The 241,891-nt window shown below is 40.7% G+C and overlaps 3 protein-coding genes and 1 long non-coding RNA gene across 10 annotated transcripts; 3 read left to right on the forward strand and 1 right to left on the reverse strand.

Moving 5' to 3' along the window:
• Positions 1 to 12,795: 12,795 nt before the first annotated feature.
• On the forward strand, positions 12,796 to 132,334 carry sptbn1 (spectrin, beta, non-erythrocytic 1). 2 transcript variants are annotated; one of them, NM_001375351.1, is made up of 36 exons: positions 12,796 to 13,236; positions 43,973 to 44,157; positions 83,804 to 83,955; positions 89,979 to 90,152; positions 90,283 to 90,374; positions 91,193 to 91,273; positions 93,789 to 93,904; positions 94,430 to 94,542; positions 94,665 to 94,852; positions 95,654 to 95,771; positions 97,350 to 97,508; positions 98,029 to 98,331; positions 98,454 to 98,607; positions 99,851 to 100,721; positions 100,814 to 100,951; positions 101,054 to 101,810; positions 102,464 to 102,666; positions 103,020 to 103,110; positions 106,445 to 106,591; positions 106,832 to 107,095; positions 110,216 to 110,440; positions 110,839 to 110,928; positions 113,099 to 113,377; positions 113,712 to 113,842; positions 115,514 to 115,718; positions 116,014 to 116,388; positions 117,215 to 117,459; positions 118,632 to 118,770; positions 119,115 to 119,199; positions 120,080 to 120,276; positions 121,628 to 121,737; positions 121,823 to 121,889; positions 128,571 to 128,809; positions 129,226 to 129,399; positions 129,804 to 129,846; positions 130,941 to 131,868. In NM_001375351.1, exons 2-36 carry the CDS (start codon positions 44,016 to 44,018, stop codon positions 131,148 to 131,150), a joined length of 7,077 nt encoding a protein of 2,358 aa, NP_001362280.1. In that variant the 5' UTR covers positions 12,796 to 13,236; positions 43,973 to 44,015; the 3' UTR covers positions 131,151 to 131,868. The 2 variants fall into 2 exon arrangements, with proteins under 2 accessions (NP_001362280.1, XP_031757369.1); XM_031901509.1 differs by lacking the exons at positions 12,796 to 13,236; positions 43,973 to 44,157 and adding an exon at positions 62,333 to 62,852 and having other exon boundaries at positions 130,941 to 132,334.
• Positions 132,335 to 143,490: 11,156 nt separating this feature from the next.
• On the forward strand, positions 143,491 to 150,220 carry LOC101730842 (spectrin beta chain, non-erythrocytic 1-like). The gene is made up of 4 exons (XM_012963866.3): positions 143,491 to 143,560; positions 148,326 to 148,499; positions 149,354 to 149,396; positions 149,840 to 150,220. The coding sequence occupies exons 2-4, from the start codon at positions 148,366 to 148,368 to the stop codon at positions 149,924 to 149,926; spliced, it is 264 nt and encodes an 87-aa protein (XP_012819320.1). The 5' UTR covers positions 143,491 to 143,560; positions 148,326 to 148,365; the 3' UTR covers positions 149,927 to 150,220.
• A 2,293-nt stretch (positions 150,221 to 152,513) lies between these two features.
• LOC105947452 lies at positions 152,514 to 156,783 on the reverse strand. 4 transcript variants are annotated; one of them, XR_004222857.1, is made up of 6 exons: positions 156,659 to 156,748; positions 155,329 to 155,464; positions 154,702 to 154,862; positions 153,205 to 153,281; positions 153,004 to 153,058; positions 152,514 to 152,908 (listed from the first exon to the last, which is right to left on the reverse strand). It is a non-coding gene; the product is annotated as an uncharacterized LOC105947452 (long non-coding RNA). The 4 variants fall into 4 exon arrangements; XR_004222856.1 differs by lacking the exon at positions 153,205 to 153,281 and having other exon boundaries at positions 156,636 to 156,783; XR_004222855.1 differs by lacking the exon at positions 153,205 to 153,281.
• Positions 156,784 to 156,818: 35 nt separating this feature from the next.
• eml6 (echinoderm microtubule associated protein like 6) lies at positions 156,819 to 241,001 on the forward strand. 3 transcript variants are annotated; one of them, XM_031903078.1, is made up of 46 exons: positions 156,819 to 156,907; positions 157,668 to 158,722; positions 179,257 to 179,416; positions 180,749 to 180,847; positions 181,521 to 181,589; positions 182,178 to 182,363; positions 185,316 to 185,451; positions 186,148 to 186,349; positions 188,555 to 188,692; positions 189,605 to 189,861; positions 192,271 to 192,483; positions 194,057 to 194,224; positions 194,606 to 194,712; positions 196,834 to 196,952; positions 197,674 to 197,860; positions 199,118 to 199,223; positions 200,583 to 200,676; positions 201,178 to 201,278; positions 202,033 to 202,235; positions 203,213 to 203,324; positions 204,242 to 204,369; positions 205,450 to 205,591; positions 205,722 to 205,874; positions 207,189 to 207,320; positions 207,883 to 207,971; positions 208,682 to 208,858; positions 208,997 to 209,198; positions 210,373 to 210,499; positions 212,135 to 212,242; positions 218,171 to 218,185; positions 222,814 to 222,822; positions 225,992 to 226,070; positions 226,297 to 226,426; positions 228,153 to 228,251; positions 228,808 to 228,828; positions 229,164 to 229,337; positions 229,701 to 229,909; positions 230,060 to 230,217; positions 230,436 to 230,550; positions 231,384 to 231,572; positions 233,070 to 233,242; positions 233,711 to 233,873; positions 234,944 to 235,047; positions 236,149 to 236,302; positions 236,804 to 236,904; positions 239,722 to 241,001. In XM_031903078.1, the coding sequence occupies exons 2-46, from the start codon at positions 158,526 to 158,528 to the stop codon at positions 239,744 to 239,746; spliced, it is 6,030 nt and encodes a 2,009-aa protein (XP_031758938.1). In that variant the 5' UTR covers positions 156,819 to 156,907; positions 157,668 to 158,525; the 3' UTR covers positions 239,747 to 241,001. The 3 variants fall into 3 exon arrangements, with proteins under 3 accessions (XP_031758938.1, XP_031758939.1, XP_017949629.1); XM_031903079.1 differs by lacking the exons at positions 212,135 to 212,242; positions 218,171 to 218,185; positions 222,814 to 222,822; XM_018094140.2 differs by lacking the exons at positions 212,135 to 212,242; positions 218,171 to 218,185; positions 222,814 to 222,822; positions 228,808 to 228,828.
• Positions 241,002 to 241,891: the final 890 nt, after the last annotated feature.

Here is a 241,891-nt window from a genome sequence, read left to right on the forward strand (position 1 = left end):
AGTAATGCTAAGGCCCATACAAGGATTGTCAGTCAAGGATATAGGAGCTTTTTAGTTATAGAAAACAATGTTTAATTTTAAAAACATTGCGTTTTAATATGAACTGCACCAAACTGAGTATATTAAAGGTTTCAGAGTTAGTTAGTATAAACCATATCATCTGCAAACAGAAAAATCTTGTGTTAAATTCTTTAATTTCATTCTGAATCACTTCAGTCTGAAATCCTATAATTTCAGTCCAGGGTCGGACTGGGCCACCGGGACACTGGGAAAAAAACCCGGCGTGTCCTGGCGACCCAGACCCCACCCTTGCTGGAGCTCCCCCAGCCAACAGTTCCTCCCCTGATGTGTAAAATGTATGCGCACTCAGGGGAGGAAGTTGGGTGGGGGACCCTGCGGGGGGGCTAGGGAGCCTCAGCGGGGGCCTCTGCAGGGGGTAAGGAAGGCTCAGCGGGGGGGTTGGGGGACGCGGCCGGCAGTGGCACCTTCAGGGCCCCTGGGGCGGCAGCCCCGGTGGGCCCTGCACCCCCCAGTCCGACCCTGTTTCAGTCTTAATTGTTGCATTTACATGTACGATCAATATCCGAACCTCCATCGTTGGATTTCTGTAGTAGAGGGAATACTGGTGTTAGGGTTTTCTCTTAGATTGCAAGGCAATAATGCCTATGTACCTTATGAATACATTGTTGCTGAATGCAGACAGTGATGTATTCATGGGGTTAATGCAAAGAGCATGAAATATGCGCTGTGGGACACTTGGTTAAACTCTGGGTAAACTTGCCAGGCTCGCTTAAACTTTGTATACCTTTCCTTTCTTCTTTCCTACCCTTCTTTCTAAACTGTTGTTGTCAAAATGTTAAAACCTTAAATAAAAACTATAAAAAAAGAGCATTTTATGCATGTAGCATTTTATCTGTCATTGCAGTGCTTGTAAATAGCCAGTTAACTGCCTATCTGAAATGTTCCCACCAAAAGGTACTATCATGGGGTAAATGCTAGTAGTGCCGCTAGTTGTACCCCATAGGAAAACTTAAAGTATTTTTATAGACTTAAGGGGTAAATTAATAAAAGAAGCAATGTTTTTGAGCAGTCTAGTAACCCATAGCAACCCATTAGCATGTAGCATTTATTGGTCAGTCGATTAAAAAAAACCTAGGTGCTATGGGACAGATGTGAATGATGTATAATCTCTGTGATCACTCTGTAATATGTTGATACTATATAAATAAAAGATTATAATAATGAGCAATTATTAATTGAGCTGTTATTAATTCTGAAATAAAATCAATATTTGAGAGATATTTCATTTAAAATGTATTTAAAATGTATTGTTTAGTCCACCCAAGGTTGCACTATTTTTTCATGTTATTTCCGTGACTCGGGGGAACTAAGAAAAACAGGCAATAGAACTTCTATATAAAGAATAAAAGTATAAATGTTTACATTTTCCCATGTAAGTATTATTGGAGGCAGCCCATACGGACGGCTGCAGTCCCACAATCACATTATAAATTCAATGACGTGATTTCAGATGCATTTCAAAGCAGACGGACAAATTGTAGCTATAGATTAGTGTGCCAGTCTGCATTATCAGTTCCCCAAAGTCATCGACTTACAGCTGACAAACTCCAGGCAGGGGCCAAGATAAGGGCTCAATATGTGCTTGGTTGTGGGGTGGAGTGGGGGGGAATGAGCACGGATAAGATTACTCGCATTGGATCCCAAGAGGAGGAAAAGAATTTACTAAAGTATGTGTATATTTTTAACTCAAGAAGGAAGACTTCCAGGCAAGGAACATTTGTTAGGAAGAGTGTGGAAGCAGAAATGGGGGGAAGGGAGAAATGCGAACTCAAATGACCAAAAATCTCCTCCTTTTTTATGCAGTTGCAATCCTTATGACCAATGAAAGAGCCCCGGGGACAAAGTGATCATTAACTTCCATGACCTTGTAGGAAAACACATGGTTTATTTATACGCGCTCATTTCAGGAGCTTTGCTTCTCACCCCTAAACACTAACTTGCCATCCATATTCTTTCTGACTTGGTGCATGAAAGTTCCATTGTTCTACCTGAAATTTCCTTTTTCAGTTCCAAGAGCTCAGATTATTGCCTGCTAGATTTTGCAGCATCACAGTGGCACTATCTTAGATATTAAAGTTCTGGCAACCTTCCTTAAATTCACATTAATTACCATTATTTCCTAATGTAAGGAAGTTTTATATCCCTGAGGAAAGCAGGGGCCCCAGGGGGCACAACAGCACAGGTGAATTTTGCAGTGATTTCAGAACAACCCTACATGATACATTTTTAATAGGTGCCTGCATTTAAAAGGGCATGTGTGCAGCCAGGCTCAGACTGGGGGGTGCAGGCGTCTGTCTCAGGGGCCCCTGCACCCCCCCAATGATGGCTCCCGCTGCCTTCAAATCCCCCCCCCCATTAACCTTAAGGGAAGGGAGACCCAGGGCCGCCATCAGAAATCGCGGGGCCCCTCACAACAAAATTTTCTGGGCCCTACCCTCCCACGCCCCCAATGGCCCCTCCCATCAATACAAGGGACACACAGGCATTGGTAGCGAGGGCCCCCTAAAACATTGGTAGCCAGGGCCCCCCTAAAACATTTGTGGCCAAGAGTTACGTTTTGCATTGGTGCCAGGGCAGGGACCCACTAAAACATTGCTAGCCAGCGCAGGGCCCCCTAAAACATTGGTGGTCCTCCCCCAGTGTCCCCATACAATGGCCCGCTCTCCACAGCTTCCTTACGGCTTCTTCCCGCTCCCCCCACCCAGCATCCTCCTGCTTCTTCCTGAGCCCCCCAAGCATTCTTCAGCTCCCCCCAGCATCCTCCTGCTTCTTCCAGGGCACCCCAAGCATTCTTCAGCTCCCCCCAGCATCCTGCTGCTTCCTTCAGGGCCCCCCCCATAAGCATCCCCCACCTTCCCCAGGGCCCCCCCAAGCATCCTCCACCTTGCCCCAGGCCCCCCCCAAGCATCCCACAGGGCCCCCCCAAGCATCCTCCAGTCCTCTCCCCCTGCCGCCGCCGCCAGAATTTTTCTGCATACTCCGGCTCCTCTTCCCCTGCGTCAACTCTGTCAGTTGTCCCGGGCCCAGGCGTTTAAAGGGGGCCCGGCTGTGTCACTGTTATCGCTGGTGTCCGCTGTTATGTCCCGAACTCCCCGCTGCATGTGCGCTTTTATAGGGTTGCGCCCCGTGCGTGTGATGTCAGTACGCACAGGGTGCAACCTTATAAAAGCGCACATGCAGCGGGGAGTTTGGGACATAACAGCGGACACCAGCGATAACGGTAACAGAGTCCGGCCGGGCCCCCTTTAAACGCCCGGGACAACTGTACCCCCTGTGCCCCCCTGATGGCGGCCCTGGGGAGACCAGCAGATCAGTGGAGCGCCCTGCAGGGATTGGGTCTGGGCCGCCGGAGCCCACTGGGTGCCCCGGCAGCCCAGTCTGACTCTGTGTAGCTACGGCTACATTTTAGATCTTTACATATTTCACATGGCAGTGCTGGGTAATTTTTCTTCCAGCCTTTGGTCAGGGACCCCTTAGCTCATAACAAGGTTACAGATATAGAAAAAACTTAGGTTCATAGGTCATTTATCCATAGCTGAAAGAGTATCTAGGGCAGATCTCACCCCAAATTTCATTCAGAGACCTTCACATGTTCCAAAAAATTGGTTTAAAGGGTATGTTCTTTCCTTGAACTTTAAGATGCATCTGTTAATCGCTGCATAACTTGCTGGCTCTATATAAATGAAGATGACGATGAAATTGCACCAAAGCTTATCCACATACTTCCCATCAGTGCACTTATACTGTAAACAGACCTGGCTATACAGTCGTTTATTTTTTTAACAATAACTACTAAGGGGTGGTAAAAACATACCTCTTAGTGCTCATGCTCAGGGAATAGCTGTGATGTGCACCTCATACTGGATAAATATCAGGTAGTAAGGATAGGGTCTGTTGGAACCTGCCACTCCCAAACTCAAGGTAGGGGATGGGGTACTATTTGTCCCCCCCCTCCCCCAATATATTGATTGGGGTAGCCACTGGTCTCTACAACAGCATAAGGCAGTTTGCAAAAGTGCAAAAAAGCATTTAGCTAGATAGATACTAGTGGCGCATGAGTCAGGGCCAGGTGGGTTTGGGCCTAGTGATGGAGTCACTCTTACTTATATACTTGCACTTTACCCCCCCCCCCCTTAATAACATTAAAGATAGCGCAGGTATATAACTGGTGCAAAACACCTGGTCAACTTGGGTTGGTTTAGGGTGAGTAAAGGTTGGTTGGGGGCTGAACAATTTTGAACCTGAGCATCACTAACAGATACATATATGGATACATTGAAAGTATTAAAAACTGACCTTTATCTTTGAGACTGTAACATTTTCATAATGCAGAGGTACACTTTCTGCCTTGTCATTCCAAAGCAAAAATGCTGCAAGTGGCCTTACAATGTTAATTTAGCAAAAAGCAATATGAGAGATTGTTATCTAGAACCTTGGAAAGCTCCACACCCTTTGGCCAGAAATGAACATTCCCAAGGTTATAATCATGTTGGAGTAGCCCCATCCTGATACACAGCTCTCGCTGGAAACTCCATTTCCATGTACCAATCTTGTGTTTGCAGGTTATTTTGGCACCAAAATGAGTTTAAAGGGCCAGTTCTCTCTTCTAGCTTCACTAAATGTATAAACTTTGCAGCAATAATGAATTTGGGTACAAATACCATAACTATAGGATGTGGAAGCACAGACACACTTCATTCCCTTGTTCAAGTGTTAAAGAGATGCAACACAGATCTTATTCCTCACAAACAAAATAATGCATGTTCTTTGTGGCAATGACACTTACTACGACCATTACAAACAGCAGAAGGTGTTTCAGCATAAGAATTGGTATCCTTATTTATATATAAACAATGGCTAATTTTTATACCAAAGGGAGACAACAAGAATACTATCTATTTATATTTCCTATAACACAAAGTAAATGATAAAGTAGTAAAGGAGGCTGTGTATCCGTTTAAGGTCTACTGTATTCTGCTAAATAGTTACAAATGTGAGCAGCTGGGAAAGATCTGTAGAAAGTCCCAAGTGTGGAGAGATCTAGGGCTGGAAACTTTTACGGAAAGTTTAAGGTTGTTTAAATTCATAACATGGTTTTACAGCTCAAGCTTCTACGTCACATAATTAACTAGAAGCTTTTACACTTATTTCTAAGAGGAGGGGAGAATATTAACTAAGATTGCTGGCTTCAAAAATTGTAATCTGACCCACAGAAATAAAATGTCATCAATGAATCTTGCCAATAGCCATGGGCATTGATTGAAATGTGTTTTAATAATACAATAAATTAAATATTGTAATATGTGTATTTTTTTTAATGTATAAAAGGATTCCATGTCAAGTATAACCAAAACAGAGCCTATGTTTAAAATAACATGTCCAAGTAACAAGGGCAGCTCTCCCACCAAATCCCTAAAACGGAAATGCAAAGATTAGATTGTAACTGCCCCCTATTGTTTTTGCTGCTGCTTTTCCTTCAGATTTAGAAGGATTGGTTCAGATGTCGAGGCCCTTGTTCAACATGAGAGTAAACAGGGCTTGCGCTGAATTATATTTTTTGCTTACTGTTGTAATTAAGAAATATCTATGGTTTGTGTTATTTCTGGCACTAAACAAAAAAATGAAACAACTTTTATTTTCTAATGTCTTTTAGCACATTATGCTGCTTCCAAGTCACTGTTTGCAGAGAAGCAGCTAGTAGTTTCAATAATTTTTATTGGGATTTTTTAAACATTATAGCCAAATAAAGGCATTAAAATATTTTCAAACATTAATATTTACATTATGCTGAAAAATAGTCTGCAGTACAAATAATAACAGCCGTTGAAAACTTATACATTCAGTATTGGTCAACATATGATAAAATATGATATAATATAATTTAATATTGTTGGTTAAGAAATTTGTTATGTACACGTATATTTATACCCGTATACTAATCACGCGTTGAAAACGCGTCAATTCAAACGTGCAAAATGCGTATAAACTGACACTACTGAGATCCTAGGGGTCGCATCCATCTAAGGATTGATTGAACATAGTCAAGCTGTATCATTAAGAAATTTTGCTTCACCAAAAATATGGAGCAATATTTTTACTATAATAAATTGATATATCCCAATAAGGAAGTATACATATAGTAAAAACTATAACTACAACTACACCTAATACTACAACTAATGAAGTTGTACTCAGTTTCTAAGAGTTAAGAACAGTACGCTTCCCTCATAAGAAGCAGCTAGTAAAACAAATTACTTGTCTACAAATCACCCCTCTGTATAATGTTCTACAACTTGAGCTGGCCATACATGCAGCGATAATATAGTACGAAACCTCGTTTTGTACGATATTCGGTGCGTGTATGGCAAGTCGGCGAGTCGATTGATATCACAGGAGGCTGCTGATATCGGTCGACACGCCGATCGGCCAGGTCAATTCATTTTGATCGGGAGCCATAGAAGGTGCCTGAGCAAATCTGCCGTCAGGGCTGAATCGGCAGAAGGAGGTAGAAATCCTATTGTTTCTACCTCCTTATCTGCCGTTTCAGCCCTGAAGGTTAGTGGCAGATTGGTCGCACGAAAGATAGCAAATCGCCACGTGTGTGGCCACCTTAAGGTGAAGACACACAGAGCTACTAGTAGCAGATACTTGTTGTGGCTACAAAAACAGACAATGCTGATCATTTACTGATAACTGTCTCTACATGTGTTTTAGCAGAGGCAATTCTCAGTATTGTCTATGGCAGGGTTTATTCTGGAGTTTAGTTGCCACGAAAAAGTAGCTGCTACTAGTAGCTCTGTGTGTCTTCACCCTTATACTGTGTGACTATTGTTGCAACTAAAAAAAAAATGTTTTTTTATTTCTGAAGCTGAAGCCGATTGTAGCTGCCAATATCGGCCCCTTAGACCGATTCGGCAGCTTATCGGCCCGTGTAGGGGCAGCAACGAGGGGCGTGCCCGACATTGGCCAGATATCGATCGCCAAGCGAGTGGATCTTAACGTGTATGGCCAAAAATCCCTCACAACAAAGAGGGTTGCTTATGCAGAGCTCAATATCTCATTAAAGGAACAGTAACACCAAAAAATGAAAGTGTATAAAAGTAACTAAAATATAATGTGCTGCTGCCCTGCACTGGTAAAAGTTTTGTGTTTACTTCAGAAAGTCTACTATAATTTATATAAATAAGCTGCTATGTAGCCATGGGGGCAGCCATTCAAAGGAGAAAAGGCACAGGCACATAGCAGATAACAGATAAAACACTATTGTATTCTATAGAGCTTATCTGTTATCTGCTATGTAACATGTGCCTTTTCTTCTTTTTTCCAGCTTGAATGGCTGCCCCCGTGGCTACACAGCAGCTTATTATATAAATTATAGTAGTGTTACTGTTGCAAACACACCAGTTTTACCAGTGCAGGGCAAAAGTGCATTATATTTTTATTACTTTAAAGCTCTTTCATTTTTTGGTGTTACTGTTCCTTTAAATTAACTCAGCTAATTAATAGTAAGATAGGATGAATGAGAGCAAAATAGTGCTTTGCTACTGTGCCATAATAAAAACAACTCAAAAATGCATATTTTTGTTATGAAGCAGTAGCAACACAAATACTCCTATCTTACTACTAATTAGCTAAATTAGTTTAACTAGAGATATTGAGCTCTGTATAAACAACCCCCTTCTTTCAGTTAATTTTAAAACAATAGACAGCTTACATTCTGTTTATTTTCCTTGTGTTCAAAAAGGTGTTTATAGGTAACTACTCTCCATCTCATAAGGTACAACCACATAGAGGTCACAGTTTATTTACTCTGACCAGTAATGACTATGTTCCATCTGCTGCACAGGTACACTTTTGGTGTGGTGGGAGAAGTTACTTTACCCCCAACAAAGCCTGAAGCTGAGAACAAGGCAGTGGGCTCCCCATCTGCAGGATTTGTTTATGCTTGGTTTACCTGGTGAAATGTCTGTGGAAACTGCTATCCAATGATCAAAATCCCTATTCATGACACTTTGTTAGAGACTGCTTTGAGCTGCTTGTGAAGCAAGTTATGCAGTGCACCTGCAGGTACCTGGCATGGGACCTATGGGAAAAGTAATTGACAGTTAGTACAAAAGTGGCATATATTTCAGCTACAGGGAGAAACCCCATTCAACAGGCTTGCCTGTGGCCATACCAGCTCCTTTTAACCTTTGCCAAGTCAAACTGTTCTAAGAATGTGTTTGTAACACTGAAATACTGTATGCTACCCTGCATTGAGCTAGTTCTGTTATATAATAAGTACATTTATACATTTTCACCTGCAGCATGGCTATGATATAAAGATGCATATCAAACAATCCCATAGATTCAAAGCAGAATATTGGTAGATGAATAAAGAAAGATTTAATCCCAGAACAGAAACACAATCTCTTCTCCTTCAAACTGGAGATACCAAATCCATCATTTCTGGACTTGCCCATTTGAGAACAATTATCAATACCTCTTGTCCAGAATTTAAAAGTTACATAAATCAAAAAAATCCAGTTTGGATTCAGTGAATTCAAGCGCCTTTTGAGGTCCAACATTCGGTCAAGCCCCCTTTTGACTCTAAAGAATGCAACAGATTAAAGGAAAACTATACCCCTGAATGAATACTTAATCAACAGAGAGTTTATATCATATTAAGTAACCTATTAAAGTATCCCACCAAACTGGAACATTTATATCAGTAAATATTCCCCTTCTGCCTCTTTTCCCATGATCCACCATTTTGTGACAATCTGTGCGCTCCCTCAGAGATTGCCTGACAGGAAATAATGCAACTCAAAGGGGCCAATTCATTAAAACGTGAGTTCGAATCTCGAATGGGAAAAATTTGGATTGGATACGATAATTTCTGAAGATCGCAAATATCACGAAAATGCTTATGAAAAAATTGTATTAGTCACAATAATATCGTATTGGCCATCCGAAAGTCACAAAATTATTGTAAACAGCGGCAGAACCTTTCCGAATTTTTCACGCAAGCATACCAAAAAGTTGCGCAAGCGTAGGAAAAAATCAGCGAATGAACGCTCAGAGCGTTCGTGTCTTAATAAATCTCCCCCTAACTGTAACAGGAAGTAGTGTGGGAGTAAAAGGTAGAACATTGCCCATCAATTGGCTGATATGACCTAGCATGTATGTGTGTCTTGGTTTGTTTGTGTGCACTGTGAATTATATGATCCCAGGGGAAGCCCTTAATTTTTAAGATGGCAATTTTCTATTTTTCGGATTACCCAAAGGTTCATCAAGGGATGCACCAAATCCAGGATTCAGGTTAGCATTCAGACAAAATTCTGCCTTTTTCAGATATGTGAATATACAAATGCTTCTATTTAACCCTTCCGTAGCTTAATTTGGTTCGGAATTCTGCCCAATCTTTTACGGAAGAAAAAGATTGGATTTTTTATGAAAAAATAGTAGATGTAGTGCATCCCTAGTACATACTTATACGTATATTTTTATGAAAATGTAGATTTATTTAGATAAAGCAGGGTTTTACAATTGGCAATCTGTTGCCTGCAGTAAAATATCAGGGGTCAGAAAACTATTGTTTGCCACAAATCCCTATATAGCCATAGTGTATGTTAGGCTTCCAAGAGTAAGTAGGAGAGCAAATGAGCATGTACCCCAAATCTCACCCTTACTAGCCTTTAGTCTGCCCCCCACCCACTGCATCGAAGCAATGAAAGGAAACCTTTGAAAAGCTTTTGTACTTTTCCTAAATGGGGCAGAGTTATCATAAAAGAGAATATGAAATGTCGGTGAATGATAGTTGGCTGATAAAGTCAATTACGCCAGCAGCAAAGTCACCTGGATAAATGTTGACTGAAAGAAGTTGAGCAAAGATAACTGCTCTCTTTCTGAGTCTGTGGCTGAGATGCCAATGCAGAATTGCCCCCGGGTCAATGGCCGGTCTAAAGCTGGCCATACACACATTGATAATATCATACGAAACCTCATTTTGTGCGATATTCGATGCGTGTATGGCGGATTAACGAGACAGCCGATATCGCAAAGGCTGCGATATCGGTTGTCTCATCAGCCTGGAATGGCGCCCAAACAAAATCTGCGTTCAGAGCTGAATCGGCAGGTGGAGGTAGAATTCCTATTGTTTCTACCTCAACATCTGACTCAGAATTGCTACGTGTATGGCCACCTTTAAGCACAAAGTGGGCTCGCTGGGGGTCATTTATCAACACTGGGCAAATTTCCCATGAGTAGTAACCTATGGCAACCAGTCAAACTGTTCCATTCATTGTTTTGCCTGCAGCTGGCTTTAAAAAGCCAATCACCGATTGGTTGCTATGGGTTTCTGCTCATGGGCAAATTTGCCCAGTGTTAATAAATGAGTCAAAAAAAAGTCCCTTACACCTTAATCATAGTTATAGGCACAACAGACGCATTTTCGCATAAACTATTGAAGCAAGCACTTTATGTACAATAATTGGTAATGGGCAAAATTGTTTTGCACCTGGTGAGGTGCCCATTTATATTAAATGAGGACCAATAGCAAGTTTAAAGGACTGATGTTTAAAATGTTTTAATTCTGGTAACAGATTATTCGACAGCTAACATGAATCTAACACTCTTCAATGCCAAACATTGTATATAAATATATATATATATATCTCAATCTATATATTTTTAGATATCCAGTGTAAATAACAAGGCATGCAATAACTGTTGTAATACACAGCAGAACTGTACTGTATGCGCTTATGACATTAGCAATGTTCAGACAAAAGCCAATGAAAATCAATGCAGTCATTAGCACACTTCTAACCTATTTATCCAATGACTGTCAGTGGGAAAGAGCAGTATGTCTGATTTCCCCTTTTAAAGGATATCCATGACTCTGCACATGTAGTTACTTCATTCGCATAATAACCCGACCATACTTTGTTCTAATCACCCACTTAATGGAGATTTGTTCAGTTGGCTAGCGGAAGGAGTTAAGCTGTATATCTAGCTATGCTGTATGTCATGGCAATAACTTCAATTACAGCTCTGTCCCATGTTGTGGCCTAAATAGAATCTTATTGGGCTAAAGAATACAATCTTTTTCACCTTCTAACCTCCTAATGGGGGTCAAACCCCATAGTTCATATGTTTAAGAGCCACATGTCAGTTTTTTCCCACCAGAAATTTGTGTCTTCTAGTTATATTTGCACTCTCTGCACAATGTATGCAGGCTGGCAAAAGGTTGGCTTCATCAGGTGGCATTTAGTTCAGAAATGCCCCTGGTTTGCATCTATATATTGACACTATGCATTAGTCAAGCTCCTTACTTGGCCATTCCCCTCCCCACTAGTGGCCATTGGGCCTGCAGCCTCTATAGGTGGCCTCACCCCCCATACACAAAAGCAGTTCTTATATGTTAGACATACAATTGCATGGAAATTATATTAAAATAAAGTTTTAGTGGTATTTAAGTGATGTTAAATCTAAAATAAACCGTGGACAGTAATATTCTGACAGTATGCAACTGGTCCTCAGTTTCTGTGTGTCCAACTTACCCTAGCAGCTAGGCGTGTTTTTGAATATAAACAGAATGGAATATAAACAGAAAGAAAAGTAATTTAATAAATAAGCAAAGCATCATCTATGAAAAGCAAAGCAGGGGTATTCACTATATACAGAGTGGGGTATGCTCTATATAGAGTGGGGTATGAACTATATAGAGTGGGGTATGAACTTTATAGAGAGTGGGGTATGTGGTACCTACAGAGGGGGTTATGCACTACAGATTGTGGTATGCACTATATAGAGAGTGGGTTATGGACTACATACAAATTGTGGTGTGCACTATATACAGATTGGGTTATGCACTACATACAGGGCGGGGTGTGCGCTATATACAGAGTGGGGTATGTGCTATATACAGAGTGGGGTACGTACTACATACAGGGTGGGGTATGCCCTATATAGAGTGGGGTATGTGCCAAATACAGAATGGGTTATGCACAACATACAGGGTTGGGTATGCGCTATATACAGAGTGGGGTATGTGCTATACACAGAGTGGGGTATGTATGCACTATATAGAGTGGGGTGTGAACTATACATATCTGGCATGTTGCACAGTGTTAGCTGCTGTACCGCCAAGCATGGGCACATAGGGCTGCCACCTGTACCCTCTAGCTCCATGTATAAGTAAGAGCAACGGTGTGTAGGGACCAATAGGTCATCAACTGTAAAAAATATAGATTATATCAGATAGTTGCCCCGGGCATTTACAATGGAGACTAGGAGAGCAGCTGGCCTGCATGGACTTATATAATGTTGGACCTATAAAAGGTTTAGTGGTGGGTCTAGGAGCTACTACTGCATGGATCATCATCATTTATTTGTATATCGCCAGAAAATTACTCAGCGCTTCACAATAAATTTAAACAAACAGGGATCTTAAAAAGTTTACCAAACAAGGGAATACAGAGTAACAATAGGATGAGAGGGCCTTGCTCACAAGAGCTTACAATCTACAGGGTAATGATCCTTTGGCTCTTTGGTCCCCACAGCAAAGCGACTGAGAGCCAAAGAGCCTGTTCCTGTGTGTAGGTGACAAGAAGACTAGTAAATGGCAGTTGTTTCTCTGCTACATGAGGAGGGCACCAGCTCGGTGGGCACGGATTTCTCTGTATTGTTGGACAAGGGAGGGGGGGGGGGGGGGGTTGGGGCACAGCCCTGCGCCAAAAATAGCCACTATGAGACAGAGGCAGCTGCAGCCCTGAACATTCCTCCATGGAAAGCTTGTTTCCAAGCGGGGCATCCTGTAGGATGGGACAGGGAAAAGTCAGAGCATGCTATTCCAGCTGGAGGTGCCCTGGATGTGATGCTGGGGGGGGGGAGGGAAGGACATCAGCTCTTTGCTGAGAGACAAGGGCGGCGCCTGTGCCTTTCCCCTGGCCTCGGTGCCTTTATGCTCTGTTTCCTGTAGGGGTCGCTGTGGCGGTGCGGGCGCTGGCTCTCCCTCTCTACCCGCCCCTCTCCGGGGGAGAATCAGTGCAGCTGTTGCTGTGTGTGAGGTGAGGCTGCGGATTCCTCCAGTCACTCCCTTCATTTCCATCCTGTGCCCAGCGCTGAGGCGGCAGAAGCTCCTGCAGGCTCCCACACATCAGTGCGTTTCAGGTAAGGAGCCGGCGTCTCCCGCTATTCCTTCCCTCCTCCTTAGTGCAGAGGATTTGGGGGCGATGGGAAGACGAGCCATGGCAAGGAGCGGTTGCCAGGAGACCAGCGAGGAGACCGCTGCAGCGAAGAGGAGGTGCGCAGATGTGCCCTTACCCGGGAGGGGTTCCTGGGGCTGCCGCTACATGAATAGGTCCCTTCCAGCTGCTGCGGTACTACAGCTCCTAGCAGCCAGCCAGCGGGAGCTTCTGGGAATTGTAGTCACAGTGTTGGTTGTACATTAGGCTGGGGCTGAGAATTCAGCTGAGCCAAGCCGCCCTGGATGGATGTGTGTCTTTCTCATGGGGTCCCTAAGGCTCCCCCCCTTCCCTGACTGTATAGTGGCCCCCATGCCTGTATGTGACTCCATCATTCCTCTCTGTGACTTTCCCAGTAGGAGCTGCAGACTGATCCCAGATGCTCCTGCCTGCACCATTGCAGCAGAACCCACCCCCATTGCTTTATCACTGCAACTGGGATTGCCCTTTATTTGGGCTTGAAAGATTGTCCTTTTAACATTGGGCACAATTGCCATTCACAGGGTGCTGGGCTAGCTAGGGATCGGCACATATTTAGCCCACAGGCTGCATGGCTGGCTAATAATCAGCACATAGTCAGCCCATAAGCTGCATGGCTGGCTAGTGATCCCACGTATTCAGCCAATAGGCTGCATGGCCGTCTAGTTACCAGCACATATTTAACCCATAAGCTGCTTGGATGGCTAGTGATCACACACATTCAGGCTGCATGTCTGGCTAGTGATCAGCATATATTCAGTCAACAGGCTGCATAACCATCAAGGAATCCGCAAAAATGCAAAAAATCCACAGGCTGCATGGTTGGCTAGTGATCAGCACATATTCAGCCCATAGGCTACATGGTTGGCTAGTGATCAGCACATATTCAGCCCATAGGCTACATGGTTGGCTAGTGATCAGCACATATTCAGCCCATAGGCTACATGGTTGGCTAGTGATCAGCACATATTCAGCCCATAGGCTACATGGTTGGCTAGTGATCAGCACATATTCAGCCCATAGGCTACATGGTTGGTTAGTGATCAGCACATATTCAGCCCATAGGCTACATGGTTGGCTAGTGATCAGCACATATTCAGCCCATAGGCTACATGGTTGGCTAGTGATCAGCACATATTCAGCCCATAGGCTACATGGTTGGCTAGTGATCAGCACATATTCAGCCCATAGGCTACATGGTTGGCTAGTGATCAGCACATATTCAGCCTATAGGCTACATGGTTGGCTAGTGATCAGCACATATTCAGCCCATAGGCTACATGGTTGACTAGTGATCAGCACTTATTTAGCCACTGTCATGCCATGTGGGCCAAACCTGCAACCCCCCAGATGTAGTTGAACTCCCTGCTGTCAGAGAGCTGTAAGTTGTTTGCTATAAGGTTGGGGGGAATGTTTGGAATGGTATAAAGCAGTAGTCATTACTCATCCATTCATTCTATGCATCATTGGCACAATATAACGTAATATAGATGCCAGTGAGGGGGGCAGTTGTGCCCATATCGCTTTCCTACCTGTTGGAGCTCTAGGAACAGGCGTGGTCCTAGGAGTGAAGGTGATTTCTTGCCTTGTGTGTGTTAATCTTGCAGAAATGTATGGTGTTACATGCCCAATGGGGTGGGATTTGGGGATATATAGTTCAGCAGCTACAGACTGGGGATCAGCAATGCCCAGTGCATGTACATATACAGTGGTACCCAGCATGCTCCTTCTCGTGCCCTCTGCTTTCTATTCTGTATATGTATATATCAAGATGCTTGTCATTTGTCTTAGTCCATCTGGCCACTGGCGTCACAGGGCTGGGTCATTGCCATGGTTCCCACCCCACCGCCCCATCTCCTCTCCCCACTTTTAACTCAGCAGTTCTGTTTCTCCACGGGTGGCAGTCATTGCCTGGGTTGCTATGCGATACCATTGGATTTGTGTCCTCAAAGGACCATCAGGTGTTTTTTTTTGTGTTTAACCCCTTTAATAAGTGACATCAGCTCGAGGCAAGTACCAATAGCATCTAACGGCTGGCCAGTCCGACGGGTACTTTCCATGGTGTTTGTATAGGGAGGAACCATCTGGGTGTGGGGGGGCTGACAGATTCAATGCAGCAAAAGAGGCGGCATGCACTGCTGAGAGATGATGCAGCACCATGTAGCAAACAGTCTTTTTGGATGGGCATACGCTGCTCTGCCCCTCACAACCCCACCCTTGCACGGGGATGATATCCCTTCCAACACCCTCTAGTGATCAGAGGTGGTCCTCCCTGTTTTACTGTATTGGGACAGCCTGCACTTGTTCTGGATGTAGAATATTGCTTGTCATGGTGTCCTGCTTTGAAGGCGGTGGGGGTGGTTAAATAACAGTTCTGCAGATTTAGTGCGGTCACATCCAGAAGCATTCGGTCTACAACTCTCGTCAGTTAACCCTTCTGTTCCCCGGTGAGCCTTGAAGGTGGCTGGTCCATTCTCAGACAACTCAAAGAGGGGTTGCGAGAATTTGTGGTAGTGGCCATCTTGCCATCAGCTGGTTCCCGCAGGTGTGTATATGTATATATTATATATACACATATACAAACACACCTGTATACTGATATTTGGACCAAGTGAATGCTGTTATGTTGCTCTGTAGTGCTGGGTATAATGCTAGGTGCATTGCAGTGGCAGTGGAATTAACCATGGATCCTACTTTCATCCAATATGTGCTTGAGTTTCCAGTTTGTTTTTATGAATCCCGTGGCCAAAAGAGCCACTTACAGCAGACATTTAGACATTTGGAACTACAGTTGTCTTTGAGCCCTTTGGGATTTTAGGATACAGCCAATTTGGTACCTGGATTTTAATGAAAAGAAAAATATGTTTTTATGGAGCCTGTAGTAAGTAAGTAAGTGAAACAGTTCATGTCCAATCCCTGACCTACCTTCCAAAAGATCAATCCTAATGTTCCCTGGTACTAAATCATTATTCTAGGGTGATGGCATCATAAAAATCTGTGTTTACCATTGCCCAGGTGAACTAAGTTGAAGAGGGTGGGATGTTGGGCCTCGGTTATCCCACGCCCTGCTGGCGGAGGAGCTCAGTAGTAAATACTCTTTAGGTCGATCTTGATCTTTGTAAAGGAAAGGCAAGTAGGGCCTAAGGGGGTGACCTGACCGAAGGTTGCACTAAAAATGTCTGGAAATCTCAGCACTAGATATTGTATGATATAATACAGCTTCAGGGAAAACTATTGAATTCAGCTATGTTTAAAAGGCTCTTCTGGTTTTGGAATGTATACAGAGCTATGTCTCTCTGGGCTTGTAACATTTTTATGGATATTATTCTAGGTCTTTGTTCAGATAGGGAAAATTGTGTTCCAGCTTGTTAAATATCTTCAGACTGTTTAAGATTAAGGTTATAGATCCATTTTCTTCCTGCTTTGCTTAAATATGAGTTTAGTCATGTCTGCATGCAGAATTGTACAGAATAATCATGTGTTTGAAATTAATTCTGTATTTCATATGTTCATGGAAGATCATTTTTTTGTTAAGTTTACCAATGTATAACCTGTACAAAGTTCAGCAAGCGACAACTAGATTGGAGCTTGGATTGAGGAGCATTGCTGATTTAGAAAGCAACGGGGATGCACCGAATTGGCCAAACCCCAAATCCTGCATGAAAGATTCGGCTGAATCCCGAACCAGAACCACATCCTAATTTGCATATGCAGATTCGGCAAAAGAGGCTTTAAAGAAGACCTCGCACCCAACAAGCAGTGAAAGATTTTCAACTTCCATGTTTTTTGTGATGAAAAGGATTTGGTGCATCCCTAGGAAACAATAATTGTGGAATGAGTCAGTGACCTATGTACGGGGCAAACAATGGCTTCTGACCTCTATCAGGGTTTGCCAAACTAGCGATTGGGAAGGCTTTAAAATCCTGCTGTATTAGCGCTGTGGCACATGGGACGACTAATCTCCACGAAATGCCATCCCACTGGATGCCTTGAGAGGAAACTTCGGCGCCGCGTATACCATCCCACCGGCGATTTCAGGGAGATTAGTCTCCCCTAATCTCCCCTAATCTCCCCATGTGCCATAGCCCTTAGGGTGAAGACACACGGAGCTACTGGTAGCAGCTACTTGTTACGCTTACCAAAATAGACAATGCTGATCATTTACTGATAATTGTCTCTACGTGTGTTTTAGCAGAGGCAGTACTCAGTATTGTCTATAGCAGAGTATTTTCTAGTGTAGTGTTGACAAGTAGCTGCTACTAAGTAGCTCCTTGTGTCTTCACCCTTAATGTGATCCTTTCTTGATGGGTCTGCATGGACTCAACATGTGATGTAATAATTGGGCAGTGGTCAAGAGATCCCGATGAGCCAGTACCTCAAGAATATACCACTCCTGCTTGCAATATTTACTTTTATTCCAAGTTTGGTCTTTTGTTCTTTTGTTTGGAGTTTTATCCATTTTGTCCTCATTTTGCTTTTTATGTGGCACAAAACTGACTGGTCCATTTGTACAAAACAATTAGGCCTGCTCTTATAGTTCTTTTATGTTTTTGTATCACTGTATGACTGATTGTTGTACGGTTACTGGGACCTACAGTTATACAGTCTAGCGAACTGTGCATCCAGAACGGCCCAGCCCTTTAGCATCATAACTAGGTGACGGTGAATCTCAGCTTTCTCATTTCGTGAGACTTGATGTCGTAGTGGATCCCAAATATGCTGCTGGACCCTCCCCTTCCTGCACATTTGCTTGGCGAGGGGGATTATTTCATAGATAACATACTGGAAGCCAACATCTGTGGAGATGCCTTGCATACTTTGCCTGACATGAGTGCAGTAGGACTTGCATCCCATGTGTTGATTCAGGCTGTTTGAAATACTTCCAATACTTCGGATAAGCATTTCAAGAGCCGTGTGTTTGCCCGATGGGCAGCTGCCTACAGCCCAGTCCGTGGCTTCAGACAAAAAATTCCCTTGTTAAATCTATTAAATGTTAATATATTTGGTGAAGACTGTTTTGTATTATGGAGGATTATCTTATTTGGGAGTTTTTTTACTCTGGCTGATAACAAGGTACCACTCCCATCAGATCAAAATATTTTTCTTTAGAAGGTTTTACCATGCACCATGATCTATGCTCCTGTGTTGTATGGTCTATGCAAGGGAAAAAAGGAGAGCTAAACGGGCTATATTTTGACTGTAACAATTATAATTTTATATATATATATATATGTTTTTTTTTTTTTAATTTATTTTAAAAAAATCCAATGTTTTGAGTACTGACAGTCAGTACTCGAAACGTTGTATATATAATATATATATATGTCATTGTACATAGCTATCTTTGGATGACTTCATCAGAAAAATTCTAGATAAATGTCATAGCTGGTATAGCTTGTGTGTTACAGGGACAGCAGAGAGGGAATAGCCTACAGCAGGGAGCAGTCCACTACAACAGTAGTGTGTGGGTGTGTATGTGTGTAACGCGTCTGGCAAAGTTAAGACAGCTAAGGGAATGGGCAGTATTTTTGTTTTGCTTTAAAACGTTTTGACCAAACCTTATGTGCATTGACCCATGTGGACCTGTCATTAAGTGATGGGGCTGATCAAATTGTTTTTTAATACACCATTGCTGATCAATCAAAACAGAAGGCCTTCTAGATCAACTGACCACAAATCCACAAATGGATGGACTATACTTTGTGTGTGGTCTATCCGACTGGCACCCTTCTGTCTGTTCATCCACATGTTAATGTGCTGGGCTCTTGGCTTTCCTTCCTTGTGCCCCGCCAATCTTGCTGTTACTCTGGTAACATAAGTACCTTTTAACAATCTGTCTTGATAGTTTCATGATCTCTCTCATCATTCTTACAGACATTAGCTTGTATATATATAGACATAATTTTAAGGCTACTCCTGTTATTACTTTTTACTACTATTTATATCTAATTGACTAAGTATTTGTAATTATTACTAGCACCTTAAATATATTGGTACAGGTATAGGACCCGTTATCCAGAATGCTCGGGACCAAGGGTATTCCGGATAAGGGGTCTTTCCGTAATTTGGATCTTCATACCTTAAGTCTACTAAAAAATCAATAAAACATTAATTAAATCCAGTAGGATTGTTTTGCATCCAATAAGGATTAATTATATCTTAGCTGGGATCAAATACAAGGTCCTGTTTTATTATTACAGAGAAAAAGGAAATCAATTTTAAAAATCCTAATTATTTGATTATAATGGAGTCTATGGGAGACAGGCTTTCCGTAATTCGGAGCTTTCTGGATAATGGGTCTCTGGATAAGGGGTCCGATACCTGTATAATTCTATTGGTCCATATCCTTTTTCGTAAGTGACCACCATTACCTTTATAAATACAAATTGTAAATTGGGGGCAACCCACCAAATGATAAGCAGGTCATAAAAGCCTGGGGAAATAAGGGAAGAACCAAGCCTTTTCAAATCTAAAGTGCCAGCAATAAAACAATATATACTCTATTATATAACATGTTGTTGCTAAATTAGGCTTCCACTGGCAGGATACTAGCAATTGCAGTTTAATGACATACTGAGAGCTGAGGGTGAGTTAACAGAGCCTCACTTGAAAAGAATGGCAGCGCAAGCATATTGTATTGCACGTGCTGTATTTAGCATGCTGGGGGCAAGCAGTTATCAGATGTGCAGTTGAAAAGCAACGTGTAGTTCTGCCAAGGGACAGGGGCTTCTTTGTAAGTGTGGCATGAACAGTACAAAGATGAAAGATTAATGACGATGATATGTGGACAGGAAGAGGGGCAAGTAGCCCAGATATTGCCATGGAATTCATTCTGACCTTCCTTAGCCTACCCTGTGTGTGAGGAGGAAGTAGCATCTGAGAGCAGGACATCTATGAAATGGACCAAATATATTGCTGCATTGAAATAAAACAGAATAAACAAGAATGTAATGACTGGAGAGCAACAGGTTATATTGATATGAGACTTCGGCTGGCATAAGATGGTTAGTGGTTGAAAGGGCTTGGCAACAGGTAATAAACTATGAAAAAGCACATTTGGAAATCATGGCATAAATTGCAGTAACCCATAGCATAGATATTTGCTTTTAAATTGGTGACCTGTAAATGCTTCCTGCTTATTGGTTACTAGTGGTTACTGTACCTTGGCAGTCAGTGTATTTTATTACCCAACCCTAAACGACTTGCCAGAAGGCGGGTGATCCTGCTCATATATATTAACCTGGATTTTGTTCTTTTTAATTTCGACAAATCCCCTATAAGGTTTATTTGAGATTCTTCAATACTTTTTACCCAAGTTTACACAAATGCTGGCAATTTTCTTTTGTATGGCCTTGTATTGCTGGCCCTGGTGAGGGAGCCAAACTAAAAAAGGGGGGCTTGTCTATTAACTCATAAATATCTGAAAAGGTTGTTTTTATTTTGTACCCTGACTTTTGCCAACTGTCAAGCCGTGCTGACATTGTAAGCTTGCAGTCCTAGAAATGTTTGTGGGAACATAGATGAGTTAGCTTGATCCAAAGCTAGCCCTTGAGGCCCCTCCATCTGTTGTTGAAGTACAGCTCTATTCTACACAAAGAGTCTGGAATAAAACATTTTGTGGAGCTGGATGTAAACAGCCAAAATGTATATTTAAATGACAGCATATTTTGTTAGTCATCCTTTATTTGTGGCTATATTTCCATAGTGAGTGAACATAAATGCCTCCATACCTGGGGTTACTGTTTATCATCAGTTTTTTTTTATTATTTGTACCGTGGCAAACAAAAATGATCTACTGACAATTGCTAGAAGAAATAGCAAGGTACAGACATTAAAGCTAATAGCATGAAAATCAGATTATATAATTAGATTATGTGAGACTGAGAAGGATTGGTGCTGTTGAATATTGTCTTCAAAATGAAGGTGAATGATGGGAAAACTAACTGGTAATCCAGAAACCAGACACATAACCTGGGCAGCCATGTCTGTTGTATAATAAATGGGCCACAATGAGGCTGTAATAAGAAAAAGGCCATTGAATAAAAATATCCAAGTCAATATAACATCTAATGGTATGGGATCCATTATCCGAACCTTTTAACAGAAAGCTCTTTTTCTACATTTTACTTATTCTTTGGGATAATAACAAAAGAAACTTTATTCTTGTTCCCAACAAAATTATAATTAATCCTTATTGGAGGCAAAACAGTCCTATTGGGTTTATTTAAAAAATACATTTTTAACAGACTTAAGGTGATCCAAATTCCCTTTTCTGGAAAACCCCAGGTCCCAAGCGGTCTGGATAACCGGTCACACACCTTTATAGCTTATGACAAGGCTTTGCTCATACTCAGCTCCTGATAAGGCTGTCGATCACTAAGGGTTGGGTAGCCAGTGCCACCTTCTATGAGCAAAGCCTTGTCATGAGATGTAATTTTATATTTTAGCGTTTAAATAATGGTTCTGTAATGGAAGATAAACTCCACCTATATATAGGTATAGTTTCTTTGTATATTAGTGCATATAATACATTTTTTTATTATTTTTTTATGGGAAGCTTCCATTGAAACCTTATAATTAAATACAGCTATTGTACTTAATAACTAAGAGTTTTGAACATTATTCATGATTCATACTCTTTAAAAACTGGAATTAGAGGGAATTAGAATAATGAGATATTTGTTTGTGTGCCATACACGTGAGTGGCTTGTGATTCACCCCCTAGCAGCCAGTTATTCTTATTCTCTATGTGGCATGTTGTCATTGACGTTCTGCCGGCTCATAGGTCAGTATGCTGCTTGCCTGCACCCTGATTCTAGTAAGTTTTTGAAAGCTGATCCTTACAAGAGGTATGAGAGTTTACCTGGGTGGGTGACATTTGGTAACTTGCTGTAGACAGGGTGGCGTGATGGCATAGGGCAAAAAGACAACAGAGACCTTGGTGCAGTAGGCATGGAACATTGTTACTATACAAAGAATAGCATACAATGTTTTTCCATGCAAGAATATTTCCTTAATGCTTTAATATATCCATTGGCTTTGGAAAGTTTGAATTTAGGGAACTTTTGTAATCCCACTGGGTCCCTGGGTGTGGATATAAACAAGAAGCTCTCATTTCCTCTGTTGGACTTCCTCCTGAAGCAGATGAAAGAAGACTTTGCTTACACACACGAAGATCTAATAAAGGTCCCAGAATGGTTTAATAGCACTTTTCTGCTTCGGTTAATGGTACTTTATATCATGAATTAAGCTGCATATTGCAGCAGCAACAATGTGTCTTTGATGGACCTGGATATTCTGAGTGGTGTAATTGGTTGAGGATAGAGTGCTCTACAGTGGCTTAATGGAAGTCATCATCCTCATCATCATTTATTTATATAGCCCCAGCAAGTTAGTTTCAGTTAGATCTACAGATGTTACAAGGGAATAGGGTGAACGCAACTAGTTTTATGGCTACCTTTTATTGTTCCGTTTGATATGGCCGACAGCTCAAACGAGCAGCGGTTCTACTTCACGTCCTCATATACTGACACACCATGCACAAGCCCATGTGATACACTGGCAAACGACATTTCCAAACCTGTCAACGAACAAATTGATACCTATAGTACAGACATATGAAACAGAATTATCAACCCAGCATACACCAAAAAAGATTTTGTTCTGTTTTAATTGTGTTTATGGTCAGCTTTGTGGCAAAGTGTAATGATCTTCTGATGTGTACGGGGTTGCTAAACAGATATTTTGAAAATGCTCAGTAAAACATACTATTTTTTTGCTGAGAGTATTTGAATTCTCCTCCATTGAATAATGATGCTGTGGCCTTGATCATTTTATTATCATGTTAATAATAAGAAATTTTGGCTTTAACAATCAGTAACTTGATTGTTTTATTTAATCATTTAATTGGTATTGTTTACTAAGCAAGAGAAGTCAGACAAGCAAATATTTCATTGATTTTATTGTTCACTAAATAAGTCCCCAGCTATGACTTGTATCATTGGAAAGACCATGTGTCGCCCTTGAGTATGAACTTATGCACATATTTTCCTATCTGTTATACATTACTGTATCCATCTCTATCTCATGCTGTATATTACTGTACCACAGTGCTTTTCCTTCTGTCTGTACCATGTGAGGGAGTTTACTCTATGAATAAGTGACCGTTTAGTTTATGCTATAAATTCACTTTTTGTTGCACACCATGTGGATACTGTATAATATATACATATTAGCTCTGCTCGATGAACTCTCTGCATGCAAGCAAATAGGGCTTTGGCTCTCGTTAACGTTCTACAATACGTTCCTTTAACAAGGGAGATGCACTGGAATGCAGTATGATGTTCACCAGTCTGGTTTGCACTTGAACTGAGCTGTTCCTGCCAAATATTAACTTGGTCAGAATACCCTCTAAAATGTCTTTCAAGACCATTTGTTTTTTCTGTTACTAAAAGATTCTTCTCTTCTGTAACTTCTTTTTATGCCTTTTTATTTTAGATTAGATTTTCTGTTTAGCCAGTCTAACTGCTAGAAGATAAGACAAGATGTTTTGTTAGTGCTCTGGCACACGGGGAGATTAGTCGCCTGCGACAAATCTCCCTCGTCACGGGCGACTAATCTCCCCGAACTACCATCCCACCGGCGAACATGTAAGTCGCTGGTGGGATGGTACACGCTGCGCAGGCGATTTCGGCAAATCGCCGAAGTTGCCTCGCGAGGCATTTTCGGCGATTTGCCGAAATCGCGCCACGTGTGCCATCCCACCGGCGACTTACATGTTCGCCGGTGGGATGGCAACTGATGGCAACTCGGGGAGATTAGTCGCCCGCGAACAGGGAGATTTGTCGTGGGCGACTAATCTCCGCATGTGCCAGAGCCCTTAAGAGTGAAGATACACAGAGCTACTAGTAGCAGCTACTTGTCACGACTACATAAATAGAAATTGCTGATCATTTAGTGATAATTGTCTCTCCTTGTGTTTTAGCAGAGGCAATTGTTTATGGCAGGGTATTTTCTAGCCGTGACAAGTACCTGCTACTAAGTAGCCCCATGTGTCTTTACTCTAAGGGGCTGATTTACTAACCCACGAATCCGACCCGAATTGGAAAAGTTCCGACTTGAAAACGAACATTTTGCGATTACTTTGCGATTTTTTCGGATTCTGTACGAATTTTTCGTTACCAATACGATTTTTGCGTAAAAACGCGAGTTTTTCGTATCCATTACGAAAGTTGCGTAAAAAGTTGCGCATTTTTCGTAGCGTTAAAACTTACGCGAAAAGTTGCGCATTTTTCGCGTAAGTTTTAACGCTACGCAAAATGCGCAACTTTTTACGCAACTTTCGTAATGGATAGGAAAACTCGCGTTTTTACGCAAAAATCGTATTGGTAACGAAAAATTCGTAAAGAATCCGAAAAAACATACGAAAAAATCGCAAAGTACCGATCATTACGAAAAAAACGCAATCGGACTCCATTCGACCCGTTCGTGGGTAAGTAAATCAGCCCCTAATAGTTTAAAATTTAGTGGTGAGCACAAGTTTCCCTTGTTCAGTGCAGACTGTTGATCCATATACACAGCCTTAGCCTTTTCTCATCCGTTGGAATTTTTGCGCCATTAGTATCTGAGAATGTCTGAGGGTGAATAGGCTACAGCCAGATAACCATATCATACTGTATCTTTGTGTTTCATTCCATTTACACAGTTTACTATCTATTTTGCAAAGACACACAGAGCTACTTAGTAGCAGCTACTTGTCATGGCTACAAAACACCAGAAGATACCCTGCTATAGACAATACTGAGAAATGCCTCTGCTAAAACACATGTAGATTATTTTTTTAAATGATCATGTACATAGGGTTCACATTTAAAATTGTAGAGCCCAAAATGTAAATAAACTTTTTTTTTTGCGTGAGGGCTAGCTGGTGGAAGGAGAATTTGAGTGTGTTTTAGTTGTGGGAGACTGGCATATAAACAGTCCCCTTCCTGTCTGCCCATATGCTGCACAGGCCGCTCGTAATTGCTACTAATTTGCTAGCGTAACCACCAAAAAATGCAGCCCTTTTTGTATTTCCCATTTTTCTGTATGAAGTGAAAACAAGCAGCGTTTGAGAGGATGATGAGGGAATAGAGAAACAATATGAGGCGCTGGGCTAGCAGGGAGAGGTGTGGTTGGGTCCCATAGGAATCCTGCGGCAGTGTAATGTGCTGCATGTTTTGCAGGCGAGTGAGCCAGTACAATAACACACAGTACAATAACACACAGTACAATAACACACAGTACAGTAACACACGCTGGGCTCTACATATGCACGCTTGGCATTCCTTTTCTATTAATCCTCATCTTTGCTTTCCAGCATGCATTATTACATTCTAATATTTATATTGTGCTTAGGGCCTATAGAGAAAGGGACATAATCACCAGTCATTTGGATTGCCCCCCTTCCCGTGCATGCTAGGTACCATGGAAACTGATGCAACCTTGATATTAGAGGCAATTTGGTGAAAGGGGAAAGAATCCTGCTTCTGGCATCCTCATATCTTCCCCTCGTAGTCTTTTGTTACCATGAAGATTGTTGGTGTAGGAGGAAAATGAATGTTCCTGGGCCTGGCAGTAGGGAAATAGTGGGAATAAGGGCAGGACACTGCAGCACAGTCATTATTGTGTATCTTGCCTAAGGCCTTGCTAAATAGCATCTTTACTGCAGTTCAATAATGGTGAAAAACTGACATACAAATGTTGCATATATGTCATATGACATCAAAATCATTCTGGGGTTGAATTTGGTAAGAATCTGATTATTGCATGAAAGTCTGAATAAGGCCTAAAAGGCATTGTGGCACTGAGGTTATGTTAGCCTTTTGTTGGCTCTCAGGCCTTCCCTTGCTTATATGCATTACAGGTATTGGGTCCATTATCCAGAAAGCTCTGAATTACAGGAAGGCCATCTCCCAAATTCAGTTTTAATTGAATAATTCAGATTTTTAAACAAAATTCAATTTTTCTATGTAATAATAATAAAGTACCTTGTACTTAATACCATCTATGATATAATTAATCTTTATTGGAGACAAAACAGTCTTATTGGGTGTATATAATGTTTAAAGTATTTTATAGTAGACTTAAAGTATGGTGATCCAAATTACAGAATGACACCTAGCATTATGGATAACAGGTCCCGTACCTGGACAGCAAATGCAACTTGACCAAATATCTAACTAACTGGCCTTTAGGTTTGATGCTTACACACTGTTGCTTTGCCCCAATTCCACCATTCAGTTATCTTGTTACCAGAGAAGAAGGCTGTAAGACTTAAGTGAATTGTGAAAATGCTTAATTGAGCAGTTGCTTAGAGAGTTCTAATGCTACTTAGCTTGGGTTATGTAGTGTGCTGTCCCATTGCTGTAGGCCTAGCCATCTGCTATTAGAAAGATTAATCCCAGCAACACTGAGATCAACTCCTGCCCTGTTGGTCAGAAACAAGCCAAGAATAACCTGAAATCCTGACTGGTTCACAGGTATAAATATAGCAAGAATAGACGTTTGCTCCTGTCTTCCACTTAAGTTAATGCAGTTATCTAGTACTGGCTTGTCTGCAAGCTTCTAACTGGTTTTGTGTTGGGTGTCAATTCATTTAATATACTCTCAAGTAATGCCCTTGTGCCCTCTGCAAACATCTAAAGGTGATGGTTTATATAATATGAAGTGGCCTACTAAAGAATCTTACCATACTTAAATATATAAATATATAAATATTGCGCTTTTACATCTTTCCATTCATGAAAGGTTGTGGGCAGTTGATGGTCGGGTGGATGTACATAGCCCCATGCTCGATTATGGCAACGCTGAATGTAAAATAGCTCTCCAGGACTGCTATCAGGAAGGAGGGGTACTAAGGAATAGTCCATTGAGGGGCTTCTGAAAAAAGGTTGGGGCCCAAGGTGCAAAAGCTTGGGTTGTGGAGTGGATGCATAAATCCTTTGACTCTGACTCCTCAGTTTATGGTACCATCGACTCTTGACTCCAGGTACCCAAAATTGCTTCCAACTCCAAGAATCTGCCTTCACAGACCTGACAGAGAATGGAGTCTGTGCATAAATCCTTCACCTCTGACTCCCATCTCCTCAGTTAATGGGACCTCCAACTTTGACTTCAGGTACCCAAACTTGCTTCCAACTCCAGAGGACAGGACTATGGAATGGATATTGTTTTGGCATAATGAGGTGAAGCTGGGGCTGATCAGGGGCAAGGCCATGTTTGCATTTTGTTCTCATGGGAGCACAGTTATACTTGTTGGCAGGGCTGTCGCCTAGGATCGCTGGAAATTCCTTATTTATCATTATCGATATATTATTATTAACACATATTTATAAAGCTGATTGCAGCTCAGCACTTATTTAGTGTTAGGCTAAGCTCTCATTCACTCGGTTTATAAGTGATTATTACCTCTGTGACTTTAATTGAAGGCTAAAGGAAATGTTTACATCTGCTGTCTTAATGTGCTTAGATTTTGTGCAACTCTTACTGGTTTCCAGTTAAACACATCCCAGAAAAAGCAAATCTAGATAGAACATTCTCTGATCAATTAATTATCAATGTAACCTATTGCCTGCTGCAGATCCCAAAAATCTATGGTGCCAGCTGTCACGGGGCCTGCCGTATTTTGCGTTTCCACCACTGTTTGATCTGTTCCATGCTGTGTACTTACTGGAAATGCAAGATCAAATGGAAGTGGCAAGATCAAAGGTCCAGGCAAGCAATAGGTTAAAATGGTATATTCATGGGTGGGTGATTGGAGATATAGTTTTTATATGGTGCCATTCTGTGTATTCAGCTCTATGACATCTAATGACATTTAGTGATATATGGGTCGGCCTGAAACACATGTGTAATGGGGCTGACATCCACGTTTGCTTTTCAGGTCACTTGTGGATTTAGACTTTTACTTCTGCCCACTCTGTCCACTGCCCTGCTTCTGCCTCTAGCAGCCTGTATTTATATGAGCCAGGTCAGTTTGGGCCGCCAACATGCACATCACTAATGGCAATGTCAGTTGGTCTCTTATATCTCTGTACCCAGTATTCATCAATGTCCTTGGGCACAGAACTGTACAGTGCATATAAACTTGTTAAATGTGCTATATATATACTCTAGTTCAACGTGAATTCAATGAATAGGGTTTGTGCTGAACACACTTTTTGTCTGTTGTTTTAATAAAGTGATATCTATGGTTATTTCTTGCAGTAAACAATAAAATGAAGCTGCTTTTATTTTCTAACTTCTTGTAGCATTTCCTGTTGCTGCCCAGTCATTGTTATCAAGGGAGCAGCTAGTAAAATAAATTACCAGTTTGCAGATAAGCTGCTTATCTGAAAGCCCAACAAAGGCTGCAGCTTCAGGAAGGAAGGGATTTGTTTATACAGAGAACAGAATCACAGTTTAGCAGACCACTTGTTTATTAGTATCTTGTGTTTGTGCTCACAACCCCAGGCTGCTCCAAGCTGTATGTAACCAAGAAAGTCCAGCACTCCACTTGCATATTAATGTCTTGTGCCTTCGCTCATAACCCCAGGCTGCTCCTAGCTGTATGTAACCACCAAAGTAGTTCGGCACACCCCTTTTTTGGTCCAATGCAAAATGTTTGTTTGTATTGGATAATGGAAAATGCAGGCGCCAATCCAGAGGTTATTTACATCTGCAAACAAACCATGTGTGTAGTAAAGTTTGTGCAATGAAGATTTCAGGCTTACACAGGCAGAACTTTGCTAAAAAAGTCCTGCTTGGTTAAGCTGAACTCAGGACAGGAAGTAAGATGAAAAAAAAAAACACGTTTCTATAGCTGAGTGCACATCTAGAGCAGAGTTTCTATGGAAACCAGCAGTGCCATCTAAAATTTTGTTCCAAATTGACCAGTATTCCTTGTTTTTCTCTTTCATTGTGCATCCAGACACAAGTGCCGGCAGGTGGCAGGAGGACAGCTTTAGTGGGTGGCAGCCAGTATGTCAAACATTTTTAGTGGTGTTTCTACAGCTGTTGTCCGCTCCTTGCTGTAAATACGGCAAATCAAGGCCCATTAGGTGCTCAGTTTAGAGACTGAAGGCTCCACATTCTTCCAACTCAAGCTGTTAACCTTCCAGTGACCTTCAAGGGCCACCCTACCAAGTCACATTCCCTTGTAGATAGGAATGTTCCCAACACTAGGTGATCCACCACAGCTGTTAACAGACTCATTAGGAACTTCTCATTAAGTGCCAATGAGCAGTTACATCGGCATGGGAGCTGCCATATTGATGGTCTCAGCTGAGGCATGCTCATTGGATAACAGGAAAAAATGCACAAAATAACAAGATATCTACAAAATGTTTTTGCCTGTCCTGTTCCGATTTGTGCAGGTGACAAAATGATTAAATTCCCTGTGCGCCATTGCTCCTTAGAGTACTAATGCCATCATGCACAATTTGCTTCTAATTGAAATGGTCATTAGTTAATTGATGCTATCAAAACATAATGTAGCAAAAATGCTGTTTTGGATAAATTCTGATTAGTTCATTTAGCTGTTTTGCAAATTGGCACACGTTTAGCGGTGTCCTGTTTAGTGCAATTTCCTATTTTTCTCTCCATTAGGCTTTGCTGTGCTTCCTGCATTCGCATACCTACCTACCAAGCTCACATCCTGTGCTCCTACTTTGTTGGGAATTATTAGTTTACCTTAAATCTTAGGCACTGATGCCACATTAGAAAGCTTTGCTTGCGAATGGAAGTCTTCTTTTCTACTTTAATCAACGCAGCAAACGCAAGAAATTCATGCAATGCATGTTCACTGTCTTTCAGCTTGTTAGGCTTTGTGTGTAGGGGCTAGAAAAGGAGCCCAGTATATTTGGCATACATATATAAAATATTGCCCTTTTTCATCAAATTGATAGTAATTTATCTACTCTTTTTGCATTTCTCTTTTGGAATTCTCCCAAATCCTTCCTATTTAGTTATCTTCACTCAAAAAACCAACTTATGTGTATGGTCCAAATCCATAGGAGATAGTCCAAGTGATACCATACCCAATCATAAAGGTTCTTGGAATAATACAGAGCAGGAACAGAGATACAAACCCTATATCTGTTTATCTATCTATCTATCAATCTAGCATCTCACACTGTTGGGGCAGATGTATTTAAAAAAAAAAAAAATCTACTTGATTTAAGTTGCGGGCTCAGTTTATACCAGTTTTTGCTAAATGTTCCCCTTTCTGTAACAACTCCAGAGTTTTATAGTTTATATGATTTTTTTTATTGAAAAAAAAAATCAAAATTTTTTTGTTTTACAGCACTTGCTAGAATGTAAATCGCCCGTGGGATGGCATACACGGCGGGCGATTTGCCGATGTCGCCGAAGTTTCCTCTCAAGGCAACTTCGGCGACTTCAGCAAATCGCCCGCCGCGTACGCCATCCCACCGGCGATTTACATTCTAGCCGATGGGATGGCATTTCGGGGAGATTAGTCGCCCACGACAGGGAAGATTTGTCACACGGCGACTAATCTCCCCGTGTGTCACAGCCCTTACTGTTCCCCTTTCACCCCATTGGAATCATGGTTGTAAGTTGCCTTATATAAACAAATATATGAGCTCTACATTCTACAGGGAGGAGGAGATATAACATTTTACATCCTGACAGCCACCCCTCCTCCTCCAAGCCCCGAGCAAGATCCCAACTTGCAATCTCTGTAACCCAGAAATGTAAAATCTGTAGTTTGGGCACTTCTATAGCTCTCTACTTTTTAGTGCAACAAAATAACAAAATTCTTGTTAAAACAATAGAATACATTTCTGAAGTCTTGCAGCACATTGGGCCAACTACCACATACACTTTGCTGGACAAAGCAATATATATATATATAGAGTTTGGATGGGCTAGTTGCATTGATCCCATCACTCAGCCTGTGGGTTATCTCAGTGCCACTATATACAATGTACAGTTATGACTATGTCAGAATCTTCTGAACTGCCCATCAGTCTTGCTTTGTGCACCCAAAGTAGGTTTTTCTTATTACTTTCACTTATATACTCTTCTGCATTTAATATGCAAGTACTTTAGGTTTTATTTCCCCTTTTAAAAAGCCATCCTGTGAAAAAGAAGCAGCAGGTCATCAAGTTGGACATACCTTCCTGTGTATATATAAAATGTATAAGTCAAGTAACATGACAGCTAGAAGTGGAATTTGTAATGCAGGAAAGGATTGTAAAGGAGGGGAAGAATTATAAATTATTATATAAAATATGTAAAATGGGGGCTCTTCTGTATAAACTTTTGCTCTTTTAGAGGCAAAATATTTTTGTTTGTTTCCTGTACTTAGTAGCTTAGTTACTTTTCATGGCTACTAAACACCAGAAAATACCCTGCCATAGACCATACTGTTGCCTCTGCTAAAACACACATGGACAGATATCTGTAAATGATCAGCATTGTCTATTTTAGTAGCCGTGACAAGTAGCTGCTACTAGTAGCTTTGTGTGTCTTCACCGTTACTAAGCCATTCTGCCTATATCTGTGTATTTGTTAGAAAATCTGCTTAGCTCTTATATAGCAGGGTGGTTCCCCAGACATAGTGTGAATGTGTATGAGTCTAGAATGATTGTATATGTGTGTGTTTGTGTGTGACATTCTGCAACTTTCAGTGACTTGGCTTGTCTGAGTGCATTCATGACATCTATTGCCAATGGTAAAATGAACTTCAGATTCTGCTGCCCAGTTATAACATATATAATAAATAATGTACCTCCTATTGTCAAATCTAAGGATATTATAAGTCACCGAGGAGTTCCATGACCATATAAAGGTTTTATACAGATCATAGAACTCCAAGATGACTTCTAATATCTTCATATTTTACAACAGGAGGTACATTTATTATTATACATATGTTTGGAAGACAGATATTACATTACTGATGACATCACTCAACACTGTTATAAAGGTATAATTTACAGGATATTCATGTATTGTGTATTATATACTTACATATACATTTCATGAACATACACGGGCTGAGAAGAAGCTAACTCCACCCAGACTGTGCTGGCAGCTTATTGACCTGTGTATCTGGCCCAACCCATACTTTTGGTTAGATATCTATTGGGCAGATTAGAAAGTTTGTTGGTGAAGACCTCATCAGTCCCTTGATGCAGTGCTCTCTTGACAGGTCTGTGTTGGCCCGGAGTATGAACCAGTCGTTGGCTTTGGAGCCATTGGATCAGCCCGATTTGGCCTAGTGTACATATAATTACATTGTACGGTGCATCTTATTCTAATACAGAACTATTTGGACTACAGGGATTTTGATTGCCCTGGGAAGGATTTCACACACTTCTTTCTGTCTTTTCTGTATTCTTGGAGTGCTGAGATATAGTAATACATGAATAATATGGTGGGAAAATGGTTTTAATGTCAGCTAATTGCTTCCATGTGTTCCCTAGCATCTTCTATAAGCTATGTTGCCCCTGCCCCCACAGCCTTTATACTCAGGATGGGTGGGATACATTGCATTTTCTGTTTATTTTTTTGTGTCCTATGATATTTCTCTAGTATCACGCTTTATTTGACTTCTTTATACATATAATTCACTGTTGGGTTTCTTGGGTTTGGCCTGTTCTTTTCACAGAAGTTCTTGCTGTCCTAGGCCACAAGCAATGGTATACTGTAATTATAGTCTGTATGCAGCCAGTTTTGGTTATCACTTGCCCTTTAAAGGAACAGTAACACCAAAAAATCAAAGTGTATAAAAGGAACTACAGTATAATGTACTGTTGCCCTGCACTGGTGCAACTGGTGTATTTGCTTTAGAAACATTACTATAGTTTAGTAAATGAAGCTGCTGTGTAGCCATGGAGGCAGCCATTTAAAAGAGAAAAGGCACAGGTTACATAGCAGATAACAGATAAGTTCTGTACAATACAATGGTGTTTTGTCTGTTATCTGCTATGTGCCTGTGCCTTTTCTCCTTTTTCCAGCTTGAATGGCTGCCCCCATGGCTACACAGTGGCTTATTATATAAACTATAGAAGTGTTTCTGAAGCAAATGTGCAAATTTTACCAGTGCAGGGCAACAATGCATTGTATTATGATTACTTAAAAACATTTTTATTTTTTGGTGTTACTGTTCCTTTAACTGTCTGGGCACCTTCCAACAAAACAGAATAGCTGTGCTTCAGATTTATTGCTTTTTCTTTGCTTTTACATTATTCTGCACTGGGTTGACAACCTCTGTCTTGTAAAGCTAACACCGCTAAAGTCAGTGGGTGTGAACAGTACCCTAACTGTCACTCAGAAAAGACCAGGAAAATCCCAGCGATTCTTGGGGCATTATACAGAGTCCTGCCAGATTGTTGTGAGCACTACTATTCTCATGGGTTTCTTGTATCATCTTGCTATTCTGGATGTTGGGCACCTTTGCAAGCTACATATGGCACAAACTTCATATGGGTATTGGGGCACTTCTCCACAGCACCCAACTGTGCAGCCTTCCATTGACTAGTTAGCTAGGAACAGGTATATTCCTTTTAAATAAATAAAAAACTACTTTAGTGCATCTCTGTTAGCTTAATAGTGGATATGTCCTGTGTTCCATAAGCCTTACAAAGATGAGGCAGCTTTATACAGCAGACTATATCTGAACTACATAAAATAATCTTTAAAGTATTACATGTTTTCTGAGGCCTGAAGACTGCTTTCATTTTCTGCACTGCTGGAAATTTTGTAAACCAATAGGAACCCTGCAAGTGCTGTTATTGCCAGGGAAGACTTAGAGAAAAATGGAGATTTACAGTATACATCATTGCAGTATACAGTGGTGTGAAAAACTATTTGCCCCCTTCCTGATTTCTTATTCTTTTGCATGTTTGTCACACAAAATGTTTCTGATCATCAAACACATTTAACTATTAGTCAAAGATAACACAAGTAAACACAAAATGCAGTTTTTAATTGAGGGTTTTTATTATTTAGGGAGAAAAAAAATCCAAACCTACATGGCCCTGTGTGAAAAAGTAATTGCCCCCTGAACCTAATAACTGGTTGGGCCACCCTTAGCAGCAATAACTGCAATAAAGCGTTTGCGATAACTTGCAACGAGTCTTTTACAGCGCTCTGGAGGAATTTTGGCCCACTCATCTTTGCAGAATTGTTGTAATTCAGCTTTATTTGAGGGTTTTCTAGCATGAACCGCCTTTTTAAGGTCATGCCACAACATCTCAATAGGATTCAGGTCAGGACTTTGACTAGGCCACTCCAAAGTCGTCTTTTTGTTTTTCTTCAGCCATTCAGAGGTGGATTTGCTGGTGTGTTTTGGGTCATTGTCCTGCTGCAGCACCCAAGATCGCTTCAGCTTGAGTTGACGAACAGATGGCCGGACATTCTCCTTCAGGATTTTTTGGTAGACAGTAGAATTCATGGTTCCATCTATCACAGCAAGCCTTCCAGGTCCTGAAGCAGTAAAACAACCCCAGACCATCATACTACCACCACCATATTTTACTGTTGGTATGATGTTCTTTTTCTGAAATGCTGTGTTACTTTTACGCCAGATGTAACAGGACACGCACCTTCCAAAAAGTTCAACTTTTGTCTCGTCGGTCCACAAGGTATTTTCTCAAAAGTCTTGGCAATCATTGAGATGTTTTTTAGCAAAATTGAGACGAGCCATAATGTTCTTTTTGCTTAAAAGTGGTTTGCGCCTTGGAAATCTGCCATGCAGGCCGTTTTTGCCCAGTCTCTTTCTTATGGTGGAGTCGTGAACACTGACCTTAATTGAGGCAAGTGAGGCCTGCAGTTCTTTAGATGTTGTCCTGGGGTCTTTTGTGGCCTCTCGGATGAGTTGTCTCTGCGCTCTTGGGGTAATTTTGGTCGGCCGGCCACTCCTAGGAAGGTTCACCACTGTTCCATGTTTTTGCCATTTGTGGATAATGGCTCTCACTGTGGTTCGCTGGAGTCCCAAAGCTTTAGAAATGGCTTTATAACCTTTACCAGACTGATAGATCTCAATTACTTTTGTTCTCATTTGTTCCTGAATTTCTTTGGATCTTGGCATGATGTCTAGCTTTTGAGGTGCTTTTGGTCTACTTCTCTGTGTCAGGTAGCTCCTATTTAAGTGATTTCTTGATTGAAACAGGTGTGGCAGTAATCAGGCCTGGGGGTGACTACAGAAATTGATATTGAAATTGAAAATTGAAATTGATAAACCACAGTTAAGTTATTTTTTAACAAGGGGGGCAATCACTTTTTCACACAGGGCCATGTAGATTTGGAGTTTTTTTTCTCCCTTAATAACGTAAACCTTCATTTAAAAACTGCATTTTGTGTTCAATTATGTTATCTTTGACTAACAGTTAACGGTTTTTGATGAGCAGAAACATTTAAGTGTGACAAACATGCAAAAGAATAAGAAATCAGGAAGGGGGCAAATAGTTTTTCACACCACTGTATGTGCAACTTATATATCCTAATACAACTATCTCAAATGGGTTTGCACAAAGCACTTTACTGGTGTAATTTAATGGCATAGTTCTTCAACGGGCATTTCCAGCCCAAGGCCTTCAACCCGTGTGAGGTACAAGACACCAGTTACAAGGCTGAGGAATATGGCATGTCTTTCCACCCTGAAAAACCTCAACACTCAAACATTTAACTGAAGAAGTCAATTGATAGAATTCTTCCATAAAAGAAATGTTGGTGTGCGCTATTGGATAGAATGATTCTTGGCTCTTCAAGTTATTTAGGCAAGAAAACACTGGAGAAAACATAGAAATCTTGATCTGTGTGAGAAACACTGTATTTAGTTGAGACCAACATAGATAAAATGTCTCAACCTTTGATAAATCTACCCCTTAGATATTCTGGAATCAAGGTTGTGTATTCCTTGACTTTTGTTCAGCAGTTCTCCAGTTTTATTTGCTTCCTTTGCTGAAGGAAATGTAATTCATGCTGCTTATGTCGTCACCAATATGTCCTTCAAATTGCACCTTACCTTTCAGCTCGGGTACAGTCCAGGTTTTTTTGATTAAAAGGGAAGTGATTTGATAGGATGAATCAGGTTTTTGAGAGAGCTAAGTATGGCTTAAGCCGGCCATACCATAATATTGGTGCATGTATGGTGGCTCTCTGTTTCCAATATCTATGTACTGTCTGTGGTTCCTTGTTTGCTCTCTGTATGTTTGGCCTGCGGGCCAATTGTTTGGAGAGGTACTAATTGCCCCCTCTGTGGCTTTCGTTCAGTAGACAGGGTGGGCTAACCATTAAAATTCAGCCAAGGCCAGGGACGGTAATAAACCAATAAATTTGTCATAACTAGGCAATCTGCCCCACCCCCCTCTATTCCACTCAATACTGCCTTCAGCCTGCCCCATTCTTTCCTTCCTAGCTTCCACATACTTACCAAATCCCATGCTGATTCAATGCTGATGGCACAGCTCTCTGCATGTCATATCTCTGGCCTGTGACATCATGGCACCACAACTCTCCCCATCCTTGACATGACCCCCACCCTGGCTGTTATCTTCCATGTTAAAAGATGGCAATCTTATAAGCAGGTCGGAAGTGTGGCCATAGGATACTAGGTGTTATGTTAAGTTCAGTGACACATGAGGAGATTATTCTCCCCACAATTAATCTCCTCTAGAGGTGGCGACTAAGCTCCTCGAATGCTTACCTACTGGTGACAATGTAAAGTGCAGATATGAAAACATATGCGTTGCTTCACTTTCAAAGTCACCCAAAGTTGCCTCACGAGACAACAGAGACAGAAAATAAAATAGATCTTATCAAAAACAGTCTGTTTGATTGCAAGGGCCCAACAAGTGATTGACCGTTTGTGAATCCTTTTGTCTATACCCGAGAATCAGGGTGCCATCAGGGCGGACAGGCAGGACTCCTCAGTCAAGGGCCCAGTCAAAACGGGGCTTGCGTGGGTTTTGATAAATTCAGAGCAGAATTAATGTTTGGACATTTGAGCATATGGGGCCCCATTACTCTTTGTGTTGTACTCCTCCACCCTTTTCCTGTTTCTGTGATTGCTTGTGCAGTGCCAGTTCTGACTGCCCAGTGTATCAGTCATGTACGGTGGTTTCCAATACAAACACCCAGCTTTGTTTTCCTTTACTAAGTGGGTGTGAGCGAGGCCTCTAATAAGAGGTGACATCCTCAGAGAAAGTATGGCTTCTGGGAGCGGTCGGCATATTGAAATCACCATTGGCATGGACCAAACTTATGCATGGATTCTGCTGAATGTAACTAATTAGTGTGTCTGTGCCTCATTTAATCCAGTTATTTAACGTAACGCTGGCTGGTATTTTATGGTATTTATTTGCAGCCAATACACATTTAGTTCCGTTTTACTGAGAGATGCTGACAAAACAAACACACACTTTCCTGTGGCCATAATTCTCTTTTCATGGAAACTATAAATAAATAAACCAAAGACCAAGAAAACCGCATATACACTTCAAAATAGTTCCTTTTCTGAGAACATGGGAAAGTGCCGGAAGGACTCCCATAAAGGCACAGGGGCTTGGGAGAAGGTCGCTATTGGCGCTGAGAGCCAATGCGGAGAGTTCTGTTCCCTAGGGAATCACTTGGGAACACTTTCATTTTTCCTGCAGGAGAATTTAAAGGGCCAGTACACCCTGGTGTAGCTTCCCTTGCCACACTGCCCTGGTGCGCTAGTAAAAATGCCAGTCCAACTTGCCATGCACAGTGAAACTATGAATCAGCCCAATACTTTGTGCCCAACACAACATTAAATCTTTATTGTTATTACGGCCATTGTTCAGTGTGTGCAGTCATACTATCTAGGCACCAGGATTTGTGTTTTTCATCCTTAGAAACCAGCATTCTGGGATTTGTGTTTTTGGCTGCTAATACTCCAAAACCCTGTTATTACTGTGTTCCAAACCGCTAATATAAAGCCAGTATCATTGGCATCGAACCCTTGCACTTGGCTCTTCCTTCAGCCTTTTTCTGTTACACGGTTAATATAAAAGATGAATTCCATCTGGTCCCTGCCACATATTCACGCTCCAGGCTGCTTCTTATAAGTTTGAAAATTGCAATACGCCGGCAAAGAAATAATATGGCTATTTAGCCAGACTGTGTTGGAGAATATACCAGGAAGGAAATAATGTGGCTATATAGCCAGGATGTGTTGGAGAATATACCAGGAAGGAAATAATGTGGCTATATAGCCAGAACGTGTTGGAGAATATACCAGGAAGGAAATAATGTGGCTATATAGCCAGAATGTGTTGGAGAAGATGCCAGGAGGGAAATATTGTGGCTATATAGCCAGAACATCTTGGAGAAGATACCAGGAAGGAAATAATGTGGCTATATAGCCAGAACATCTTGGAGAAGATACCAGGAAGGAAATAATGTGGCTATATAGCCAGAATGTGTTGGAGAAGATACCAGGAAGGAAATAATGTGGCTATATAGCCAGAATGTGTTTGAGAATATACCAGGAAGGAAATAATGTGGCTATATAGCCAGAACGTGTTGGAGAATATACCAGGAAGGAAATAATGTGGCTATATAGCCAGAACGTGTTGGAGAATATACCAGGAAGGAAATAATGTGGCTATATAGCCAGAACGTGTTGAAGAATATACCAGGAAGGAAATAATGTGGCTATATAGCCAGAATGTGTTGGAGAAGATGCCAGGAAGGAAATAATGTGGCTATATAGCCAGAATGTGTTGGAGAAGATGCCAGGAAGGAAATAATGTGGCTATATAGCCAGAATGTGTTGGAGAAGATACCAGGAAGGAAATAATGTGGCTATATAGCCAGAACGTGTTGGAGAATATACCAGGAAGGAAATAATGTGGCTATATAGCCAGAACGTGTTGGAGAATATACCAGGAAGGAAATAATGTGGCTATATAGCCAGAACGTGTTGAAGAATATACCAGGAAGGAAATAATGTGGCTATATAGCCAGAATGCCAGGAGGGAAATAATGTGGCTATATAGCCAGAATGTGTTGGAGAAGATGCCAGGAGGGAAATAATGTGGCTATATAGCCAGAATGTGTTGGAGAAGATGCCAGGAGGGAAATAATGTGGCTATATAGCCAGAATGTGTTGGAGAAGATGCCAGGAGGGAAATAATGTGGCTATATAGCCAGAATGTGTTGGAGAAGATGCCAGGAGGGAAATAATGTGGCTATATACATGCAGGCTGTAGGGGATGCAGCTTCTGACTCGTGAGACTGTAAAAACTCCTTTTAATAGGGACAATCGCTTATGAATGTCATGTCTGTAAGAATTAATCTTGTTGTAAATGGAAGTGTAATGGAGTGTTGGGCTGGGTTGTTTATATCTGCTGCCTTTCCAGTAATCCCACTAGCAGTGCACTGGGGGGGTGATTTATTTCTGCATGGCTGCCGGATGCGAGGAAAGCCTGAGTTGCCCAATAGAGCTGTCACTATGATGCTTGCAGCTGACTTCTTCGCTTAATACTTGCTTTTATCGGCCAGCTCACTTACTGGAGTCATCAGAGACAGGAGAGCGGCTCCATTAGAGCTATTGATGGAGGCTTCAGTTAATGTAGCGTGTGGCCAGCCCTTGTTCTGCTTGCAGGATATGTATATAAAGTGCTCCGTGTCTGCCCCCATAAATTCACTTCCTAAGGATTCAGCAGCAGCTAAAGGAACCACAACTGGAAACAATTATGTGCATTTGGAAAGCTTTGTCCGGTCAAATGAAGCGTGGGGCACTTGTATGTACAGGTATGGGATCCCTTATCCAGAAGGTATGGCGATCCAAATTACAGAAAGACCCCCTATCCGGGAAACCCCAGGTTCTGAGCATTGTGAATAACAGGTCCCATACCTGTACTATTGCACTATGAGCATTTTGCCACTCATGCAATTTCCAGCTTGGCAAAATGGCAGAGGGACCACAATTAAAAATTCACAGATGCTGGCACAAGGCAATTATAAGCAGGGAGAACTCTGCACGTTTATTTAATGCAACACAGTAATGTTTTGGGGTGAACCCACTTTGTCAGACAAGGGACCATAATTGCCCTAAATGCTAGCAATATTCACCTGACCAGGTGAGTGCACACTGAGTGCCTCATTCAGATGAATGGAGGGGCAATTGTAAATGGGCAGTGGACCTGTGTGCCATTCCCCCAAGCAATTAGTAGCTCTGTGGGCGAGAGCAAAACACCTAACACCCCCCCCCCCCATTCGGCTGAACCACTAAATTAAAACATTTTCAACTTCTGTGTTTATATGACAAAAAGTCCTGTGATTTTAAAAATTTGGATTCGGTTCCACCAGGCACGTTGATTCAGCCAAATCCTGCTGAAAATGGCCAAATATTGATCGAATTCCAAACCGAATGCTGGATTTAGTGCATCCATATTATTTATGAGGGAAATATTACCAATTTGTAAGAATCCTTCTTTAATAAACATTACCTATTCACATGATTGTGAGCAGAGCAAATCAAAGCGTTCCATGGATTCAGTTGTGTTTTTCTATCAAACGTTTGCATGTTTTTCTCCAAGGAAAGACTCTGTGGATTCCATTGTAATCTTCTGGGCATTGTGTAATCATGCGATGAGATCATATGAGCCCAATTACATCTGCTCTAACTCATGTTCCTACACCCTCCGCTGCTTCTCGTGCTGTCCTGGGTGTTGCACAGAAAGATGAATTTGGGATCATGTGCTTTGCTTAATTGGGGATACAAGTGGCTAATTTCTTTGCTTTTCTTCCAGACTGTAGCTTAGTCATTTCCAATCAGCTTCCTTCTTTTCTAATTGTGTCTGTGAGAGACGGCATATATATTTCTACCTCTCAGATATTGCACACTCCCTGTATTCTACTGGCAATTGTGATTGTTAAAAAAAAAAATGTGTAGTATGTTGCTAATGCTATTCACCAGATGGTGGCAGTAGAGAGCCAGGAATGACAACAGTTCATGGTTTGTTCTTACCCACATTAGAACTACATAAAGTTGCAAATAAGCAGCTTAGAATGTAGAACCTTCCATGGAGAGTTACAGCTGTGAGACATGTAACATATTTAACATATAAAATTAAAAATACTTCCTTAAACAGACTGTTTGTACAGAGATTGTTATGAATGGGTTACCACAGCTTTAACACATGGCATTTGAGTTTACCATGGTTCCATGATATGCCATAGGCATTGGCCTTGCATCAGCACCATTGTTTTACTGGCATGATGACCATAAGCTCCTTATAACCTACCATTGACTTGCTGTTTTATTCATAACCCCATTAAAGCTTTCTTAGGCTTTCTCGTAATCTCTAATGAGAAATGCTTTATATCTGTGCTACTATAGAATTCTCCTTGTACAGCTCTTCTTGGAAATTTGAGGGTATATGGACACTATAACGGTTATATGCACTAAGGGATTTTTTTTTAGTTTCTTCCAATACGAATACCATCACTCACCATCCAAATGTTATCCAGCCTAATTGCCCTGCCAGGCAGCTTCTCATCAGCAGAGAAATGTCAAAAACTGCCTGTGCCCTTTGCCATTGAATTCTATTCAAAGTGTCTAACACTGCTGGTACAGACAGTTATTGGCCCCCAAAGAAATTCCTGCAGTCTCGGGTGCTTACTATTAAATTCAGTAGGAGGCGGCATGGCAGTTTCTGGTGTTTCTCCCCTGGCTAAAATACATTAGTCAAGAAACAGCCAGTGTGCCATGGGGCACTAATACAAGAAGTGTTGCCCTAGCTTGCATGGATTTCTGGTCGTCATATGGAATTATTTCATGACAATATTGAAATCTCTTCCCTAAAGATCTCTTTTCATAGCAAAATAATCGACTGTTCTCAGATTTCCTATCGTCTCCATTTTCTCTCTGTATTATTTTCTTGTTTGCCATTGTCTGCTTTCCCCTATCCTGGCTCTTCACTGTCTGTGTCCGTCACTCATCTATATTGTATTGTAATGTCCCTGTCTGGTCTTAATGTGTCCTTGTAGTGCTGATGTGAAAAGCTAAAATAGCATCAGTCAATTAGCTGCTCTCGTTTCTGGGAAAAGCCATTGATTTTTTTGCTTAAGTGCCCCTTTAGTTTGCGCATCACAGGATGCGGTATTATTGCAGGCTGGAAATTAAAATCTAAATACCTTAATGGAACAGGGGCCCTAACCCACAAAATGTTGCCATTGTTGCTGCACCCAGTCCATACCTGCGTCTTTCCGCTCTGTACTGCATGCGTGCCTTATGGCAGTGGCACAGGGGTAGATTAGTCACCTGTGACAAACCTTTGTTGTCATGGACGACTAACCTCTCCGCAGTGCCATCCCACCAGCTAGCGTATAAAACGCCTGTGGGATGGCATTCGCGTTGCTTCGATGTCCCGAAGTTTCCTCTGACAACAACTTCGAGCAACTTCGGGACATTGCTGCATCGCGTATGCCATCCCACCAGCGATTTATATTCTAGCTGGTCTGATGGCACTGCGGGAAGATTAGTTGCCCACGGCAACGAAGATTTGTTGCGGGGTGACTAATCTCCCGTCTGCCACTGCCATTAGTTTCCAAGACAGGAAAGCTTTGGGTGCAGGGGAAGACCGTACCCTGTCTGGGCCAGACCCATCCTGAGCTCACAATGGTCCCCCAAATTTCAACCTAACCCTCCTGACCTAAGTGTAACCCTGCGAGTTGCAAGTCAATCCATACTCTGAAAGCTCCAAATGGAAGAATACCAATTCCTTCGTCTTTTATTTAATAAAGCAATTCCTCATTTTTCCTCTTTTATATAGTAAATTTCACGGCTGCCATTGTGTCACAGATTGACCAACTGAGTGATGGCTTAATTGCTGTCATACATGCACTAGGGCAGTGATCCCCAACCAGTGGTTTGTGAGCAACGTGTTGCTCACCAACCCCTTGGATGTTGCTCCCTGTGGCCTCAGAGCAAGTGATCATTTTTTAATTCCTGGCTTGAAGGCAAGTTTTGGTTGCATGAAAACCAAGTATAATGCCAAACAGAGCCTTCTTTAGGCTGCCAGTGAACATAGGGTCTACCAAATAGCCAATTATAGCTATATGTTGGCACTCTCTTTTTCCATGCTTGTGTTGCTCCCCGATACGTTTTCCATTTGAATGTGGCTCACGGGTATAAAAGGTTGGGGATCCCTGCACTAGATTAATGTGATATTTTGCCTCTTGTAACTGATACTTTCTGGCAGTGTGTAATTCTTGACCAACAAGTGGAGTCATTGATGGCAGTAGTCTCTGGTAGGCTTGAGGAGCACTGTAGAACTGGCATTCTAAAGAGCATTGTCCATAGAGAAGCAGTTGCTGGATTCTCAGTGGGGGTGGGGGGGGGGGGTGACATTTTAAGACTGTAACATCTTGAGTTGGTTTTACACCATCAGCTTTATTGTGCTCCTCAAGGTTTCCAGAGACTGTTTCAATCGGTGACTACACCTGTTTCCTTGTTCAAATGGCATTTTCCCCCAGAGAATGCAGCAAATGCTTTTCTGTGGATGATTTAATATATAAAAGCCTTTGCTGCAGTCTCAGACTGAATTTTGTTGTAAGAAGGTATCATCTAGAGCTGATTATACTCCATCATCTTTATATGTCTGTTAACTATGTTGTTTTACTGAACTAACCAAGTTCTTATCATCTCTCTCCTGCAGATCTGGGTGAGCTGAAGCTGATGAGAGGTTAGGGAAGATCAGAATGACAGCGGTCGCGACAGACTTCGACAACATTGAGATACAACAGCAATACAGCGATGTCAACAATCGCTGGGATGATGAGTGGGACAATGAGAACAGTTCTGCCCGCCTGTTTGAGAGGTCCCGCATCAAGGCCTTAGCAGGTACGTGGGCTACTCCTGCTTTCTACTTCTCATAATGTGATCAATAAAATGAGTTTCTTTGGTCATTTTTCTACTTTGGAGATTCTACTTTACTTTGGGGAGATTCCCCAGAGCAGCCTAAATTAAATAGGGGTTAAAGATTCTCCATAGTCAGATGCTCTGGTGCCTCGGTGCACCTAAGTTGAATGCTTAAACTTAGTGGATTCACTCTACAACCCCTTTAAAGGAGAAATAAAGCCTTGAAATCAATCTAGCAAGAAATGATTTTAGATACTGAACCCCAAAGGATCAGCACTCCTGGGGTCTAGGATGGAAACACTGATCTTATAGCTGTTTGATAGTGGCATTAAGGCTGCTAGAAGAACTTACTTCTTCCCAGTGACCTGTAATTCTAGTGGGAGAAGCTACAGCAGGTTACATAGGTGCTATGCACTACGCTGCTTTGCAGTATGACTGTGAGTAGGTGTAACTCGTTCGCTACTTGCAGTATGACTATGTTGCACGCAGCAGTTAGAATAGATTAAGGCAAGATAATAATAATAATGAAGCATTTTGGAGTGCTTTACTTTTCACCCGGTTTAGCATTTTTGTGGAAGGTATGTTGTAATCCGTTTTAGGCTCAGACTTTCAATCTACTATAAAGTCTACAGTGTTTATGTACAAATCATATAATAAGTGTTATGCTGTAGGGTTTTTTTCAGCACACATGCAGCCTGCATCTAACCACATAGTACATAGCACATAACCACACTGGCCATACCTTGATAAACTCATAATGCTATACGGATATTGACCTTTGGACCATTTATCTCAAGGCTGAAAGAAGTGGGTTTTTTTTTTCAGGAGAAACTTGAGATTTCGTAATGTAAAAGCAGGGGGAGCTGTATCTCAAAAGCAGGACATGTTATTACCCTGGGCTACATGCTGTACACTGGCAACAAAGCCTGAGTAAATATCACCAGCTGCAAGAATATTCCATTTGAAGCGGCTTCAAGTGTCGTTTATCTATAAAATGACATTCCGAGACATTTGCAGATGGTTTTCACTTTCTAGTTTTTTGTGGTTTTTAATATATTTGGATTTCTGTTTAGTAGCTCTCCAGTGTGAAATTTTAGCAGCTATGTGATTGCTATGGTCCAGTTTACCCTAGCAACCAGGACATGTTTTGAAAGAGAGACTGGAAGATAAATAGGAGAGGGCCTTAACAGAATCCGTAGTAATAAAAAGTAACAATAAAATTGTAGCCTCGAAGAAACTATAAAAAAAATAAAAATTGAAGGCCAATTGATAGGTTGCTAATAACAGGAGATTCTGTAACATGCCAGAAGGTAATGTTGTTTAATGAGCTGCGGAATTGTGCCATGTAACATAGGGCTGTGACACAGCAAAACCCTGGCCAGAGCTAAAAGTTTACTCTTAGTACCTTATAGAATGACCTATTCCTAGCAAGTTTGTTTTCATTATCTAATTTTTAGTTATAGTTTTTGAATTATTTACTACCTTCTTCTGCCTCTTTCCAGCTTTCAAATGGGGGTCACTGACCCCAGAAACCAAAAACTATTGCTCTCTGAGGCTACAATTTTATTGTTTTTGTTACTTTTTATTAGGGATGCAACAAATACCAAACTGAATCCAAATCCTAATTAGCATATACTAATTAGGCTTTGGAAGGGTTGAAAACGTTTCAGGATTCAGTTAGGCCAGGACCATGGATTCATCCGAGTCCGAATACTGCAGAAAAACGCAGAATCTTGGCTGAATACTGAACCGAATCCTGGATTCAGTGCATCTCTACTTTTTATTACTTATCTTTCTAATCAGGCCCTCTACTATTCACATTCCTATCTCTTGTTCAAGCTATTGCCTGGTTGCTAGGGTAAATAAAACCCTAGCAACAGGTAGCTGCAAAAATACCACTGAAGCATACTTACTGAAGAAAAAGCTAAATAAATGAAAAACCATAAAAAGACTAATTGCAAATTTCTCAGAATGTCGATGTCTAAATCACAATCCCTTTAGGCAGAAGGCAATTGTTTATTACCTTTAACAAAGGGAGGCACATTTTGTGAGATACTGTGTATTTTAGATGACGTACAATGCTCTTTGCTCTGCTACCTCTCCAGTTAAAATACAGCTGACCATACATGGGCCGATACAAGGTTCTGACTCCAGACTAAGCCAGAAGCTTATTTGCCTGTGTATGGGGCCTTCCTGACCTATACCTGGCTTGTTAGAAAATCCTTTTGGATACAGATTACTTGGCACGTTGATGCAGTCCTTTCTGGTGGCTTTTTATCAGCCTGCAGAATGCCTATTGGCCAACATCATAATTTAGTCTGTTATTGCCTAGCCAAGGCTGCTAAATAGTTCAACAGGAGAAAATATTATAAGGGACTAGTCCAAAAAAGAGATCAAAATCCCATATATTTCTTTTTCTAGGTAAAGGCTAATGGACTAGTGTCACCCTGGGTGTGTTCCCAAAGTAAATGGAGATGTACAACTAGGAGATTTTCATGTCACAGGCTACATTAACATAATAAATTGAGAGCCATTTGAACCTCTGAAGGCCTAATCTTCTATATTGAAGTGATGAGCTGAAGGCCCTAGTAGGAGCGGGGAGATAAAAGGAGAGAAGCCATAAGAAAAGTATTAGTCATATGTTAGTGAGCTTACACTGCGATGATATCATGTGGCCCAGGCCTCCGAGCAACATGGAAAGTGATGGGGGAGTCTGTAAATGATTTCCCAGGTCCCATGGTACCGCTCTTGCATTCCTGACCTTGCGCCGCATAATCGCTCAGTGCCGAGGGACACAACTCCAACACCACCACCAAATTTCATGCCTTCACCTTGATAAGTGTGGGCTTTCTTTTGCTTTTTACATTTAGCGAGGTTGCCTGTAGATTGAAACCATGTGCAGTGTATAACTCGCAGGTCTGATAACAATAGTGCGCTAGCGAGTGAAATATTATCCTTCACCTTGCTCAGATATGTCAGAAGCATAAAGAAATTTTCCCACTGGGCTGTTTATTTTAATTTCACAGAGTTAGAGAACATTGCGCAGTGAGCCTCATAAAAAGGTGATCTGGCAGAATGGGATCTCCCCCAGTTTTACCCTGCTGACACCCCTTGGAGGCTTAATTGTAATTGGACGTGAATCAGTCAGCCAATCACTTCCCTGATGTAGCAGATACGGCTGAAGTCACTATAAAGGGAAGTTCCAATGAGCAGCGTCTCTGGTGACTTGGTGTGTCTGGTAGCAGAGCTAGGGTCCTAGGTTTGATTCCAGACAACACCCCTTAGGGCCGTGACAGACAGGGAGATTAGTCGTCCGCAACAAATCTCCCTTGTCATGGACGACCAATCTCTCCGAAATGCCATCCCACCGGCTAGAATGTAAATCGCCAGTGGGATGGCATACGCAGTGCAGCGATTTGCCGAAATCGCGGAAGTTGCCTTGAGAGGCGATTTCCATTCTACCCGGTGGGATGGCATTGCGGGGAGATTAGTCGTCCGCAGCAATGAAGATTTGTCGCGTAAAATTGACAATGCTGATCATTTACTGATAATTGTCTCTTCATGTGTTTTAGCAGAGGCAATTCTTAGTATTGTCTATAGCAAGGTATTTTCTGGAGTTTAGTAGCCCTGAAAAAGTAGCTGCTACTAGTAGCTCAGTGTGTCTTCACTCTTAGGGCTCTGGCACACAGGGAGATTAGTTGCCCGCGGCAAAACTCCCTGTTCGCGGGCGACTAATCTCCCCGAGTTGCCTACCCCTGCCATCCCACCGGCGAACATGTAAGTCGCCGGCGGGATGGCAGACGCGGCGGGGCGATTTCAGGAAATCGCCGAAAAAGACTCGCAAGTCTTTTTCGGCGATTTGGTTAGAGGGTAAAGCAGAACGTCCTGCCTTCATCTACTTGCCATTGAATGCCATTTTAACGGTTAGTGGCTAATGTTCTTTAGGGATATAGTCATTTGCTTCCAGAGATAATGTAAAGTAATATATTACAGCATTGGCATCTTGGCACAGGGTGGATTTCTGTGCAAAAGTTGCTCAGGGAACATGGGGAGAATTAGAGCAAATTGTCCATTTTCTGCCGGCGGAGAATACGCCATGTGTGATATTTCATATAATCTCTATTGTTCACTGTTAGATCAATAGGGCTTAGAGAATCAATTAGTGTTTCAGTAGGAAGTATGTTCCCTTTATTTTCCCTTGTGCCTCCCTGTGCGCTTCTCCCGTAGCTCCTGGGCTAGGGATTGAGAGTCTCAGAAGGAAGCGCCATGTTTGCTGGGGAACATGGAAACTGAGGGGCAGAAGGGTGGGGCAGGTGTGAGGTCCAAAGAAAATAATGTGATACTTTCCCCTTCTGTTCTTTGTTTTTAAACTGATGGCCACTCCCAGCGAGTGCATTAGGTTAATAGCCAGGCTATTGGACTGCTGGCAGTTTGTCCAGTAAGGAATGAGCCGGAGAATTTAGTATTGCAAATTCTGTGTTTTTAACTTATGACCTTGACTGCCGAGATTTATGCTTTTTAAAGATAACATTTTCTAAAAGGGAAGTAACTGGCTGGTTTATTAACCCTTGATTACCCTGTTGTAATGAGCTTTTTATAACACGTCATTTAGGGCAAATACACATTGAGCTACTTAGTAGCAGCTACTTGTCATGGCTACTAAACTCCAGAAAATCCCCTGCCATAGATAATACTGATAATTGCCTCTGCTAAAATACTCATAGAGACAGTTATCAGTACATGATCAGCATTATCTATTTTAGTAGCCATTACAAGTAGCTGCTACTAGTAGCCCTGCGTGTCTTCACCTTTAGGGCTCTGGCACACGGGGAGATTAGTCGGCCGCGACAAATCTCCCTGTTCGCGGGTGACTAATCTCCCCGAGTTGCCATCAGTTGCCACCCGACCGGTGAAAATGTAAGTCGCCGGTGGGATGGCACACGCGGCGGCGCGATTTCGGCAAAATGCCGAAAATGCCTCGCAAGGCAACTTCGGCTAATCTCCTCGTGTGCCAGAGCCCTTAGGGTTTTGGCACACGGGGAGACTAGTTGCCCGCGACAAGGGAGATTTGTTGTGGGGCGACTAATCTCCCCGTATGCCAGAGCCCTTAGGGCAGTGGCACATGGGGAGATTAGTTGCCCCACAACAAATCTTTGTTGCCGCGGACGACTAATCTCCCTGCAATGCACTTCCACCGGCAAGAATGTAAATCGCCAGTGGGATGGCATATGCGTCGTTGCAATTTCCGGAAGTCGCCCGAAGTTTCCTTGAGAGGAAACTTCAGGAAACCAAAGCAACGTTTGTGCCATCCCAGTGGCGATTTACATTCTTGCCGGTGGGATGGCATTTTAAGGAAATTAGTTGCTGGGCGGGAAGATTTATCGTGGGCGATGAATCTCCCTATGTGCCAGGAGGAGTTTATTATTCAGTTGTACTGGGGGCTCAGTAGATAGTACTGTTTGCTTTGCAGCACTGGGGCCCTGTACACTATCTACAGGGAGTTTGTATTCTCTGCTCTTATCTACATGGGCTTTGTCCGGGTACTCGTGCTCCCTCCCACCCTGCAAAGACATAAAGGCAGGTTGATTGGCTAATGATGACATTGACCTTGGGTGTGAGAATGCAGTAAGGAACTTAGATTAAAACTCCACCAGGGCAGGGCCAGATTGCAATTGAAGAACAATCCCTGTAAAGTAATAAACTGATCCAAATTGGAAGCCAGCGTGACATTTTCAGTGATTTAAAACCACCTCCTCCTCCCGCTATTGCTGAACACTCTTCAACTCTTGTTTATATTTTGGAACATAATGGGAGTTGTAGTCGAGCCTTAAGTGCAGTTGTCCAAATATGTTAAACAGAATTGAATTGCTTACAAAAAAATCAAAATTGACTCCAAAAAAAGGAAAAGATTAACTGAGACGTCCTAAAATTATGTAGAATAGGACGGGACAAAAGTTTTTCATTGGGCACCGTTGCCCTGAGCAAAAGCTGTATTTAGGGCTAAATGTCAGATAGGGTAGAATTCCTATTGTTTCTACCTCCATATCTGACGATTCAGCCCTGAACATCAGTGAGGGGACAAACGAGCTTTCCTGCGACCAATGTCAATTGTTATGTGTATAGCCACCTTTACACCAGTGGTTATAAAGGTATGGAGTAGGGAGAAAAAATGGGGTCCCTGTACCATGTGGAGTAGGTCTCCTAACCCCCTTTAATAAAGTCCAAGTCCTGCTGCAATAGACAATAGTAATAATTGTAACCAGATAAGTAGTAAATAGACAATAGTAAAATAAGAACTAAAGCCAATTCTAAACCACTTTGTTGGGAATATGGGTATATTTTTTCTCCTTGTGTGCTTAATACATACAGTTTAGTCATCTTTACTACCGTATTCCGCCTGTATATACAGTAGCGCCCTATCAAATAGAAACCTCTTGGGTATCCCAAATAATTTCATATTTTAGACTTTTCTCTGTTTTATTAACATATCCATTTAAGTTTTATACATAATAGGAGGATGCTTTTTTTGTTTGTGAGATCTCATATTTGGACTGAACAAATCCCCCTGAGTGGGTTGCTTCTGAAGTGCTCTTATGTCTATTTATGTTGCGGAGGAACCTGCTTCTTCCTCTCTGTGCTCATCTTATTATTGAGCTGTTTCCTCCATTCGTCATTCCCAGAGCTGCCAACATTCCCCAGAGATAAACAGGATGCCTTTGTGACCGCTCCCGAGCTACATTCTGGGCCCCAATGCTTTGTCTCAAGAGACATCCCCCCCCTCATTTGTCTCCTGTGATGATTTTGCAAGGATGTGTCTGGAATTCTCCTGGATTATTTTTAGCCATATTGGGTCGCTGCTTAATTTCCTTTAGCTTTTCATCGTCAAAAAAGGAATCCTTAATAGCAATTAATAATAGGTGAATGTTACCCTAATGGCAAATGAGTACCCATGTCAGTGCGCTGGTCTTTTGATTTGGATCAGGATGCCGTTCATGTGGATCAGTGTTTTTTCTGTGCAAAATAATTTTTTTTGTCTTCATCATTATCATTCAATAGAACTCATGTGTATTATAGTGACAAGAATTATTTCCCTTGTTCAAATAAATTGTATTTCTTTTCTGTCTATTTATCAAATACTGTATCCTAACCTGCAAACCAATGCCGTACCATACATTTATACAGGTATAGGACCCATTATCCAGAATGCTCGGGACCAAGGGTATTCCGGATAAGGGGTCTTTCTGTAATTTGGATCTCAATACCTTAAGTCTACTTAAAAATCAATAAACCATTAATTAAACCCAATAGGATTGTTTTGCATCCAATAAGGATTATTTATATCTTAGTTGGGATCAAGTACAGGTACTGTTTTATTTCTACATAGAAAAAGGAAATCACTTTTAACATTCTGAATTATTTGCTTATAATGGAGTCTACGGGAGACAGGCTTTCCGTAATTCGGTGCTTTCTGGATAATGGGTTTCCGGATAAGGGGTCCGATACCTGTATTGTAAATTACCATGATTGCACTTGCCCAACTAGCCCCCATAGGTAATAAAAGGCACTAAGCTTGCCCAGGAGCAGTAACCTATAGCAACCAGATGTTCACTTTTAAACAGGTGACCAGTAAATGCTACCTACTGATTGGTTTCTATGAGTTACTGAATGTAGGCAAACTTTTTGTGCCTTTTATTACATAGCCCCCAAAATGTTTTAACAGCATGCAAGTGCTGTTCCCTATGGAAAACATACGGGTGGCGCTTTTTAAAGAGCTTTATGTGCTTACGTGCATGGGCTGTAATAACAATGATGTTGACTTTTTTTATTTTGGATAAGGATTTGTTTTGTAATTTTGAGCAGCATTGAATTTTATCGATTATTGCAATATTGCATAAAGAGTACATTCTTGCAAAATCTACAGAATAGAAAAAAAGCAAGATAGGTATACAAATACACATTATTATTATTATTTATAATTATTTGTAAAGTGCCAACATATTCTGCGGGGCTGTACAATAGACAGGTGTATACATTGAACAATTTTAGTGTAGCCCTGTCTGTAAAATATAAGGATATTAGAAGTCACCAAGGAGTTACTGTATATGACCATATAAAGGCATGAGGCTGAAGGGCAAGTGATTTTTTTACTGGACATGAAACTCCGAGGTTACTTCTAATATCCTCATATTTTACAAGGGGTGGGGTACATTCATTTTTATAACTCATAAGTTTTAGTGACTTATGTGACACAAATCACTTAGCACCAACCATAACTGGTGACATCACTAAGCACTATTAATAATGATATCATTTACAGAATATTAATGACTCTTGTGTATTTTATATATATATAGATGACATCAATTACAAGAAGTAACTATTAGAGCAGGGATCTTCAACCTTTTAAACCCGTGAGCCACATTCAAATGGAAAAAGTTTTGGAGAGCAACACAAGCATGAAACAAAATCCTGGAGGTGCCAATAAGTGCTAGAATTGGCTATTTGATAGCCCCTATGTTGAATGAAAACCTACAGAAGGCTCTGTCTGGCAATTACACTGGGTTTTTATGCAATCAAAGCTTGCCTCCTCCTTGGGGATCACTGTATTAGAGGTAAAGAGGCCCTGCTCAATAGAACATACTCTAAATTAAACTTAAATTTAGATTTATGGTGGGTTATTTCAAGATAGTTTTTAATCATAGAGGAAAGGCCCTGACAATTTTCAGAGCAGTCTGGATAAAGGGGGTTTCTGGATAACCTGAAAATAAATATGGGTATAATATATAATAATACATGTATAAAATGATATAATAATTAATAAAATGAAAGGGACCTAACATAATGGTTACAAGAAAAATTAAGATCTTGCCCTTAGAATCCAGTGCAACAGTGGGCAATAATGATATAATAAAGTACAATGCTGGTTTGGTTTCCCAACCTGTGATCTAGGACATGGGAATAACATTTGACTTAAGAAGGGTAGCTGTACAAAACTTGTATTGAGTTCAAAATCCTTACTTGTTCATGATGTCTGTTAATTTGAAGTCATAATAGCCTCTAGCTACATTGTGTAATCACAAAGAGGTCAATGTTGGAAACTACTGCTTGGTATTTAAACACCCATTAACCACAAGACCTCGTCTAGTGTGTAAGTATGTGAGTGCCCACCCAGGGTCCTGTTCTTTGGCATTGTCTTCATGTATTAACGCTTAAATGGCTGGCGAAGCCTTGCAGTGAAACAGTGACAGTGGAGGCTGATTGGTTGGCTCAGCTGGTTTCTTACAGTAAGAGAGAGCATAGATTTTAAGAAAATAATCTTAGCAAGGGATACAGGGCCGGAGGGATGCTTTTGAATAATGAACGAGTGTGTGGTGCTCATGAGAGCATGAGCGAATGGGGTCAGAAGAGAAGGACATCTAAAGGTTTCATTTGATACAGGAGGGAAACCTAAAACCTGCATAACTACATTAGCAGATGTCTGTCTCACTGTACATTTAATCAGTTTAGCATCCTCGGGGTTATTGCATCTGGAGCTGGGACACAGCCATTGTGTTTGTCTCTGGCCCACGTATACAAATGGGGAATTCATTGTTCTGGCCCAGATTGCTGATCACGCATAGAAAAGGGTTTTCTAAAACTGTATATCATTTTACAAATATGTATAAGCAAAGGTTAAAAGAAATGGACATTGGACTATGTTTGTAGGACTGTGGTGCCAGGTGTTTTGATCAAGCCATGGATACAGGGTTACGGGTTTCTGTCTCTCAATGGGCACCCATCTGATCTGAGTATTTAGCCCTGTGCTTCGGAAATTTTAAGGGAACTATGCCCCTTTTAAACTCAAGATATTGGAAGGTATGTAGATGTGTTTTTTTTTTTTGGCAACTTATGGACTAATGGCAGTCCCAAAGGATTCTCTCAGTAGGTAGGCCAAAAGTTGCTTTAGAACCAGTTATGGGCGTTGTTTTATTTCTAGTTTCTGCTGCAGTGATACATTTCATTAAATAAAAGGGAAGACCCAACGTAAACCGCATGAAACACAATTTTGGGTTCCTATAGGTTAAGAATCCCTGATATAGAGGTTGTAGGTTGTTTTTGTTGATGACACAAAGAGGGTTTTTATCAGGCTAAACTGGAGACTCTACAAAGACTTGGTGAAGACCAAGGTTTCTGACTCTGTTTGGCGGCCTGTTGGGATTGTGCACCCACTTCCATGCTTCATAAATTGTTCAGGATCATGGAAGCTCCTAATAGCTAAAGACTGCATCGAACTTTATATACAGGCTGTGGCTAACAACTGCAGGGGCTGCCTATGCAATTTAGATGTTGGACAATAGGAACAACTGCTTTGGTGTGCAAACATCTGCTTCTTTGCCAGTCTTGTCAAGGATCTGTATTATATAGTATGTTGTTGGTTGGATACTGGCCTTTGCTTAACATTGTATTGATATGCATACACCTGACCGTGGCTATAATATTACTTTATTCTACAGCTGGCCTTTCTTTGCAGTTGAAATGCTATACAGTTGTTTTAACCTGATATCGCCCCATGGGTAACATGACTCCCAGCATGCCTTATAAAGTAGTAATCATTCCTGCAAGCACCTAATCTCTCCCATGTTGTTGGGAAAGAACAGTGGGGCTTAAAGACACCAATATTAAAAGAAACTGTCCTTAAACTTTTACCTTTTCAGTTATAGCAGCCTGGGCAAACATCATCTGCAGGCATTAGCCAGGAACAGCTATTACAGAGACATAGCCCTTTGCCCTTAGGCATTGTCTTGGTGAGTCTGATCTCTTCTATTCATGTATATTCGGCCATATAACAAGAAATGTTTGTAATTTAGTAAAAACTTTTTTTTTTTTTTTTTGTTAAAACTGTAATCTTTTTTGTTCATGTTATTATTGCGAGGGCGTGTAACCATGAGCCTGTGGGAAGAAGACAGGAGGTTTTTGCATTCCTGAGGTCATCAATTTTAAATTAGTTGAGGCCACATCGTTTGCTGCTTGAAACAAGTGATGTATTCAGTGCTCGCTAATAGCAAGAAGATGTAGCTTCAGGGATCTTTGCACATGAAACCCTTGTGACTCAGTCTGACATACCAGTATTAATAAAATAAGTAGTAAATGTCATTTGGTCAGTGTCAAAAGTTTTTCTTTTCTCTTGGCATGCCAGGAAAAAGGGAAACTGGACTTTGAGAAGGAACAGGGAACAATAGCGTTGCATTTTACACAGAATTGTCACTTCTGTATATTCAACATAATATCATTATAGTTATATGGTCTAAAATATGTATTTTAAAGCACCAACATATTCCACAGAGTTGAACTATGGAAAGGGTTATCATGCAAATTACATATAAATACTGACACTAGGGCTTGGTATATAGGCTATACACAATATGGGCAAACACATCCAGACACCTGCCTGGCCGGCATCTCACTCCTAAACCAAGGGAATTAATATGAAGTCAGCATTCCTTTGCTGCTAGAACGATCTCTGCTCTTCCAGGAAGGCTTTCCACTTAATATTGGTGGTGAGTTTCTGGGTTGGGTCAGGGCTCTGTACTGGGCAGTCTAGTACTTCCACTTTGATTTTTTTCTGAAACAGGAAAGCGCCTTTCCTAACAAACCAAGAATCATGGAAATGCCAAGGATGTCATTGCACACTGTGGCCTAAATGTTTGCTTTCAGTTGAACCAGGGGGCTAAAGTATAGAAAAATCGCCAGGCCGTTATTCCTCCTACTCTAACTTGTAGGCATTATGCATTTAGACAGGTAATGTTGTCTTGGCATCTGCCAAAGTGCACTTTTAAGTCTAAAGGTGGCCATACACGCACCGATAATATCGTTTCGTACGATATTCGGTGCGTGTATGGTATGTCGGCGAGTCGACCGATATCGCAGAAAGCTGCTGATATCGGCCGACTCGCCGATCGGACCAGTTTGAAAATTTTGATCGGGTGCCATAGAAGGCGCCTGACCAAAATCTCCCTTCAGCGCTGAATCGGCAGAAGGAGGTAGAAATCCTATTGTTTCTACCTCCTTACCTGCCGATTCAGCCCTGAATGGTGTGTGGCGGATCTGACGATGTTTCGTGCAACCGATGGTCGCACGAAACATCGTCAGATCGCCACGTGTATGGCCAGCTTAACTTCCAGATGGTGAAATGCCATTTATCATTTCAGGGAACCCATTTCCACTGGCCCATAGTCCTTTAGCTATGCCTTTTTTTTCACCACCCAGCCTAAACTTGGCATTGCATAGGGTGATATTAGGTTTGTTTACTTCTGATTACCCTGAAAAAACCCTTCACTGCCTACAAATAGTACTTGTGCTGAAATGGTTTGGCATCAGCAGTGAGTGTTCCAATGAACACAGTGCGTCTAGATACTCGTGGCTATATAGTGTATACATATAGGGACCACATAATCATCATGCATACTATAGAGCTTCAGGCAAACCAGACAGCCTTTACTACTCATATCCTAGTCAGTCTATTCTGAAGGAGCAGAAATCAGTGTTTACTTCTCATATACGGAATGACTGACCTGATTATAATCTAACCAAGCTGCATAAATCTCACATTTGCAAATTGAGGGCAAAAACCCCTTTGCAACTCTGTATGACAGTGATCCCCAACCAGTGGCTCACCACCCCCTAGGATGTTGCTCCCAGTGGCCTCAAAGTAGATGCCCATTTTTAAATCTCTGGCTTGGAGGCAAGTGCTAAAACCATATAGACACAGCTTTACTCCAGGCAGAGCCTCCTGCAGGCTAGCAGTCCATACGGGGCTACCAAATAGCCAATCAATCAGTCTTTATTTGGCACCCCCAAAGAACCTTTTCCATGCTTGTGTGGCTCCCCAACACTTTTTACATCTGAGTGTGGCTCACAAGTAAAAAAAAAGGTTGGGGATCCCTGCTGTATGATACTGTTAATGCATCGCTTGACCTTAACTTAAGTGTGCCAAAGCTGGAACATCTCAAACTAAAAGACTTGAGAAAGAATGTCAGCTGAAATGAAAGACCCTGGAGGACTGGTATTTCAAATTAAATTGCATTCACATTAAATATAACCTTGTGTATATAAAAACCCTGCTAAGTGAATGGGCACACTGTTTGTGAACTCTTCCCCTCTGTCATACACCGGTTACACATCATAGAGCACTGATGCTGTTTTACTGCCACAGCTGCTCTTTGTGCTCCCAGGGAAGATAAGGAGATGTACGTGCTTAATGCCAACTATTTCATTATGAACCCACTGTGACTTATTGCATTGTTACATGTGTCACATCAAACAGGCCTGTAAACTCCTTGTTTGATACTTTCCTATGGAAATTATCTGATCATATGGCATTTTTACAAAAGTCTTGCTTAAGTTCAAGAAAGCATTGTATTTTTTTTTTATCATTTAGTAAATTGAGGGACTGTGAGGACCAAACCTGCCAAAGCCAAAGGCATTGTTAGGGCACACAGTGCAGTTAGGAGTGTCTTGCTATGTTACAACCCTTAGCAGAGACAAGACTTGCTGATAATTGGTGGATACCAAGCAGGCACTATGAAAATTTCCATTACACGTTGGCCCCCACCAGCCCAATAAATATTGACTGTCTATGGCATGTTACAGCAGCCCCTCAGAATCCGCGGATTGCCAGTCCAGACCTGCCTCCCAGCAAGCTTTCTTGTCACTGTTTCCCTGACCATAAAGTTGACAACTTTATGGTCATTGTGGTTTGCTTGTTTCTAGCATTAATTTGCTTGCCCACCTTAGTTCTTGCCACCTTAGAACTAGTTAAAAAGCTAATTAGGAAGAACCTTTCCTGTATATTTTTTTTAAATAGAAATAATGGAGATCCCTTGTTTCTTGAGTTTTGTCCACACAGTCCTGGATCTGCTAGACTCCTCCTTTATTTAATGGTATTGTTTTTTTCTCTTCGAGCTTATAAGGTCATTTAGAGACTGAAGATAAATTGTAATGTATACTATACCTTAATTAGAAGCATTTCCTTGCATACTAATTTATTAATGCCCTTGTGAAGTTGTATCCAGTCATTTAGACCTGTGTTTCCATGTGGTCCTTGCTGTGATAAAGCCACTTCCACTTTGTGCATAATGAAACCTGTCTCATTTTGGGATGCTTTGTAGTTGCATGGAGGTGGTGCCAAGACACCTGAGAAGCAATGGTTTACAACGTGGCATGTTTCCAAATTAGTTTAAAATAGGATGCCAAATCTCCCCAAATTGCCCCATGTTATTGCCTCAAACTTATTACACACAAAAACCACCATATACAAAAAAACTACTAAAAAACACCAGCATACAAGAAAGCTGCAGACACTTTTTGGCAAGTGAAAGTGTTTTATTTAGGTTAAGGTGGCCATACACAGGCAGATTTCAGCTGCCGATTCCAGTTCTTCCAGCTCTTTCGGCAGCTTATCTGCCCATGGATGCTCAAAGCCCACTGAGCATGTGCAGTGTCACTGACACTTCTAACAGAATTGATAATGGTCAACCCATGCGATAACTTTGAGGGCCTTGTTCATTACCGTTATAGAGATGCTGAACCTTTAGGTTGGTACGGTACGAAAAATTTGACATTTGTAACTATTTATTTTTATGGTTTAGTTCTCCTTTAACTGCGCTTAGAACTGATCCAGACCTCTGTCTGTTCTGTCAGTTCAGTGCAAAAAATAAGCTAATGTTGATCTATGTTACTCTGCATTTGATAGATTTTTTTTTTTTTTTTTTTTTACAGTTTACAGGCTTAAATAAAACAACTTGCAGAGCATTTAGTAATTTACTGGGAGCTGCCGTTCAGATGAACATGTACACCAGCTGTGCTGTTATGCGCCCTGTCTTATAGCAGCACATAGAGTTATTTTAGGGATTTCAGCACTACTTTAAACGTTCTTGGTTAGCTGGTGTGTCGGTTCATAACTGTTTTTTCACAGATGGTATTTCCTTTCCTGAAGCCCCCAGTGCATACGCTGCTGCAGGTGTGGAAGCGGGTGTGAAAAACAAATACAGAACATCAGTCAGTTTCACATATGTCTCTGTATTCCTCTGGCAGTGTAAAGCAACACAGTTACAATTCATCCAAAAATCTCCTTAGCCCATTTAGTGCTGGATATGCAGGGGAAGTCCATACCCAAAGGGCTGAGAAATATTTCAACTGTTTTCCATATGTTCAGACTTTATTTCCACAGCATACATACTCATGGGGGGTATTTGGGACATGTTGCAGAATAGTTTATACAATTTTAGGACTGGGGAATCTGCTAGGAAAGTACAGTCTCTCATGGCAGTGACCACATGGGTTAGAAGGCATCAGCCAATAGAATTTCCTACCATTCAGTCTGGCCTTGTACTGAGACTGCTTTCTGCTGGGGCCACACTCTAGGATACATTTATGATAGCAGGGTGTAGAGCAGTGATCCCCAACCAGTGGCTCGGGGGCAACATGTTGCTCCCCAACCCCTTGGATGTTGCCCCCAGTGGCCTCACAGCAGGTGCTCATTTTTAAATTTCTGGCTTGGAGGCAAGTGTTTGTTGCATAAAACCCAGTGTAAAGCCAAACAGAGCCCTCTATAGGCTGCCAGACCACATAGGGGCTACTAGATAGCCAATTATTGCTCTTATTGCCACCCCCAGGAAGCTTTTTCATCCTTGTGTTGCTCCACTTTTTCCATTTGAATATTGCTCAGGGGTATAAGGTTTGGGGATCCCTGGTGTAGAGAAAGGCTTACAGTTGGGTGCAGAAATCCATCAATTGCTTTTCATAAAGCACTTAGTCTATATACACTGTTTGATGCCACTTGCAACCACTTTATTGTATTGGGTGCATGTTTCAGGGTGCAGGGCAGCAAGGGAGCCATTTTAGTATGTTTTAGAATGGCCAGTTCTAAGCAACTTTTCAATTGGTCTTCATTATTTATATATTATAGTTTTTAAATTATTTGCCTTTTGAGTCTTTCCAACTTTCAAATGGGTGTCACTGACCCCAGCAACCAAAATACTATTGCTCTGTAAGGCTACAGTTTTACTGTTGGTATTACTTTTTATTATTATTTTTTATTATTATTATTATTATTCAGGTCCTCTCCTGTTTACATACCACTCTTTCATTCAAACCACTGCTAGGTTGCTAAGGTAATTTGAACCAAATAACTGCTGAAATTCCAAACTGGGGAGCTGCTGAAAGTTTACCGGTGTGGAATATTTTTGGGAAATGAACATTGCACTATCCCTCAGAATACCTAAGGAGTAGCAGTTATGACTTTTTTTGGTACAGGTATGGGATCCATAATCCGGAAACTAATTATCCCAAAAGCTCTAAATTACTGGAAGATCACCCATAGACATTTTAATAAACCAGTACCTTGTACTTGGTGGTTACTTAGCTGCATGAATCAATATTGGTGGCAAAACAATCCTTTTGGGTTTATTTCATGTTGAACTGTTTTTGAGCAGATTTAAGGTATGGGGATCCAAATTACAGAACGATCTCTTATAGGGAAACCCCCAGACTTGATCATTGTGGATAAAAGGTCCCATACCTGTACAACAATACCTTTGACTTACTTATTTAGCTCTCATTTTAGGGAGGGAGCTGCCACCATAGAAACCTTGTTCTGTTTGCAAAGGGTGGGGCGGTTGGTCCTTGTGGGTGAGTGTTTAGAATAAAGCTGATTAGACACAGAAAGGCAGCTGTATTATTGTGCATTACACCCAGGCTTTCCCACTTGTTGTGTACAAGCTTGTAATGTTGTCCTTTGTGTGATGGGTGATCTAAGGCATTTCTGTGGCTTGGAATAGTATTTGGACAAACCTTTGCATAAATAATGTGGTCAGTTGGTAAATACAATCCACAAAATATTGTAATGGAATATATTTTCATGTCGGTGCTTGTATACAAAGATGTGTTGGTTGTTGGTGATTCTCACACCACCACTTATATAACTCTCATCATGAATGACGATCCTTCTGTCACTGCCACAAGTGCTTTGGGCAAAGCTTTTCCAATATGCCTCTTGGGCAGAGCTGTGCAAACGGAGACCCATGGATAAGTTTGTTTGACAATGTTTTAATATTATCAGGCGGATGATATGTTCTGAGACAAAATGCAATTGGTCTTAATTTGTTATTATGTATGTTTTTTGAATTATTTAGCTTTTTGTTCAGCAACTCTCTAATTTCAGCAGTTATGTGGTTGCTAGAGTCCCATTTACTCTAGCAGCCAGGCAGTGGTGTGAATGAGAAATTGGAAGATGGAACTAATTAAAAAGTTACTAAAAATTGCCCAATTCACCAACATACTAAAAGGTAAAACTACATAATATTCATTCAGGCATGACTGCCATATACTGGGGGTGGCTTTGAGAGTTTGTCCCCTGCCCAATGAGCCTGCCATCACCCGGACAGCAACAATATCCAAATTGCCTTAAACATGAAATAAACCCAATAGGATTTTTTTGCCACCAATATGGATTAATGCACCTTAAGTACAAGTACAAGCTAAAGTTTTATTATAAGTAAAAGGAAATCTTTTTTTTTTTTTTTTAATTATTTCATTAAAGTGGACTCTATGGGAGATGGCCTTCCTGTGGTTCAGAGCTTTCTGAATATCGGGTTTCTGTATAAAGGATCCCATATTTTTGATTACAGATGGCTGCCCCCGGTACCCTGCATCTCCTTAAAGCAAAACATTGGTTTACTGGGTGATACTTTGCTCTACACCTGTAAACCAAAAAAAAAAAAATCAATCGATTTAAGTGAAGGTACGAAGAGAAAAACGGCGCTCTCCTTTCCATTTGATGGTAATCTGAGACTTTTCTGTTACATGAGGCCCTTAAACAAAAGCTTGTAATTCCAGCAGAGCTTTGTTCAGGAGCATACCATGTGTGGCTGCCTGGGCAGTGCCACTCCAAGCTGCCCGACTCTCCTGTGCTTCAGGCTGCTTTTTGCTAAGAGTTCTAGCAGCCGAATGCCTTCCCACAATTCTGACCTCACGCTTGGCATTTTTGTAATTTGCTACTCCTTGGTTCTGCCTCCTACCCTCTCCTGTGCATTGTGGTACGGCCTCCGCTTCCTTTACAATGTCTTATGCTAATAGCGTGACATCAGCACTAAATACAGCCAGTGGCTACTGATTCAGTTACACAGCAGCAGCGAGGGTGCAGGAGGTGTGTTTGTTCCTGGAGTAATTGTGTACTCACACACACTCTCACACACATACACAGCAGGCTGAAATGATGTGCCGCTTTCTCTCCCCATTGTGCTCTGTGTAGTTCAGCTTGGAGACCCCCCCCCTACACACCCCCATCTGGAAATGATTCCAAGCCCAGCCAGAAGGGTTTATGGTTGAATCCAGTGCTTACGGCTTGCTATAATCGTGTCTGTGGCTTGGGAAGTGCGGCTGTGTTTACCCTGACAGGGTTGGCTTTGCGCTGCCACCGGTAACACCAGCCACTTTGGTGCCCCCAGAACTGGAACTGCCTGGATGAATTTTGGAATTTGCATGAATTCTACAGAGTCGGAGGTTAGCATCATCATTCATTTATTTGTCCATGGAATTACAAAGAGCCTCTAGCATACCAGGGCCATTGTCCCCAGGATACACTGCCCAAGTGCCCTACAATTACAACCAACTGGAGGGAAGGTTTAAACAGTTACAAGGTAAGTTGGACATTTGTTGTCCTGGCAGGCGCCGTTGCTATGATATGCACTCGGAAATCCGATCCTGACTTAGCTGCTGCCTTGTGAATTATGTAAGGAGGGACCTCTAGGTATAAGCAGAATTTTCCTCCTGAATTCACAGCATAATTTTAGTACATGGAGAGAAGGGAAGCATTTGGGGGGATTTCAGCTATTAGCATGGAGTAGCTTGAGGTCTGTCAGTTGCTTGCTCACGCCCCATGTTGAGGAATGGGTGACCCAAGCTATTTAGAACAATAGGTAGGGAAGGAGTGGTCTTTTGTGTGCAAAGAGAGGCTAACAGACAGCATGCCAGATTGCTGGCCCCACAGGGAGGCCATTGTCACTAAAGCCATTCTGCTCTGCACATGCCGTGACAGTTGCTATGTTAGTGGCTTGCCCACGTCAAGCATCTGCAGAAATGTAATATATTACAATATATATGGACAAAACATGCAAAAGCACCTACCAGGGGCCTCACGTTCTATTGTGTTTGAATACTTTAAAGACTCCCACTGCTCCACCATTGGAACTCTGTTAGATGATATATACATGCACGCAGGGTCCTTCACTTGGGTTGTGTGTGGCTGCATGGCTGCCAGCTCTGCCCAGGGGTATAATTCTGGCCATTAGCTGTATGTGCCCAGTATGTAGCCCTCCAGCTAGAACTGCACAAGCTTTCTTAGATGTCCATATTGTTTAGTGCATGTTGAGAGGAAGGGGGACACTAGGTTGTAGGCTTGTAGTCTGACATATGGAGGGTGGCAGGTTAGACATTATTACCTTATACGCTTCATTACTTCTCATTAATTCCCTTACTTAACGAGTGTTATTAGGTAATCAGGTGTCGAACAATAGATGAGTAAGGCAATGTAAAGTCACTTTTGTCTTACAAATGTGTTCCACTTAAGGGGATGTTAGATGGCTTGCACACAAGCTGAGAGGCTGTCCATAGATAAGGAAAGATGGGCAATACACCACAATGAGACTCACAACCAGGGCTAAGTGTGTGTGTGTGTGGGGTACAATAGGATCTATAACTCTCACCAGCACATCCTGGCCCTTAAACTAATATTTTTCACTTGAGGGATCAGCACCCTCCAAAGTAACTCCAAATTTGCGCTGGCACAACAGGGCTGTTTCAGCAGGATATACCTGCAATAGCCGCGTTGTGCCAGTATTTTTGCAAATTGGGGGGTACAATAGTGCAAAGCATCTAACACCTGGTTCCTGTTCTATTTCTCGCTTAAAAGATAAAGGGACAAAGTTCAACTCTTGGTGATTAGTGCCACAATGCTGGGTGGATCATCACATAATATATTTTATGGCAGGGATCATTGCTGTCTCAGGTTTGCAAAACCCACCTGAGGGGATGGTGAAGCTTGTAGTTTGTAAGTTCTAAATTGCATAAAGCGTGCTATTCAACACTCAAAGCTGTTGCAACATTTACATGTGTGTAGAAATATAGCAAATTACTGTGGCGCTTGAGTGAGTTGGTAGAGAACTGGAGGGAGCAGTTTCCCTTTACACCCATCCCTTGCGCATCAGTAGGCTGCTGCCTCTCATAGCAATACTCTGCAGGAAGTTTAGAGGCCAAGTACCACAGAGCTCAAGATAAAGTTGCTTGCATGTGAGAGGCCACATCTTCTGGTTTTTTAGAGAGGGAAAGTGACTGCACTAACTAAATTTAAATGTGTGCTGTTTTCTTTTTCTTTTGCGCTTATTCCTGCTGAATTGTTGAGGAGCTATTTAAAAACTCCCCCCCCCCCACACACACACACACAAATGTATGTATGTTTGTATATCTTTATTTATACATACATACAAATGCCTAATTTTCACTTGTACAAACTCCTAAAATTCTTGTCTTGACTTACTATGGATATTTAAAGGCTTGTGCTTTGGACATGTAAATAGGGGCAGCAAACTCCCTAAGTGTCCTTAAGGTTAAGAACGCGGAACTAAAAGTTAAGGCAACCAGATGACCACAATTTTACAAGTTTTTAAAAGTGTTTAAAAATAGTCTGCAATAAAACACTGAGTACTTAGCAGCCCACATTTTCACCAAGATAAAAAAACTGTGTCTCCTTTTCTGTTCTCTGGTTCTGACTCAGTGAAACAATGTAGCTAGTGTATAAGGAGTCAGAAGTAAAGGGGATATACCGTAGATACTTCTTCAGTAGAAATTAGAAGTAACACCAAAAAAAGTATTAATTATTGAATATTGGAAAGTTGCCGAGAATGACATATCATTATGCAAGCAGCTGAGCAAACCTTGCCTTCTAATAACATATGGAAGCTTTTGGGTGTACATTTGGGTTACTGTACCTTTAGCCTGACCCGACATAGTTGTTCTTAGAACTGCTCATTATTGCTTCATTTTATTCACAAGAGGAGGAAGCTTGGCCCCTTTCCTGTTTGAGGCCAGTGAATCAGTTTTCAGCAAGCCACAGGCCCTATTATGAGGATGAATATTCAGCCTGACACGCTGCAGACTAAAATGCAGCCTGAGCAGGTGGGACGGTGCTTGTGCATTCTCTGTCAGCATCCGCCTTAAAGCCACAGAAGCAAGCCAAGCATTTAATGGCAAATTTGTGCAAAGCCGCTAGCTATTCTGAGCACAGGGGCTGCAACATAAATCTCAAATGTCCCAGCGCTCATTCCAGCCACTGACTTGCCAGAAAGGCTAATGAAAAGCAGGAGAATCTATAAGAGGGCGTGGGGAGGAGTTGTTCAGCCGAACTCTCTAACAAAAGGCTGCTTATTCTCATTGCAAAACACTTTGGGGGGGGGGGGGGGGGGGGGGGGTGCAGGAAAACAGTGACTGTGATCTTGTCCAGGGAGGGGTCTCACTACAGGAAACATTCTGCCTGATCAGACTGAAGGGCCCTTGTTATCTGACATCAGAATAAAAGAATGTCATGTTAATCTGCTTTATAATGTGAGCCGTGCATGGGGGAATTTCAAGGCCAGTCATGGTCTGGGGAATGATGCATCTTTTCCACCTTTCTTTTTATTCTTGGGGTTTTTATTTCAGCTTTATGGAATGTTCCCCTGTAATGGGATGAGTTATAACAGCCTTATGTTTTGTTTGCTACATTTTCTGCAAGAAATCCATATTATGTAAACGTATATGTGTAGCAGGGTTTGGAACGTGTCTGGGACCATCCATGCAACAAATTTCCACATTGTGACCTTATGTCATTTATCTGTCTAATGTGAGGACCAGTAATGGACATTGGAAAGTCAGTCTTCTTATAGGATATACTGCAGGGTCTGTTTATTTTAAAGGAACAGTAACACCAAAAAATGAAAGTGTATAAAAATAATCAATATATTATATACTATTGCTCTGCACTGGTAAAAGTTGTGTGTTTGCTTCGTAAACACTACTACAGTTTATATAAATACCCTGCTGTGTAGCCATGGGGGCAGCCATTTAAATTGAAAAAAGGAGAAAAGGCACAGGTTACTAAGCAGATAACAGATAAGTAGCAGATTCCCATTGTATTCTACACAGTTTATCTGTTATCTTCTTATGTAACCTGTGCCTTTTCTCCTTTTTTCAATTTAAATGGCTGCCCCCATGGCTACACAACAGCTATTTCTATTAACTATAGTAGTCTTTCTAAAGCAAACACACAACTTTTACCAGTGCAGGGCAACAGTACATTATATTTTAATTATTTTAAAACATTTTTATTTTTTAGTGTTACTGTTCCTTTAAGCTTGAAAAAGCTCTAACACAGCCTTAATTCAATTTGGGGAGGTGTTAATTTGTTAGCCCCCCCTCCCAATGAATGTAATTAGCCCCCAGATGTTGTCCTTTTTGCTTGAAAACACACTGGCCCAGGGCACTTTTCTTTTAAATGCTGCCCAGCTATCTTCAGATGTTAAAATACAGCTATACTTTACAGCGTAGAGCCACTAATAAGATACATGTCTGACTGCTCTTGCCCTTAGTGTGTGTATGTATGTATGTATGTATGTATGTATGTATGTATATATATATATATATATATATATATATATATATATATGTATATATATATATATATATATATATAATATATATATATATGTCTAACCTTAGAGAACAACCACATTCACAGGTTTCCCACTGAACACAGACTTTGTTCCCTTTGTAACTGGATTCCTGCAATTCAGTCCATGACTTCCCCTGTTGATAAGGCCAAGCTATAGTTTCCAATATTTCTGGATAAGTAAACACCTGCCTTTAGCTTTGTGTGATCTTCCCTAGATCTTCAAATCTTATTTTTAGCAGCTGGGCCAGTAAGGTACCTTCCAGTTAGCAAACCTAGGCCCAGCCCTAGGGGTTCCTGCTCAGTGGGAACTATAATTGCAGTAGTCATGCCAAATGTGTATCTGGTTGACAAATGACCTCTCTTAGAAATATCAGAATTTCACAACCACTTTAAGGCACAAGGCCTGAGCCAGTTGCTCCTATAAAGGTCATGGACTTATAATATGCTCATAATTAAAGTAGGGAGTCCTTAAATTTCTGTAATATGCATCTTATAATGAGTCATAATTGGATCACTAAGCTTAATTTATAAGGATATATTTTATAGGTTATTCATGACTCTCATAGTCCAGGGCAAAAGAGGCTTTTTGGGGCAGTTTACCATTTCCTTACCATACCATATTCCCAAACAGAATTTGTGAATGTGTAACTAAAACATATTGAACCTTTGGACTCGGTTAGTGTAAAACTCCCAGCTGGAGTGGTGCAGGCCAGATATGGCTGTCTTAACATACACATAAAATGTAATCTGTGCACAAGTGCCCTTGTGAACAACTGATCTTTCACAATCCCTTACATCACAGTTTGGGTTCCAGGCACCGGAGCAGAAACTTTGCTTGGTTTAATTGCCTCTGTGTCCCTTTAAACATATTTTGGGCAGCATTTGGTTGTAGCAGCAGCATTCCTTTCAACTTAATTAAATTAGGGACTTTCAAATTCTGTCGGAATTTCCATTTTACTAAGTAACAGTATCCACCACCACTAACTTGCCTTACAGCGCCATGTATGTGGTATGCATGTCTTCAGGCAGAATTAAGTATCAGGTTGGTGGCCAGGCTCTGATGTCTGTCTGAGGACATCAGCTGATAGTGTTTAGTGTAGAAGCATTTCATGCAGACAGCATACTATGTGGATCTCTCGTGGTTTAACCTGCTATGCTTTTTCCTATCTTATTACCTTATTTCCTATCTTATAGGACTAGTACAATTATAAGAGTGGTGGCCTATAGGGACATATATACTAAATACTGCCGACTGTGATATTCATAAATAACACCAGGGCAGTGCTGGGGTAGTTGGCATACCTGACTAGGGAATATTGTTTTATTCCTGCTATGAGCTGTAAGGAATCTGACCAGGAAATATTATGGGTGCGTTACACTGAATACTTATGGGAGTCCTGCTTAGATAGTTGTTTTGTTATGTGCAAATATTTGTCCATCATATGATCTTGCATTTCCCGTCTTATGACAATTACACTGAAAACCTTGAGCATGAGTTCGGGAGGAGCACAGCCTCTTTGAAAAGCTTCTGGACTATAAGGGGGATGTAAACCCAAAACATAACATTTTACTTACAACTTAAGCTTTTTGAAAAGTAAACATAATTTCAAGCAAATTTGCAATATACATCAATTAACAAATATGCAGCCTTTTCATGATTGGCCCCCTGTTCCCCTGCTGATCTAACTGTCCTCAGCCTGCCTTTAGCCTGCATCCTCTTAATCCCACAATTCCCTGCACACGTAATGTCAATAAGGAAAGGAACATCATAGTGCAATGCATTGTGGGGTATGTAGTTCCTGCATGCTATCTGTAAGCTGTGGAGCAGTTGTTACACTTTGTAACATTAATGTTTTAGTCCCTTCTCTCTTGCAAGGATTTCAAATGATACAGAAAGAGAAGAACTGTTTTGCAGCTGGATTTCAGCATATAAAAATGGTATTTATTCTTACTTTTTGAAGTAACAGATTACAGTGATAGGTATATTAGGGGATTCTGTGTTGTGTGCTGCTCTTGAACAAATTTTGGTTCAGAAGCTGGATTTCCCCTTTAATGAAAGAAATTGTAATTCATTAGGCAAAAATTTAATTTTGAATTTACTTCCCCTTTAACCAAGAGCTTGCATCCAAGCTTCAATTGCCATTTAAATGTGATATCTTTTTAAAGGGCACCCTAAAATTATTTTTTTTTTTAAACAGCCCCCTACAGTGCTAAGCTGCCCACCCTGGGAGGGAGCTCCCGTTTCGCATGGGACGGCGACTTTTTTTATGAAAAAAAAATTAAAGATTGTGTCCCCAAACCGGTGTGGGACTCTGTTAGTCCGCACCCCTGGTGGGGTAAACCATTTTAGGGTGATAGGTGTCTTTTAAGCTCCCTTGTAGGCAGTGGGGTGGCAAAAACACGTACAGGGGGCTGTATGTGGTAGATGGTAACCGTAGCTGTACAGCAGTAGGACATCTTACCCAAACCCAGAGGAAATGATAGTTTGCCCCAGGTCTGTTTATTTTTGGGTCTGAGGGTCAAGGCTACAAAGAGACAGCTGTAGCAACCCGTTAGAAAATGTACTTGTACTATAATTCACCTTTATCTGACTGGCCCTTCACATCTGGCTGATGTTATGCAGCCCAGTATGCAATCTCCCCAATACAAATAGCAGAGTATATGAGAAGTGTGCTACCATGGACTTTACAGAATATCTGTGCTGTCATGCTGAGCATTTACTTCTGAACTCTGGGACAGCTGCAAGCAGTCAGGGTAGGAACAGATATGCTTTATGATTTCTCTGGGGACCCGGAGATCAGTCTAATACAGGCCATTTCCATGTTAAATAACCACATTGCTTTATGTTCTAAAAATGCAAGGTCAGTAGGTTTACAGAAGACAGATTAACACACCATATAAAGAAGGGCGTGCCTCTGATTTAGCAGTTAGGCTAGAGGTTTGCAATGAGATTTTATCAGTAATGTAAAACTGCTGTTAAATTTCTCTCATTGCTGTGTAGCATAATCCGTACATGATGCTGAGTATTTGTTCTTACTTGAGTTTGCTGCTCATCAATAGGTCAGTGCTGCTTCTCCATCAATAAAAGGTTAGAATAAACCTGAACAATGTAAATATGAGAATCCAATTGGTCTGAAGGACTCAAATTGGCAGCTTAAATCTGCCCATGTATGGCCACCTTAAGACCTTTCAGTCTTGCCAAGAACTCTATTGTTCACAACCTTCCTTATATTCTCACGTTGTTTTCTTTGTATTACCTTACAAGAAGTTGGGGTGTCAGTGTCCTACAGACGTAGGTGATCATCTCTGCAAACAGATTTTTACTGTTACGTTTTAAGTGGCCATATAAGAATAAATCTTGTTCTTTCAGAAGCAAATTTCTTTTGTACCCTTAAAGGAACAGTAACACCAAAAAATGAAAGAGCTTTAAAGTAATAAAAATATAATGCACTGTTGCCCTGCACTGGTAAAACTGGTGTGTTTGCTACAGTAACACTACTATAATTGATATAATAAGCTGCTGTGTAGCCACGGGGGCAGCCATTCAACCTGGAAAAAAGGAGAAAAGGCACAGGTTACATAGCAGATAACAGATAAGTTCTGCAGAATACAATAGTGTTTTATCTGTTATCTGCTATGTGCCTGTGCCTTTTCTCCTTTGAATGGCTGCCTCCATGGCTACATAGCAGCTTATTTATATAAATTATAGTAGACTTTCTGAAGTAAACACACAACTTTTACCAGTGCAGGGCAGCAGCACATTATATTTTAGTTACTTTTATACACTTTCATTTTTTGGTGTTACTGTTCCTTTAACATGCCTTTCTACAAAGAGGAAAGTTGCTCCTTGCACGTCACTGAAACAACCCACAGGAAGTCACCTTGAGAGATCATTTGACTTTATACATTTTCACACACTGCAGTCCTAGTGACTCTTTCCAGTGACTTTTTCCTCACCTTGTTGCAGACTAGCAAATTATTGGCTGTTTCGTGCCCAAGTCCATCATTATGAAAATCCATAGCAATGCAGATCCCACACTTCAGTTGCTGGTGCTGTTCTTCTTGTGCATAACTTGATTCTTTGTTATAACTATATCTATAATATGGTACTGCAGCTATGTTAATATTAGCCGTTCTCACAGATGTGCCAAATTCATTACTCATAACATAATTATGGAAACAGAGTGAAATGTAATAAAATGCATTATTTTGGATTCTACTTGCTTAAAGTCTTTAATGGAATATACATTGGCTTTGTGAGAATAAAACCTAACTGAATATATTTATGGCAGCTGCTTTTTATTGATCATTCTCTTTTCCAAGTATCAAGCCAATGCACAATGGCTCTGGATGTTTTACCCCAATTGTGTAGTTTATCTGGCTGGTTTGATGCATTGTAAAAGTTGTCCTGCTTTAAATGCAAAGTCTAGATCTCATTACTCCTCCATGTATTTTAGATGATATTTCCAGAAAGTAATATCTCGGATATTGATGTGAATCCCTTGGTTTCCAAAGAAACATTGGCATTCTCTTACACTAGGCAACTTGCTCAGTCACTGTCGTGCCCAGTGTTCTCACAGCAGTTGCACAGAGTGGATCATCTGGGAATAGAGCAGGAAGGTCACACTGACATTGATCTAGTAGAATGGCATCACTGCCTTTGGCACAGGGATAACTAAGTTATGACCTATAAGTAAAGGATTATAACAATAATGGCATGCATATGTGGCACAATTTTGGGGAGTATCTATTCACATTATACTGATCCTCTATCATCGTTGCATTCTCAAGCTTTGACTATATATAGAGTTGTGGCTCCTAATTATCTGTATTTGTAGGAGGTGCTGTGTTGCTTGGGACACTTGGGCCTTAAGGACAAATAAAATCCTATCCAAATATTGTTTCGATTTAGTTTTATCAATTACAGAGTAATATAGGCCTGCCAGTGTCCTGAAGAATCTTATAGTGGGAATTCCCAGTAGCCCTTAAATATTACCAGCATAAACCACATTGTTTGGCACTGTCTCCATCTATTTCTTGTGAGAGTAGGCCCTGGATATCTGGTTCCCTGGTGGCTCTAGGAGGCTCAGTGACGCTGATAAGCTAGAAAATATTTTATTTTGTTTAGGAGCATAGCTCTCTTTTAGTAAGACGTGTTAGACTGTTATGTATCCTTGTTCCCTATTGTAATAAACATGGGTTATTATTTAAACGGATGCTAAATCCCTGCTTTGCACTAACTTAATAGCAATGGTAGCAGTTAGCTTGGGGCTGTACTTGCACGCGTGCCTGTCAGGTACTCAAACAGCTCCATCTGGGAACATTCCCAGCAGGTCTAATTCTGTGGCTGGCTGATAGCACTTAATTGTCATTTTTTGTGTTTTTAAATAGAGATAATTCCAGAACGTTATGCTGTTTGCCACAATTGGTGCTCTTTACAGAAGCTGACTTGGTGGTTAGATCTTATCCTGTGATAGTTCTTTTATCTCTAGGGCCGTGGCCTAGCTGACCACTGATACATTGGGCAAAATACCAAACTGTACAGGTCTGTTCATTGGTTGTCTTGCATTTTCACTGTGATTATGCCTCTGCCTTTGTTATTATGGTATAGGTGTTGGCAGGGGTTCTAAATCATTAGGCAATGATTTGCATTACTCTGCACGAGGCGTATTTCATCAGGGCCTCCGACATGTAGATGTATGTCCTGTCCATGAGGAATGCTGGCTTTTAATTAGATGTAGCCAGCTGGGAGCAAGCACTTCAGTTCTCTCTTCTTCAATGCAATATTTAATTTGTCACAGAGCTGTTAAAATTCTTGGCACAAGAGCACATGCAAAGCTGCTGTTGGCTCCTGTACAGATTTGTATTAGGATCTTACCACAAGTTAGTTAAACAGAGCCTTTATGCGGTGTATTGAGGTGACTGAGCATGCCTTTATTCAATCAGCAGTTTGTGGGAAACATGATGTCATTAGACTGCACGCCAGAGCATGGCTGTCTCATCAACTGCACTTAACCTCTTGGACTCTGTTTGGCTCTGCATTAGGCATTTGGGCCTATCCAAACCAAAGAGATCCCTAGAAGAAGCAGCCATTTTAATGCACTTACCACTAATTTCAGGTGTCATGGTGCACAGACTGAAACTCTATTCCGACTATATAACAAATCACCCGGTGTGATGCATTTCGTGTATGAGCAGGAAATGTCTCCACCTTTCTGTCTAAAGTTGTGTTTGGGTTATGATGATTGACCCATCTGGCTACAATTGAATTGTTTCTCCTTCTTCTCTTGGGATGCCTTGCCTTGATGCATTTGCTTGTACAATGCTAGGCAGCTGCACACATCAAAATGGAACAGGAAAGGCAAGAAATGTTTAAAATTTATCCTAATGCTTTGGGGAATATGCATTGTATTTGTTCATGGAACAGCTGCTTTTTGTTTTAGTTTCATGCTTGACTAGCTGTTCCTAGTATTTCACTTATTGTGTGCTCAGAGCAATAGATATACTTTGATTTGTGATTCCTCTGTATGGACCTGGGAGAAGAACAATTCTGCCCCATGGCTTTCCTTGAAACAAATCATCCTGTGGGGCCTCCTTAGTGGCCTGGATATATTACAGCTGTTTGCAATGGGTGGGACAATATTTTCTGCAGTCACATATCCAATCCAGACACAGAAACCACTTCTTCTACTTAGAACTCTATACTTGCTTGGACCAACTTGCTGCTTCACATTTTTTGTTTTTCACAGAAGTCCCCGTTAGAATTAGAGGGAGTATCGGAGGGGCCATTCCGTTAACTCAGTTCCCAGATTGAGTGATTCAGTAGTTGGAGATATTAACCCGGTGTTTGGTTCCCCTGACAGTCCCTCACATTAAAAATATTAGAATGTAAACTCCACCAACAGGAGTATTTTTTATAGATTATTAAACATGGCAGAGGCTGTGGCTAACTACTACTATTTAAAAGAAAAAGAAAAGTAAAATCTGGGAAATGTAAAATCATGTTTTTTCTGTGAAAATTGTGTAAAAACCTTCAGAATAAGGAAAGCAACATTCACATGGGATAAGCACAGGTTAAAAAAAACAAAACATAAAACCGTAAAATGTGGGTACATTGATTGTATTTTGCCTTGTAAAGTTCCATGACCTGCTTCGCCATGGTTTGCAGGTTACGTACCAAAGCAGGTGCCTTAAGGTGGCCATACACGGGGAGACAATAGCTGTCGATTCGGGTCCTTCAGACTGATTTGGCAGCTTAGCTGCCCATGTATAGACACTCCTGACGGGCCTACCTGACTGATATCTGGCCTCAAATTGGCCACATCTCGATTGGGCAGGTTTGATTTTACATTTGATCGGGGACCACATGGGCTCCTTGATGCAGTCCTTGGTCCAATGGCACTTATACCCACCGTTGCACTTTGATTATTTGGTCCTTGGGCCAAAAAAGGATTTAATTCTATTGGATACCTTACCCATTCGAGAAGGCTGGATAAATTAATTATGCAACCACACTCCCCAGCCCCCAACACTTTGCTGAGCTTCACTGAATTAATTAGGGGTTTGCTCATTTGCTGCTGGTGCATAGGCTTCATCACTTGTCTTCTTTCCTAGTCACATTATGCAAAGCTTAGCAGAAATATAAATCGGCAATACTTATTCACTCTTAAGAGCCTGATTTGGCTAAAATCAGTTGGCCTGATCAGTACAGTAAGCAGGGAAGTTGCCTCCCAAAGATAATGAACAGGAGACTGTGCTCCCCTCTATGAAAGAAATTTGTTGAACTGATCCCCTCTGATATGTTGAGGGAGCAGCAGTTGGTTTTGATGATAATAATAAAATGTCTTAGCTTTGCTTCATAAGTAACCTGTTAAAAATGCTAATATTAGCCCAGATCTTATTGCAATTGGCTGAGAGAGGGCTGGGGGCCATGGTACACATAATGGAAGTGCCAATAATTCTGTACTGCGGAGAGAGCGCTTTACCATTAGTAAGATTTATGGTCCTCTGGTGCCGTAAATAAGCAGGGACATTGGCAATACTTCTGTTGTGTGGCTTTGTTGCACTGGCAACACTTTCATGCACACTGCCAAACAAAAGCTTTGCTTGTTGGAAACTTTTTGCTTTTCCCCAGGTTGTACAACATTGCCGTCCAACAGGGCTTTTCTCTGCTATTTGGATTGCATGTCACACATCTAGGGCACATCAAATAAACTTTTACTGGTTTTTTTACGAAATCATTTCTGAATGTATCTTAGTAAAACTTATTTTGTTATATGCTATGGGAATTCTTGCCGTTTTAGCCACATTTACGCAAAACCCCTAACAAGCTTAGTTAGAACTGATAACTTTAAAACGTCTTATTAAATACAGTATGAAAGGTTGAATGGCAATAAGGGCTCTGGCACACGGGGAGATTAGTCGTCCGCGACAAATCTCCCTGTTCGCGGACGACTAATCTCCCCGAATTGCCATCCCACCGGCGAAAATGTAAGTCGCCGGTGGGATGGCACGCGCTGCGCAGGCTATTTCGGCAAATCGCCGAAGTTGCCTCGCAAGGCATGCCGAAATCGCGCCGCCGCGTGTGCCATCCCACCGGCGACTTACATTTTCGCCGGTGGGATGGCAACTGATAGCAAATCGGGGAGATTAGTCGTCCGCGAACAGGGAGATTTGTCGCGGGCGACTAATCTCCCCGCGTACCAGAGCCCTAAATACAACCCCAACCTGTAATAAACTTCATTTGCCAGATATAAAAATATCTGTTGATTGTTGGCTGCTGTTATAAAGGATTGTATTGTCTGCTACATAGAGGCACGGTTCCCCACCATGAATGGAGAGCTAATGAACACAACTTAAGTATACAAAGAACAAGTGCTTTTTTCCTGTAGTCTAAGTTATCTTATAGTGTTTTGTGACTTAAGCTAGGAAGCAAGAAATACTTGATGGAAATGGCATTGCAATAATTATAATAATAAACTGAAGGGCTATGTGCTCAGACCACCCTATAAGAAAACACGTGGGCTTGTCTTAGGATTAACTTTGGTCTCATGTCTCCTCATCCAAATGTAACTGCAAATTATTTTTGTGAATTGTTTATATGTACATGTTAACTGTTCTGTCTTTTGTACCCCTCTATTCTGTAAAGCGCTGCGTAAATTGATGACACTATATAAATAATAATAATGTCTTGCAGCTTCTGGCTCTATGTAATAATGGGTGCTGGGCTGGTATCTGAGTTTGCTTTACTGTTTAGTCTGTTGTTCTGTTTGCTGCCTACTGAATGCAGGTACAAGAACTATTTCTAGCCTGGGTTTTCCCTCCTTCCTTATTGCACAGCTACATTCTTGTAGCTAAACCTGCCATTGGAGCAAGCTGGGTGTAGAGTTGGCTTGAGGATAGGCAATATTAAGAAATATTGGCCACCTGCTTTTGGTCTATTAGTGCCATTGGGGGGAAGCCTTAAGCTGGCCATACACGTGGCGATCTCACGATGTTTCGTACGACCGTCGGTCGCACGAAACATCGTCAGATCCGCCACACACCATTCAGGGCTGAATCGGCAGGTAAGGAGGTAGAAACAATAGGATTTCTACCTCCTTCTGCCGATTCAGCTCTGAAGGGAGAATTTTGGTCAGGCGCCTTCTATGGCGCCCGATCAAAATTTTCTAACTTGGCCGATCGGCGAGCCGACCGATTTCAGCAGCTTCCTGCGATATCGGTCGGCTCGCTGACATGCCATACACGCACCGATTATCGTACGAAACGAGGTTTCGTACGATAATATCGGTGCGTGTATGGCCACCTTTAGCCTTAAAAAACAAATCACTTGTTACTATAAAATGTAATTAGTTATCGAAATGTGTACTTTATAGCACATATGAGGTCCTAACACTTGCCGTTATGCTGAGGCCCAATGCAAACAACCTTGACTTTAGAGTTAAGACAAGTCAACTCTGATTCACTGGGGGTACCCCTGTGTTATGCACCCCTCACCTTCTGTGAATAGAACATATTAAAGTCTGACATATACAGGAGGTAAAATGGGTTCTAGTCATTAGATCTTACAGTCTAAAAGGAGAAAGGGGTATGAGACACAGTGTGGCCATCATTATACCACTGCTTGCAATTTGGTTTTCAATGCAATTGTTGTCAGCATTTGTAAGCAACTCAGCATGCGTCAGCTCATTGGCAGTGATTTATATGGAGGGGGACTCCCATGTGATACGCTAACGATAAAACATACGGTTTTAATTGGCCTCAGTGGTTTAGATGCTGCTGTCCAGCTGGAATGGTTTCACTATCTGAGGTTTATTTGCTGATCTCCTACAATTTGTTATCAGACCAGAAGCATGTAGTAGATATGTAGGCATAATTAAGTGCATATTGTGTTCATTTCAGAGAGGTTCTCAGGTCTCTCAATGAGGCATCATCTTTTCATATTTTTTTTTCTCAAAACAAGGAAATTGTTTAATGAAAAATCTGACCATGTGTGGGATTCCACTTTAGCTTTGTATAATAAAGTACAAGGTCTTCTTTTGTGCACACAAGTCCTTCTGTGAGTGGGAGTAGCCATATGGATTTTACAAACACTTTCCATCAGTAACTATGGTGGAGATGTCTTCCTGAAGTGTTAAGATGGCCACACCTGTACTGCTTTGCTACAGTTTTTGGTCATGTATGACAGACAGTCCCAACTTATATATTTATTTTATGGATATGGATTGGTTCTTCAGTAGGGCAGGTTTAAAATTTCAACTGACTATATGCCAAAACAGCCAGTATCTCAGCAGATGAGAGCCAGTGGGTTAGATACCCAACAGGTGGTTGCCACTGTATGGTCACCTAAGAGTTCATTTGCAATCCGTAGAGAATAGCATTACCAATAGAAGCAATATAGTAGCCTATACTCAAGTATAATAGTATACACAGAAAAGACCTGTTTTGTGAGCATAATCAATCATGTAGTAATATAATCCTTGTGCATTTAACTCCAGGCATTCCTGAAGAAAGCCATTGCATTTGGCAGTAGTTGGAAAGTACATAGCAATATACTTATGAACAGAAGTTTAAATCCTTCCATCCCCTTTACCAGTTTAGTTGCATTTCTCTGCATTTCTCTGTAGCTCATTAATATCCTTCTTATGGTTTGGAGCCCAAAACTGAGCTGTATACTCAATGTGAGGCCTTACCAGGGACATAGAAAGGGGCAAAATTATGTTTTTGGTTCTTGAGTCAATGCCTTTTTTTATGGAAGACAGCAGTTTATTTGCTTTAGTAGCCACAGAATGATACTGCCTAGAGTTACACAGCTTGTTATCCACAAACCCCCCCAGATCCTTCTTAACACACCCATAGTCTGTTTCTTATTTATGCATTTATCTTTATTGAACCTAATTAGCAAAAATAAAGACTTACAATGCCAACCTCAAGTTAATTAATAAACAAGTTATGACAGACCCCTGAGATACTCCACTAACAACACTGGTCAAGTTAGAGATCCCTGTGTCCACTCAATGGAAAAAGAAAATATTATAAATCTGTTGCTGTTATTTTATGCATTGCACACAATTCAGGGGTAAGAACCGCCGCAGTGGTCAGAACACCCCATGTGCCATAGGCCATAGGATTACTAAAGATGTAGTTAAAGGAATACTGCCATGGGAAACCATGTTTTTTTCAAAACACATCGGTTAATAGAGCTTCTCCAGCAGAATCCTGCATTGTAATCTGTTTTTCAAAAATGCAAACAGATTTTTTTATATTTAATTTAGAAATGTCCCATGGGGCTAGCCATATTCTTCATTTCTCAGGGTGCCACAGTCATGTGACTTGTGCTCTGATAAACTTCAGTCACACTTTACTGCTGTGCTGCAAGTTGGAGTGATATCAACCCCCCCCCCAGCAACCGATCAGCAGAACAATGGGAAGGGAGCAAGATAGCAGCTCCCAGTAGGTATCAGAATAGCACTCAATAGTAAGAAATCCAAGTCCGGCTTGGGACTCCTCCAGTTATATGGGAGTAGGAGAAACAATAGGTTAGCTGAAAGCAGTTCTAATGTGTAGCGCTGGCTCCTTCTGAAAGCTCAGACTCAGGCACAATGCACTGAGATGGCGCCTGTAAACAGCATAATTTAGAAATAAAAAGTATACCTTAACAATTATGACAGTATTCTTTTAAAAACCTGCCAGAGAAGCACACATGGCAGATTGCTGAGTTTATTAGTTCTGCTAATAATATTATGCTCTTTCATTCCTATTTGAAAATTCCAGGAGGTTGTATTCTGCCCTTTGGCTTGTTTGTTAGCATAAACTCTTCATTTTCGGTCTGGGTTTGGCTGCCAAACAGGACTCCTAGGAGGAAACTTGTGTAACAGCTGCAACGGGTCACGTAATGTTCATTTCCTCCGTCCGTTTCTCTCAGATTGGATATCTGATGCTGCTGTACTGATGCTCTGGCAGGGCCATATTAAATGTCATCCGTGGACCCCGATGTCATGCTGCTTTCTTTTTGCCTAATTGTCATGAAAAATGGCTGCAAAAATAGAACTTATTTTGTTTATCCAGATATATCTTACAGAAAAGTTTGTCTTTACTCGGCAAGAAAATACATAAAGGAAATAAAGGATTTAGTGCAGTAATGCTGCCTTATATTACAGTTATGGGATCTGTTATCCGGAAAGCCGTTATCCAGAAAGTTCCAAGACTCCATTCTAATGAAATAATTAGAAAATATAAAACATATTATTTCTCTTTTTCTCTGTAATGATATTAGTCCATTGTACTTGCCTACTAAGATATAATTAATGCTTCCTTATTAGAGGCAAAACAATCCTATTGGGTTTATTTATTGTTTTAGTGATTTTTTTAGTAATCTGGAGATCCAAATGAAAGAAAAAAAAAAACAAAAAAAACAAAAACCCAGAAGTCCAGAGCATTGTGGATAACATGTCCCAAGAGTATAGGTACCTGTGCTTGCGTGACCAGCCCTTTTATTCTGAAAAGGCAACAGAAAAAAACAGACTCGTGGGAGACGTGTCCTGTGCTATATTATTTCAAGACTCCGAACCAGAGAACAGAAAGGGATAAAAAATAAATACTGGTTTCAATTGCGATTACATTTTCCAGTAACTTTAAACCCAGTTGAAATTAGAAAGCTGCTTAGAATTTACATTTTATTTTATTATTCAGAAATCAGTTTTTGGGTGGGTATATTTTTTTAGGGGATTTCCAATAATTCTGTGGTTCCATCATGAGCTGGGAGTGAAATGATAATATGCAAGAATTCACATTAAGCAACACGTTGAGCTCTTTGCACAGGAAGCAGCGTATGAGTCGAGTCACGGCAAGATCTTAGCAATAACTTATTTGTGTTGCTCTAAAGCCAACTGTAAGGTTTGTGCTACTGACTAATCTCTTACTAGGAACACATTCACATGCTCTTCTGGGGAGATTATTCCATTCATTTGTTTCAGTTTTCACTTTCATTTCTCATTGTACCAAGTCCGTCCCTATGGGTGTATATGAGAGCACAGTGCCCATAGGGGCTGTATTTTTACTGATGGTATCTCATAAAGATCTGCCAGCGTGGTTGTGCCGTCAGATTGGTGCAACTGCCAGCGTGTCTGTGCCGTCAGATTGGTGCAACTGTGCCCTGGAAAATCTAAACCTAATTACAGTTCACCATCATATTATCTTTTAGTATGTTATCGAATGGCCGAGCTTAGCAACTTCTGAGTTGGTCTTCAGTTATTGAATTAGTCTCTAACTCTTTCAGCTTTTTAAATGGGGGTCACTGAACCCAGCCGCCAAGCTATTGCTCCATGAAGCTCTAATGTTTTTGTTAATTGTTACGTAGTGTTCCTTATCTTTCTCTTTAGGCCCTCCTCTATTCATATTCCTGTCCCTTTAAAACAGCTGTCTGGTTTCTAGGTTATATTGGGCCCTAGTAACCAGATAGATGCTGACATTCCAACCTGGAGAGCTGCTAAACAAAAAGCTAAATAAAAAAAAAAACATGAATAATAAAAAAATCAAGACAAATTGCAATTTGTTTCAGAATAGTGCTCTCTATATCATAATAAAAATGAATTTAAAGGTTAACAACCCCTTTCAATGATCCAGCGAAACTCCTTTGAGCAGTGCTATTAAGGTGGTGTATGTTATTTCAGGCAAAGATTTGTGTCTCAAATGAAATTCACTTCTACTAAAAATCATTAGTGCAGCCCCCATAACTATTCTATTGTCCTTGTGCCTTCCTTAAGGGAGCCTTCCTTCCTTATGTTGCTACGAGATTATAATTTAGTGGTGTTATCAGTGGGGCCGGGGGGTCATTTCCGACTTCCTGATGCTTGCTATTGGCAAGATGCTCTGCCGTTTGTACCTGTGCCTTATATTTGTTTATTATTTGTCTTTCAAAGCAAATTCCTAAGGGTGAAGACACACAGAGCTACTTAGTAGCAGCTACTTGTCACGGCTACTAACCACCAGAAAACATCCTGCTATAGACAATGCTGAGAATTGCCTCTGCGAAAACACATGTAGAGACAATCATCAGTAAATGGTCAGCATTGTCTGTTTTAGTAGCCGTGACAAGTAGCTGCTACTAATAGCTATTTGTGTACCCTCTACTATTAGCAGTCCTAGCGTTTGATTGAGTTGAAAAGAGTGGAGGAGGTGGTTATGGTAATGTAGGGATGCAAATCATAACATGCCCTTTGTATGTTTTTTTTTTTGTTATTTTCCATCCTAAAACAGAGAGATGCTGTGGGTCCAGCTGCTCTCTCTGCCCTACCCTACAACCCACCCTGAGTGTAACGGGACCAGCACGCTCTCTCTCTTGGCACTACAGCCCTTGCAGGTTTCTTCTTCTACCTAATCCAATAGTTCTCTCATGACAGTGCCAGCCACCTACAGTAGTTAGGCACTCCGAGCGTCTGGGACTACTCATTGAGTGATGACTCGCCATCTCTTTTTGGGACTACTCATTGAGTGATGACTCGCCATCTCTTTTTGGGACTACTCATTGAGTGATGACTCGCCATCTCTTTCTGGGACTACTCATTGAGTGATGAGCTTTTGGTGGGGTTTGGAGGGACCCTCTTTGGAATGTGGTCTTTATCCCTCCTGCCAGTGATCCTCAGGCGCCTCAGGCTATTGGCCTATATGTCCATGGCTATCTGAGGCTCCTGATAAAGCAGCTCTGCATTCATACGTATTATCGCGGACAGGTCTGATTATCTTTAACAGGATTTTACACTTCCAGTTGTTAAGCAGGTTCCAATTTCTTTAGTTTCAGATGTCACAATGGAGGATCTTGGCAGCTTTTGGAAACTGTAGAACAGGACCAGCCCCCCTTTTTTACCCATTCTGTTTATTAATTCATTAATGATTAATCTGCTATAAGTATTGTTTTTAGATCTGATTTCATGCCAGAGACAGACGTACTCATTATTTTCACAGTTACACAATAGACATTCCTCCCATGGCTGGGGAAATAGGGGTTAGGCACCGTTAACGGAAACAATCCATTAGAAAAAGCCAAGATATGAAAACAAGCTGATTTCTCTTTTTCGTTTCCATTTAAGTCCAAAACTGAAATCTTAAGACCTTTTACCTAATGTTGGAATTACAAACAGTTCTGCGGATCTGCCACGTTTCCTGCCCACAAAGCAAGCGCACGGATGCCTCCGTATGTCAAGGCGAGGGGCAGTATAGGAAGTGCAGGAATTTCTTTTGTTTCGCTCTGTTTTCTTCAGAGTTCAAGCACAATAGACACGGCCAAGTGTGTTTTTAAAATGTTTGTACAACTCATTGCTTAAGATGTGACAAACGAGCTGTGGGTTAGATTAGTCCCGAGTCATCTCTAAGGACTCATTACATTCCATTTTACACACTGAGTATTACTTCTGCTTGCCTTGTGGCATTGACATACGTAAACTTGATAGTTTTTGGTCCAATAAAGAAAATATTTTTTTCCTTTTTTGTGTTTTTAAATGGCATGGTACCTTTTCTGCTTATTTTATTCTCCTTTCCTTGGTTGGGTCCCCTCTGGGTACATGGTACTGCTCCCACCACCACATTACAAAAACATACAGGCAGGTTCATTGGTTTTTGATGAAATTAAATACATTTTGTTTCAATGTGATATGGACCTTAGACTGTAAGAACCACTGGGGTAGGGACTGATATTGATGTTTAATCTCTGTAAAGTACATGTTGGTGACACTATATAAAGAATAATGGGTGAAAAATCATAGGATAGGGTATCACAATAAATTCTTGGGACAAAATAATACTTTTTCCTTGGGAACAAGGTTAATGTGTGAGCTGCAGTATAAACAGTAAGTACAGGCTGTGGGAGAAAATGAATATATGTATAACTTGCATTGTTATGCACATGGGGTGTATTCTCTAATGACATTTTTAGATGGCAAAAAAGTGCTAGAATGTAGCTCTGCAGTGAGTCATTTACTTTAGTGGAGTCTGTCTGGTGGCTTTTTAGCTAGAACATGCACACTCAAGGGAATAACAGGTGCTATGGCCACATTCAGGCACTTTTCTGCCAGTGGGTGGGGAATATACCCCATGTGCCTAAAGCTCACTAAGCGAGTAAGTGGATGCCTCGTATTAATCACTGAATGTGCATTGCATCTGCATTGAGGTATCGAGGTATTGCTAGTATTGACTGGATTTGCGCAGTGACAGTTCTACTTGTTGAAGTGCTCCAGTTACATACAGTTTGGGTAATGACAACAAATGTACAGTTAGTTGCTGTGGGTTTCTAACCTTTCCCTCCAGCAGGCAGTGCCATGCTTATTGGCATATGACATCTACTGCACTTTTTCTGTCTGTTAACAATGGAATTTTTTGCCTCCCTCTTTGCAGATGAACGTGAAGCTGTGCAGAAGAAGACTTTCACAAAATGGGTTAATTCCCACTTGGCCAGGGTGTCGTGCCGCATTACTGATCTCTACGCAGACCTTCGAGATGGGAGGATGCTTATCAAACTACTGGAGGTTCTCTCCGGAGAAAGACTCGTAAGCAAATGTTGCAAGGGGCAATCACCGGGAGGAATGTACTTGTCACATGCAAGTCAGCTGAGTCCTGATAGGAAGAATATGTAGTGGGCCATTTATCTGCCCAGTTCTAGTCACATTTGCATTTCCTGGCTTTACTTTTTCTTTTTATGTGCAGTTAGCGTTGCTAGGCATACTGGCTTTATCATAGCTTAATGCTAAATTAATAGCTTAACTTTAAAAAAAAAAATAATAATTTATTTCCCCATGGCTGGGTTCAGATCAGTAGTTTTCTGCCTGTTTTGGTCCAAACTCCCCTTGGCTGAACATTTTGTCATGGCCCCAATTATTGCTGTATCTACCATAGTTTGAAGATAACCTGTGACAGCAAATTAGTGTTCACCCAAGATCCTAATTGAAGTTTAAAGACATAAATCCTTTTTGCTTTCCAAGCATAGTGCCTCTGTACAGTCGTCTTCACCCAGCTGCATCAACCAAACCCACCCCTCAGACAGCCCTCATCCCCAATACCTGAAAATGCAGAGCTGCTCGGAGGAGTTAGTGATTACTGGGATCACTGATCACTACATGTCCCAGGCTTTATGCAGCAGTTACTTACCAGGAGAATGAAAATAGATAAAAATCAAATTCATGCTTCTGTTCAGAGATCAACATGATGGAGCCAGGGTTTACTTGTCCTTTACAATGGCCTTCCAGGGGCATTTTTTGAATCACCCTAAATGGTCTTTAGGATGGGCACTGATCTGGAGAAAATGGCAAGTCAATAGTATTGTTCAGAACTACCAAATCCTCAAGGTGGCCATACACCGGCACCCCTGACAGGCCTACCTAACCAAGATCTGGCCTAAAATTGGCCAGATCTTGATCAATTAGGTTTGATGGCGCCTATGCCTGCCGTTGTTAAGCAGTCATTTGGCAATAGGGCCAAGTGATCAAAGTAGCCCAATATCGCCCATCTTTAGGTGGGCATATCAGGAAAAGATCTGCTCTCTTGACAAACTTGCCAAAAGAGCAAATCTTCCCATATATGCCCAACTTTAGTTGCTGACCCTCCCCTGACCACCCAGACCTTCACTGTCCAGCATGGCTCATAGCATAGCACCCAATTACTATACAGGTATGGGATCCCTTATCCGGAAACCCATTTTCCAGAAAGCTCCGAGTTACGGAAAGCCTCTCTCCCATAAGGGTTGATTCACTAAAGTGCGATAAAACGAGCGCTATTTATAGCATGCGTTAAAAATTTTATCGCATTTATTTATTTTTTGCGTCTTAACGCACGATTCACTAAAAGTATATTTGCGTTAATTTAGACGCAATGCAGTTTGCGTTATTTAAGTCGCAAAGACTATTTTTGTGCGGTATTTGACGCAATGCACGCTAATTAACGCAGCTCATGAACTGTACTTTTCTATAATTACCGCCTTCTCCAAGTAGGTGTTAATTTTCGCACAGACTAATGTGATATTTCTGCGCGCTAATTAACGCAATGCGGTAAAATTAATGCATTTGGTTGTGTGCTATTTCACGCACGCGATATGCAACTTAACGCACGCGATAATACTTAAGTGAATCGTCAATTTTAACGCAAAAAAGCATGCGATAAGCGTTATCGCACTTTAGTGAATAAACCCTATAGACTCCATTTTATTCAAATAATTCAGAATTATAAAACTAGTTTCCTTTTTATCTGTAATAATAAAACAGTACCTGTACTTGATCCCAACTAAGATATAATTACCCCTTATTGGGGGCAGAACAGCCCTATTGGGTTTATTTAATGGTTAAATGATTCCATTTTCTCTGTAATAATAAAACAGTACCTGTACTTGATCCCAACTAAGATATAATTACCCCTTATTGGGGGCAGAACAGCCCTATTGGGTTTATTTAATGGTTAAATGATTCCCTTTTCTCTGTAATAATAAAACAGTACCTGTACTTGATCCCAACTAAGATATAATTACCCCTTATTGGGGGCAGAACAGCCCTATTGGGTTTATTTAATAGTTAAATGATTTCCTTTTCTCTGTAATAATAAAACAGTACCTGTACTTGATCCCAACTAAGATATAATTACCCCTTTTTGGGGGCAGAACAGCCCTATTGGGTTTATTTAATGGTTAAATGATTCCCTTTTCTCTGTAATAATAAAACAGTACCTGTACTTGATCCCAACTAAGATATAATAACCCCTTATTGGGGGCAGAACAGCCCTATTGGGTTTAAATAATGTTTTATTTATTTTTTTTAGTAGACTTAAGGTATGGAGATCCAAATTATGGAAAGACCCCTTATTCGGAATACCCTTGGTCCCAAGCATTCTTGATAACGGATCCTATACCTGTACTCAGAATTCAAATAATGGGACAATAGCTTAAAGGACCAGTTATGGCAAAATGATACATTTGAATTGACAATTTCTATCAAACGACATTGCATGAATGTTACTGCACGCTCTGGCAGCTTCTAACTGGAAAAGGAATTCACACTTATCTGTAGGTGTTGGCTTGTAACTATCAGCGTTTGCATAGGCTGCAAACCTGGCTGTGAAGGCTAGTGTCACAGTGTCACACCTAGCGTTTCCTCTGAGGGCTGAGGCAATGCGAATACAGCCTGAATCCTGAATAAAAGCAATGTCAGTGCACACATGGGGCAGGTTTTGGCCCGAGTTTTCTACTAGTAGTGTGTAAGCCCACATCATTGGTGATGTTGCCCATTGAAACTAATCAGATTTTTGCCTTTGTTTCCTAACTTGTAGGTGATTGTTCAAATCTAATTGCTATTGACAACATCACTGGTGATGCACAGCATGAAGTGCAAATTAAATGTTAAATACCAGAGTCAATATGATGAACAAATGCAAGTTGCCCAATAATGCTTAGGGTTTAGCTTGGCTATTGCATTAATATTTGTACATCTCCTAAACTGTATGGTAACGTGAGAAGGAGCAGTTAGTGTTTGCAGCAGCCTCTGGGTTACAGCCAGCCTTTGCTTTGTTGCTCTTATCTCCAAGTGTGATATATCACTTAAGGTGGCCATACACGTGGCGATCCGACGATGTTTCGTGCGACCATCGGTCGCACGAAACATCGTAAGATCCGCCACACACCATTCAGGACTGAATCGGCAGGTAAGGAGGTAGAAACAATAGGATTTCTACCTCCTTCTGCCGATTCAGCTCTGAAGTGAGAATTTTGGTCAGGCGCCTTCTATGGCGCCCGATCAAAATTTTCAAACTTGTCCGATCGGCGAGTCGTCCGATATCGGCAGCTTCCTGCGATATCGGTCGACTCGCCGACATGCCATACACGCACCGATTATCGTACGAAACGAGGTTTCGTACGATAATATCGGTGCGTGTATGGCCACCTTTACACAGCAGTGCAGCAAAAAAAGTGTGTGTGTGTGTAAAAGGAACATTGCCCATAATTTCCTGTCACAGTGCAATAAGGACACCCATGTGTTGGAATTGTGGACCAGGTCTGGACTGGGAGTCAATATAGGCCCTAGCATCACAAGTACACAGAGGCCCAAACAGCCCCCAACCAATAAATAGTGACTGTCTATGGCACCTTACAGCAGCCCCTATGGCATTTGCCAGAATCCACAGATTTCCAGCCCAGGCCTGTAATGGGGGATGGGCTGATGTTGGTTTCTGCCAGTAAGAAACCTATTGTGCTTGCTGCATACATCATATGATACAGGCAAGGGAAACACAGGTGATTATAGAGTACATGGTTGGACAACTGCATAGGTCTACTCTTTTTATTTGTGTCAGTCTCCATATTAGTTGTTGGATTGCTTCTAATTAATGTTCTGGGAAGTGCCAATATGTTCCTATTTGGAGCAAACAGAATTTTGCTTACTGCTTTACAGGGCCATTAAAATTTTAACTTTTTAAAATTCAGACACCATCACTGTGAAGCAAATATTGCATTCCACACAGATATCTGCTTAATACTGTTAGTGTCTGGCTCTCAGCGAGAAGACCATAGTGTCCCACCCGTGGTTATGGTTCTTCTGACCACCGCTGATCTCCACAAGAACCACAGCAGTCATAAAAGCCCTTGTGTCTTTGCTGATGTTATTCAGCTTGCAGGTTCTTTTTGCCCATTATCTTTCCTATCTCCTCCCAAAGACTCGCTCTGGTGTGACAACATGGATGTGCCAAGGGGCCAAGGTGTGTGTGTCTGTGGCACTGGAGATATGACCAGGCAGTAGTGCTTTACAGTGTGAGTTAAAGACTAATGACACACAAATTTTCTCAATCTGGTTGTTTTGGCTTACCAAAAAAAGGTGCCCTTATCACTGCCATTGAGTTAAATGGCAGCCATCTGTCAGTAAAGAAAAGTCCTGTTGTGTCAATAGCCATCAGCTCTCCCTGGGCACTAAGGACAACAAAGCAAGCAGTGTGTAGGATAAAAGGTCCCTTCTAAGTGACATTGGTGGACACCGTTCATTTAAAGAAGATTATCCCAATCTTTGAGCCTTTTAGGGCAATTTCTGCTCGGCTAATTTAAGCAGTTCCTGTGCCTTCTGGAGCAGGATTTCCTTTTCCCAGCATTGTGCTATTGGAATAATGCATCTGCCTCCATTTGTTAATTGAGATTGAGCTTTGCTATGATGACAAAAAATAATTTATAATATCAAGAGATAGTTTAGTGGCCATTAAATTAAAATTAACCTTTAGTAGTGGCATTCTAAGACAATTAACACACTGGTGTTCACGTTATATTTGTATTGTGGTTTCTGAATTATTTACATGATTTTGTAATGCTGTCAGGCTTGGAATGTAATAAAATTTCAGGTTGCTAAGAGCTTAATTGATCTAACAAACAGTGAGTAAAAGTCCAGAGGTGAGATGTAGAGGCTCTGAATGCAAATATAAGCCAAAAACATTTGCTTTGGTTGCCAGGGTTAGTGTTGTAGGCCAGAAAAAGACAGAATAGGAAGGTGAATAATTATATATTGACAATTATATATAATTTAGACAAGTGAATACTGTTCAGAATGGCTCCATCTGTAATATACTAAATGTTTGTTACACTTCCCCTGTGCGCTGGCACAGAAATTGCAAATAATAAGTCCTCTTATGTCGCTCTGCTAGAGACGATTTTAGGTGCAGTTTTTGCATTATGTAGGCCAGGGCCATAAAAATAACCTAAATTAGAAACCCTCCTTGCCCTGCACTACTGCCTTCTCATTAATCCATCATAAAAGGTTGATTTTAGGGGAAGTTTTATCTTCCTCTCTGGATACTGCCGTTAAAACATTTAATTTCAAAACATGTCATTTTGTAACCAGACTGTTGGGCCCTATAGTTTAGTGGATATCCGTCTGTTTCCTGTTGTATAATATGGATAGTACAAGCTTGGGGTGTAATCTTATTTTCTATTGGGTTGTTTAGCAGACAAGGCCTCTCCAGCTTGTAGGCCTCAGTCGGTTTCTGAATTCCAACTCTAAAGCTAGCTATACAATGAAATATCCAGTCACTTGGTGAGGTCACCAAACAAGCAGATCTCTGCCCAATATAGTGACCCAGACGGTGGCCACGGTCTGGTTGATCCATCAGATCCTAATAGGACCCTTCATACCCATCAGGAGAGTGCCAGATCAACTGTCTGAAGCTTCCTTTTTTAAATTACATAGTCGATATATAACTTATACCCAACTAGATATTGGCCAAGCTGGTTGTTTTGGCCCCATAAATAGGCAAAAAAGTCTTCACCTGGTGGTATTTACAAACCAGCACAATAGATATGAGCAATTCCAAACCAGATAATAGTTGTGCTGGCGGTAGTTTTGTCCATACACACAGGCAAAGGTTAGCCTATGTATAACTAGCTAAAGCTCTAATGGATGGAGATATCCCATCATACCAGAACAAGCATGTCTCACCATGGCAACACTGGGTCCTGCAGCTTCTCTTAACATTCAATGAGCTGGCTATATAACTATAAATGAGCTAATGTGTCCGTTTTTACTTCCAATTAACATACTTTTTTGTTCTGTGTGTGCAGCCCAAACCCACCAAGGGGAGAATGCGCATCCACTGCCTGGAAAACGTTGATAAAGCTCTCCAGTTCCTAAAGGAACAGCGGGTGCATCTGGAGAACATGGGCTCCCATGACATCGTGGATGGAAATCACAGGCTGACCCTTGGTCTTATTTGGACCATTATTCTCCGATTCCAGGTAAAAGCAATATTATAATTCATACAATATATACGCAATCGTTATGTTTGATCCCCAGTTGCACTTTTGTTGATGCTACTGTACAAAAGTAAGTGCAGATTTCAAGGGAAAATTGTTTGTTTTTTCCTAGATCCAAGATATTAGTGTTGAAACTGAGGACAACAAGGAGAAGAAATCTGCTAAGGACGCGCTGCTTCTGTGGTGCCAGATGAAGACAGCTGGGTGAGGAAGGATTAAAAGATTACCTCAAAAGATCTTCTTACAGAGTTTAGAGTTTTCACAAAAACAATTGTGCTTGCACCAAACATGTCCCTCCTTAATGGGATTAGTGCAAAGCACAGAACTGACTGTATTGTCCATGTAAGGAAGAGGCACAGTGCTTTTCCATGTGTCCAGCCACTATGTTGTGTCCATTCCAGGTTCAGCTACCCTGCATGGGACAGTGAAGTGCACATAATGGCCCAGGAACCATCAACAGAAATGTATAACTTAAACTCAACCCATTGGGGCAATGGCATGCTGTAAGATTTTTCACCTGTGTTAAATCTGCACTACCGCCGGCAACAAATCTCTCGATAATGCCTTGTCATTGCATAACACTAGGATCACCGCAAATGAAATATATTTCCCACAGCTATCTGCCTTATTACATTAAAAGGGGAGGGAAGGTATTTCCCTGTGATTTAGCCAGATTAATAGATAGCAAGATAGCAAGTAATATGTTTGTGGCAATTCAAATGTTTTGCAATGGCAAGGCATTTCAGAAGATATGTTGCCCGTGGTAATGCAGATTTAACACAGGTGAAAAATTGTATCATAATGGAGTATGCATTATATAGACGTGAGCAGATTAGTCTGACAGGAGTAGGATATGAAATTTTGGGAATTTTTGCCACAACGGTGGGAAAAGTCAGAAATGTAATATATACTTGGAATATCATATAAATACAAATGCATATTAAATGAAATAAGCTAGAGAATGCAGACTGGAAGTTTCCCTTTGTGTAACTTTTTTTTTTTTTTTCTAATTTCTTTACCAGCTATCCTAATGTGAACATCCATAACTTTACAACCAGTTGGAGGGACGGCATGGCATTCAATGCACTTATTCACAAACACAGGTATGTACAGAAATTAGAGCCATGCCAGCGCACGCTGCCACTCTGCCCACATTGCCGCAGGGTGTATGTGCAAGAAATACTGTGGTTGCCTCATTAGTACAATGTCGGTTTCTGGTGCAATCTTCCTGTAACAAGGTTTCCCTTTAGCCGCTGAAGCTGTGGAGCAGTGAGTGGGGGCTGTTTTTAAAATATTCTTTCTGTTCTTCTCTCAGCACATTGCAGGTTTGCAGGTTTGCCCCTTTGCCATGACTGTAGCATAATATAATGGGGAAGTGCAAACCAATTATGTTTGCTATTAAAGCGCTTGCTAATAATAAACTGAATGGAGAGACACAGGGCCTGTTTTTATACAGTCACCATTCAAGTCTAATGTTATAGGCTTTTTACAATGTATCTTTCAAACTCATATTCAGCTCTCCAGTCAACTTTTATTGCAAGCTGTTGGTGTAGCATGTAAATCAAGGGTCCCCTACTTTTTTTTTTTTTTTTTTTACCCTTGAGCCACATTTAAATTGAAAAAAGTTGGGGAGCAATATAAGCATAAAACACCTTGGGGGTGCCAAATATGGACTATGATTGGTTATTTGGTAGACCCATGTAGAATGGCAGCCTACAGGAGGTTCTGTTTGGCAACATGTTTTTTGTTATGCAACCAAGGCCACTGGGAGCAACACCCAAGGGATTGGTGGGCAACATGTTGCTCTCGAGCCACTGGTTGGGAACCACTGATTTAAGTAGTGTGACTCCTTGGGATTCAGGGGGCTTGATATACGCATGTCCCAGGACTGGTGGAACTTTATGTGGCTAGGGCTGCAGGGAATTAATAAAATATGGTCATATATTTCCCAAGCTGACCTTGACCTTTAATATAAGTTTTGGAACTGTCCTTCTGCACTGAAAGAGCTGTTGTTTTTATTAGGACCTGTCTGTAAATGATCCATTACCCCCTAGACAATAACATGCTTTTAAAACGTGGAAACCTTTTATAAGAGACCCATAGCATAGCAAGTAGCTATCTATGATTCAGATTATAGTTAATTGTGTTTCTGCTGGTAACCTCTTTTGGAGCCTTTACAGATAGAATTTATCACCTTCTTTAGATTTTTAACTGTTAAGTAGCTTGCATTGTGTAACTTGCCTGTATAATTGAATGTATGCCCTAGTGGTTGTGACACCTATAGAGCCTTTTATATAAGTCTGGCCTGAGAGTGCTAAGCTGGCCAGGCTAGTTGAACTTCATATGACCAGACCGCATACTCAGCTTTAAGCACTCTTGAAAGATCACTGAATGAGAAAAGCAGGAGGTGGAAAAGTGCAGCTCGCAAATAAAATAATTGATGGAGAGTTTGTTGTGGCAAAGAAGTGACACTTAAGCATTGGGCCAGATCCAGAAAAAGACTCATGAATTCCCTTTGAATTCAGAATTAGAATATATATATATAATATATATGAGCTCTTCACAGTTTGTCAGCCTTAGCAGCCTGTATAAACAGGCATCTATCATGTGGCAGGAAATATTTTGAGTCCCACTATTAAATATGCTGTTAATTTTGCTTTCAAACGTCATTCTGCCACCAGGGTCTTAATTTAAACCACTTGTTTTTCTAGTGAGGGAACAAGTCTCTGATTAGGAGTGGATTGCTTGGAGCAGAATTTCTATAATGATGTTCATTTGAATGAGAATAAAAAAAATGTGTTTTACAGAAGCTCCAGTCTTAAGCTTGTTAGAACGGAAGAATTAAATCTTGATTGGCTGAATAAGACTGAATGGTAAAACTTACAAGAAGTGTTTAAATCCATTGACCAAAATCTAGCACAGCTCTTCAATGCGGAGATTTAGGGTGTTTTGTCATCCAAGCAGCTACCAGCCTGGCCATCGGTTGATAGAATGTCCCCTATTCACTTCTATGGCAACAAAACACTCAGCTGTGAGTTATCCATAGGTCGAGGCAATTCCCATAGACATGAATGTAGGTGATTTAAGAGTGTAGTGTTGCCTTACTGCTAAGTTAAAAATTGTTCAGCCAGATAGCACCCTAAATCACCATGTGTGCCATTGCCATTAGACCAAGGTCACCAACTTTCCACAAGGGTAAGAGGTTTTGGCTGACTTAGGCCAGGCCATGTCGAAAGACCATGTGCTTGGGGGAAAGACATGGAACACATCTTGTACTCTGCATATTTTTTTTTTGTAACTTAGAATTTATTGGAAGTTTTTATACATCAAGAGCGGGTTACAGGCAATGTATATAGTAATATTATATATAATATATACAGTAATGTTCCAGGATCTGGGCACCCTCTCCAGCAAACGTTTGGAATTGTTGGGTATATTTTATTTAACCTGCTAGGGGTTAAGTACCAGAACATCATTGTTTTAAAGACATTTTCTTTTTGTTTTACACATGTAACCATCTTTTTGGCATTTTGCCGTACTCTGCATATTTTTGCCCCATATATATTGATGCTGTTGCTATGGCATTATAACACTGATAGAATTTTTATCACCATCTAGGCCTGATCTAATTGATTTTGATAAGCTGAAGAAATCAAACGCACACTACAATCTTCAAAATGCTTTTAACCTGGCAGAGCAGCACCTTGGCCTTACAAAGCTCCTGGACCCTGAGGGTAAGACAACAACTGTGATAACAGGACTAATATTACCAATATCTGCTTTTGTTTGGCTCCATACCTTTGTGTCAAATTACTACTAAGTGATAACGTTATCTGCCATATCGGAATTTCTCGTTCCCTGCCCTTTCACCCAGTGCTAAAGTGACACATACTATAAACGCAGTATGGGTTGTTTGTGCAGCACAATAGAAGGTGTGCCATTTTATTTTATTGTAATTTTGAACAAGGTCAAAAATTCTAAAGTTGGACATGCACGGGCCAAGAAAAGCTGCTGCCTTCAGCAACCGCAGCTTATTGCATTGGGAATGGGGTCCTCCCAGTAGCCTGCCTAACATGTCTGAAAGAAGTTTGGCAGTTATCAGCCCAATTGGGCCCAGCATGTGTGTGACCACATCAGTCAAAAATGTTTAAAGCTAGTGCAACACGCAGCGGATTCTCTGCGTTTATCCACGTGGGTCAAGTGCAGCTACGTTTTTCCATGGTGATTGATGAACTTCTTGGTATATCTTTGTGCCCTAGATATCAGTGTGGACCATCCTGATGAAAAGTCCATCATTACCTATGTTGTAACATACTACCACTACTTCTCTAAAATGAAGGCTCTTGCTGTGGAAGGCAAACGTATTGGAAAAGTAAGTCAATGAAATGCATATAAAATATAGCACATACTCAGCTCTTGGTATTATATCGGTATATATGCCGGTAATCTAAATCTTCTCTGAACAAACCGCTGAACTTGTTTTGTCTTTTGCAGGTGCTTGACAACGCAATCGAAACCGAGAAAATGATTGAGAAATACGAATCTCTGGCCTCCGATCTTCTGGAGTGGATCGAGCAGACCATCATCATCCTGAACAATCGGAAGTTTGCCAATTCTTTAATTGGTGTACAGCAGCAATTACAGGCATTCAATACTTACCGCACTGTGGAGAAACCCCCCAAGTAAGACACATTTGCCTTCGCTTTTTTTAGTACTGTAATAACACAGATTTGTTAAAAATAAGAAATACCAAAAACACTATTAAATATTTTTATATTTACTATAATGGTAGTTCCAAGTAAAATTACAGCTATATGGAGTAAGCATACATTTCCAAAAATTGAAAATTGCAGACACTGATTGCACCTCATAAACCTGCAATATTCATACCTTAAATGGTCCCGATTAATTGTCAGTGATCCTTTGCTTTTATAGTGGTCATGCAATAAAGCTGACCATACACAAAAACTAAAGGTGTCTGTACACGTGCTGATAAAATCTGCCGACAGTCTGAGTTGGCAGTTTATCGGTCCATGTATGGGCCACCCTTGGATGGACCTGCCTGACTGATATCTGGCTACAAATTGGCCAGATTTAAAAACCACCTCTGGACAAGGAGCACAACAGTGGGTTGATGTGGTCCTTGTCCCAACGGACTGTATTTTGTCAATGTTATTCAATCATTTGGCCCTTGGGACAAATTACCTAATCAACCCGATATCGCCCACCTCAATGTGGGCATATTAATGAAAGATCCGCTCCTTTGGCAACCTTGCCAAACAAGGACATCTTCACGTGCATGGCCACCTTTAGCCATTCCAGACCTATTCAGGCAACAATCTGCTTGTGACAAAAACCAAATGTAATACTTTAATTGCTTACAGAGGGAAGCCAGTAAATGGCATGACATATTACTTCTAACATAATGAAATCAGCAATAGAATTTCCATGCTTATGGTTTTTATTTTTTTATTTTTTTTCAGATTTACAGAGAAAGGAAATTTAGAGGTCTTGCTTTTCACTATCCAGAGTAAAATGAGGGCGAATAACCAGAAAGTGTACATGCCAAGGGAGGGCAAACTCATCTCAGATATTAACAAGGTGACTACCAGCTTTCCCTGTGTTGTCTTACCAGTGCCTCTCCTTTCCCATTGTTTCAGATTTCCAGTAAGGGGTGAGTTATGTAGTTCTTGCTGGGAAAATCAGAAAATAACCTTTACACAAAGCTTTTTATTGATTGCAATCGCTCAGAGGCGGAATTGTTGCCATGTCTGAGATTCCTGTGTGAGGCTGTTGGTGCCACCCTGTGTTTCTGCTGTGATTATTGGACAACGTGAATAGAGTTTGCTGAGTATATATACAAATTCATACAGCAGAGCCAAATTCCTCACATTCTTGCTGGCCTTAATGCTAAGATTACAGAAACAGTGGGCATAGCTTAATTAGTTATTTTAAAAATTGCTTAGATTTTACATTAGATACTTTTCATGAATAAATAAAGCTGACATTGCCCATTACAATGATGTAAAATCACATGTTTTAGTACAGAAATGCCCAAACAGCAGGTTTTCTATCACCCTCATCTCATGGGTGAGACTAATCTAATCTACCACAATGTGAACATCCATGTTGCAGGGATAGTGTATCTATTCCTTAACAAATGTATTCTTACTTGGCCTCTGTTTTCCCTCTCCAGAGCCAAATGCCTCGGCCATGTGACTTTACAGTTAATGTATTTCACATAGACTTTTCCTTGTTCTGTTCTCCTTACAGAGTAGTAGAGTGGTTACTCTATACCTCTGCACATTCTTTAGTTTAATCTGAATCCATTCTTCTGCCCAGTTACCCCTCTTTGCCAAGTTCACAGGCTTAGCTAACCTACCGTAACACAATCTCATGTCTCCAATGGTAATAAATACACCCCTTAGTGCATAGATCCGTAATTACTCCAAACCAGTATACCTTATGTATCACAGTCTCCTGAGATTTATTGCTCATATCTCTGGGTTAAAATCTGTGCACAGATTACTGGGGTAACATTTGTGTAGCATTATTTGCTAGTCGCACAGATTAGTAGGCCTCTTTTTCACTTGTTTGACAATCATTGTACAGCAATTCTGTCAGTGATCAGTACAGTACAGTAATGTCAAGTCAGATCAGAATACATTTTTGTGTCTAGTGATCTGTGCAGTACAGTGATTCTCAAACCAGAGAAGAGCTTTATTTGCTAGTGATCTGTACGGTGATTCTTAAGGTAAGATTTGCTTGTTTGGTTCACCAAATGAGCAAATCTTTCCCCCAGTATGCCAACCTTGGGTGGGCAATATCATACTAATGCTTATCCCCTTCATTGTTATTCACTTGTTAGGTCCTAGGAGACACGAGAAGTTGTAGTGAGGACCACATTAATGAACTGATGCAGTCCCACAGCTTTCCGGATTGATATCTGGATGGTTTTTTGTGGCCACCTTCAGATTAGAATAGAGCTTTTTGGCTTGGTTACACCAGCAAAAACTTCTATTTCTCTCACTACACATTGGGGTGGAAACAAGCATCATAGGGTTGAACAGGACTAAAAGAAAATATCCATAGTAGCTTAGGTTTATATACTGGCTGTCAGTGTGCATACAACTACTCCTGGCCTCTTTTGTGATCAGCTTTATGATCTTTCAATGTCAGGCCTGGGAAAGACTGGAAAAAGCTGAACACGAGAGAGAACTGGCACTGCGCAATGAGCTCATCCGACAGGAGAAACTGGAACAACTCGCACGTCGATTTGATCGCAAGGCAGCTATGAGGGAAACCTGGCTAAGCGAAAACCAGCGTTTGGTGTCTCAGGTAGGAATGCTTTAACCCTCATATGCAGTTAAAGGTGCTAAGTTTGCCCAGGAACAGTAATCTATAGCAACCAATAAGATGTCTGCTTTAAAAGAGATGACTGGTAAATGCTACCTGCTCATTGGATACTATGGGTTACTGCTCTTGGGCTAGAGGGTAGTGCCTTTTGTTACGTAACCACTTTTGTGTTCTGTTATCAGCGGTTGGTCTATTTCTCTTTCATGGATAATCTCTCTATAAAATGCTTTCAAGGTAAAACTGTACCAGAACCCAAAACTTCCTGACCATCATATAAAGTAACTACTGAATTGAATAAAACCGATTTAAATTTAAGGAAAGTGCAGGGGCCCTATAATATTTGCTAAACTAATTCTCTAACCATATGTCCATTTCTTGTTCTCTGATACTAGCTAGTTGTAATAGTTGTAAAATAGCTTTTCATTGCTCTTTAGAGTCTGTGGAAAATATATTTAGCCCCACAATGTTTGTAATCATTTTACATTCATTTTTTGTTTTGCAGGATAATTTTGGTTTTGACCTCCCCGCTGTGGAAGCAGCCACAAAAAAGCACGAGGCCATTGAAACCGACATTGCTGCCTATGAAGAGCGCGTTTTGGCTGTGGTGGCGGTCGCTAGGGAACTGGAAGCCGAAAACTACCATGATATCAAACGTATCACCGCCAGAAAGGATAATGTCATTCGCCTGTGGGAGTATCTGCTTGAGCTTCTCAAGGCACGACGACTGCGCCTTGAAATGAACCTCGGCTTACAAAAGGTTTTCCAAGAAATGCTTTACATAATGGACTGGATGGATGAAATGAAGGTAGGTGTGACTGATGGTCTGTTCCCCAGGCCCACTCCTATCTATCGCCTACTGTAGAACACAAGACTCCTGTTTTTATACTTTGGCAATAATCTACTTTTTTCCTTGCATGCATTTTTCAGGTGCTGTTATTGTCTCAAGATTACGGGAAGCATCTGCTGGGGGTTGAGGACCTGTTGCAGAAACATGCCTTGGTGGAGGCTGACATTGCCATTCAAGCTGATAGGGTCAGAGCTGTCAATGCTTCTGCCCAGAGATTTGCCACTGGAGGAGAAGGTACTGTATGATTGAAAAAGTATGGATTTGCATTTAAGCCATTCAGTTACTGTCTGCTTCTCAGAGGATTAACTGGGATATAAATCTTGTGGATGCAGTCCATTACATTACAGATGGCCTGTTATGAAAATAGAGATGTTATATGATTTGAATCAAGCCATCATATTTTTTTATTTAGATCAGTTCCATAAACTTTTGTTTGAGGAATAAGATGATAGGCTTACAGAGCACTTCTAGAATAGAAAATGGAATATGCTTACGTCGTTGGGTTTGCTCCTTACCATGAATGGTCTCCTGGATACACAGCAACATGGATTTCATCAAATGTTTGTGTTTATAATACCAGAGTACTTAACTAATCCCACTAAAGGCTGTTTGGCTCCTGTAGTATATCCTTAAACTATTTATGTTTATTCTATTATTTCCTCTTTCTACCAATGCAATCATTGGGAGCAAAGGCTTTTCTTTTCTCTTTATTAAAATATATATTGTATAGAAAACATAATTGTTCCTGTTTATCTCTCCCAACCACAGAAGAAAGCCTGTTGTACATTAATCAATCAATTAGGGAAATGTGTATGTACTCAGGCAGTGATGTCAGGGTTAAGGGCTGTGACAGACAGGGAGATTAGTCGCCCACGGCTGTCACGGCCCTAAGTGTGAAGACAAGCTACATGGCTACTTAATACCAGAAAATACTAGACAATACTGAGAATTGCCTCTGCTAAAACACATGTAGAGACAATTATCGGTAAATGATCAGCATTATCTATTTTTGTAACTCTGACAAGTTGCTGTTACTAGTAGCTCTATTTTCTTAACCCTAAGGCTGCAGCCCACAAAGCAATTTATGGCTGTTTTTGTGGCTGCCATACTCTTTGCTGTGATGAGTACAAATATAGGGACTCTCAGAAAACCCCTAACTGCACCCACAAAGGGTTGGATTAATCTCTGCATCACCTAAATAGTCATATTCTTGTTTTAATCATAAAAAGCCACACTTCAGGTCTTCAGGTCTTGTTTGTGCAAACTATTAGATCACTTATAGGATCACTTTAGTTCTACTTACGTTAAAAAGGTGAACAGACAGCCAGTATACAGTGGAGTGGAAGCCTATACAGGTTCATCTAAGAATCTCTATTCATACTGATGACTGCTTATTGAAATGCATGTTAAAAAAAAAAGTCCATACATTGGCATTGTGGTTAAATTAACATTTTATATATTTTCTTTTGGCTTGTAGGTTATAAACCATGTGACCCTCAAGTTATTCGGGATCGCGTGGCCCATATGGAGTTTTGTTATCAAGAGTTGTGTCAGCTGGCTGCAGAGAGGCGGGCTCGTCTTGAGGAGTCCAGGCGCCTCTGGAAGTTTTTCTGGGAAATGGCTGAAGAAGAGGGCTGGATTCGTGAGAAGGAACAGATTCTGTCCTCTGATGACTATGGAAAGGATTTGACAAGTGTTGTACGTCTGTATTGCAAGCACAAAGCATTTGAGGATGAGATGAGTGGTCGAAGTGGACACCTACTTCAGACAATTAAAGAGGGAGAGGAGATGATTGCCGAAGACCATTTCGGTTCTGAGAAAATACGAGAGAGAATTAAGGATATTCAAGAGCAGTGGGCAAACCTGGAGCACTTGTCTGCAATAAGAAAGAAACGTCTGGAAGATACCACCAGTTCCTATCAGTTCCAGGCGGATGCTGATGACGTTGATGCATGGATGTTAGACATCCTGAGGATTGTATCTAGTAGTGATGTTGGACACGATGAGTATTCTACCCAGTCCTTAGTTAAAAAGCACAAGGATGTTGCTGAAGAAATTGCAAATTACCGATCAACCATTGATGCTCTCCATGAGCAGGCTGCTGCCCTCCCCGAGGAGCGATTCAATTCTACAGATGTGCAGAACAGATTGTCTGGAATAGAAGAGAGATATAAGGAATTGGCTGAGCTGGCTAGGCTTCGAAAACAAGCTCTGCAAGATGCCCTGACACTCTACAAAATGTTCAGTGAAGCTGATGCCTGTGAGCTCTGGATTGTCGAGAAGGAGCAATGGCTAAACAACATGCAAATCCCTGAAAAACTAGAAGACCTTGAAGTTATTCAGCACAGGTATCCTTCCTTTTCATTACTCTTTGACTTTGCCGGGAAAAATAAACATCCAACAAATATTTACATGTTTTCCATTTTGGTTTTAACTTCAGATTTGAAAGCCTGGAGCCAGAAATGAACAACCAAGCTTCTCGAGTGGCTGTGGTCAACCAAATTGCTCGCCAGCTTATCCACAGTGGTCACCCAAGTGAAAAGGAAATCAAAGCACAGCAGGATAAACTGAACACCAGGTGAGCGTGTCAAAGGCTATAAACTATTTCTGTATTTTAGAATATATTTTACTTCTTTCTCACTTACATGTTCCTCACATCATAAACTTTTACTTTTGCTAGGTGGAGTCAGTTTAGAGAGCTGGTTGACAAAACAAAGGATGCACTCAGTTCAGCACTCAGCATCCAGAACTATCATCTCGAGTGCAATGAGACAAAGTCCTGGATTAGAGAAAAGACCAAAGTAATTGAGTCCACACAAGAGCTCGGCAATGACCTGGCCGGAGTTATGGCTCTGCAGAGGAAACTAACTGGTATGGAACGTGATCTGGCCGCCATTGAAGCTAAACTGACTGATCTACAGAAAGAGGCAGAAAAACTGGAAGCTGAGCATCCTGACCAAGCTCAGGCTATCATGGACAGACTTGCTGAAATTAACAATGTGTGGGAAGAAATGAAAACAACATTAAAGAATCGGGAAGAGTCTCTTGGTGAGGCCAGCAAGCTGCAGCAGTTCTTGCGTGACTTAGATGACTTTCAGTCTTGGCTGTCCAGGACCCAAACCGCTATCGCATCCGAGGACATGCCAAACACGCTAGCAGAGGCTGAAAAGCTTCTCACTCAGCATGAAAACATCAAGAATGAAATCAACAACTATGAGGAAGACTACCAGAAGATGAGGGACATGGGCGAAATGGTGACACAGGGGCAAACGGATGCACAATACATGTTCTTGCGGCAGCGCCTTCAGGCTCTTGACACTGGATGGAATGAGCTTCACAAGATGTGGGAGAACAGACAGAGCCTCCTATCTCAGTCTCACGCTTATCAGCTTTTCCTAAGAGATACAAAGCAAGCTGAAGCTTTTCTCAATAACCAGGTAAGCAGGCTATATGTCTCCTTAGGGTAGATCAAAATAATCATTGTATTTAAGAAAATATTGAGCTTTGTGTACTTTCAAAGTGGTGGACACATTTCACATGTTGAGCAGTGGTATTCGGAATTATTCATATTAAGCCCCCTGGTTTGAGGCCGAACATCCCCTCCCCCCCATAGCCCATAACCAGATTACAGACATAATAGAACATTATATTAAGTTATATTAGCCTTTCAACCGCACTCCAAAGAATATCTACAACATATAAAAAAATGTTTACCCATAATCTTATTTTAATTGACCTTCAAAATGAACTTCTATAGGTATTGAGGACAGAAAAAGCATTCGTTGCAAATACGTCCCCTAGAAGACTTCAGACTGCCTTTCCCTGCTGCACCCTAGGGTTATTAGTCTCACAGTTTGGAAACCACTGAATTATATCATAAAGCTCACTGCAAATTAAAATTAAAGTTTCCATGAACAATTCTTGCTGTCTTGTCACAGGGATACCCCTCAGTCCCCAATCTGTTTTGTTAAGCACCAAGCAGTGCAACAGATTGATAAGATGTAAATTTACATGCAGGTGCTTGCTTTCAGCCCTAAGCACTAAGATCTCTTGTTGCATTTCTGATCCATTTTATTTACTGCCGTTGCAGGAATATGTCTTGGCACATACAGAACTGCCCAATAACTTGGAAGCTGCAGAGGCGGCTATAAAGACGCAGGAAGACTTCATGACTACTATGGATGCTAGCGAGGAGAAGATCAATGCAGTGGTGGACACTGGAAGAAGGCTGGTCAATGATGAAAACATTAATTCTGATAAGATTGAAGAAAAGGTGGATTCAATAGATAGCAGGTACACTTTGCACAAGGGGTTACCTCTTAAGTTTCCTATAACCAGAGAAATGTATAAGCATGTAAGAAGTCATGGCAAGGTTTAGCCAGGTTTTCAAGCTTGATTTAAAAAAAAAAAAAAAAAAAATGTCTAGAGTATTTAATGCATACAGACCCCCATTTATACACACTCCCCACTTGCTGCTGAATGGAGTCATTCCCTCCCTAACTTGTTTGGTGTCAATAATGAAACTTTAAGTCCCACTCACAGTTTTATTTTGCCACAGTGTTTTTTAGAATAGGGTTAAACACTGCTTGTGCCAATATGTGCAAAACCCCTGAAATTATACAAAGCTGTTCGTAAATTGTTCATAGACACAAGAAAAATCGTGCAGGAGCAAATGATCTATTAATGCGCCTGAAAGACAACAGGGAGATGCAGAAGTTCCTTCAGGACTGTCAAGAGGTAAGTGCCATACTTTCTGGTGGGTGATAATGCCAAACCAGCTGTTAGATAAATATAATTCTAGTCTGATTTGCTATAGATAGGAATCAGATTGTACATATACCACAACTAGATGAGGGCAGTGCGTCATGATAAGAGATCCAACATGTGATTTAGCCCGCAGCATTGCCTAGAGCACAAGGCTCTCTATTTGCACATATTTTAGTCTGTCTTTTTTAATTTTATAGTACAATATTATATTCCCTCTCCATCCTCTCCCGCTCACTTGCATACTGATCAAGTGCTGTGTGTGCATTTTTTTTTGCAATGTGTGCAATATATAACTCAAGGTAAACAGTTAAGCATGGCTTGCAGGGTGCCGCCACCCCTATAGCAAGAGGCTCAGAGCAACAGCATTAACCTGCTTTTGTATTGTAGAATTGCTACAGAAAAAATAATAAAAGTATATTGCACAGTGCTCTATAATAGCAAAATAAGTGCTATTTGTTTCTGACTTAAGTTCCCCTTAAAGCAGGCAGTCATGAAAGTCTACCTCCAAGTCAGTCCAGATACCTACCACTATTTTCTTGCCGTTTACAGCACACATTGTTTTCCGGGCTTGACAAAGCTGTATTCCGTTGAAGTCAGAAGAATACTAGCAATGCATTGTGGGCCATTACTACTTAGGCTTATGACACATGGAGAGATTTGTTGCCAACGGTTAAATCTGTGCTGCCGTGGGTGACCAGTCTCCCCAAAATGGTTTCCCACTGGCATTAAAGTGAATCACCTGTGGGAGAACATACATGCGCTTTGTTTTCCAAAACTCACCTGAACTTTCCTCGGAAGGGAGAGATTTGTCACCCACGATTTGTCGCTCCCTGTGTGCCATTAGCCTTACAGATGGAGCAGGCTTTATTGAAGAGCCTGTCACACATGGACAGATTTGATATTTTAACCTTATAGAACATGTTGCTCCCCAACCCCTTGGATGTTGCTCTCAGTGGCCTCAAAGTAGGTGCTTATTTTGCAATGCCTGGCTTGGGGGCAAGTTTTGGTTGCATATAAAACAGATGTACTGCCAAACAGAACCTCCTGTAGGCTGCCAGCCCATATAGGGGCTACTAAATAGCCAATCATAGCTCTTATTTGGCACCTCAGGAACATGTTCTATGCTTGTGTTGCTCCCCAACTCTTTTTATATTTGAATGTGGCTCGTGGGTCAATAAGGTTGGGGATCCCTGTTATAGAACAATAGCCTTTACTTAAAAAAGGGGCAAAAAACCCTAGTGATTAGATACCAGTTTAAGGTGGAATGAGACCGAAGAGGAAGGTAGATAATTAAATTACAAAAAAATTAAGACCATTTTAAAAGTTGCTAAGAGTAGAACATTCTGTTGTGTCAAGTCAAAGGTGAACACCCTGTTATGGAAATTTCAGATACCGAAAGTCATTTGAAGTAAATAGGTAAAGTTTATTTGACACGTTTTTGGGTTCTGAACCAAAGCCAATAGTCAGAAGTACAGAACAAAGGGAGCACAGGGTTTTTATAGACTTTGTGACATAGTTGCATGCGTCATGAGAAACGTGTGAGCATAGGCTTTACCAGTGTATGCGCAAAGAAATAGAGCTGGGCGGTATGACCAAAAATTTATATCACGGTATTTTTCAAAATTATATCGGTGTCATGGTATTTGACGGTATTTTTTTTTTCCATGCATAAATTAGAGAATAATTACTGCAGTATTGAAAATCAGAGTCAGGCAAGCGAAGGATCGGCAACAGATAGTCGTAAGGTAAATCAGGCAGGTTTAGTTTCCCAGGCAAGGCCGCAGACAACATAGCACAGGAGGAGGCGTTTGATAGCTTTAAATACCCCCCACGCATGCGCAGAACCGGCGCTGTCAGCGTGTCGCGGACGTGCACGCTTTGATATGTACGTGCGCTTTGACGCACGCGCACCTGGATGCGCGTGCGCACGCAAGGAGGTGCGCAAGACCGGGCCGCACGGGTCAGTACCCTGACACCCCGGTATTGCGGTATCTGAAAAATGAATATAGTTTAAAAAAAAAAAAACACCGGTATTCGGTATTAAACGGTATATCGCCCAGCCCTACAAAGAAATATCTGCTCGCAAGGATCTGCTCTTTGCCAGATAGGCGGTTCTGTCTTTGAGGCTATAGTAGACATAACTAAAGGCCCCCATACACGGGCCGATAGAAGCTGCCGATATCGGTCCCTTGGACCGACTCGACAGCTTATCTGACCGTGTAGGGGCAGAAATGAGCGGGCTGGCCGACCGATATTGGCCAGATGTCGATCGGCCAGGTTAGAAAATGCAGTCGGATCGGGGACTGCATTGGCTCGTTGATGCGGTCCCCGAACCGACTGCCCCATGGCCGCAAATGTAATCCGATCGTTTGGCCCCAGGGCCAAATGATCGGATTATTTTTTTTTAAGGCACTTGCTACCCGATATCGCCCACCCGTAGGTGGGGATATCGGGTGAAGATCCGCTCGCTTGGCGACATCGCCAAGCGAGCGGATCTGCCCGTGTATGGCCAGCTTTAGGCTAGCTTAAGAGCAGAAGCCATCCGGGTCAGGGGGGCCTGTGGGTGAATCTGCACACACACAATTTATTCTTTATCAACCCTCAAGCATTTGAGATTTCCCCTGCTCATCTGTGCATTTGTAATGCAATATAAAATACAGGTATGGGATCTGTTCATTGACATCCCTGTACCCAGAACGTGCCAAAGCCTGACATGCTGGGGAAGCAGCACTCTGCTCTCAAATCTCTAAAAGGAAAGAGCAACTGGAGAGAATTATAACTTAAGAACTTCCTGGTCAGCACCATGTCTAGGAAAACCTTTATTCAGCTTGCCTGAGGTCCCCAGGGTTATGAAAGTGTTAAACTTGGGGTGCAGCTTGGCTTCCAAGTAATTTCCCTCTGTTTCTCTGTATTTGTACTACTGATGGGCTGACCGCACCTCGCCTGGTGGTTTTCTCTTGGTCACCACTTTCATCAGTCCCTTGCACTTTCCAGATGTTGGAAAACGGAGCATGATTGAGCGCAAACAGTGGAAGTGGCAAGTTGCATCTCCTTGTCAGTATGCCGTTGTGAGAAATGCTCTTTTTTATTGGTCGAAATAAATTCTCTGATGTGGGTTTTACGGTATTCTACATCTTCTGCAAAGAAAACTTTCTCGGAGGCTTTCCATATGATTTGCATTATGCGCAGACACTCTACTAATGGCTTCCAGATGTCTCTGCCTGCGAATTTATACCAGTTGCATTATCATCGATAAGCTGTGTATTTTGTGGCTAATTTTAGTTTATTGGTTCATATTTCCTAGCTGTCCCTGTGGATTAATGAGAAGATGCTCACGGCTCGTGACATGTCCTACGATGAGGCCAGGAACCTGCACAGTAAGTGGCTGAAACACCAGGCTTTCATGGCTGAATTGGCATCAAATAAGGAGTGGCTGGACAAAATAGAAAAGGTAAGCAATATGTAATAGCAGTCACATCAGTTTTAGGTACATTTATTTCTCAGCAGTGTCACATGAGACAGTTGTGAGTCGATTGGCATTCATGCAGTTTGTCTGGCTGGTGCAGTCACACGTTGGGCAATTATCTCTTGGAAACATGGCTTTATTGAGACAGATTGCTGAAAAAAATAGTTTTGTATGATTTGCATTATTTACCCTTTCTAAAAAAATAACCGTATTCTTCTTCCTTAGGAGGGAAATCAGCTCATTGCAGAGAAACCAGAAACAGAAGCTATTGTAAAAGAGAAGATGAGCGCTCTGCATGCAATGTGGGAAGAGCTTGAATCCACCACCCAGACCAAAGCGCAGCGGCTTTTTGATGCCAACAAAGCTGAGCTTTTTACCCAGAGCTGTGCCGACCTGGATAAGTGGCTGCACGGCCTGGAGAGTCAGATTCAGTCGGATGATTATGGAAAAGATCTGACCAGCGTGAACATTCTCTTGAAGAAACAACAGGTAGAGAACGGATTGTGTATATGCTTTCTAATCAATTAATATAATGAACATTTGTTTTTAGGCTCACGCTTTTGTCCTCAGGCAGTGTCAGTCCTCTAAAAATGCTATTTGCTGGCAGAGAGCGAGGAGGGCACCCAGTGCTGCAGTGAGATGTGCCAGTGACCTCTCTCATGCCCAACATAATTACCTCTGCTAATATGAAGCTGCCTCGTTTCTGCATGATGTTCTGGGACAGGAACCCTACAGAGCAGGACACAGCAGCTCCATTATTCTCTTTTAGGTTTTTATATTTAATGATCCAAGTATTTTTCCATCTATTATTCTCATTCAAAGAATTAGCTGTGCGACGGCACTGACGGGAATATCTGAAGCACTTCTCTGTGTCAGTCATACTGTTTTATGAGAGTCGTTATTTTCTGTTTTAGGAGAACTGATAGGAATAAGGAGAAAATAAAGAGGAAATGTAGAAAGAACGGCACAGAAAAGGGAGGAAGGCGTCCGTTGTTACTTGCAACTGATTTATCTAGATCTCAGTGCTTTTTTGGGGATTTTTTAAGGAAACCTCAAGTGTGGAACTTGGCCCTTATGATGCAAAAGAATTGTTTTGGCGTTAATAACTTTAATTATGATGACTATTGTAGCAGAACATTTAACTTTAGAGGGGTCATGGAGACCCACCATATGCAGTATCAGGACCCTATTATGGGGCGGATCCATAGGTTAAGGATCATTGATCTAGATAAATTCTTTATCGGTGGCCTGTTGGCACCTTGCACCCGCTGCATTATGTTGTGGTGGCATAAACTAGGGACACCCTTTTTATCATCCTGTACATTGCAGCATTGGCCGAGATCTGTTAATGGCTGTGACTTTATCATGGCAATCCATCATTTTTTTTTTATAATTGTGACCTTAAAAAAAAAACAAATACAGCAATTACATTTCCATATAACTGTAAAGGACAAGGAAGCCTGTTTCACTGGGAAGTACCAATATGTTGGACCCCCCCATGTTGTGCCACCATTTTACCAGTCCCAGTGGTCGGCACACTTACATTTGAAACACAAAACAGAGTAAAAGTTCAGCTGCAGGAGTCTGTCTGCCCGATGGACTTCTGGGAAGGGTAAGATTTTAGTGCCGCACTTTTTTTTCCCTGGGGAGTACATTTTTATTTCCTAAAAGGAGCACCAACCCATGGAATAAATTTGCAGTAGTTTTCACTGGGGCTGTCTTACAGATCTGAACCCCTGGCGTTCCTTGTCCTTTAAAACACTATACATTTTTAATGAATATTGGAAACTTGCTTAGCATTGAATTTACACAAGAAACCATTTTTGGTGGAGCTACCCCTTTAAACACATATTCACACACACATTTCTGAGCCTCCTTACCAGAACTCTGCTTCACTATGCAACTAAATTTAACATTTTCATATGGATGGGCCCCAAAACTCCCGCACAGAAGATGTGGCAAAAACTAGTGAATGTGATGCTCCCAGTGATTAAACTCCCCTACTTAGCCAGGGGCTGTCTTGATAAGTCTGACAAAATCTGGCAGTTCTAGATTTATATAGAAGGCCTGATCCTTTCTGATGAATACAATGTGATATCCATGTAAAATATGTAATATATGTAACGTGCCTTAACTGTGATCTATCCATCAGCATCAACATAGAACTCCCAGGTTTAACTTTCCTCCCCCTCTTCTTTTCTTCCCCCTTCTACTTAAATTTTTTTTATTTTAAATGTTTTTAAAAATAAATAATTAGCTCATTGTGCTGTGTTGTCCCTGTGCCGATGCCTGTGACTGATAGTAAACATTTTTTCCCAGTATTACTTGGTTACTTTTGGGTGTGAATGTATGCCGATATATCTAATCACTATATAATCATTATATAGGCAATTGCAAATTGGATATATATTTTGTATTTGTTTCAGTATGATACAAAAGGAATAGTCGTATGTCTCCAGCCATATTAGAGACTGTCCGGTCCCACTGGAATTTTCCTTTTTCTTATTATTTTTGTTTCAAAGTGTTTATTCTGGGGGTGTAAAATGACCTGAAATATCAGCGCAGTAAGAGAGCCAGGAATGGCAGAAACACAGAACAAAGGGAAGCTGGTAAACAACACGTTACTCCCACACATCTCCGACTCCCCCTTTAACATCTAAAAAGCTGCTGTTTGCACATTTATTGTCTGACGGCCCCAGATCGGCCTGCGGAATTTGATCTCTGAAATGTCAGTGTGAAGGGCACATGAAAAGATACTGAGAGGTTACTGTACTCGGAATTCTGAAAATAATCCTTTCATAGACATTATTCTCTCTGTCTCTCTGAGCAGCGTTATATTTAGTTCAGTCTCCAGTGAGCCAGATTTGTGCAGCAGAGAATTGGCTAAAAGGCCTAATAGAGCCCAGTGTGCTCAGGGGACAAAGGATCTGTGTGGCTTTGAAAGCTTATGTACAATGGTTACACTTTTACTCACACCGGGCACATCAGCCTGCAGTCAGAGACTCCTCTAAACAGGTGGGAAACACAGAATGGCTTTGTCTGGGGCACTCAATACAGTGGCATCTGCCCCAGTCCCCACTCCCAGAGACAGAAATCAGATAACATAGATTGTAATGATAATATTACAAGACTGTTAGAATGAAATCATGCCTTTATGTATTGCCTTTACAGGCAAGCTTCAGGCTCATTCAGTGCAGTCTTGTATTAAATCTTTGTTATCCTTAGGGTAAAGCAACACCACCTTCAGCACTGTGGCTCACATGGCAAATGGCAAATAGTGCTTTTCATTCGTTCTTACTTTCTACCGAGAAGAGTGATTGTTGGGCTTTTTAAGTTTAAAAAAGATTATAAGAAAACATCAGTAAATCAATTATTCAGCCTTAGTTCCAACAACATCTAGGTCCTAACAGACCTTCAAGCTGGGCTTTTTAGTCTGGGGTTTCTTTCATATTACCTGGTATTTCTTTGTGCAGCTCTAGAGTATATCTATTATTTGTTGCTCGTTATACAGTACTCAGTGAAATGTAATTAATAATCCATGAGATGGAATGGTATTATCAATATGCGCCACTCATATGTATCTCACTTGCCCACGTGTCTCCCACTCAGATGCTGGAGAACCAGATGGATGTGCGCAAGAAGGAGGTAGAGGAGCTGCGGAGCCAAGCACAGGCGCTGAGCCAGGAGGGGAAGAGTACGGATGAAGTGGATGGCCAACGGCAGGTTGTGGAAGTGAGGTTTATAGAACTGCTCGCACCCTTGAATGAAAGGAAAAAGTACCTGCTGGCTTCCAAGGAGATTCACCAGTTTAACCGGGATGTGGAAGACGAAATTGTGAGTGCGCTAAATGGCATGACGCGAGTTCTTTCTTAGCTCTCAATCCGATAAAAACAATATGGCGTGTACTGTGTAATAAGCTTTGCATAGGGTGGTGGTTTGATACTTAATTATACTTATTAATTATTATGTAAATCATTGAGTTTAGGAAACCTTGATTAAAATGACCTAATTAGACCATTTCCATCCCACTTACAATATGTGAGTGTATATTTGCCCATTGTGTGTATATATATATATATATATATATATATATATATATATATATATATATATATATATATATATATATATATATATATAAGGCAGGGTAACATTCTAGAACCATTGCAGAGCTATATTTTTGCCCATATCCCTAGCGTGTATAATAACCCTTCTTTCCATACCCTGTGCAGCTTTGGGTTGAAGAGAGGATGCCACTTGCCACATCCACAGACCACGGGCACAATCTCCAGACCGTACAGCTGCTGATGAAGAAAAACCAGGTCAGTGCTCACTGTTTGGTTGGACACATAATCCATTCTCTCCTCTGGTGATGTTAATGAGTTTTACTCTCCATTTATAGGGAATGATTTTGACACGTCAGCCCTTGTTAGCAGGGCCCTCTCATCCAGTTTTTACTCTGTAACCCTTGTTTGTTCAATTTTTGTAAGACCCCCTGTTCTTTACAATGAATATAAAGCGCTGAGTAACTTGCTGGCTCTATATAAATAAATGATGATGACACATTTTAAAATGTTTAACAAGAATAGTCTGAATTTGCTTCATATGAACAGGCAAAGCAGACTAGTTATTTTAAAGGGGTAGTTCTCCTTTATGTTATGTTACAGAGTGGCCTGCTCTGGGCAACTTTTCCACTAATCTTCATTCTTCTTTATATTTTGGCACCTTTTCTGCCTCTTTTCAACTTTCAGAATCACTGACCCCTAGCAGCTAAAAAACCTAATGCCCTGTGAGGCTACAGTTTTATTGTTACTGCTACATATTGTTTATCCTTCTATTCAGACCTTCTCCTATTCATTTTCTAGTCTTTTGTTCAGACCACTTCAAAACTGCAAAAACACTAAAAATGAAGTCCAATGGCAGATTGTCTCAAAATGTCACTGTGTGCATGATACTAAAAGTAAAGCTGAAAGAGAAGTACTAGGGATGCTCTGAAGCTACTATTTTGGCCCTCCAGTGTGGCATTGGGGTGATAGCACATAGGAAGTTTTCTTCTTGGCGCTAATTCTCTCCAGCATGTGCAACAAAACGTCTGGAAATAACTTTATATTGAAATCAGTGTGAACCTTTGCAGGTAAAACATTTGCACACATTTGGTTTGATTTTTAAAAAATAAATTCTGACCTTGCAGCCATTGTATTTTCTGAACTGGCTGGTGCCTGATGAAGGAATGTATTTGGCGTAAGTTCCTTCCTTACTGCAGGGGGAGTCACACCCAAATGTAAACAGCGCTGCCGAGTTCATTGTGGATGGGAAGGGATTGTTTTTTCCCTCAGTGCGGGCGGGGCGGGGGAAGAAGGTTTCCTCTCACTGAGATATCCTCGTGGCTCCCTGGCTTTGTTTTCCTTCAAAAGGATTTTCTCTTTGCTGTTTGAAGTGTTTATTTTTAAATGTTAAAAAAACATTATTTAAATTTCTGAATGAAAAATGATTCAGTAATAATTCAGCGGAGACGACCCCCCCCGGGCGAGGTAAATAATGATAGTTCAAAGTATAGTGAAAGGTTGTCGTGCCCTATAAAACAGGCAGGGCAGTATGATGGGATCAAAGGGCAGATTCTGCTTGTGGCTGAACTGTACAATCACAAAAGGAAACACAAACTCTTGTGTTTGAGCGCCAATACACGCCGCGTGTGCCTGCACCCAGGCCGACGCGATGGTTCCGGGTGCAGGCAGAGAAGCTAATGTCGGAGTTGGGGCTTGTTTTTGGCCTGTGCGTTTCTGCAGGCTGAGATCAGTACCCGTGTGGCATTAGCCTTTGGGCAGTGGCACATTTTGTCGCTTGTGTGATTTCTCACTCACTTGCAGAAAACTCTGGAAAATACTGATTGGGAAACTATAATAGTAATGATGCTGACCCAGTTGGTGAAATTGCTGTATTGCATTGTGTGCCCTTAAGGTTGCCCAAAGACCCTTACACATGATGTTGCCGAAAAGTTTTCCTTCCTTAGTGGTGGGACTTTCATTCCCACCTGATGAAATTGTTTAGTAAGATTATATAGTGGATTCACACACTGGGACTGTCAGTTTTAAATAAACTAAAATTGCTAAATAAAAGAGCTTCAGTCCCCACAGCTCCATGCCTATAAACAGAAATGAACCAGGCAGACCTGGACTGGCAATCTGTGAATTCTGGCAAATGCCAGAGGGGCTGCTGTAAGATGCCATAGACAGTCACTATTTATTGGGCTGGTGGGGGCTGTGTGGGTCTCTGTGTACTTGATATACTAGGGCCTATTTTGAATCCCAGTACAGACCTGGAGCAGGACACAATGATTGCACCCTAGATGCTATGGCAAGCTGAGTATGTGATTTTATCAATGTAATACTATTTATTGTATATTGGCTATATATTACAGGATAACAAACCTCTGTTTGGGTTAGAGAAATATTGTAACAATTTTTGTTCTGGGGGGTTCCTTCTTATATACAGACTCTTCAGAAGGAGATCCAGGGCCACCAGCATCGTAATGACGACATATTTGAGAGGAGCAAGATGATCCTGGACGATAGCAGCCTTAACGCAGAGGCAATCACACAAAGGTTGGCAGACCTGCAGGCACTGTGGAGTCTCTTGATCGAAGAGACAGAAAAGCGGCACAGGAGGCTGGAGGAGTCGCACAGGGCACAGCAGTACTACTTCGATGGGGCAGAGGCAGAAGCGTGGATGAGTGAGCAAGAGCTGTATATGATGTCGGAGGAGAAGGCCAAGGTAACAGGCCTTCCTCTATTTTCATCTTTCTTCTGTATTAATAACATTGACATCTAGCATCATTATTATTATCAGCCAGACTGGTAACATATCTGATAGGTGGCAACCCTAAAAACTGCCCCTTATATGTATATTGAAGCTGTATGGTAACTCCTCCTTATGGGTACAAATATACCAAGAGGAAAGATTTTTTTTTTTTTTTTTTCACCCAATGGTGTCCTGAAGCTTCGTCTCTATTTTGAACTGGGGCCTGTGAATTAATAAAAATGTGATCTGGAATAAAGAGAGCAATACAATCGCATATTTACTGTATTATGCTGATTTTTCTTTCCAGGATGAGCAGAGCGCTGTGTCTATGTTGAAAAAGCACCAGATTTTGGAGCAAGCGGTGGAGGATTATGCCGAGACTGTGCACCAGCTTTCCAAAACCAGCAGGGCATTGGTGGCAGAAGGTCACCCAGAGAGGTATGTGATAGCGGGTGTGGGGTGCATATATATATATATATATATATATATATATATATATATATATATATATATATATATATATATATATATATATATACAGGTATAGGACCTATTATCCAGAATGCTCGGGACCAAGGGTATTCCGGATAAGGGGTCTTTCTGTAATTTGGATCTCCATACCTTAAGTCTACTAAAAAATCAATAAAATATTAATTAAACCCAACAGGATTGTTTTGCATCCAATAATCCAATAAGGGGTAATTATATCTTAATTGGGATCAATTACAAGGTACTGTTTTTTTTACTACAGAGAAAAAGGAAATCAGTTTTAAAATTCTGAATTATTTGATTAAAATGGAGTCTATGGGAGACGGGCTTTCCGTAATTCGGAGCTTTCTGGATAATGGGTTTCCGGATAAGGGGTCCGATACCTGTATATATATATATATATATATATATATATATATATATATATATATATATATATATATATATATATATATATATATATATATATATATATATATATATATATCTCTGGCACAGGGCCTTTTTTTTAACTATTGCTCTGTGTTTTAATAGAAACATGGGGCTTATTTACAAACACAAGCAGAGAATCATTTGCAGAATTGCATGCCCATACCATATTATATTTACACCTACATACACTCCCTTTAACTTCTGCATAGAGCCATTCCCTTAGGACTTGTGACTATACCTTGCTGGTCCCTAGTATGTTAGTATCATCATGAGTAAGGAAAACCAGAGATGTTACGTGTGCATGATTTATATAGAGGCAATAATCACAACTGCGTTGGAGAATCATGGCCACATTAAAGCACATCCTTTTTTGCAGATGCCTTTGATTAGGGTTTTATACTGGGTTTTAAAAGAAAATTGCACTTGTGTTGGTAAATAAGCCCTTTAGTATATTATGTTGAATACAGACTGATTGTCCAATTGAACTAATCCAGACATACTGTGTTCAGTCTCGCAGGGCAGAACATATATTCCTCAGCCAAAAATGGCAATCCAGTTGCTTCCTTGATCAAGTACTACTGGTTTTGTAACAAATCTTAATTACATATATGCCCTTATTTTCTTTTTGAAGACTGTACAGTTTCATGCATTATAATGCATGCTAAAGCTTGCTGCTCTCCCTCTGTTGTTAAAGGGGTTGTTCACCTTTTAAATTAACTTTTAGTATGATCTACATTTTGCGGCCATTTGCAATTGGTCATCATTTTTTATTTGCAGTTTTTGTAATTATTCAGCTTTTTGTTCAGCAGCTCTCCAGTTTGGAATTTTAGCAGCTATCTGGTTGCTAGGTCCAATTTAACCTAGCAACCAGGCCGTGGTTTAAAAGAGATACAGAAATATGAATAGAGGAGGGCCTAAATTAAAAGATAAGTAATAAAAAGTAACAATAACAAGTTAAAGCTTGACAGCGCAGTATTTTTTTAACTGCTGGGGTCAGCAGAGAAAAGCAAATAAGAATAGGCCTTTCTATAATAGACTAAAAGTAAACCTGAAGGTGAACTTCCACTTTAAAATACTCAGCATTACCTTTTTATTGTTTTTTTTAGCTTTTTTCCAGTGAATACAAGTGAATGTTACGCTCAATATATTCTGTTATTTTATATTTCTCCCTAACCGCCCCGACTTCAGCGAGCGCATCAGCATGCGTCAGTCTCAGGTTGATAAACTTTATGCCGGCCTAAAAGATCTGTCGGAAGAGAGGAGAGGCAAACTGGATGAGAGGCAACGGCTGTTCCAGCTCAATCGGGAAGTTGATGACTTGGAGCAGTGGATCGCTGAGAGAGAGGTGGTAGCGGGATCTCACGAGCTTGGCCAAGACTATGAACATGTAACGGTAAGCACACTTGCCGTATTCTGCTCAGGTTAATATGAGAGCCGTTCTTTGTAGCTTGTTGTGCCGCTCATAGCCCCGCAGGTTGTGTTCCGCTTGGTACAGTTACATAGTTATATATTGAATGTATGGGGTTTCGCTTCACTAAATGTTTCATAACTAATCAATCTTTTATGTATGGCATTGAGGAAGTTAGTAGAAAAATGTTATATCCGATTGGTTATACACCTAGAGAATGGATATTTTTTCTGTCTTCTGTCCATAGTAAACTGATGCAGATTCTCTTATTACTTTACAGATGTTACAAGAGCGATTTAGAGAGTTTGCCCGGGACACCGGCCATATTGGACAGGAAAGAGTAGACTCCGTCAACCACATGGCAGATGATCTCATTAACTCTGGACATTCTGATGCAGCCACAATTGCAGAATGGAAAGATGGCCTCAACGAGGCATGGGCTGACCTTCTGGAGCTCATTGACACAAGAACACAGATACTGGCAGCCTCTTTTGAACTGCACAAATTCTACCACGATGCTAAGGAGATCTTTGGCCGCATACAAGATAAACACAAGAAGCTCCCAGAGGAGCTGGGCAGAGATCAGAACACAGTAGAGACGCTACAGAGGATGCATACAACGTTTGAACATGATATTCAGGCACTGGGGACACAGGTGAGCTATAAAATAAGTGCTCTGCTAGGGGCTGAAATTCCTGATATCAGAAACAAATAAATAGGGCAGATTTTATAATCAGTGTGGACAATTTTGCACATGCTTGTTTCCTGGAGTAATTATCCATTAAAGGGTCTCACACCAGCCACCTTAAAAGTTCACTGTAGAAGTGCTAAAAATGTAGTCTAACTCTTAGTGCCACCTTGTCAAGTAAACAGTGGGTTTGAGGGGTGTTAACCTTTTAATTCAATTTTAGTATGTCATAGAATGGCCCCTTCTTAGCAACTTTTCAATTGGTCTTCATTGTTACTTTTTATAACTTATCTTTCAATTCAGACCCTCTCCTATTCATATTCCAGGGTACTTTGGACCCTAGCAACCATATAGCTGCTAAAGGAGAGTTGAGTTGCTGAATATAAAGCTAAATAATTCTAAAGACACAATTCCAGAATAGCACAGTCCAATGTAGAAAGACTTATAGAGCAACACAAGCACCATAAAAGTTCATGGAGGAGCCAAATAAGGGCTACGATTGGCTTTTAGGCAGCCTCTATGCACACTATCAGCTTACAGGGGGCTTTATTTGGTAGTAAATCTTGTTTTTATTCAACCAGAACTTGCCCCCAAGTCAGGAATTCCAATATAACTACCATCAGGTTTGGGGGCACTGAGAGCAACACCCAAGGGATTGGTGAGCAATATGTTGCCCCCGAGTCACTGGTTGGGGATCACTGGTCTACAACATACTGAAAGTTAATTTAAAGGTAAATTACCCCTTAAGGTAATCGGTCCAAGTTTAGCTAAAAGGTTCTTTTTAAACCCACAGGTTAGGCAACTTCAGGAAGATGCTGCCCGACTGCAGGCTGCTTATGCCGGAGACAAAGCCGATGATATCCAGAAGCGAGAGAGTGAGGTGCTGGAGGCATGGAAAGCATTACTGGATGCATGCGATGGGCGAAGGCTGCGACTGGTCGACACAGGGGACAAGTTCCGCTTCTTCAGCATGGTGCGTGATCTCATGTTGTGGATGGAAGATGTGATCCGTCAGATCGAGGCCCAAGAGAAGCCAAGGTATGGTCAGCTTGCCCAATTATCTCCAGTGGGTTAATTATACAGAAACCCATTCTAACTAATCCTTACTATAAACTGCTGCTTGCATTCCAGTAATGTGATTTCATATAATTTCACTATACATATATACACATTATGGAATCTGTTCATTAATATAATCTGTCCTTCCATATACATTAATAAAGGCTGCAGTGAAAACCTTAAGGATTGTTTGTAGGATTGCTAGCTAAACTCCCTGTAGAGCCAGCATAGTCATGCTATCTATTAAAGACATTTTGTTTTGCATTCCAGAATTAACAAAAACATGTGTGAGTTTAGAATTTGAATTGCCCACAGAGCATATTTCCAGTGCACAGACACAGTATAGAAAAACGCAAAGTCTTGGTTGGCTTAGGCAGGTTACTGTTTTTAAAATTCAGTGTTTAATAAATTTATCTTTTTCTTTTTCCCTCATTAAAGGGTGTTTAACCAATTACCTGAGCCTGCCACAAACAGTATGGCAGAAACAAAACAAATGTGGGTACAAATCAAGGCATGAGGCCAGAGGACCCTGGCTGTGAGAGCTTAGTATATAGGGTGGGAACCATAATGATACATGAGGTGTGGAATAGAACAGTGCAGGGGAGGTTTAAAGGGGTGGTTCACCTTCAGATTAACTTTTAGTATGTCATAGAATGGCCAGTTCTAAGCAAATTTTTAGATGGTCTTCGTCATTTATTAGATATAAATTTTCAGATGGTCTTCATCATTTATTAGATATAAATATATCTGTTTCTCATTCAATCCACTTCCTGGTTGCTAAGGGAAGTTGAACCCTAGTAACCAAACCTAGCAACCAAATAACTACTGAAATTTCAAACTGGAGAGTTGCTGAACAAAAAGCAAAATTATCCAAAAAGCGCAAATAATAAAAATTTAAGACTAATTGCAGATTGTCTCAGAATAATACTCTCTAAATCAGACTAAAAGTTAACCCAAAGGTGAACAACCCCTGTAAGAAAATAGTTTGAATGCAGGTAAAGAGGAGCAAAGTCTTAGGGAATGCCACCAAATACTGTAGCATTAATATAATGGGAATGGGCTTCTCCATATGCCTGAGGGAATATCCTACATAGGAATATACCAATGTACACTCCATATTGATAAACTCGTTGTGAATATTCTTTGTGCAGGGATGTTTCCTCAGTAGAATTACTGATGAACAATCACCAGGGCATCAAGGCAGAGATCGATGCCCGCAATGACAGCTTTACTACATGTATTGAGCTTGGGAAGTCTCTCTTGGCAAGAAAGCACTATGCATCTGAAGAGGTAAGAGAAATGTAATGTAGCACTCAGCTGCAATGCAGATCTATGCATACTGTCCCAAAGCCAAAAGCCCTTAGTCAGAAGCCAGGCGTGGCTCATCCCTTCATATGTTTCTTATATTGTGAGAAGCTGATCCAGGAATACAATAACCCCATAAAGCATTGATACTACTGAAGCCATAATAAATAACTCTAATGTTACCTGACTTTCTCTGTCTGTCTCTCATCTATACATTCTTGTATTTCTGAGTATTTCATTGCTATAAGTATAGATTTTAATTAAAATGGAGCCATTTACAGTTGAGTTCCTTATGGGTGTCTGGGTAACCTTTTCTCACCCTATTCCAGATTAAGGAGAAACTGCTGCAGCTGACTGAGAAGAGAAAAGAAATGATTGACAAGTGGGAAGATCGATGGGAATGGCTGCGACTAAGTAAGTGGATGTGTGAGGCTATTGCTGAGACCATGTTAGCCATATAAGCACTGTCTGCCAAACATTTGTTTGTTCCACATCAGCCCTAGGGTAATGAGAATTCAGAAATGGAATCTGCAACAATCTCACTATTTGGAATAGAAATAAGTATAGTAATGAACATGAGTTCCTTGCTTTAATGGGGTAGTACTGACTACCCTGTACCCCACATTGAGGGCAGTGTGATTTACCAATATGCTACAGACACTTTCTTTACCTAAACAGTAGCTTTGGGTTATTTTAAGGAATGTGCTATTGCTAGAGGCATTTTGGGGGTCAGAGTCCTTCGCTCAAAAGCAGCTGTATGGAAACTCACTATGGATACTAAATGTGGCATATGGAAATCACTGATTCTGCTAATGACCATCAAACACTAAACCTACTTATGCGCTCAGTTGTGTGAGTTGAGTGAGTAAAACTTACTTTGCGTGAAAATAGTGTTGCCACCTATCCGGGTTTCACCCAGGCAGCCTGGTTTAGATAGGGCTGCCTGTCAGGATTTCCAAATTAGGACTGGACTGAAAATCTGGAGTTTAATGGTGCGGCGACCAACCAATCACTGATTGACACACCATAGACCCACCCCCCAAACTTCACCTGCCCCACCCGTTTTCCACCCACCCCAATATCATCAGTCCTGCCCCCTGCATGCACACCAAAGCCAAAAACTGTGGCAACACTATGAGAAAATATCAGTGAATTGTTTATCAATACAAACAACAGGTTATTTATGAAGATTTTTACATCAAGTAAATACATAAACCCAATGCACAAAGACTATGTTAAATTACAGTTGCTCTCCCCAATAAGTCACCCCTTGCCCCCCACTCTCTCCTGCCAGTTCTGGAGGTGCACCAGTTTTCCAGAGATGCAAGCGTTGCAGAAGCCTGGCTGTTTGGACAAGAGCCATACCTGTCGAGTCGGGAAATAGGCCAGAGCGTAGACGAAGTGGAAAAACTAATTAAGAGGCACGAAGCATTTGAGAAATCGGCAGCTACTTGGGATGAAAGGTTTTCTGCTCTGGAAAGGCTCACTACGGTATTGACACTGTGCTTTTCTTTCTTGTCTACTAATTCCACTCGCTGCAGCTTTACTGCTGATGACCCGGAGACTGCCGTAATGGTGGAACAAACAGAAAAGGGGTTTTATATTTAGTTAGAGAAACTGATTCCTCACTCTGCATTAATCCCGTCACTGACATGTCCTAATTCACATTTTTCTATAGCCACTAGAATATTAACCCAACAAAGCCCATGAGAAAACCATACAGGAGCATGTCCAATGCAGCAGCATTTTGAGGCCATAGTCACTAATTTGACTTTAAAACCTTAAAGCCATGTTTGGATCATGTTTCTGGGGGAACACTGAAGTGCTAGAGAGTGGGCCATCACCTACAGTGAACTGATTCATGCTCTATTGTTAGGCTAGCAAGCCTCTCATTGGTGTTACCTCTGTCAGGCAGTGCCTCATTGGTGGGCTGAGTTTTAGGCACTATCCCAGTCTACAGGCTGATTCCTTACATGAAATCTCTTGTCCTGAGCATTTGTAGACATTTTTTCTGTTGCCTCCCTCCTCCCCATACAGACACCACTTGGTGGAAGGGTACAGATATTATACAGTATACTCAGGGATATCTATGGAAACATGTCAAATTACTGTATACTACATAACACAGTAATATAATTTTGATATATTTTTCCCCTGTTTCAAAGGGAACAAATGGTATCTCACCTTTAGGAGGCTGTAAAGCTATAACTCACCTTTAAATCAACTTTTAGTATGATGTAGGCAGTAATACTCTGAGACAATCTGCAAATGGCCTTCATTTTATTTTTTATATTTTGTGGTTATTTAGCCTTTTGTTCAGCACTCTCCAGTTTTTTTCAGTAGTTATCTGGTTGCCAGGGTCTTATTTACCCTAGCAACCATGCATTGGTTTTAATGAGAGAATATGAATAGACAAGGGCTTGAAAGGTATGTAAGTAATAAATTAATATTAACAATAGAATTGTAAGCTCATAGAGCAATAGTTTTTGCCTCTGGGTCAGTAATGAAGACCATATGCAAAATTGCTAAGAATTGGACACTCTATAAATAATAAAAATACTAAATACTACAAGTTTACTTAAAGGTGAACCACCCCTTTAATGTCAATAATACAAAATCCTTTAGGTTAATGGCACAGAGAGGCTTTTGGGGCCCAGGGTTTTGTAGCATGTAGCTAACTGTATTATACTGTAGCTTAGCAAATGCTGTGCCAACTTCTTTCCAAAGTCAGCCTTTAAAGAAGGGATTTCACCCTGTAGTACAGAGAAAGCCATGGAGCTTCACTTAACCCAAGGGCCTACTTGAATTTGTGCATAATCCCCCATAATCTGCTGTCTCTTAGTTGGAACTGTTGGAAGTTCGACGGTTGCAAGAGGAAGAGGAGAGGAAAAGGAAGCCACCTACTCCCGAACTGAGTCCAAAGCTTTCAGAGGATGGGTCCCCACAACAATGGTAAGTGCCGTGACCAGCCGCTTGCTGCCATACACATTTCTGCTCTCAGTCCTCCCAATTCTAACAACCGCTCCTCTCTCACCAGGGATGGAACAAAAGAGGGAGAACAAATATCTCAGAATGGCTTGCCGTCTGACCAAGAGTCGCCACGGGTTAGTTACCGATCACAAACCTACCAACACTACAAAAACTTTAATAGCCGAAGAACAGCCAATGACCGGCAGTGGTCTGAACTGTAACATAATCCTGCAGATTTAGTAGCACCAGAGAGTAGTCTTTGTTACCTTTTGTTTTATTTTTATTTTTCTTTTCAAAACATGCTGAGATCTGCTATCAGTTATAATTAATATCATTTTCCTGTATATTGGACTGCACTAAATGGACAGAAATGATTTTTTTTGTATTGTTGATACGGTAACCATGGACACTCTGAAGACTCTAGTACAGATGGTGGGGTTTTTTCCCTTACTTGTTCATTATCTAATCCTGTAAGCTAATTAGAGACCTTATAGTTTTGATGTAGGTTATGAAAAATAGTATAAACAAGCTATATCCTATCATCTTCTAAGGTTTGTTTTGATTGGAGGGCCTATAGAGTGTCCATGATTATTGATGTGTTTGATTGGCTAATGAATTGCACGTCTACGGTACTATCATGATTATAAAAATTCTTGTCTTGTTATTAGTGCCTTTGTGTTTAGGACGTAGGAAACATTGTGTATGTTTTATGGCAAGAGGTAGATTTATTATGTCTCTGAGCGCTTCCAGCTAAAACACCAGCAAGGTTATGTATAAAGTACTTTAGTAGCTATTAAGGGCATTCAGAATAAAGGGCAGCACTAGTAAAGCCTTTCATGGGTTACACTTTTCCCAGGATTCTCAGCTTGCCTTAGCCCCTTGGACATGTTTATACATAGAAACCAGTTTAAGCTACTTGGTCATTCTATATGTGCCTTGGACATTTTCCATCACATTTCCCTTCTCTTGCTAGAAAAAAGTAACTATTAGTGCTTAGAAAATGGTATGTTTTAATTTAATATAGTATTTATTGTATCTGTATTTATAAGCCATAAAATATATTAGACAATCAGTGCCCTAAACCAAGGCAGCGGTGATCTGCAGAATGCCTACAGGATGTTACTAGTTACACGTTCACTGTATTTATAATAATGTATTACAGATTGTTAGGCTTAGAGTCAGTGTATGAGTATAAGGAGGGGCCATTTATAGAACATGATTTGTGCATATAGGTCAAGTAGGTGGGCTCCTGTGTATTGTGTAGGGTAGCCTAGAGAATCTCCCATTACAAATGCTTTTCAAGACACGTATTGCCTTGGGGAAAGCAGAATGTGAGGAGCATTTTTGCTGTATAATCAGTGGCCTTGGAAGTTTTAAAAAATTGTCTTTAGTTGCCTTTAATTTTGCAAGGCTGTAAAAAGAAGCTATAGAGGCTTTGTCCTGGAAATGGGTAGATAAGGGAAATATTGTTGTGGTATTTGCACTTAATTCTGTATTTTTAAGCACTGAAGTCACTATAAGTGTGGGAAAGCAGGACTTGCTCTTCTTACCTGGCACATGTACCTATTTTTATTATTAAACGTATATTTTTAAAGCACCCACATATTCCACAGCGCTGTACTGTAGAACAGATTCCATATAAATATTGGCCGATATAGGAGGCTGCTCAGTAGCCATAACAATCAGTACAAGTTGATGGGATCTGTTCCTAAGCTTCAGTGGCACACACTGGGTGGGATTGCTGCTATTCTGTGGCCCCTGATGTCTCACACAGACACTTATACCGAGGTTCCAGGCACAGTTACAATATAGCATATTGGCCAACTGGCTATAGTACTGTCAGTACCCAAGCAGCTCCCTCCAAGCACTGCCCAACTGGCCTGCACTCAGGGGGCCTTGCAATCACTCTTCTGGGCCCCATAGTTTGGCTTGTCTGCATTGGTAGCCATGTTTTAGAGGAAGCAGACAGAATGTTCCATTGTCCTTACAAATATATTTGATAGTTACTAATTGTTCTTGTAATACAGAAAACCTTTTTATTTTAGGGTTAGTTAAAGGGAAAGCAATCTTTTAAAAGGGATTTTATAACACTTTTCTGAAGTAAATCTATTGGTATAGATAGGCAAGGCCTTCATTTTATTGTCAGTGCAGCAACACTACATTCCTATTCCTTTATGGTCCGGGTCACTGCTCTCCATTTATGTTTCTTTTTATCATTCATTTTCCTGTGCATTTCACCATGCATGTCTTTTTTTTTCTTTTGTCAGGAAAGCAGCATTTAGTTTCTCATTTAATTGTATTTTCTTTAATTTGCAAAACACACACATTGAGTCTCTATCCCATTTGTAAGATACAAATTAGACGCTTCAATTTTTGATACATATAGATATCAGCATATAATAAATGCGTCTATAGTGTATAGGCCTAAACATGTTACTGATCAGTATTTAGCAGCATGAATAGGCTTAGTGCATATCCGGAAAATGTCCTGCACCAGAGCCCTGACATCAATAAATGGTTGAGAGACTCAAATGAAGCAATGAAATGTAGCATCATTCTTTAGCACATGGTGTCCTTATGCAGTCGCGCCACCGGCTCTCACTCTGCATGTCACAGTTAATGCCAGTGTGGCAGCAGCGTATCAGTATATATATATATATATATATGTGTGTGTGTGTCACTAACTCTCATAGCAAGCAATGAAGCCATGTGTGTCAGAGCCCCTTGCACTAGTGCCGTGTGTTCACATTTGTCTGGCATAGTGTCTGTTTGCACGCACCAAGCATGTTACCATTAAAGTTCATTTTGCTTGTATGTTTCTAAACCCTGTAGCACATTTGTGGTTTTTGTTACTGAATGTATTGCAGTCTCATTCACTCATTTGTGCCTTGTCGGGAAGCTCCTGTTTATGTACCCCAGTTGTTTGGCTTATCATCATTGCGTCAGCCTAGGTGCAGGCACACCCGGTGGATTTCGGTGCTAAAATGCATAATCAGGCCAAACCTGGAGTGCCCAGTGCAAGGATGAAGGCAAATGCAGGTATAGGGACTAATCAGCCCCTTGTGGCATTAGCCTTATGGAAAATAAATCCGTTTTAAATAAGGTGATACATCCTTCTATAACTGATATTTTTCCATAATGTAATGATTAGGGATGCATCGAATCCGGGATTCGTCCTTTTTCGGCAGGATTCAGATCCGGCCAAATCCATGCTCCTGGCCGAACTGAATCCAAATCCTATTCATGTAAACACGGAGTTGAAAATTTATACTCTAATTAGGATTCGGTTCGGGGTTCGGCCAAATCCGAAAAAAGTAGATTCGGTGCATCCCTAGTTATGATTACACACAGCCATGGCACAAGTCTCATAATGGCTCCTAGCCTATTAGGGCTCTGGCACACAGGGAGATTAGTTGCCCGCGGCAAAACTCCCTGTTCGTGGGCGACTAATCTCCCCGAGTTGCCTACCCCTGCCATCCCACCGGCGAACATGTAAGGCGCCGGCAGGTTGGCACACGCGGCGGCACGATTTCTTCGGCGATTTCCCGAAATCGTGCCGCCGCGTCTGCCATCCCGCCGCCGACTTACATGTTCGCCGGTGGGATGGCAGGGGTAGGCAACTCGGGGAGATTAGTCGCCCGCGAACAGGGAGTTTTGCCGCGGGCGACTAATCTCCCCATGTGCCAGAGCCCTTAAAGGGACAGCGTTTCTGATAACTACAAGCAAGATCTTTGCTTGTACGTACAGAATAAAATCATATTTGCCCTGCATATATAATAACAGAATAATATATAATAGAGTAATGAGATCTGTTCACACCATAACTTTTGCCTCAGTTGTAGGGAATAAGTAACATTTTGCTGTTGATTATATATACAAACACACACTATCCCTATGAAAAAACAGTCAGTATTTTCCCAGCAGCCCCCTCAGAACAGTACAAGTACCATTTCCCATAGGATCATGCTTATTGCAGGGGAATACATGCTCTGCCATTCTCTAAATAGGAGCACTAGGGCATGAAGCTGCTAGATTAATTCAAAGGAACTACGTTACTTTCTTTAAAAATAAACCCAGCCGCCCCGCGAGCGAGACTCACAAACCCCCGCAGGGCTGTATACAGTATGTGCTTTAGCAGTCACACAGCTTGGCCTTTACTAGAGCATCCTCTCAATAGGGCATATTTAGAAAGCTGTGTAGCATAAATTTGGTGTAAATGGAATATTTATACAGCTGCATTACTGTGCTACAAATGTTATTTAGCTCGGTTAGAGTAGTGAGAAATATATAGCACCAAGTTTATTATATGTAAGCTAATTAGGGTTTGCTACCTGGCTAGTGTTTTATTTGCCTGGGGCTGGTATAACTGCGTTTGTGCCCCCAGTCCCTGCCTCCAGCTCAGCTCCTACTCTTCTGTCCCCATGTACCCTCCCTGAAGCTTTGCTCCATTGGTCCCAATCTGCTTATTGCCCCTCCTACTTATGTCTTATCCCCGCCTGTTTTGTCATCGCCACACGTCTCACGGGCCCACCCAAATCAAAGGGGCCAGAATTTTTCAAGAAGAAAGGTGTCAACCCTAGTGCTAAAAAACACTGTATATATTCATATTTAGCTTTAGCAAGGGGAAGTAATATACCTGCTTAATAGTTGGGAAATGAACCCACAGCCGACAGAGCCACAGCAACCAAAGTGGGACTAAATGCTGTCACTGCTATTATTATAGGGCAGTTCCTGTCTTTGAATAAATGCAAATATGCAGAAAAGGAATAACCTGTGTGTACAGAAGAGGTTTCCAATAATAACTTAAGTTTTAACTGACAGATATCTAAATAGACAGACTGTAAGACAGACAGACAGACATAGGCAACAGTAAGGGGGACATATACTGTACTTTCCCATGTAACACCCATATTGCTCAGAGTGCTTTTCTCCTGCTCCATTCCGTCAATCAATGAAAGAGTATGGTGACCAGATTACATGAAAATTCAGGGACATGTGTAAAAAATCCAGCTAGCAGGGCCTAACTGATTGTAGTTTATTTTAAATGCAATCAGTGCTACCCTCCAACTTGTGTTTATTAGACATGTTCCTGAATTTTCATGTGATCTGGTCACCCTAAGAGAGAGAGCTGAGCAGGGAATCTTCAGAAGATGCTTTGTGCCTCAGTAAGTTAGCATTCGCCACTTTGCCGGCCTTTGCCTGGCCAGAACACCAGGGGGCACTCCACTTACACATTCATGATAATAATGTAAATTGCAGATATACTCAGTAGAGCACTCTAAAGAAGGGCAATATGTCCCCTAAAGCAATGTATTGCTCCCCCCGCTGCAGCTGAAATAATAAGCAGCCTTTCTGATCTGCTAGGACTCGTGCTTAATGTCTGTCAGCCTCCAAACAGGCAAGTAGTCACTGCAATGTACTAAGGAACAATAAATAGCACTGAGCTTGTGTAAGTCGCTAATCCCACACTCTGTGCTGCGACGGCGATACTAAATGAGAACGTAACATTACAGTAGAATGTGTTTAAAGCCAAAAGCTGAGGCCCTCAGAGTATATGAGATTTGAATGGCTCTCGAAGACGTCTCCAGCTTGACCATTCCCCTGCTGGAAACTGGGCACCCTAGACAGTCTCGGTCAGAGCGTGCAGCAAGCAACACGATCCACAAAACCGTCAAAGGGCAAGGCGTTTGGTTCTGTCTTTATTCGGGGGTAAATAGCTGTGTGGTGTTGCGTGACTGTGGTGGCTCTCCAGTTCCTTTAACAATAATTCCAATCCACTTAATGAGTCTAAAAAATGGACTTTTTATAAAATCGTATCTTACTCTTCCCCGTCCCTCCCCGCCTCCTCCTCCTAAGATTCCGACGCTAACTGGGATGGTGGAAGTGGAAATGCATGGTGTAATTCTCTTAATCTCTGCATGTTTTGATCGGTTTTTTTTTACCACTGGGGAAAGAAAAAGAGCATTTTCAGGAATGAAATTCCGTGTATTTCTGACAATGCTCAGTGGAACTATTATCCAATCTGCTGATCTCTGTTATGGTGACATGTTGCAGGAACCACTGCACAATATCTATGGCGCTCAGTATCCTGTGAACATGTTTGTGGATGGCTTAATAAATATTCCGTTGTTTTATTTACCCTTCAAAAAAGGATTGAGGTGCAGCAATGTCAGATCCCTGTTTCCTCCTGTTTCTTGGCTCTTAAGGGGTTACTAATCCATTCTTACATCTAATTTGTGTCCCTCTAATTTGGGTTTTTGGGGAAAACACATTTACTGCACTTGCATCCTTTTTTGTAAGCTATCTGCACACAGCCATCCTAAGCGGCGCTAACGGAGAAGTTTCTCGAACACGGGAGAGCATCTTGTAGCATGAATGGCTATTTCATTGTTATTCTCGTCCGTGCAATATTGTTACATTGCCTGGTGGACACAGTTCTCCTTTGTATCTCTGACTTCCTGTCTGTACCCCTTTTGTGCAGGAAGTGCAGAATGCAAAGGAACAATAGATAGAAAACTCACATGCAACATACCAGGCCAGATTCAATTCCAACCTATCTCATGGTTTATCTCTACAGAAGTCCATGGGGCAGTTTAGGACTGAATTAGGTTTGTTTTTGAATGTGGCCTTGTGTATTGTATATACTCTCTAGCTATAAATGCCCTTCTGCATTTATATGTTTCCATGTTAGAAAATGCTTTCACCTATTTGAGAAACTTTATTTCCACGTTAGTGTCTTTTCCATAGTTCTTTCTCTTATTTTTTGCCATTTATGTATATGATATTGCACTGACATTTCCTTGTCATATCTGCAGATGGCTGAGAATGCAGACACCAATGAACTGGTTAATGGGTCCACAGAGCAGAGATCAAGCTCCAAAGAATCCAGTCCAATTCCTTCACCGACTGCTGATCGGAAATCCAAATCCGGCATGCAGCCACAGACTGCCGCTACCCTCCCAGCCAAGACGCAGGAAATGCCTTCCGCGCAGTTTGAAGGTTTCTTGCACCGCAAACATGAATGGGAGGGTCACAACAAGAAAGCTTCAAGCAGGTGATATATTCATTGTCTTCAGTTGTGTGATAGCCCGTTACACACACTTTGCTGAAAACCCTACTATAAAAGTCCAAAAATGAAAAATTATTGGTGAACTTTGTATAAAGTACTTACGAAAAATGCTTTAGCTCCTAGTTGTTGCTCTGTGCTGCAACCAAATACAACTGCAAAAATCCAAAAATAGGAAAAAAAAGCTCCAGCAGATTAACTGCAAAACATTTATTATGGGTAGTGGTAACACTAAGACTATAAAAGTATATATGTAGACAATAGCGCTGGAGCTTTCAGTAGATTCTCATAGAGAACAGTGGAAAGCACTTTGAGGAGTTTTGGGCTGCTGAAAACATGGCGCTCAAAATGCCCCAAATCATCCCATTTCTATCCTTACACTCTCTACTTGTTCCTCCCTTCAGATCTTGGCATAATGTGTACTGTGTGATCAACAACCAGGAAATGGGATTTTATAAGGATTCCAAAAATGCTGCATCTGGTATTGCGTATCACAACGAGATTCCAGCGAATCTGAAGGAAGCAGTCTGTGAAGTCGCAACTGATTACAAAAAGAAGAAACATGTATTCAAATTAAAGTAAGTAACACATTGGAGTCATGAACTGATAGCCTTGTGTCCAGGACAAGAGGTTCTGGCTTGGCTTTTTAGTCGGTAACTCTGGGCTGCTGGGAATGGGAGCTGCCATATTTTTTAATCTGTGTTTAAAATTGTAGCCATGTCATTTAATGGGCACATTGTTATGAAACGCGGTTGGAAGGATTTTCTGTACAATAGACTTTGTAGTTATTATCTTAGATATAGTAGTGCTGCTGTTTTACTATAGCAATAACTGTCAGTATAATGATAGGGCTGCAGTGCACAAGGATACTGGATAAAGCAGCAGCACTTACATGCCATTGCCCTTCAGTTAAAGATACGCAGGCAGCGCAGAGCAGTTTGTATGTACAGATGAGTAACGCTGCCATGTTTCTATTCCCCAGGCTTAACGATGGCAATGAGTACCTCTTCCAAGCCAAAGATGATGTGAGTATTAACTGCAGCATGGGCACAGAGGCAGCATCATGTTTTGCTTTCAGAGATTCTGATTTCATTGATTTTCTATACAAAGATAGCTTTCTCATGGCTCCCAATACTGTATGCAGACATTTATATTTACTCTCTAGATACGCATTGCACACCTATGTACTCCCTATATAAAAATTCCATTTTATGCTCACTCCATATATAAAGATAGAATCTCCATTTACTCCATATATAAAAATTGCATTTTTCATTTACACCCTGTGCAAAAATTGTGTTTTACTGAATTTTCATTATAGCAACTGAATTTACTCTTTATATAAATTGTATGTGTTCCATTTGCACCATGTATAATGCATATAAATGCTTTTTCATAAGTGCCCCATGCAGGGCTGCTATAAGGGGTTAAAGGTGGCCATATAGATTCTACTGCCTTGGTCCAAGTTGGCAGTTTATCTGCTTGTATATAGGGTATTCCAACAGGTCTACCCACTGATATTTGGTTGAATATCGGGCAGATATCAATTGGACAGGTTTAAAAATCTCATCAGAGCGATGACCACATTGGATCATTGATGAGGTCCTCTCTGCAACGGCCTGTATGCCCTGAAGGTGGGCGTATTGGGGAAAGATCAACTTATTGTCGGGGTTGCTACACGAGCAGATCTTTCCATGTATGGCTAGCTTTATGGCACTCTGATCAGGGTGGGGCTTAACTGAGAAAGGGCAGGCCCAGGCTTAAGTAGATGATGCCTATTCTGCTTAAAGGGCCCACCACTCAAGGGGGCTCATTTAGACAGAGGGCTAATAACCCAGACCTATCAGGGCCATGTGATTTATTATGGAGGCCCTGACCCTATGAGGTTATCCAAGGTCAAAGACTAATGTAGTTTTTGTTTTTAATTATTTCATTTCCTGGGCACCAGTACCAACCAAAAATCTTTTCATGTAGGCTGGCATATTATAGTGTAGTGGCATCTTTTTGAGGTACATTGTACATTAGATACAGTCAGTCAAGAAGAGCAGAAGCCAGATGGTTTTATCCATCATTCCATGTTCCTCCTCTAACCGTTACTTTGGGTGCTTTCTTTTCTCAGGAGGAGATGAACACATGGATTCAGGCCATTACAAACGCAATTACGTCGGATAAAACCGAGGTGTCTCTGAGCACGCAGAGTACCCCAGCATCCAGCCGTGCCCAGACCCTCCCGGCCAGCGTAACGGTAACCGACAGCCCCGGCAAGCGGGAAAAGGATAAAGAAAAGGACAAGGAAAAGAGATTCAGCCTCTTCGGCAAAAAGAAGTGAACATCTCCCCCCCAAAAAAATATCCAAATAAACCCCCCACTGCACTTCTATTACATTTTCAGTGAAACGTCAGCATGCAAGCTCCGAAACAATACATTACTCTGTGCCTAATGTTCCCAACGTCATTCAGACCTATTATTTATAAAATGGTAAGGAATGTTCCTACACAGCAGGTTTGGGGGGCATTGGGCATCTCACCGATGAGAGGGAGGACCAGAATGTTTTGTTTATTTTTTCCTTTTTATTATTAACAAAGTCATTGTAGAATAAAACCTGAAAATATTTAAACATTTCCTCAATTTTGTGAGGCTGTCTTGGAAACAACCCACGTTTGGCCACAAGAATAAATATGCAAGGCAGCGGTGCTTTAATGACCAACGACCCTTCCATCAAAGACAGATGTAAAAAGCTTTTCCGATGCATCTTCACCTCTAACTCACCTAGTGCCGAATCGCGACTCCTAGAAACCTGCATTAAAGCGATAGCGTATTCTCTGTGCTGTAACAGAGTGCAGACACCCTGATTTGGCCATTGGCACCCATTATTAACACAACACTTAGCTTTCCAGCGTCACGTGTGAAAACTACGAATGTTTTGCGAAGGTTTAACAAGTTTTAAATACTCTGTAATTTTCAAAAAAGAAACCTTTTTTTTTGCTGAAATACACTATATTGTACGTTTCTGATTTAATTCTAGTACAAACTATTACAAGGCTAGATGTATAATAAACATTTCTTTTTCTTTTTTTTTTTAACGCCGTTGGTGCGCCAGAGATATCCCCAATACTTTTTCTGTGCAAAATGCGCTTGGAAATGTCTCTGGCACCCCAAGCGTTAAATCATCGATGTTTAAATGTACAAGTGGAAATGGCGCATTTACTGGAAACGAAGTAACGTTACTCGATTACTCGCTTGTCCGCTGCCGCACTGTGTGTTATCATTTTGCTACATTACTTTGCTCTTTGATACATAGTGTGCATTTCTGTCACTGTAACTATTGTAATGAAAATTGACATTTTACTGCACAATCAAAATGACATTTATTAGGAATGAATATCCTCTCGATGACTGGGCCTGTAGTCAGAGTTGTACTGGAACTGGCTTTCAGTTGTATGGAACTGTACCTCTAGACTTTACCCTATCTGTTAAATATATGCTATGTCATTAAATGCTTTTAAAAATTAACTGGCTCCTGGAAGGGTCCATTTCTTCATTACCTGGAAGGCTGGCAACTTCAGGCAGATGGCACATCCGCTAGAGCATTTTCAGGCTGAATAGCACTTCATGGTTTTTGTCCAAAATATATATTTATTTTCAGAAATACTGTAGGTGCATGTGACCACATTACTGTCAGTGACACTCGGGGTTGTGAGTGTGAAGTCCCACCCCTTTCTTGGCTGTCAGGAACCCACTTGGGCTACGTCCTAGACAGGGCTCCAACATATCACCCACTAAGGGTAACTGACGACAATCCCCAACAATCCATCTTTTATGAACTATGTTTGGAGTAAAGTCTTATGGACCATTTAGTGCAGTTTTTTTACCCTTGTATTTTAATATTTTGAACTGTGAGTCCTCATTTTAAGCCCCCCTGCAAAAAAACCTTTGGCGGCCTGGTAAGAAGAAACCTTATCATGTATCTGGAGACCATCTGGACACCCCTTTTGGGGGTCCCCCATGTTTACGATGTCTGTTTACGATGTGGCCATTCAAATGAACGCTAGGCACATAGAAGGAACTGGGAAATTTACCATAACCCTCCTTATCTCACAATCCCACCCATTTACTAGCAGCATAGAAGCATACTGGTTTCCACTTCAACGTGTTGCATAGCAGAGGTATGATTCACTTGTTTGCCAAGGTTGCTAGACAAGAGAATCTTTCTCCCGATATGCTCACTATGGATGGGTGATATTATGCTATTAGATCATTTGGTCCTAGGACCAAATTGGCTGCATTACATTGAAGGGATACGAGAAGTCGAAGAGAGGGCCACCTCAATGAGCCGATGTGTTCCTTGATCTCGCAGAAAAATCAAGCCAAGCTTGATCAACATCTGTATGATTTTGGCCAGTTATTGCTCAGGGAGGCCTGTTGGAGTTCCCCGTCCATGGGCAGATAAGCTGCCAAATCATTCTAAAGGACTCAAATTGGCAAATAATGCAAAAAAAAGATAACTCAGAGAGCAAAACAAAGTAGCTATGACTTCATCATGGTGATTTTATTGCAGCATTTTCAGCACTCCATGTTTCGGCTTAACCATCCTTCCTGGTGCATAGCTACTTTGTTTTGCTCTCTGGGCTATCTGTTCTGCATTACTTGGAAATTTCACAACCAGCACAGGGTTGTCACCTGTTAAAAAGCATATATAAGTATGTGGATGACTACTCTATTTGTGGGTGACCCAAAACTTGTGATCAAGTCTGCCCTTAATTCTGTGCATATCTGCATTAATAAGCATATAGTCACTGCCACTCAATACTAGCTCTTACCTTCTCTAAAGCAGACTCATCCTCTATACTGTATATAAAGGGCAAGTTAAAAAAAGGGGTTACTTTACATCATATTTTGGTCCCTTGAACAGATTTTTAATAAAGGTAAAGTTCTGCCAATTTAAATTTATACAGTATACTGACAGCACATTTATGAGGCTTTGGACTCTCGTCTGGTTCAGCTGAAAACTAAGGATTCTAAAAACACCTAATCTGGAGATAAGTGATGGGAATCAATCAAATCTCAAATGCTGGATTCAGGCTACTGATCATATGCTGATCATACACTGTATGGCTAAAAGTATGTGGACACGTGCAGCTTCCCATTCCAAAACTAAGGGCATACTTGTGAAGCTGCTCCTCTCTTAGCTGTTAAACTGCCTTTACTCTACTCTTCTTGGGAGGTTTTCCACAAGATCTTTGAACATTTTGGTCAGATTTGTTCCATTCATGTATAAGAGGTTTGGGATCAGGCCTGGCACATATTGCCACTCCAGTTCATCCCACAGGTGTTCATTTGGTTTGGGGTCAGGGCCTGGAGTCATGTTCTTCCCTTCCCATAGTGTTTATGTGCGGTTTATCATCAGCATTATGAGTGGACAGAAGATTATGGACATACACATGCAAGCATAAGGCAGCAGTGGGACAGCCAGCCTTCCAGCAACAGGCAGAAAGAAAGTTTGGGAAAGGGAGATTGAACACTTTCTACTGCAGAAAATAAACTGGTTATTCCCACGTATTCTTCATACACATAAATAATAATATAAATATTAAACACAGTTGTAATTAGGGTTGCCACCCACTCAGTATTTTTCCTGCCTGGCCAGTAAAACACCTGGGTGGATTGGGGGCAGATCAAGGGTGAGCCAGGGGCTTATCTAAAGAGTATTACAAAACTTACTGCCAGCTACATTGCTGGTAAATTTGTAATACCGGCTCTGGCCCGCCCTTAATCAGACCCCTGATCAACCCCAAACATATATTATTTTCCTCCCAATCACTCTACGTCCTTTCCTCTGGCCCTCTTGAGTTGTAGCCCCACTCCCTGTATCATTGTTCCACCATTTTGTTCCAGACCCCACCGGCCAGTGAAAGATTTTTATAAAGGTGGCGGCCCTAGTTAATATAATGTAAAACATACAGTGGGAGTTTACTCCAATGGCAGCAGCAGTAATGGGATGCCGACAGAAATCCATCTATTTTATACACAGCAGGGTTTTTCTACAGTTTAAGGCGCTTTCCAGTTTTGTACAGCACATGCAAGCAACAAATGAAAGTGAATTCTAATGAAACTGGAGCAGACTGGAGGTCTGAACAATCTGAATATTTAAGATACCTACTTTGTATTGCGCCAATAAAGGAAAGTATTTCACCCATTTAGCTTTTGTTTTTATCCTACTTGGCTCTCTCTGCTGCGTCACTTCCTGATTCCTACTTCCTGATTCCCAATTCCTGGACAGAGAGCTCACAGCCCCTCCCCTTTCCCACAGGCGATGCCTCACGAATCCCAACACCAGCACTGTGCAGGGGCCTCTTATTCTCCACATTTGTTCTGTCTTAGAGCATTCTGGGAGAGAAGGTTCCCTTTAGAATTTTCCCAACTAATGTTCCACATAATATATAAAAGACTACAGAGAGGCAATGTTCTGCTTGTCCAGTGGAAATGCCCTCCCTTTTCTTTTAAAAAAAAAAAAATGTAGACTCTCTTCCCACAAGGCTAAGGGTCAGACTGGGCTACTGGAAAATATCACTGAGGGCCCTTTGCCCTCTATATATTCCCTAAACACCCTTGCTATGGAGGTACCCGCTGCTCTGCAACTATTTGTACATAAATCCAGTTATCATTGCTGTCTTGTGACAAGTACTGACCCAATCCTGATCAACACTTGGGCGGATGGAGCTCCAGACCCCACTGCCCCAATAGGCCACACAGCTCACTGCTTTGAATGAGAATTCCCAGAGCCTTGCAGTGAGGAGGAGAGTGGCAAATAAAGTTAGTGGCAGATCCTGCCCATGGCCCAGCAGTAGGGGTCCCCTATATACTGTATGTGTTGCCTGCACACTGCATGGGCTCTGTGGGCTTTGTGCTGCTCATACACTAAAAGGACTCTCTAGTTGTACTGCTGACACATGGGATGTGGACTGCCGTGATTTTAGTATTGATACTTACTAGAGTTTATAATTAATATATATATATATATATATATATATATATATATATAATTATGTTGCTATGTAAGGCAGCTGTGGTTTTTATTAACACATCTAGTTGTGGTTGGTGGGCCATTGGCATATGCTTATCTGAAGGGCCCATGTTGCCCCAGCCCAACACTGACAGGGCTTCCCATACTGCTCGGCTGCACGCTAGTGACTCAGCCAGATACTTACAGTGCCAACACATTCTTGGATTTAGTTGAATCAGTTCCCCATTCCTGCAGCAGGGCATAATGCGGGGGTAAGGGGAAACATGGGTTAGTTCAGCAGCTTATTCCACCCCATGTCTCACTGGGCCCCCCACATGACATCAGAAGCAGCTGGCACAAGCTGGGGGGGCAGAGACCTGAGCAGTATCAACTATGTAGGGCCACACACAGCCTACAATGCTAATTTACGTAGCAAGTGCAATTTTCATGTAATCTGTCATGTTTTTGTAACCCACAATGCAGGGTTTTGTTCCAGAATATCAGTGTAATACCAGGTGCCCACAAATGTACCCACTTTGCACAATGTGGACTCTAGTCTGCATACACTCAAATAACACATTTGTATTTGGGTTTTGATTGCACCAATCCTGTCGGCACTCCTGGCACAGCACACGGTGCTCGAATGTAACTCATTAGCCGCAAATCAATTGTTTGTGTAGGAACCCTCGTCAGGACCTTGCACCTTAGTATTAGTATAGCATTGCTACTGGGATCGTACCGGAGTCGTATAACATGCACCAAATGTAATGAAATCAGATATTCAGGTTCTTGATCGAAATTGGATTCTGTATAACGCACTCTGGGCATGTGACCTACAATGCTCATAAAGATACTTTTTTTCCCACAGATGATACAGATTTTTTTTTTCTCCAAATCAAACTCAAATATATAAATTCAGATTTGGTTTGGTACTCACCAGAGGTATTTGGTTACTTCAGAAATGATGGGTTGAGGATGGTGCCAAAGGGAGCGTAAGCCCAATTATCTTTGTAGGACTATGCTTTACATGGTCAGTATAGTAAGCAATTTCAGTACATACACATGCTCTGTAATAAGAGTAAATTAACAGAGAACTAAAGAGCAAAAAATATGTAAATATATATGATATGCCACATTTTATATACTGTGTGAGCCCTGAGCCTCAGTTGCCCTATAAGGATTAGATCTAGGCCTTTAAACCAGTCCACAGGAGCTTGCCATATTGGATCCTGTTAGGGCAAAGACACACAGTAGTGAAGCCCAAGCTTGGAGTGGTAGAACTACTGAATTTACTGAAATGCAATTGAAACCTGAAATAAACACAGCAACCACTAGATGGCGTAAACTTCCCACCTTTAAAGGGCACATATCACCCCTATATTGTTTCCCCCACCAGAGGTGCATGTTGGGACACACACAGCGAGTGCCTCTCATTTTGCGCATGTGTGTGACGTAGGAGGCTGTTTTTGTACATTCTGATTTTTTTCACAGGACTTTTCTCTCATGCTTTTTATATTAGGCTGTTTAATAAAATACTTGGCATTTGTGGTTTTAGTGAAAATGAGTCTTTCGTGGTTTTAAAAACCACTAAAACTACAAAAATCAGAATGGTGATAATTGGGCGTCCCCGGTGCAGTTTTAGAGCCCACCACAGAAAATCCACCCACTTTCTATTAACGTCTATGGGATTTTTACCAGTGATCTCTAACTTTCACCCATTAATAAATACGCTTATAAAAATCCCATAGGAATGAATAGAAAGTGGGTGAGTTTTTCTGTGGCGGGCTCTAATCTAATATTTTGCTAAATTTGCCCCTTTGAGTCTCTCTACCATGTGTAACATCAAATTTAAAAGGTGGAATTTTTTTGTGGGTTTTTGTCATGATAATTTTTTTGCAATTTATTATGCGACACAATTGTGTCAAATCCAGAAGAAAAAATACGCCAACTAAAAGCTGTTGAAAGTCAATGGTAGGTGTTCCTTTTACAACTGGAAGATCTTTATTTGCTTCATGGTTTTAGAGGTTTTTAGGGTTTCGCTGGCACTCACATTTGTGCAACAATACAATACAAGTTGTGGGCATCGAGTTTTTTCCATGACCTTTTTCGTTTGTGCTTTTTCAAATTGGATCTTTAAATAAATGAATAGACATTTGTGGTTTTCATGTAAAAAAAACTCTAAAACCACAAAAATCTGAATGTTAGTAAATGCCCCCCTAAATGTATTATATATCAATATATATTAAGGGGCAGGTTTATCAAACTGTGAGTTTAGAGCTTCTATTCTTGGGATTTTTAGAAGCATTTTTATCAATGGGTTAAAGTTAGAACTCACCATTTGATAAATATGCTTCTTTTTTTTCAATAAATGTTTTTATTGGTGATTGGAAAAATAAAAGACAGTTTGTAACAGGCATTACAATTTCCAATTTATGTTACATACAACTTTCAATAAAGAGCTACTGATTCTACTAATCCTGTCATTTCTTTTTCAAAAATCCTGGTTCATTAGGTATTATTTGTGCAGGTATAGGACCCGTTATCCAGAATGCTCAGGACCAAGGGTATTCCGGATAAGGGATCTTTCTGTAATTTGGATCGCCAAATTACTACTAAAAAAACAATTAAACATTAATTAAATTCAATAGGATTGTTTTGCCTCCAATAAGGGGTAATTATATCTTAGTTGGGATCAAGTACAGGTACTGTTTTATTATTACAGAGAAAAGGGAATCATTTAACCATTAAATAAACCCAATAGGGCTGTTCTGCCCCAATAAGGGGTAATTATATCTTAGTTGGGATCAAGTACAGGTACTGTTTTATTATTACAGAGAAAAGGGAATCATTTAACCATTAAATAAACCCAATAGGGCTGTTCTGCCCCAATAAGGGGTAATTATATCTTAGTTGGGATCAAGTACAGGTACTGTTTTATTATTACAGAGAAAAGGGAATCATTTAACCATGAAATAAACCCAATAGGGCTGTTCTGCCCCAATAAGGGGTAATTATATCTTAGTTGGGATCAAGTACAGGTACTGTTTTATTATTACAGAGAAAAAGAAAATCAGTTTTAAAATTTAAAATGGAGTCTATGGGAGACAGGCTTTCTGTAATTCAGAGCATTCTGGATAAGGGATCCCATACCTGAACTATATACAGTATATACAGAAGGCTTAGACATTGTCATTATTGTATACATATTATCAATAAAATTAGTTGTTAATAAACGTTATAATAAATATTCCCTATCAATTGGAGGGTCTTGGAGAATCATTCTTTCATTATACCAAGAAGTTTCCTGGAAGCACTGTGCCAACATTTGACCTTTCTCAATAGATAGGGGCTCATTCATCAAAGTACGAATTTGAATCACAAAATGGGTAAAATTCGGATTAAATACGATAATTTCTGATGAGAGGAAATGTCACGAAAAAATCATAATAGTCATAGATAATATCGTAATGGCGTTCTGAATGTCACAAAATTTTCGTATCCGAACGATCGTAAACGGCAGGAAAACTTTTCTGACTTTGATCCTTCTGTGCATGAATTTGGAAGCCTCCCATAGGGCTCAATGGCACTCTGCAGCTCCAACCCGGCCCAAGGAAAGTCTCCCATAGGGCTCAATGGCACTCTGCAGCTCCAACCCGGCCCAAGGAAAGTCTCCCATAGGGCTCAATGGCACTCTGCAGCTCCAACCTGGCCCAAGGAAAGTCTCCCATAGGGCTCAATGGCACTCTGCAGCTCCAACCCGGCCCAAGGAAAGTCTCCTATAGGGCTCAATGGCGCTCTGCAGCTCCAACCCGGCCCAAGGAAAGTCTCCCATAGGGCTCAATGGCGCTCTGCAGCTCCAACCTGGCCCAAGGAAAGTCTCCCATAGGACTCAATGGCACTCTGCAGCTCCAACCTGGCCCAAGGAAAGTCTCCCATAGGGCTCAATGGCACTCTGCAGCTCCAACCCGGCCCAAGGAAAGCCTCCCATAGGGCTCAATGGCGCTCTGCAGCTCCAACCTGCCCAAGGAAAGTCTCCCATAGGGCTCAATGGCACTCTGCAGCTCCAACCTGGCCCAAGGAAAGTCTCCCATAGGGCTCAATGGCACTCTGCAGCTCCAACCCGGCCCAAGGAAAGTCTCCCATAGGGCTCAATGGCACTCTGCAGCTCCAACCCGGCCCAAGGAAAGTCTCCCATAGGGCTCAATGGCACTCTGCAGCTCCAACCTGGCCCAAGGAAAGTCTCCCATAGGGCTCAATGGCACTCTGCAGCTCCAACCTGCCCAAGTAAAGTCTCCCATAGGACTCAATGGCACTCTGCAGCTCCAACCCTGCCCAAGGAAAGTCTCCCATAGGGCTCAATGGCACTCTGCAGCTCCAACCCGGCCCAAGGAAAGTCTCCCATAGGGCTCAATGGCACTCTGCAGCTCCAACCTGCCCAAGGAAAGTCTCCCATAGGGCTCAATGGCACTCTGCAGCTCCAACCCTGCCCAAGGAAAGTCTCCCATAGGGCTCAATGGCACTCTGCAGCTCCAACCTGCCCAAGGAAAGTCTCCCATAGGGCTCAATGGCACTCTGCAGCTCCAACCCTGCCCAAGGAAAGTCTCCCATAGGGCTCAATGGCACTCTGCAGCTCCAACCTGGCCCAAGGAAAGTCTCCCATAGGGCTCAATGGCACTCTGCAGCTCCAACCCTGCCCAAGGAAAGTCTCCCATAGGGCTCAATGGCACTCTGCAGCTCCAACCTGGCCCAAGGAAAGTCTCCCATAGGGCTCAATGGCACTCTGCAGCTCCAACCTGGCCCAAGGAAAGTCTCCCATAGGACTCAATGGCACTCTGCAGCTCCAACCTGGCCCAAGGAAAGTCTCCCATAGGGCTCAATGGCACTCTGCAGCTCCAACCTGGCCCAAGGAAAGTCTCCCATAGGGCTCAATGGCACTCTGCAGCTCCAACCTGGCCCAAGGAAAGTCTCCCATAGGGCTCAATGGCACTCTGCAGCTCCAACCCGGCCCAAGGAAAGTCTCCCATAGGGCTCAATGGCACTCTGCAGCTCCAACCTGCCCAAGGAAAGTCTCCCATAGGGCTCAATGGCACTCTGCAGCTCCAACCCTGCCCAAGGAAAGTCTCCCATAGGGCTCAATGGCACTCTGCAGCTCCAACCTGGCCCAAGGAAAGTCTCCCATAGGGCTCAATGGCACTCTGCAGCTCCAACCTGGCCCAAGGAAAGTCTCCCATAGGACTCAATGGCACTCTGCAGCTCCAACCTGGCCCAAGGAAAGTCTCCCATAGGGCTCAATGGCACTCTGCAGCTCCAACCTGGCCCAAGGAAAGTCTCCCATAGGGCTCAATGGCACTCTGCAGCTCCAACCCGGCCCAAGGAAAGTCTCCCATAGGGCTCAATGGCACTCTGCAGCTCCAACCTCCAAGGAAAGTCACCAAAGCTTGAATGAATCCGAAACTTTCGTACTCGTTGCGACAAATACGATTTTGTTGCACAAATTGGTGTGCAAATTGTCAGTACAAAAAAGTTGTGCAAATTAACATAAAAATATGCGCAGTTCGAAAACTTAGAAAAAATACGAATTTTTTGTATTCGGACTCAATTGTACTTTGATGAATGTGGCCCATAGTGTTGCTTTCCCATGTTTCAAAACGTTTTTTTTACTTGTTTTTCCTTTTGCATGGAGGCTTCTATCCAGTCCATGGTGAATAAGTGAGGTCATTTTGAGATGAAAATAGAAATAGAGGGAGGTTGTGGCTTAATCCATTCTTGTAGAAAGGATTTTTTTCACTACTGCTGAAATTATTACCTTGTGCTGCCGCTGGTATGTTTAGAAGGATATATTGTTGTTAGGCCTAGGGTAGCCCATTCTGGGGAAATTGGAGTGTAATTAAGGAGATTAACGTTGGAATAATCTCTGACTTACCTCCAGAATTTTTTGATTTTTGGGCAATTCCAAAACATATCTGCTCCGGTCTGATTGCATTTTGGGCATCTGCGTTGTTGTCATACTTGCAACTTATATAATTTTAGAGGAGAATAATAGTAGCAAAAATCTTTAAGAGGGGATAAGGGATACAACGGTGCAGTGCTTCCAAGATACCCCCCATATTTAGATCTTTGTGTAGTCATATGGTTTAAATCTGTAGTATTGGGATATTGCTTTCTTGTTTAAGATTCTGCTTTCCAGGAGTCTGTCTAATGGATTATCCCAGTTTGCATCAGATAAATAGGTACTTATTCTTTCTGTGTAACTCTGTAGTTGCATAAATGCTAAATTACTATTGGATATTTTTCCTGACGTTTTTTTAAGGGTCTCTATAAACGTTTCTTTACTGTATGTTTTATGGCTGAGAGTCCCTCTGCTTTCCATCTTGCAAAAGGATAAGATGCCTGGCCATTTTGGAACTCCTCATTATGTAAGAAGGTATTGTGTAGGGAGTGATGTGAATTTAGATTAGATTTATTTTATAAAATATGCCATATCTGCCATGTTGATATTAGCAATGGGTTGTCTAGTAAATCCTGTGATAATTCTTGTTTGTGCATGTGAAGTGTATTTACCAAATGTCTGGGGCTAACAAAGCATGCATCAATATTACCAGCGAAACAATCTACAGCACCAGAATCCTTAAATGCCACTGTGACAGCAGTGTATATATATATATATATATAAGGAATAATGTGCCTCCTGATGAAAGATAAAAAGTTATTTTTATCACTTTTACTATTGGATCATGACAAGAAAGCACATTCCTGCATGCGAACAGGTGGCCCTCCATCTGCCATAGACTTACAACTGCTTCTAGAGGGCTGGAGGGCATCTCGTTACAGCAGTACATCAGAAGGCAGCCCTCTAGCTGTCACCACAGTTTGGGAGGCACTGCTGGCAGCAGGGGGACCACACCATAGTGTAAAAGTGTTACCGCTTTAAAGGGACAGTTACACAAATATTTTAAATTAAAATATCTCTTCTGAACACATATATATTGGACAGAAATTTCAGTTTGGTGGCTTTAAATGCATTACATCACATCATGAATGACTGTATAGGGCCAAAAAAAAAATGTGTACCCTTCAGGCTGTAGATCTGTGCTTGTGTCCTTCCAGTCTGTGTAACAGTCCCCACCCATAGAAGCCCCGCCAGCACTCTGTTTACCTCCCAGACACAGCAGGGGAAGCCTCTTTCCCCCATCCCCCTGTGCCTAGGGCAGTAGCTTTTGGGGGGCGGCCCCCAAGGAATGCAAGGGACTAACTTTCAGTTTTAACCAAACCAGACAATAACGTGTGTAAAGTATCTGCAGCCTGAATGGTGCCAAATGCCTTTTTTTGTTTTGCTCTATACAGCCATAGTAATGTTATTTATTCAAAAACCCCAGGTCAAATCATGTTGACCTGGGCCCCCTGTGACCGCGGGGTCTGCTTTCTCAATTGTTCCTTGTTATGCCACTGTTGATAAACCAAAGTGTGGAAGAGATACTCCATTCATGGAGCCTATTACACACAGTAGGTGATAGCTGATTATGGGACACAATTGGACTTGGGGGAAAGTTGCAGCTCCACTATGAGCAGGAACCGTCTGATACATTGGGGGAGGAGCAGAGAGCTGGGGGCGGAGCTCTCACAGTTATGACCACCTCCTGTGGGACAATGAAAGAACATGCCCAGCCCTTATTTTAGCCTGGACCCTGGGCAGAGGGGATCTCTTTGCAGCCCTGGTATGAAAACATTTTAAAGAGGTAAAATGCAATGTAACCCTTTCCATCTGGGGCACTGTATATGTAAAGGAGGGGGGGTATATTATACTGGGATTTGAGGCAAACATAATATCCCCATAAGCAATGTAGCGCTCCCCTGGCTGCAGCTGAAATAATACAAATCAATCAGTTACTCAATGCACACCTATTCAAACCTCAAACAAAAGGCAAGAAATGGTATGTTTAACATACAATGCTCTTTATATGGTAGATATTCACAAAACAGTAAATACAATTACAATAAATAATATACATACCACCAGTTGGACAAAATACAATGAAGCAGAAAAAGCCTTGACAAAGGACTGAGTTCCAAAACATTGGGGTTTTCTCAATCCATACGTGTCTGCTTTTTCTGCTTTATTGTATTTTGTCCAGCTGTATATTATGCATTGTAATTGTGCTAACAGCTTTGTGAATATCTTCCATATAAAGAGCATTTGTTAATGTCTGTCAGTCTACAAACAAGGCCAGGCCAGATTCAAAGTAAAGCTGGCCATACACGCACCGATAATAAAGTTTCGTACGATATTCGGTGCGTGTATGGCAAGTCGGCGACTCGACCGATATCGCAGGAAGCTGCTGATATTGGACGACTCGCCGATCGGCCAGGTTAAAAGATTTTGATCGGGCGCCATAGAAGGCGCCTGAGCAAAATCTGCCTTCAGGGCTGAATCGGCAGAAGGAGGTAGAAATCATATTGTTTCTACCTCCTTATCTGCCGTTTCAGCCCTAAACAGTTAGAGGCTGACCGTCGCACGAAAGATCGCAAATCGCCACGTGTGTGGCCAACCTTAAGCCTATCTCATGAAGTGAATTGGTCAGTGTGGGGGCTGTTAAGCACAGGCGTCTCTTTTGCAGGATTGAGGCGTAAGTTTGATGCACCTAATTGCATCAGCTACTTCTATGCACTTACAATTGATTTTTAATGCAGCCAAGTTTCATTGCATTTTTGCGTCAACATGCTGCATTTTTGCACTAGATGCACATACATAAGACAGATAAATAGAATAAAGGGTTGCATTTGTAACAAAAACACATGTTAAGTGAATATATGTGTTCTGATGCGCAGAAAAATGCCCGTCTGTAAGAGCCCTTAAACTGAATTAGACACTTGTGAATGCAGCCTTGTGTATTGGATATAATCTCTAGCTATAAATACTCTTCTGCCTTTATATGTCTTTACATGAAAGAAGTTGCTTTTACCTATTTGAGCAACTTTATATCTATGTTAATGACTTTCTCATGGTTTATTCTTTTATTTTTATCATTATTTTTATGTTTGATATGGCATTTGAATTGTCGGATGTGCAGAGAGCACAAACATGAATGGGAAACTCATAACAAGAAAGCATCACACAGGTGATCTATTCAGGGGAAGATTTATAAAAAAAATAAATGCAACAAAACACTAGCATTGTCTTATGCAAGCTTTTTTTTTTAAAAAAAAAAACGCAATAAAATATTCCTGTATGAGATTTGTCTCAGTAAAAAAAGTCACATGCTGGCGAGAATCACATTGTTCCATTCATTTTCAATGAGGTTAAAAAAACTTGAATGTATTAATAAACTGTTCCAGACAATTCCCATTGACTTCTATTGAACCTCGGCAGCTTTTACTTGCCGAGTATTTTTTTGTGGCAACTTTTCACAAATTTTTTCCTTAATAAAATACTTACTATTCATGGTTAAGAATATTCTTGCGTATTCACATTTGCGTTTTTCACTGTGTTTTTTCTCCAATTGTGAAAAAAACCTGCAAACTCAAATTTTGCTAAATCTGCCCCTTATTGTCTCAATTGTCTTCATTTGCATCATGGCAAATTACTGCTGAAACAACTTAATTTAAAAGTGACCATGTGTTGCATAGCACTAGAGCTTTCAGTAACTTCCTATAGGGAACAATGCAGAGCACTATGAGGCAGTTTGACTACAATTGTCTGGGCTATCCCCTCTACTTAGGGCCCAACTCAACAGTCCTATCACACTAGGGGAGGTACAAGAGGCAATAACCTCACTCCAACCCAACAAAACACCAGGCCCAGATGGATTTCCCGCTGACTGGTACAAGGCATCTACAGAACTCATCTCCCCCTGGCTACACAAAACCCTGCTTGACGCGACGGAGAAGAACAAACTTCCTCGCTCCTTTAACACTGCCCTCATTGTGGTCATCCCTAAAGAGGACAAGGACCCACTCGAGTGTAGCTCTTTTAGACCTATCTCCCTCCTCAATGTGGATGCAAAAATCTTTGCAAAAATCCTTTCTAACAGACTGAAATTAGTCGAGGAGCTAATTGAGCCTGACCAAACAGGCTTTATGCCAAATAAATCTACTAATATAAACATACGCAGATTATTCACCATTATTCATGCCAACCATACTAACAAAGGTTCACGAGTAATAGTCTCACTGGACGCAGCTAAAGCCTTCGACTGGCCTTATCTCCTGGAACTCCTCCAAAAGTTTGGCCTTGGCGCACAGTTCATTAAATGGGTGGGAATGTTGTACGAGGCACCAACAGCAAGAGTCAATGTAAATGGACACTTATCCCCAGAATTCTCCCTATCCAGAGGTACACGACAAGGTTGCCCACTGTCACCTCTCCTATTCGCCCTAGCAATAGAGCCCCTTGCTATTCTGATCCGACACTCTCCAGCCATAACAGGTCTCAAATTGGGGGCTGTGGAGGAACGTATATCCCTGTATGCTGACGATGTCTTACTGTATCTGGACACCCCGGCTGCCTCACTACAGACAGTTCTAGGTATAGTGGAACACTTTGGGCATTTCTCCGGTTTGAGAATCAACTTCTAGCATATTCCCTATAGACCCTAACATGAATCCCAATATGTTCCCTCCCACCCCCTTGCAATGGGTTGACACATTTAAATACCTGGGTATCCAAATACGAAAGGAATTGAGCGACTTTATTCCCAACAATCTAGATCCCATTCTTAAAACCATGAAAGAGAAACTGCTGATATGGGCTAACCTCCCCCTGTCTATTTGGGGCAGGATCAATCTGCTAAAGATGATATTCCTTCCTAAATTTCTCTATAATTTCCACAACTCGCCTATTTTCATTCCGTCCAAATTTTTCACCTCTCTAGACAAAGCTCAGACTGCCTTCCTGTGGGCCAATAAACCTCCCAGATTCTCCAGAGCCAAACTTAGAGCACCAATTGCAGAAGGCGGCCTAGGCCTCCCACACTGGCAATTTTACTTCCTAGCCGCACAGGTTTACTATGTACAATGGTGGTTCTCTCCCGATCTTATCAACCCTAATGTTCCACCACAGGCAACCCTAGCTAGCTCAATGGAATCGTTAAAATATATCCCATTTCGCAAATTATCAGATATCCAAACTAATCACCCAGTTATTGTGACACCCTACAGAGCATGGCAAAAGATTCTAAACTTATACAAACTGAAGCCTCCAATCCTATCCCCGGGTCTCCCATTGTGGGGAAACTCCTATCTGCCTAATTTCCAACAAATTGCCCCATACCGAGTGTGGCCACACTGGGGCATGCGTACACTGGGAGATGTGACCAATGCTGGGGCCCTGTTACCTAGGAACCAGATCAGACACACAGACACAGGAGAGCTACTACCCTGGTTCTCATATTTACAATTCCAACAGGCCTTCCGACACCAATTCCAAAGAACTATAGTCCCCTTCGTGCTCACTAGACTTGAATCTACCCTCTGAAATCCCTCTTCCAAAAAGCTGATCACCACACTATATTCCCTGCTCCTCTCCACCCTCCAGTCTCCCTTCCATACAGCCCAAAAAGCCTGGCACCAAGACATACCGGACCTAAACAGTGAAGATTGGGAGGAAGCGACAGATAGGGCCTATGACTATCTGATCTCCACAAGAGACAGATTAATCCAGTTCAAAATTATACATAAACTCCATCTGACCCCGTTACGACTATATCGAATGGGAATCCGTGACTCGTCTCAGTGCCCCAAATGTGATGCCCCAGAGGCCAATTACTTTCACTTAATGTGGTCATGCCCACAAATAAATCCCTTTTGGAACCAGGTCCTAGACCACATCCAAAACACAACATCTCTACCTAAAATAATCAACCCCAAGGTTTGCCTGCTTGGCATTGTGGATGACACTATTCCCACAATAGCACCACGCATCCTCTATAGAACACTGCTGTTTTATGCCAGGAAAACCATCCTCTCTCAATGGATGGCACACTCTCCCCCAACAATTGCTCACTGGCTCAATTTACTTAAAACCCTCCTGCCGTTGATACAACTCACCTACATAGCAAGAGGATGCCCTCAAAAGTATGAAAAGGTATGGGGAACATGGGCTGAAATCATGGAATGATGTCGCAGGGTCACCCTTGGGAACCTGAACCCCCACCACCGGCAATCCCAACCCTTCCCTCCTGTAATAGGAAATTGAACACTATTCCGAGTAGGACATCATTGATTATTTAACCTAATGTAACACTTGTATCCTGGCATGAAAAGAACGCGTCTGTAGAACCAATGTCAATGTTTTATGATGTTTTATGTTGTTCTATGTTATAAATGCATAAATAAACACCTTTGAAAACAATTGTCTGGGCTGCTAAATAAACATGACTGTCAAAATGCCCAAAAATCATCCCATTTACTGTTAAAAATTGTAAAATCATGTTTACATTCCCCAGAGTCAGAGGAATACTGCAAAGATATCATCATCTTATTCTCTTTACTTGTCTCTACCTTCAGATCTTGGCATAATGTGTACTGTGTGATCAACAACCAGGAAATGGGATTTTATAAGGATTCCAAAAATGCTGCATCTGGTATTGCGTATCACAACGAGACTCCAGCGAATCTGAAGGAAGCAGTCTGTGAAGTCGCAACTGATTACAAAAAGAAGAAACATGTATTCAAATTAAAGTAAGTAGTAAAACCGGTTTGTGCTCTCTACTTGGGCAAGCACAGTTAGCAGTGTGTAACCCGTAGCCTGTAAGGCTGATGCCACACGTGGCGTTTTTACGCTGCGTATTTTCTAATTCTCTCAGCGGCTGAAAAACGCCCGCTATCATCATCCATAGAAATAACTTGAAAAGACTCTAGGCAAACCACACAAAGCGTAAATATGCTAGAAAACGCCTTACCACGGATTTTTCAAGCATTGGCTGAAATACGCCAGTATTTGCAAAGCAAGCTATTCCTATGTATACACAAAGGCAGCTGCCAGACCTAGCGGAAATACGCAGCGTTTTTTACTATTTTGCACTATTAGCACCATGGAAACGGGATTTGCTACGTCACCAGTACTAGGCTGAAAAACGCCATAGTCAGGGGCTGTGTGGCTTGTGCGGCGTTTTTAGGCTAAGAAAATAAGCAGCATAAAAACGCCACGTGTGGCATCAGCCTAAGGGTGAAAACACATGGAGCTACTAGTAGCAGCTACTTGTTGTGGCTACTAAAATAGACAATGCTGATTTACTGATTATTGGCTGTGTGTGTTTTAGCAGAGGAAATTCTCAGTATTGTCTATGGCAGGGTATATTCTGGAGTTCAGTAGTCGTGATAAAGTAGGTGCTACTAAGTAGCTCCATGTGTCTTCACACTAAGACTGCTGGGGGTGAGAGTTGCCATAGTGGTTAATATAATTATGTTTAAAACTAAAAGTATTAAAGGCCACTGAAACATGGTTGGATTGAGTTGCTGTATATTCACACTCCCAAAAACTTGTTATAACTGATTTTACAGATGAGTAACACTCCCATTTTTCTATTGCCCAGGCTTAACGATGGCAATAAGTACCTCTTCCAAGCCAAAGATGATGTGAGTATTAACCGCAGCATTGGCACAGAGGCAGCATCATGTTTTACTTTCAGAGATTTTAACAGCAGCCCTGACCTTATTAGACTATGCCAAACCAAGGGTGAATGCAGCCCAGCAAAGTGCATCAGTTTTGTCCTTAGTATTGCTCATTGGTTTTGCCATGTTTCTTTTTGCTTTTAATCATTCCTGGGTGCCAATATCAGCCACAGGTCTTTCTGTGTATGCTGGCATATTGCTAGGTAGTGAGTTTTTTTTGTGCAGCCTCTCACGTTAGAACCCAGAAGCAAAGAAGAGAGCAGCAGCTTAGTTTAGCCCAATAACACTGCATGGGCTTGTCAGAGCTGGGGCCTGGAGCTGTTAATCAAGAAGAACAAACACCAGATGCTTTTATTATCATTCTTTCTTCCTCTAACAGTTATTTTGGGTGCTGTTTTTATTTACAGGAGGAAATGAACACATGGATTCAGGCTATTGAAAACACAATTACATTGTATAAAACTGAGGTGTCATTGAGCACCCAGAGTACTTGAGCATCCAGCCGTGCCCAGACCCTACCGGCCAGTGTAATGGTAACCGAAAGCCCTGGCAAATGGGAAAAGGCAGAAAGAAGTGAACTATATCCCACCCCACCCTGCACTTCTGTTACATTTTTACAAAGTTTCACTCGTTTACATTTCATTCTTTTTTCTTCTTTTTGTTTCTTTGTCTTTGGATTGAAATTCCTGATTTTGTGCTTACTCTGACCGTACTTGATGTTTGCCCTATGTACACCAAGGACATTGTAACAAATACATTACATTTGCTGATTCACAAGTTGCAAAATCTTTTACTGGTATTTTGTGCTCTTTTAGGGAGGAGAAAAACTTTTATTATATCACTACAGTGGCTGCAATTCAAGTGTGGGAAGGTTCCTATTTTGGGAAGTGTAGGTCTTTTTTGCACGACCATGTCATGCCTGGGCACAACCATGGGCACAGTTACATGGCATTAAGGCTAAGGGTAAAACTGGGCTTCTGGGGAATATACCTTTGGGTATATCTTTTCTCCGCACACTGCTCTGCAAATATTTGTAAATAATCATGATAAACATTTTCATGAAAATTACTGACATGACCATAATTAACACTCAACGGGATGGAGCTACAGCTTTAGGCCCCAGGGCAAAATGCGGGGATAAGGGGAAACATGGGTTAATTCAAACCTGGTTTGTCCCTGAGGAAGAGCACAGTTGGTGCTCGAAACGTTGGACCTTTTTTCTAAATAAACTTATTATTTTTTTGCAAAGTCCCTGTGTGTGCGGCTCACTGTCTTTATAATTATTTTTTTGCCAGCACCCTAGGCATGTGAACATTTATAGGGTGTGCTCTGTTTGTTCTTGTGTGTACATATATATATATATGTACACATACACTATTTATTGTGAGTCAGTCCCTAAGCAAAAGAATATGGGGAGCTACTGGGGGCATTTTTGGAGGCACAGATCTTCACTGTTATGGGCTGTGGTGGCCTTTGGCTGGTACAGGACACAAATATGTTTAACTTCAGTCTGACAAATTCATACTGAATTAGTTTAGAAATGCTGTCTGACAGCCATTTTACTAGCATATCTAATATGAAATCCTGACAATAACAGAAATACCAGCCGGTACGGGGGAGAGGGTGTAGCTATGATGATGATGATGCTCTCAGCACACTTTTACAGCGTCGCCCTATGATGAGGGAAGATGTAATTCTAAGTGCCAGTAGGTATCAGTGATGCAATATGTAACCAAGGAGTCACATACCCCTAACAACTCCACCAGGCTTTCTTACTGCCACATTAATCCTTTTTATTGAGCATCTCAGTGTAGAATGAGTAAGTGATAAGCAAAAACTGTCAATGACAGGACAAGATTATCAAGGATTTCTTTTTACTGAACTCAAACCAAACCATGGTTATTAGTAATATTATTGTGCAAAATAATTTGCTTCTATTAATTTAACTGCTCTGGGCTGATCCAAACTAATAGCTGGCTGAGAGCTACAGTTGCCTGTGTCCTTGTGTGTATGGCTTTATGGGAGGTTATATTTTATTCCTATTGGAAACAGTTGGAACCGGATTCCATTCTCCATTAACAGATGGGCTAAAATCAGATTATCAGTGGGAAGGCAGCACGCTACATCCTTAGGGCAGGAAAAGGGCTACATAATTATGGGGTCATTTAATAAATATTATGGTTTAGTGCTGCTCTCTTAATTACAGTTTATTGTTTTGTCCTCAGTGAACCAATAAAAACATCCCAAAATTCATATCTGCAGTCATTAGCTAATAAGCACATTTTCACTTGGTGGTTTAGCTATGCAATACTAATTGACTTGATAATCTTGGTAGATGCTGTGAGGACTATAGTTTTGCTTTGTTGTGAGAACTTGAGGTGTGGCTACTAGGCTCTTTAACATGTTTTACGGTCATCTTCACTATTGACTAGAGGCTAGTACCTGGATCCTTGGCTCTCATGTAGGTACCCCACCAGACATTACCAACTTACCACTGGCCTTTAGTGTGCTCCTGTGCCTTTAGCAACAGTGCCTTTAGCATGCTGAATGCCTGGTGCTGCTCAGTAGTTGCATCCAAACAAAGTAGCCTGGAACAGACTGTCAGATCCCATCCAACAATACAAAGGACAATGCTAATAAGCTTTCAAGGTGACAAGATGTAATGACAGGCAATATCATAACAACAACATAAAGACCACAGGTTTGACAGCCACAATTAAAGTAACTAATGTATCCCCCATAAAGTCTGGGTTGCAATGGGCCTGGCAAACTAATGAGGGCACTGTTACTAGTCAAGCTCAGTTTGGCATGCATGTTAAGGTTTCTGCCTGTGATACTGAATTCAGGCTTCATCCCTTTATAACCTTTAAGAAATAACTTCATTTACACTGGTATTGCTTAACCTGCAGCCTATCAGATGTTGCTGAAGCACAACTTCCTGTCTGAGTTGCTGGGCGTTGTCATACAATAGCAACTGAAGGGAAGTTCAACAACAGTGAATGATAACTGGCTCAATAGGCCCTGCTGCAAGAAAAAAGCATATGGCACTCAGGACTACAAACAAGGGTAATACCCTTTTTAAAAGTTTATTGCGGAGGTGCAACGTTTCGGGGCAATGTGACCCCTTTATCAAGCATACAAATCAGTGAAGGCAAGTGAAATTTATACAAATGCAATAGCCACAACCCCAAGTTAATTGGTAATTGAATACATACTTAATTGACAATAATAATATCCAGCCAACCTAGTTGTTTCTTTTTTTAAAAAAAGAATAAAATTATATAACTAAAGTGCAGTGCATCATATACAGTGTAAATTCAACGTCAGTGAATTAATCTCATAAAGTGCATGATATACATTAAAAACAATTTAATTATACAAGACCGATGTGATCACACTTTCTTATTTCCTCTGTTCTAAATCCAGTGTTGTAGTTGAATAGCAACAATGTATCACCGTAGAAAGCCCATAGGAAACTAAAATACAAAGTATCCATAATCAGCTAAGTATCAATAAAAACATATGTAACCAAATCCATGAAGGTACAGATCGAAGGAAGAATATATCTTACCCCAAAACGAAGGAAAAGAATATCTATCCCTGATGTGCACCCAGGAAACATTTATCTATAAAAACATAAATGAAATATTTATAAGAAACAAGCCATGTTAAACTCATCATTTAACCCCCTTGGATGGCGAGATTGTAAAAGCCAAATCCAATAGCACTCCCTCTGAGATAGTAACTTCTTTTTATCCTGGCCCTGTCGTACCTGTATTTTTTCTAAGATCTGCCATCTAACCCTGCTGCCAACAAAGGAAGGCCAAGTGTACAAAAAGATCATGTTTCCTGGTGGAGATGAACATTAGATATAATCATCCTGCAAGTAATTATATTGATATGAAATTTAATACAAAAGATAAAACAAAGCAGAGATTATGAGTGGAGCCCAACATAGTGGCCTAGAAACCTGAAATAAACCCAGCAACCACTAGATGGTGCAAACTTCCTGCCTTTAAACCTAAAGAATAAAACTGACTTGCTGTACCAGCCTCAGGATTAAAGAACTGTTACCTTACTAGAGCTGGGTAGAGGTGAAAAATAATAATTTAAAAAAGCTGCATGGGCCCCCCTGATAACATGGGACCCTAGGCTATAGTTTAATTATGCCTATTGGTTAATCCGCCCTCGACTTCTACTTACAGATGGATATAATTATTAAAAACCAGCCGCCAATTCAGGCATCGGGTTTTAATGGACTTAATAAATATAAAGTTTTAAGTGACTGACATCCTGGTATTGTGCCTTGGAGTGCAAAAACCAATTTCTGCAGATTATCCTCTGTGCCGTGATCTATGTTAAATTAGACTGATGTGACCAGTTCCCAAAAGCAGCACGAAATTATAAGACCTATATAAAATTATTCTGCACAGGCCTCCAAAATGATGGAAGTCTCCCGCAGTATATGTCCCTCTGTCATCCCACACACACACATGAAATTTTCTAAAGGAAAAATATGGACACGCAAAATATTGTCATAGTGCAACAATCATCAAATACTGTGTAAAGAGGGACAATATATGCAGTGTGAGGAAAGGCAAATTATGTCCCAAAGTGTATAAATTAGGATAGATGATTTCCAATTATGCCCCCACACTCCCAGGTGCTCACTAGGCACAAATCACATTATGCACTCCTCAAGCAAGCAATATAATAACACACAGGGGTGTTCCAGCCCCTAGTGCCCCTCTGAGGTGGCCTGGGTGAGCTGCCCATCTCCACTTAGGTTTTTTTTGTGTTGGTGGGGCACACACATTGCTAGTGCAGAGAGCGTAATAGCACTGTCTAAACTAGAAGAGTAGAATTTCCTTTTTAAAAATTGGAATTTCAGCTCTTGAAGTTACCAGGAGTGGCTTTTTGCTGTCCTTTTTGGCATCCCTGATAACACAAGCAGTATAATAATAGACATTTAAAGATAACATTTAAAGGAATAGTAATTTAAAGAGGGTGCTACCCAAATGAACTTGCAATCTAAATAAAAAGGAAAACAACACAATTCTCTGTAAATCTACAGTTTAACAGCTTAATACCACTGATTATATAACATTATCATTATTTTGAATGTGTATGGTTAATGGGAAATAGTACAGCCAGTAAAGGCAATGGCAGGGATCAGGTAGAGCAGTGGCCAAGAATTCAACTTTTCTATGACTGAAACAAGGAACAGTCACTCATTAAAAGTGCAATGTTCTAATAATAACATACCCACCATGGACATTATAAACTACCATAGCACAGCAATGGATTGTAGTTTATTATACAAGGGCTTTAGGTTTGATGGATAATGATTAGCTGCCTCCTCGACTCCCATAGTTGCCAAAGACCATATAGAAGGTATCAGACGTTCTTTTTGTTTCACTGTTTTGCCCTCTATAGTACAAGAAATAACAAAAATATATTTAGTTATATTAAATATTGAATATTTTAATTAAAACAATAGACAACAAGTATGTCCAGCACAAACCCTATTCATTAAACTTATGTTAAACATGTTGAATACATTGCCCTTTAAGACCTGGATCATATAGACAAAGATAAAGCATGATCTAAGCATTGCTTTAGGTCTAGACACAGGGCCAGCTTGGTCTCCTACACTACAGATTACATTAATATTTTACAAAATATATGACCACAGTGGCTGAGGCTGAAAAGCAGAAATATCCATCAAACCCAAACATTCACCCAAATATTTCAAGTTTAGCTTTTAGTTGATCCGTTTGTCCCCAATACAGAACCAGGAGTTGCACTAAATGCATGGAGGAAGACTTCCCCACATTGACCTTACAGTTAGCACAGAAAGTCTTACTCAAGCAGTACCGTCTATAGCAATACTTACAGCTTTTTGAAGAGGATAATAAGGTAAATGACTGCCCCAGAGACAATCAGGAAGCCCACAATCAAAATGATACTGATAGTGATAATGTTTCTTGTATTCTCCGCTTCTATAGCTTTATCCAAATCATCCATGATCTCTGGAAACCAAAGAAACTCATTTACAAAGTGACTGACCATAATTAGAATAAAAATTAAATAACATAAGGCATTACCAGAGGCAGATAGAGAGCTGATTATACTGAAAATACATTGAACTTTTTAACTAGGGAGCATCTATATCTGACTATAGAAAATGACAGCTAATGTCAAAATATGTGTTCTGTTATGTTTCAGATAGCAATCAGTAGATTCAGTGCTGACTGCATTAGCCAGTAGAGGATCTAAGAGATACGGACAGGTGGAGGCAAGTAGGCAGCCTATTGTTTGGCCCCTACCTGCCCATAGCTTGTTATTTGCATGAGTAAGGTAGGGAGTGGCAGAAGGACAGGGCTGAGCTGCACCTACTGACACTGCTCTTTGTACCGAGCACTGGGCAGTTAACCTTTGGGATTTTGTCTCATTCTCTAGTGTTTTTAATTATACGCCTTTATTGTGTCTTGTATTTTGTACCCAGGTACTATTTCATTCATTCATAATTATAATTATTAATATGAATTTATAGCTGGTTATTTTGATCCTATGTAATATGGGACATGAGATCCCACTACACCGCAGAGTCCATTAACCAAACTGTTATCCTTTGCGCCAATTTTTAGCTTATGTGTGCATGTTTTTAAGCTATACATTTTTCCAGAAGGAATAAATAAAGGGTATTATGTATTTATAAACCATTGCCCAGGTGTAGCTCAATATATAGGGGTTTGTCTCTTTTTTTTTCATATGTTGACATTATATTATCCTCATAAAACTCTCACTCACTACAGGGTTATAAATTAAGTGATTAGGATTTTAGGGGGAATCTCTAGGGGCCGGGGAATGCTTCCTTTTTTAAAAATGTTCTTAACTATAAAAGCAAAAGACTCTGGAACAGATAAGTGGCTCAGCAAGTATAAAGGCCCCAGAGAAGCAGTTTTGATACATGTTTAGGAAAAATGTCTTGTTCCCAAAGCTTAAGGGGTCCCTAAAGTATTTTTGCTGTTGGGCTCCAATAACTTTTAGTTATTCCACTGACGGACTATTCCACAAAGCAGCCATTGTTTCATTTCATTATATTACCAGACTGGTTGAAAAATAAAAATTACAAACAACCATGAAGCTTAAACTTCACTTAATAAATGTGAGAGCAGTCAATAGCACTAGGCTTGGCACCTGGTCAGTAGAATAGCACATACAATTAATCCTAAATTGCCCTTGTCTTTCTTGTGTGCTCTAAACTAATCCCTTCAAAAACAAAAGCCAAAGCTATAACAAGCCAATTGTCTCTTGCGGCCATTGCCCGGCAACCAACAACAAAAATAGATATAGTTTGGCAACTTCAGCTCGCACAGGCCTGACTTATCACTCTACGGGTAATGAGTGCACCCAGCGGGATTCTGGGACGTGTATTCTCTGTGTCAACAACTTCGAGGAATTAGAAATAGGTAAAACCGCATCAAGACTACGTTTCCCACAACCCATTGCAGCGAACAGAAAGGGGCAGCTGGTGTACGCCCGCTCGGCGTCGCCGTTTCCATGCAATACGCTCCTCTCTCCTGGCAACTGCTCCGAGTGGTATTCACAGAGGCGATATACGTAAGAATCACTGATTCAAAGTGATTCGGTTACGGCGCTCATTCTCCCGCCTTCTGCATGAGATTGCGAGCCGTGCATTACTTCCCCTCCAGTGGAGTGTAAGATTATTAGTAGCAGCAGCCGAGCATTAGTCTGTCGCAGAGGCAATGCTCTTTTTGCTGCATGACAGTGACAAAATGCCCTTACTATAAAACGCATTAAAACAAAATGCCAAAACTGAAATAAAATGTTTTAGTCTCCACATTTGCAAAAAGTTTTTAAACTGCAGTGTTAAATTAAAGCTCCCCTTGCTGCTTTCTACTAGAAACACTAGAGGGGGGAGGCATGGGGCGGTCGGAGTAGGCCTTATGGATTATGGGCGAGCAGAGGGAGATGGCAGAGGGGGATGAGGAGGCTGTTGTGACAGTGAATGGCTAAATATGAACAGCACGGAGCTGTGACAGGAGAGAGGCAGGAGCGGTGACATGGGGGAGGGCACAGGAGGATTTCAATATCTCAGTATCCCTGAACGCTGGGAGGACGGAGAGCTGACAGGGGGAGGGCATAAGCGGCATACACTTTGCTTGTATTGGTTTTCTTTCTGTTTTTTTTTTCACATTTTCTCTCCAGATCCAGCGAGTGCCGGGCTGCAGAGGGGCAGGCTGCACAGATGGAGCTGAACAGGAAGATGCTGCAGTGAGGAGCTATTCCTTGTGGCAGCAGCCCTGGACACTGCTTGTTCTGCTCCCTTGGGAGTGACACTGTGACAATCTGTGCACCCCTTGCAACCTCATCCTGTCTGACTGGAATTCATTATCCTTTGTTAATTAGGGAGATAAAGGTAGCCCCTATACCTAAGGAAGAGGGAGACCCCCTGACTGGTGAGGACATGCAATGAATAAACTGCTGGGCACAGTGATCCTTTACCCTTCCCTGCCTCTGGGTATCTGTGGCCCTGTTGCACTTTGGCTCCCCCATCATTGCCTACTAAGATTCACTTGGGAATAATCCTGTTGCCCACCAATAAGTGCGACTGTGAGCCCCCTGCTGTGACTAAGGCATGGGCAGACCCTTGCCTCCTGGAGACATGCAATAATCAGACTGATGGACGTTCTTGTCTCCTTCCCTTCTCCGCTGCTGGCGATCTCTTGCTGCAGCCTGGACAGGGGATTATGGTGGCACTGTACTGCTGGCCTGCTAGAACTCTGATCAGCTCTCCATTTCATAAGGAAATGAAATCCTGAACATCTGTGGAGGAGGATCTGCCTACAGGTATCGGGGAGAAGCTCCTCTTGCAAAGAAAAGGACTTTGGGCCACATCCCCTATTCTTCTCCATTCTCCTCTATCCACAGCATCCTGCATTCACAGAGAATAATGAAGTCTTAGGGGGTTCAGTCTCACCAGAAAGACATCTTCCATAAATCATTATATCATTGCAAGCTCCTTTATTAGCTGTCCAAAAAAATATTTCACCTTCCTTATATACCATGGCGGACAGGACTGCCCCAGCTTGCCAGCTACGCTTGGAGTGGGTATATGGTTACAGGGGGCACCAATGCCGTAACAACCTGTACTACACCGCTGGCAAGGAGGTGGTGTACTTTGTCGCTGGTGTTGGGGTGGTGTATAACACCAGAGAACACAGCCAGAAATTTTTCTTGGGCCACAACGATGATATTATCAGGTAAGTAAGAGCTGGGCTGCACTAAGTTTGTATATTTGTGTATCTGTGTGCATGCTAATTATTGTGATTATTGTTTATTATGAACTGAATTAATCTAACCTACATATGTACAATTTGTGGCCCCTCAGTTATTGATAAACATTTTGAATCGCTTTGTTTGTTTGGGGATGTGGGGCTGTTTTACTAATGCAGGTGTTAAATTGCATGAGTGCAGCAGTTACCCATAGTAACCGGTTAGTCAGTCTTGGTTCAACTGAAAATGAAATCAAAGTTTTGACTGGTTGCTATTGGTAACTGCTAGCATCAGCTTTAGTAAATCAGCACCATGGACACGGACATTCAGCAGGTTTGCCATACCCAAACTATATGGTTCCAGAACACATGCACCTCTAAGTAGGTTTAATGTCATACAAAATGTTCAGCTTGTAAATCATTGTGCTCCATTTAAAGCAGGGAGTCTTTACCTAGGGGCTAGAATGCAAAAATGGGTCCCATGCTTGTTAGGCAAGTTTGCCTTTAGTATGTTATAATTATAAACTATTTATAGTTTTTGAATGATTTGCCTTTCTTTTCTAACTCCTTTCAGATTTTAGATGGGGATCACTGACCTTTCAGCCAAAAATCTGTTGCTCTGCTAGGCTACAATATTATTATTATTGAAACTTTTTATTACTTATCATTCTATTCAGGCCCTCTCCTATTTATTTTCCAGTCTCTCATTGAATCCAGTGCCTGGTTACTAGGTTAATTTGATTCCTAGCAACCAGAAAGCTGCTGAAAATCTAACCTAGAGAGCAAGTAGCTAAATAATTAAAAATCCATAAAAAAAATAAAAGATTAAGACACATTGCAAAATGGCTCACAATACTATTCTCTGCATCATACTAAAACTTAGTTTTAAGGTGAACAGCCCCTTTAAGTCCCCTGAGAAAAGCTCACTCACTAACTGTAAGGTTCTTTATATATATTTTAAAAAACAAATATGATTCTCAAAAACAGGGCTAGGCATAGAGGGAACTACTAAGACTATTGTCCCCTAAGGTGGGTTATTGATTCAGAGAGATAACTCAAGAGTTACATTTCATGGACAGTTGTCCTTTTTCAACCAAAATTAACTTTGTATCTATGGGTTCTGGTCACCCCCTGTGTGATGTTTTATTTGTCAGATAGATGTGCTGGGTTGCACCCTCACAACTTTTACTAGGATTCTATATGGGCAAGTACATGCAGTACTAAGTCTTAAGCTGGCCATACAGCCACCGATAATATCGTACAAAACCTCGTTTCGTACAATATTCGGTGCGTGTATGGCAAGTCGGTGAGTCGACCGATATTGCAGGAGGCTGCTGATATCAGTTGACTCGCCGATCGGCCAGGTTAAAAGATTTTGATGGGGCGCCTGAGCAAAATCTCCTGTCAGGGCTGAATTGGCAGAAGGAGGTAGAAATCCTATTGTTTCTACCTCCTTATCTGCCGTTTCAGCCCTGAACGTTACTGGCGGATTTAACGATCTTTCTTGCGACAAGATCGCAAATCGCCACGTGTGTGGCCACCTTTACAGTCAGATTGGTACATGTGCAATGACCCCAGAACTCTAGGCCTGATAAAAGCCCTCATGCTGAAGTAGACCGTACAGATGATATACTGATTCTTACAAAAGGAAGTCACTTCAGGGTAATTAAATTTGCAAACAAATGCATTTCTTGTCCAAGGTGTTTGTGAATAACAGTTCAGTCACATTAGATTCATAACCGCAGCTTCTCCCAGCCACACCCAACCCACTCTGTCTCTATAGCAACCCTGACAAACTTTTTAACTAGATGTATCTTGCAAACAAATGGCAATGCTGTTTCTATGTAATGATGCAACTGAAGAGAAATATTTCAACTCCCTGACAGGGTGCCAGTGGGAAACTCCATGAGGGCACCAATGAGTTGTGGGCTAAAGGGATCCCAAGTGGTTTCCTACAGTTCCCAGTCACTTTGGAGCAGTGCTAACTGTAATGTGTTTTGCAAATACAAACTACACAGTTTCCAGGTTTCTGTGATGAAATATATTTTCTTAATTCCCACAAGGCAACTTGATATGTGTGCCGTATTTTACAACTTTTATCCATTCTTCCTAGTCTGCCACTCTAAATATTTACTTATTTTCTGCTGGCTCTTAAGGGTTCATTTATGTATCCCCGGGGCACAAGGGCTAGAGTGCTAAGGAATCCCCCATAGTGCTCACTTAACAAGACTTTGCACACCAGGGCATGCTGCAATATGCACCAGTGGATTAAAGATATGGCAGAGAGCAGTGTCTTGGTGGTACAGGCCAGCCCTGTCCTAACCACCTGCCATAGGGTAGATGGTAAGTACAGAGCCCTGAACGCTCTGACACTCTTAAACTTGCCCCCACATGCCCTCTCTCCTGTTCCTCAGCATTACAGTACTGACCAGTGCAGTCCATACTGCATTTGAGGGGCAAGTGGCGGGTCTCTGTGCTCCATTTTGGACCTGTGGCAGTGCTAAAAGACAAGAATGCAATGTGCAAAAATGTCAGACTGCAGGCTTTTTTGCAATTTGCACACTCTGCACACTTTTGTGTTCTACTGACTCTTTCAGTAGTGTTACAAGGAGTGCTGTATGTAATTTGCACAACCCTGAGGAATATACTGGATATCTAACAGTGGGTATATAGTAGGCCTGCTACATGCCACCCCCACCCACTCTTATGGATAATAAATGAGGCAGTGCTGTATTTATTATGTAAACTCAGATCTTTGCAATTCATTTTGGAGAACAAAGACCTGTGACTATTCTAAATAGTACCAGGGCAGTGTGCAGGTGTGCAAAAAAACATGGCGGTTTGTGTCAGGTTTCTGTACTTTGCACCCTGCCCTGTAATTTGTAAATAAGGCTTGTATTCACATAAGGCTTACTTTCCTATGTATTAACTAGCATTTGTGCCAGTTTCATTTAAACAAAAAGGTAAAAACTGTGTCTTTTTTCCTCTGAAGCTAGTATTCTATTTTAATCAGAAGTACTTAAACTGCAAGACTGGACAAATGCTCTTACAAATGTGCATAAGGTCTAATACATATAAATACAGCAGAATTTCCCACTTTATTTAGACTTTGTATAGAAAATTAGCAAATAGTTATGGACAATTAAACAGCACAGATGCAATTTAAGCTATTTTTATTACAACACAATGATCTCAGTAAAAGGCAAAATCTCCATAAAATTGTAGTTAATTATATGCATTTAGATTCTTTCTATCAAACAGAGAACTAATAGAAGACTATTTTTTGCTCTTTCATGAAACTGCCTGGACTGAAAAATAACCAATAATAAAACCACACCTGTATTAAATATAAGGATATTAGATGTTGCCAAGGTGTTCTATGATCATATTAAGACATGTAGTGGCAGCCCGAGTGCTTTAATACAGGTCATAGAACTCCGAGACAACTTGTGATATTTCATGTGATGCTCAAGGTTCATTGACTCAAGTTAGGCTAAATATTATGATTATATATAAATTATATAAATAATACATTTAAAATAGATATGAACATTAAATACATAGTGAACTATATGGTTATGTTTGTCACTCTCTGATGTCAGAGAGTGATCAATATATTTCACTTATTATATGGTCTCTCTGTAGTTGGACACGCTTAACTGATATATATATACTTGAGATACAGGATGCAATGAAATACTCAGTGATCTGTGAAAAAACAGTACCTTGGGCTTATCCTCTTATACTATTTATTGGTGGATGATGCTTGAAATATTTCCATTATCTGCAGTCCAGCCAATAACTGTCCAGTCCATAACCAGTGGACATGGATTCATGCATTCAAATGGTTCGCTGAAACCATGAAATGCAATTTTATTGGGTATTTTATTACCCAATTTTTATTTTATTATAACATCTATACCATAAATGTATTTAAAAGTCTCCTCTTTCAGTCATATCTTGCCTGTCCGTCCTCTATGCCTGAGGCATAGACATGGAAGAGTCAAATACCTGACATAATTTGACAGTATTTGACATTCCTAGATGTCACTGCCCTTCTCTTTTCCCCCTCCCTCCTCATTGTCTATAATTGTGTAGCCTGTGCATGGGCATGGGGGCCAGATCCCCCATTCTGGTGCATACACAGATTTCGGGGTGATATTACCCAATTAGATGGACAGCGTTTGTAAACAGCAGTTTTCAGATCTTGCCACAGATTCTCGATTGGATTTAGATCTGGACTTTGACTGGGCTATTCTAACACATGGATATGTTTTGTTTTAAACCATTCCATTTTTGACCTGGCTTTATGTTTAGGGTCGTTGTCCTGCTGGAAGGTGAACCTCCGCCCCAGTCTCAAGTCTTTTGCAGACTCCAAGAGGTTTTCTTCCAAGATTGCCCTGTATTTGGCTCCATCCATCTTCCCATCAACTCTGACCAGCTTCCCTGTCCCGTCTGAAGAGAAGCACCCCCAGAGCATGATGCTGCCACCACCATATATGACAGTGGGGATGGTGTGTTCAGAGTGATGTGCAGTGTTACTTTTCTGTCACACATAGCGTTTTGCATTTTGGCCAAAAAGTTCCATTTTGGTCTCATCTGACCAGAGCACCTTCTTCCACATGTTTGCTGTGTCCCCCACATGGCTTGTGGCTTGAACTGCAATCGGGACTTCTTATGGTTTTCTGTTAACAATTGCTCTCTTCTTGCCACTCTTCCATAAAGGCCAACTTTGTGCAGTGCACGACTAATAGTTGTCCTATGGACAGATTCCCCCACCTGAGCTGTAGATCTCTGCAGCTCGTCCAGAGTCACCATGGGCCTCTTGGCTGTATTTCTGATCAGCGCTCTCCTTGTTCGGCCTGTGAGTTTAGGTGGACGGCCTTGTCTTGGTAGGTTTACAGTTGTGCCATACTCTTTCCATTTCTGAATGATCGCTTGAACAGTGCTCCGTGGAACGTTCAAGGCTTTGGAAATCTTTTTGTAGCCTAAGCCTGCTTTAAATTTCTCAATAACTTTATCCCTGACCTGTCTGGTGTGTTCTTTGGACTTCATGGTGTTGTTGCTCCCAATATTCTCTTAGACAACCTCTGAGGCCATCACAGAGCAGCTGTATTTGTACTGACATTAGATTACACACAGGTGCACTCTATTTATTCATTAGCACTCATCAGGCAATGTCTATGGGCAACTGACTGCACTCAGACCAAAGGGGGCTGAATAATTACGCACACCCCACTTTGCAGTTATTTATTTGTAAAAAATGTTTGGAATCATGTATGATTTTCGTTCCACTTCTCACGTGTACACCACTTTGTATTGGTTTTTCATGTGGAATTCCAATAAAATTGATTCATGTTTGTGGCTGGAATGTGACAAAATGTGGAAAAGTTCAAGGGGGCCGGATACATTTGCAAGCCACTGTATATGGTGTAAGTAAAGTTTATTTTTTTCAACTAACACTATAGAAAAGTATTTGTAATTATTTCTATGGGTGACAGGTCCCATTTTGACCATTAGGCAGGGGTGACCAAAAAATTCATAAGACAAAGACAAAATGTCCTCTGCATTCACCCATTATTAATATATGTGGGATATTAAGCTACCAGAAACACCCTTTCCTTTAAACAAGTCATTCCTGGTCTGGCCAGTCCTACACTCACTTTTATTTATTAAGAAATCTACTGTTTCATTAAATATTTTTCACAGGGACTAAGTTTTAATTGCTTTCAAGGTTAAAACCCCCAAATGGTTTCCCTTTTTACTGGCGGCTACTGGGATCACCTGACTGTAGCTGGGACGGGAGGAAGCTACAACATGGTTGGCCACTGCTCTTGTATAAACTATAGCAAAAAAAAGAAAGTTGTTCCACTAAAATTTAAACTATTACGCAGGGGCCTAATAAGGCTGTGACAACGAAGACTAAAAAGTTTCTCTGTTCCAGCCTGGGATATAAGGCAAGTAATTATAATCACTGGGGTAGGAGCCTAACATATGTGTCCGGGGCTCTGATACTAAATTTGTGACCCCTGCAGGCCCCCTATGGGGGGGGGGGGGTAGGGCAGTTATACTTGGATTTGCCATGTTTTTAATATTATTGGGCACTGCCCATGCTAGTCAGTGTGTTCTTACTGCTTTCTGTGATATTGACACAACAGTGGCAGTAATGACAAGATGGAGTGAGCTAATGCTATCTACCATACCTACTCTACTGTGGTGTCGAGAACAAATGGAATGTAAGCAGTGACATTTAGTACATTGGTTATGCACACTTCAGCAATTATACTCTCCTCTTCTCTTCTTAGTCATTAGAAATACTTGACATGGATATCCCTAACTCATGCTGTGTTAAGTGTCCTTTAGTGAATTGATGAGAAGAATTCTGCTTTATGACCATGCTAATGAGGAGTATTGCTGCACATGTAATCATGCAGTTTATATGTGTATCTATTTTATTATAAATGCCTAATTTTGTGTAAATAAGTAAATATGCCAAAATGATGGGGTCAACAAGCAGTTCACAATGGCACAGGATCACAATTCTTCCATTTGAGCCACTGAATTAATTTTCCGATTTATATGTGTGGCCTGATTGCACTAACATCCAACTGATTGTCATGTGGGTGATCGGTTGGATATCCAGCAATTCTCCCTTTGTGGACAATTTTGATTTAATTTGCTCAATGTGTAATAGTCCTATTTTATTGCCAGTTGGTAATCTAAAATGTACACTAGATCCACATGCATTTGGCAGCCAAAAGATAGCCTAAAAGCCTAAAGCCCATGTCAGTTTATGACAATGAAGTGTCCACATTAGTGGCTTAAAATTGAGTCTAATAAAGTTTGAACAGTTTAATTCTTCATGGCTTGCAGGAGTCCTTCTCTCATCTGTTGTGCTGCTACATTATTGTGGGAGTAATTGGTTCAAACAGTCACAGTAATTTACAAACACAAGCGCAGTTGCCTCCACCTCAACATTTACTCAGTGCATTACTATGGCTGCATATTAGCATCTGTTTTGGTCAATAGTGTGCAAATTGTGGTGCATATTTTTCCTAAGCATTGTGTTTGAATGTCATCACTTCCAGCATATCATGTCAATAGTGACGTGTCCAATTCCCTTGCCACAATCTAAAAAATGAGCCTTGGAATTACAAGAAGGTCCTTGCAATCCCCAGAAAATGCAAAGGAACATAGGTGTGTGCTTAATGCGCCAATGCTTGCGCAGTGCTTTGCACCCTACTGGCCTCCTGTGGCACAATCACCACAATGAGAAGCAGTGTCTAAGTAAGAAGGATGGGGTTGGTGCAAGGTGGTAATACATTAGCATGGTTTGTTTTACTCTTTTACATATATTGATAAAAGATTTGGTTTCCTAGGTAATGCTAACAAACCACCCTAGTGTAAGTTTCTCTTGTGTGTTCTGGGTAGGGTTGCTGTCATTTCTGGAAAAAAAGTACTGTCCTTCCTATATTTTTATCTTTCTTCCCTGTTAATAACATTGGCATCAAGCATCAAAAATACCAGCCAGATGGCAACCCTTTTTCTGGGGGAAATCAAATGAAAGGAACTGGTCATGGTTGGGAATTTAGTTGTGTAATGCAAGAGCATATTACTAAAAATATTGTACCCACTGCAGTGTGCAAAGAGTTATTTTTTATTCCCTTTTAAGGCAACAGATGCCCTTTTTAGAGGACCCCTGCCCTTTAAGCTGTGCAACATTTATTAGAGCTCACCAGGAGTTCTGACTAATTGGGTCTGCTAATGAAGCTTAGTGGTATCAGCACAGCATAGTCCAGCCTGCACGCTCAGAGGGACTCCAGCTCTGACAATTCCTTCCTCACCAAATTGAGCAGATTAAGTACCTGACAGTTGACCTTTCAATTATTCAGTTATTTTGTATTTATTTCTTTGTTGTCTATAGAAAAATACTTTGGTGCCTGGTGATATGAGTTTCTAAATGCCATTTGTATTCAGGCCACCCACAAGTTCAGAGCTGTCAAGAGGATCTTTGTTACTTGCATGACCCTGGCACAAAATTTTGTTGTTGGAAAACTCGGCAAAAGTGATCAAGGTATTTTTATATATTAAAGATATTGTGAGGATAGAAATTTTAAGTCATGGCAACTTAATTTTTGGTTCTTTTTGGATAGCTGTCCTACGAATCGTGATGTGCAGGTTTCTGATACCCAAAGGACCCATGGGTTTAAGGGTGTTTGGGTAGAAAAGTGGGGTTGTTAGTGTGGACTTGTTTTTGACATCCCTGGCAGATTCAGGCTCACTTTAAAGTAAGGGTCCATGGGCTCAGATGGGTGCTGTCCCCAACAGGGTAGGTTAGGGTACGGTGCGGGTCATAGTTTTTGTTACCTGCAAATTGCTACAGTATTGTTTAATGACAACTACTATAGGCAGTGTTTGCCTGAGACTGTGAATGACAGGAAAAATACTACTATGACGAAAGTCAAGGGACCAGGGCAATGATATCTTGCCATGTGCCATATTCTTAGCTTTACTATAAGATTAAAACACATAAATCTCTATTTTGTGTGTGTTAATTCTCAATTGAAGCGAGTTAGTATTTCTCTTCCATGATTCTCTCCCATTCTTAGGGGTGCCAGTTTTAATCAACATAGATAGAACATCTTATCATCTTCTTTATTAACTGTCATCTCAATGTAGCAATATCATAAAATCGTTCTGCATAATTAATTAGAGGGCACGCTTTACACAGCCTGATATATTGGTTATGTCTTCATCTGGACAAGTGTCTTCTAATCAAGCAAGAAATACACGAATACACCCTACACAGAAACAGCAACTGCGTTATATTTGCCACATTAACACCTTTGTTCAATAAATGTCTTGACTAAAGCTCAATATTCATACCTAGAAATAAAACATACTGGTATGGGTTCCAAAAACCTGTTCCAAAGTACAGGAAAGCCATCTCTCAAAGAGCCCATTTAAAAAAATGTGTATTTTTAAAGCTTATTTCCTTTTCTCTATATTAATAAAACAGTACCTTGTAATTTATGGTAACTAAGCTGCATGTATTCATATTGGTAGCAAAACAATCATTCATTGTTCATTCAGTCATTGGGTCTATTTAATGTCTAAATGATTTTTAGCAGACTTAAGGTATGGAGATACAAATTACAGGAAGAGCCCCTATCTGAAAGATTCCTGCATTAGAGATAATAGATCCTTTGCCTGTATTAGTAGTGGAGTGTGTGGGTAGGGTTACCACCTAGCCGGTAAAGACCGTGCTTCATGCCAATGTTATTAATAGGTAAGAAATATTCAATTAAAGGAAGGCCCTTATTTTCTGCCATATAATGTGGCAACCCTATGTGCTGGAGTTGGTATGGCCTGGTGTTATGGGAAAGGGGGTTTTGCAGGTATAAAATGCGCAGAGTTGTGGTGTAGCCCAGGCCCGGAACTAGGGGTAGGTAGAAGAGACACATGCCTCAAGCACAACTGTGGGGGGCACTAGGCATGTGTCATTGTTTGCACTGGTATGAACTTACTTTATGAAGTGGAGACAGAGTGGAGAAATGCGTGATCAGTGTATGGTGATGGGGAAAAACCATTGTTCTTTGCCCTGGCCCTACCAGTGCTTTAAAACACTTTAAAACATACCCATGGATATATATCATCTATATATCAGACTATTTGCCTAGGGTCTTTATGAGAAGTGATATTAAAGAAAGTTCAGAAGTCAACAGTAAATGATTAATTACTCAGATGTCAAAAAAAAAGTATGGGACCTGCTGTACATAATTTTAGGCATTCTGCCACTTTTTTAAATTGATATAAAGAGCCACAACCACAAAGATAGTGTTATTGGATTTCATCTATAGATATGCATATAGCATGATGATCATATAGCATTTGGAGGAGAGCCAACCTGTGATAAACCAATTAGTTAATTATGCACGGAGAGCAAATGGAAAGCCAATACCTTGACCAGAGCTATCACAGCTTAGGATATTATATATATTTATTGAACGTGACATATGTGCTGTAAAGTTCAAAATGCTAAAATCTGTAATTCAGAGAGAGTAAAGATATCCCTATGTGGAGATATTTGACATGTTTTTGTGTTGCTCCCACTACCAGATATTTATTCCTCTAGTGCAACCAGGTGACATTTGTTGTGTGTTTCTCATGGCCAGAAAGCATGACTCACTGACTGAAATACAGCTGTGAATGAGTCAGTTGGGTGCCTCGAGGGGAACGGCTTGTTTCGGGGAGCAGAGTGAGTACTAGAAAACTGATTCTGTTTGGAGGGTGAAAGAGGTAGTTCACATTTAAAGGAGAAGGAAAGGTAAAAACTAAGTAAGCTTTATCAGAAAGGTCTATGTAAATACAGCCATAAGCACTTACAGAAACGCTGCACTGAGTCCTCTATCAAAAGAAACACAGGATTTTTTTGTCTCTTTTTTTGTAAACATGATGTTCCAGTGTCTGAATTCCTCTCTCAGAAACATCCTTAATTCCCGTGTCCAAACGGAGAAAGCTTCTAAAGCTGCTTACTCAGGCATGGTAATGGTTTCTGCAGCATAAATATAGTGTTCTAGGTGGCACTAATGTGGCAAATCTATTGGCAAATTTTAAGTATGTTACAGAATGGCAGATTCGTAGCAACTTTTCAGTTGGTCTTTATTTTTGTACTTTTTGAATTATTTGCCTTCTTTTGACTCTTTCCATCTTTCAAATGTGGGTCACTGACCCCAACAACCGAAAAACAATTACTCTGTATGGCTACAATTTTATTGTTTTTCTACTCTCCGTTACTTATCTTTCTACTCAGGCCCTCTCCTATTCATTTTCCTGTCTCTCATTCAAATCACTGTCTGGTTTCTATGGTAAATTGGACCCTAGCAACTGGAGAGCTGCTGAGCAAAAAGCTAAATAATTCCAAAACCACAAAATATAAAAAATGCAGACCAATTGCAAATTGTCTAATAATTTCATTCTCTACATCAGTGCTGTCCAACTTCTGCAGTGCCAAGGGCCGGAATTTCTCTCGCATACAAGCTTTGGCCACTCCCCTATTTTAAACCACACCCACTTCAAACCCCATTTTATCACAATGGTCGCTGCAGGGATATCAACCATCATTCATATGTTTAAGAATTATGTCATATTAAGACACACCCTTAAATCCATATGCCTCCCCTGTGGATAGCACAGCCACCCCCAGCATATAATTACACAACTTAGAGACCATTTAATGGCTATTTCCAACTGCTAACAAACTCCCAGAACAAACCCCTGCCAGGTTCACCTCGCATAGGCAGCATAGGGCAGGCAGAGTATGGCACACAGGCAGCTTAGGGCAGGCAGAGTGTGGCACACACAAGCAGGACTCTGCCTGTCCTATGCTGCCTGTGTGTGTCATACTCTGCTTGTCCTATGCTGCCTGTGTGTGCCATACCCTCCCTGCCCTATGCTTCCTATGTGCCATACTATGCCTACCCTATGCTGTCTGTGTGTGCCATATACACAAGCAGCATAGGCCAGGCAGTATATACAATGTCTGAGGTGTGAATCTGAGGTGATAACCATGCAGGGGGCCAGTTAATCTCAGTACTGATACCATTTAAAGCTTACACAAAATTAAGACATCAAAGCAGCCAGACAGGTGGGGGGCAACACAGAGGGGGGTCGAGGGCCGCATGCGGCCCGCGGGCCGCCAGTTGGACAGCACTGCTACATCATACTAAAATGAATTTTAAGGTGAACAACCCCTTTAAGCAGCATGAGTCTTTGAAATGTTTGAGTAACGTCCAGCTGAATTTCAGCGAGACGCGTCGTCTGTCTGTAGTTGACAGATACACAACACGCGTTAGTTGGTTGCACCGGGGGGGAGAATGTTATGTTAATCATTTTGACTGAGAGCTATTATATAATTGTATAATTACATATAATGAAGCAGTTCTATACAATCTGCATTGCAGACACCCTTGCCAAAGTACAACAGCACCACATTCATCATTAGCTTTCAGAGCAAGAGCTACACAGTTGTTATGTACATGTAACCTTCTCAATTGGCGAGGCTGATAATGGAAGCTAATTACCGCAGCTTTAGTTGATTTATGTCACATTTTTTCCCCTTCCACTGGAAACTCTCTTTATGATAAAGATTAATAATTCAGAATGAGGAATATACCGGGTTATGAGAATGGCAGGGGAACAATACCATTTTAAATATAGATGCATTGCAAGACCAGTGATTTAATCTGAGTGTTATATTGTACTTATTGCCTGGCAGGGTGCTCGCTGCCTGACGATAACAACTTGAAGCTTCAACAATCCAGCTTCTGTCTTCCATTATACTCTTATCTATTGTGAAGACGCAGCTTTATTCTGCCCAGCAGACAGTGATTATAAAGCTCCATTAACTCACTATCTGCATGTGTACTCGTGACAGTGCATAAACTTGATTACATTGCTGCCAGTGACAGTTGCAGAGCTGCACTGACAATCCAATGTTTGTAGAGATGAGGGCAAATCAATGAAGATGATATTTATATAAGTTTGGTGGGCACTGATAAAAGCAAGGGGAGACAATTTGTATAGCTTTTATTGTGTCCTTTGCTAGTAAAAGTACCCATATATTGACTTGGTAACAATTGAATACTCCAAGAAACATCGGAGAAGCGAGGATATCCACTTAAAAAACGACTTTATTCATCCATTAAGGCCTAGGCATGATGTTTTTAATGGATGAATAAAGTCATTTTTTAAGTGGATATCTTCGCTTCTCCGGTGTTTCTTGGAGTCTTCAATTGTTACTTGGTTTATCTCCCTTAAGCTACCGTTTTGGGGCTCCAAGCACCCGGACCACTTTTGGAATACGCTGAGTCTTCACTAACTAAAAGTTAACATCGTTTTGCTGTGGTTTGTGACTTCTGATGCACTAGTGACGGACCCAGGGTTTATATACCTGGGTCTCTTTTCTCACTTGGTACGAACCGAATCATTTAACTCAGCATAGTAATGTTTTTGGCTATATTGAGTCTAATGTGACTTAATTTTGGTTATTTATTGACTTGGATGATGATGATGACTTGAAGGATCTAAATCAGTGCTTCTCAACCTTCCTAATGCCGCAACCCTTTAATACAGTTCCTCATGTTGTGGTGACCCCCAACCATAAAATTATTCCTAAAGCCATTGGAAATATGTGTTTTCCAATGGTCTTAGGCGACCCCTGTGAAAGGGTTGTTCAATCCCCAAAGGGGTCCCGACCCACAGGTTGAGAACCATTGATCTAAATGAACAGTGTGAAAACTGTCCTAAAGAACAGTGAATCTGGGGAAAATATAGTGCTTAAACAGAGGAGTTGAGTTCATTTATGATGGGTGGGGCAGAGTTCATGCCTCCATGTTCTCTGCACTATGCACCTTGCCCTGTGGAAAACACCTGTGGGTACAGGTCTTTGGAATGTAGATCAGGGACCTGCACTTTTGTCAAAGAGTACATTGTTACCTGCGTTCAGCAGTGCCATATTCAAGAGGGGCATGCTGGGCAAGGCATGTATACCCATATATATACCCAATTCCTTCCCCATATGCCCTTAACTTGTGTATCAGTCAAACATTATAGACGTTAATCCAGCACAAGGTGCCGAGCACTATGGGGTGCCGTTAGTCCGAAGTACATGTTGTCTGCAAAAATACACTCTGTATACAAAGAACAATCCCCAGTACACAGAATGAATGTGTGGCCGTATACACTGGTAACAAATATACAAAAGACTGAGAATAAAATAAATTTTATGCACAAAAACATATTATATTACAAACTCCATTCTGTAAATTTTAACAAGCAAAAAAATGCTTGTGACAAAAAAGAAGATTCTATAGCACAAAATTCATTCTGTCAACAAAATGAATACTCATTTCCACAAAACTGATAAAATATCCATTCTGTGAAATTCTGTCAAATTACTGAACCAATAAGTAGCAAGTCTATTCATTATCCAATAACATGCAAATTTTAATTGAATTGTTTCTATAAAGTGTTGACCCTGCCCCCCCCTCCCGATATAGAGGGCACCTTCTATAATCTGCTGTGCTGCATAGCAATAACCATTAACAAAGAACACACACTCTTAAAAGGGCAGGTTCTTAAATGGATGGAGGCGAACTATAATGCTGTACTGATTCTGTGGTACAAAACTGATCTAATGATGTTTCTCTGGATTGTGCAGCTAAAAATCAGTTGTAAATTAAAGCATTCAAAACATAAATATGATACCTTGAGGTTAGTCAGCTATCCCCATCATTATAATAGGCCTAATATCCCCTCATTATTATTGCCCCCCTCTGTTTTATTTTAGAAAGATTCTTCCTCAAGCTAAGGGAGGAGGAGTAGGACCTTGAGGGGCAAATTGGTGACATGGAGGGTGTGAGACAGCAATGTATGGGGAGGATTGGTGATACAGAAGGAGTTGGACCAGTGATATACAGTAGATGGGCAGGCTGGAGGCCAAGCAACAGAAACCTTGTATGGGCAATAACAACCTGGCTTGATTAGGAATTTTGGCCAGTTTGAGGGTAGGCCGGAGGTAGAATGACAGGTAGACTGGTAAATTTGCAATGCTGGCCCTGGCCTTGGGTGGTATTTTACTAGCTAGGCTGGCAAAATACTGGCCAGGTAGCAACCCTACCCCTGACAAGTCAATAAAAAACAAAAAAAAGATATTAATAGCATTATAATTTGCAGAATAACCACTCATGTGGGGGCCCCTCGGTATAGTAAAATATACCAAACAGATATTTATGGTAGCAGTGTAACTCAGTATATGTGAGGCACTTATATATACACCAGTGAGTAGAGCACAAACACATATAACATAAGCTCCTCCCTCCAAGGATACCAGCTGACATATCTTTACACTGCAATATGAAGTTGCACAAGTTTGCATAATTCCCCCACAGTAGTAGAGACCCTAATAAGCTTTGTAGCCTTTAAAGCCTTCTAAAGTTTATATGCATGGTGCCTTTTTCTAATACAGGTATGGGATCTGTTATCCGGAAACCCATTATCCAGAAAGTTCCGAAATACGGAATGGCCGTCTCCCATAGACTCCATTGTAACCAAATAATTCAAATTTTTAGAAATGATTTCCTTTTTCTCTGTTATAATAAAACAGTACCTTGTACTTGATCCCAACTAAGATATAATCAATCCTTGTTGAAGGCAAAACAATCCTATTGGGTTTACTCAATATTTACATGATTTTTTAGCAGACTTAAGGTATCAGAAAGATCCCTTATCCAGAAAACCCCAGGTCCTGAGCATTCTGGATAATAGGTCCCGTGCCTGTATTTGCTCAATATACCACCTGCTCTAAGCATGGGTTTATAGAATAATCTGTACAATCCTTTCTTAAAATGAACTGTCATGAGTTTTTTTTTAATTTTTTTTTGGGGGGGGGGGGGTTGTATTTATTGTTCATACAAAACCATGTTGTTCATGGTCAGCCATGTTTTAGCTCATGTAAATTTAGGATTTTAACCACTAATAACTTGTATGAAAACTCTTGAAGGCAAGGATTTACTGACTATATAAAGTGCAGAAGAATATTTTGCTGCATTATTCAAACAAATACAAATTATGCAGCATGGCTTATATTGACTATAGATGTGGGTAAGGCCTTCACATTTTTATTTATACATCCTAGATATTGGTTTATTCTGTAGGAATATCTGTGGGGGTGCACTCAGTTCTGTTTTCTTTAATACGTATTCAGTTATTCTGAATTTATCATTTTTACAGAACACAAAATTAGAGAAGACTACATTGGGTCATTGAAGTTTTATCTAATATGTCTAAGTGAAAGGATTGTGATTGCTGTACAAACCCTATTTTAATTTTAGATTCTTATAGAGCGCTCCAAGTGATTTCTGTAATATGTCATCCATTACATTCATTTATTTTGAGTATAGCTTGACTTCTGTTACAGAGCAGATATGTTCTGATTCTGTTGCCTGTATGATCCTGACATCCTGCATTAAGGTTTAGATTTATGATGCCTTAAATTAATTAGAGAGCCATGAAGTGCACTTCATTCACTGATATTTTAATTATGCAAAAAGTAATAAATCAGGTTCGAGGGAATTGCTCAGCAGTTAATTACAGTTCTAGCAAAACAAACCTTCCAAATGGCTACTCACAGATATAATTCCAAGTAACTGAGCTAATGCTGCCCGGGCATTTATGCCCTGGTAAGGAGGAAAAATAATGAGGTTTTGTAAAATTTCATTTTAGATGTTGTTTGTATCCAAAAGAATTCAGCTTTGCAGGCCTATCAGTGGTGGGATATCCAGGAGAATTTAGCTTTGCAGGCCTATCAGTGGTGGGATATCCAGGAGAATTCATCTTTGCAGGCCTATCAGTGGTGGGATATCCAGAAGAATTCAGCTTTGCAGACCTATCAGTGGTGGGATATCCAGGAGAATTCATCTTTGCAGGCCTATCAGTGGTGGGATATCCAGGAGAATTCAGCTTTGCAGGCCTATCAGTGGTGGGATATCCAGGAGAATTCATCTTTGCAGGCCTATCAGTGGTGGGATATCCAGGAGAATTCAGCTTTGCAGGCCTATCAGTGGTAGGATATCCAGGAGAATTTAGCTTTGCAGGCCTATCAGTGGTGGGATATCCAGGAGAATTTAGCTTTGCAGGCCTATCAGTGGTGGGATATCCAGGAGAATTCATCTTTGCAGGCCTATCAGTGGTGGGATATCCAGGAGAATTTAGCTTTGCAGGCCTATCAGTGGTGGGGTATCCAGGAGAATTTAGCTTTGCAGGCCTATCAGTGGTGGGATATCCAGGAGAATTCAGCTTTGCAGGCCTATCAGTGGTAGGATATCCAGGAGAAATCAGCTTTGCAGGCCTATCAGTGGTGGGATATCCAGGAGAATTTAGCTTTGCAGGCCTATCAGTGGTGGGATATCCAGGAGAATTCATCTTTGCAGGCCTATCAGTGGTGGGATATCCAGGAGAATTCAGCTTTGCAGGCCTATCAGTGGTGGGATATCCAGGAGAATTTAGCTTTGCAGGCCTATCAGTGGTGGGATATCCAGGAGAATTCAGCTTTGCAGGCCTATCAGTGGTGGGATATCCAGGAGAATTCAGCTTTGCAGGCCTATGAGTGGTGGGATATCCAGGAGAATTCAGCTTTGCAGGCCTATCAGTGGTGGGACATCCAGGAGAATTCAGCTTTGCAGGCCTATCAGTGGTGGTAAATCCAGGAGAATTCATCTTTGCAAGCCTATCAGTGGTGGGATATCCAGGAGAATTCAGCTTTGCAGGCCTATCAGTGGTGGGATATCCAGGAGAATTCATCTTTGCAGGCCTATCAGTGGTGGTAAATCCAGGAGAATTCATCTTTGCAAGCCTATCAGTGGTGGGATATCCAGAAGAATTCAGCTTTGCAGACCTATCAGTGGTGGGATATCCAGGAGAATTCATCTTTGCAGGCCTATCAGTGGTGGTAAATCCAGGAGAATTCATCTTTGCAGGCCTATCAGTGGTGGTAAATCCAGGAGAATTCATCTTTGCAAGCCTATCAGTGGTGGGATATCCAGAAGAATTCAGCTTTGCAGACCTATCAGTGGTGGGATATCCAGGAGAATTTAGCTTTGCAGGCCTATCAGTGGTGGGATATCCAGGAGAATTTAGCTTTGCAGGCCTATCAGTGGTGGGATATCCAGGAGAATTCAGCTTTGCAGGCCTATCAGTGGTGGGATATCCAGGAGAATTCAGCTTTGCAGGCCTATGAGCGGTGGGATATCCAGGAGAATTCAGCTTTGCAGGCCTATCAGTGGTGGGATATCCAGGAGAATTCATCTTTGCAGGCCTATCAGTGGTGGGATATCCAGGAGAATTCAGCTTTGCGGGCCTATCAGTGGTGGGACATCCAGGAGAATTCAGCTTTGCAGGCCTATCAGTGGTGGTAAATCCAGGAGAATTCATCTTTGCAGGCCTATCAGTGGTGGGATATCCAGGAGAATTCATCTTTGCAAGCCTATCAGTGGTGGGATATCCAGGAGAATTCAGCTTTGCAGGCCTATCAGTGGTGGGATATCCAGGAGAATTCATCTTTGCAGGCCTATCAGTGGTGGGATATCCAGGAGAATTTAGCTTTGCAGACCTATCAGTGGTGGGATATCCAGGAGAATTCATCTTTGCAGGCCTATCAGTGGTGGGATATCCAGGAGAATTTAGCTTTGCAGGCCTATCAGTGGTGGGATATCCAGGAGAATTTAGCTTTGCAGGCCTATCAGTGGTGGGATATCCAGGAGAATTCAGCTTTGCAGGCCTATCAGTGGTGGGATATCCAGGAGAATTCAGCTTTGCAGGCCTATGAGTGGTGGGATATCCAGGAGAATTCAGCTTTGCAGGCCTATCAGTGGTGGGACATCCAGGAGAATTCAGCTTTGCAGGCCTATCAGTGGTGGTAAATCCAGGAGAATTCATCTTTGCAAGCCTATCAGTGGTGGGATATCCAGGAGAATTCATCTTTGCAGGCCTATCAGTGGTGGGATATCCAGGAGAATTCATCTTTGCAGGCCTATCAGTGGTGGGATATCCAGGAGAATTCAGCTTTGCAGGCCTATCAGTGGTAGGATATCCAGGAGAAATCAGCTTTGCAGGCCTATCAGTGGTGGGATATCCAGGAGAATTCAGCTTTGCAACCCTATCAGTGGTGGGATATCCAGGAGAATTCAGCTTTGCAGGCCTGTCAGTGGTGGGATATCCAGGAGAATTCAGCTTTGCAGGCCTGTCAGTGGTGGGATATCCAGGAGAATTCAGCTTTGCAAGCCTATCAGTGATGGGATATCCAGGAAAATTCAGCTTTGCAGGCCTATCAGTGGTGGGATATCCAGGAGAATTCAGCTTTGCAGGCCTGTCAGTGGTGGGATATTCAGGAGAATTCAGCTTTGCAACCCTATCAGTGGTGGGATATCCAGGAGAATTCAGCTTTGCAGGCCTGTCAGTGGTGGGATATCCAGGAGAATTCAGCTTTGCAGGCCTGTCAGTGGTGGGATATCCAGGAGAATTCAGCTTTGCAGGCCTGTCAGTGGTGGGGTATCCAGGATGCTTGCCTTTTACAATGAACCCAGCATGAAATCCTTTAGCTGTTCTGGCCTTTACCTGTATTCTCTTGGTCATCTGCCTCTCAAACGGTCATGTATCCCATGCGTGAACCATACATTTATTTGTATTTATAGAGTACTGTTAATTAAATCAATACATTCCAAAATAGATAAACAACAACACAACACGAGATACAATTGTACAGTTACATTAAGGATCCAGAGACACAAGAGGAAGGTGGCCCCTGCCCTTTAGAGCTTATCCTATAGAAAACTTCTTTGGAATGGTCATGTGAGCGTGTCTGGTTTTGGACATTTCTGTTTTGAGATGTGCCGTCAGATTCTCACTTGACTGCAACACAAAATATGTGTTTAGCAGATGGACCCAGGGTTGGTTTGGGGACCCCAGAGTTCCCAGATCTTCTTAGACAATAATGTAATAGTCGTTTACAGTGAAAGAAGATGAAAGAGAGATTTTGCTTGGTATCATAAATGTTTAAGGAATGTCCAACTTGCACCTTTACAAGAGTGGTCTACAATCCGTGGCTGGCTTGGAGGCAGGTTTTGGAGCCATAACCAAGCCTCCTGTAGGCTGTCAGTTCACATCGGGGCTACCATATTGACAATTACAGCCCTTATTTGGCAACACCCAGGAGCTTTTTATGCTTTTGTGTCTCCCTGATACTTTTTACATTGGAGTGTGGCTCATAGATCAAAACGGTTGAGGACCCCTGATCTAGGATAACTGCATATTTTGCCTTTTATGTTAAACTTCCCAGAATAATAACAAGATGTTTCATTACAGGGAAATAGCACATCCCACATGGTAACTGTTTTCACACATGCAGTGTTTCTTGACAAGGCGCGAGAATTCCCCGTATAGAGCAGCCCTTTCTCTTTGACAGGTCTCTATTTACTGTGACTGAATAATCATCTGTGTGAGTGAACTATTTATCTTTATAGGATTGTGGCTTTCAATGATTGAAATCCCATAGAAACATATTACTATAGTTCTGACATTGAACAGCTTCTAATAGCAAGTGTTATCTACAAGGGTCTTCCTAGAAGGGAAAGCTGCCACATAAAGCAGGATTTAACACTTTAATGGTGGTATATTCCACCTTAAAGAGGATATGCCACAAAAATGACAATTTAATATAAGCTATATCTCATGGAAATATGAAGTTTTCTAAATATAATTAATGAAAATACTGTACTGTTTCTGAAATAAGGTATTATTTATTTTATTTATTAAATTAAGTAATTAAGTTACTCTTCACTAAACTGCTCTCAGTCTTTCTTCATTCTCTTTTCATGCAGAAATCGCGGTCAGATTTAGTTTGTGTTCATCATTGCATTGATCTGTTGAAGTAATTTTCTGGTAACCATGCATTTTCTTCCCTACAGCCTTGCTTTACACCCCGACAGAACCCTTGTTGCCACTGGTCAGGTGGGAAAAGATCCGTACATATGTATATGGGATTCCTATACAGTGCAGACAGTTTCTATCCTGAAAGATGTACATACCCATGGCGTAGCAGGGCTGGCTTTCGATTCAGAAGGACAGGTTTGTACAGTATCTCAGCTAATGTGGCTTATTGCCTTTATTTGACTGGTAGTATATAGTCTGTTATGCTCATCATTTTCCTGCCCTGCAATATTAAGTCTTAAAGTGGGGTCTGGGAGGTATGTGGCTTGACAAAGGTCAAAACTAGGTAGCATAGTAGTTAAACAAATGCTTTGCTATGCCATTCATTGAATAAACTACCTCTTCTTCCAGCATTTGTAAAACCCCCTAACCCATCATTGTATCTGCCCTTTCTTGTATTGAGAATTCTACTCAATTATTTGGTATTTTGTCACATTTTTATTGAGCTATTGTATCTCTTTCCAAGTAAGTTTGGTATGATCCATGCCAGCTTGAAACTAAACCTTACCTCTTTGGGCACAGTGATAATTCATATTTGTAGTTGTGATCACTGATAACCAAATTAAAAGTACTTTGAGATGGGGACTCATATTCTGTCTCTTGACCTTGAAATATAGGCATCAGATTATGTTCTTTTATTTACACCTTTGGTTAAAACACAGAGTGGCCACTAATGAATCCAACTTTATACCGTGCTAGAAGCTCCCACTGTAACATTAATGGTAGTTGTCATGTCATGTACTTTTTGCTCTAGCGAGCCAGTTGTGTATTTCTGTGCGATTCCCCTAGCATATAGAAAATGGAATCTTTAGCTCTATACAAGCCACAAGCCCATATGTTATTAGATACACAACTCTTTTCTGCCTCACTGGACTGATTTGGATCATATGGCCACGCATCACGCATAGCCCAATGTATTACGCTTAGCTGAATATTTCAGAGACACACTGTGCCCTCTCTTGAAAACAAAACCTAATTTGGAAAATAAATTACTTATGCCTGATAAGCTGGTAATTGGGAAGCCTAGAAAGTAGTAAAAGGAGCTCTGATTTTTATTCAGATTGCTACCATTTGAATATGCTACAGGGCTCAAATTCAGCCGAACCTGTTGTGGAGGATTCAGTATTTTTCTGTCCCTAAAAAATTGTGTATTTGGTACATGGCTTTTTGGTAAACTGCAGCTTTTTGGGTCCCAGTTTGGGTCCCAGACTTCACAACAGATATATATTGCCCCTCAGATCAAAGAATAAGAGCTGGGAACATTATCCTGGCCTGTCTGCTGGGCACAATATTAGCATCCACGTAAGTTAGATAGGAAAATTTTAAGATAACTTCTATATACATGGGTTTCTCTGGAATCTATGCTCTGTCCTTGCTGGCTTCTTATTTATGGTATTGCTTTGTATTTGTTTTCTTCTTTTAGTTATTTATGTCTTACTAACAAGGTACTATCATTTTATTTTGCAACAGCGCCTGGCCTCTGTTGGATTGGATGCCAAAAATACAGTTTGCATTTGGGATTGGCAGAAGGGCAAAGTTTTGGCAACAGCTACTGGCCATTCTGACAGGGTAATTTTATATACTATAGTTCTTCCAAACCTGTTCTTACTACTGCACATTTTCAACTTCCAAAAGGATAGGTTGATAATGTTCATAGGAAATTGTTTCACCTGCAGAGTCCTGATTAGAGTCCAACTGGCAAGGTACCATGATGCCACTGCTGATGGCTTAAAGTGTTTGGTTATCTTTAATTGGCTGGACATTGCTGCTCCTTATAATAAGCAGAAGCCCTAAATAACCTGTAGAATATGTCATTTTTATCAGTGTTTAGTTGTTTAATCAGTTATAATTTAGGTTTTTTAATATTTTTTTTGTACAGTAGGGTTATATTATTCCATATATATTACCCGGATCTCTGATGAAGCATGCATTTATTAAAATTACAAACACATACAGAAATAAACAATTTAAGCCCTGTACAAAAAATCAGTGCCCCCTGGCTTCCATTGAGTGGATAAGGGAAGTTTCTACTTAATGTGGCTATACACGTTCAGATTTAGCTCTTTTTCTGTGTATGGCCAGCTTTAGTCTCAGTAAAAAACTGCTGGTACTACTGTTTCTGTATTTTTATTTGTGGGTCACTTAGAAGCCCCTCTGACAGGCAATTAAAATCTGTTGTTTATCAGTAATTTACCAAATCATTTTCTTTATTGTATTCTAATGCCTGGTACATTTCTGGCAGATATTTGATATCTCCTGGGATCCATATCAGCCAAACAGACTGGTTAGCTGTGGAGTTAAGCATATAAAGGTGAGTTTTTTCTGTTTATTTGCAAAGTAGCCCATAAAAACAAATTACAGTTCGGCTAAGAACCCACGGAGCAGGTGACTAACCGCTCCGTTACTAAGGTTCCAAACCATTACTTAGGCTTTCACCATTTACTGAGGTTTGCTTTTTATACACAGTTTTCCCAATGTACCATCATTACAGATTTTTTTAATACCTAAATGATTACAGTGCTGAGCCAATGAATCCAGCCGAAATCTCAGCCTTTAGATATTTTGTTTATGTGATGATCTCAATTTAATCTTCTTTATATCTGCTAATTTATTAGCAGCTTCTAATAGTCTGTGAAAGACGTGATTGAAATAGTAAAGGCATAATGAACTGCAGACTTAAATACTTAACCTTCACTTCTCTGTGATCTGGGCACCAGCTTGTCAGATACACTGGCACCAATTGTGCGCATGTATCAAATATTTTTTTAGCCAGACCAAATCATCATACCTTTCCAATAAGGGGGTGCCGTACCTTTATTTTATCAAATAAAAACATTATCATAATATTTAACCCCCAAATGTCAGTTAAACAAAAGCTGCTGTACTTCATTTCTCACAGTTCTGGACCCTGTGTGGAAATGCTCTCACTGCAAAAAGGGGAATTTTTGGGAAAACAGGAGATCTGCAAACCATCCTGTGTTTGGCCTGTGCAAAAGAAGATGTTACATACTCTGGGGCATTAAATGGGGACATCTATGTATGGAAAGGACTCACCTTGGCACGCACTATTCAAGGAGCACACAGTGTGAGTATTTGTTTATTTTTTGCCCATACCAGTACGTGTTAATAAATACCAGTTTAATTAATGTGTATATTATGTTAATCACAAAATACACATGGGGGGCATTTACTTATGTTTGTATTTCTTTTTTGTCATGGTTCATATTTTTTTTGTGCTAAAACTTTTTTTGAGATTTATTATGCAACAAAACTGCAACAATTGTGAATCCGAAAAAAACACCATCTAAATCCTGTCAAAATCATGTAGCGGTCAATGGCAGTCGTCTCCTTTTACAATTGGTAGATCTTTCTTCAAATTGTTTTTTGGATTTTTGACGCTGGTTTTTGTGGGACAATACAAAAAAAGATACGGTTGTCGTGCAACAAGTCGAAAAAATTGCAGTTTGCGTGACTTTTCTGCAACTTTTTCCCACACATGCTTTTTTAGTTAAGGAAATGAATTTATTGGGAAATTCAAATTTAAGTAAATCTGCCTCCATGGGACAGATTTAGCAAAATGTGAGATTAGAGCTCACCACAGAAAAATTCATCCACTTTATAATATATTCAGTATGGGATTTTTAAAAGCAAATTTATCAGCGGCTGAAAGTTAGGGTCCACCTTTCGATAAATACGCTTCCACAAATCCCATAGGAATGATTAGATAGTGGGTGAATTTTTTTTAAATAAATCTGCCCCATTATGTAACCCTAGGAGAATCTGAGAAGAGGTCGAAATAATATATATATAAATTATCTTTTTGATTGGTGTTGATTAGAACCGAAAGGATAACTGCTCTAGTATTCAGAATTTTGTAACATAACCCTTGGTGTAAAATTATGTGCATAATAAACATAAGAATGTTGGATTTTGAAGTGGTGGATTGTTTTTCATGAGGGAAAGTGCTAACCTAATGGATATATAGTAAGCTTTATCAGAAAGGTCAAAAGAAGCAGGATTTCTTGTCTTTTGTGTAAACATGTACTTCAGTATCAGACTTCCTTCTTTGGAGTCTGCACAGCTCTCTCCCCTTCTTTCTCCTGCTCCCCCTCCCATAAGAATTCAGAAGAATTCACTCCCCCTCCCATTAGAATGTGTGATCTATGCTACCAGCAGCTAGAGCTGCAGCAAGAAGCTATGGGAGACCAAGCTAAAATGGCAGCTGCTATCAAACAAACGGAGGGAGCTTCTAGAGCTCTTTACTCAGGTAATGGTAAAGCTTTCTGCAGAATAAATATCGGGTCTTTCTGTAACTTGGATCACCATACTTTGTCTATGAAATTAAATTCAAGCGTTAAATAAACGAATGGGATTGTTTTGCCTCCGATAAGAATTAATTATATATTAATTAGGCTCAAGTACAATGGACTGTTTTATTATTACAGATTTAAATGAAATGTAAATGAATTAATTGAAATGAAGTCTATGGTAGATGGCCTTCTTGTAATTAGGAGCTTTCTTTATAACAGGTTTCCAGATTCTACACCTGTATTTCCTTTAACACGATAAACAAAACATACATCACATGGGCATAGGTTATGGAACACGTGCGCAGTGTGCCATACTGCTTTGAAGAGCTACATTAAAATAAATGCCAGTGAAACAGTGCCCCTGGTGGCCATGTTATAATAACAATCGGTAGAATGCTTTCTTGGCATTTTCTGAACTGTTATAAAAGCCTTTAGCAAATATGGGAGTAAGCTTATTTACAATAAAAGCACAATTTCTGTCATTATGATTATTACAGCGACCAATCCATATTATGCCAGTGCAATTTCATTTTAATTGCCATCTGGCTTGTATGTGTGTATTGGATTCATTGGATTGTTTATTGTCTTAATAAATGCACAGTGCTGAGCCAGTGGTATATAAACATTAATTTCCCGCATTACTGCAGAAAACAACAGTAATATTTTCCTATTGTGAAGCACAAAAGATAAAAAACCATGTTACATAAACAGCTTTTTAGCGTATTTAATGCTTTCTTGTTCACAGCTTCTGCTTTATCTGTCGGTGCAGCCATAAGAAGTACAAGTTCATATTGTAAATTTACAGCTTACATTTATCACCGAGATTCAGTCTTTTACTCTTTCAGAATTCAGTCTTTCTGTTGCTTGTAGATGATGTGATTTTTAATTGTGAAGTATTAGACTGACTGCATATGGAGTGCTTTTCACCCCACCACATACCATTGACTTGCAAGTGAAATGCTTGATTGTGCCAGAACAGATGTTCACCGTCTTCCGTACAAGTGAAGAGTCTGTGCCGATAAAAATGGTTTTCCAATTCAATTTTTATGGGTTAAGACTTTCAAGATATCTACCTCTGCTGCTGCTCTTTGCTGATTCTCCATCCCAAATGATTTTTTGTACCTGTCCCCTGCCGATAATAAATAACAATCAATGACAATAAGACTAAAAAGGCATGCACAGTAGTGCCTGATTGCCGAACGTAATTCTTTCACAAGCAGGGGGTCAGTGTATGACTTCATGCAAGCAGGCCAGTATTATGTCTTAGAACTGACATTTTCTTCAACTAACAAAACTTTTAGCTATAAGATATCTATTGGACAATAAGGAAAGGAAAGCACGGAGATAACTAGGGATGCACTAGGGATGCCAAACCCCAAATCCTTTGTGAAAGATTTGCCCGAATACCGAACTGAAGACAAGAAAGAGCTAAAGATAACCTCAAAACTCAAACATTTTCAAATTCCGTGTTTATGTGACAAAATTTCAGATTTGGTTTGGCCAGGACCATGACCATGGCTGAATCCGAATCCTGCTGAAAAAAGAATCTCGGCCGCCTGAACCGAATTCTGGATTTGGTGTATCCCCAGAGATAACATACGTTTCTGTGCACTTAACTACTAAACTAAAATGGCTGTTATTACCCACTCTGCTTGTACTGTTCATTAGATAAATGTCCATCGCAAAAATGTAAAAACTAATTATTTTAATTCTGATTTACCGTGAAGGCTGGGATATTTAGTATGTATGCCTGTGAAGAAGGCTTTGCTACTGGAGGAAGGGATGGCTGCATACGTCTGTGGGACGCTGACTTCAAGGCAATAACTAAAATTGATCTGAGAGAAAGTGAACAAGGTTATAAAGGTAAGTACATAATCATGAATTAGATGTTGGTTTGGCTTTCATTTAGAATTGCTAGAGCTGCAGTATATATACATTAGTATATTGTGGTTGGAAAGGACACTGCAAGAAAGTGCACTGTCAGCTAATGTACAGGCCCTAGTTTTGTTGTTAGATTGTCAGAGTTGCTGAATGTACAGTAATTCTGCTTTTGTAGTTACTGCTGGGATGGGACCCTGTTGACATCTCCAACATTATTCTTCACTAATCTGCCTCAGCATCATTCCCCAGCCATATATACATTATCCCTTCCAATCAACACGTCGCCAATAACCTCATTACAGTAGCCTGCAATATTGGAATGGCTTTGTCTGTAACTTGGGGGAAATAGCTGATGCACGAGGGGGATAATCTTAAAACAAATAGGGCCACAAAAAAAAGAGAGTTGAATAATGGGTGCCATACTGGAAATAGAATCAGAGTATATATGTGCTGCATTCCTTGTCCTTTCTTGATTGGTATATTATTATTAATATTATGTAAATTGAAGGTGCTTCAGTATCATTTCTGCTTAAAGTGCAGTGCTTAATCATTTTATCATCTGAAATAAATTACATCTTAATAAATAATTCATCTCCTGATTGGCAGCAGGAGTAGGATATCATATTTAGGTTATTTTACTATGAGCAGGAAACATTTTGTATTTGCGGTTGTATCCAGGGCTTTCTATTCGGAGCGTTTGTTGGAAGGCTGACCGTATTCTTGCTGGGACACAAGACAGTGAAATATTTGAAGTGATGGTGAGAGAAAGAGATAAGCCAATGCTCATAATGCAGGGACACTGTGAAGGGGAGCTTTGGGCCCTTGCTTTGCACCCTAAGAAGCCTTTAGCGGTTACGGGCAGTGATGATCGCTCTGTAAGGTAAGGCATTAGAAAATCCATACATATACAGTGGAGGAAATAATTATTTGACCCCTCACTGATTTTGTAAGTTTGTCCAATGACAAAGAAATGAAAAGTCTCAGAACAGTATCATTTCAATGGTAGGTTTATTTTAACAGTGGCAGATAGCACATCAAAAGGAAAATCGAAAAAATAACTTTAAATAAAAGATAGCAACTGATTTGCATTTCATTGAGTGAAATAAGTTTTTGAACCCTCTAACAAAAAAAGACTTAATACTTAGTGGAAAAACCCTTGTTTGCAAGCACAGAGGTCAAACATTTCTTGTAATTGATGACCAAGTTTGCGCACATTTTAGGAGGAATGTTGGTCCCACTCCTCTTTGCAGATCATCTCTAAATCCCTAAGGTTTCGAGGCTGTCTCTGTGCAACTTTGAGCTTGAGCTCCCTCCATAGGTTTTCTATTGGATTAAGGTCCGGAGACTGACTAGGCCACTCCATGACCTTAATGTGCTTCTTCTTGAGCCACTCCTTTGTTGCCTTTGCTGTATGTTTTGGGTCATTGTCGTGCTGGAACACCCATCCACGACCCATTTTCAGTTTCCTGGCAGAGGGAAGGAGGTTGTCGTTCAGGATTTCACGATACATGGCTCCGTCCATTTTCCCGTTAATGCGAATAAGTTGTCCTGTGCCCTTAGCAGAAAAACACCCCCAAAGCAAAATGTTTCCACCCCCATGCTTGACGGTGGGGATGGTGTTTTGGGGGTCATAGGCAGCATTTTTCTTCCTCCAAACACAGCGAGTTGAGTTAATGCCAAAGAGCTCTATTTTGGTCTCATCAGACCACAGCACCTTCTCCCAGTCACTCACAGAATCATTCAGGTGTTCATTGGCAAACTTCAGACGGGCCTGCACATGTGCCTTCTTGAGCAGGGGGACCTTGCGAGCCCTGCAGGATTTTAATCCATTGCGGTGTAATGTGTTTCCAATGGTTTTCTTGGTGACTGTGGTCCCTGCTAATTTGAGGTCATTAACTAACTCCTCCCGTGTAGTTCTAGGATGCTTTTTCACCTTTCTCAGAATCATTGACACCCCACGAGGTGAGATCTTGCGTGGAGCCCCAGAGCGAGGTCGATTGATGGTCATTTTGTGCTCCTTCCATTTTCCAACAATCGCACCAACAGTTGTCGCCTTCTCTCCCAGCTTCTTGCTAATGGTTTTGTAGCCCATTCCAGCCTTGTGCAGGTCTACAATTTTGTCTCTGACATCCTTGGACAGCTCTTTGGTCTTTCCCATGTTGGAGAGTTTGGAGTCTGCTTGATTGATTGATTCTGTGGACAGGTGTATTTTATACAGGTGACTAGTTAAGACAGGTGTCCTTAATGAGGTTGACTAATTGAGTAGAAGTGTCTAACCACTCTGTGGGAGCCAGAACTCTTAATGGTTGGTAGGGGTTCAAAAACTTATTTCACTCAATGAAATGCAAATCAGTTGCTATCTTTTATTTAAAGTTATTTTTTCGATTTTCCTTTTGATGTGCTATCTGCCACTGTTAAAATAAACCTACCATTGAAATGATACTGTTCTGAGACTTTTCATTTCTTTGTCATTGGACAAACTTACAAAATCAGTGAGGGGTCAAATAATTATTTCCTCCACTGTAGGTATAAAATTGATTTTTTTAAACTAAATGCAGTGGCTCATTTAATAAATAATTTCTAATTAGTTATTAAGTCTATATTTCTACGTTTTTCTGACCTTCACCTGGCATACCTGCCACTTAGTAACAAGATTAATGGCTTGGACTGGGGGCAGTATAGAAGATATTTACTATAATGTATAGAACTGCATATAGCATGATAAGAAGATTCAGTTATCAGAAGTAAATAAGCAGGCAATGTGTTATGATAGTGTGGATATTTAGGAAAAGAGATAGAATTCAGCTGAGATAATTGAAGGGGTGGATAAAGGGGGGCATAAAAAAGAATCATCTGTCTTGCAATGACAGGCATCTTAATAGCTTTACTGAAGAGCTGTTATGTTGATGCCTGCTTGACAGCTTCCCTTTCTCTAGATGGATGGATGTTTTGTATATTATACTCTGATAAGGACTGTTTACTGTTACAAGCACCGCTCATATATAAAAATAGCTTTAGGCTGATTCTATATGGCTTACACTGATTTTTCTGCTCCTTTAATCAGCAAAATTATCTTTATTTTTAGATTATGGAGCCTCGCAGATCATGCACTCATTGCCCGCTGTAATATGGAGGAGGCAGTACGTAGTGTAGCTTTCATTTCGGATGGATCACAGCTAGCACTTGGAATGAAGGATGGCTCCTTTACTGTTCTCAGGGTTAGGTATGAAGATACTGCAATTTTTATATGCTTATAGCTGTGGGCATCAGCATATGTCATAACGTTCTGTTTGAGTTGCTTCAGTAGCACAAAATCATACTGTAATACAGATATATTCTCTTATCTGCAAACCCATTCTTGGCATTCGCCTAAAAATAAGCAATTCATCATTTTTCCCTGATCAGCTGTGCCTCTCTCTAAATGATTTTACATAACCAGCATACATTTACTTAGATGACAAAACATGTAGTTTTTTTTTTTTGTTTAGTAGATTATAGGTATGGTGTGGTATGGTTTAAATTTTGGAAAAACCACCACAGGCATAGTCACACTGGATGAACATTCTCCCCACATTGAATGCATGCACAACATTTAAAAAAACAGAAACTTAGCAGGCATCTGCCATAACACTAGAATAACCCATTGGGAATAACTCTGCATTGTGCACTTTGCAATTCCTTTGTAAATTAGCTCTCAGGTCTGATAGATTAATAGATCCCATGTGTCACATTAACTCATGAACCTCTCCTGTGTCTCTTGTGCTGGCAAGGTGGGTGGGGGCAGCCTAACAAGTGGATCCATACTTAATTGACAAAGTTAATTTATCGAGTATCTGTCTGGTGGCTTTGGGCCCACCAGATCCCTGGGTACTGGCTGGCTCCCCATATCATATATATCATAACCTACAATCAGTGGTCAGTGAATCAGAGAGCCATAAAGGAGCTGTTTTATTATCATTTTTACTAAAATAAAAACACAAAGAAATCCTGTCCCATTACTGGCGCAACACCTCCTGAACACTTCAGCCCACCTTACTCTTTATAGTTTTAAGCTCTGAATTATTTAAGGGCTCCTTATAAAAATTAATTGGGGTAAAGTTTTCCATTTTTTTCAGCAGTGTCTCTTTTATTGCAGAGATATGACAGAGGTGGTGCACATTAAAGACAGAAAAGAAGTGATCCATGAAATGAAATTCTCCCCAGATGGCTCCTATCTGGCAGTGGGCTCTAACGATGGGCTTATAGATGTCTATGCAGTTGCACAGAGGTACAAAAAGACTGGAGAGTGCAACAAGTCTTCCAGTTTTATAACTCACCTTGACTGGTCTGTGGACAGCAATTACTTGCAAACAAATGATGGTGCTGGAGAAAGACTCTTCTATAAGATGCCTTGTAAGTATCTCATTAAAATACGGGTATGGCATTAGAAGGACAGCCTAAATTGTATTGCTAACATAGTAACATAGTAACATAGTAAGTTGGGTTGAAAAAAGACATACGTCCATCAAGTTCAACCATAATGCCTATACCTAACCTGCCTAACTACAAGTTGATCCAGAGGAAGGCAAAAAACCCCATCTGAAACCTCTCTAATTTGCCTCAGAGGGGAAAAAATTCCTTCCTGACTCCAAGATGGCAATCGGACCAGTCCCTGGATCAACTTGTACTAAGAGCTATCTCCCATAACCGTGTATTCCCACAACATAACAGTGTAGTCTGCCATTGTGCCTATATTCTGTGTGCAGTTTCCACCCAATGTGCTTTTTACGAACTCTTCTGCATCATCACATTTTTAAAGAATAAGTAAAGTTTTTTTCTCTCTAAATAGTGCCCAGAATAACATCTTTTCTTCCTGGATTCAGCCTGATGTAGAATCTATATCTCAAGCAGCTCAACTTCAGGTCTCTTTGCTACTTCCTAGTCTAGCGTGAAGCCCCACCCCTTTTTCTATGCTGAGCTCTCCTTCTCTCTCTAAATGTGCATCCTTGCTGCTTCTGCTCCAATGGCAATTGACTAGGCACGGTCAGTAGACACCTCTTTGACCATCTTCGCAGTCGGAAAGAGAAGGATCGCTCAGCATAGAAAAGAGGGCAAAGCTATAGGCTAGACTAGGAGGAAGCTGAAGTTGTGCTGCTTGTGTTACAGAATCAACATGAAGCTGAGTGCAGGAGAAAGGTATGTTATTTTGGATGCTGTATAGAGTCTTTAGGGGATTTTATGATAAAAGGATTACTGATACTTTAATTACTTATATAAAAATCAATGGAATTTTAGGTAATTGTTATCAAGGGCTTACATCTGCAAAGCTATGTAAGATGAACATACACACGCACGTATATACACATATATACATGCTATCAGTCAAATACTACACATAGAGGAATGAATTAGTGTTAAAGGCAAAAAATGAATGCGTTTTGAAAGTGGTCATTCATTTGCTCTTATGTAAAAAGGTGCATAATGTTTATTTAATTCACTTTTTACAAAGACATACATAGTTGTTCTGTGAATTGGAAGAACTATTTTAGAACCACACCTTAGGCTCACGGAGTCACTCAACCCCTCCTTCAAATTTTTCCATTGTGAAGTGATAGATTTTGGGAGTTGAAGTCCATATGCTTTACATAGGGGTTGGTGCACAGATACTCTGGAATGCAAAGGGGCTTTGCACTTTAGCAGTTCACAGTGGAACAAGGTGAGGGAAGCATGTGCATGACTCTGTGAGCCTAGAGGGGACACAGACAGGCTATCATGGTTTCATATAATCTGTGGAATCATGAAAGCATATGTAAAAAATAATCCTTTTTTGGCAGTTTAGCAAGTGTTTATTAACCTTTTTTAGATAAACCCAACTGAACAAGACCATGTTATAAAAGGGGGTATGTTTCACTTTAATAAGCAAAAGAGGTGAACAGCAAGGATGTAGCAGTAGTGATATTTGGCAACAGGCAAGTGCAGTAGAACAGTGGCCATGGTGGTACAAGGAAACAGGAAAGGGCAGGCCGAGAGGCAGTTAGCTCCATGAGATTAAAGCAAGGTAATGGGTAAGATGCAGTGGAGCTAAAATAGTGAAATAAGAAACAGGATGGGAGATATAAAAAGGTTGAACTAAGGATTTTTTTCTGTAATTAAAACTGCAGTTGGCTTGTTGTGTATTATATAAACAGCAAAGCTTTGAGAATATTCCATTTCCATTCCCTTGACTTGATCTAGAAGTTGGGCGCATGTAATGTTCTGGAGCTTTCAGCACTGAGCTAATTAAAAGCACACCATTTCAGTTGGCAGAAGGGTATGGCTGTCTGCCAGATACTTTATTTAGATCTGCCCATTCTGTACTTTATAACCAGCATAGTGGATAGCTTATTGTACCTTTTAATTGCAAGATGTTATCTCTCTCAAGTCTGGGTATCTGCACTGCCGTTTCTCTGCATTAGCTCTCTTAAATGTAACTTGTGAAGCTGTCAGGGGAATGATAGATCACATATCCGCAGAAGTATTCGAAACCATCTTACTCAGCACTTTCATCTCGAATTAGGGACGAGAAATCATAGGAGAGTTGCATTAGTACTGATTCTGCTTAGAGAGCATAATGCAGGCAAGTCAGAGCTCGCCAACATTTAGTTTAGTAACCCCACTTCAGTAACTTTCCCCACTGCACCATGAAATGTGAGAAGGTAGAGTCACATCTGATCTATGTTAGCACTGATAATATTCAGTGTAACTATCTCAACATGTAATGCCAATAGTAGGTGCTGCATGTATTTATATGCTTTGCCATGGAAATGTGTTTTTTTATTTTAGCTGGGAAACATCTCACAAACAAGGATGAAATCAAAGCAATCCATTGGTTTTCATGGACATGTGTGGTTGGACCTGAAGTCAGTGGAATATGGCCAAAATACACAGATATTACAGATATCAACTCAGTGGATGCCAATTTCAGCAGCACAGCAGCAGTGACTGGCGATGACTTTGGACTGGTTAAATTATTCCGGTTTCCCAGCTTGAAAAAAGGTACCTGCTCTTCTGCCATAGGAATGAATTATACCCACATCACATTGGCCAGCAATAGTCAATACAGTTACCCTAGCCACCAGGCTGCAGTGTGGATTTCACAATTGAATGTGCATAGGCAAGAGAAGCAATAAAAAGTAACAATAACATTTGAAACGCAGCCCCACTGATATTTAGTTTTAGGTTGTCGGGGTCAGTGACAACCAACCTTTTGCATTATAACACATCAAAGGCTGTAAAAATAATTAAAAAGCTGCTAAAACATGGACCAATCTGTAGCATAGAAAATGTTAATATCAAAGTACACCGGATGTTGATGTCGATTTATTAGGTATTCCCTATTGACTGTAGTTGGTAATATCCTTACTGAAAAATACAACAGGCTGGGGTGCTATTTGAGTGAGTGCATTGCCACTAGCCTGCCTACTGTCACAGTGCCCTTGCAGCTGCTCTGGGCTAGCTACATGCACAGTAAAGTAACATTTCCACTTTTACAATCTTAGTTCCGATTTTGCTCTACTGTGGAGGGATCGCTGGGACAGGAGAAAAGATAGCACTGCCTACTAGAATAGTACCCCAGGCTGGTGCATATAGCATAGCAATTTTAAAAAATTGGTTCACATACCCCCAAATACACTTGGGGGCAGATTTATTATATATTATATATATATATATATACATATATATATATATATATATATATATATATATATATATATATTGTATAAGCCATTAGCAACCAGTGAGATGTTTGCTTTTGTTTTCTAACTTGTAGGTGAATGTTTAAATCTAATTTCTGATTGGTTGCTATAGGGAGCATCACCGGTGATGTTGGCCTGCACATTATAATAAATATGCCCCTTGATGTAGTGTTGGTTGCAAGCTAGAAAACCCACCTCTGCCAAGGGTGATCAACTAGAGAAAAACGAAAACCAAAATCCAGCAGCACTTCGAGTAACGTGAATATTGTTCAGAGTTCTACTGGATTAATTTCTTTCTCCATTTAACATATCCAAAACTATTAGCAAGTAAATTATTCTGAACATTTAATTTATTAAAAATCCATTACAGTTTGAACAAACTGCAATAGCTAAGTTGCCCTTGTAGTGGTTTGGTTTGTGACATTCTGGCCAGTAGTTCAGTACTGAAATCACTGGCGCATGTGTTTATAATGAAACACATATTTACCCCCTGAAGTTGGGTCCCTTAGTTAATACTGAGTAAATATGGAGAGTTAAGGAAATAAAAATTAAGAGCTGCCTTACTGGAGTAAAGTAACACCTAGGAGCAGATTTATTATGCTTTGTAAAAAATGGTGATAAAATTCACCACACATCACCAGGCTTCGTCATGTAAAAAACGGCATAAAATCGTCATAATTTTTGTATGCGTTTTTCTTCTACGTAAAATAACGGCGTAACAGCAAACTACTCCATTTATTTTACACAGCTTTTTACACCATTATGTCATTGAATTTCATTTTACAGAGCATAATAAATAGCCCCCCTAGTGTACAATAATCTGTGACTGTAGATGTTTTTACCTGCTGAAATTGTTGTTTTTACATTTTCAGGAGCCAAATTTCGCAAATACGTTGGTCACTCGGCACATGTAACCAATGTTCGCTGGTCACACGACTGCCAGTGGGTTTTAAGCACTGGGGGAGCGGACCATTCTGTTTTTCAGTGGAGGTTTATACCTGAAGGAGTAACAAATGGTGTGATTGAAACTGCTCCTCAAGGTATGGCTGCATTTGGCTGTTCATTACTAATATTTAAGATTTGTTTTAGTTAGTAAAGTTATAGTCAATTCAGACTTAAGACATTATATATGCAATATAAAATTCACAATACAAGGCTAATTAGTAATTAATTCAGATTTATATTACATGGCTTCATAAAAATCATCAAGCAGTGTCCTGCATCATAATTGATTTTTTTTATTAGCCATGTAGCATCAACTTCTGAACAGGTGTAGCTTACAGCAGTCCAAAGCACACTAAGCATGTGTAGGGCTGCTGACATTCAAAAGATAGCCTAAAATAGCTAAAAAAGGAGCATCTGTGTATAACACAGCAAATAGTATGTTTAGTTGGCTGACCATTATAATTGCACTCTTGCAGAGGGGATAATAGATTCCTGCAGCGATGAATCCGATTCTGATTTGTCTGATGTCCCAGAACTAGATTCAGATATTGAACAGGAGACTCAAATCAACTATGATCGCCAGGTCAGTATATGCATTACATATAGAACATGATCAGTACCATTCGATATAGTGAAGTGATATTTGCTAAAAAAAAGTCAAATGCACCAAAAGAGATTGAAACAACAAACACAGGCCATGTTTGAGTCAAAACTTTGCAACTTTAAAAAATAACTGCAAATGCAGCACCAAACAGTCAGTGGACAAATTACAGGCAGGCTGATTCCTATTTAATGGCAAGGCATTGTAGCATTACTGTCACTTAAGAGGCAGATTTATAAAAATTCTGAGTGGGGAATCCTGAGGGTTTCTTAGAAGTTTCAATTAGTATCATAGTTGTTGCTCATGAAAAAATACAAATGAGGTATTTAAAATAATGGCAAGGATGGCTGTTGGTTTAAAATCTGTGCATAAAAACTTCCCTTCATAAGAAGTGCCTCTTTATAAAAGTCCATATACCTAACGTCCCCTGGAATTCATGGCAAAATTTTACATCTGAATGGTAAAGTCCATTTAAGTAAAATGTAGCAACTGGTACTTTCTTGCCTTTTTTACTTTTATAAATAGTATCCTATATTTTCTTTGTCATTTGTGGGCCAGCTAATCATCCAGAATAGAGTTGAAAGTGACTAAATACAGCAATAAAAGCATGAATTTGTGTGCAGAAGCAGAAGATTGCCTTTTTTCCCCCTGCAGTTCCAGGCCATTATGTTGGTTCTGGAAACATTTCGCATTCTAATTAGAATAAAAAGCTTCTCGGCAGAAGCAATCATTCCTACCGGCAGTGACAGTAAATTCACTGTCTGCTGCTCTTTGCATTTGCCTGACAGAAGGAATGTACCCTGAATGCTAATGATTCTCATTTGAGGTGTCCAAGCTGAATTTCATAATAACCAGAGCTGCCATGTCTGATTCATAATATTGTATTACCCCTTATCTCTTTATTTCATTCAAGCCTTGCTATCTAAGCACCAAAATTGGTAAAACCTGCTCTTTTGAAGATGAATTTCTAATATTCTAGGTTCTGTGTGTAAGGTTACTGTTCTATGTGATTTGCACTTGCACACTTGCCCAGAGCTGAATGATCAACAAGGCTCTCTAGACAAATGCTTAGAGCCGCAGCAGGACTAGCTGGCCCAAAAAAGAGAACATAGCTCTTATCTTGGCAGCATGAGAATATGTTCCGTCATAAAGTGGCAAGCGAAGAGTGGGGTCCCTGATCACTACACTGTTAAGGACCCTATTTGGCTTTACTCTTGCCCCCCTTGTCCCTTTCTATATAGGTGGATTTTCACTAAGGCTTACTCTGTATCTGCACTGCTCTGGAACCTTTAACATTGGGGAAATCTTGCATTACTGCAAGCTCTGGTTCTGTTGTAATCAGCTGTGCTCTGACTGGATCTTTCTTCTTGTGGCTTCTCCAATCAGAGCACAGTTCTCTTGACAGACAGCAAAATTGAGCAATCAAGACACAGCTGGCACACCATAAAATTCATGACAGTATCCCCCTTAACAGGTACAAGTTCAAAAGGCTTAATCAATAGCTGAAATTAAATAGTTTTTTGTAACTTGGCATCTATAATATATAATATCCGTATCATCCTTGCCTTTATATATTTGTTGTTGTTTTTTACACTTACTTTTTTTCTCACTTTTTGTCATTGTTTTGTTCATTTCTAGTTAGTTACAGTGGAGCCCTCATGGGACTGCATAGCTAGGAAACAAAATAATGTTGTGTATCAGTGCCAGTGTTATAGTGCCAGGGCCTGAATATCTGCCATCAGTAACACTGCAACTCACTGCATATAATATGCTGGTTTTGTAATTACAGACTGAATTTAGTATATATAATGTGCCTGGGGTGTCAGTACTCACATTAGCTGTAGGTCAGTCTATGTATGGCCCATCTTTAGCCTTCTGAAACAAAAAGTCCCCCTGTCTAGCCCATTATAAGTCAGCTCCTGACTCTCCTCTGTTAGCTTTTTTGTGTAAAAACGATACAGAAAAAATACAAAGCACAAAACTGCAGTGAGTTTCTGGGATTTATACCATGCACACAAACACAAATATAGATGTACCAGCCTGTAGTACTAGTGGATCTTGCTGGCTCATGTAATTCTCTACTTCTTACTTTATCTTGCCCAGGTTTACAAAGAAGATCTACCTCAGCTGAAACAGCAGAACAAAGAGAAGCAACAGTCCTTGCCTTCCCTAAAAAGAGAGAAAGCCCCAGACGAGAGTCTAAAGCTAAAATTTGTACATGGGTAACTATGCAATTAATATTTTCCTTTTTCTACATCATTCACAACAAACCCTTCCCCAGTGAAGGTTACAGTCTAAGGCCCCTATAACATTCACACACACACTAGGACCAGTTTTATCAGGAGCCAAATAACCTGTCTGTATTTTTTTTGGAGTGTGGGAGGAAATCAAAGTTCCTGGAGGAAACCCACTCAAGCATAGGGATAACATGAATCAAAAGTAAAATGTGCTGTTCAGTTTGACTAATGATAAACAGGGCTGATTTTTGGCCTGAGGGTAAGGTGAGGCTCAGCCACTTTGATAGCATCAGCTTTTCCCTTCGTTTTGGTGCCAAAATCTGCTCCACGTTCCTGGACCCCCACCTACACTGATTCCTAGCCTGCCTTTATCTGCAGGCTGAGAATCAGCCCTGTCTGGCATTAGGAGTCACCTATTACTTTTTGGGAGGCGTTGTGAGAGGCGTTACTAGACCGGATGCAGTGCAAGTCTCCTGCCAGTCTTCTCTTTTAACAGAACTATTATAGCACTTTATTATTATTATTATTATTATTATTGTTATTATTATAGCACAATCAAAGGGAAAGTACTTACAGATAACCTAGAGGATATGTGTTTAAAAAAAAATAACATCCATTATTACGATTTTTTTTTGTTCTTAATTTTACACAGCTATCAAAGGCTACTTGTTGAATGTCTGCAAAACTATATCCCCTTTTTTTCCAGTTACAGAGGGTATGACTGCAGGAACAACCTGTTCTACACTCAGGCTGGAGAGGTGGTGTATCATGTAGCTGCAATAGCTGTGGTGTATGATAGGCTGCAACACTCCCAAAGATTCTACCTTGGCCATGACGATGACATCCTGAGCCTGGCCATTCATCCAGTGAAAGATTATGTAGCAACTGGCCAGGTATGGAGCATAATTTTTATTTTTAGGAGATTGTAGGTTTGCAAGGATCATAAAAAATATTTAGCAGTCTATGGTGTAATACTTATAAATGGCACATTTTCTGGATATTTTGTATATAAATTTTCAATCATACCTAATATCACCAACACATTTTAACATATATAAAACTGCATTTGATCTTACACAAGGCCACAGCCTATGGCTCATATACTGTAGTGCAGTGCAGGGAATGGTACAAATGTCTTTGCATGCTGCCCACACTTAGCACACAAAGCACATGTCTTTCTGCTCCAGAATAGAGCAAAAAAAAAAAAAAAAAAATTCAGCACTGATATATTAAAATTCTCAGTTACCATGATGTAAAATTAAGCTTGTTTGGAAATTTTTAAGTTATCCATTTTTTATATCTGACTGGCTTCATGATCATTTGGCAACCCTTGGTTAGTATAGGACAGTTACCCCCGTTAACCAGTATTAGAAGCACAGAGATAACTCCTTTGGACCCCACCTTCCTCCCCAGCAGTGCAGGTTTATATTGTAGCAATATAATTAATTGTCACAAAGTCCTCAAGTAACCATTTTGCAGAGCAAATTCCTGTCGGGACTGTCCCACCCAACCACTCAATATTAGAGTAGGATAAGCAGAATAAGCAAGAGACAAGCCAACTGCAGCAGTATCAGAGTCAACCTGTTCTATGTAGCTTGGATCTGGTCTCTACAGGGACTCGTTGGCTGCTCTAAGAAGGCAGCACAGCTCTATGTAATAAGTCATATTTGTCAGTGGTCTGGTGTCAGGCTAATCCTGTAGTCTGTTTATTTTTCCTTCTTTTTTCTTGAGGAGGTGTTACTTCCATGGCCCTATTTGTGCTTTGTAACCACACATGCAACTGACTGAATCACACGTTATAATTTGTCCCAATTGCATAATTTTGGCTACAGCAATGCAGTGTCCCATGGCATAAGAAACTTCAGTTCTCTCTCGCGTTGCCACTTGATGCCAAAAAATGCAACTTGCATGTAATTTACCAATGTGAATTCTTGTTTGTATGTACATTGGTAAATTGAATAAAAGTTTTAGCACACTATGTTTTGGGGGTACCTGATGTTTTGATAAAATTTTTGGATGAAATGCACGACATGGAGACATGTTTTTTTGAATGAGCCCTGCAGTGTCTTTAATTGCAAGCTTTTAAATAATACCTGGGTCAATATATAGGAAAAACACAATTGTAAAGGGATTTTTCTGTCTATCTTTAGGTTGGGAGAGATGCAGCCATTCATGTGTGGGATACTCAGACCCTGAAATGCTTATCTCTGCTCAAAGGACAACATCAGAGGGGAGTCAGTGCCTTGGACTTTTCAGGTAAGTCTCTTGAAGGATTCTGCATATCTTGAAGGATTCTGCATAAAATAAAGCTAATTGCAGCCATAGAGTTTGTTGTATATCTAATGCAGAGTGCCATGGTATATCTTTACTGTTCCTTTAAGATTTATTTGTAGGGTGACTGTTAACAACCATATTTACTTATAAGTTTAAAGGACAAGGGAACAGTAGTTTCAAGATTTTGGCTATGTTTAGTCCTTACGCACCACTCTCAAATTGTTGCATTAGGCCAGATCTCTTTGCAGTATTTCCTATTACAGTCACAGCCCAGATCTGATGTTGCTGTTTGCTAGTGCCTTTCACTGGTGGCAAAGGCATTGTCCAACCTAATGGGGTTTTCTGCCATCCCGTGGCATTGAGATTGGGCCAAGTTGGAAAAGACTGTTCCTACAAGGATTGTCACACAAGCCCATGTACTCCAAATAGCTCATAAAGTAGTATGAAATTCTTTGGGGCTGCCCCCATGGTGCAGAACATGATCTATGTGGCAGTAAATTTAACAGACTTGAGGGAATATAATATATGTCACAATAGGACTAGAATTTCGCTTTGTGAAAAATTTTGCATTTATGCGACAAAAAAATACAGTTTGTGAACCCTTTGAATTTCTTGCGACAATAGATTTGCAATTGCAAGTTTTTTAGTTTGTGTAATTGCACAGTGTATGTTATAAAATGTTTCCATTAAAATGAACACCATCTTTAAGCACAATGTACAATGTGGCTGACTATTTAATTCTATAGCTCTGTGGGTGATGCTTTGCTACATAATCCACAATTATATATTTTGTTGCAAAACATTTCTCCATACTGGCACAGCATGTACAGCTGTTATATCATCACCATGTCCAGTTTAAAGTTATTTAATACCAGTATGACAGCTGCTTTGTGTTAATTAAAACCAAAGTAGCATTTACCTGTAATCATATCACGAACCACTGATTTCTTAACAATGCAGAAAGGTAAAAAACTATAATTAGGCACCACTGCTGTCCTTCAGAATAGCCCACGTGGCTAGATAATAGCTTCCAGCTGCAGGAAAGTGACTAACTAGTGCAATACTTCAACCTAGTGGGGATAATACTGTCAGATATAAAGCCAGGCATGGAGAACAGTCCACAAAAAAGAAAAAAATAGCTAGTGCAGTAGATAATATCACTATACTGAAATCAATGTATTCTGCGCTATATGTATGTATATACAGGTATTAAGATAGATAGAGCATATAAGTCCTTTCAATATGATGTGTTTTTAAGGATATTTATGGATATATATATATATATATAGTTTTGTTTGGCTTATAATTTATAAATAATGTTGACCAATACTTTTCTTGCAGCTGATGGTAAATGCCTGGTTTCTGTTGGCTTGGATGATAACCACACTATTGTATACTGGGACTGGAAAAAAGGAGAAAAAATTGCATGTACAAGGTATGACACTGGTTCCGTAATACTGAATAGTTAGACTTTATGAAGAAAAAACATAATGTATGCATCTGTCTGCTGAACCGTGTTTAGTACAAGATTATGCTTTACACTGCCTAGTTTTATGTGCCATAGCAGGCCGCTGTATGCTAGTTATGCTACTGGGGAAAGTATTCACCAACCAAGCACCGCTCTGCACAGTACAGAACTTTTTCAGAGATTTCTATACTATGCATGCACTCTACAGAAATGCCAAAGGTGTTGCCTTGGAAGAAAAAAGATGGCATTGCAGTGTCCAGCAAGCAGAACCTTAGGCTTGTGCATATTCTGTGAAGAGGCACACCAACCTGGGTCTGGTACAAGACTAGAATCACTTGCACATTTTCTTCTCCTTGTACTAATGTGAGCAGTAAGCGTTCAGGTAGTCATTCCTATAAATAGTAGGAATGTATTTAGTGTTAATATGATTTATAGATGTACACATTCTTTTCATTTTTGATCCTGCAGGGGGCACAAAGATAAAATATTTGTTGTGAAATGCAATCCACACCATACTGATAAACTTGTGACGGTTGGAATGAAACACATCAAATTTTGGCAGCAAACAGGTATGGAAATAGGATTAAATGGATTAGAGTATTGGAGTGTAGATGGCCGAGAAGGGATTAATGACTGCTAGGGGGGCACGGTGTAGAGTGCAAAACACAAGCCAGAATATTTTCCCCAATAAATACAGTGCTGCCTGCCTTTGGCAATGCTGAATTCATGAGGGACAGGTGGGGAGAGGCACACAGATGCTTCGAGATACTTGTTTGCCTTTTCTGACCCGTTTGTAATGGGAAGACTAAAAACATATAATGAAACTCCTAGCCATCAATGATTATGTCCAAGTAGTTAAAATGTTATTGAAAAATGGCTTTCAGCTACTGCTGCATTGACATTTACTTGTCAGTGTAGTAGGCAATCCTGTTGACAACTATTCCTCATCAGACTTTGACAGAAACATTTAGAAGCTCAATAAAAAGTTATAAATATCATTTTTAGAAACCACTGAAGTGTGTCAAAGTGGTTTACATGGCTTGCATGAATCTTCAACTAAAACCTGGTAAATGTTTTATTTTTTACAGTTGCATTTGTAAAAATCAGTGAAACAATGTGATTTTCATTGTGATCAGGAAGGGAAAAGAAACACGCCATTGGCCTCTAAGCTTGCAATGTCACAGAATGAATATAGAATAAATTCTTTTGCATCATAGAATAAATCTAAACCCCCTGATTTAATTACTCGTACTATTTAGTCTTTAAATGGCCAAGGCAGCATGAGGTATTTCCACTGGATTTTTTTTCTTGTCCTCTTGGCAGGAGGTGGATTTACGGCAAAGCGCGGAACATTTGGCACTATAGGAAAACTGGAGACCATGATGTGTGTTTCTTATGGCCGTGCAGAAGACCTTGTTTTTTCAGGGGCTGCCACAGGGGATATTTATATATGGAAAGATGTTGTTCTGCTTAAGACTATCAAAGCACATGATGGCCCAGTCTTTGCCATGTATGCACTAGATAAGGTGAGAAGCATATTTTGGACATCAACATTATTATTAACACATCTTCATTATTATTATTAACACATATTGATATAATGGCAACATATTCCGCAGCATTGTACAATAAATGGGTCTATACATTAAACGAGAAGAAAAGGTAAATCACTGGGGGTAAGCACCTCCCCTAACATTTTGGCAGCCCCCAGTGATTTTACCTTTCCTTCTCCTTTAAAGATACAGGAAAAATACAAAACAATCCAAAAGATCTTACGATCTAAAAGCATCATTAATATATCGCATTTACCTGAGCAGAAATCTGGTAGAATATATTAGCCCTAGAGTAAACAGTATTTTGTACAGTCTGGTAAAATCAAAGGTAAAGCTGAAATTTTGTTCAAAGTCAATCGAAAAATGTATTTTTTGTTTGGAAGCTAAAAGTTGGCAGGATCTAGTCTAACCAATGGTCGTGTGTATACACATGAAACGCGTCAGGATGTATATATGAATAAAGCTGTTTAACCGTCACTGCTGCCCTGGTGTGCGATTGAGTGCATGCCACATGGTGTTCAAAAGGACAAGATCAGAGTGTGAAGAAAGTGAAACAGAATTGTCAAAAAGGATTGGCTTAGTGCAGGGGTGGCCAAGACATCGATCGCGGTCCACTAGTCAATCCCCTGTGAATTCCTAGTGGACCGCAACGAAGCCGGGAGATGCAGAAGTTGGGCGTGAATGCGTACGTACGCTGCGTCGTGGTAGATCGCCGATGGACAAATCTGGCCACCCCTGGCTTAGCGGAACAGAGGCTATGATGGAAGTAGATTAGAAAGGTGTAGCTGTATGGGTTATTGCGAATAGTAAAGACATAAAGAGAATATACAGAAAAGAGAAGTCTTTGTGAAAGCCTCAATATCACTTCAGAGCATGTTTTCCTAACCAAAAAAACCTACTTAAATAAAAATGTAGCCTTTATGAGTAAACACTTTCTGTTTTTGGGACAGGGTTTTGTAACAGGAGGCAAGGATGGTGTGGTAGAGCTTTGGGATGACATGTTTGAAAGGTGCCTGAAAACGTATGCTATCAAAAGAGCAGCACTTTCTCCTAGCTCAAAAGGTAAAGTAATAATTTACTCTCTCAACAACAGCAATATTTCACGGGCTTGTTGTAATGGGTTGTGAAGCAATATAAAGCATTTTCTGGGCAGTTTTGGCTCTTCCCTGTCTCAGCAGGCACAGATTCTAAAGGATTACAGTTGTCACATAGGTGATTCCTACTGATCATTTAATTCCTAAAGATTTTTTCAAACTGACTTGTGTTTATTGGTAACCTGCTTCAGTAATGCAAAATGTTCACCTTGCAGTCTTGTTGTTTTCACCCACTTCTTGAGTTTATGTTTTCTGAAAAACTGTAATTGCAAGTGACATCTTCTGTCCTGAAGTCTCAGCATGGCGAATGTCACAGCAGGATGCCTGGCGTTATTTTGTAGCTGTGACCTTTTCAGAACTCAAAAATAGTGGGTTCAGTCATTTCCCATTGAGGAAAACTGGAATAATCATAGAGCAGTAATCATGAAAGTATGGCTTGTGCACATGTCAACTGAAACAGAGTTGTCCACATTTTTAGGCACGCTATACTATACTAGTTGCAACTGCCCACAGTTTCCTTAAACCCAGCCTTCCCATACAGGCGTCATTGTAGCACCATGGGCTGCAATGCAAAATTTGGTCCTAGCATCCTACCCCCCCCCCCCCAATTCACACCCATTCCTACTGTTTTTTCTTCATCATGTGATAAAAAAGCAAAATTTTTGTGTTCAGGGATCCCCTTTTCAGGTTCCAGTGTGGTTGTGACCCCCATACTCTTGCTATTTATGGCCGTTAAGAAAACATGTGGAGAGAAAAATGAGAGAAGCTAAGAATAAAAAAAGGTTTCTCAAGATGTGCCTGAAAGTAGAAAATATTTACAGATGTCAGTAAAAATGTATCTGCTTCTATTAAACATTATATTTGAAAATGAAATTATTTTTTCAGGTTTACTTTTAGAAGACAATCCTTCAATTCGTGCCATTACCTTGGGACATGGACACATACTTGTCGGGACTAAGAATGGAGAAATACTTGAAATAGATAAAAGTGGCCCAATGACCCTGCTTGTTCAGGTAAACACTCTTTAGAGAACAACAAGCATCCATGCAGAATTTCCTAGGATTTTTCAGAACTAAAAGAAAGCCATTAGCCAACGTAACTGTCATGTCCAGTAGACAGGCCACTTTGGTTGCTGTGACCCATATTTCTAAAATAAAAAATGCAAAGGTAAAATTATCTATATAAATAGCATAAAATACATTGAAATGAAATGTTGGATTTTTACGGCCATGTCTATTGATAGTATAAAAGTGTTAAACCAAAGTGAAACCAAACCCGTTTTCTGTTTACGCGGCAAACTGCATTACCTTTTTTTATATTTTGTAACAAATCGTTACCACCGCACTGAATGATATCATAAGTGCCGCCAAATCTAATTAGGAAATTAGGTTTCTGCTGGCAAAAAAAGAATAGTTTGGAATCTGCAGCTGGAGTTATACAATTATGTAGCAGCAAATTGCATTACTTTCCTGGCTGATCAAATTAATGGGAACATGTATTGCCTAATGCATAAAAGCATGCTGCAAAATGTAGTTAGGCTGCGCTGTAAAGCCCAGAGAACCTCTATAATGGCGGCACGTGAGCTATTCCATGGCTTTATTAACCAGAGCGCTCATGAGAGGTCTGCAGTGGCGCTTCCTGGTCTGCAGAATTCAGTAACATGCAAATAATCCTAAAGTATGATCACATCTGTAGGCTCCAGCATGGCCTATTACCTTATAAACCTAAATAAGCAATTTCATATATTTGCAATGACACCGTAGGGGCCTCTACTGTCCACATCCCATGCTAACAGAAAGCGGTGCGTTTAGCCAAACTGGCTCAATGTATGGTCCCAGCTGTTTTCCTCTTATTGAATCATATATGCACTAACTTTCTTGACATCTACTGATTGGCATGATCATGTCCATAAGTATCATATGGACAAATGCATAAGTAAATTAGTTGCTAGAAAACCAAAATGGCAACTTACAGGGAACGGTAATAGTTCAATGGCAGAGCAAAATAAGAAAATTCATTAGTTTATTCCCCTTTTGAAGTGCATACTTTACCATACTGTAGTTGCTTTATTATATATGATATACTTGTAACAGGGACATATGGAAGGAGAAGTTTGGGGCCTGGCAACCCACCCACAGCTGCCTTTATGCGCCACAGTAAGTGATGATAAAACACTTCGGATCTGGGAGCTCTCCTCCCAACACCGCATGCTGGCTGTGCGGAAACTTAAAAAGGGTGAGTATTTACATTCGCCAAGTGGGAAAGTAATAATGTAGCATCATTTTGCAGAAATCTGTCTGTGTCCCTAACCACAAACCATACCAGCAACACACCTTATCTCCATGACACTTTGTATGTCTTTCAGGGGGGCGATGCTGTGCCTTTTCGCCAGATGGAAAAGCCTTAGCTGTAGGCCTCAGTGATGGCAGTTTTCTGGTCGTGAATGCAGATACACTTGAAGATATGGTGTCTTTCCATCACAGGAAGGAAATAATTGCTGATATCAAATTTTCGCCAGGTACTTCTTGAAACTGCCAAGTTTTTAAGCTCTATACTTTGTCTATTCAAAATAATTTAAACATGAAATAAACCCAATTGGATCATTTTGGCTCTAATAAGGAATAATTATATCTTAGATCAAGTACAGGTATGGGACCTGTTATCCAGAATGCTTGGGACTTGGTGTTTTCTGGATAAGGGATCTTTCTGTAATTTGGATCTTGGACTTAAAGGAGACATATCCTATAAAAATTAAGAATGTACCAGAGAATTATACTCCTCTAGATATAGAAGGAATGTGCTTAAAAAAGTTGTATTTCAGACTGATTTATTGCGAAATTCCCCAAAACCCCACTAGCCCCGCCCATCTGTTCCACTTCCTGCTGGCTGAATTCTCTGGATGAGCTGGGGAGCCAGTGGCCCTCGGTACACTGTACTGTAGGATAGGAACCAATCAGCAGCTAGGCTGACCTAATAGGGAACTGAAGCCTTGTCTGTGCTTGTGGGAGTGCAAGGCTGTGATTGGCTCTCCCCCTCCTACTGTGCTTCTGGCAGGGACCGTTAGGACACGCCCACTCTCCATTTCAAACTCGGATGGAGAAGTGATAGGATCTATAGGGAGCTCCAATAAAGGGGCCATTGTTACGGAGAGGATTAATTTTTAGCAAAGTGAAACCAGCACCTTATATTATTCATAATTGCCTACAGAATTAGGGTTTTCCCATTTATCCAATATGTCTCCTTTAAGTATACTAAAAATCATTTAAACATCATTTAAACCCAATTGGATTGTTTTGCCTCCAATAAGCATTAATAATATAGAAGGTTCTGTTTCATTATTACAGAGAAAGGGGAAATCATTTTTAAAAATGTAAATTATTTGCTTATAAAGAGTCTATGGCAGATGGCCTTTCCGTAATTCGGAACTTTCTGGATAGTGGGTTTCCGAATAAGGGATCCCATACCTGTACAAGGTATTTTATAATTACAATTAAAAAAAGGAAATAATTAAAAAAAAAATGAAATTACATGATTAAATGACCATCCTGTAATTTGGAGCTTTCTGGGTTTCCAGAAAACAGATTCCATACCTACATTAGGATAGCACATATTTTTACATAAAACATGTAATGTTATAATAATCTTTCAAAAAAGCATTAAATAGTGACGGGGGTGATATGAGTTTATTGAGGTGTATATCCAGTTCTCCAGGTACAACCATAGAGGAAACTGCACTAAAGTCCTTGAATTTGCTCATAGCCAATACAGAGATACCATAAAATGACAGGGTACCTTGTGATTGGAAAGTTAGCTTCATCTTTTTGCCTTGCAGATGCAGGGAAATATCTGGCCGTGGCTTCCCATGATAACTTTGTAGATATTTATAATGTGCTGTCTAGCAAACGCGTTGGTATCTGCAAGGGTGCATCGAGCTACATCACTCATATTGACTGGGACACAAGAGGTACAAAGACACATATTTATTTATTGCTTTCAGGGAATGAGCAATATCACAAAGGGGCGTCTATTCAACATTTGGTCCAAAACAAATTGAAATTTGCTTATTTAGGACTTAATGGGACTCAAAGTGTTTGACCCAGAACACCCAAACAAGTGTTAGTTCTGACTTCGTGCAGGGTGCCTGCTATTTTCTGATATGTGTAAAAGGAGGAACACATAATTGGGTGGTGGGTCTCCTCTCAATAAGATAAACTGTTGAAGAACCTCTTTAGATCTGTATCTATGTCCAGAATTATACTATACCCTTAACCTGCTCAGAATGGCATGGTATATTTTGTCTTGTCAAAAATGTTCTTTTTGTACTTTTTACAATGCCATTGATACAGACACCTTTATGCAAGTCTTGCTGGTGTATATATAAATTGTGTCATTGTTCATACCCTTTACTGCATGTGGCATTCATTCACTTCATTGTAACGACAATGCAATACGTGAGCCACATTTCTAGTTTTTGGTACATTGATGGGAATTTTTAAATCTGAGTTTGTGTTGTTTTTGTGTCAAAGGAAAGCTGCTGCAAGTTAATTCTGGTGCCAAAGAACAATTATTTTATGAAGCTCCTAGAGGCAAGCGATATGTAATTAAAGCCGCAGAGGTAATTTTTTTTAACAAGTTAATTATTTCCACTGAAAAACCAAGTTACTTAAACAGGGTTAGTTATATTAGTAAAGATGATATTTCTGCATAAGCCTCACAGTCACTTTGATCCTTCCAGTAGCATTTCCCATTATTCATTCTTTCACATTAATTTAGATAGGTGATATATTTGTGGAGACTTGACCCTTATTGCTTAGAATCATGGCACATAATAGCTATAGAAATGATTCACACAAGTATATTTAGTCATTTTTTACTTTCACTTTATAAGGCCTCACACATCACACACTGATCTACCAGTTTGGTTTAGACAAATCTGTCAGAGCTATATAAATAAAGCATATAATCTTTATATAATCTGTAGGAGACCCACCTGAATATTAGGATGCATAAAGGGGTATAATTCTAACTAGTTTGAAAAACTCTTTTTGGAATATAATCTGTTTTGCACATGTATTTCAACTGTGTATTAGTCAGGAATTCCTCCAGAACCACTATAATTCTGGGCTCCCCAGCAGACTTTGGGTCTGTTGTCTCACTGGGTCCCAAAGACCCCACAGGCATAAACACAACAAATAGTATATCTACCAATCCAGCACATTAGAATAAAGGGAAATAAAATCTAAAGCAATCTGACCACTTCATAATGTAAGATATACAATAGCTTGCCATGTGTATTTCAGTTGTTAATATCAGCTGTGCTTTCAGATGGAGAAAATCGAGTGGCACACCTGGACTTGTGTCCTCGGCCCAACTTGTGAAGGAATCTGGCCTGCTCACAGTGATATTACGGATGTGAATGCAGCCTCTCTTACCAAAGACAGGAAAGCTTTAGCCACAGGCGATGATTTTGGATTTGTGAAACTCTTTTCATATCCCGTAAAGGTAATCCTCTATAAGATATTCTTGCATTAACATTATCCAGCATATTTTTTATGATTTGCAGTATGTATTTCTCACCACCTTCTTCAAAATTTAGGCATTAAATTTTTTTTATTATACTTGAATGTGTTTATTGTGCAGGGTTGTGATGCCAAATTTAAGAAGTATGTAGGACACAGTGCCCATGTAACCAATGTTAGGTGGCTGTATGATGATTCAACCTTGCTGACTGTGGGTGGAGCAGATACAGCTCTTATGATTTGGACGCGTGAGGCTTTTGGGAGCCTAGAGAATAAACCTGTGGACAGTGAAGAGTCAGACACAGACGCAGAGGAAGATGGAGGTATTTAAATCACATCCTGGTTGAATTGGTAGTTCATTGTCACAAAATATTGCCTAGTGATGCAAGGAGTGAAAGTAGTTAGGGGCCCAGGTGTGGGGGGGAGTACCTTGGACGCTCTTTCCTGCTTCTGACTGCTACAGTCTAATACATTAGTTGCTGACATTCAAGTCTGCAGTTTGCTCTTGTAAGTAGGTTTGGGAAGCCTTCACTGAAAATGGGTTGTCTTTATTTTTGGATCCCCACACCTCAGTGTGTATTTTGTTTAGGACATTGTTGCGAATATCATATATTCCCATGATAAAAGATTTGTATAAGGACCCCACCTGCTTACACAGGGTAATTAAAGATTTAAAGATTTTTTTGGACCAACATTTAATCTGGGCTCCCCAAACTCAGAACAGGGTTGCAGATGTATAAAGACATTATTGTATCAGCCATTATAGTTCCAAGAACATCTCAGATAACAAACAAGGGAGAAGAGACATGGGGCGATTAGTCACCGCAACTTTTTAAAAAGTCACAGTGACTAATCTGCGCAGCATAAATTCACAAGCGATTAGTCACTGCGACTTCTATTCTAGCCTAAGCATGAAAAGTCACTGCGATTAGTCGCTGCTACTTACTTTAAAAGTTGCGGTAACTAATCGCCCCATGTATCTTCACCCTAAGTGCTCACCCAAAATCTCATCATAATCAACCTTTACGCTGGGCCTCTAGAAAGATCTAGGAGGGCAAATACTTAATCTTGTCAAATTTCATCTTAACTGGCCTTCAGGCTGTTCAACCCCTAGCCACTTTGACCCCCAACCAGGGAACCAAAACCATAGTCTGGAATTATGGAATTTGGAGGATGCAGGCTGAAGGCAGGCTGAGGACACTCAACTACTGTTACATTTTATTTGAGTCTCAAAGTAGTCAGCCAGATCAGCAGGGGAACAGGGGGCGGGGCTTAGGGAACTGTTCCAATCGTATTACAACATTAAAAATCATGAAAAGGCTGCATATTTTTTATTTGATATATATTGCAAAGTTGCTTGAAATTACTTTTACTTTTCAAAAAAGTTGTGTTTGGAGCTTCCCTTTAAAAGCTACTTTGTAAAATATGAAGTAAATTGATTTATTAGAAATCCAGCATTTAATCACAGCTCAGTACATGCCCATGATGTCTGTGCAGGTTATGACAGTGATGTGGCAAGAGAAAAATCGATTGATTATACTACAAAGATATATGCAGTGAGCATCCGGGAAATGGAAGGCACAAAACCTCATCAGCAGCTTAAAGAAGCATCAGCAGAGGAAAGGTACATTATGCAAACAGTATTCTGCCCCTTTTTCTTGCTTGTGTGACATGACAAGGGTGTATGGCTATTAAACCTATCAAACCTGAATGCTTTAGATTATGAGCTTTATCTAACCACGCTTTGGTCTTCCTACACTTTCACATCATGTGACCCACTGTATTCTAGCAAGGCATCAGATTTTTTCTAGCATTTACATGCTGCTTTGATGCCTACGTTTAATTCCTAGGGGGATTTAAAGTACGTTATCCAAAGCCTTTGTTTAAATTACCATAATCAAAAATCTCTTCTCATTAATCTGAGGTTCTATTCAATAATATGTCAAAGTTTTTTACAATGTATTTGGAACAGAACAAGTGTTATTCAGTTTAGAGGTCCATGAACTTGTTTATATTATTCTGTAATCTTCTCTCTTGAAAGCTATTTCCAGATAGTGAAGCACACTTCCTCTATCTATATTTATTTCCAAACCATTACATGTGATCACCGTGAGGTACTGGTAGATTTTCCGCCGTATAAATTCATGTATCCACAGCCTTGTGATATTTATTCCCTGTATGGTATAATTCAGCCAAACTGAATGCTATACGGGTTTTCCTCATTAACATTCAGAATAAACATATTGCATTTCATGCACATAATACTGACTCAGGAGTCGGATCACACAAAATACATTGTAAACTTTCAATTTTCACTGTTCCTTTTCTTTAAAGGGGATGTTTACTGAAAATAACTGTTTAGGATCTTGTAGATAATGGAGACTCAATGACCAAACAACAGCTTTTTTGACCAGAAGCTCCATTTCTTTCTGGTCACTGACCATAGCAACAAGTTTTGGGTTTGAATTCCAGACAGAAGGAGAATTAGGGGGAGGACCAGCAGTGTGTATCAAACTAAGAAACCAAAGTTACTTTTTAGAGCAGCTCCGGGAGCCAGGGTACGTATCCCTGTTACAGTGGTCTTCAGACATTTTTGAGTAAAGCCTTTTGAGGTCCGACATTCAGTAATGGACCCTGGTTGGCTTTTACTGAGGATAAACATATATGAAAACTGTTTTAGCCATATTTTAAAGATTTTGTAGAGAATCAATTATGTGTTCTCTTTAAATCTCACCCAAATCAGCATTCATACTGGACATCCGGGAGTAAATTGCAAAAGCAATTCACCTCAAATCCCAACCTATCTGGCCTTCTGGATGAGTTCCCTAAGCCACGACTCCTGACCAGCACCACAATTTCACTTAGTACCTAGTACCTAGATAGTTAAGGAAAAAGACTTAAAGAACAATTCCATGTTTCTTAGGACTACTTATGTCTACAACATTCTAAGGGTGATTTAAGGTTAACTCCCCTTTAATATTTCATCCTGCAGTGCCATAATTCAGGGACAACAAACTGGTGGCTCTCTTGCCAAAGACATGGCAGCTCCTACCCTCCAATGAATGACTGAGGATATTAGGAACTGTAATTTACAACTGCTCTAGAACCACAAGTTCTTGAACATATCATAAATGTCTAGGACAATTATATAACAGTTATTATACAGAAGAAAAGGTTTGCATTTCTTCTGTCTCCCTCTATATCTTGTCTTTTTCTATCTTCTCCCCCTCTATTTCTCTGTCCTTTCTATGGGCTGTAGGTTCAGATACCAATGTAACCTGCCAAAATCAGGTGGTAATTTTGGTGTTTGCGAGTATTTTGACCCCTGCTCATCTCTAATCTCTCTGGTCATGCAATTTCTGAAAAGGTAAGTATCCTGCATGGATTCACCTCTGTGAATCATGTGCTTCCTTGCACGTGGCATCGGAGAAGATGCAAAGCTTTGAATTCTAGAATGCAATATGACTGCAAAATGTTGCATTTCACCACCAATACATGCATAACCACCATCCCTTTAATCTAATCACCTAACCCTTCTTTAATTATGTTTCTAGCTTTTAATAATGTAAAAGGCCGTGTTTAAATGATTCCTCACACTCTATCTGGCTACAAGGAATCACTCATTAAATATGGCCCTCAGTCCTTGTGCAGTCTGGCAGTAACAACTTGAACTATAACCCGAGGCATCCTTTGGGCGCTAAAAAGGTGCTGAGTGGTTGGAATTGTGTTAAACTGACAGACCACTGACTGTCTAGTATCCTTGTCACGTTTTAGTTGATTTAGTTTTTACTTATATACATATATGTGTGTGTGTGTAATATCAATAAGTATGTCATATTTTTTCTTGTATGTATAAACAGGAGCTGGGCAACGTAAAGAGTTCCATTTAAAATTCTCCACATATATGGCAATGATATATAAAGGATTCTTACTTTTTTTTATAGGAAAATTACATTGCACCCTGGTTGCAAATTGCTGCATTCTTTAGAAAATATTTATATCTATGCCTTTGCAAGTGCAGATTTATAGCTTGATTGTACATACATAATGCCTTCACATCAACATGTAAAATACTGTATATACATATGCATCTATATAACCTAAATTTCACTTATTACTAGCATATCATTTATTAGCCGCCCCTATGCACACTCATTTCTGAATTAATTGCGGCTGTTGCACTGGCACAAATCAACATTTTTATTTCAGAAGCTTTAAAAGCCTCTTTCCAGTCAATAGATCCAGTGGTACCTACATTCATTATGTTTGCTTGAGACTTAGCCCTTTTTGCAAAGCTGGTTCTTCATGCTGGATCATTCACTAGCTGTTCTGGGCTATAAAGGGGTAGATCAGCTTCCCAAGCACTCTATGATCACTTACGCTGGTGCTCTCAGTAAAGTAATGAAGTAGTAGTGGAAGGTCTGGAATAGTCCCAGGGCATATAACATCACTTCTGGTTAGCAACAAAAATTATCAATGTATGCTGCATGTGCTGCAAGGTTTCCCTTGATTACTCCGTGCCAGCCATTCATGTCACAGTTCCGCCCTATTACATCATAGTCCCATGCCCTGATTGGGCCCTAATCACTCCCAGTGATGTAACTTGCCTACCCCACTCAGCTTCGCCCCCCGTTGCCTAAATCAATGTCTGGTTAGGTTCCGACAGAAAGATGGCAACCCTACACATGCCAGAGCACAAGGGCACCTTATCTATTTACTAGAGGGCAGGGTCCTGGGGGTGAGTTTATATTGGTCTTTTAACTTTGATTGTGTGGTAAAGGTTTTGGGAAGGTGCCTTATTTTTATGTGTGATTTCTTCTCTCCTTTTTGAATTTTGAATATCTCTAACAATCATGTGTATTTCTGTAGACTCAGTCTATCAGGTTTTTGACTTGAATTGAATTGAAGGGCACATAAACCCAAAAATGGATCTTTAATTCCTGCCTGTAATTTCTATGGGAGATTCACAGGATGTTAGAGATCAGCCCTGCTGATCACCCCATAGAGAAGAACGGTCTTCAGCTGCTCAAAGCAGTGAAACACACACTGTAGAACAGACACACATAGCTGCTGTACATTAAGGGGAGCATTTACTAACATTAGGATTTTTGTGGTGTTTTAGTTTTTAGAAACCATGAGTAAACTAATCTCCAATGAATTTTGAATGGCAGTCATTTATCAAAAGATCTGTACTAAAAAAGCACAAACAAAAAAAGTCACAGAAAAAAACTTTTCATAGCCAGCGTCAAAAACCCCAGAAAAACCTTTAAAACCACGAAGCAAAGAAAGATCTTTCACTTGTAAAAGGGGCATCTGCCGTTGACTTCTACATGATCTCAACAGGATTTAGCTGGAGAATTTTTGCATTAATAAATTAACAAATTAATAAAATTAATAAATTGTGATAAATCCACCTTTGTTTTTTCTCAGCGATAAAAAATCCGAAACCGAAAAAATCAAGCCTTAGTAAATGCCCCCTTAAATAACGCACGGTTAGATCATTATCTCTTTCCTGACAGTCAGCAAAGTGTTTTGTATTGCTGGGAACTTTAGTTTTGTTTTGAATATTAGTAAATCACCCTCTAAATCTTAGAAAAGGTCAAAATAGGAATAGAAAGCAATTTGTGGTTTGAGAAAGACTCGGCTTCCTTCTCTGCAATCAGTGATATGATCCAGGCACATAAATACGGATGATGGTTGCAGATGTATTGACTTGAAACCATTCTAGAATTCTAAGCTTAAAGCCGACATGCCGGAAAGCAGATGAGACACAAGTGCTGTAACCAGCAGAACCAAAATTGCTGCCTCGTACAGATATGTCGGAGAGCTCCAAAGCCCAATGTAGGAATAAGCTGTCTAACTAGATACTGAAAGAACATTGGAAACAGGCAGCAGTGCCTGTGTGAGCTCCTCATTCCAAACATGATTATTTCCATACATAGTCCCCGTTGGACCCCTGTGGGTGTATCTGCCACCTTAAAATGAATGTATGATGTAGACAGTAATATTCTGAAACAATTTGCAATAGGGCTTCATTTTTTTCATTATTTGTTGTTTTGAAATGTAGCTTTTTGTTCATCAGCCCTCCAGTTTGAAAATTCAGCATGTATCTGGTTGCTAGGCTCAAATTACCTTAGTAACTAGGCATTGGTTTGAATGAGGGACTGGAATATGAACAAGAGAGGGCCTGGATAGAAAGATAAGGAGTAAAAAGTAACGATTACAATAATACTGTAGCCTAATTTTTGCCGGCTGGGGTCAGTGACCCTATTTTTTAAAGCTGGAAAGTACTGCTGGGGAACAGGATGGACCAGTATATTGCAGTAACACTGGAGACCTAGGCAATCCTCTGCAGAGGTATTAACTGGGAATTGCCAATGTACTTGGATGCTGTTGTATTTGTTGTTAGGGTACTGGGGTGTTGAACTGGGATGGCTGTAGGCTGTAGTGGAAGTGTTTGCTGTGTAATGTATTTTTGATGCATTTTGGGCTTAGTTGTTTGCTCTGGGGAAATTTTTTTTTTTTATTTTGTTTATGCTGTACAATTTACAAAGGAGAGAAGTTTTTGCTTTTAACCCTCCATAATCTATATGACTTTGCTTTTAGAGGAACCTCATGCTGTACTTTCTATGAGACAAAACTATTAGCTTGCCAGATGGAATTATGGCTCTGCATCTTCATCTCTATCTGTGCTGTTGGGATGCTAATACAAGACATGAGGCAGTATATAGTATATAGTGCTGCCCATTGTGCAAAGGGAGTCTCCGCCTGGAATCTACCACTCGTGGGTTCCACCAGCGGTACTCTTATCATATAACTCTTTCCAACAAAGCCTAGAGGGCTCAAAAAAGCACTTTGCTGGCTCCATCATCCATTGTGTAACTTGCCACAAACCTCTGCACTTCGTTTCAGGGGGCAGAGACCTGCGGCTCTCCTAAGTCATACATAGCTGACTGTGTTAGTCAGCGCCATATTACTGAGGGGTTAAGGGAGACAAACCAGAATCCCCCCCTCCGGCCCCCTACTTTGTGCGTCGGTCAGGGACAAGAAGTAGGGAGTGGCAGAAGGTGCAGCATCGAGGTCCGACTTAAATTAAAATTATGTTTGTCTTACAGTGTAGTCTATGGAGCCTTGAAGCAGACTGGGCCACATCTGGCCCACAAGCCTCCAGTTGGACAGCTTTAAGGCATATTGTTACCTTCAGAACTAGGAATGCACTTGTAAACTCTTAAAAAAAATTATTGAATAACGGCCCCACCTGTTGTTCATTTCAGTGGACTGGCCCCAGCTAGCATTAAATTAAGTTGTTGAAAAAAGGAAAGTTTTGTAACGTTGCTCTGCTTAGAACTGACCAAACAAAAGTCAAATGACTCTTCTCTGCCTACATGCAGTTTGTTTTTAGAGCAACATCACAAGTCTTTGCTTCTTCCACTGACTTGATATTCTACCAACTGTATCCAGCTGGCTGAAATGAGCAGCAGGGGAGATGGTCAATCCGTAATTCTGAAGTAACTGGATAACGGGTTTCCATATAATGGATCCTATATCCGTATATTGATTTTACAGAGGTTGAGCTATGATTCTAGCAAACAAAACACAAGCATTTAAACCTTAAATTTACTCCTGTGGGAGAAATGGGTAATTACAGATTGAATCTGCCTTTACATATGTATGTATATCAGTTAACTGCACTGAAAAGTTGTTTTGCCTATTGACCAAGACCCTTTTCAGACGATGATGGAAAAAAATAGGTAAATGGAAGTACTGTAATGGTGTTTATTGAGATGTAGATTGAAAATGGGGTGCTATAAATAACTGTACTACAATGGTTGCAGCATCTGCTGAACGACTCTTAAGGCTGCCATACACAGGCCGATTCTAGCTGCCGATATCGGTCCCTTAGATTGATTCAGCAGCTTATTGGCCATGTATGGGCACTAACGACGGGCCTGCCCGACCGATATCTGGCCTGAAATCGGCCAGATCTCGTTCGGGCAGGTTTAAAAATTTAGTCGGATCGGGGACCGGATTGGTTTGTTGATGCGGTCCCCGAACCGACGGACGCCTATACCCATCGTTCTAATTCGATTGTTTGGCTGCAGGGCCAAACGACCGAATTAGCCTGATTTCGCCCACCCATAGGTGGGGTATCTGGAGAAGATCCGTTTGCTTGGCGACATCGCCAATCAAGTGGATCTTAGTGTGTATGGCCACATTTAGAAGGTCACTGAACTTTCTGTTTTTACTTTCAGATTTGAGTTGTATAAAGGATTTTTTTTTTTTAAAATACAGCATTATGTTCTATGTTATCTACTTGTGAGATTCTCCAAATAATCCTTTAACAAGAAGGGGTGTGGTCAGCTTAAAGTGGCAGTGTTTTAAATAAAACAGACAATGCAGAAATTGGAACAAATTTCTTGCTGAGCTACAAACTTGAATGACCCTTTAATTCTCATGACACAGCTGCAAAAGAAAATGGAAGTAACAAATATGGTGCTCAGCAGTTTCATTCTTAGTGATACCTTTCTCTAGGGAAAATGGAGTAATGTCTGGTAGTTTGCAACACCTCAAGCTAAATCTATACAAGATGCCTGACCAGACTGGCATTTAACATGGCCAGGAGTTTAATAGGCACAATGTACTAGTCTTCAGGCTACCCTTCACATCTTCCTAAGTTACATGCATGTACGGAAAGACAAAATGGAGGCCAGCTTGAAAGACTGCTCTTCTAAGCATGGGATTTATTACAAGGAATTTGATAGGGTTTAAATTGCTAAATGCTTACAGAATTCATAACGGTTTGGCACAAAAGAAGGAAACTGAACAATGTAGTAAATGACTTTAACACAATAGAGGCAAACGAGGCAAAATACAGAAAAATTGAAACAAACTTTAATTAGTGATTAAGATCTTTTTGCCTTCATTCCGTCCCATAGTTTTTCTCAAAGAGCAAATAGGCTCCGGCCCTTTTCCATTTTGTTGTGTGACTGCCATTTAATACATTCCTCAGTATGTTCCGCCATATAAAACATGATGAATGCATAAAAGCAAATACTGTCAGGAGAAGATACTCAGTGTATTCAATGGGAATGTTATATGGAGAGTGCATGGGAGAAGGTTTTTAATAGTTTATTTACCTGTTTATGGTTATTAATACACTTTTCTACACTGAGGTGTCATCTCCTGCTTGGCCTGCTCATGTATGAATGGATAATTCTGCCTCTTTGTGTACTCAACTGTGTGCAATGATAAGAAATGATATCTGTGTTGTGTTTTAATTTGCTTTCCTTTGGAGGCAGGGAATTGTCAAGTAAGTATTAACACAGAGAATGGTTTCTGTGATAGAGTGCATTTCCTTCAACAACGCTATACAATTGAAATACAGGTATCACCCTGTATATACATGTGTTGACTCGCACAACAAAAGCCGCATTTTTAAAAGTACACAGTGCTGATCTGTGACAAGCATTTCAAGTCACAACCACTGTCTAATGGCCACTGCCCAGGATTTCACACATATAATGAAATCTGATGTATTAGAAGTTATAGGCAGAAAAGTAAAATACATTAATTAGCAAAAGTGCAAGCCAAAGTTACAGGCATTCCTTTAGGAAAGGAGTTGAACAGCCTGTTGGAAGGGGCTAAGGGACTGCAGGTATAGTATGAAAAAAATAACACAATTCCCATTCCTTATGACCCCCAAATACCTATGTCTCTATTAACCGCCAGTTTTTAAGTTCCACCCACCTATACATCCATATCCTGGAGAAACTACCATACTCCTTTATTCCTTCTTCATGGTGCCCCTTTATTTCCCAAGGCCTGATTGTGGTAGCCATCCTGTAGCTGTATCCCTGGTTCTGCCCAACCTATGACCACTTACTTTAACTTCCTTCATCCACTGATCTGAAGAATCACCTTATATGAACAGTTGGGTCCCAGCAAGCCTGTTTTGCCCTATGCTCAGCCACCACTTACAATAATATAGTGATTAACTTATACTTTTATACTTCTTATATAATTCACATCATGGCATTACATGAGTATTGGTATATGACTACCTTTGGCTGCAAAGATCACAGAACAAAAGCCACTGTTACTAGAACTTTAACCTCCCCCTTCCCCTAGTGAGTTTAATGCTGGATTTGTTGTAATATATATTCACATATAGTGCTACTCTTAACCTTTTGTATTAATGCCTCTTGCGATAGCGTTTGGCCAGCTTCAAAAGCAATAGTTTATATGAGATCCATTGCATGCTATGGTGCACACAGAGTCTTCTGATGGCCTGTATTGCCCAGGATTGCTGCAACATGGGATTTATCATGAGACGACTAGGGCATTGTCATATGGGAAAACAGTATGAGAGCCTGGAGCTTCTGTACCAGCTATATTATTGTATTTATTCCAGGGGAAGTCTTGATTGGTAGAATGGTCTTTCTCTGATAAAACAGTGAGTTTACAAACTCAAAAACTTGAGTTCAAAAATATGGATTGACTTTGCCTAGAACAACTCCCATTGCAAGTAATAAATACCAGACATTCAAGTTTTCGAAATATAATTCAAATTCAATTTTTTTGTGTGCAAAAAAACTTGAATTGCGAATAAAAATCAAACTCGAACGGCAATAAATCTTCCCCCTTAGACTCAAAAATAAAACCTTTACTTGCTTGACTGTCTTGCCTTGATAACACCTCTAAATTCGCCCAGTAGGCTTTTCTGTTGCTGCAATGGTTGCCTGGCTGGACGAGCAGGGGGAACTTCTACCCTGCCCTCCCTGTTGGTGCCCTAGATTCTCTTGTGACATTCGTTCATAATTAGCTTCTGCAGGCAGCTAGATTTTGGATAGATTTACTGCCAACATGGCTTGTTTAACAATAACAGAGATATATAGAAAATGATCAGTTACAATAGGTAGTACAGTAGAAGGTAACCAATTTCATGAAAATAGTTGGGCATATCTATTAGTAGAAGAACCTCGCACTACAGCGATTTATATTATTACAGGGTGCGCAAAGAGTAATGTATTGAATATAAGTCAAAGAGTGAAAGGAACACAATTTTTATTGGCACACCTGTAAATCTTAAAATATAACCTTTATTTTTATTAACAAAATAAAATATATCGTAAAATTGGTAAAGCGAAAAGAAAAAGGGAAGAAAAATTAAAATATAAAATAACACACCCTAGATCTATCTATTGTACTAGGCTTTAATGCCTGTCAAAAAATTGGCAACTATTTTGCCACTTTATTCATGTTGCTGTCAAATGTTTCGATAATGATTACAAGCAACTCATGTAGCGATTGTTAGAAGTCTTTTACTGTTTCCAGAGATCACCATTCATGTCTTAGGGGATATTTCTTTGCATTAAGGACAGTGGTTTTAAGGTAAGTATCGTTAACGGCCAACAATAATAAAACTAAACCTTAAGTGGATATATGGATCGAAAAGTGTGTCATTCTCAGCTGTTTCGACTTTACTTATGGTTGTTGCTATTTAGTCGATTTCCTTATTAACACTTAGTATAGTTCCACCCCTTGATCAATCCAATTATTGGTATAAGTTACACTTCAATTTCCCACCCTTACAAATAGGTAAGTTTGCATCTAACAATACCTTGACGGTGTAACCCGTCTTGGTGGTTGATTATAGTTATTATTGCGTGTCAGTATGAACTTATATGTTTTCTAGGATGCTCTCTAGTGGCGACTTAAGGTAAGTATTTAGCACCACATCCGTACATCAATGAAACTCTTAATATGTCACTTGCAGAGTTTAACTACTACAAAGATTTCTAGATTTTCAACTAGATGGAAAAATACACTTCACGAGATATATTTCCTTTCTAGGATTAATTATAGGTTCCCCCGCGCTTCAATTAGCTTTATTGCTCGCACCAATTATTATACTGACCCGATTATCCGGTGGGTCTCAATTAGAGCCCTCAAACAAATTGCCTTTGGGTCGTTAATGGTCCAAACCGACTATATCTAGAACTTGTAGCATTATATAGACGTTTCCTTAGTACGCGGTATCCTCCCTCCATTTAATAGATACAACAACAATACTGCGCTAAACATTATTCGGGTAAGTCTCCCGTTACAGTTCCAGGGTATTACCCTGTCAGACAAGATTCAACAGGAACATACGATACCCATATCGCTGTGCTTACAGCCGCAATATTACCTCAGCACAGGGAGAATTGATCTACCTCGTTAACCAACCTTATAAGTATTGTTGTTGTATCTATTAAATGGAGGGAGGATACCGCGTACTAAGGAAACGTCTATATAATGCTACAAGTTCTAGATATAGTCGGTTTGGACCATTAACGACCCAAAGGCAATTTGTTTGAGGGCTCTAATTGAGACCCACCGGATAATCGGGTCAGTATAATAATTGGTGCGAGCAATAAAGCTAATTGAAGCGCGGGGGAACCTATAATTAATCCTAGAAAGGAAATATATCTCGTGAAGTGTATTTTTCCATCTAGTTGAAAATCTAGAAATCTTTGTAGTAGTTAAACTCTGCAAGTGACATATTAAGAGTTTCATTGATGTACGGATGTGGTGCTAAATACTTACCTTAAGTCGCCACTAGAGAGCATCTTAGAAAACATATAAGTTCATACTGACACGCAATAATAACTATAATCAACCACCAAGACGGGTTACACCGTCAAGGTATTGTTAGATGCAAACTTACCTATTTGTAAGGGTGGGAAATTGAAGTGTAACTTATACCAATAATTGGATTGATCAAGGGGTGGAACTATACTAAGTGTTAATAAGGAAATCGACTAAATAGCAACAACCATAAGTAAAGTCGAAACAGCTGAGAATGACACACTTTTCGATCCATATATCCACTTAAGGTTTAGTTTTATTATTGTTGGCCGTTAACGATACTTACCTTAAAACCACTGTCCTTAATGCAAAGAAATATCCCCTAAGACATGAATGGTGATCTCTGGAAACAGTAAAAGACTTCTAACAATCGCTACATGAGTTGCTTGTAATCATTATCGAAACATTTGACAGCAACATGAATAAAGTGGCAAAATAGTTGCCAATTTTTTGACAGGCATTAAAGCCTAGTACAATAGATAGATCTAGGGTGTGTTATTTTATATTTTAATTTTTCTTCCCTTTTTCTTTTCGCTTTACCAATTTTACGATATATTTTATTTTGTTAATAAAAATAAAGGTTATATTTTAAGATTTACAGGTGTGCCAATAAAAATTGTGTTCCTTTCACTCTTTGACTTATAGAAAATAGTTGGGCAGCATTCATTTAGATCTCTGAATATATATACTACAGTAGAACACTGATTTTACTTACCTGGATTTAATGTTTTCACAGAAATGACAGTTTTTTTGCAGTCACATACAGGCTAGGCTGTTTTTTACCCCCAGATTTTACCTTTGCCTAGAATTTACACTGTTCTGACGCCATACCCAGGGAATTGTATATGGAATAAATAATGGTAAAAAGTTGAAGAGGGTTTTAAAAACACATTCCGACAGAGGGGCAAGAAACTGGCCATAGGCCTTTACACTCCTAGAGAAGGCAATGTTTAACCATGCCTTCAATGCGTCATTTAAAAAGAGCAAGAGAAATAAGGCAAAGAATATTGAATTGTTGAGAATCAAATCAAAGTGCCACTGTGAGCACAAGAACTTAGTTACCTTACATAAACCATAACTGCTGGTATTTTATTCCAGAATTTAAAATCATCAGTATTAATTTCAAGCAGTGAGTTTTCTTATCCCACAGGACAATGCACTCTTGTAATTCTGATTGCTGGCATGCATTTGATTGGCTCAGCAAATTAAAGACCGCTGCACCCCTGCTTGTGCATGAAACGCATGGTTAGATTGACTCAAGCAAAGATTACTAAGTTTTCTCCCTTGGCTTTATCTGCTGCTTGCAAGGGGATCAAGGTAACTGGAAATATTGTAGCCATTATAACACAATTGTTATATATGGATTTCTCACATCTCATACCAACGTGCACCCATCAGTCAGCCTATTACAACTTCTTCTATAAATCTTTTTACTCTTGTCCATTTGTGGTGTTTATCAGTTCATTATCTGATACCTGGAATAATGAACTACAGTGAATCTATCTGTATAATAATTAATAAACTAGTAAACCTCCCCTGGATTTAACAAAGCTGTGATAAAGTGAAATCAATTAGAAATGTATCTTTTAAAGGGACATTATCATGGTTTTATTTAGGTACTATAAGTGTCATTCTTAAATTGAAAAAAAAAGTATATAGGTATAGGAATAACAATGCCGAGAAGACTGGTTCCATTGATGTCTCCAACCTTTGCAGCAATGCCCCGAGAGTTTAAACAGAGTTTTAACTCCATGCTCCACCTAGTGGTATAATGTAGAATCTATTAAATACTTAAAATATATTTTTTACGTTATGGGCAGGGTTAAATTATATAAATAATAATAATACGGAATAGTAGAGAAAGGTATTCTGTGCAACAAAGTGATAGTGTCCCTTTTAAAAAAGTCTTGTTGATTAAAAACTATTATTGCTAGCATCACAATGTAAGAACACTACTTTACTGAGACGGCTTATTACAGCTTTAGTAATCTAGGTGTTCATATGTGTGTTGTTGATATGTTATCAATGTATATATATATATTACCTTTTGTAGAATTAAATGTTTTCTTTGTTGAAATATTTTGCTATATTTGCGGTTGCTGCTCTTTAGTAACAAATCAAATGGAAATTAATACTGCACACATTTTCCATCTGAAAAGAGAGAAAGAAAGATTACCAGTGCTTAGTTTGCCTTTAAAAATAATTTTTACAAAAAATGAGGTGTTAGTACCACACTTTGGCCAAAATATGTAAGCTCACCTGAAAAGAGAGGTCAGTCTTGGTGCGGAATTACTGAGACTTCTGCTAATGGGCATTCACCCAACTCTTTCCCCAACTGGCCTTCCGGCTCAGTGCCCACTGCCACCGCTGCAAGCCCCAGCCCCACAATTTGGGAACCACTGAGGGAAGGTGCAGAGACTTCACACAGCGAGCAGGATCCATCAATACCGTTGCCTATACCAAATCCATCATAAAGATTCAAAGGAGAGCCAAACAGCCATGGTTAAGGCTATTTCAGCGATTACCTTACCTGCTTACACTGAATAATTATTACACTGTAGAGGATTTTTCATAGCATTGAGTTAAATGCTGGAAACTCTTTATTAAATGATCCTGGAAAGTTCTAATATACCAAGATATGGCTAATATAGTGTGTAAGAAAAGATACACCCACATACACAAATACATCAGAGAGGAATTGTTTGAAATAATTATACATTTTCAAGCAATTCAAAGCTTTGTGGCGTTGAGTGTAAACAATTATTAACACTCTACAGTGAAATAATATTTACTGCTGAATTCTCTGTTTCCTCATCCCTGTGCTAAATTATCCCAGCAGTGTTCTTCCTAATAGGCAATTATATCTGACATTTTCATTTTGTTATACATAGAACACAAACCAAGTAAAACATATATCTATTATATCAATGCTGGGTTTGGTTGCTGACTACAGTGTAATTCATGCTGTGCCTACCAACAAAGAGCAAATAAATGGGAGATGAATTGCTTACCTGATTTGAGAATATTTAAAGAGATTTAAAATAAATAAATAAATTAATAATAAGGAAATATACCCTAAAACACCATTTTTTAATTGGAATCAATCACAGTGACTAAGAAGTATAAATAACTATAAGTGCCTTCTTTATACAGGTACTTCTGCTCCCATTGAACAAAAGTAAGAACCCATTTTGCTCACACCACATCCTGTCATTACTTTTTACATAGTTACATCATTAAGTTGGGTTGAAAAAAGATCAAAGTCCATAGTTCAAACCCTCCAAATGAACCCTTCCATCCCCTTTACCAGTTTAGTTGCAGTCTCTGCACTCTCTCCAGCTCATTAATATCCTTAAGGACTGGAGCCCAAAACTGCACTGCATACTCAAGTTGAGGCCATCCCAGAGTCGAGGTTCCTGCTCACCTCCTCATAAAATGCAATTAAATTAGCTTGGCAAGATCTGTTACACATTAATCCATTCTGGAACAAACTCATAGTACAGGTATCGGACCCCTTATCCGGAAACCTGTTATCCAGAAAGCTCCGAATTACGGAATGCCCGTCTCCCATAGACTTCATTTTAATCAAATAATTCAGAATTTGAAAAACTGATTTCCTTTTTCTATGTAGAAAGAAAACAGAACATTGTAATTGATTCCAACTAAGATATAATTAATCCTTATTGGAAGCAAAACAATCCTATTGGGTTTAATTAATGTTTTATTGATTTTTTAGTAGACTTAAGGTATTGAGATCCAAATTACGGAAAGACCCCCTGGAATACCCTTGGTCCCGAGCACTCTGGATAATGGGTCCTATACCTGTACTGTGATTTGCAATGTAGTCAAGTATCTTATCCCTTATTACTTCTTCCAAAAGCTTTCCTACTACTGATGTCAGTGATTCAGGAACTGAAAAGCAACAGATTGAAGATCCCTGATACACAGTTTGCTTTACAGTAGTAAAAGGTCTATGCAGCCATTCTTCCACCATTATGCACTTACACCCTGAAACATAATTCCTGTTACTTTTCAGTTGCTGCTCTTTTGGGGATGTCTTATAGCAGTGATGGGAAGTATGTAGTAACAGAACCATTTTAATGACAAAGTATAAGGACAGCAATAACAGTAATTAGCCTTGCTCTTGACTAAAGCCCAAACATACAGCTCACATGGCTGATTGGCTAAACTCTTATTTTCTAGAAATTGATTTATGCTAAACATTACATTATAATGCAAGTTAAATATGTCCAATATATATATTAATACACGTATTTTATTTTAAGATTTGCATCTGTGCTTTGTTGGGATATTAGGGTTACTCAGCAAGTCAACGCCACATCTGGCTTTCTATGGGTCTGGCATTCCCAGAGAACTAAAGTACTATGTAACATCTGCATTCAAGTTGTTATGATGGGCCCCCGCAGTTCTTTACAATTATTTCCAATAATATATCTACTAAATCACTGTTGCTTTTGTATTTTAGACCATCAGTCAGCAGAGCTATCCCTCAGCCGGAGAAACTGCAGAAGAACAACATCAATAAGAAAAAGAAAGTGATTGAGGTGAGGCACAGGTATCTGATGATACAAGGACCTCAGAGTCTAAGCTTCATTCAGTTCATCACTGAAGTCTCTCATACCCTCAATGTATTGGGCCCACAAGCTGTAGAAAGCCATTATTGTTAAGGCAAAAGCTGGATTTCAGCAGTTTATTACTGTATTACTACTAGTGCTAGCTTGATTATCATAGAGTTTTGGTGCACTTACATGGTTCTTGCCGTTAATACAGGAGCTCTCTTTGGACCATGTGTTTGGGTACAGGGGATTTGATTGTCGTGACAACCTCCATTACCTCAACGATGGTGCTGATATCGTTTTTCATACGGCGGCTGCCAGCATTGTACAGAATCTTTCTACAGGTAGCGATTTTGTCTTTCTGCCTTCTAATGTCTATTTAAATGTGTTTTTTCAGGTCATTGCTCAGTCTCAGCTTAGTTTTTACTACTTTAGTACTACTTAGTTTTAGTTTTTACTACTACCGCTCAAAAGTTGTCACTCAGCCAGAAATGTTAGTTTTGAGTGGTTGATTTGTTTCCTAGTGGGGAATAGCTGTTGCTTTACAGTGCCATAATATTGCTTTCTTGGTGTTGTAAAACAGCTGCAGATAGCATAACTATGTTTAAGCTAAGGTCTGCTGCAATTCCCAGTAGGCCAAGGCTGGGCAAGCAAATATTGAAGAGGGCTACTACCTCCTCAGCATATTTGAGAAGGTCCTGGAATCCCCACCTAAGCTGCACATTTAGACATAGATTTGATGCACTGGGCTGCAATTTTGCCAGTCTATAGGGGACAACATGGCTGTATTTATTTGTATAAATCTATCTGTTAATTCAGGAACTTGTTTAAGTATGTGTTTCCATTTATCATCAACAAGACCCGGTATATCTCTTTGCCACTGCTGTTTAGCTTTTGCTGAATGGTCGGTGCTGGTTTGCATATATAAAGTATAACTTAGTAACAACGGCTTGCCTGTTCCAGCAGATGCATCTCTGGGGTTATGTAGCTGTCAGTTTTAGTAAAGCTCTTCCCAATTGGGTTGAGGTTTTGTGATTCTGCTGGCCAGTCCATCAAAGACATTAGGCTGCATGATGGCATTTGCTTTAATCATCACGCACTGCCTATAAGGGAAGGCATGTCATTGTAAAAAAAACACATTTGTGGACGATTTCAAACTTTTGTACACTGGGACTGTCAGTCCATTTTCAAGCATAGGATATAAACCCAAACTATAAATGACAAATAGAGACACACTCCTCTACTAAATGGGTTATAAAAACATATTTTCAAGTACCACAGATAAATCCCTTCTTTCTTCCTACTGAATGACTACATAATTGGTCAGTTTGCCTGAGAGCTACATGAACAGATTGCAAAGCAGAACCTTAAGCTGCCCATACATGCTCAGATTTGTTTGGGCAGTTTGGCCGATTAAGTCCATACTGCCAGTCAGTGAAGTGAGGATTATAGGTCCTAAAGGAAAATTTCCATCAGTTCAGGAAAGAAAGTAACAGGCTTCCTGTTTCCGATCATTGGGGGTGGTTAGGATTTGCCACTGCCCAGTTAGAGGGGTGTGTAAGAATCAGCAGTAATAAGTAATCAGTCATTTAGATAAAAAAAACTTATTATGGAGTTTCATGTAGTGACTTGAGCATTTCTCTGTGCAGAGTGATGGATGGTAGGCTGGATTGGTCCAACTCAAGAAAGAGCATTTTATCTTGTCAATAATAACCTGCGATAAGGAATTTGATTGAATTAGAGCAATTCACAAATACGTGTTCTGAATCTATCTAACTGAGATCAGTGACCCATGAAAGTGCAGTCAATATTGATTACTGATTAAACAAACAGGAGCATTGCTCATAATCTACTATGGGAATGGACTTCTCTCTCGAGCTGCTCGGAGATAATGACTCCCTAAAGGCTTCGCACAGTGAAAAATATAAATTTGGAACAATTAAGATCAGATTTGTTGCGTTGGTTTGGCTGATCTCCCCTACAGTTTAAATTAACAAACACATATATATATATGTTTGAATGTTAATGAATGATTCTGCTGCTCAGCCTGTACTTTTGCATTTCATTTAGGAAGCCAGAGTTTCTATTTGGAGCACACAGATGACATCCTCTGCTTGACTGTGAATCAGCATCCAAAATATAAGAATGTCATTGCTACTGGTCAAATTGGTAAGATGATCTGCAGTTCCTTAAAGAAGGGAATTCATTATAATATACCTAGAAACCATCAGTTATATTCTGGCAATGTTTCATGTTCTATAGAAACATTTCAGCACTTTGGTTATATCTAATATAATGTATTTTATTTCACATCATTTCTCAGTTCACTATATATATATATATATATGTATACTGTATATAAGAGGAGAAATTAATGTAAAATGGCTTTGCATGTGCAACCCCCTCTAAGTAATAAACTTCTGCAAATAATATTGCTGAGAGATAGAACGTTATAGATAAACCTGGCCCCGTGTGGAGCATACCGGGAGTTGTAGCTCTGAAGGCAGCATCTCACTCCTTATGCGCGTTACAGTGGCAGGATTACTACGCCCTGCTCCATTCTAGTTTTAATTTGCTTGATTTTGAAACCATACCCATAAACATCTACTTTATTTTCTGTTGGTCTCACCCGATGCTGATTTCTGTGAGGTCAGCATTGGAAAGATGACTTATTTCCGTTGTTTTCCCTGACGCGCCCTCATGTGCCATCGCTCTTACAATGCAGGTGAAATTGCTGAATACTCAGGTAAGGCTTCATCATGACGTCCTTCTGTGTTACTACAGAGCCTGATCCAGTCATTCATGTTCCGGGCACAGATACATAGTTACAATAGCTCCATGTCTTTACCCAGTTATGTACCCAACAATGGCTTCTTCCATTACCAATGTTTTGTGCCCCCCCTCTGTCACGTCATTCATCAGTGGATTTCTGTTTTTGCAAGCTTGTAGTATGTGAGGTTAGATCCGTCTAGCATATCCTCTACTTGTTACTTCTTGTTACTTCTGTTTAGTTTGTTTGGTGTGTAGCATCATCAGTTTTGGCCTCGTTTAATCAGAATTTACATCTTTTATCTTTGGCAGGAGCCACGCCTTCCATTCATATCTGGGACGCCATGAGCAAGCAGACTTTGTCCATCCTGAGATGCTTCCATGGCAAAGGAGTGGGCTGCATTAACTTCAGTGCTACTGGGAAGCTCCTGGTGTCAGTGGGAGTGGATCCTGAACACACAATAACAGTGTGGCGATGGCAAGAAGGTAAATCTTAGCTCAGTTGCATCTTACATTCAGTACATCTGGGGGGTAAGGCAGAGATCATATAAAGACACATTCCAAACTGCGGTGGGGGTGGGTGCCACCTGGGTTTATTCCCTTCAATTACAGTGTTGTAAGTGCCCTGCAGATCAGCAGTTGTATGGGGAAGCACAAAAATGTATTCATCTTGGAATTGGGGTTGTTACACATTGTGCATTAGGATTACCCATCCATCTATTATTTAACTATAGTACCCACTATGGCTGATACCAGCAGGACATACTGTAGAGCTGGGAGGTGGTCCCACCAAACAGAAAAAATAAACTGATAATAAATATCTACTTGTACATTGTTCTTGTGGAACAGGTGCCAAAGTCGCCATTAAAGGAGGTCATGCAGAGAGGATATTTGTGGCACAGTTTCGGCCAGATTCAGACACCCAGTTTGTCTCCGTTGGAGTTAAACACATCAAATTCTGGACATTGGCTGGAAGTGCTTTGCTGTATAAGAAAGGAATAGTTGGATCCGTGGACAATGCCAAAATGCAAACTATGCTTTCTGTGGCCTTTGGGGCAGTAAGTAGCACTTATTTTGGGGGCAGCAATGAGTATTGGCAGCTTGTACAACACAAGGGCTGCATTAGTAAAAGTCCATGTGATAATTCTACAATGTGCATCTACACAACTTCTGTTCTTCACAACTAATGCCCTTCCCATGTCTTGCAGAATAGCCTGACCTTCACCGGTGCCATAAACGGAGATGTATATGTGTGGAAAGATCACTTTCTCATTCGTCTCGTGGCCAAAGCTCACACCGGCCCTGTCTTCACCATGTACACCACACTCCGAGATGGCCTTATTGTAACTGGGGGAAAAGAGAGGCCGTGAGTATCACATGATTCTCTGCTGGACAAGCCAGTCATGTTAAAATAACAAAAATATTATGTGACAGATCCCAGTTGCACATTAGGGTGTGGTGTCAATTTTACATGCACTGCACTCTGGGCATAACTGTAACAGTTGTTATCCGGGGGGGGCAGGGTATTTTGCCATTTGTTTTTAGCCTGGAACCCTTGGGAATTTCACAAATCCTTTTTTTTAGGACAAAGGAAGGTGGTGCTGTAAAATTGTGGGACCAGGAGATGAAACGCTGTCGGGCATTTCAGCTGGAAACAGGGCAACCCTTGGACTGTGTGCGCTCAGTGTGCAGAGGAAAGGTACAGAGATATAAGAACCAATTGCAGTTCCAAGAGTTGGATGTAGAATTGTTCTTTATGCAGAGAATTTGCATCAGTGCTGGAATAAACTTTCTAGGGCCCAACAGAGAAGCTAATACAGGTATGGGACCTGTTATACAGAATGCTTGGGACCTGGGGTGTTCTGGATAAGAGGTCTTTCCGTAATTTGGATCTCTGTACCTTACGTCTACTAAAAAATCATGGAAACATTATATAAACCCAATAAGATTGTTTTGTCTCCGATAGGGATTAATTATATATTAGTCATATATATTAGTTAGGATGAAGTACAAGTTACTGTTTTATTATTACAGAGAAAAAGGAAACCATTTTTAAAAATGTAAATTACTTGATTAACACAGAGTCTGTGGGAGATGGCCTTTCGATATTTTGGAACTTTCTGGATAACAGGTTTCCAGATATCCAGAAATACACCTGGGCAGTAAACCAAAGTAACCAATCAGTGATTGGTTGCTATGGGTTACTACTCGGGGGGCAGAGATTCTCTCTGATGCTTTGGCAAGCCAGACCAACCAGGAAAATGTTGTAGGAACTGACCCAGGTTGGACATCCCCTGTCAGTTGTTCAGTGCATCTGTTGATACTGGGAAACAGGATTGGAAGAGTTGTACAAAGTCATTGAGGGCAATGTAACATAAGCTGCAATGTTTGCACCAGACCTAGTAACCCATAGCAACCAATCAAATGTTTGCTTTTAAACAAGCAACCAGTGATTGCTGATTGCTTAATAACAGGTGCAGCTAGTATATGAATAGATGTATATGTATCTTACTGTGCACTGTCTGTTTGAAGGGCAAAGTTCTGGTGGGAACCAAAGACGGGGAAATTATCGAAGTGGGAGAAAAAAATGCTGCATCAAATATCATCATGAACGGCCATGTGGAAGGGGAGATATGGGGGCTAGCCACACACCCATCCAAGGAAATCTGCCTTACTGCAAGTAATGATGGGACAGCCAGAATATGGGACCTCGCTGACAAAGTAAGTGCCAGGATTTATTGATGAAATTCCGTGAGTAGTTTTCTCCTTCCTAGATTAAACTGCCCATGTCACACTGATCAAATCAGCCGACGGTTTGTTACATCAGATGGATGAAGATGTGTGGCCTTCTACATTTATTTATGAGGAATATAGGAACAGGCCCTTGTTAGATCGCTGCACTTAGCGTACCACACAGATGGGCACCAGATTATTATAAATTGATGACAGAGAAATCAGTAAAACTGCGTGAAGGAAAGGGACCATGAAACCTCTTGAAGGGCCAAACACAGCGCACAGACATTAGAGCCTTCACTAGTGATACAAGGGTGGGGGTCACTGGTTTATTCTGTGCAAATCTGAGTTAAACTATTATTGCATTTGCCATTGGCTAAATAATAATTAGCTGTACATTCCAAGCTGTGTATGAATGGTAATTACAGCAGGGAAGGGCAGGTCAGATTGACTGACTGATCTGTGGAGTGGGTCTGGTAACATTCATTCCTTTAACCACCTTGACAATTATCTCCCCTTTGTATCTATCAGCATACATTTTGTATTGTAGGACTGATGTGCCCAAATGTTAACCAAACATTACTCTTAGGGTGAAGACACATGGAGCAGCTACTTTTTCATGGCTAAACACCAGAAAATACCTTGCCATAGACAGTAATAAGAATTGCCTCTGCTGAAACACACGTAGAGACAATTATCAGTAAATGATCAGTATTGTCTATTTTAGTAGCCACGACAAGTAGCTGCTACTAGTAGCTCTGTGTGTCTTCACCCTAAAGGTCCCCATACACTATGCGATGTTGCCAAGCGAGCGGATCTTTACCCGATATCCCCACCTACGGGTGGGCGATATCGGGTAGGAAGTTGCTTTAAAAAAAAATAATCCGATCGGCCAGGCCGCTCGTTTCTTCCCATACACGGGCCGATTAGCTGCCGAATCGGTCCAAGGGACCGATATCGGCAGCTTCTATCGCCCCGTGTATGGGGGCCTTAAGGGGCAGATTTATCAAAATTTAAGTTTAGAGCTAATCTCACATTTTAATAAATCTGCCCCTGAGTGTTGTTATCTATGCCAGTAGGGCAGGTAATACTGGAAAGACATGGCCTTTAGAAATTATGTGGGAATCAGTAAGTATCTGACAGATACACATTTACAGTGGGTTTGGTGAAAGAAACAATAATTAGGTGCTAAAGAGACAGTTTGCGTCACGCTGAACCCCATATTTTGGGTACTGTAAGAACAAGTGATCCTTTTTCTGCCCACTTTTGTATTTGTGGAGAAAAGATAAATACGTCTAACACCAGTCTTGTGTGGGTGGGAGGAGCTCACAGAAATGTAGGTTGTTCAGTAATATTCTGATTTGCAATAGGATCATAGTACAATAATTGCAAATGATTTGGTTCAACTGCTCACATTAATAGTCATTTCAGTGCCACTAACTGGTATTATTGTGACTGACTGTATTGCGTGCGTTTGTCACACAGAAGTTGCTAAACAAAGTCAGTCTGGGCTTTGCTGCGTGCTGCGCGGCCTACAGCCCCAATGGGGAAATGGTAACGATCGGCATGAGAAATGGAGAGTTTGTCATCCTGCTTGTCAACTCGCTGAAAATATGGGGCAAAAAGCGAGACCGAAAGGGAGCCATACAGGACATCAGGTATATCTTTCACACACACTAGCAATTCTTACCATTGGGTAACTGAACTGCTCAGGCACTGGGGGCGCTGTTTGTAACTGAGAACACAGCTTGGAAGGCCCAGAACCTACAAGACCGGAAGCCATATTTACTGATTCTGGGATAGTTCCTGCATATTTCTTGGTATAGAATGTTCTAGTGATTTAAGTGCTAAGGTACATTTATGGAAGGGTCCCATTACCCCAGGAATGCTATGTGCTTGATAAGTTTGGCCAGTGGCCCATATGTTGGGTTTTTCCTTGCAGATCATACAGTGTGTGGCCATATTGTGCATACAACCTCAGCCCAATTCACTTCCCCTTGCTTTGTAGTGAGTTCTGAAGCAACTTGACCTCAAACCGCAGTGCCATCATCATTGTATTTTACATTTCTAAAAGCAAGTATTTGTGCCCTGAGCAATGCTAACTGCCAGCTTTCCTTCCTCCTTAGGATCAGTCCTGACAACAGGTATTTAGCAGTGGGATCTGCAGAGAATACTGTGGATTTTTATGACCTCACTCAAGGCCCGTCCCTGAACAGATTCGGTTACTGCAAAGATATTCCAAGCTTTGTCATCCAAATGGACTTTTCCGCTGACAGTAAATATATTCAGGTATTCATGGCACACTAGCACAGGAGCAATAAACCACTATTCAGAAGCTGGATAATTCTAGCCATATTATTGCCAGCACCAGTGAGTACTGGGTTTAGAGCTGACCCTACACAGAGGGATGAGGTTGGGCAAATTAGTTGTTTTCGAGTGAATTGCCACTTTATTAGTTATTTGGCCTTGTGCCTTTATGTAGTTGTGAAACTGCAGGACAACTTCTATTTATTGTGAGATCACGTTTACAAGACAAGTAGGGGTCGTTTATAACCCCAGATGCAAGTCCAGTTGCGCTAAACCTGCACAAGAGCTCATTTACTAACACATGCGCCACCTCAGGATTAAAGCTCAGGAGTTCAGTGTAGAAATGAAACTGGGTAAAACAAATAGACTGGAGTGAGCAGATGTCTAACATAAAAGCCAACACTACTTTAGCTCTCTAAGCTCTTAGTTAGTCAGTGACTTTAGGGGGGGCACATGGGACATAACTGTTCAATTAGTTTGTGAGCACGCAGGTCAGATTAAAATGCAAACTAACTGAGCAGTTATGTCCCATATGCCCACCCGTCAAGTCACTGATTGGCTACTGACTGCTAACTGCTTAGAGAGTATTAGTGTCCTGGCTATTATGTTAGACATCCATTCACTCCAACCATCACAGATTACATATTTGCCTTACTAACTATATTGAAATCATTTTTTATTTTGCGCAGTCTGTCTATTTAACCCAGTTTCTGTTTTACACTGAACTGTTCCATAAAGACAGGGCTCGGCAGCAGGCTCCGCCTCCTTCTGCTCCTACACACAATGTTTTTGGGGTTTACCCTCTTCGTTATCAGGTGTTTGGCCTCGTGCCTTTTTATAGTCATGGAGCTTCTCAGTGATCCTATTTATTGTGAGATCCCAGATACAGGATACACAATATCTGTGGGTTTACCCATAAACATGGTGTATTTTCAGACCATACAATGGCAAAATACATGACAGATCCCATGAAGTTTTAAAGACAATAAAGTTCACTCAAACAGCTGTATATAACAGGAAAAACAGAAACAGGTTACATTTTGTATTTTTAGGTAGCTACGGGTGCGTATAAACGGCAAGTACATGAAGTGCCCTCAGGGAAGCAGGTGGTGGATGGAGCAGTGATTGACAGGATTACGTGGGCCACTTGGACAAGGTAATTTGAGTGTTACATGTACCAGCATTACTCCCAGCAATACTCCCAGCATTACTCCCAGCATTACTCCCAGCATTTGTATTCAAATAGCATTACTCCCAGCATTACTCCCAGCAATACTCCCAGCATTACTCCCAGCATTACTCCCAGCATTACTCCCAGCATTACTCCCTGCATTTGTATTCAAATAGCATTACTCCCAGCATTACTCCCAGCATTACTCCCAGCATTTGTATTCAAATAGCATTACTCCCAGCATGCACTGTTACTAACAGCATTAGTGACTGATGCACTTGGGATGGCTCAGTTGCGGCTATAGACAACAAGCTACTAAGGGGCCATAGCATCAATGAAGGTAATTCCACAATTCCCTTCAGACAATGTGTGCACTTGCATTAAAGGGAAGCAGATGGAAGGGACACACTGACCATTGCCCCAAGTTGCAAAGAAGCATCTATGGGAACTGTAAAGTTACATGTGTGCAGCCCAGGGGAACAAGGCTATCAGGAGGGAATCGGCATATTCTAGGCTATACTAATCTCACTTAGGGGTGCCAATTGAATTGAATTTATAATTGCTCACATTTTCTGCCAAACGCCACCTGGCGTTTTTTGCACACGGTGAAGCTCTGCACGAGGGATACATTAGACCAGTCCATACACGGAGCTCTGCAGGAAGGGACCCAAGGTCAGTGCTCTACTGTATTGCCCATGTTCTCCCTCATGTCTGTGAGCCATTGAGTGCTGCTTCCACAGAAACCAGGGTTTTGCCCGATACACTGATACTGCCTTACTGCACTGCTGTGAGCTTTGTACTGATACTGCCTTACTGCACTGCTGTGTGCTTTGTACTGATACTGCCTTACTGCACTGCTGTGTGCTTTGTACTGATACTGACTTACTGCACTGCTGTGTGCTTTGTACTGATACTGCCTTACTGCACTGCTGTGAGCTTTGTACTGATACTGCCTTACTGCACTGCTGTGAGCTTTGTACTGATACTGCCTTACTGCACTGCTGTGTGCTTTGTACTGATACACACACATGATAGCCGTGTGTACTTGCCCTTTATATCTGCATCTAATTTAAGTGTCTCGCTTAGCATCCTGGGAGATGAAGTCATCGGTATCTGGCCACGGAATGCCGATAAGGCGGATGTTAATTGTGCCTGTGTGTCCCACGCTGGGATCAACGTTGTCACCGGCGATGACTTTGGCCTAGTGAAACTTTTCGACTTCCCTTGCACTGAAAAATTTGTAAGTTTGGGGTTTTCCCTCTTTTTATTACATTGGTATGACTGAACTAATGCAATGCTGGCATGTGGGCAGGGGGGGCTCATTTTCAGATGTGAAGGTTATAAAGGGTGTTAGTAGCCCCCATGTCTTCACACACTCTGGAAGCCCTTGTATTTGATATTATAGTGACCCCGGCTAGTCTCTGGGTAGCCCAGCAGGCCAGCAAGGCACATTGTCGCAAGGAATTGGCTAATGGTGACCGTTGCAGACAGTCTGTTATGCTGAGCCAGATGTGATAGCAGGGGTGTCTTGGTGGATAAATTATACATTTCCCAGCATCCTTTGCTGCCAATAAAAGATTGATCAGTGACACCCCAATATTATCCACCACTAGGGTGGCCATATCTGCATCAATCTGTATATAGGCCTCATCAAATGAGTGGGGTTTTCTGTGTATGGATATCAGTGCCACTAATACTCATTCTGTGTAACTATTATACTTTTTAATTCTGTTTTCTACAGGCCAAACACAAGCGCTACTTTGGCCATTCGGCGCATGTGACCAATGTTCGGTTTTCCCATGATGACAAGTATATCATAAGCACTGGCGGGGACGACTGCAGGTAACTGGGGCTTTGCAGTGTGCAGTGTTAGCTCTCATTCTGTACATCACCTTCTCCAGTACTGTATGTGAGCGAGCTTACTGTACATCACCTTCTCCAGTACTGTATGTGAGCGAGCTTACTGTACATCACCTTCTCCAGTACTGTATGTGAGCGAGCTTACTGTACATCACCTTCTCCAGTACTGTATGTGAGCGAGCTTACTGTACATCACCTTCTCCAGTACTGTATATGAGCGAGCTTACTGTACATCACCTTCTCCAGTACTGTATGTATGTGAGCGATCTTACTGTACATCACCTTCTCCAGTACTGTATGTGAGCGAGCTTACTGTACATCACCTTCTCCAGTACTGTATGTGAGCGAGCTTACTGTACATCACCTTCTCCAGTACTGTATGTGAGCGATCTTACTGTACATCACCTTCTCCAGTACTGTATGTGAGCAATCTTACTGTACATCACCTTCTCCAGTACTGTATGTATGTGAGCGAGCTTACTGTACATCACCTTCTCCAGTACTGTATGTATGTGAGCGAGCTTACTGTACATCACCTTCTCCAGTACTGTATGTGAGCGATCTTACTGTACATCACCTTCTCCAGTACTGTATGTGAGCGATCTTACTGTACATCACCTTCTCCAGTACTGTATGTATGTGAGCGAGCTTACTGTACATCACCTTCTCCAGTACTGTATGTATGTGAGCGAGCTTACTGTACATCACTTTCTCCAGTACTGTATGTGAGCGAGCTTACTGTACATCACCTTCTCCAGTACTGTATGTATGTGAGCGAGCTTACTGTACATCACCTTCTCCAGTACTGTATGTGAGCGATCTTACTGTACATCACCTTCTCCAGTACTGTATGTGAGCGATCTTACTGTACATCACCTTCTCCAGTACTGTATGTATGTGAGCGAGCTTACTGTACATCACCTTCTCCAGTACTGTATGTATGTGAGCGAGCTTACTGTACATCACTTTCTCCAGTACTGTATGTGAGCGAGCTTACTGTACATCACTTTCTCCAGTACTGTATGTATGTGAGCGAGCTTACTGTACATCACCTTCTCCAGTACTGTATGTATGTGAGCGAGCTTACTGTACATCACCTTCTCCAGTACTGTATGTATGTGAGCGAGCTTACTGTACATCACCTTCTCCAGTACTGTATGTGAGCGAGCTTACTGTACATCACCTTCTCCAGTACTGTATGTATGTGAGCGATCTTACTGTACATCACCTTCTCCAGTACTGTATGTATGTGAGCGAGCTTACTGTACATCACCTTCTCCAGTACTGTATGTGAGCGAGCTTACTGTACATCACCTTCTCCAGTACTGTATGTATGTGAGCGAGCTTACTGTACATCACCTTCTCCAGTACTGTATGTGAGCGAGCTTACGGTACATCACCTTCTCCAGTACTGTATGTGAGCGAGCTTACTGTACATCACCTTCTCCAGTACTGTATGTATGTGAGCGAGCTTACTGTACATCACCTTCTCCAGTACTGTATGTATGTGAGCGATCTTACTGTACATCACCTTCTACAGTACTGTATGTATGTGAGCGAGCTTACTGTACATCACCTTCTCCAGTACTGTATGTATGTGAGCGATCTTACTGTACATCACCTTCTACAGTACTGTATGTATGTGAGCGAGCTTACTGTACATCACCTTCTACAGTACTGTATGTATGTGAGCGAGCTTACTGTGCATCACCTTCTACAGTACTGTATGTATGTGAGCGAGCTTACTGTACATCACCTTCTCCAGTACTGTATGTGAGCGAGCTTACTGTACATCACCTTCTCCAGTACTGTATGTATGTGAGTGAGCTTACGGTACATCACCTTCTACAGTACTGTATGTGAGTGAGCTTACGGTACATCACCTTCTACAGTACTGTATGTGAGCGAGCTTACTGTACATCACCTTCTCCAGTACTGTATGTATGTGAGTGAGCTTACGGTACATCACCTTCTCCAGTACTGTATGTATGTGAGTGAGCTTACGGTACATCACCTTCTACAGTACTGTATGTGAGCGAGCTTACTGTACATCACCTTCTCCAATACTGTATGTGAGTGTTACTGTGCACAGCAGCACCTGCTTTGAGGCCACTGGGAGCAACATCCAAGGGGTTGGTGAGCAAAATGTTGCTCCTGGGCCACTGGTTGGGGATCACTGGGCTACAGGGAAGGGCAAGTCTGTGCCATAAGACGCTGATACACATTGTGGCCACATGGTGGTGCTGCAGCCCCACTGACAGTGCCAGGGGATAGATATGAGTTGGGACACATGAAGCTAAAGGAACAGGTGAATGACTTATGGGGGGATAACTGTACTCCCATGGGCTTAATATCATCTCCATATCTGCTCTACAGGTCCCTGTGGGGTTCAGAGATGTCGTTTTTCAGCCAAAATGTTTATAGAGACCTACATTGTTTGGGGGTATAGTTTCCCTTTAAGCCAGTGATCCCCAGCCAGTTGCTCACCAACCCCTTGGATGTTGCTCTCAGTGCCCCCAAATCAGGGAGTTATTTTTGAATTCCTGACTTGGGGGCAAGTTTTGGTTGAATAAAAACAAGATTTCCTACCAAATAAAGCCCCCTGTAAGCTGATAGTGTGCATAGAGGCCCCTAATAGCCAATCACAGCCCTTATTTGGCTCCTCCATGAACTTTTATGGTGCTTGTGTTGCTCTCCAAGTCTTTTTACATGTGACTGTGGCTCACGAGTAAGAAAGGTTGGGACCCCTGCTTTAAGTGACTGTTTCCCTGGCACTAATGGCGTGTTTCTTGCTTACAGTGTGTTCGTCTGGAGATGCCTGTAGGAAGGGGAATGAAGACACAAGGTCTGTTGAACCAAGAAGACAAGCGATTGGCTGCGCACGTTTCCCCATGACTGCAGCTGGGGTTTGGGACTGACAATCCCTAAGTGCTGCTGTAATAATAATCATATAAAACTGTGATCCCATTCATTCACACAGACCCCAAGCCATTATTCCTTTATACATCTCATTCCATTTCCCATTGCAATTCTCCCGTTATGTACAGATAATCAATATGTTTACATGAGGCTGATAAGGAAGGAGAAGTAATAAGGAAATGATCGTTAGTGCTAATGATTGCGCAATTCATACAGACCAATCGACTCCCTTCATGCTATGAATTGCGGTTTCTATGTGACTCAAGCCATGGTTACAAGCTCTTCTCTTTATTTCTAAACATAAAGTGCCTTGAACTCTCTGTTGTGTCGGGGGCCACTCTCACCCCCCCGGTGTGTGACCTTGGTGCTATTTTTTCCAGTCAGTATGACCAATAGGAGCAGCCTTTGTGTCACGTGTCAGATCTTCCCCAGGTGCTGCTGGAAAAAGATCCCCCCAAATAGCTTGTGGCCCCCAGATGTATAAAGCTGGCCGTACACTAATAGATATGCCAAACGAGGGCCACCCAAAACCCACATGGGCTCATTTGGGGGACAGCGTTAGCCTACAGTGCAATATCAGATAGATACGTGGGTAATGTGCCACCGTCCCTTGCCCACAGCATTCCCAGGGGCAGCTCCCACCCCCTTCTATACGTGGAATTGCCAAACACTAATTCACCAATAACTGGATGTTCCTTAGGACGTGTTTTATTATTGCCTTACATTGTGACCCTCCATCAGCAGTCATGTGATTTGTTTTATATTAACACCTTCAGTGCCAGTTGGTTGCGTTTTGTTTTTGTTTTTCATTCGAATGGTGTATATGTAGCGTCGGTGGCGGTCCCAAGGATCACCATTTATGGCTGTGTTGTAAAACCTGCTACTCTGAGTGTAGTTGTGACATCAGTATAAAGGGAAGTGGTGATTGGTGGGTTAATGTGTGAGTTGCCATAGGGCAGTGCAATAGAATGACCTCTAAAATGTTGTGTTTTAATTGTGTGTGAGAGAGCGGGCAGCGCCCCAGCCAGATCCTGGCCTATGTACCATACTGTATAGGACACAAGAAATCATGTATAGAATTATTTTTTAACCATTCTCTGTGCAGATTTGGAATTTAATTTTGTGTTGAATAAAAGCGGTGATGTATTCACCAGGACGTGGCGCTGCTGCTTCTTTCTATTGGATCAATACCTACACCCTAAGGACTGGCTCCCAAACCTCTCCTTAGCCCTACTGGCCCTCTCTATGCACCCTAGAATATTTACCCATAAGCACCTGCTGCTGAACCTGTACAATCAAGTTCACTTCTGGAATTATTTCCCCTTAAATCCTAGCTCCGCCCCCAGCCTTTCCGCTGCCCACTGGCTGTGTTCCCAGGCTGTTGAGGAGACCCACACTAGTCACCTACCTGCCATTTATATGTGACAACCCAAGCAAATCTTGGCTACTGGCAACCTACCCATCTTATAAATGCTACCAGTGGCTACTGGTTGTAGAAAATGGCTACTGATGACTCTACTGGTGCCTTTCTTCTTGCCCCATGACATTATACAAAGGCCAAACAGGTTCTGGGTTAGCTAGACAGAAAGCGAGACAATGGCACCCAGCACCCTGCTGCACTGGTCCCATAACATATATAGAGCCAAATACTTAATAATAATTAAATTTGGGGCCAAGCGAGCAGATCTTAAAGTGTATGGCCACCTTAACACACATTATAGATCTGGGGGAGGGGTAAGTGGGAGGGGCCTGTGCTGTTGAGTCACCAGCAGTAAATGACCAACTGTAGCCCAGCTCTCCTTCCAATCATGGAGCAGTCAGATGATTAGCCCCATAGTGGCTTGGATTTATCAAGCCCTCAGCATTTATTAAGAATCAGTTAAAGCACTAATAGTGAGTCCTATATTGTACCACTCAGTCCGGCCCATACACCCTGCATCATACTCATGGCCCCCATTCTTGGGATCTGCACAAACACAAGGCGCTGAAGGAATTATTAAGCCCCAAAATATCTCAGTTCATACGCCTTTCCAATAAACATTCTGAGTGA

The sequence above is a fragment of the Xenopus tropicalis genome, chromosome 5 (assembly GCF_000004195.4).
Source record: "Xenopus tropicalis strain Nigerian chromosome 5, UCB_Xtro_10.0, whole genome shotgun sequence".
In the NCBI taxonomy this organism is placed as follows: domain Eukaryota; kingdom Metazoa; phylum Chordata; class Amphibia; order Anura; family Pipidae; genus Xenopus; species Xenopus tropicalis.

What these genes read in the sequence shown, in the direction of transcription:
- sptbn1 (NM_001375351.1), top strand. Translation starts at nt 44,016, where the DNA reads ATGACAGCGGTCGCGACAGACTTCGACAACATTGAGATACAACAGCAA. An exon ending in GTGGATTCAATAGATAGCAG is followed by an intron (nt 102,667 to 103,019) that starts GTACACTTTGCA and finishes AATTGTTCATAG; the next exon opens with ACACAAGAAAAATCGTGCAG. An exon ending in GATGGGTCCCCACAACAATG is followed by an intron (nt 121,738 to 121,822) that starts GTAAGTGCCGTG and finishes CTCTCTCACCAG; the next exon opens with GGATGGAACAAAAGAGGGAG.
- LOC101730842 (XM_012963866.3), top strand. Translation starts at nt 148,366, where the DNA reads ATGGGATTTTATAAGGATTCCAAAAATGCTGCATCTGGTATTGCGTAT. An exon ending in AAACATGTATTCAAATTAAA is followed by an intron (nt 148,500 to 149,353) that starts GTAAGTAGTAAA and finishes TCTATTGCCCAG; the next exon opens with GCTTAACGATGGCAATAAGT. An exon ending in TCTTCCAAGCCAAAGATGAT is followed by an intron (nt 149,397 to 149,839) that starts GTGAGTATTAAC and finishes TTTTATTTACAG; the next exon opens with GAGGAAATGAACACATGGAT.
- eml6 (XM_031903078.1), top strand. Translation starts at nt 158,526, where the DNA reads ATGGCGGACAGGACTGCCCCAGCTTGCCAGCTACGCTTGGAGTGGGTA. An exon ending in CAGTGCCTTGGACTTTTCAG is followed by an intron (nt 199,224 to 200,582) that starts GTAAGTCTCTTG and finishes CTTTTCTTGCAG; the next exon opens with CTGATGGTAAATGCCTGGTT. An exon ending in TGTGCGGAAACTTAAAAAGG is followed by an intron (nt 205,592 to 205,721) that starts GTGAGTATTTAC and finishes TATGTCTTTCAG; the next exon opens with GGGGGCGATGCTGTGCCTTT.